A 219334-nucleotide genomic window follows, 5' to 3' on the forward strand; every position below is an offset into this window, starting at 1 on the left:
TACCTTATGCCTCCATATAGCTAGGTAGTAGAATAAACAAGCTTTATTATGGTATGAATTATTTTAACATAAAGATTATTTTTCTTGCTTCCCTTTGACATATTTTACCAAGCGTATTTTGGAATTTCCCTTCTATAAGTCATGCACATCAGAAAAATATCGTCGTGATCCATTAACACGTATACAATAATCAATACCCATTGTTTCGTATTTATGATTAGGTGTTGAAGTTAAAACAGTTTTATTTTTGTAAATAAATTAAAATACTCTTTAATATGTAATACTATTTTGAAAAGAAAACACTGAACATAACTTCATATTTGTACATATGCATGTACTTATTTTGTACAGAAAGGCTGGCTGACAGATCTACGTCTCAGTATAGTTGCAGTAGTTATTTTGTACAGAAAGGCTGGCTGACGGATCTACGTCTCAGTATAGTTGCAGTACTTATTTTGTACAGAAAGGCTGGCTAATAAATCTTCGTCTCAGTATAGTTGCAGTAGTTATTTTGTACAGAAAGGCTGGCTAAAGGATCTACCTCTTGGTATAGATAGAAATCTCAATTTGTATGGAAATGCCTGTCACAATAAAGTTGGAGCAGCAACAAAAAACATTTTTGTATTCTCATATATTTAATGACTGATATAGCCGAACTGCACAATTATCACACACTGGTTAACTGTGCGTACTTAACTAAAATACATCTGTTTAAATGTTTTATGTGATTAATAGGTATCCATTGATCAGAACAATAGTTCTTTTTAATCAATATTGAATTTTGTTTTCAAAGACAACATCTGATTATATAAAAAATTCATCCCATAATATCCCTATTGCATTGCACTAATCATGCATTGAATATAAAATAATCGTTTCACTTAAGGGTGTATGCTTACCATATTGCAATGTCTTCCTTACATCTCCCTCGTGCTTTCGGCATGTTTTTGGCTTATACTGTTGCCATAATTCGTTTTGATGAGCTACAGTTTAAATTATAAATCAACAACTGTGGGGATTAGAAAAATTACAAATGTAAGGTTCAGACGGCCATTTTCACAAAAGGATTTTAGCTCAAATTTTACTTCGTGTAATGAAGTTAATCCAATTAATCACAGTCAATTATACACTCACATCTATACATAGACACAATCTCAATTTACATACAAATCATGGACAAATTTCAAACGTTCAGGAACATAGAAATAAGAAAATATAAATAAAGAATTTTCTCGATAAAATACAAATCTGGTTAATCAGTAAGCACAGTTCCTGTTTACAGAAATATCTAGAGTCCATCCAGTTATATTTTATTCTCTTGAAAAGAGAACAGCATACAACATTAACATACAATGTGCTTAACGTTGTAGAGCATCATCAAGTAATCTGATTAATCAACGTCACGAAAGTTGTGACTCCGAACATAATTCATTAGAGTAGTGATCAAAGGTCGATAAAGCAACGTTGGGTTTTATTCCTATTCAACTTGTAGATTATCAACAAGGAACTGGGGTGCAAGTTACCCTCTTTATCTATTAACCTGCACCAGAATTTCATTTATCACACAATTCATGTAATCATGAACTACGTATACTACTTTAAAAAAAAAACTTTAAATTTGCCATACAAGCTCCTACCTTAGTCCCTTTTTTTCACTGAAACTATTTCGCAATAAATTGCCATCAGTAAGTAATCCCTGAAACATAACTATATACAAGGCAAGATTGTGTTCACTGGCACATTTCATCAACCATCGAATTATAGATCGATTGTGGTCATTGAAGCATATCATTATATATTGATTGTGGTCACTGCAGCATTCCTCCATACAGGACTAAATCCTAGTTATTGAAACATCTGATCATACAGGAGAAGATTGTAATTATTGTACCATATCATTAAATATAGACTGTGATCATTGAAGCATTTCATCATAAAGGAGCCTTGCCTTATCTAAGTTAACCGCTGTGACGGCCTTAATGTTGACTTTTCGATCCAATGCTTGTCTCCAATCACAGACCAGCTGCCCACGTGTAAGGGTACCTCCCATCTCTACTTCCCCATAGAAATCCTCAGTTTCAGAGGCAATCGATCTATCAATCACATACGCCATTGCTAGTAAGTCACATGATCTGTAATGTGACCTGTTAGCAGCCCTCAAACGTCCAATAGAATACTGTACGATTCCGTTTTGAAATCGCCCCTTTCTTGTGTCTGTTTTCAGCCAAGCCTCCGTCCAGGTCTGAAAAATCGAAAAACACTTATGTTATATGATATCATAAGTGTTGTGGCTTGTTAATTCACTTTGAGTGCTCTAACTTCAACAAACAATTGTCGACAGTGATGATACGTCATCTAACATATGTACATACAGGTCAATGCCACATAAACTAGTGTCAGATTAGGTGTTCCATCTTCAGGATCTCGCTGTCGGCAATAAATGACGTATAACTGTTACTATCTATCTAAACCAGGAATGACAATTTTCTGTTGAATCAATAAACATACGATTGTCTTTTGACATTTCCCCATGACTGCCTATTGTCGATTACTTACCCAGGATTGTCCATTGTCTGCACAAGTCTCCCATGGCACCATCAGAATGGGACATCCTATCTCCTTTAACACCACGTGGGCTGCCTCTGGATCACTCCGAAAATTGAACTCTGCCGCCGGAGATGTGTTTCCTTTTCCTTTAACCCAGTACGATACATCAATTACAGTGCATTTATCTTCATACCATTTTAAGCCACAGTAAACGCACTTCAAACGATCTCACTTTATAAACAAAGCCACCTGATGTTCTCGCGATCTTATTACAATTTCCATGGACAGGCACTATATACTAGATATATCAATTTAAACACGAGAAAGGTGAATAATTCATTTTCTCCATATTTTAAATCATTTACCTTGGACGTTTCCTCCCATAATCACCATTTCTTTCAGCTTGTGTCCGAAAGCTGGATCAATCCGCAAGGCCACTGCAATATTGGTTAGAGGTGCCAAGGCTACGAGGGTTATCTCCCCTAAAAGATTTAATCAAATGATATACCATAAATTGCTGATAAGAAGTACCAATCTAAAACTTCTCTCAATATAATTCAAAATACAGTTGGTATTTTTTGAGATGCCATGGTGTCCCGGCCGTTCCAGGGTCTCGCCTACGGGGCGATTATCGGTCTCGTATCCCCTCCCCACACACATAGATAATAATTGTGTATATAACTTAAAAAAAAAAAAAAATTCGCGCATTTCGATTTTAATCATTGATGTCCATATTGTTCACTGCTACAATTGCATCATTTTAATATATAATATTCATTTCTGTGACGTGCATTCTTCTTGTTGGCCTACTCTGAACATTCGTCCGAATGTGTTATCGGCAGCTTTGCCCTACAATAATATAGGCTATACACGTGAAAAGACAAAATGGCATCCGTCCACGTATAACAAAATTAATATTTTCTGAGATAAACTTCACATACCTGGGTATTGATTAACTAATCTTAACAATGCAAGAGAGGCGTGTTCTGATTGGATGATATTCATGTCGACTTGTTCGGGGTTTGGTACATCTCCCATTCCGTCTTTTCCATGATAATGTGTAGCATCAGGACCCTCGCCAGTAAGCGGCTTATCACAGCCTTTATATACTGGTACCTAGTAATTAATATATCAATATACAAATAGAAATTAGATTCTAAAGAACAGATTAGTGAATTAAACAGCATGACACGACTGTTTCGTCCTTTAATGACTCGTCAGTGATGTTAAGGGCCTAATTTTGAAACCAAGGGGGCGACTAAGGAAAACAAAAATTGGTCGAAATAGATATAAAAATCTAGATGTAGAGGCGTTAGCCTCCGTAACCCAATATACTTCGTAATGTTTATATATCTGTGTATACTCTGAACCATGCCAAACACCCCATTGTCATTACCGAAAGCTAGGTTAAACGCCAGATACTACAGTCTACGACTACAGTTGATGTCCACTCCAGCTGGCCTCTGATGAAGCAATATGCCAGAAAAGTTTCCCTGGTCATGATCTAACGAATACAAAGTCTCGGTGACAGTGTTCTTTATTTGGAAAACCGGTGAAATTGTAAAGTCAGCTGTAAAATTGTCTTGACGCATTTTCGTCCCAATAGCACTCCTATACTGCAGGCAGTCTGTAGGACAATTGATGTTTCATTCGTTTTGTCCCGCATTTTGATGTCAAAGTGGGTTTCAAAGCAGAACACTTGTGACAAAACTCACGATTAAGCTTCATATGTGACAATCACCTTGGATGAGGGCAACATTTTCCGTGACGTAAAATCCCTTATCAATAACACATCGACCGATGAGACGATTCAGATAATCAGTGGTGACTAAGGCAAAACTGCTCTTAATTTACCAAAGCATGTAAGACACAGTATGGGTAGTCATGCATTACATGTTGTTACGTAACTATTTGTGGGTCTTCTAGGGCAGAAAGACATCACAATTGCTCCAATAGAGTGTTGTACAATCTTTGAAAAGGCAATGTTATTTGGTGATATTTTGGAAGCAGCTAAGAGATGGTGAGAAAGAAAATCATACATGTCCACTGAAACAGGCTGATGACAGATTATATTTCCACCAGAAGATAAGGCATATAGATATATTTCCTTCCTAGATACCCTGGTCGTAATAAGTCTATTTGAACACCAGAAAGATGTTTTTACAGTGGAAAATAAAGTAAACACACGAAACACGAAGAGGACATTAGAAAAAGACATAACTAACAACCCAATAGTAGACTGAAACAACTCGACAAAGGACAATTGGAAACGAAGAAGGGTCGAGGAAGAGTGATATCAGGATACGAAATGCGTTGTGACAGCTCATTTCACATTCGTCAAATCACCCAACTTCTGAACTCTTTGCCTGATAAAGGAAACAGACGTTTTCAAAGGCTCGCTAATACTGATATAGTTTTCAATCGTTGTATGTGTCAAAACGTATACAATGTCTGAAAATGAACTATATATAGTATATATCCTGACTGACAACTATACTTTAAAACGAAGATATGAGAACGCTGTAAACTGTTAACTCTCTGCAACTATACCAAGTAATGCTAGTAGGGCTTCAAAAGTATATATAAATGATCCGTCATGCTATCATTTAACTAGTAATAAAAAATCAGATTTACTTTCCCAAACACTACCTAAAAAATTGTTTAGGATCCTTTAATTACGATTTTCTGACTTCACATTAGACTGATAAATCAAGATAGTTAATTAATTACACATCCGTACCCGGAGGGCTGAAAACGATACTTAATTTTCTTGAATCTGGCACGAATTAAAAGGAACCATTTTTTTTACGGAAAGATCGCTAATATTGCAGATTTTCCTGATAATTCTTGAAGATATTATTTTCTTCGTCTACTTTTCATCTCGTGCCTTGATGGTGACGCCATATACATGGTAACATGCCGGAATTTCACAATCCCTGCATATTTCTGTATTTCATTACTGTACATTATTTGTATTCATTGAAACACATAACCGTGAGATTGCATTCCTCATACAGATTACCATGTATAATACAGTATATACAACTATACATATCGCTGTACTTCAGTACTGTTTTGTTACATTTGTTACATTTTTGACTCTCCGAATCTTCTCAAGTATAATAATGATACCAGTATTTCTGTTTTGCTGAAAACCCCCTATTTGAACGTTAAAAAGGATTGCTTACATCTGGTTTGTCGGATAAAGTCTATTGGATTGCTTACCTTTATAGCTAGTCGTATATAGTTACTTGGATCGCCTTCATTTTGTTTGTAACATACAGTTAATTTGGATCGCTTTCATTTTGTTTGTCGCATACAGTTAATTTGGATCGCTTACATTTTACATGTCGTAGGTACAGTAGTTAATGGGAATGCTTACATTTAGCTGGTCACATACGGGTAACTGGATAACTTACATTAAGTTTGTCACACACAGACAGTACCCTCAGTGTATTCCTACACACATTGGTAATGTCCACGTTTCCTTGGACGCACGTGACCCCCAAGACATCCAGAACGTCTGGTCTAGAGAAAGCCATAATTAGGGCCTGTGCATCGTCCACTCCTGTATCCACATCAATGATGACCTTCCGGGGACTGGCCATCCTTGCTATCTACGCTCACTTATAAGATTCCTGATGTATTCACTCCGAATGCTAATTTGACACAAATCTTGGCTATGTTCAGACCTTTAAGCATAAAGACATAGACAGAAACAGTAGTGTTAGAGGCGTTTTATGTCATCTTAAGAAGAAATGTCTCATGTTTATATTGACAAAGTATATTTATCCTAATACAAACGTCTCTTACACATTAACATGAATTTGATATTTAGATGTTACATGAATTGTTCCTAAAAATAAACTGTTTTATCGATATGATCTATATTTCTTTCTGTGTGAAATATTCCAGAGCATTATAAAAGTTAACATATACTTTAAAATTCAACATTCTATATTTACAAATGATATATACATTCAGAACATGATTGTAATATGAACATTCGGGACACCTCGGATATCAGACCCGCATGCAAATCGGAGGTGTTTCCGACAGATTTAGCGCTTTATGCTTTGTGGTAGTAAACACAGTAGTTGAAAGGAAGAGTTTAGGGTAGCAGATAGTGTTGGGAAAAAGTACATTGTTATGTGTGGTCTACTTTCGTAGCCAATTCCCAGTAAGAGTTGGGCCTCGAACCAAAGTTCAGAATGTAACGTGTATCGGTTTGTCTTAACGTACGTCAGTAATTGTTTTAAATATATCGACTTTAAATCACTCTAGAATACACACGTATTTTGTTTTAAGTTTAATATACCTAAGTTTGTCTTCACTTGCCATCCTTCATTTACAACAAAGTTATGGGCCTATGGTCAACTAACATAGTTTAGTTTTCGAAGCTAGAAATCGACTTCGCAATTTACAGTATAAACATTCCGCCAGTCAGGTCTACATCATTATCTAAACCTAGATGATATGTTTGATAAATGTTAAAAGGTACAAGAGTTCTATTTGGAAGTCCAATTACGACTTTGCAAAACCCTGGAGTATTCCCGTCGGTCGTCATTTACTTGGATCTGGGTATGATTTCAAACTGGTGCAATGATTTAGACCCCGAAGATTACTTAAACCTATTTTTTTCGCTTTGTGGCTTAATGCCGCTATTGTTGTCTTTATCGTCACTGTAATGATCTCACTTATAGTAGAGTGACGTTAAGGGCGTCATCCCCATTACAAGACCAACGAAGTTCCTAATATATTTATAGCCCACAAACCACTTCTAGGTAAAGCTAAAAAAAATCACAGGTGACCTCGGCATTCTAAAACGACTTTCTATACTTATTATAACACAATTTGTCGTCTGTTTTGGCGAATCGACATTCTAACATGAAATAATTACATCGGTGATCGGGTGGCATTGTGGTAACGAACTCGCCCATCACCGATGTTCGGGGTTCGATTCCCGAGCTCAAGTGAAAAGGTAGTCCGAATGGTTCCGACCATCTGTCCTCTATTTTATTTTGCCTTAGTCGTGGTTTATGTAGAGTAGAAAGGGTACAGTGTAGGGGTCACCTGCTAATTGGGTAAGATATGGCTTTATTTGGGTATATTCGAGAAAGATTTGGGTGTGTTTGGGTATATTTGGGTGTATTTGGGTAAATCGTCGCGCCCCACCTGCTCGACCATGTGGATTTTCTCCAGGTGGTCCGGGTACACTGGTTTCCTCGTACCCCTCTATCATGCTTCCATCCGTGCCAACAAGAGTGATTAATATAAACTAATAGTTTGTTTTGCAATGGCATGAAAGAAATAGAACTCAAGTTTATAGTTAAACGTTTACATTACAAGTGCACGTATTGTTTTAAAATTCACTTTCGTTCCATACTTACTTGAGATACACGTGATGCTTTGTATTAGAGTTACTTCCCTTCTATTAGTTCTTACTAAAAGTAAGAAAGATGCATTAGGGCAACATATAGCGGAATTGACCTGAACATGTGCTTAAAGTTCCCTGGGTTTACTGTAACACATATGCCGTGTTTTCGTAATTAATTTGAATTGAATACATGCATATATTTGATGTTCTTTTGAAATCGTTCCTTACTGAAAATTGAGGTTTTCTTGGAAAGTGCACTTTCACGTGATTAAATAGACAAATATGGACTTTTATCCGGAACATTTTTTTGTGATGTCAATAGAATGACTGCTCTTATTGCACAATCAGAAAAAAGAGTTGAGTGTGACGTTTCGATGACATTAGATTCTGTTTTCTGGTGAAGTAGTGTATATGTATTTGTGGTTACCGGCATCATCGCGATCGCTACACTATCGGACAGGATAAAACGAAGGGAAGTCACTCTGGCAGATCAAACTGTGGTTACTTTTGAGACATTCTGAATAAGGATGCGATAAATCGAATCAGACAAAATATGCTTTTGCAACTATTGGAGCAGAAATCAGTATTAAATACGCAATTTAATGCATTTTGAAATATCAATCTTTCAAATGCACATTTGATTTAAATAAATAAGTGATTTGATATTTATTATGAATATCATTAATATGCTTACTATCATTAACATATTTATCGGTATTATCACTATTTAATAATGCAGTTAGTTTATCACCAAAAATTTGAATTATATCATAAATAGGCAGAAATTATAGAAATACTGAATTCTTAATTTCAGAATTAATGTTAAAAAGTGTCATTCACAAATGTCTTTATAAACTGTAAAAACAGTAATTAACATCGATATTGTATGATATAAGTGTCAGGAATGATAAGTCGAGAGATCACTTAATTTTCTAGCTGAGTTTATGTTCATATGGACCATTTTATTGCCAATTATGTACCCTCCAAAAACCAATAAAGACATCTACCTTTCGATGGACAGGAAATATAGTCTAGTCCAGCGTACAAATGTTTACGTACAGCACCAGCATCACCATAGTCCTTCCAGCTAGTTTACTCTCTCTATCAGGCGGTCAGTTGAAAAGGTAAACAAACATTCATATAGGTTATTGACATATTCTGATATGTTAACGCGGTAATAAACTGTGGCAATTCAAGAACCACAGGTGCCCGTAACAGTGTTTCTGGGGGATAAGAGATTTTATGGTATACTATGACTAGTATACAATACATGTATAAGCCCTCACCCCACAGAAGCATGGTTACAGGCCCCTGTGGCAACAGATACTATAATAAAACGTAACATCTGTTCCGTTGGGTACAAATGTCACCGCGTAAAATATGGATTATACATAAAATATGGAATAGGGGGTATCATGTATAAATTAAATTATATGAACGTGTTTATGACTAAAGTAGAAACAAATATTTTATTCAAATATACAGTAATAATTTCATTTACTCTTGTTTTTTATTATAAAATTTGGCGTACCAGATAAAACCGACAGCCAATCACAGCTGCCTCTTTGATCTTTCTAGTGTGGGGTGTGAGTGGAGGGTTGGTTTGTTTAGGGTTCAATATTGGATACTTATGCCAGTGGCAATCTCTTAGATTTGGAACTTTTAATTGTTTCTGTGAATTGTACATTTTGAACAAAATTTTACTGATTTGTCGGAAGAATGTATTCAAAATTTCGAATTTGGCCGTAGATAGCCATCCTCTATAAAAGTGTTTCATTGTTTTGCATGTAATGGATTATATCTCACGTTTAAATTTACCATTATATATATCGTCAACATATTTAGCCTTTCGGTAATTTCAGTATTTTTTTGGTTTCTTATCACTGACTTTTGTGACAACAATTATCAATATTTAACTTTATTTCCATTTCGAACGACTTACCAAAGTATTCAAACCATGTGGCAGACGCTTGACGCGTCTTTTTTCCCCTTTAGATCGTCATAGTCGTTGGCTAAATTAGGCGACTTGTCTGCTGTTAATTTTGACTTGTGATCGTCAGTGACAAATCTTTTGAGGGGAATATTAAATAACTCGTGCGGGAGTAAACGCTGAGGTAATCGTGGAACAGTTTGATAAAATTGAGATAGACTGCACAAGATGCCATATCGTGACAACAACCAGGTTACTGTTAAAGGTACATGCCACACTGTTAATAACCAGGTTTTTTTTTTTTTTTTTTTAAAGTTTTAGAAGTGGATGGTTTTTCCGATGCCTTCTGTTTATTGGACATAGGAACCCAAGAACTGAGTGTACTGCATGTTGAAAGAAGACACTAAAAGTGGGCGCTTGCAGATTCTTGTGATTACACTGTGTAGAAAATATGTGTATGGTCAGAATTTATTCAAATATTTATGAAACTTTAAGTATGAAGACATTAAACACTAAAATGCAACAAAATTACAATCAAATTTCAAGATATCCTGAAAACTTGTTTAGTATTACAGCTGAAGTAAATAACAATAGCGACACTATAGTGTCTTATTGCTGATTTATCAGTTGTTTCCGTTCTTTCATTTTTTCAAGTTCTGGATGTCTATGTCGTTTCCTAGAACCATTCTGTAAAACCTTGTGTGATGTTTGAGATGTATTTCCAACACCACCAAGTTTCACGTGTATACTGAGTAGATCTGCATGTGTAAAAAAGGCAGCTCGTGTGGATTTCATTCCTTGTACAATACCATGGTACTTATAATTTATTACCAACCAGAAAACAAGTACAGCAGACGAGTTCACTGACTCTGTCGTAGACTCTGTAATGAGTCATAAAGATTAACTAAACAAAAAAAAAAGAAAAAAAAAAGAAAAGAGAAACGCACAATTAAATTATACAATTAATAGTCTCTGGACAGGAAATTTGTACAAAATTTTATATCAATGTGAAGGGACAAGTCTGCTCTTTACAATACTGTAGAAGAAAAGTCTGTGTGACGTCACTCGTGTTGTCAGTAGTTACTCAAAGTGGGATACCCGCGAAAAACAAAATGACAATTCAGTACTCGATATGTTGCCCACTGAGTCTGAAATCTATGAATCCATTCTTTCAAGCAACAACAAATAATGTTGACATGTTCTCGAGATGGGAGGTCTGTTCCTTTCCCATTTTTTAAAAAATAAATATTGTATTGTACATGATATATTTTAATATTTGAATATGTGAACATACAAGTTGAACACAGATTTCAAAACAATCATTTTGTATAATGACACATGATGTAATTGCTGTTTTCTACTTTCGTTTTCCCTTTGTTTTACATGTGCACTAATCTCAGCTTTATCTAGCAGAAAACCCAATAGTTTGCACAGGATATGTTTTTCTTGTTTATTTTCAGGTAACACTTTGTCATCTAAATAGCATATATTCCCTCAAACACACCCCCAGACACATGCATTGGCTCAACTGGACAAACACTGCAGTAAGTGCCTGAGAAAGTAAATACATGTTGACAATCCGCCCCACAGTATTTTATGATTTTTAAGGGCATCAATGATTAAGAAGGGATACTTATATAAGACAGAAGACCCATAGTAATCAGTTTGAGTTTTTCTGGAAATTCAGCTACGGTCAAAAAGCGGGCATTCTTGGACGATCCTCCATCAAATATGATGTTTAATGCCATTATTTGTGGAATGTTTCAAACTCCTACCCATGTACACCCATAAGGTTTATTGACTACTAGTACAAATTACAGGTTACAGGTGATTGATCTCCACTAACACTATACAAAGGTTGACAACTCAAATATATAGATTACCAATATGATATTCAGTTGAAACTTTCTGCCTTTGATATTCCAATCTACTATTAATATGACTGATATTTTGTATTTTCGAATTGAAATAGTGTTACCTTCTGTCAGAGCTTCATATGTCAACACACTTCATCAGGAAACATTTTGAATAAAAACAGTTCAGCTGAAAATAATAAATAAAAACATGTTTCTTATTAAAACAATTTATTGCCAAAAGACATCTTAAAAATGATTTGGCAAAACAGTTGTATGATTAAAATAGAACATGGTAACTTTGAAAAGTCAGGTAACTTGTATGTGTCAGCCAGTGTAGACGGTGTTATCACAAGATATGCTGGCCTCATTCAAAATTCTAATACTTGTAGTTGAGTATGAATACTCTATATAGTTTAAATTTGGCTATTAAAAAAGAATGTTATGCCTGTAATATTTACATATGTACAACAAAATAATCCCGAAAAACATATTTACAAAAATGGTTGGGACAGAAGCAACATACATCATGGTAAAATTTTTGTACATACAATGCATACATACAAAAATAACTTAGTTTAATTTACTGCAAATTCCAGTCTTAAGTCAGTGATATACGTAGCATTTTAGATGACATCTTTACTAAATAAATCACTAAAGGATGTTATATATAGGTCTATAAACTAATGCTAGACAGTTGGCAGTCAGATTTGTACAGTTGTCAATTTTTATTTCAAACATTTTTTTATTAATTTGATTTAGTAAAATGTAATTATGTAAGATTTCATCTTTTAAAAAAAATCACATAAACCAATCAATGCCATTACTGTATCAAAAATAGGAATAAATGAATAAAGAAAAATAAAACAATTATTTGAACTTTTCAACCGTTAAAAAAAATTTTTTTCATCACAAATCTTGAAATACAATTAAAGGCACAATGTGGATAAAATGGCATTAAATGAAAAAGAAAAAGCACGATATCACTAAATCTATAACTTTGGACGGTTGTGGTTGATATCACAGATGTTTGGTCATGCACTGGCTACATGTCAGTTAATCCTCACAATTTTGTCAGTCAATCCTCACAATTTTATAATAACTGTTTCTCTTATCAAGAGCTCCTTGTAATGATATTATTTCCGTAAAACTTTCCTATCACAATATGTTATTTATACCTCAAATTGAACCTTTTTAAACTGATCTCAATCCCATTTAAGTGTCTCTCCTACTCCACTGAACTCTAGATCTCATGGTAATGTAAAAGAAAGAACACCTGAAATGGGAATGTACCATAAAAACATACATTAAAGAGACCGAGAATAGAAATCTAAAAGACAACAAGCAAATTATGGTAAACAAAGAATTATGTTTGGCTTCTGAAGGCAACTATGTGTATGTACAATTCAAATATTGGCCATTTGTTTTAAGAAGGTAAATATTTATCATTTGTAAATCAAATTTTATACTTTGTAAAATAAACAGTTTATGCATAGCTATTTTCAAGCCCTAGTACTTATATCTGCTATATCAATTTTAGTTAAAACATCACAGATAAAAATTGTAAATAGAGGAATATATATTTTTACCTCAGTAAACATCATCTATCATTAGAAATTTATCAGGTCTATATACAAATCTGTACATAAATAGAGCTTGACGTCACTACATGAACATTAATGAAGAGAAAAACAGACCAATTCTCATCCACATATCTAGTACCAGAAAAGTAAGTTCTATTTATCATTGTTCTGATTGTCCCTGACAGAACAGAACAGATATTGTTTAAAATTGTTCAGCTGTAATCACAGAATAGGAACAGAAATGTTTCCAGTTTATGTGTATAGTCATTCCCTTCACAACAATGTCTTTGGGGCATCAGTAAGTCTGTTTATGTCTGTGACTGTCTTAAAGTTTGTCCTTGCGAGTCCATGGTCAGATTTGTCCTCATGTCTCGGCTGGAGCTTCAGGTGCAGACTCGGACACCTTTGATTCCTCCTGTCCTGACGGAATGATCGCACCTTCGTCGGAATTCTTCCTCATTTTCAGTGTATGCTCGATCAGGGAAATACATACAAATACCCAGTTGTACATGTTCTGGGCTGGGATGGAACCAAACTTTGCCACCTCTCCATGGGGAACATCTGTAGGTAAATCAAAGGGTCATAATTTTACAAGATTTATTTATAAGATAGAGAATAGCATTGCAAAGTTCCACCATATTCACAGACCCCAAACCACAATTCCCCTTGGTGTTGTGTAGCTGACAGCAGTTGCATGAATTTCATAGACAAAAAAAAAAAAAAAACCCAAAAAAACCTGAGCTCCATTAATAATTTTCACTGCTATCTTTTTTTATTTTGGCCAGGAAAGCCTCTGTGAGTTGAATCTCCAACATTTCATTGGTAAAGTTGATTTTGCTGGCTTTATTTTCTTCAAAACATTTGGGGTGATTTTTGAAGCAGGGTCTCCTTGAAGTAGTAATGACTACCACACAGAACAACATACAAGAAGCTTGTCATTATATGCTATCCAGAACAATTTGGGTAAATTGTCCCATAACACAACACTAACAGTACAGGACAGTCTAGCCCACACACACTAAAATTGTTATGTATGTATTTACCTTTGAGGAAGACCTCAATCTTGTCTGGGGCGATAAGTTTTTGGTTTTCAGTGGAGGTTGGATCATAGTGCTCGATCTTTTGTAGAAGGTCATTGTTGATTAACTGAAATAGATAAAAGGAAGTTTCAAAAAGAAAAAAACATAAATCTACACAGTGTTAATAACGTATTTCTATTTCCCAGCTATACACTGTCTTTCTGTAACTTCATTAAATGTGTCCCTGACATCTCTGATCCTTGGTTTGGTTTTTTCAGACAAAATGTGACCTTTTTAAATTCCTTGAGTTGTATGTTTAACAGATTCTAGTTTTTCAACATTTTCTATGTAATGAAGTTTGGCTTTTGATAACTTTCAATGTCTTGACACTACAGTCTGCACAGTAACATAGTCTGGGATTAATTCACAATATAATTGAAATTTAATAGAATGCTTCTTACCCCCTTCAATTCTCCCCAATTATCCAACTCGCCAGAAATAATTTTTTCATAGTAGAATATTGCACACACTGCTCGCACAATGTCATTGATGATTTTAGGAGGATCATTGTAGCTTCGAAGTTCAGCAAAACCCTTGGCATCAATCTTGGACACGTTTTCTCTGAGTTCCATCAGCATGAGTCGGTCAAACATGATGTCCATCCTGCCATCATCATCCTTCTCTGCCTCTGTAAGGAAGCAATTGCAAGTGTGTACTGTACAGGTGTTTAATTTTTATGCGGAAAGATAACTTGATAAATATATCAACTGTAGTTCCTTTAGTCAATTTAATGAACATCCCAACCATAGAAAAAGTGCTCACACATGTTATTTTTAATATTTGATATATCTGATTATGACAGGTTTATAAGAAGGAATACAAAAAATAGGAGTTAATCAATATTCTAAACTCATGATTGTCATACATTTTAAACAAGTCATAAGGAGGAGAGCAAGAAAGGTTTTAATTTACAGGAAATGTTTCCTTTTGGAACATAAAGCTGATTAGCTTTCCTGTCTCAGAAAACTTTAATATAGAACTATACCTAACACCATTAGCTTATCGTCTCCTGCTGATTCCCGTGTGATTTCCTTGTGTGCCTGTTGTAACAACCTCAGCATCCTTTGTACCTCCTTGTTTTCATGAGTGGGAAGGTGTTTAAGCTCTCCAATACTGATGTCCACCACAGCCACCGCCTTCCCACCATCGTTACGTAAGGGGAAACCAAGATGGCGCTGTCCGTAGGCGTCAGCTGATACACTTTCACTGTTATCTACACACTTGAACAGGTAATCCCTGCAATAGAAATTTACCATATAACGTTATAACACCTAAAAAGATGGGAAGCCATTCAAATTCTGACTCAGAAGTCAGAAGCTAGACTTCATGCAGGACAATGAAATAACATATGTTAGTTATTCCACTGAACAGGACCAGATATATAGGTTGGTTTATTCCTAACTAATACTATGTAGACTGTAAAGACAAATTAAGAATAACTGAGAAGTAATTCCGTAAACAACAGTCTTTATTAAACACAACTCAATAAAAATACTTTAAGACATAAACACTATTGAAGAAACAATCAGTCAATTAATGTAAATAGAGAGACCAGTTGGAATTTGAGTTCAATCAGAAATAATCAGAAAATGTGTTCAACTAACAGTTCAGATACATTACAGACTAGTAAAACACAGAACAGAACAGACTAGTAAAACACAGAACAGAACAGACTAGTAAAACACAGATACATTACAGACTAGTAAAACACAGATACATTACAGACTAGTAAAACACAGATACATTACAGACTAGTAAAACACAGAACAGAACAGACTAGTAAAACACAGAACAGAACAGACTAGTAAAACACAGATACATTACAGACTAGTAAAACACAGATACATTACAGACTAGTAAAACACAGATACATTACAGACTAGTAAAACACAGAACAGAACAGACTAGTAAAACACAGAACAGAACAGACTAGTAAAACACAGATACATTACAGACTAGTAAAACACAGATACATTACAGACTAGTAAAACACAGATACATTACAGACTAGTAAAACACAGAACAGAACAGACTAGTAAAACACAGATACATTACAGACTAGTAAAACACAGATACATTACAGACTAGTAAAACACAGATACATTACAGACTAGTAAAACACAGAACAGAACAGAACAGACTAGTAAAACACAGAACAGAACAGACTAGTAAAACACAGATACATTACAGACTAGTAAAACACAGATACATTACAGACTAGTAAAACACAGAACAGAACAGACTAGTAAAACACAGAACAGAACAGACTAGTAAAACACAGATACATTACAGACTAGTAAAACACAGATACATTACAGACTAGTAAAACACAGATACATTACAGACTAGTAAAACACAGAACAGAACAGACTAGTAAAACACAGAACAGAACAGACTAGTAAAACACAGAACAGAACAGACTAGTAAAACACAGAACAGTCATCATACTGTCATCAATTTTACTTTAACTTTGTGTCCATCAGAAGGAATCGCATCGTATATATTGACCAATCATCAAAGTCTCATCATCATTAGTAGTGACCGAGTTCAAATTACTGATTTTTCTTTCAAGAATAATAAAAATATTATTTGAAGTCATGGTAGTTTTCATGAATTTAGTGATTTTTGTAAAGTACACATTTGTGATCACTAGTGGTAGATTTGTATACTATACATCCATATCTACTGAAAATTCCAATCTATATCTGCTCCACTTTCATTCCTGAATCTTTCAAAAATATGCCCATCACTCTATAATGAATCACACTTTTAGTAAGTATTATGGATACCATCAGTATCTGGTAAATTCAAGCGAAGTCATCTATTTTCTGTTCCTGCTGAAGTGATAAAACATTTGGGTAAGATTTTGGGGGTGACACCTGATTTCACTGTATATAAGACTTTAATGATAATTTATTACACCATTCTGTTGTACAGTCTCCATACCTGAACAAGTTATCTTTCCTTTCAAGTCGTGGTGGGTTTGTCATGTTGACAACATTTCCCTTGACATCGGTTGTCATCATTTTCCTGAGTACATAATCTTTCTCTTGGCCCTCCGGTTCCACCATGTATGTAGTGATCTCGTGGACATGTGGACTACGTCGGTGGATCCAGGACACCGCACTCTCTGTGATCCGCAGTAATTTCTTACTCATATCTACATGGTGGTACGCAATGCTAAAGGCTTTGGCTACACCCTGATGAAAAAGGAAACAATTCAAGTGAAGATGTTAGGAAGCAATTCAAAGAGAAATTCATGTTAGATTTAAAGAAACAAATTATGTGTATATCCAGAAATTTTAGAGAGGATGAGAAAAAAGTCCTACGGTGTTCAAATTAAACTACATATTATCTTTGTTGGTTTAATAACAGAGTACAATAGTGGGTTCTAAGTATATTATATTACATTTATTGAGGAGATAGGAAACTAAAACTCTGTTTGAATCTTTATAATCTTGGTTACAATAAGTCAGACATTTGTGTCTGTACCTGGAAGAACTGAATCTCGTGAGTGATGAAGATGGTCTTGGTGTGTCGGTCGTTTAGTGTGTCAATTCCTAGCAGTCCAAACACACGCTTTCTCTTGTCCTTGAGAGGTACAACGATGAATGATCCTTCACGGTCCTGGTAGTAACAATAACAATTTACAAAGCTTGAGAATAAGTTCTACACATAGTAACATACTTCATATGTAAGTATTAAAAATAATTTTAGATTTCCAGGAGAATATTTCTCTCCAACCTCTGATAGATTACCTCTGGTACATGCCATAGATAACAAGATTATCTCTACAAGACATTACCACTGGTGATCATTTAAGGGATACATAGATTACTTCTATACCAAGACATTACCTCTGATACTTGGTAAGGGATCCTAAATGATTTCTGCAAGGCATTACCTCTAGTCTTGGTAGGGGATCCTAAATGATTTCTACAAGACATTACCTCTAGTCTTGGTAGGGGATCCTAAATGATTTCTACAAGGCATTACCTCTAGTCTTGGTAGAGGATCCTAAATCATTTCTACTAGACATTACTTGTAGTCTTGGTAGGGGATCCTAAATCATTTCTACTAGACATTACTTGTGGTGCTCAATAGGGGTTCCTAAATGATTTCTACAAGACATTACCTCTGGTACTCTGTAGGGATTCCAGAACTGGATGTTTCCATGGTTATATACTCTGGGTACATGGATTGGTTTGCCACTCTCGACAGATGTAAAACTGTGTCAAGAAATAACAAAGAGACTTTTAAAGTGATTTACTTGTTATACGATGGTACAGAATTTGTTCTGTAACTATGTTTGATCTAAATACGATTACTTATATTGTAATATATATATTATAGAAATTTATGTGTTGAAAAGATAGATTTCAATTACCTTGAATTTTGACTACACGACCTTTTACCAAGAGAACTCTGTATTTCATTTTGATAAACTGCTTTTCATAATGATGTCAAAAAATTACTTATAAGATGAAGAGATAGAAATTTATTTACTTGGAATGACACCTAATGACCTTATGTAAGAGGTCACAGTAACCTAATTTCAGAGCAATGCATGCCTGCAGATGATGCATTTAAAATCTATATGAAGTTTCATTTAAACATCTTTGATAATTCAAAGTCAATAGATTGAATGATATTGTACTCAACTATGTGACCATTATAATTGACCATGAAGTGGAAGGTCATTATTAAAATGAAGTCATATTTGGAATGTCATTAAAATGTACATACCACAACATTACTATCTCAAGTTCATGACAAGGTATAAACATACCTGATCCCTTTCATGTCACTAAATAAGATTTTGCCAAGAAGGAAGTCGGAATCATCCACTGTAGCAGCCACGTATCGTAGACACACATCTCCACGAGTGGGGTCAAGGATGTTACGCTCCAACATGGAGATGTTAGCACTAATTCTCTTACCACCACCATGGGCTTCTGCATCCTAGAGGACAAAAAGTACAGTAAAACATGAGTACAGTCTTGATACAAGCATACAGTATGGATACAAGTCAAGGAAACCATTTACTTCCATATTAGCCCAATCTCGATGCTCCTGGGGGTAAAAATCACTTTCACTCTCTGCACCCCTGGAATATGTTATTCCTTGTATGACACTTTGTGTACAAGACAAAAAAAACTAGTTTGATCCTCTGATGTTGATCAAACAAATTTTAAAGTTGAATAATGGTTTACTATGAAGGCTTGGGTGATGCTCATTTGTAATCTTCAAAAGGAGCATAACAACCTGTGATTGGTCCGTTTCCTTTAATGTCAATGTCAAAATAATTGTCAAATCTACAGCACTGTTATTCAATGATATGTAGAGTTATTTTACAGATTTTTTGACTTACCTTGTACAAAGCATTGAAGATGGCTTTATAAACAGGCTCCATACTGGCACCGCCTGTTTCTGCAGCATTCACTACCTGTTGGAGCCACTTCTTCCTCGCCTCACCTCGAATACGCTCAGCATATGTCCTCTGTAACAATTCACAAAATGATGAGAATTCAGTTTCTTTACCACTACTATCTCCTATGCACAACTGATCAATCCAGGACTAGATATCTCTCTATACAGATATTCAAGGTTTGTAATGAAAGTAACTTTATTTTTCCATCGAGTCATTTGAAATTAAAAATTAGACTACAGTTCAAGGTTGGTTATGGAAGTTCAATGTCTGATAACAATAATGTCGGGAAAGATAGAAAATTTCATCCATATTTATCAGAAATATATATACCATTTCATTAAGGAAAATCATCATTCTTTCTTACCCAAGGTAGGATTAAAGGTAAAGCCTCAAACAAAATGGCTTGATTTTTTATTTTATTTTGGGCTATAAAAAAATCATCTTTCCATACATACACTTCCTGTTGTGTTGTTCATATGTTTTAGTCGATTAAAACAAGCAGGACAGAAAGAATCATTACCTATCTTGAGTGTAGGACACAGAAATGAAAAATTCCTCTGAGGACATTCTTGTTATTAACCTTCAGCTGAAGCAGCCTTGGATTAGACAGTTCTGCTGCAATGTTTTATCTTCCCTATTGTGTTGAGACACTTTAGATAAATATTTCCACTCAGCAGAGATTACTAAGTTACACTACATTTGTACGACAGTTGGTAGATTATTAATTTGTGTCAGTTGAGGTCATAAGTCTACAAGCTATTCTGTAACCAGATCTTTGTAACTCCCAGGTTTATTACTGACAGTAGTAATCTTGAAACATGTGTTGGCCCTCACCTCAACACTGTTGATGAGGAATTCCACAAAGTAATCAAAGCTATCAGCGCCTGGAAGCTCATCCACAACCAACAGTACAAACTGTCGGAATTCCCGCCGACTCAGGCGATTGTCCTGGGAGTACTTAGCTTGCTTCTTTAGGCTGACTTTGGCTGTAAATAAACACAGAACACACGAGTTCATACTAACATTTACTCTTGTGAAACAATATCTTTGTTTTTTATTGTCCCTTGAAGTATCTGAATTTTCTTGCTTAAATTCTTCATTACTCCTGGTAATACCCATACCCTGTATCCAGGTTTTCTTTGGCCTAAAAGTTCTCACTCTATCTTAATCTTACTCCTTTTCTACACCCTGGTTCTCCTAGCCCCCATTTAACCCTTACCCCTTTCTATAGACTGGTTCTCCATGCCCTTGTTTTTACCCTTACCCCTTTCTATGGCCTGGTTCTCCTAGCCCCTGTTTTTACCCTTACCCCTTTCTGTGGACTGGTTCTCTTTGCCCCTGGTTTACCCTTACCCCTTTCTATGGACTGGTTCTCCTGTCCTTCCTTGTATTTCTGCATCACCGTTTCCACTTCATCTAGATCCAGGTAGCCAGCCCCATCATTGTCCCACTTCTCAAACAAGTTGTCCATCTGGTACTTGCGCTGGGATGATAATGCTTCTTTACGGGCCTGAAATTAAATGTTGTTCAATTAGAATTTATAATGTAGATAATTCACATGTATAATTATATAAAGTGACAACATGACATTCTACAGCTCACAATGAATGATTTATGATAAGATTTGGAGAAAGTTTTGTAAAGCTACCTTCATAAGCCTCTCCATTTTCTCCTCTTCTGTTTCTTCATACCCGCCCTTGATAAACTTAGACAGAGTCTCAAAAGTGGACTTTTCCACGGGGTCTTCTCCCAGGAATGTTTCAGTCAAGTGAACAAACTGTGACACATTCAGTGAGTTCTCATCAAAAGCTGATGCACCAGAAGTCTTACTGATGTGGGTCATTGCTGAAATAAGAAGTTAATAGTTACATCTGTATCTATGAAACATATGTATACAATGTATTGAAGAAACAGAAAGAAGGTTTGTACGAAAGGAAATTTTGTCTTTTAATATTAATTCTCATGGACAAAATCACAAATCCATTCTAACAAAAAAAATCAATAAAACATGATAAATACTTATTTAATTGGAAAAAAAGGAATCTGTTAACTTTTCAAATAAAATTTTGATATTGAGAGTTTTTGAAGTATTACTATACATAATTACATCCTGATACAGAACATATTTTCAATTAACAAAATTCAAATCATACAAGTGGTAACTGATTATCACAATCTCATGCCTCAGGATGATTATGATCTCACTAAAGATATTACAATAAATTGTGAGAAATTCAATATTTCTTTCTTTTATTTTCCAAACTGAACCAATGGTGGAGCATTAGACTTTGCCCTACTGACAGAGAACAGCCTATAGTCCACAGTACTACCTATTACCAACAAAGATAAGTATATTAACAACCATCCCATCAATAAACTACTCTTATTTTATTCAAAATCATGTCTTTATCTTATCCTGTAAACTGTAGAACTGTACCTGTCTTTTCTCGACTAAATGTTGTTCCCAGAGCAAATGTGACTGAAGTGTTTTCAGCCTGGGCTGTCTTGGGTGGTTCTGTCGTCACCTCGGGGACGGCCTCTATGGATCAGAAGTCAAAGGTCAAATGAAATTAATTACAGCTTACTTAATCACATTCATCATAATCAATAAAATCACACATTTTTGGATTAATAAACAATGTTATTTACATATTCATTTCTTTTCTTCTTTTAGTATTCTGATAACAGATATATAAATGGTCTGAAGATTCTTTTGCCGAAATGAAATAAACATAAATTGAAATAGATATTACTCTTTTGAAATGATTATTCTGATGTTACAAATTGTTTCATATCTACATCGTCATTTCAGAATTAAAAAATCTTTGAGTAGCTCCTATACATAAACAAAAGATGTAAATTCATTAAATAATTGTATGATGCATGAAAACACAGTAGAGTGATAACAGAGAAACAAAAACATCAAACAAACATGATATCTGTAAACTTGTAACATTATGATCCTGTGTAACAGTCTGATCATGTGTAACAGTATGTTCATGTGTAACATTATGATCCTGTGTAACAGTATGTTCATGTGTAACAGTATGTTCATGTGTAACAGTATGTTCATGTGTAACAGTATGATCCTGTGTAACAGTATGTTCATGTGTAACAGTATGTTCATGTGTAACCTGTGTAACAGTGTAACAGTATGTTCATGATGTGTAACAGTCTGTTCATGTGTAACAGATCTGTCTGTTCATGTGTAACAGTATGTTCATGTGTAACAGTATGTTCATGTGTAACAGTATGATCCTGTGTAACAGTATGTTCATGTGTAACAGTATGATCCTGTGTAACAGTCTGTTCATGAGTAACAGTCTGTTCATGTGTAACAGTCTGATCATGTGTAACAGTCTGTTCATGTGTAACAGTCTGTTCATGTGTAACAGTATGATCCTGTGTAACAGTATGTTCATGTGTAACAGTATGATCCTGTGTAACAGTATGTTCATGTGTAACAGTATGTTCATGTGTAACAGTCTGTTAATGTGTAACAGTATGTTCATGTGTAACAGTCTGTTCATGTGTAACAGTCTGTTCATGTGTAACAGTATGATCATGTGTAACAGTATGTTCATGTGTAACAGTATGTTCATGTGTAACAGTATGTTCATGTGTAACAGTATGTTCATGTGTAACAGTATGATCATGTGTAACAGTATGTTCATGTGTAACAGTATGATCCTGTGTAAAAGTCTAACCATGTGTAACAGTATGATCATGTGTAACAGTATGTTCATGTGTAAAAGTCTGATCATGTGTAACAGTATGATCATGTGTAACATTATGTTCATGTGTAACAGTCTGTTCATGTGTAACAGTCTGATCATGTGTAACAGTCTGATCATGTGTAACAGTCTGATCATGTGTAACAGTATGATCATGTGTAACAGTCTGATCATGTGTAACAGTCTGATCATGTGTAACAGTATGTTCATGTGTAACAGTATGTTCATTTGTAACAGTATGTTCATGTTTAACATGACCATGTCAACATTTCCATGAATTGAAGGATCTGGAGGTCTATCTTGAAGAATTATTTTGAAGTGATGACAGTTTAGAATAAAGCAACATCATGAGATACACTTATCATAGATACCGTGCAAAGACAGATTTTTACATTGAATTGTTTCCATCTTTGGAGGAAGATCAGGAAAGTGCATGTGAAATGTGTACACATTACACATGTTTAAACCTTGGTTAAGATGCTGTATGAGAACATTGACATGAACAGGCTTTCATGATAATAAATGACATGCTGGGAACATTAAAGGCCCTTACAGCCAAACAACAACAAAGGTGATAATCAGGTTAACAGACATCAAGCAATATTGTGATATCATACTTACAAAACAAACTTGTGAATCTGGTGTAATTAGTTTTAAGAGAAATAGCTGAAGGAGGCTGTATTATATCGGGAAGGTAGAAATTCAGGTAAGAGTATATGTTCACAGGTTATAAATGACATTTGGGAAGGTTCTACTTTCCCTTCGACATGTTAGACCAGGGCCTGATGTTAGGATGAGATGAGGATACCTTCCCACTGCCCCTATCATGATCACTACCTTCTTTAGGTGATGCTTCCTCTCCATCCTTTTCATCAGCTGTACCATCCTCTTTCTGTTCAGCTGCCTCTTCCTCTGTTTTTTCTGTTGCTCCCTCCTCAGGTTTATCAGCAGTGTCATCCTCTGTTTTCTCAGCTGCTCCATCTTCTGTCTTTTCTGCTGATACTTCCTCCTTCTTTTCTGTGTCCTGGTTCTCAGTCTCCACTTTTGTCTGTTCTTCTGTCTCTTCCTGTTCAGTTTTTTCCTCTACTTTTTCTTCTTCTTTCTCAACAGGTTTTTCCTCTGTTTTTTCTTCAGATTTTTCAACAGTCTCCTCTGCTTTTTCTTCTTGCTTTTCTTGTGATGTCTCTGCTTGTTCTTCCTGTTTAACCTCATCCACTTTGCTTTCTTCCTGTTTAACCTCATCCACCTTGCTTTCTTCCTGTTTAACCTCATCCACCTTGCTTTCTTCCTGTTTAACCTCGTCCACCTTGCTTTCTTCCTGCTGAGCCTCCCCCTCAGCAGGTTTCTCACCCTCTGTTTCCTGGGGAGCCTGAGTTTCTGCAGTCTCGTCCTCCTTGGGTTTATCTTCATCAGCCTTAGTTGCAGCACCATCAGTAGTGCTCTCCTGTTGTTCTACCTCCTTCTTGTCTACATCAGCACAATATTGGTAACAAAGCAACAATCAACAGAGGTAAGGTGCAACAAGCAAACAAGTCTCTATGTCAGGCAAGTACAGTCAGACATACAGGTCAATTTACATATATATAGGTCAATTTAAATATATATAGATATATAGGTCAATTTAAATATATACACCTCAATTTACATATATATTTGGCCAACTGGAAAATTGATTACTGCATTGTTTTGGCAAAGAGGAGGGAGGGGGTTGGGGGGTTAGGGGGGATGTCAATAATGTAAATGTTTCTATTTCTGACATTAATTTTTGTGCAAAAAGTATAGATCTGACTGATAAATGCCTCCCAAGACTCAACATTGCAATATAAACATTTCATGCAAAAAAAAGAACCAATCATTGAAGCATGCAAAAACAGGTAATATTTGTGTATAGCATCACCATTGTCAAATGTGCTGTTCATGATTCATTGTAAATACTATACTGTCACATTACGTGTAGAAATATCAGTGCCACATTTAGAGTGGAGACATTGTCACAATAGACCAGGCAGTACAATTACTTACATGTCCTTTTCACTGACTATTAACAAATTACTCAAATATCTTACATCATTATTTATAATTTGATGTGAGAGGTAAAAATTTATAGATTTTCATCAAATTTCTATAAAAATTCAAATTTTCAACATGCAAAAAAAAATATTTTATCAACAATAGGATTTGAGAATATATATAAAACTGAACAGAAACATTTTTATAGTTTGGCATTACCTTCTGTTTCCTGCTGGGTCTGTGAGACTTCTTCTGGCTGTGTCTCCTCTTCCTTCTCAATGTCATCATCCTCAAAATAGTCAACTACCTCGTCCACCTCTGCAACTGGCCCTATAATGGCACAACATTAATTGAAAAGTAATTCTTTCCTTCTTCAGGAGTTGGGAGTTGCCAAGTTTAGTCTGACATTACAGCCAAATATGCGTACAACATCAGCTTATCAGCACCTTTACAAATTTTTAGCGGCAAAGCAGAATGACAGATACATGTAAATGACATAAAATATTACTTACCTTTTCAACATTCTTTTTCCTCTTTATTTTTTTCCAGTTGAAATCATTATAAATTATAATTTCAGGTAAAGCTTAGGGGCAAGATTATTGAATTTTACTTTGTAAAAATACATTTCATATTCAACAAAGATACAATGTATATCGTACAGAAAGTCACTTATGTGCTTTCAATAAAAAGACAGAAAATATTACATCTCCTTGGATTCCTCAAGTTCCTCTTGATGTCCTCCTTCAGAGAATCCCAGTAAGATTCAAACAAACTCAAAATTCTGTGTCGGTCCAGCAAGCCAATCTGCAACAAAAGGAGAACAATTTTACAAATTGATGACAATACTAATGCTGCTTTTATAAATAATGACACCACCCATACCTAGGCTGGGGTATGCTAAATAAATTTTTATAAAGTTGTCTATTGACTTTTCTGAATGTGGAAAGTAAAATCTTACACAAACTCTTGATATACACACAACTGCACATACAAAATGTTGTGCAACCTTAGTGTGTCTTGCATTTTTAGTTCCAAAATATTGTTGTACAGAATATCTTTAACATGGAAATACTTAAGCTTTGTCAATCAATTCTAAAAAAGGGAAATACTAAAATACTTACACCGCTGTGGTCACATGTGATGAAGAGGTTGGTAAGGAGTATACGCCTTGCCTCACGACTAGCAGCTGCTCTGTGAGATGTTGCACACTTGGACAGATGTGCCATGAATTCTTCAAAAATCTCTTTACTCAGCTCTTCCACAAACATTCCCATATACTGTGTAAGAAGATAATTGTGTGATTTACTGGCTGTTTCACAACTGTATTCATGGTGCATTTTCAAAAATTTGCAAAGGTTTAATATATAATAGCTAAATCCATAAACAGTATGACACACTTTAAACATCACAGACATTTTTCTAATCTCTTTCTTATAAAAAGAACTGTGATAAATATATACACCAATGCATAAGTTCTTCAAAAGGCACTAAATAAATGTGATTGTTTTCATCTTTGACATGAAACTATCTAGACAAAAGATACACCTACTTTAGCAAATTCTTTCACAGTTAAAGACTTCCCAGTCTCATCTGTTGGCTCTAATGCATGGCTCAATTTGGCAGCATTTTGTAACTCCTCTGGGAAAGTTTCTGCTATTTCAACAAATGACCGTAGAGCATTTTGAACCTAAACAGGATTAAAAAAAAATGTTGTCTGCATTGTTTTAAGAGTTAACTGACCATAGAATATTATTGAAGATGCACACTTAATAAAAAGATTTATTTGTTCCGTGACAAAAAAAGATCCACTTCTTTATACATTTATAAATTTTGTGTTATTGACAGTGATATGTAAGTAATAGAGTTGTGCTCAACCAGAGTGTCATAGAAAAATATGTTTTCTTCAGACTTGGGGAAAATAACCTTATATTTGTTGCATTTTGGAAATTAACACCACTAATTTTTTTTTCTATATTTGAAGAAAATAAATTAAAAAATAGTTTAAAAGGAAAACTAAAAAAAAAAAAATTAATACTGTTAATCAAATCAATATATACAATTTCTACACAATTAGCTCTGGTTTCAGTCTTACAATAGATAATTCCACTCTGCCATCAGGTTGTACATTCCAGTTTGAGAATTGTTCCATGAAAGCTGCTTCCCGTCGCTCTCTCTCCTGTTGTTTCAGTAGTTCTAGTCTGTCTCGTTCTTCTCGTCTTCTCTTGGCTTCAGCTTTTATTCTCGCTAATCTGAAATTTTATATGGATAATAATTCAGTATATATTATTATTATTATTATTTTTGATTTCAACTTCATTAACAGGGATTATGGAAACCAAAACCTAACATATAGTACATTCATTCACATTTGGTATTAAGCCTAAAATTTCTATCAAATCACTCAATTATTCTTTATACCCTTCATCAAGTTGAGTAAAATTCTGTAACTTTTATAGTTTCATGCAACATAAATTGATTCCAACAAAGATTTAAATGACACAGGTACAACACGGAAAAATCAACTTATTTTGGAAATATCGTGGTGATAACACATTCTACCAACCTGTTGTCCTCTATGTTGAACAACTGTTTCTTGAGGTCATCAGCCACCTCCCTCAGTCCCCTCACATAAGGTGATGCCTCAGAGAAATTACAGTATTTAGGATTGTTCCTCATTAGGTATTGCGCTAAAAAGTTAATAGGATTAAAATTTGGAGAAACATCTACCTCTTCTGCTAATCCTCTACTGTCTGCCTCATTAAGTAGTTTCTCCACACCTAAAATGAGAGTGGGTAGCACTTTATCAACCAAATATGCCCTTACTTCAAGTGTTGCCTCATTGTCATTTAGCCAATCTTTAGCAAGAATTTCAATGGGAATCTTCCTAGCAACCTTTTTAGCATCATCTCGTGACAATTTGACATTTTGCTTTTTTTCATTCCTGATGACCACTAGTTTTTCCATCATGTTCTGTTCATGAAGTCGCTTCCATCTTCTGACAGCACTTCTGACAACAGGTTTTGAGTAATCTCCTGAATTTGGGGTGCCTGGTGTTTTTCTCCCTGTAGCACTACCATTTCTGTTCTGATGGTCCTTCCCTGCTGATAAGGTTACCCTCTTTTTTGGACTGCCAGGGGTACTGGGTTTAATAGCTAAAGTGTCCGCCATGTTTCAAACTGAATGAGAAAACAAATGCACAGTGAATTAAGGCATTACCGCTTTGTTCAATCCGTGTAGGAAATGAGATTTGTTTATACCTTGAATTGTGTAGGGAAAGATTATCTGACTGCAAAATAAGTATCAAATCTGTGAGAAAGTCCAGTGTAATCATATGCATCTGCCTTAATAAAATTTGAGAATGTATAATATGACATAAATGTGATGCGTGATCAACCTCATTAATTTTTTCTTTCCTTGTCATTTTTTTTATCGCAGTATCCATCAGTACATGGTGAAGGGCAATATGGTTCAACATATTTATACAGGTCAATTTGTCAAAAACTGACCACATTCGCAAAATACTAACTACCGTTAGTCTTCTAGTCATCGAATGATCGACATCTATCTTGAAACCTTTCATTCTATCGTCGATTTTCAATTTAGCAGACTAAAATTATAATATTGATAATACTTCAAGAAATCGAGCACCTTGTTCAAAGTATCAGGTCATTGTTAGTCTAATATGGTGGCGCATACAGCCATTCTTTGTCTCATGTATTTATTCTAAATAAACTTACTGTTGAGTTAACTTTCAATTTATCCTGATTTGACGGAAATCACGAGACAAATAGAACTATATCCAATTTGTGACGTTCACATCAGGAAAATGTTGCTATTCCGCCATTCGTTGCTAAGACGAAATCTTGGTCATTTGTACGCTTCTTTTAAACTTCCGGTTTATATTGCGCATGTTGCGGAAATCTTTGAGGAAGGAATTGTGTTTGACCATCCGTTGTTTTTAGCTCCTTGTTGCCGTATATTTAACAATGAGCTCTTAATATGACGTGATTGCAGCAATTGCTACACTAAAACATGTCTCTAGTTACCGTACAACGATCGCCAAGTCCAAGCAATTCACCAGAATCGGTAAGTAAATACAAACAGCCCGATATACTTCTTTCTGAATTCTACAGTCATCATTCATGTCAAAGTTTCTTTCACACCTTTCGCAATGGAATCGAATTTTAAACACAACATGTACAATTCTAAAATTTTCTGTTATTTTTCTCAATGTATATCACACAATATCACTAGATTGTCGACTTGATGGTGCATTTTGTTTGTGGCATTGAAAATGTTATCAGATGTGAGTTTATGACTATGAGTAACAAACATCATCATGATTTTTTATGCGTAAGTAGTACACATACACACCTGTTCATAAAGTGCAATTTAAATCCTTACGTATACTACAAACTGTTTACTTTCATGTTGTCAATCAAAAATCATTGATCCAGTGTTGCCTTAATTAACCATTATGTCTACTGCATATTATTGTAATAGGAAGGAGTAATGGAACCTATCTAAATGTGTTCTCCTTGAACATCACATCAGCTCAGATTTTCTAGTTTCATGGAAGTCTCACAGTCTGTTAGAGATATCACTTGTATGGTCAACAGCACCACTAGTAACACGAAAGAAAGGAGGTGTCTTGGTGTGGTATCAAAACTGTGACCCGCAATCACAGTCTTTTAGTTCAACAGATTTATCTTAAGATAATTTTGTTAGACTGCAGATTCTAATAGAGGTAACATGTTCTATTGTCTTATACAATATTTATAAAACTAACCCACCAGAATGTAATTATAACCTACACAACAAAGTTTGGGGGTATAATGGATTTTTGTCTGTCTACCTATCAGCTGAAACTTGTCAGGACAATAACTTCTACTATAGACATCCTAGCCCTCTTCAAATATCAGCAATTGATACTTATATTAAAGCTACTGTCATCTGTGGCTCTACATGTCAAAATTAAACCCTTTTCAGATGCATATGTGAGATGTTTTATGGTGTTACTTATCTTATGTCAAAGTTTTATCAAATGAAAATTAAAAATACTAAACCCCAATAAATTTATATAGGCTTAATAAAAATTTGTTGAAATGGATGAAGTTTTATTAAGTGAAAGCACATTAAAGCTTGTAAAGAACAGATAACATTTCACTATTAAAGAAAAATGTAGAACTGAAACACCAAAAGAAATAAGCTAAGCAACATCTTTCTCACACATCATGACTGAAAACCTAAGTTCCTTCCAGTCTAAAAGTTTGTACGACAATGATGAAATCCAGCTTGCATTTAAAAAATGACAGTTGTACCAAATCACATAAAGAATCAATGTTGTCAAAAACAGTCTGTAACTCTGTTTAAAATTACCAATAACTTAAGTTATATAGTTTTATGTTCAAAATCAACTTCTAAATGAATCGATTTATTTCTTGACAGTGTGAATACAATATTCTTTTTTTAAAAAATCTTTAATCCAGCTGAGAACCTCTTCTGAAGGTTGAAATGGTAGTTTTAAAAGCAGTAGAAGCTGTGTGAAATTCACCAAAAATTAACAACTGTTTAAATAAAAAAATTGGAATTTATATTGTACCGATATTCAATCAAAAATTACAAAAACAACTAACAGTGTTAAGTGGGGCTAACTCTGGCTCTAAAATTAAAAATTAAATTAAAAAACTAAATTTTCAGAAAACTGGTTACGATTTCAGGCTACACAATTACCGATTGATTCTTTATACCCTATCCATTTGGTGCAATGAGTAATAATTCATACCAGACAGCATAATCAACATGTGTTTTTTATAGTACTTTATTACTCATTTGGTACAATGAGTAATAATTCATACCAGACAGCATAATCAGCATGTGTTTTTTTATAGTACTTTTATTTAAAGTTGTAAAGATTTGTTTGAAAGGATTTTCTTTTCTTAAACTCATTAGTAAAATGTAAGTATTGTTTAAAATTTGAGAAGAAAAAGGACAAGAAAGATAAAAAATATTTAATCAAATGAATTTAAATAAATTCAGTAATTGAAAGCAGTCAAATTTTATAAAGAATTATTCAAGCTTCCATTTAACAAATGGATAAGTAATCCATAAACGTATACAGATCAATAGAAATACAGTTCAATGATTAAGTGACAACTTTTATGTTTTTAAAGAACTATTTCAGCTTAAGTGATAATGAATAAAATAAAAAAAGAAATAATAATTCTCATTTAAATTTTTTAAAAGAAATGATATTTTTTTATTGTTTTAATTATTGATGCTGCTTTTACTTATATTTAACATTCATTTTTATTTTTTTTTTTTGGTACTTAACATTCTTTGTTATCTATACTGAAAATCTATTGTTTCACCATTGGCGCTGATGGCGACTGACAGCATGAGCCCTGGTTGAGACTTACTTTTTTATGAGAGAGTTCCATTCTGTACTTTACTGTGAATATTGTATATCGCCATATTTGGCACAATAAAAACAAACTCAGCAATGCCATGTGACTGAAATTTTGTACTATTGAACTGGAAAAGAACTTTCAAATAGGAAAGACTTCTTTGTTCAATGTATGGTCATTATTTCTTAAATATTCAATCATAAAAAAAGTACTGTTGATATACAAATGTTATAGTTAATAGATGTTATTGTAAATCTGCCTCATAAAGATGATAATACAATTATAGCAGATGGGAGACAACTCTAATGAAGTTATACTGAAACTGTCAAAACATTGAAGTACTTAATAGTAATTTGTTTGGGAAAGTAAGTAATTAACCATTTATATGGTAATTTATTTTAACTTATATAGGGATTAGCTTGCTCTATATCTGGTCCTGTTTCTGATTGTTGAAGGAAGTAGCATTTAACATCATATTACATGATGAGTTGACGAGAAGATTTCAATATATCACTAAACATGCATATATCAGTCTGATACGAAATAAGACTAAACTTAAATATTAATTGACTGATTATCAAAAATAACTAGAACTTAATGAAGAAAATAAAAACAATTAATGCCAAAATTGGACCTGGAATCAATTATTAAGTTCAGGAATGTCAGAAATGCAGGGATCAAATGTACAATGTACATGTAAATCCTTATGCAATGTTTTTCATTTAGAGGTGATTTACAATTACAATTGAAAGGCTTTTATTAATGGTAGTCAGAATATACACTGGTATAGAAACAAACTCAAAGCTTTGTTGTCTAACAGATACTTACTAAAAACGAATTATATTTTCAGTACAAAATTAGCCTAAACTATTATAAAAATGATTCTATGTAATTGATAATTGATCGATTTATTGATTACGAAAGTGGAATTGATTCGCATCACTACTGTTTAATTTAATTAAATCAAGTCTATGACTTGATTAAGCTCTTTGTCAGATTTATGTTATGTTGTGGTTGGATTCAGGTTTTGCTTCTTGTTCTGATATTACCATGATTCAATGTACATCATGTAATTAGGAGAGATCTGTCATGTTTTTGTACATACGATTAGCATCATTAACAATGAACTGACTAATTACTGGTACAGATACACTGAACTTTGTCAGTTCAAACTGATGATTTTCTGCAGAGAAATAAAAGTCAAGAAGTACTTGAGCATCATCCATATGGTCGGAAGTGATAACGAAGGTCAGATGTGATTGATCTTCCTAAAGGAAGACATGGTTTATATAGATAGGAGGAAGGGAAAGCATGTGACAACAGGACGCTTTCGCTAAGTAAAGATCTATATATAATACTTATGTACTTACTTTTGTGCATGTACTTTAAGAACTGAAATATTGTACATGATACAAGTTAGCACATTGGTCTATTTCAGGAAGATTATTTTTTTGAAGTGAAGTGGTAAAAAGAGCACATGGTTTAGGTCTGGTCTGTTTCATGAGGCTCCTCTTTAGGTTCATTTAAAAGCTTTACTTTATTTCTGAAAAAGAAAATCACAGCATGTAAATTTGTTTATTTCTTAGGTCACATAGTTTATATATTAAAAGCAAAGAGAGGTAGAGAGAAAATAGGTCATGATTTCTCTACCTAATCTGATATATAGTTGCCTGTGTTTTTCAGTCTTTTACAATTCGTGTATCATACATGTAACAACTGTATTTTGAATACAGTCATGAAACCATATATAGAGACTTGGGTTTATAATTTTCTAGCTTTATGGCTTGTCAATATATTTATATCCAACGATATCCGATTTGGTAATTGTCAAATTCAAACTGCACAGTAGAATTTTCACCTTTGGTTTACCTTTTAGTGATGGATGTGGTTTTTTTTATGGTCATTTTAACAAAAAATATTGTATATTTTACATGTATCATATAAAGGCTTTGAAAATTAGGTGAAGGATTTTGCCTAAAACAATCTATACAAAGCACTTATTGATACTTTATATGTATTGCCAGTTATAATATGCCCAAGAAAATGTTCTGATAACTTTATTTAATGTAAATAGATGTTGATTTACAGTATTTGTTAACTTATATATACAGGATGATGGCGTGGAGGGAGAGGGGCCAGATGAATTGGATGATTCTAGTCTCAGATCTCCAGGCAGACAAAGGAGGTATGTCAATGGGTTTACATACTCTTGAATTGAAACACAGAATTACTATTGTTTGTCCTCACTGTTTGTTTCACATTACTGTTTATTTCATCATCCACGCTGATCACTCACCTTCATGTTTAGTATATCTATGTACAAATGCTGTTTTTGTTTGTAATGTTCCTGTTCTGTTGTTTAAAAAATACTGAAACATCTTCTTTGTGACAACTTTGAAATCAGTTCAGGGTCATGGTCACACATTCTAATATGGCACAATATTAATTACATTCAATTTCTTGGAAACTGTCCCCATATGAGTTCTTGGTCATTTTCACCAGTGCTTTTGTGACATATTAGTGATGAAATAAAAAATTAATGAAATAAAATTTGTATTTTATCTTAAACTGACAATGGGTAGCTAGCTCTTATACCTATATACACTGAAATGCTGGGTCAGCACTTTCAATTTGTCTTCTCTTGATTTGTAATTTTGTGCCATTTATATATGAATTGAATATATACTATGTAAGGTTCTCTCTTTGATGGTGCAGTTTTTTGTAGTTTTACCAAAAGATTGATGCAAACAGGATGCATGTTTCATAGGACTCCTGAATTAATGGACTATTCATTTATCACTTTCATTTGAATAAGAAATAATTGCAATATCATATTGCATATGTATTTTATAGTGCACATGCTCAATAAGAAATGATCTAATAAATTTTATAATGTATGATATCAGATAGAGGGAAGCCTTTGTTATTATAATGTCTATACAAATGGGAGAGCATGTGGTAGTTAAGGGGACTTTCAGTGTGAACCTTGGAACCAGGTTAAGATGTGGGCGGCTGACAGATGTGACAATATTAACTCCCCACCTGAAGGTTTTATTTTACCCTGGTTTTGCTGGCATATTTATGTTGATGTATGGTAAGAATAAGTTCAACAAAATTGTCACCACATCTTGGCGTGGGAAGATTCACAGAGTTCACTGAAGATATTTGTATGAAGTATGAATCATAATGGATCAGCTGTGTGTTTATTATATCTCTCTTTACGTTGGAAAGTAGAAATTTGAGATACACAGCTCTTCTGTATTATTAGATGACGTCATCTTTGGAAGGGAAAATGGGAACATTATTTCATTGGCATGATGCTATTAAAACATTTATTTTTACTTTTTTGTTAAAATGTTAAAGCCAAGGTGATGGATTTGCAAAACAACATTACAGCTCCCAAAGTTAATACATATCAGTAACATAGAATTGTATAAAGTTCATTCTGATGTTTATATGGAAATTATTTTACTCACTTATAAGATTTCAGACCACCGTCAAGCATGAGAATAACTTACATTTGAAGGTTTGGTATTCAGGATGTAGTAATTGCAAGGTCAAGGTCACAGTCTTTTTATAGAAAGTCTATTATTACTTTAGTAATACATTTCTGCATGGAATTTGATAAAATATCATGAAATAGGCAAATATCAGAATAACATATACATTGATGTTTTCTGGGTCAATATTTGTTCCAGATCTCATGCAGTATATGTACGTAAGCTTGCTATTTCTTGTTTTCTGCCTTGTCAGTAGTTGAGACCTCAAGAAGTTTTACAATTTCTTGGTAGCCAAAGGTTTACGAAAATATCCATATACAAACATGATTATCATATAGTTTTATTATGTCAGTTAAGAACTATATCTGTTGCTGTTTAGCAGATTTATAAAACTGATATTATTTCAGTGTTCTGCAATAAGCCTCCCCCTCCCTGACCTCTGATGCCCTTATGCCCCCAGACCCACAAGCCCTCATGCCCTGGCCCCTTGCTTTCAGTAGGAATATGTATGCTAAAATAAAGAACTTATAGCAGGATAAATACTGTACTGATGAAGACTGTAAATGTGCTAATCAACACTTTTATCAAGTGAACAAATATATAAGTTGTCAGATCTCAATCTTTTAGTACTGCCTAAGTTTTACATATGTATTTCAAGTCCTTTGTGTAAATAGGTAAGCTGTTGATATGTCAGTGATTAGGAAGGATACATGCACTGTTTAAGTGCATCGAGAGAACAAATATTTTATCAATCATGTTTACAATTCCAAAGTTATTTAAAAGATAGCTCCACATCAGATTTAGATAGCTAAACACATACTTGAGGTTTATGTCATTTATAGTATTCAAGGTACTAATCCCTATTATAGGATAGCCCTATACAAGGGGTCAATAGGTCAAAAGGTCAAAAGGGGAAGGTAGGGGGATAATATAAGCCTTTATAAGGTCAGGGGGATACTATAAGGGGTGAAAAGGTCGGGGTTGGGGGAGGTACAGTGTTATTAAGGGAAAAGGGGCATTGATGTTGTGGTAACATGGCTTGATGATCCTCACCCGAAACATTTTAATGTAGACAGATGATGCATCATTTGCTCAAGAATGATCAGTTTTCTGCTTGAGGGGAAAACCAGGCTTTAAATATGTACTTGATGTGTTACTTCAAATGTGGTAATTCTCCTAACACCCTTTCTTCTTTGTCTGTATATTGAAAAACGAGGAAAAAAATACCTGACATGCTTGGTAAATTCTGTGTATAGGTATGTGACCACTATGGCCTTCAGTGTAAAGGTAAAGACTGGAAATATAGCATCAAATGTGTGTGATCATGAATGTGGAATAATATTGTAGTATAGGATTCAATGTAAAGGATTACAGACATTTCAGCAAGGAGATCAGGCATGAAAAAATGTTGTGAAAAAGAAATGATATGTGATTAGTTGCATCATCAGTGAATTTTAAGTGATTACCAGACCATGCCTGAAGCCAACATTGTCGCTGAGATCAGGTGTGTTTTAGTATGGGAAGGTTCAAACCTCGTTCTGACGGAATAAAATAAATACGCTGATTTTCAGCCAGAATACATTTATTCATTAGCCACGAAGGGGAGATGTCACGGTTCCTCCCACTAACACACAGATAAATGCCGAGTTGTGTTGTCATTACGGGACACTCCAGTGTAAATCATACCTATATGTACACAGTCCTAGTGCAGTGTTACCTGTTGTACACATGAGTAGAGAGCCTTCAATCAATATACACACATGTATAATATTGGGATCAAGCTTGAGATACACACTACCATGTGACATGTATCAGGATGAGGAAGAGAATATTGTTACATGGAGGCCTTAATTTGAAGACAGTGTTTGATGGGATCAGTGTTGAAGAGATATAAGTATATATGTATGGGTGGATGACTTTATACACCTGTGCCTTGCTGTGTTGTGACATCTAGGAATGTTTCGGGAGGCCCACCTTTGTGTTGTCAAATGTCAAAACCCCGACAAAACTGGGTAAGTTATTTTGAAATCAAATAATGATATTATGTATAGATCAGTACTGTTTAGAAATGAAACTCAAAAGGTCATACTGATGATGAGGTCACATATAAGGTACCTAGTACAGATATGAAGAATGAGTAATAGGTGTGTACATATAAGGTATACAGGTGATGAAGATGTACATATAAGGTAGTGCAGGTGATGGAGATGTACATATAAGGTGGTGCAGGTGATTTGGATGTTCTTTCATATTAAAGGAAGTACAGATAATGAGGATGTATATGTGATAAGTTACAGGGATGTACATACATGTAAAATGTGATACAGTGATAAGTTACAGGGATGTACATACATGTTAAATGTGATACAGTGATAAGTTACAGGGATGTACATACATGTTAAATGTGATACAGTGATAAGTTACAGGGATTTACATACATGTTAAATGTGATATAGTGATAAGTTAGAGGGAAGTACATACATGTTAAATGTGATACAGTGATAAGTTACAGGAATGTACATACATGTTAAATGTGATACAGTGTTAAGTTACAGGAATGTACATACATGTTAAATGTGATACAGTGATAAGTTAGAGGGATGTACATACATGTTAAATGTGATACAGTGTTAAGTTACAGGAATGTACATACATGTTAAATGTGATACAGTGATAAGTTACAGGGATTTACATACATGTTAAATGTGATACAGTGATAAGTTACAGGAATGTACATACATGTTAAATGTGATACAGTGATAAGTTACAGGGATGTACATACATGTTAAATGTGATACAGTGATAAGTTACAGGATGTACATACATGTTAAATGTGATACAGTGATAAGTTACAGGGATGTACATACATGTAAATGTGATACAGTGATAAGTTACAGGATGTACATACATGTAAATGTGATACAGTGATAAGTTACAGGGATGTACATACATGTTAAATGTGATACAGTGATAAGTTACAGGATGTACATACATGTTAAATGTGATACAGTGATAAGTTACAGGATGTACATACATGTTAAATGTGATACAGTGATAAGTTACAGGGATGTACATACATGTTAAATGTGATACAGTGATAAGTTACAGGATGTACATACATGTTAAATGTGATACAGTGATAAGTTACAGGGATGTACATACATGTAAATGTGATACAGTGATAAGTTACAGGATGTACATACATGTTAAATGTGATACAGTGATAAGTTACAGGGATGTACATACATGTAAATGTGATACAGTGATAAGTTACAGGATGTACATACATGTAAATGTGATACAGTGATAAGTTACAGGATGTACATACATGTAAATGTGATACAGTGATAAGTTACAGGATGTACATACATGTAAATGTGATACAGTGATAAGTTACAGGATGTACATACATGTAAATGTGATACAGTGATAAGTTACAGGATGTACATACATGTAAATGTGATACAGTGATAAGTTACAGGATGTACATACATGTTAAATGTGATACAGTGATAAGTTACAGGATGTACATACATGTTAAATGTGATACAGTGATAAGTTACAGGAATGTACATACATGTTAAATGTGATACAGTGATAAGTTACAGGAATGTATATACATGTTAAATGTGATACAGTGATAAGTTACAGGGATGTACATACATGTTAAATGTGATACAGTGATAAGTTACAGGATGTACATACATGTTAAATGTGATACAGTGTTAAGTTACAGGAATGTATATACATGTTAAATGTGATACAGTGATAAGTTAGAGGGATGTACATACATGTTAAATGTGATACAGTGATAAGTTACAGGAATGTATATACATGTTAAATGTGATACAGTGTTAAGTTACAGGAATGTATATACATGTTAAATGTGATACAGTGATAAGTTACAGGATGTACATACATGTAAATGTGATACAGTGATAAGTTACAGGATGTACATACATGTAAATGTAGTTCAGGTGATAAGGATGTACAGATGATGAGGATATATCTGTATTTTAGTACATGATAACTAAATAGCCTTTCATTTGTGTTTTGAGCCATTCACATTTTGATTTACATTATAAACAAGAGAGTACAGACAAGACATTGAAGGAAGAAAAATTTTATTACTACAGTTATTTTCATTTTAAATTTACTTCTTCATAAAATATGCATGTAAAAATATCCCCCAACGAATAAATTTTCCTAAGGTTGTTCTTAAGATTACTGTTTCTTGTTAAAGTATCATTCAAAGCTTAAATTATTTCTTCATAGCATGATCCAGAGTCCAGAGGTCGAACCCTGTGGCAGAGATGTATTGTTTAGAAAAGAAAATTATTATGAAAGATATTTTTGTTGTATGAGATGTTTTTGCTGTAGTTTATTGGGTTTTAAGGCATTATGGCCATTTTAAGACAGATACATGCAAAACCAATTCAAACTACTCTTGATTGGATATACAGCACACAACAATGGGGCATGTCCATCTATATAGATGACAATGGGTTCGGGGGAACACTGGTGTCATAGCTACATGTATAAACTAAGGTTTTACGCAGTGTATGTCACTATTACGAAGAGGATAAAAAGCTGTAACACTAGATAGCAATTAGTGGCCATGTAGAGATGTTCTAATCCAATGTATAAGGTGCATTAACCTCAAACTGCCTAGACTTTGTGTAACATAGCAGACAAAAATTCTTGAACACCAAATACTGATAAAAATTTGCAGAAAGAAAAAAATGTTTTCCTATTCTAAATAGAGTTTGCATACATTTTCAACCCTTGATGAATGTGATGCCTTATTTCACATAGTGTGTGTTATATAGTGTTTACTAAAAATGTTGACGTTTATGTAGCCAGACATCCTTTTATTAACAAACTGTAAATCTGAATGTAAGTAAAGGGTGAAACCTATCTCGCGTTTGCACAAACAACCTTTCAATCATTCTTTGTACATAACGAAACATAGCTTGAATGGGGTTTCGATGTGGCTTTTCAAAACCGTATACTTTTTATATGTATATAGATACTATATATCTGCAGGTTTTACAGGACGTTCCCATACAGGTGATAAAATCTCATTTCCTGTGCAGCCACGGTACCCTGACCCTCCAATGTCAAACTGTGTTGGGATACAGCTATAATCCCCAGCCTTGGTAGGCTCTTATAGAACTGGGAAAATCTCGTTAGAGAATTCATTACAGGTATATAAGTAGGAGGTGTGTACTTTGATCTCAGGTAGACTTGGCAAGACAGGTTACATTTCTTCTTTGTTAGCTTGATCTGGACCACTTTTCATGTAAGCTTATATTCTGAAATCAATCTGATATATTAAATCTGTATGAAATCTTTCTCCTGCAGTAAGCAAAAAATATTTAACATTTTCAGATGAAAAAGTTACCTGTTGAAGGGTTAGAATCATACCATCAGGGTTTGAGGATGCAATGAAATTGCAAAAATATAAATACATGTACCAACATTAGGAGTTGAAAATAAAGTTATGACTTCCTCAAAAAAATACACTCTTATCATTTTTATTTCTCATCCTTTGATGGAATTGCAGAAATTTGAACCAACAAAATACCCTGAAATTTTATAAGATAAATCACCTGGGAGTTATTGGATGGATCAGATAATGATAAAAACCAAGACCATCGATCACTTCTGAATCGGAATGGTTTTGAAGATACAGTTACATGTATTACAAAGATGTAATGTTGAAGGTTATTCAAGTACTTTAAAAATACATCTTCGCTCAGATACAAAGAATAAATTATCTTAGGTGTGAAACACGTGCTGTTATATTTAATGCTGACTTTGAAACGAACATAAAAGTAAGCTACAATAACAAATCGCAAATATGTGAAAGTAAAATTTGTTACTTTCAAGTTACTTTATAGCAATTCTAAAAAAGTATAAAGAGTACATGTATAAACAATAAAAGCATTTTGATAGCTGTACAGAGAAAACAAATGTTTATATACATATTGAAATGATAAAGAGATGTTAAAATTTGAATCAAGAGATATCACATTATTAGTATATTAGTGTAATTCAGAAGCAAACTATTACAAAAGAATTGAATGTAATATATTACACAAGTGAAAAGGTACAATTTCTCAAATATTCATCATCGCTTATTATCTTAATGTAGTATCACTGATTTGAGAAATATGCTGTTTGTATGTGTGATATTCTGATCACATTGATGTTATCTTATATTATGCCATTGACATGTAAATAACAAGACTTAACCCGGGTATTAGAATTGTTACACAGCCACAAAGTTACACAAAGATACAGGTAGATAACTGACATCCCCAGCCATGGACTTGGCTGTAAAAATACTGCATGAAATATCATTTCTTCTGTAGTTTATGCCAATTCAATCTGAGGAAAAATATTAGAATTTAGAGTTTTTGGGATAAAGCAGGAAAGCATCAGAAACTGAAACCAAAACAAGGTTTTAGTTTTGTCCCATCACGGTCATCTTAGTTTTAAATGCTTAAATAAAAAGTTGTTTTATGAAAACATTGCACTTAAACAGAATGCACATCTTGACACCAAGCAATTTTGATTTCTTAAAATCTTCTATTAGTTGTTATCATTACCCCTGACTGTTGATGATATTATAATTGTAACTGAACACAATGTATTCTGTACCAATACAGGAAATCAATAGATATACGACTTGATGTCTTTGTTATAGGTGTACTTGTGTGTTTATGGGGTTCTGTAAATCGCCAATAAAACCTTATGTAAAGTGAAAGTAGGCATGAGTGAGAGGAGTACTTTGTTTGAAGAGGCTGAACCACCACTATGTGTAACCTGTTGTACTGTAATTTGAGACAGCTGTTGTATTTACTGCAATTATAAATGGTTCCTTTTATAGTCTCATTTCCTCTTCTCATTACATTTGTTGACATTGTAGATTTATTGATAATAGAAAGATGTTTGTGTCAGAGTCTGGACTGAAAATGGGACTTCTAATGTGTACATCAGATAGGATTCAGAGTGATCCTCTTACAATAAAGAAAGACATCTTCCATTTTAAATAATTTTGTTCATAACTTGATTTAAGTTGTCATTGCCAAAGAATAAGTGGCAAAAATTAAAAGCCATTGAATTAAAGCAATGTGCATTTTTATCATAGCAAAATGATGCTTATGTCATTGTGAAGTGATAGACAAATTGTCTTCATGCATCTGTGCATATATCAATATGATCAGGTGTATTGTTCATGTAACCACTAGCCAGTGTGAAATATCAGATGAGAAATGTGGGGATGGGCTATATAGCTGATACTGACAAGGAGAAAGTACTTTTATGTATTTATGAAAATAAATTTTTGAGGCTAAAGCAATAGGGTTGGTGGAGGATGTGGGATTATATTTACATATTGTGTTATATGGTGGGATGGAAATTGTCATATCAATCATGTAATAGAACAGTGACACGAAAAAAAATAATTATAGAAACTTTTTTTCTGTATGATATAATTTGAAATGAATTTTGTTTTGTAGTATTGCATGTTTAGAACCTGTGGAATTAGATTTCAAAACATAGAATTACTGATATTGTTTTAGATAATGATATCGGTGGTAAGCCATCATTATAAGACAATCAAACAAATTACTTTCGATAGTGTTAGCATGTTGAAAGTTATACATATTCTTAATTGTTAATAAATAAAACAAATATATTACCCTGAAAAAAACAGATGCACACCTAGATCTAAATGAAGTATACCTGTAGGTAGTTTTGTTACTACAGTGTCACTAAGCTCAAGGAGAAGATATACGTAACAACCATTACCTATATGTAAATCTTTCTGCTTAAAATCTTCATTGGAAAAAAATTTCCTGGTGGTACCATTTTATCAGGTTGTTAAGGTGATCCTGGCAGAAAAGGTCACTCGGTACATATGTCAGGGTACCAGGACACTGATCAACATTTTCTGCTTGTTAAGTACAAATAAACATATTTAAGTTAATTTTCATTATTTGGGCCATTTTGGCAGCTGATAAGAAGCTTCCTGTCCATATTGACTTAGAATTACACTGAGTTATATATATTAACTGAGAGGGTAAAGGTAATTTGCCTTGATTACACAATACACGTTGTAGAGTATATCCCTTTAAAACTCTATCTCTATAACGCCGTCTTTCTCAAATCTTCTTTATTTCTTCTGGAAATGTGAAGTCCTGGAATAAAGTAACATCCAACGGGCAAAATTTCTCTTTTTTGTGAAGTTTTATGAAGGAATAGCTTTAAATTTTGATTGAAATCTTAAAATGAATTTATGATGTGTTTTATGACAAAATGGTTTCACAATGTCCTACTCCAGATATTCTTTGCATTGCATTGTTTTAACTCTAATATGGATGCTGGGTTAAGGTTGAAAAAATATCACAAGTGTAACCATTTGGAGAGAAAATCAGATTTCTGAAAAAATAGGAAAGGTTTACATGTATCATGTTTAATATGTGATAGATTGAGACCTGAATCAGATCATGTTTACAAGCTCATTAAAGGATTACAGAGTTAGGTAATTTTGTACATCCTTACTGAAATGTAACAAAGACACTAGTGGACTACCCCCCACCATCTGTGTTACTTTTCTTTTGCTAAATATGTTTGTAGTAATTATACTTGTGGTATTTATCTGGCAACAGGCCCATTAGTATTACTGTTCTGTAAAGCCATTCGCTGATACTATATCCTTGTCCTGTAAATAAGTCCACACATTTATATCACTGTTCAATAACATTATAAACAATGCTATTTCGTGGAAGGAGTCCACCTCATGACTTTTAGTAAGAAGTTATGTTACTCTCTGGGCTTATTGTATGTTAGACACAGAGGTTAACGTCAACTGTGCATTGTAGGTGGAATAAGCTAGGTAATAAGTTAGTATCATATCAGAGCAGATTGTATTATCATTTTCAATGCTGAATCTTAGATATTTGTTGGATGTAATATCAAGCTTGTGGTCTTTATTTATTTTAGGAGCTATGTGTATCTAACTATATCCCGAATTTGTGGAATTTCCCTGGAACTCCCATACACAATGTTTGTCCTTGGGCTTTAACCATACCATACCAAAGTGATCAAGCTTGGATTAGTAAGAAGCTGTGTTTGTCACCAAACGTTTGTCTATTGGATCATATTAGAATCCTCTCCAATGTGTTTGTGTATTACTCAGACTGTTTGAAATCTAAACAGACATGTCAACTCCGACACACTATTTGTAACTAATGATAAATCGTACAGCAAATATTGAGATATTAGTCAGCACAACCTGTATCAATGTTTTATTTGTTTTTTATTTTGATGGATAAAAGCTGATAAAACTAATAATGAATATGAAATGACAGATATCATTATAAAAATTAGAAATATTTCCTGATCAAAGTCCAGTAAGCTGTATCTGACACTGAAGTCATTTCCCTGTACTTACTTGACAGATTAGTAAGTTATGTATTTAATCATCTCTCACTACTCTTGATGTTGGTGTATTTTGTCCATACTCTGTCACACTGGTATCAAGTTGGGTACACAATACATATAAAAATCTCACAATAAATTTGATTTTCACCCAAGGTTGTTTGTATTTCTGATCCACTGACAGAAAAGACTGAGCTTATTACTAGATACTGATTTATTGCTATGTGAGTAGAGACAAAAAAGAAAATGATACCTTTATCACAAGCATTGTTTGGATTAATTCATATAAGATAAACCCTCCCAATGGGGCCTGCAGTGACATTGATACTGTAAATATACTTATTTTAGAGTGATAAAATTTTAGTGCCTACCACTCTTTGGTGAATAATGCAATGATAAATATGTGCACCCGCAATAATTACTTTATTAACAACATAATCTGTAATAAGCACAATCATATTTCCCAGAACTTTGAATTACAGTTAAAATATGTTGTCACATTATTACACAGACTGTCTATTACTAGAGTAATTATAAGTGTTGTCACATTATTACACAGACTGTCTATTACTAGAGTAATTATAAGTGTTGTCACATTATTACACAGACCATCTATTACTAGAGTAATTATAAGTGTTGTCACATTATTACACAGACCATCTATTACTACACAGACTGTCTATTACTTGAGTAATTATCAGTGTTGTGTCATTATAAGTGTTGTCACATTATTACACAGACCATCTATTACTAGAGTAATTATAAGTGTTGTCACATTATTACACAGACTGTCTATTACTAGAGTAATTATAAGTGTTGTCACATTATTACACAGACTGTCTATTACTAGAGTAATTATAAGTGTTGTCACATTATTACACAGACTGTCTATTACTAGAGTAATTATAAGTGTTGTCACATTATTACACAGACTGTCTATTACTAGAGTAATTATAAGTGTTGTCACATTATTACACAGACTGTCTATTACTAGAGTAATCTTAAGCTACAGAACTATTAGTAAGACCAAGGTTGAAGGTTTCTGCAGTTAACTAAAGTAACTTCCCAGTGAGACTCAATGACAATATGAAAATGGTTGTCACCCCTGAAAAAATCTTTAGAAATCACTACAGAGGATGGTTTAGAAGATTGAGTGTTTTACCACTGCAAGACGAAAGTTAAAGGAATTAATTGAAATTTCTACCAGGAACCCAGGGAAATATTTAGAATGATATGAAACCTTTATGATGGTAATTTACAGTTTTGTGTTTGCTGTTTACACATTGATTGTATAAAGAGTTGTAAAATACTTTCTTATCTGTGGATGTGGGGTCTTGGTGTAAACAAAGTGTAGATGTAACCTAGTGACACATCCTCTACTTCCTTATATACACAACATGTTTACACGTAAATGCCTTTCAGTTTTGTAAAGTATTATAAAATTATTTTGAAAATTCTGTAATTGATAACAAGGAATAAATTTTTAGTGCATGAAACAACCACAATCAAATAAAGTGCAAAGCCATTTAAACTGAATATTGATCAGAATTTGATTTCTTGCGTTTGAATTCAGTAATTATTTGAACTGTATATTGAATGGAAATTTAACTTTTGTCTCCATTTTCAGTAATTGTAAAGAAAATATACTGAATATTAAACAGAATTTTAACTAATGATCTGTTATATTAAAAAATTGAGAGAAACAAAAAAAAGTCATTGAACAGATGGTCATTGAAGCTGAAACTGAATATTAAAGTATCTGAAGCTGTAGAGCAATTAAGAACTCCTATCTATGAAGCTGTTCAAAACAGCGAACATTTACCCTACCACAGGAAACTAGAGATACTTCAGGCTTTGATACACATCCTTGAGTAGTTGACTATTAGTATGTATTGTGTTGGGCCAGACTCCAGAAATACTGTCTATTACAATCACAGTGGTGTAAAACTATATTTAGACTTGTTGTTCAAGTTACTTCACCTTTCAGCATAAATCTGATACTTAAGTGTTATTTTCTAAAAAGTGTCTCGTATGTGCTACTTCCATTGTGTCCATTAGGGAGGATTCCTCTGACAGTGTTTAATGGATAAATATATCAATGATCCTGTAGGTAGTGTCTGTATACAGCGTACCAAACTAGACACGGGTGTCAACCAAAGTGCTGGGTAACCAGGACAGATCAGGTGATGTTCATAAATCTAGAGATATACCCGATGATGTCAGCATTCAAATCAAATAAAAACACCAGACAATATCTAAACAACTGTCCAGATGCAAAATACCTGCTGATGTCATAAAAAACCTCAGGATTTTAACATTGATATACCTGAGGATATCGGTGTACCAATAAGATAGTGTTTTGTGATAATAGTGAAATCGTTAATCTTTGCTACATGATATCAACAAACATAAGAGGATTTTCAAATCTAAGTTCTCCAGATTGTCAACAAAGTTTAGTGTAAACACGTAACGGATCTACACAGTTTTACATCAATACTGATTGGATAGCGTTTATTGCTAAGAAGACTTGAATGAGCATCTCGGAGGAATCATATTTTAAAATGGGGTAAGTTTTATCACATTGGAAATAGACAGCATGACACCGTAAAAACAGATTGACAAAAGATTGCTTTTGTTATTGTGGAGTTAGGGATTCACATGTTTATCAATATTAATGATCGAATTAGATTCACTTGTTGCCAATATTAATGATTGCATGAACATTCATGTTATCTCAGTGATCAAATTAAGTAAACATGTTAATATTAATAATCAAATTAAGATTCACATGTCATGATAAGTGATTGCATGAAAATGTGTATCCAAGAGGAGACAAACTGTGAAATTTTTAAAGCTGTTACCAGAGAGAATACTGGAAAAATGAAGTTTAATTTTTCAGACTTTAAGATTTCATCACAGCTGATATTGGTCCTTTAGTTTAAGATGGTAATTGTTTTTGATAATAAAAGCTGTACTCTTTCATTATTACACCTGTCATAGAAGTAAGTGTTATAAAAGTGTTAGGAATAGGACACTCAGATTTCTGTCACATTCCACGATCTGTGACGTAGCTTGTATTATATTAGAATATTTACCTGTCAAGTGTTCACCTAAACCAATCACTTCAAAGGTAGGCACCACAGCCAGACCTCCATCTAATACTATAATGTATATAGGCAGTGAAGATTGAATTTAGGGTAAATGACAGAAGGTGATGGTGGAATGACACAGTGGTAATCATTCTGGTGGTTTGTGTGTCCATCATGGTGTTTTTTGTAAAATATTTTATCACATGGGATATATACCAGTATAGTAATTAGTGAAAACAGTTTCACTGGATTCATTCTGATACTCACAGAAACATAATGTCCCATCACATCTTACTTTACTGCCTACAAAAACTGAAAAATAGAAATAAACTTTATTTATTTTACAACAATTGCAAAAACAACTTTATCCAGCTTATATTAATCATTAGAAGTGCGCTAAGGGTCTTACTGTAGGAGGAAAATGCACTTGGGAAAACCCACATGGTTGAGGAGATAACCCTGTACCTTTTCATATCTGGGAATTGAACCCTGGACAGCTAGTTAAAAGGTGCTATGTGCTACCGCTATGCAACCTGACCACCCAAACAAAAACTGATTCAAACAACCATTTTAATTGGCAGCTGCTGAAACGAAAGTGATGTTACTTATAGATATTTATTACTGTCCTACCTGTATAGGTTTAAATGCTACTGATATTAAACTTTCACTATTTATAAACTGATATCCACAAAAACATGTTCCATCAGACATCTTAATATAGTATCAGTATATCAGTCTCTCCCAGAGTGAATTGAGGTACTCTAATGGTTTAAACAGGGTAAAAACAGATTGGTAATATGTATGGATGTCACTTCTGAAAGGGTCTGTCAGGTTTACCCAGGGTAAAAACAGATTGGTAATATGTATGGATGTCACTTCTGAAAGGGTCTGTCAGGTTTACCCAGGGTAAAAACAGATTGGTAATATGTATGGATGTCACTTCTGAAAGGGTCTGTCAGGTTTACCCAGGGTAAAAACAGATTGGTAATATGTATGGATGTCACTTCTGAAAGGGTCTGGCAGGTTTACCAAGGGTAAAAACAGATTGGTAATATGTATGGATGTCACTTCTGACAGGATCAGTCAGGTTTACCCTGGGTAAAAACAGATTGGTAATATGTATGGTTGTCTCTTCTGAAAGGGTCTGTCAGGTTTACCCAGGGTAAAAACAGATTGAAAATGTTTATGGATGTCACTGCTGAAAAGGTCAGTCAGATTTACCCAGGGTAAAAACAGATTGGTAATATGTATGGTTGTCTCTTCTGAAAGGGTCTGTCAGGTTTACCCAGGGTAAAACAGATTGAAAATGTTTATGGATGTCACTGCTGAAAAGGTCAGTCAGATTTACCCAGGGTAAAAACAGATTGGTAGTGTGTATGGATGTTACTGTTGAAAATGGAAAATAAAGTCAGGTTTACTGAAGGTGAATATTAATAAGCACCTCACCTTTGCTGTCAGGAATCTGGATACGTGTACCTTTATGACCTAGCTCAGTTACACAGCTATATGACTGGAGCATAGAATTTCATTAAATTGGAATAACATAGAAGCATTAGCTGTAATGCTGTTACAGTAACATGTTAACAGGGCAGATTATAATGTCAGCCTGGTTCAATATCTCCTGATGGCTGTGTAGATGTCAATTTACACAGCTGATGATGTAAGGAAGGGGGCTATATTGAATCTAGAACATCACAAATATTATTTTATGCTTTCATGTCTGATTATCATTGTACAACAGTAAAACTCATACTTGTGAAATATTAAGCTTGTAACTATATTCTGTAAGAACCTGGAAATTAAGATTTGAAGGTTGACTCAACGGTCATTTCAGTATCCCCCAAATGTTTAAGTCCATTTTAAATTATAGGAGAAATTTCTATAGGGAATTTCTCTCACACCTTTCATTGTCAGTAAGATAAGTTGTGTAGAGTTTAACTTGGTACATATTATGTGTGTAATTCTGTTTGTCACGTACCTGAACTGGTTTGTTGTCATTTTTCCACTGTTGTTGTACATCATCATCATCATCGTCATCATCATGAAATTTTTTTGGATCTCTAAAATGCAGACATTTTATATCCAAGGATTAATAGATAACCATCTATTAAAAAGACTGAGGTGATTTTTACTCAGATATAGAATATAAATTGTCTACATTTGGTGTCTGAAAACTCATGTCTTGCAAGTACAATACACTAGTACAAGGTATGTTTCTCATTGTACCTATATTGTGTCTGTCATTGTCACCACTTTTATCACCAGCATTGATATCATCTCATCAGATTCTTAATTTATATATTCCTTTCAGGTCCAACTCAGCTAAGAAAAAGCTGAAAAAGTGTTACAACACTGTTCGTTTTATCTCCAAATTACAGCCAAGGTGAGACAGTAGTTATCTCCCTTTCAGCATGTCACTACGTGCAGTTATTTATTAACAAACAAAACAACGGATTATATCTGTAGCTTGCTTAATTTCTAATAATGTGACTGTCTCTATAACTAGCACAATGTATAAATTATAACAACAGGTTGGGTTTAAATCTAAAAGTTTAGCATTTTCAAGCGGATGAAAGTTACTTATTCATAAATATTTGTCCTGTAATTTTAGGACTGACGTGAAGGTTGGACATAAGTCAATACAGTTTCTTTTTGGTATTTGACTGATTTCAGAATGATTGGTTTATATAATCTCCATTATCATAATTTATTTTATTTTATTTTCATATTTGTGTGAGTATATTTAATAAGATAGTACATATATCCCAGTAATTCATCATTTACATTAAATATACTGTAATCTGTTAAATGTTGCAATTAATGCTGCAAGGCACACACATTATACCATACATATATTAAATAATTGTGGATAGGTTAACACCTGTATGTACAGTATGTGTGCTACATTTAAGATGAAACATATTACAATATAGACAAACTGTGACCTGGCTGGCATGTATTTTCTTCTTTTCCACTTTTGTCAAATTTCCTTTTTTGTTTGTTCATTTCATGATTTTAAAAAATGATTATAAAATTCTCATAATAATTAAAGTAACAATTAAACCTCAAGAAAATTAAATCAATTAACATTAAAATCAAATGAAATCTTTTAAACAAATTTGATATTAAGTATTTTTTGTAAAAGCTGCTGTTATATGATAGTAGATTCAGCAATTGTTCTATAAATGATACAAGTATCTACAATTCTTTACATGGTGGTGGTTTATCATAATCATACTGTTTCTTCTGTTCCTTATTATACACAGCAAGTAGCTGGCTAGTATGTTTATTTCTGTTCCTGCAATCAATATATCTATATCATTTAATGTTTGGTAAATGAAATTCCATTAGGATTTCTGACCAGTGAATTGCGGTCCTACTGTGTGACATTTATGGGAACATAAGCTTTGATTCCTATAAAAATTGGTACTGATAGTTCATTTGTATCCTGTCTTTATATGACAGTTATATATATAATGTACTTTGAATTTGAATGTGTAATCAGTACTAAACAAGGTTTTATATGGTACTCTTTACATGTATATGTATAATCTACATAATATTTCCTGTTCTTACTTGTTGTGTCTGGAAAAATTTGGTTAAATTAATTCCCCAACATCCTTTTTTCAAAGTTTCTTTATCCAGCTTGTCAATATTAAATTGCCACTTAAATGATTTCCCACAGAATTTTAGGATTTGTCTCTTGTTTCTAATTTTTGTTTTATTTGTAACCGTAAACCATAAAACACTGGACCAGCAATATTTTACTGAAAATTGTAATTTGCAGACTGTTGGTGTAATGTTGGATGACATCACTGGTTTAGATAAGATATGGTGTGTGGATTATTCAGTGAATTTAACATAGGACAGTTATTATTTGTTTAGACAGAACTGTGTATTGTGCATGATTCAAGACTAGCATGTTTCTGTAGACTTAATCATCCGGAATATGTCATTCTGAACTAAACACACTTCCAGAGAAAAATTCAAGACATTACTAATTATTTGGATGGGAAATGCATTGTACGTGTAAAAAATCCATACTGCTTTACACCTGATTGATCGTACAAGCAAACTTGATGCCATGCGGGAATGAAATGCATGAGCGTTTCTACTAAACCAAAAAGGGATGTTCCATTCTGCATAGCAGCATGTTAGTTAACTCTTAGTAAGGCATGCTTCTAGGACTCCAGGCATTTAGTGATCTTGTACAAGTTTACAATAAGACATTGAAAACCTGATATGCATGTCATGATGGTCTAGTGACTCATCACAGAACTCAGATTGTTGTATCGCGTCACGGCTAAAAAACACTGATAGCTTTCTGTTGTGTAATTTCACATTTTTTTGTTTATCAAATCAGTGTTGTGACGAATAAGAATGAATCAATTTTGTTAATTAAATAATGGTTTTATCTTATATAATACTACAACCATTCCCAACGAATACATTTTCAATGTTTACTTGTCTCCCTTTTTGTTACAGTATAATTGATCCAGGTATTTTAGAGGCTTTTACTAAAGTCACACAAGTGAATAACACCTTTCAATACAAATATATTGTACATTTTTACATTTGACGTCATGATATAAAAATGAGCCCAATTTTATGTACTTCAGCGGTAAAAAATTGTGCAAAAGCTGTCCTGTTGAAGCCTTGCATATAGAGGCAAAGCTAGTCAGCCAATAGACTCCCATTTACTGGTGACACTTTGGTATGTTGTCATTGAAATTACCTGGATTCATTTTTATTTTTTTTATTTCGTTGCCCGGCATACCTTTTGGTATCCATACCCAACACGCAGCACCACACTGACTAGCCAACATACTCGGTACTACTGACCTTGGCTCTCCCTCTTCAATTGAATTTAAGATTTTATACAGTAGAGCCAAATAATGAATTAAACTACATCATACAGCTATTTCATCCTTCTAGGACTTGTAAGTGATATTATGGCCCCAAGAGAACAAAGCTGTGGATCAAATTAAGAAAAGAAAAATATAATTAAATAAAAACTAAAAAGATATAAAACAGAATATTTTGTCTATTTTGAGATTTGTTTGAACTGAAAATGGGGGTTTGGGGAGATGGTGGGATTGAAAGTAAGACAATTTAATTTGAGGATCAAAACATATTGCTCTATGCATGCACAGCTGTATTTTACAGCGCATTCTGTCGAGAGTAGCAGAAAGTGTAAACTTCTGTATAGAACAGATTCATTATTGGATGATAATACATTTTTTTTACCTTACCAAACTCCCTAACCCAATGTGTAAATGTATTCCATTTCTTTATCAACACTTCGCTGTAGTTGTTATAGGAAATGAAATAGGACAAAATCTCTTGGTTTTCAGTTGTTTAGAAGCTCAAAATACTTAAAATTTAGCCTTGAAGCTGTCTGGTTTATAATATACTTTATATAACAAAGGTTCTTTTCAATTGCAATGGACCACGTATGGATACAAATACTGTAATACAATTGTATTAGATGTGTTATTGTTGTGTATCAATTCCATAGTAAACCTGCAGTGAGTCACATATTGTGATAATGAACAAGAATATGTTGTTGTTACTGTACAATGGAGTGTTGGAGTAGTGATATAAAGAATTATTGTGAAATAGAATTAAATTAGTACGGACATACATTCATCAGATATTAGGATGTAAATGAAGCAAAAGCACTTGGCATTGTTGTAGTGATATCTTTAACATTAGTGATGATAAATCTGTTATTTGTGGTTTTCATGAAAAAAAGAAAGAAAAAAATTTAAAAAGGAAAAAAGTTATTCATAGAATTCAATCTTTTCCCAATACATAATGTACTAGTGACTTGAGCTTGAGATTTCTGTGGCAAATGATGAAATATCATTATGATACTTATGAATTACGTAAAACATCTCTATATCCCAAATGTATGTTTTGATATTTTCCCTTCAGCATTAATATGTACAACATATAAAAGATTGTTTAATTCTCTGATAACACTATCAATCCCAGCACATACATTTATTAATTGTGTCAATGCGAACATGTGTCTGTTAGAAAAAAGGATTTACCTTGAAAACATGTATAGATATAAATGTTTGGTTCATCTCCTATATAGCTAAAAATATTCTACACTTAGACAGTCATAAACCACTTACATATGTTATATCTATTTGATATGGTTACTTTACAACTATGGTATCAAACAGCCATCTTTACATTCTCTAGTTTGGGCCACAATCTTTGTCTGATCTACAAGCAGTTGTGTCTCTGCTAGTATCATATATACTGTCGCACAAACTACAGGTGTAATGTATAAGGTAGCATATAACCTTAACAGTTACACAAACCACAGGTAGAAAGTGTAGGGTAACATGTTATTTTAATTGTAACAAAAACCGCAGGTATATTGTGTAAGGAAACATGATACCTTAACAGTAACACAAACCACAGGTATATTGTGTAAGGTAACATGATACCTTAACTGTAACACAAACCACAGGTATATTGTGTAAGGAAACATGATACCTTAACAGTAACACAAACCACAGGTATATTGTGTAAGGTAACATGATACCTTAACTGTAACACAAACCACAGGTATATTGTGTAAGGTAACATGATACCTTAACTGTAACACAAACCACAGGCATATTGTGTAAGGTAGCATGATGCCTTAACTGTAACACAAACCACAGGCATATTGTGTAAGGTAGCATGATGCCTTAACTGTAACACAAACCACAGGTATATTGTGTAAGGTAGCATGATGCCTTAACTGTAACACAAACCACAGGTATATTGTGTAAGGTAACATGATACCTTAACTGTAACACAAACCACAGGTATATTGTGTAAGGTAACATGATGCCTTAACTGTAACACAAACCACAGGTATATTGTGTAAGGTAACATGATACCTTAACTGTAACACAAACCACAGGTATATTGTGTAAGGTAACATGATACCTTAACTGTAACACAAACCACAGGTATATTGTGTAAGGTAACATGATACCTTAACTGTAACACAAACCACAGGTATATTGTGTAAGGTAGCATGATGCCTTAACTGTAACACAAACCACAGGTATATTGTGTAAGGTAACATGATGCCTTAACTGTAACACAAACCACAGGTATATTGTGTAAGGTAACATGATGCCTTAACTGTAACACAAACCACAGGTATATTGTGTAAGGTAACATGATGCCTTAACTGTAACACAAACCACAGGTATATTGTGTAAGGTAACATGATACCTTAACTGTAACACAAACCACAGGCATATTGTGTAAGGTAACATGATACCTTAACTGTAACACAAACCACAGGCATATTGTGTAAGGTAACATGATACCTTAACTGTAACACAAACCACAGGTATATTGTGTAAGGTAACATGATACCTTAACTGTAACACAAACCACAGGTATATTGTGTAAGGTAACATGATACCTTAACAGTAACACAAACCACAGGTATATTGTGTAAGGTAACATGATGCCTTAACACAAACCACTGTAACACAAACCACAGGTATATTGTGTAAGGTAACATGATACCTTAACTGTAACACAAACCACAGGTATATTGTGTAAGGTAACATGATGCCTTAACTGTAACACAAACCACAGGTATATTGTGTAAGGTAACATGATGCCTTAACTGTAACACAAACCACAGGCATATTGTGTAAGGTAGCATGATGCCTTAACTGTAACACAAACCACAGGTATATTGTGTAAGGTAACATGATACCTTAACTGTAACACAAACCACAGGTATATTGTGTAAGGTAACATGATACCTTAACTGTAACACAAACCACAGGTATATTGTGTAAGGTAACATGATACCTTAACTGTAACACAAACCACAGGTATATTGTGTAAGGTAACATGATACCTTAACTGTAACACAAACCACAGGTATATTGTGTAAGGTAGCATGATGCCTTAACTGTAACACAAACCACAGGCATATCGTGTAAGGTAACATGATACCTTAACTGTAACACAAACCACAGGCATATTGTGTAAGGTAGCATGATACCTTAATTGTAACACAAACCACAGGTATATTGTGTAAGGTAACATGATACCTTAATTGTAACACAAACCACAGGTATATTGTGTAAGGTAACATGATACCTTAATTGTAACACAAACCACAGGTATATTGTGTAAGGTAACATGATACCTTAATTGTAACACAAACCACAGGTATATTGTGTAAGGTAACATGATACCTTAATTGTAACACAAACCACAGGTATATTGTGTAAGGTAACATGATACCTTAATTGTAACACAAACCACAGGTATATTGTGTAAGGTAACATGATACCTTAACTGTAACACAAACCACAGGTATATTGTGTAAGGTAACATGATACCTTAATTGTAACACAAACCACAGGCATATCTTGTAAGGTAACATGATGCCTTAACTGTAACACAAACCACAGGTATATTGTGTAAGGTAACATGATACCTTAACTGTAACACAAACCACAGGCATATCGTGTAAGGTAATATGATACCTTAACTGTAACACAAACCACAGGCATATTGTGTAAGGTAGCATGATGCCTTAACTGTAACACAAACCACAGGTATATTGTGTAAGGTAGCATGATGCCTTAACTGTAACACAAACCACAGGTATATTGTGTAAGGTAACATGATACCTTAACTGTAACACAAACCACAGGCATATCGTGTAAGGTAACATGATACCTTAACTGTAACACAAACCACAGGTATATTGTGTAAGGTAACATGATACCTTAACTGTAACACAAACCACAGGTATATTGTGTAAGGTAACATGATACCTTAACTGTAACACAAACCACAGGTATATTGTGTAAGGTAACATGATACCTTAACTGTAACACAAACCACAGGTATATTGTGTAAGGTAACATGATACCTTAACTGTAACACAAACCACAGGTATATTGTGTAAGGTAACATGATACCTTAATTGTAACACAAACCACAGGTATATTGTGTAAGGTAACATGATACCTTAACAGTAACACAAACCACAGGTATATTGTGTAAGGTAACATGATACCTTAATTGTAACACAAACCACAGGTATATTGTGTAAGGTAACATGATGCCTTAACTGTAACACAAACCACAGGTAACATGATGCCTTAACTGTAACACAAACCACAGGTATATTGTGTAAGGTAACATGATACCTTAATTGTAACACAAACCACAGGTATATTGTGTAAGGTAACATGATACCTTAATTGTAACACAAACCACAGGTATATTGTGTAAGGTAACATGATACCTTAATTGTAACACAAACCACAGGTATATTGTGTAAGGTAACATGATACCTTAATTGTAACACAAACCACAGGTATATTGTGTAAGGTAACATGATACCTTAACTGTAACACAAAATACAGGTATAATGTGTAAGGTAACATATCACCTTACCAGTAACATGCATTGTTGCTGAGTTAATTGTTCTCTGAACAACAAGAGTCACATTTAGGACGGATCTAATGTTTGTAGCTGGTGGCTTCATCACTGTACATTGTACAGGAGTCATGTGCTGTAATTCCATCCAGAACAATTTGGGTAAAAATGTCTTGTCTTAAAGATGTGCACAACAAAGACAGCACAGACCGGTTTGATTATCAGCTTCCTGAGAAACAGAAACCGTAACAGGTTTAAAGAGTGTCAAATCACATAATATCTCAGATCTCCACTCAAGGTTATGTGTTACATTATAGCATATATAACCTTAACTGTGACACAATTTTCACAGTAAGTAGGATCACATTCAATGTACAGACACAAAATCTAAAAACCTACATCCCAATGAGACAAGTGTCATGTATCTATATTTAGTGCTGATGTAATGATTGTACAGTTGACATATAAACATCAAACCAAAATGACCACAAAAGCTCTGTAGAAGTATTACAAATTCTATCACACACAATAGAAGCTCATACTACTTCTTAATTTATTTGAATGTAATACTGATGTTACACATACGCTGATGACGTCATGACGTCATAGAACTTTACAACAAGTTCTTTACAATAAGGTCACAGGCTTGTATAAAGGTAATTCCCTCAGAGAACCCAATGTGACAGGTGTCATTTATCCATTATAGTGCAGTTGTAATGATTGTGCGGTAGAAGTCATATAAACATGAGTTTCTCTAGGCTGCATTGATCATCTTATAGACAAGACAATGAAAACAGTATTTGATATCAAGTTGGTCGTTTGACATTGATGAAATAACTGTTATAATAAAATAGAGATTGGAGGATATTTTTCAGGATATTTTTCAGAAATTTTTGTTTGATTGAAATAATTGTTTAAAAGGAAGTGTTGAAGTAATTACTAAAAATGTACTAAGTACATATAGATAAAATGGACTTAAAAATAAACAAATCAAATTTAAAGTGATAAGAATGATGATGGACATCATTGGAAAATGGTTGGCACTATGTGTATATAAGGTACACGTAAATATTACTAGATACAGGATAGACATAGCTTAAGTGTACTGGTGACACAGACGGAAAGTTTTCACACTGTAGGTGTATAAACGACAGTTTACCTGTATGTTTTGATGCTATGGTATACTTCCATCAAAACAAACCGGATTTTGAATTTCAAACCTAATTTGCATCACCAGAAAACAAAGGCCTCGGTCAAGGGCCTAGACTACTTAGGATTGTGGCCAGAAATGATAGAGGATTGTCCCGAAGTGATGAGGTGAAAGGTCACATGTACCAGGATAAAAATGATTACATCTTAACACAGATACACAAATAACAACACAGATTTACTGGTGAATCAAAACACGTGGATTTCCATGTGCTGGGAACAAAGATCTGAACAAACAGGCTATTGAAGTGGTGAAGATATTCAACACACTTCTTATTACTGTGGTCAGATTGAGTGTGGACAGGAGGTCTTGCGGAAACTGATGGACGGACTGCACTAGAGTACAGTAAGATCTAGACGGAAACATCTGTCACCATAGAGTTGTGACTGACATGGTTTGACAACTTGTCAGTCCCATGTAATGAAAATTTATTTACACACTGAAAACCTATTTCAATGTTTTGACGAGCAGCCAAGCACACTTGGTAACCTGTGTATGTTCGAAATTGTTGTCAGTTGGATTCTAGTTGTTTATAGAGTGACTTCTGAGAGGCTTTAGCTGTTACAAAGATTTGGAAAGGCAAACAGAAATGTGATAATTACAAATTAATGGATGGATGCTGAATGTCATGTAAAGTTCATAAACAGGATATTCAGCACATGAAAAGACAAAGTGGTTATACAATTTGATGTCAAAGCAACACCTAGAAGTCAACAGCTGAAGATCGTTCGACCAATCAGAAGTGACAAGGAAATCCTGCCAATTCTGTTGGCATGAATATTTTATCTATTGATTGCAGAGAGTATTTTTTGTGCCTTACTGATCCATCTTGCCCTTTGTGTGTCTGTTTGTATACAAACTGATTTCAAAAATATCTTCCATGAATAATCACACTGTTAAGGATGGTTGCCTGGTCTTGGAATGTATATAAAAAACCATGACACAAGAAGAAGAGCTGCTCCTGATAAATTATCAAATGATGGGATGGTAGAGATTATCATTACACTGTGGATGTCTGTCATATCACTGTACATAGCTGCAGTCATGTATGCCACATCATGCACAAGTATATACACCTTTATAATTAGAGAAAGCTAGGATAATTAATTCCACTATGAAAATTAAAGGGATTAAAATTACAGTAAAACCAAGGCCACAGATGTTTCATTGTCGAGTAATTACTGTACTATAATTCAGTATATATCACATGATTTTAATTCTCCCCACACGTTGTGTGGCTGTCTGGTATACCTGAACAAACACATTGCCCGAGATTGAAACACTGCTACAAAACAGGGTTATTTAATAGCATTCTATATTGGAAAATTTCAGTCTGTAGTTAGATAATTAAGTGGTGCTGAATCTGTAAAAACTGTAAATATTTGATAATTAAATTTGTTTTAAATATTATTAGAGGAACATTGTGTAGCAGGAGTATCTGTCAGTGCATTAAGGTATATATACATACATGTAGCTACAAGGCTATGTACAGGTATCTATAGCTGTGACATACAGGTATACCATCATTACAGGTATTCGTGCCTGACTGTAGTCTTATCACAGTGATACAGATCATTATATGAGGAGTTTAATTATGTAGAGATAGGCCATCTGTGACACCGTATACCTATACCTGTTACATATCACACTCAGATGATCTTACCTGACTGTAATCAGCATCACAGCAGATGTTGTACACTGGAGATATCAGCTGTGAGTCACCTGTATCTTGTTAAATTGCTGGAGACCATTCCATTTCAAATTAATTGTGCAGAGCTTAAGATTCAGGATATTTGAGGAAAAGTGTTGCATGCATGGATCTTAGCAGACACAGAATCCTTGACGTTGAGACTATGGTATGTTAGTTATTGTGATTATCACTGGAAACTAGTGTGAAGGATGAAGACATCATATATGGGAAACATACAACTATTAGAAACCAAATTTCAGTTTGGTTGCTGCATATTATCTGGCTAAATTTTGGAGTCAGTCATACCTCAAATGTGTGACATTCCAAGGGATTTATATGTGATACTTCCTGGTGTAATGATTTGATCCATAGTGTAGGGTTGACTGTGGTGATCAATATTGGAAGGGAATCAAACAAGAAACTCTGTTATCACAGATCACCATTACTGTGACAATGTTTGTTGTGATGTTTATCATTATACACACAACGTTGACGGCTGATGTAAACAGAAAGGTAAATTTATAGACTTCATAACCACCAATATGTATTTTTCATGGGAGTCATTGTCAGCATCATTAAACTTTACGTGAAATCTAAAGCTGGGGTGATGAAAACTTAATGATCTGTACAAATAAGTACAGAAATATACGTCACTTACAGAACTATAATGCTGTACTAAGAAAGAACCTAAGGATAGTACATGTTTGTACAGCCTTGAGAATGAAATGACTGAAGTCAGAACAACATGCCATGCAGTCATAGAAAGTTCAAAATCAATTTTTGAAAATTCCTTCTGGTTATTATTTTTTGATGCAAAGCCAAAATCAATTTAAAGAAATAGTTTTTCTTTCCTGCGGACTGTATATTCAAACCCTGGATATTACATAACATATAGGAATTTGTATGTTACATGCTGGGACGATTGCCTATTTAGTACCTGACACAAGTCCCTGTATGTGATGACCAGACAGAAGCAGAATTGATCAGCAGGCTATATGGAGAATATAATCATGTAAAAGGGCAAACATCATTGCTGAGCTGCCCAGATTGTCTGATGGTGAATCTCCAAATCAGTATTACTTGTGTCTGTGCTTGCTTATTGGACAAGACTGTGTGGAACGACAGCCTGCCAATGTCAAAAATCACCCTTGTCAGCAAGTTTAGCTATATAATCAGATCATTCAGACTCTGGTGATTTTATCAATTATCACTGGAAGGAACTAAGTTGCCTATACCATTGAGGATCAGTTTGATGTTGAAGACATTCAATTTTGGATCATATTGGAATTTCTACATACTGAGGTACCAACTTGTGATATTCTTATGGATAATACAGGCGATACATTTTAACGAAAAAACATCAATTATATTTTATGTTTCAAATTCAAACCTCGGCAGTGTCTGATCTTATCTGAAGGGCAGTGTTGCAATTTGCCAGTAATGCTTTTGATCACAACCACTTGAGGTCTTATAGTGGACATATAGGCGACACAAATTATGGTGTCCAGTTCTGTGGCTCGATTGGACTGGTCACTGGGTCAGAACAAACTGACTGTCTCCTGCAGCAGGGCAGACAGTAGGTAGGTGACAATCATATTGATGAAATCAATTATACTTAATGGAGTTAAATAACACAAACAGAATTTAAATGTGATAAAAAAATATAATTGGAATCGATATAGTGATTTGTGAGCTGTACAATTTTCACTGAGCTAAATAATTTTCATCATTTGAGCTTAATACACCTAGCAAAATTGTTTTGCTAGAGTTCAAATATAACATTTTAGTGAATGCAAGGTCCAAGAAAAATTCACACAGTTCTTGTTCTATACTGCAGAGTACAATGTTCTTAGTTATATATTTCCATGTTTATCAAGATACATTATGTATATCACTATTTTTTTTATTTTTGTTGATGTAGATAACTGACAGGATTAAATATTCCATTAATTGGTATTAGGATTCAATGCATGTGAGGCACAAAGTTTATCACATGGAGCTCGTACCTGTAGTAAAAGGGGTCAACTATAAGTTAATTGATACAAATGCATTTAAATTCATCATGTTGCTTGTTTATGAAAAGAAATTTTGTACCCTAAGCATGCTGATGGAGGGGGTCGTGACAGTAGGTCCATCTGTCTCTGTCTACATAATATAAGATTTCAGGAGTAATTTACACAATCATGTTATCAGTAGGTCACTTTATTATACTATCAACTTCACTGTGTGGTCAGTTTATAAGAATTTTCTAGTTTGAAGAGATTACAAACATTTTCTAGTCAAAATATGGGATTATAAGCACTTTCTAGTTTCAAAAAGAATTTACGAAGATTTTCTAGCTTTGTTTCAAAAAGTCCATGTTAGGTCAAATGGTTACTTTTTGAAATCATAGGTATAAAAAAATCTCCTGGTTAAAAGAATCCTTACTTAACAATGGTAATTGTGAAGGACACCTGTCTGTAACATATATGTTCATATTCTGTTAGGATTGACCAGGATCATGTACTGAAATTGAACTTATACTCTCAAAGCAGTATGTTTGTTAATGCTTTAAATATTAAGTAGAAGTAAATAATGCAATAATGACTGGGTGTAACTCCATCAAAAGTGTGCTTTCCTGTGAACAAGCAGTTAAATATGGATAGACGTGATTTTTAAGTCTTCAAAGAGAATCATGCAGTGCTATTGTTAGATTTACGAACTGTTGAGACGAAGTAGTTCAGGTAATGTTTATCTCTATAAAATCTCGTACCTGTAACAACATATTTATGTTGGTAAACCATTAAAACTTTGATTGAAGTGTACTCAATTACACAGTGGTAAGTACAGTTCTATTTTCTGTTTTTAGGGGGTAATTTGTAGGTACATTTCTAAATATATTTAAAAGTTTATCATTTAAATTACCAGTATTTGGAGAAAACATTTATTATTTGAAACTTTATTCACATCACTTTGAAAAAGGATGTATTGATTGTGAAACTTTGAAGGTTTGAATACAAAATTTTTAAACATCATTGTATGTATAGCTATCACCATCAAGCAGACAGAATTCACTATATTATCATGCATGATTAAGATACTTTGGGTAGAATTCCTGATAAGGTCATTATATACCTCATCCAATATCTGTTTCAGGATGGTGTTCAGTTAAATCTTAAAAAAAAGGAAATTATGATTTTCTTACATGTTACATTGGAATTTGGCTACCCTTGACTCCATTTCTTTTGAAACAGGAATTTGGACAACTGTGACAAAATATAAATGTTTTATTAACAAGAGAAACTAAAATTGGCTTGTGTTCAAATTAGAATCCTGTACATACATATTACAAAATAGTAGATTTGATAGTCTTTGGTAATCTATCTCACAACAGATATATATTTCATACCATCATGTAGTACTATATAATATACATTGGAGGTTAAAGGTCAGCGTTGTGTAATATATCTCTGTCTCATTACTGAACAGGTGTGACAGGTTTAATTGGCCATAGTCATCTTAATATTTAGTTTTCCTGAACTTTGTTTTCTCCTCGCTATATCATTGTAAATGTAGTGTGAGAGTATAAAAAATTTGTATCATTTAAAAGGCCAGATTAACAAACACATTTGAAAATATAATATTGGTTATTTCTTTTGTAATGATTTAAGTTATTCTGATTTTCAATTAACTATTGCATATGTCTCTATAATACAAACTTCCTCCTTTTTAGAAATAAAAAAACCCAATGATATATGCCGAAAATTCATAACATGAATATTTAAATGCAAATTACTCATTAAAATGCAGATGAATATGTAAAAATGAACAGGTATTTTTTCAACAAGGCATTATGAACCAATCTATCATAAATTGCCCCCCCCCCCTCCCCCACTTCCCCTGCAAAAAAAAAAAAAATTGTAGAAATGAAGGACTGAAACTGTCAGTAGAGTATAAATAACTATCACTAGATTATACAACCTATCTCTTCCATGGAAACTATAACAAGAGAGATCTGTGTAACAAAATCATTTATAGTAACTTATAATTATATTTAGATGTATGTTTTTGCCATTTCTGTTGTTTTTATGATTTATCAGTTGAAAGATGGTATTCAACAAAATTGTTACAGATTATTAATGCATGAAGGTAATGGAGATGATGGATTATTTGTTTGGTTGGTTCCTGAATAAGAATTGCTGTGAAAATGTGATATTTTTATGACAAATATTTTTTATCCCCTTCATTCATCTTAATTACAGTCATTACTATCACCATTGTGAATCTTGAAACTCACTCTCATAAATACCACAGTGACACAGGCAGTAAACTGTGATGTAAAAGACCACAGAGACACTGGCTGTAATCTGTGATGTATACTATACAGAGACACTGGCAGTAAACTGTGATGTATACTATACAGACACACTGGCTGTAAACTGTGATGTATACTATACAGAGACACTGGCAGTAAACTGTGATGTATACTATACAGAGACACTGGCAGTAATCTGTGATGTATACTATACAGAGACACTGGCTGTAAACTATACAGAGACACTGGCAGTAAACTGTGATGTATACTATACAGAGACACAGGCTGTAAACTGTGATGTATACTACACAGAAACACTGGCTGTAATCTGTGATGTATACTATACAGAGACACTGGCAGTAAACTGTGATGTATACTATACAGAGACACAGGCTGTAAACTGTGATGTATACTACACAGAAACACTGGCTGTAAACTGTGATGTATACTATACAGAGACACTGGCAGTAAACTGTGATGTATACTACACAGAGACACTGGCAGTAAACTGTGATGTATACTATACAGACACACTGGCTGTAAACTGTGATGTATACTACACAGAGACACTGGCTGTAAACTGTGATGTATACTATACAGACACACTGGCAGTAAACTGTGATGTATACTACACAGAAACACTGGCAGTAAACTGTGATGTATACTACACAGAAATGTTATGGTTGATATTTTAGATCATTCAAATTAATTATGTTTTTTAAATTATGTTGAAAAGTAGAGTTAGAAGTATGGTGAAACATTGTTAAGAGATTCATCGTTACAATTGTATTGAAACATCAGGTGTTGGGTGGAATCTAAAGAAGGATGAAAAATTGTCAATGCATGTAGTTCAGTTATGATAATAGGTCCCATACCCATATATGGGATATATATTCTGTCGAAATGCTGTAAAATTCTGTGTTCTCATCATGATTGAAAAAATTGACTCCATGCAACTATGCAAAGTATTCTGGTACCGGGTATCCGTAAAATTTTCACTGTTTGTAACTTGTGGTTCATGTTTATAGTTTCAGTGAGAGCTACTTTGCTGTGAAAGGAGCAGTGCTTATCCTTCCCCAGAGTGATGTTACAGATCAGACAAACACACATAAGATAGTACGAGAGAGACATGCAGGTGTTGGCACAGGTAATTTGCACATGGACATAATCAGTAATATGATCCAAAATACATTTTGAGCCAGAAATTTCTCTTTCTTGTGTAGAAAGGTTCAAAACATTATTTGATAATGTTGTAAATCATTTTCTTGGTAAGTATACAGTCGAACCTTGTTATCTCAAACTTATATAACTTGAAGACCCCTTTTAATTCAAAGTATTTTGTTGATACCAGCCAACATACTTCACACCAAACATTACTCCAAATATTGGAACTCATTCTAATCCAATACTCAGTATCAGATAAAAGTTTCCCATGATCTCGCCAACTATATCTTGACTATATATAGGATAGAAGTTCCTTATATCACAACCATTAAGAAATTTATGTGTGACACCACACAAATACCCAGTATGTAGCATGTTTGCAGTGCACAAGATAGAAGTAAAAAAACCTTATGGTCTGTGATATACTCCTACACATACACTAAAATGGAAAATATTATGACAAAGTGACAGTAAGGTTAAGGTGAAAACAGGCCCAATAATTATAGGACAATGATAGCACAGATCCTGTGTGTGAATTTATCCAGTCAGTATTTAAAAACATTTGGACAAATTTAGGGTATCCCTATTCAACACAAGTCTATTCTTTGAATCCTGAAGGTGTCCTTTTTTTAAAGTATATTTGATTTGAGTTGAATTTCCTTTTTAGAAAGTACTTTTTAATTCACAGTTACTGGTGACATACAGAGCCACCTTCAGTCCATGTTCTACCTCCTTCGGTCGTATGATACGATCAAAGTGGTAAGTACAGATTAGGTATACAGAGCCACCTATACTACATGTTCTACCTCCTCCTGTCATATGACACCATCAACATCGTAAATATATATGGTAGTTTATTGACATATAAACTAATTGTCAGCTTTTAAATTTTACTAGCCTTAATTTAGAACTGTGTATGTCAGTTTATGTAATTACTACGGTTTCAGTAAGTGTTTTTAATAATGCTTGTCTTTTGTTGATTCAGGTTAACTAAACATCAGAGTAAAATATTGTCAATGTCCAGTCTTTGTCGTCAAACCAGTATAAAAATGACCCCTAAGAAAACAGGATTTTCTGATAATTCTTTTATATCCAAACTATTAAAACTGATTATGTGATATGTTCACCCTTGTTTTTACATTTACAGTTTCAGTCTATTGTCACAGCTTCTAGAACTAGCTGATACTTCCAACCCTAGCTTTCTCATTGGGGGAATTTCCCAACAGATTATCAGTGACCTCTAGTGGCAGCTGTATGCTATGAACAATGCTGCCATCTTTCAAAACAGTGTCATGCATGCATACTCTCATTTCTGTTTGAACAGGCCGTAAAATTAGAGAGTCAACATGAAGGACACAATCGGTATATGGCTGTTGTGTCTTGCTTTGGTAAACAGGACACGGAGGAGTCGGTCATCCTTGGCATCGACTGTAACAAGGAGGCAACCATAGGGCTGGTCCTACCTATCTGGGCAGACACTAGTGTCAAACTCAATGGCGATGGGTTAGTTACATTAATGTCTTGAAATTCTTATTACCATTTACTTAAAAATATAAATAACAGCACAAAGCAAAGTCTCCCTAATAATAAAAGTAATAAGATATGAAGAGAACAAGGGAGATAATCGGTACATCCATTTAGGTAAAACAAATCCATATATAAAGGGATAGGTAACTCAGCATAGCTTTGTGGCTTAAGTCATAATTAATACACATTTTTCACATAGTTGATGTAAAGGTATTTTTCAAGAGCATAATGCAGATCACCTTCCTTTAATTGGAATATTGCTCGTAAGTTACGCAACTATTATTGATACAGTATGTTTACTGCGGTACATTACCTCATAGTGTCAGATGATTGTAGCTGCAGTCAGGTATAAGATGAAAGCAGCAGTCTTTCTTTTTATCTAAAATAAGATAAAAATATCAGCTGCACCAAATCTGTAAATCCTGCTTACTACTGTCTTACAGAGGTTTTATGGTGAGCTCAGAAGGCAAACAACATATCTTCAAACCTGTGTCTGTCCAAGCTATGTGGTGAGTGTAATTTATGTCCAGGAATGGCCAGATCTCCAAACTGTTATTCAGTAGAGTTATTCTGTCAGTTTGAGATACTCTTGAATTATCAGCCCTTAACCAGTTTTATTAGAGTGTTTATGTGTCCAGTCTATTATTGTATGTATAATTACCTGTTTGTCCATTTGTACATCTTAGATTGTCCTTTTGTCTCTCTTTGTGTCTGCCTGACCTGTGATTGTCTTTGTTCCTGTGCCAGTCTTTGCATCACCTTGTTCATGAAACTACCTTTATGTTTTTCACCTACCATTTCCAAATTTAAATGTTTTGGGAAGACAGATTGTCATGTATTGATTAAAGTCATTGCTGTTAACAGAAGGGAAATCAGGATGGAGTTCAATACATTGCCCAATTTATGTATGAGAAGTGTTAAAATTTGTATTGCAATTATTGATATGATTTTGAACCTGAAACAATCTGTGTCTTAAAAAAAATTCAATGAGTATCACATTTGCAGATAAAACCACAGGCACTCGAGGCCAGGGTATTATTTTTTAAACGTTGATTTTTGTTTTAGCACATGCACACAAATATTTCAAGTTTATGTGCCGGTTGACAAATCCGAGGTCCACGGTCATTAAAAATACACAAGGCAAGCAACTCCAGATTTTAAAAAATCGACCCCTCGCTTGGAAACTGGCTCAAAAAAAGTAGTTATGATAAGTTCCTTGTAAAACAATATGTATCCGTAGGTAGTGTGTATATTTACCTTTTATTTGTGCATAAGCAACATTTTCACAATACGTACATGAGATTAACATGAAATTTTATCGTCCATGTAATTATCTTTGACGGAAGTAACATGCCATTTCAAGGGCGGTCACTCCGACTTTTTGGGAGAGGAGTTCCGGATAGCACTATATATATATATATATATTACGCGCGTAACTTCAAAATATATTTTTATTTCTACAAATACATTATATGGAAAAAAATGGCTGCATTTAAAAAAAAAATGAAAAAAAATCATTTAATTTCCAATTTCTAAGTTAATATATTTCCCCCACGATATTTTTCATAAATTGCGCCCTTTTTTCATTATCTGCATGATTTTTTTTTTCTATTTTTTTTTTTGAAAAAAAATTCTCATTACCGCCAGCTTGATTGAAATTTGATGCATTCTGTATAATCCCTTACCATGATATTGTATCCGAGTTGGCAACTGTGGACTTTCTTTGCCCAGCCATTATTTTTCCATCCCCGCAAATGTATTTGTAGAAATGAAAATATCTATTTTGAAGTTACGCGCGTAATACATATACCGTACCTGTTCACTGGTATAGTGCACTCCTCCAAAACCATGTTACTTCCGTCAAAGATAATTACATGGACGATAAAATAAATATATGTACGTATTGTGAAAGGTTCTGTAATGTTATGCACCATAAAAGGTAAATATACACACTACCTACGGATACATATTGTTTTACAAGGAACTTATCATAACTACTTTTTTTGTCACCACACCAGGTCTTTTTTAAAATATATGCCTTGTGTATTTTTAATGACCGTGGTCGGATTTGTCAACCGGCACATAAACTTGAATTCTGCTGATATTTCGTTTAAATAACGTCAGTCATGAGTGCTAAAACAAAAATCAACGTTTAAAAAATAATATCCTGGCCTCGAGTGCCTGTGGATAAAACGTGTTGTGAACATGCACACAACTTTCCTACATGCCATTTAATTCAGATTTATCTAATCTCCAACATTGCACCCCTAATTCTTATCACTTTCACACCATTTGTAAGAAGACCATTTTGAGTTACCATTAGTTGTGAAATTGTTTTGCCATTGCAGCAAGCAATACATTCCGTGAATCAATGAGGATAATATATATATATATATATACTTATAAATATATAGGTTGGTGCTACACAAGTATGTATATAACGAAAGTGTTGTATGGCTAGGTTGGTGCTTCTTGAGCCTGTACGTTTTGAATTCATTGTATGTAAAGGTCGTCACAACACCAGTCTGTATGTTATAAATATATCGTATTTAAAGGTCGTCACCACACCAGTCTGTATGTTATAAATATATCGTATTTAAAGGTCGTCACCACACCAGTCTGTACGTTATAAATATATCATATTTAAAGGTCGTCACCACACCAGTCTGTACGTTATAAATATATCGTATTTAAAGGTCGTCACCACACCAGTCTGTATGTTAAAAATATATCGTATTTAAAGGTCGTCACCACACCAGTCCGTATGTTAAAAATATATTGTATGTAAAGGTGGTCACCACACCAGTCTGTATGTTATAAATATATTGTATGTCTAAGTCTGCGGTTCAGAAGTTGTATGTTATCAAATGTTTTGTGTTAATGTCAGCGTTACAGAGCCTTAACAAGTTGGTAATGTATATTATCAAATGTTTTGTGTTAAGGTCGGCGTTACAGAGCCTTAACAAGGTGGTAATGTATATTATCAAATGTTTTGTGTTAAGGTCGGCGTTACAGAGCCTTAACAAGGTGGTAATGTATATCATCAAATGTTTTGTGTTAAGGTCGGCGTTACAGAGCCTTAACAAGGTGGTAATGTATATCATCAAATGTTTTGTGTTAAGGTCGGCATTACAGAGCCTTAACAAGGTGGTAATGTATATTATCAAATGTTTTGTGTTAAGGTCGGCGTTACAGAGCCTTAACAAGGTGGTAATGTATATTATCAAATGTTTTGTGTTAAGGTCGGCGTTACAGAGCCTTAACAAGGCGGTAATGTATATTATCAAATGTTTTGTGTTAAGGTCGGCATTACAGAGCCTTAACAAGATGGTAAAGATCTCCAGGGATAACATGTACATTCCTCGTGGCCTTACTCACACCTGGATTGGTTATTACAATTCCCGCATCAGCTCTGATCGTGCATGTATATCAGAATGGTAAGTCTCTGAGTCAACAACAGGTTTCTCTGTAGCTATGTATTGTAAGAAAACATTGGATTATGCTGAAACATACAGCCACTGAGGATATACATGTATCATTTTCATGCCTATGTATGCTTCACTTCGAAAGAAATTAACAAGACTGAAACAATCAGAATCAACATAAAGATATCTGCTTGGAATTAAAATTCATATGGTACTTTATTGTTGCTATTTTTACATGCATAAAAAATAATGAAAATAAACGAAAAAAATTACTTCATGCAAAGAGAAGTAGTAACATTGAAATATGTGTGACTGGTAAAAATTGCTGTAATTGTTATGTTACAAAGGTTTACCTCAGAAGAACTGCAAAACTGGAGATCCACCAATATCTTATTCATGGACCCGTAAGTACATTACTGGTACACTTAAAAAAAACTAACTACAAAATTATTAAATGTGTGGCAAAGTGGCATGGTGGTATGACATATGGCATTGTCCTTGGGCTCTGGTCACCCTATAGGATATGAAGGGTTAGAGGTCATTTGCCTCAGGCTTAGTGGGTTCTTCACAGATATCATCCTATAGGATATGAAGGGTTAGAGGTCATTTGCCTCAGGCTTAGTGGGTTCTTCACAGATATCATCCTATAGGATATGAAGGGTTAGAGGTCATTTGCCTCAGGCTTAGTGGATTCTTCACAGATATCATCCTATAGGATATGAAGGGTTAAAGGTCATTTGCCTCAGGCTTAGTGGATTCTTCACAGACATTTTGGTTTCCTCTCAAAATGTGCTCTCCCTCATGTGTTTCCATCCAGGTCAACAACAAGGGTTACTTTAAACATACAAATTGTGATAAAAATGTGGTTTCACTTATTTAAGTTTCTGTATGTTGTTTATAATTGCAATTGTTGTGAATGTGCAAGCTCATCACTATGCTAATATGCCAAAAAGTGATAACATGCTTTTATCAAAATTGTGCCTAAATCAAATATGTTTACAATAACATGAATAAAGTTGATATAGCAGGTTTTGTTTTTCTTATAAATTTTATTTAACTAGTTTAAAGTAACAATTGACCATACTTTGAAAGTGTTAGTAATTTAGATGTCAGTAACTAATAGTCTGTTGGATTTACCTTAATAGGATTAACTTAATGTGTTAATATCTTTGTTCCACTTTGAAACCAGACTTTTTTTGCAATATGGTTAAAATTTTACCAATTTAGATCATAAGTTAGAAACTATGAAACAGGCTTTTGTGTCCTCCATTGATTTAATTATCAAAGGATTTAAAAAATGTGTTGTATACTTGAAAATATCAAAAGATGGAATATTTGTATGCTGGTAGGTTTAATCGTTATTTTCTATTGCTTACTGAAAAGGTAAAAAGTGAAATTTTGATTTTGGGGTCAGATGTTTTGGCTCAATGAGCAGAAAAATAATGATTGTGCTAGAACTGAAAGATCATCGAGGGAGGAATGGATTTCTCATGGCTTGTGTATTTTGGTTGAACTTGATGGAACACATCTGTTAAAGATTGACATGATTGTGTGCAAAGGTTTGTTTTAACATCAGCAGCTTTTGTCTCTCTTGTGATTTCGTCATGCTTCGTCACTGACTGTGTCAATATGTATCCTTAACCCATATTTGATATGAGCATCTAAATGCACAACAGCAATGTAACATCAGCAGTTGGATTTGTTTGATTTCTCACTGCCATTCATAATTCTTTTTGTTGGATTTTCAAAACTGTGCATGTGTCATGGTCTTTCAAACATTTAAAAGATTTGCTGTGTGATCATGTGATGACGTATCTTGGTCATACATATGTTTGACACATGTGGTATGGTAGAGGTGACTGTGATGTGCTATGTCTTTGTCCTACAAATTGATATTGACTAATACTGACAATGACATATATAACAAAACATGCCTGTTTTCCCCTCCACAGAGGTGACACTCCTGATGATGTCCTACAGAAACAGATTAAAACAGGGCTGAAGAACATCATGATGACTGTGGACCTGGATGAAGTCACATCCATATTTGTAAGTCTTGGTCATCAAAAGTAAGACTCAATCCTGATGCCTTTCATGTTGTAATTTCAATGCCCATAGTTAAATCAGAAATGGACAACTTGAGTTAAATTTTCACACAGTAAACAATAAATTACAGCATTTTTTTCATCTTCTTCAAAGAAGTTTGAGGTGATGGTTGTGCTGCCGGTTAGTGTTTAATAGTAGATGTTTTTGGTGATGAGTATATTGGGAGATTGGCGTTGATGTTATTAGTTTGTAGAGGTTTGAGGCGATAGGAATACAGGGCTAGCTCTGGGTCAAAATTCAATTTCGCCAAACCAAATATTTTTGCTATAAGTGTGCAAACAGATTCCAGAACTCACCCTCACCCGACGAACCCTTAATTCCCTCATATAATAAAAATACATATGCTAATTATATAATTACATTATTTATTCACAGTTTTAACAACAATACATCAAACATAATACAGTATATGGTAAAAGAGTTTATAAACATGGAATTATTACAGGCCTTCTGCATCTCGACAGTTTGCTGATGTGTTGCCAAAGCAGCAGAGTGAGAGTTCTCATCTGTAAAATTGAAAATAAAATTTAGAATAGAATTGGACATTTGCAAAGAGATACAGGATTACATTGAACCTTATTCAAGCATTCTGAATACTTCAGGTTGGCATTGGTGTTACTAGTGCCAGATCAATCTCTGATTTATGGCAGGGGATACTTAATAACATGTAGTGATGACGTGATAAAATGATATTAAAATCTACGCATACAACCAATCTCCTGCCTCCCTTCTGACATTTCCTTACTTGCCTCAGCAAAGCTTTCTTACTTTTGCTTCTTCTCCTGTGTAAACATTTCAGCTACATGTTACCTGTAAGCTATTCATTTTATAGTTACGAAAGGCTCTGGAAGAGCATTTAAAGTGTTCCCTGACGAGCCACAAAAGATTTGTGGAGCAAGAAATGATCACTATCATGGGACAGATGGATTCTCCAACCATGATCAAAGACTACCTCTACCTTGGGTCAGAGTTCAATGCCTCAAACCTTGAGGAACTTACAGAGAACGGGTAGGTAACAGCTGTGACATGGTCATTTAAAGAAAGAAAGGATAGGTACCATGTTAGTGGAGTAGGTTACTGTGTTAGTTATTGGAATGAGGTTTGTGTATCATGTTGTTCCAAATAAGTGGCTGTAGTATTGTACTGTAATTATTGACTAAACCACTGCAAAACTAAATCTTTATTCTTTTTTTCACATCTTAAATGGTGATTCACAATTATACATTGTCTAATCTTGGATTCGGAATGTCTAATCTTGGATTGGGAAAAGTAAATATTGACCTTGTGCTTCCAAAGTTACATCTTAATAGGGATATATTTTGAGGTCATATGACCTGAAGGATGACCTATAACCATGGTGTTCCGTCTATCACTGTGTGCCATGTGTAAGCTTTCCATTTAAATGACTTCTTTTCAATACCAAAAGGCACAGGGTACTGATATTGGGCCTGTAACATGATTGGGTAAAGGCTACAAATTTTGTTAAAATAAATGACCAAGACTGACTTTCCAGGTCACTGGGGTCAGATATGTTAAAACTTTGAAACAACTTCTTCTCAATAACCAATTCCTGTTTTATATGTAGTTAAATGGGCTGGCTGTTAATAGGATGTAAAGCAATAATAAACTTAACTCAATAAAAAATTTTTTGACAGGGTGGACAACATACTGAACATCAGTCGTGAGGTGGACAATTTTTTCCCAGAGATTCTGAAGTATATGAACATCAAAGAATGGGACAATGAGGAGGCAGACTTGTGTAAACACTGGGATAATACCAACAAGTTCATTGGCAAAGCCAAGTAGGTCCATTTATTGTAGAATTACATTTATCCACATTCAGTATCCTGTAGTGATCACTCTGACCGGTACTCAGATAATAGGTGGCTTATTACCAAACAATTAAATAAGTAGAATTGTTTTATAATTTCACTGAACAGAAATAGGATGGGCCTATTACTGGACAATGAAATACCAGTAAGTAACATTTTTTATCATTTCACAGAACAGCAGCATGGTTGTTTTTTTTTTTTTCATTTTTTTTTTTTAGAAAATAAATCCCATAATTTTATTCTATCTAATGATTGTTGTCACATGGACATGGTTAGTCATTATTAGTCCTCTACTAGTGAAACTGAGGGCCTTCAGGGAGGCAGGGGCACTATAGGTTTTCCTCTCTGTCAGTCCATCCCTTTATCTGTGAAAGGACTGACCTCATTCCTTGAGGGATTTTCATCAAGCTTTATATACTAAAAAAGCTTCAAGACATTTTAGGCCATTTTTTCAGAGTTGTTTGGTCGAGATCAATGTCACTTACTATTTTTAGAAAATCATGATCAGTACTGTAGCTTGTAGCGGATGATAGGGAACATGAGCCTCTTCAGTAGGCTTGTTGTCTTGGTCATTATCTCAACAATAATTCATAATTACTGTAAAATAAGATTACTTTAATAAATCAATTGGTGCAGCAAGCTGTAAGTTGTTTTTCCATTCCAGAAGGGAGAATTCTAAAGTATTGGTCCATTGTAAGATGGGGATTAGCAGATCAGCCTCAACAGTAAGTGTATATTAAGAAATGTCAGAATTTTCATCATCGTGTGACTTTGAAAAACATCATTCAAAAATTATGCAGCGTGCATTACACCATATCTGATTATGAGAAATAAAGGGGTTATTGGTATGAATTGAAATGATTTAAAAACATGATTCATAGTTCTGATTGATAATTTGAGTCCAAAGATGGTATAAGGGATGAAAGTATATATATAGTTTAATATGATTTTTCAGGTGATGGCATTCCTGATGAAGGAGTATGACATGTCCAGGCAGGAAGCTTTTGATTTTGTGAAAGCCAAAAGGGCCTGTGTCATGCCCAACCAGGCTTTCTGGGCGCAGCTATTGATATATGAAGGGATACTCAATGCAAGGTAGGTCACACATACATTCTTTTATGTTTCCTGATAATAGATGAGGTAAACTCATTTCTAAAGTCAATATGTCTGTCTAATATGAAACAAGGTCTCTTCCAATTATAGATTATCTGATGGGAACCAGCCTAATAATATCATCTGATATTTTGCATATTATTGGTTTTTAATCTAGAGCCAATGTTTTCACTTTTAAATTACTATTAACAAGGTGTTATTGTCCTCACTACTTATCACTCAGATACTGAATTTCAAAAATGTGTATCTATAGATCAATCACGAGATGCTGACTAGCTATATTTTAGTGTGTAGTACCTAAAAATTAGTTCAGTTTGAAAATATTAACAGAAATAATATCTTTGATGACTTATGAAAGACTCCTTATGATGTCAGTTGAATGTTTGTGTTTGTTACAGCAAATAAAAGTATGTATTTATTATGTTCTGATTATTGTCATTACATTGATCCCCCCAATTACAGAGTCATTGCCCTTTGTTAAAATTGTGTGTCCTGAGCATAACTTTACTTGCATTTAAACTAGGGTAATGAAACTTTGTGTATACTTAGACCATACAAAGACACCATGCAATGTTCCAAATTCAGGGCCTGCAACCCCTAAATTAGTTATAGCTCTTTGTTAAAATTTCATGTCCAAGAACAATTTTAAGTTGCTTACATTAAAATTGGAATAAAGAAACTTGGTGTATGCATTGATCATACTAGGAGGATGTAAAGAGTATCAAATTCAGTGATGGAACTCCTTAATTACAGAATTATTGTCATTTGTTATAATTTTGTGTCCAGTAATGATGTTTTCTGGGAGCATTCATCAGTTTCACTGACACTTTTGTTACCTTGCAGTAAACAAAGAGCATTGTTTAAGAGTAAATCAGAGCAGAACCTGATTCGCACACCCATTGTTGTGGAGAAGGAGGAGGAAGAGTTACTGATGAAGAATAGCCAAGGCTGTAAAGATGACCTCTGTCTTCCTCTCCTACCCTCTTATGATGACAGTTTATTTCTCCAGGGTGAGTTGATCTGGATTAAGGTGCCTTGTCTATAAACGTTGGTGGTTGTCATGTTTACTAGAAGAAGGAAAATTGATATTCATGAATTAGAGGATTTATTTTACTGTTTTGTTTTGTGAAGCAATCATGAATATTTTAACACGAAGTATCTAACATCGAAACTCTCATTTCTGATGTAAGTTATTCCTCTAAATGGCACCTGTTAATACAGGAATCATATTTTGCCTGCATCAATTAATAAGTTAACTTAATATTCAATTTAAAAACTTAATACAGCATCCTTGGTGTATTTGAAAGATTTTTCAAGGAGTTATTCCCCTTTAAATCTACCAGAATTTTTTAATATCAACTTACACAAGACTTATCAAAAAGATGGCTCAGATATTGTAAATAACAGAGAAAGAAAATGCCAAATTATTACATGATGCTTTTTAAAACACTTTTATATATCACATGTGTCGTTATAGTTATGCAAATTCTTAAGGAGAAGTGATATCAATATTGTATATCATAGATTTGATATGAAATATGTAATAATTATATATCTATATAATTTTGTATAATCAATAAATCAAATTTTTGTATAAGCAAAACTGAACTCTCATTTTTAATTGTAGAAAAGGACAAGGATATCATATTTGATCTTGAGAGCAGTTCCCGTAGTGCTGACTCAACAGAAGAATGTCTCGACCATTCCTCACCCAAAGTTGACAATATCGTTAAATCCACTGGGTATGGTGTATATGTCATTGAAAGCAATAAGTTGTCACCTGGAGATGGTCCTGACACAGATTCCTCGTGTCTGTCAGACGAAGACTGCGATGAGACAGATACTGACAATATCTTTGGTAAACATTCTCAGTTGGAGAAAAATCAATCTCAACAAGCAACAGCTGTCAAGTATAAGCCAGACCGCAGTTGGATTAAAGAACGTGCTGAGACAGTTGATGAATCTGATGCAGTGGTGGGGTGTCCTGAGGATGAAGATCATCTCATACGGGAAACTATATCAGCCATTCATGGAGAAAGAACAGTAACTGCTGAACAACCTCAAATTTCACCATCAGAGATAGTATCCAAGGCAGGAGGGGACACTACTCTGTCCGAACTCCCACCTGACACTAAGCCATCAGTTTCTGATGACATCACAGACAATGGTGATATGGCTCCTTCTGGTGTGGAACTTGGTGTGCATCACCATTATATCAAAGAAAACATCCCTTGGAATCCAGGTACGGTGAAGAAACAATTAGAGGACATTGAGGGCAAGACAAAGGAAACATCAGATGACCCAGAAGCGGGAGATGATGGGGAATTAAACATGGAGCCATTAGCGACTGACCTGAAGTTATCTCCGGATGTGAGTCCAATTAAAGATGTGACGCCTTCAGACCCTTCAACTGATCAGGACAAAGTTGAGTCAGGAGAGGGTGTGAAGGCTCCCCTCAAACGATCAGCATCTGTGTATGAGATAGAGGATATCACACTCCCAGCAGGCATTGTCAGAAAAACTACCCAGGAAATAGAGGACCGTAGCTTGTAAGTCAGATTCTTATATTCCAAGAGAAAGTAAATATATATAAGATATAATAATTATTAACTTTTTTTCATAATTGCAAAGCAAGCTATCAGCTTATAATATTCACTCTTGTTGGCCCAGATGGATGTCTGTGAATGTGTTGTTGTGGGAGGAAATCAGAGTAAATTGGGGAAAACCCACATGGTCTGGCATGTGACCCCATATCTTTTCACACCCATAAAATAAATATTATCATGATACAAAAGTTTAAGACTGACATGTTTGTCATTGCAGACGAAGTGACAGTTCTCCTGAGATTCCAAACAAACCTTTGCAGCGATCATCCAGTTTGAAGGACGAAAGGGTAACACCCAAACGGAAGCGTTCTGAGCGACGGAAAACCTGTACTCCAATTGTTACGCCAAGCCCCACCCCCTCTACCACTCCTGTGACTACTCCACACTCATCCTACGATACAACACCTTGTAGTGAGATAAAAGAATTTGTTTTCCCATTGAATCAGATGACGAAGAGTTCTGATTCAGGGCAGATAACTACAGTATCACCTGACCCAGAGGGGACAAATGAGAGTCCAGGGGAGAATGTTGCTGTGTACAAGTTTGGTACTGAGGAAGTCCCTGTTGCTAAGGGCATTGTCAAAAAGCAAAAAATGGGTAAGCTGATCTGATCATTACTAAGAAATATCTAAATACACTATATCAGTTCACAAATGTTTAAATATTCCTAATTATTTGTATTTGTTAAAGACTTAAACTATGAAGTTTGTATACAATTCTCTGGCCATAACTTACTATGATATTGCTGGTGTTGTCATCACTGTGATTTCAAAAAGATACTGAAATTAAGATTGGACACCAATGGTGGGGTTGGGGAGTTAGTAGTAAAGGCATGTTAGTTCATGGAAAAATTGAGTTTCAGGGTCAATGTCGCCATTTCTATTTGTTTTTAGAAACATCCTTGTCAGCATTATAGTAGCTTTATTCCTTGAAGTCAAATGTTGAACAGCAAGGGGACTTGTGTTGTTTTTGATGCCATATTTTAATTGAATAATTGTAGCCTCCATGTTAATGATTTAGATAAACATATTTAATTTCATTCCTACATCATATTTACACCACTTGAATTTTGACTGTATAGCTTGAGAACTGTATGACATATTGCAGATTGTACAATCATTTTTTTTCCCTCACTGTTGCAGATATAGAACAAAAGACAAGGGAAAGAAACATGTCAGAGGCTCGAACACCTGATTCTGAAGATGTAGAGGGAAAGATTGTTTCTGGTAAAGCTGATGATACCAAAGACAATTCTGGTGCTTTTAAGTGTAAAGCCACTGTGCCTACATCTATAGACATTCCTAAAGTGATTGAAACAGGAAGTGGAGGAAATATGAATTCTGAAAAGGATGATATTCAGACTTCTGTAAAAGGTGGTACTGTGTTTTCTACATCACCTGTGTCTTCAAGAGACTCGGCGAGTCCCTCATCTCCACTTCTGAGAAAGAAACAAAAGACAAGCATTGACCTTGACAACAGCAGAAGATTTGACTCTGAAACCTTGGAACTCATTCGTGAAATTGGTTCAGCATTTCTCAATAATCCAGCAAAGACAGAAAAAGAGAAGGAGATCAGTGAACAGGAAGCTGTAGAAGGGGGCAGTCTTGTGAAATTCTTGGTGAGAAACATTGAGAAATCTACAAATGTTACCAAGAAGTCCCATATGAAAGAAATGGTGATAATAGATAAAGACACTGCTTCAGCTCAGCAGGAAAAGAAAAAGAAGCTATGGCGTTACAGCAGTCCAGCTGTGGAGCCACTAACACCACCAGGTGACCGACCTCGTGTCACCCATTCACACAGTAGTCCTGCTCTGGACGTCCCTTGTAGACATAAAGACGGGCATGTAGTAGCTGGGAGTGTCACAACCCCGTCTTCATCCCTCAGTATTGATCCCTCCCAATTTGTAAATACTGCTGTTCCCACCAATACTCAATCCACAACAACTGTGATAGAAACCCACGAGGACATTGCTGAGGGGAAGACAAAGGAGAAAGTGAAAGATCTGGTAGGCAAGTTTGAGCTTACTGACCTGGTTAAGGACCCAGGAGTTAAAGGGGCCACGCCTACAGAGGAACCCCTCCCTATGGTGTTAAAAGAAAATGACAATAGTAAACTTACAAATATGAAATCCCCTGTCCCCTCTAAAGATGAAATTGAAAGATTGCCATGCCCATGTTCCAGTGCTTCCGAGAGCTCATCCACCACTCCAGGAGAGGAAGAAACCGAAGATCAATCAGTGTCCGAACAATCAATAAAACTGCGTCAACTAAGGCAGAATCTACGCAAGACAAATGATCGACCTAAATCTGCTGAACATATACATAGGAGTAACAGTACCACAACAGGGGAGTCTGCCCCTCAGAGGCCACGCCTCAGACATGCCAACACTCTCCCTAGTCCCACAGAACTGGGGCCATCGACATTTTCATGGGAGGGTAAGAAAGTTAGAAAGTTACATGGCAAGTCTCATCCCTTGACAAAGCTGGAAACTAGGAGAGCAAGTCCATTTTATAACACTATGTGATTGTCTACCTATATGTTTTCCCACCATGTATGCATGTTTGCTGTAGTTTGTGTGATGTTGATGATTTCAAGGTTATTTGTTGGTGATAATTGACCTTGTGATAGCTAGGAAGGTCACAAATGGGTGTTTGGTATTGGCAGCGCTGGATTTGTATTATAGGGCTGCACTCGGCTAGATTCTAGTCAGTTCAACACTGTTTCACATTCTGTTACAACATTGTCTGTATTAAATTTTCATCTGACAACCTTCTTTGTTTTCAAATTTCTTTTCTTTAAAGAAATAGATGCACATGTTCTTACTTGCCAAAGATCTGTAAAATATGTTTCGATATTTTGAAATAGAATTACTTACATAAGAGCCAGATAGAAACTGTTAGACCAGTATGTATGTAGCAGAGTTACAACCTTTGAGTTGCAAACTCTGGCAGGAATTTTCAATATATCAGTTGTTCAGTGAAAGAAACTGTAGAATTGAAGAAGCTTACAAATTAGCTACCAGTGAGTTTACTTTCTCAGGTCAGTATAAAAGTGTGCCTCTAACACTTCTGAAAACTAATGAAGAAAAAAAGTATTGCAGTAAAGGAATGATTAAGGCAATGGCTTAATAGAGCCACATTGTAATTCAGTTAAAAAAAATCTAACTCGTCTAAAGAACTCTAGGCTTCGTTTAGAGCTACAACCGATAGAATTGAAATGATAACCTACTTTGAAGTTATAGGTAGGAAACCAAAACATGGCTTGTGAGGTCGTGAGGTCAAGTAGATGTTTTAATGGAACATCTCTGGTAATTTGTAGTGATACAGTGTTGGACTGATTAAATCTTAACAGGTGACCAAATCAACTTCTTCCATTCCATAACATTATCTACTTCATCTCTTATTAGAGCTTACATTGCCATATATAGTTGTATAATTGTAATACTATTAACTCTACATTAATGTAACATTACTAATACAATGTAATAGCATTATGCACTGCTGTAGAACTCATTTTGTGACCTTGGATTTTGAAAAAAAGTGAAGTAAGAGAATCTACATGTATTTACAGCAAATGAAGATTGAAAGTGCTTTCAGTTCAGTGTTGAGTATGTCTTGTTTAGAAGATGATCGAACTGTTGTTGGTTTCACTTAATCCTCCGGAAAGCCAGGCTAAGATCAAAGAGGAATATTTGGACCATGTGAAACAAATGAAATCTTTGCCTCCGTTAAGGATTTCAGATTGTCAGATTCTGATGTTTTGCACAACAGTAAATGTAGTTTCATCAGTTTAATGCAGGGCTAAACAGCTGATAATATGAATACAGTTGTGTCAGAATTAAAACCAAAACAGTTTCATATTGTCAAGTATTCAATCAATATTAATATAACTTTGTACAGATATACATAGATCAATAATTCCCTTTCATTTCATCTGACCAATAACATGTTAACCAAATAACACAACATTATTGTTCCATTCATGATCAATCTGCTCTACTCAACAGCACACCAGAAAATGTTGGGTTTTTTTGTTATTATAAAGAAGATGGTTTATTTTCTTTTACAAACGTTAATCATTTAGATGTCAACTCAGTATGAATTGTAAAACAAAGTTGATTTTTTCTTTGTTTTCTTAATTAGATGTTCTCAGTAATCTTTGTAATGCAATAACTCAACACAGGCGGAGGACTCTATTTCAGAAGACATCTGTGACTCATCATCAATCCATTATACATTCATACTGAAACTTGCAAACGACTGATAATCATTGATCAGTATGCAGTTTGAATCAGAAATACTTTTCCTATAGATTTGAACTGATTTTCTGTAAGTGTCAGAGGTCAGGTAGAAACCCCTAGGCCCATTGGTATGTTGTTAATTTACTGATTTCAAATGAAGGTTGAATGATTTTATATTAAAGGTAAAGATCTGATGTTTTCCTAAACATTATGAAATAGACTCTACATACTGTTTTCTGTATTAATATGAATTTTTAAACATGTTTAAACATATGGGTAAGAGAGCACTTTAAAACTTAACATATAGTCTATAGGACCAGTGAGTTAAATACACATGGCTGGATGACTTCTTGTCTGTTAAGGAACATAAATAAATCTAAAGTGTTTTTATTTTACAACAATTAGGAAAAAAGGTATTTCATTTGTTAATTTTTTTAAGGTGAGGAGGCTTTCATTACCATAATGTTATCAGTAAAAACAGAAAAACCAAAACTTTAACTAAAATATGTTTATTGATCGTTTATCAGATCTTTTTCATTTAGACTCTTCAATGTTTTTCCAACCTACTGCAAATGTATTTAATTTAACACTGTCATAATTTAGCACATAATCATTTATTGACAAATTACCGCAATGATGAATTTGTTCATCCACATTTGCTATACAAACAACATATAGACACTGCAGTTTGCAAAATCATATTTAAAACATAAAAGTGAAAAATGTTAAATTAAGATAACCCCTTACCCCTACATGTACATTACAGTAATTAGCTGTCTTGTACACTATTTGCGAACACACTGATGGAAGATGATCGGAACACCATAGTTCAGACAGGATTTACATTGCCAAGACCATGGACATAGAGAGTCAATTGAAAATATAGCATCAGAAATGGCCTACGTCGTATTTATCAGGTTTAATAATAAATAAAAAAGCAGGATTGAAATGTATTCAATTTTGACTGCACATCATAGAAAAAGTAAAACTGAAATGAATTTTATAGTTTCAAAAATTGTTTTAATTGGTATTATGACCAATTATTCTTGTCACAAAAGGAGATTTCTTGATTTGTTGTTAATCTGAAGTGGTGATGTAGTATAAACACCTTAGCAATAGTCAACTGCATTAACTTAACAACTTTAGTGTTTTGTTTGTTAAATGTTTGTCATTATTTTGAAATACTTCATGAACTGTTTGCTCTTAATTCTGTTGTAACATGACTTTGTCAATAGTTGTTGACTTTCAATAATTTCCGTTTGTTGTACATGTCGTTTGAATTACTGCAATTCTTTCTAACAGATTTGAAATATTCGTGAATTATTATGAATGAAACATACTGATAGTTAGAATCCATGTGAGATACTAGTACCCGATTCCTGTTTTATTTTAACGATGCCTTATCCTAGATCCAGCATTAAGAAATTGCCATCGTAATAGTATTGTTATAGTGAAATATCTGATTGGCTTCTACCTGGTGTGGAATAATAGTATGGAATGGGTGTGTTTCAATTGTTATTTTTCTTTAAATTTTTCACTTTGCATAAAAAGTTATATAATAACATGAATGAGCTAGTATTTTCTAGAAGTGGAAATCTTGATCAAAGATTAAGAAATCAATTGACCTTGTTTGTTGTTTTCACTTATTCCTATCCCTAATAGTCATGTATTTCACGCTATAGTTAGGGGTCATTCCTTGAGTCACTGATTTGGAAGGGAGGTCTGTATTAGGTTTTATTTGCCTGTAAAACCCAATCAACTGTGAAAAAAATAGCATTTTGAGAGATATACAGGTTTACAAACAAGAACAGAGATATACAGGTTTACAAACAAGAACAGAGATATACAGGTTTACAAACAAGAACAGAGATATACAGGTTTACAAACAAGAACAGAGATATACAGGTTTACAAACAAGAACAGAGATATACAGGTTTACAAACAAGAACAGAGATATACAGGTTTGCAAACAATAACAGAGATATACAGGTTTGCAAACAAGAACAGAGATATACAGGTTTACAAACAAGAACAGAGATATACAGGTTTACAAACAAGAACAGAGATATACAGGTTTACAAACAAGAACAGAGATATACAGGTTTACAAACAAGAACAGAGATATACAGGTTTACAAACAAGAACAGAGATATACAGGTTTACAAACACGAACAGAGATATACAGGTTTACAAACAAGAACAGAGATATACAGGTTTGCAAACAATAACAGAGATATACAGGTTTGCAAACAAGAACAGAGACATACAGGTTTACAAACAAGAACAGAGACATACAGGTTTACAAACAAGAACAGAGATATACAGGTTTACAAACACGAACAGAGATATACAGGTTTACAAACAAGAACAGAGATATACAGGTTTACAAACAAGAACAGAGATGTACAGGTATACCACGAAGAATAGAGATGTACAGGTTTACCACGAAGAATATCCTGTTGGCTTGAATGTTCACACAACTAATGATACATACAATTATTCCTTCTAATCTATTCTAAAGATTTGGGACATAGCAACAAATTGTGCTGTCTGTCTATTTGGCACCTTCTCCACTTTTCAAAATATTATTTGGCCAAAAAACCAAAAAAATGTCCCATCGAAATGACTGATAAATTCTAATTTCTTGAAAGTCCCATGGACAAGTGTTTAACTTCCGTTACCTTCAAGAAACATTACCTAAAAGAGTGATGATGTCTTGTACCATATCCACATTTTGGTAGCACATGTCACACCAGGACTCTTCTTCTGAGCAAATCTTCAGCTCATCAAAATGTGTCTATAGAAACATAATATCTTACTTAACATTAAAGTCCCATTATCATCAATATTACGTGTGAAACCTTTGAATTTGCTTGATTGTTGTAGCTTCGACACTTCATTACTTCCTTTCTGCTAATTACATGTACAGTTTAGTAGAGATCAGTGCTGAGTGATTGAAAGAGATCAGAGGGTAGATATTTTGTACAAATTAATTGTTTTGCTCTGTTTTATTGAATGACGTTTTAATGGCATTTTGTTTTTGTTTTTGTTTAGTTTTTTAAAAGACTCCATTACAGTTCTGGATGTTACATACACTATGTAAATGTACTCACAATCTCATTGGTACACATAAAATGTCAGGCTTCTGCAAAGCTTTTGTGATAATATTGTAAGAAAAGATCATATTTGTGGCCGAAGTTCAGCACATCTAAGTAACCATGGGGAACCACAACATGGTTTGAAGAGTTTCCTTGGTTACCTTAGAAACTGGACTTCTCATATCTCTGCTGGTCAGACCCTTGTAATCAGGGGATATTCGTCATCTTTATCATCTTTGCCGACTTTTAATGGTAGATAAGGAAATTCATCATAAAAAGAGTCCCTCATTGGATCTAGAATGAAGTCTGTTTTTTAATGCTGACATCTGGAAGTGGGTGGTATTCACATTCAGTAATAACTGTTATTTATTGATGAAAAGTACTTCTTTAACGCCTTCTCGTGGTTTTATTTAATATTACATAATACCAACAAAATTATGTATATTTTTGCATATAATATTAGCTGTCATCAGGTGCTTCAATTGTGCAATTAGTGGAATATTTATAACTTGTGGCAGTTTTGTAAAAGTAAATTTACATTTAATTAATAAAAATGTAATTAACATATAATCTGTTGAGTTTTATTCACTCTGTTTCCTGTTTTTAAGCATATAGTATGACAATTGATTTTAATGGAACTTTTCATCTGGTCGGGACTATTCCATTCATCCTTCTTGTTTGGGCTCTGAACTGATACAATTACATAACTGCATTTGTCGATGTTTGGAGAAATTGTACATCCTGCCATTTCTTACTCCAGATTCTGCGATGACGTCACGTATTAGTTAATGGCAAATGGAAGGTATATTCCTCCAAAGCAGCCTCGCATGATGCCCTTCATTTTGTCTGGAACATGGTACTGGGCCAGTGCCTTTCTTATTAAGCTGTGTTGGGACTGTGCTATATGCATTTGCCAGAACTAACCACACCACTGTTGGATCTCCGCGGTTCACCTTTGCCTCTCTGATCAGTTGACTTACCACGCTTATATTCTTCACAACCTCTATACACCTGTCTAGGTGGTTTCCTTACATTGGATTTTTTGGATGATCCACTGGCTAGATTCTTTCGGTTGGTCCCAAAAATGAGATCCGTTTCTCATTCTCACCTGAAGTCTTCAGGTCTTCTTTCACTTCTTCTTTCTGGCATTGTAGTGTCCTTAATATTCTGTCTTCGAGTACTGCTGCCGTAAACTTATAAGGATTTCACACAAATATTATCCTTTTCTTGATTTCCTCTCTCCGTGATTTCGTGATCCGCTCCGCTTTCCTAAGCTCTTTCAGTCGCTTCTTCAAGTGGTCACTCAGCTATCTCAACCCTTCTTCTCCTCATCTGTTCACTTCCCGTACAGTTTGTCAAACTTTCGCAGCTCTCCTCGGATCCGCTGTATCGCCCTCACCTTTCTGTTATGTGTTACAGCTGAATCATTACCTGAAAAAAACTCTGTCTTCGAGTCCCGAATCGTTCTTTCCCGATGATATACTCTAGTCTGGTTATTGACTCTATCTTTCGCTCTACATTACTAAGTAGTGATATTTTCATTTTCTTTTCCAGTACATCCTGAAATGCACCTCCCCCTTTTTGTCCATTGCTTGAAATTTCCCCATGCTAGTTGTCTGCTCTGTGGGAATTGATTTGTCCTCCGCTAGTTGCGTAGTGTCATTGAGCTATTCCGCAGGGACATGGAAGTTCTCAGTACTGTGGCGTGCTTCCTGACTGATCATGCTGCGTCTCACCAGCTTCTACTGCCTCATTGTCTCTATTGTCTTACACTTCGTTCTGGATTCTCAGTCCCTTCACATTCTGGCAATTTCCCCTCATTGACAGTTCACTGTTTCTCCTTTTTTAGAAATATAGACAATGAAATGTACCCATAGTATTGTGCACTTCAGGAATTCCTTTCATTAGCCAAGTGGGTGGTCGGGTGACGCAGTGGTAACGCCCTCGCCTTTCACCTTGCCGTCCGGGTCATCTGCTCTGCCACGTGGGTTTTCCCGGGTACTCCGGTTTCCTCCCACAGCTAGACCCCTCGCGCGCTTACATCCGGGCCAAGAAGAGTGATTAGTATAAGTTGAAATAACTTGTTTCAAAATGCTCTTATTTGTTACACCGGCAACGGTCGTCTGCGAACGTAAACAACTAATCATGGCGACGAGGAAGAACTTGCGACAAGAATTGTCGAGTTGGATGAAATAAAAGAAAAAAATCATACGATAAAAAGGTCATTTCATGACCACTTGATAGCATACCCCTAATAAGTCCTAGAGGCCTTCGGTTCTCTAGCTGGTATCGGGACTCTCGGGTTGATAAGGGACGCGATATCAAAATGGTCATATAATAATATCTAAATGCCCTACCCTGTCAAACAGACAAAGAAATATAATCCTTATGTATACCAGAATCTTTTAGAATGACTGTGTTCTATTAGAGAGAAATTAAGTTCGTGAAAAGACTCAAGTACGCCAGTCAACAAGGGAGGCGACAAATGTACTGCTGTCAATAATACTCTTTGCTTAAGTGATAAAGACCCGTCCCAAGATTCGTGCACCCTTCGCTCGACCCTTGTATTATATCAAGATGGCAGCGCAAGTTTTACTCGTCAGAGTTTTATCAAGCTTTTCAATTTCTTTAAGGATCGGCTATAATGAGAAAAGTACATGCAATTTCTTTAAGGATCGGCTATAATGAGAAAAGTACATGCAATTTCTTTAAGGATCGGCTATAATGAGAAAAGTACATGCAATTTCTTTAAGGATCGGCTATAATGAGAAAAGTACATGCAATTTCTTTAAGGATCGGCTATAATGAGAAAAGTACATGCAATTTCTTTAAGGATCGGCTATAATGAGAAAAGTACATGCAATTTCTTTAAGGATCGGCTATAATGAGAAAAGTACATGCAATTTCTTTAAGGATCGGCTATAATGAGAAAAGTACATGCAATTTCTTTAAGGATCGGCTATAATGAGAAAAGTACATGCAATTTCTTTTCGAGCTTATTATATTCGAGTTAGCATGCATTCCATCGTTTGAAAACAAGTCTATTAAAAAATTACTTTAAGTTTTTAAAACACCGCAATGACCTGTTTTTGCTAACATGAGACAAAGTGTTATCCTTTGCATAATTGTACAGATCGTCAGTCTTTGTAACGATGAATATCTCTGAATAAAAGGTTTGAAATGAGAGGTCGGACGGTCGAACACTAGGGACCCCCTTTCTAAGAGGTACAAGCCTGTAGTTATGAAACCAATTCAAAAGGCAGAGGTAACAGCTGGTATGTCCAACTGCTGACTCGCTACGTCCGTAAGCTCGCAGATTCCACAGCAACATTGAGTGACTCTAGGAAGTTTAAAACTAGCCATGCCCTGGCGGCAGCCCTCAAGGTGCAGCAGGACAGACTGGCATCCATAGTCCCAGCTGAAAGCATTCAGAAAGGGGTGGAAATGTCACCAAAGATAAATACAATTGGTCATAGATATTTATAAAATTACTTTCGAAATCTTACATATTATCATATGTATTATACATATTATATGGTATCACAGTTAACAGTTCTGTAATTTTCATTGTAAAGTGTATTTCTGATTTTAAAGTTAAATGATCAAACGTTAGCTTTGTTGAGTGAATGCAGGATTCGACATTTAAATAGGAAATACACCGTAGACAGATTAAAACGATTTGTAAAAGGTTGACATAATGAATCTTGGCTATGTATGAACATTTTAGCAGATTTATACAATCCACTCCAACAGATGGTGTTAAGTGAGATACCAAACCTTTATAACTCATGATCACGGCAGGTATATAATATGGTCGGGGTTTGGGAATTGCATGTAGCAGTACTATAAAAGATGCCGTTGAGACGCATTACTCACACAGGCATGCACGCTTATGGGGGAGAGAAGCGTGTTGCAGAATGGACAATTAATTAGTAGAGATAATGTGTAGTTTGTAATGATAACCGTACGTATTTAGACTTGGCTTAGTTTAAACTTTTCTCTAGACAGCTAGACTGTGCTCGTGGTATTTTCGAAAAGAAATCTAGCTGAGAGCAGAAAAATTACAACAGGTAATCAAATCTATAACCAATTGGTCCTTAAACCGAACATAGTATTCCAGTGAAGATATCTTCTCTCTCAACCATATCGAATCCCATCTCCTGAAAATTCTATAAAGAGATCAAGGGTTTGGACCAAAGATATCTAACCTAGATGCCGCACGGCCTATCCGCGACTGTTGACACAACGTGTCTGCAGCGCCGCCATCTTGGGAAGGTATTGTGTAGCGACACAATGGGCCTCATGCTAGAAATCACACTGAAAAAAGTGTAGCTCGGTCACTAGCCCACGTTTCAACACAAATAATCTTAAAGCTGAGAAAAAGTTCCATGCTGTAGTCATCTCAAAGTGGAGTTATCGGGAATCAAAATAAAAGAAAAAATAACGGAAATATCTAAAATGTAAAAATTATTGAAAAAATACATACTCCTCAGTTATTTTGCATAGGATAATTTTAACAATAAACTGACATATAATAACACCCTCCCCCCACCCCAACCCCCAATATACCCCAGATTTACGCAGTTTATTAAAGGTTATATCAGCATGCAGAACACTGAATGCAAAGTACCACACAGCAGTTAACAGCCTCTGACCATGAGATGCACGAATTAATAATATATATAGTCACATGCAGTGTGATTGTGGGAGTCTTAGTAAAAACATGAAACTAAGAGACATTTTCATTCATATTTTAATACATAACATTATGCATGATGAATCTGTAAAATGACACAAGAAAATCAGATGCACAATAAAAGTATGCCTTGATATTTATACGAGTAATTTATAAATAATAATAATCCCACTGGCTACTTTCTTGAATTTTGGTACATCAGGAATGAGGAGATCACAGCAAAACAATGTAAGGTAACATACAATCGGTCTCGCTTACAGGCGATTCTAATGAAATGCAGCATGTTGTTCGCCTTCACACTGAACATTCACATACATGTACAGAGAAGGTAAACCTATAATCCAATAACTGTTTGAAGTTGATGCAACAATAATTACATCATTCATGACAATAATGAAAACAAGTACAGTTTGACCTTGCTTGAAGTGCAAACTACTTTATCTTAAGTCCCATATTGCACCAGTCAAATACAAAGTATGTATAACACTCTCGACATATGCAGCACTGATACCATAAAACAGTCAACAAATCATGTCTTCTGTCTACATGTTCTGTATTCGTCACTAATAAGCCCAGGATAACTGTATATTGATAGTACTTCAAAAACCCCTTTCATAATTACTTGAAACACTTCCTGTTACAATGACATCTACCACTTATAACAATATGTATGTTGACAAGTCAAAATGAATAGGCCCTATCATACAAAGGTTAATCAGATAAGGCATACAGTGAAACGTCTTCTGTTTATGACAGCTTGTACAATACCTTCCCAAGAAGGCGGACCGAGACATGTCACAGGCGCCGTCGCGCGGCATCTAGGATTAGATATAAATGGTTTGGGCATCCTCACTACAGGGGTTGCGATCATTATCGCTCTCTGCACCGCCGGAACATGTAGCTGCCATGTCAAATTTTAAGGCAGGAGGGAAAAATACGCTGCAGTGTACCATGGTATCCCGCCGTTACTTTTTTAAAAAGTAAGTAATTGCCCCCTGGACCACGACAACGCAGTCATGCTGACAACGTGAGGCCAATCGATACTACAAACAAGTTTAGATATTTATCAACGCCGCAAGACTAATTTCCCGGATTAAATTCTTTCATACCGTTGTTTCAGGGATGCATATTACGAACGTTGAATTATATTTTAAATCCGTGGTAATACACAGAGAGATTAGAGCGCTGTAGCGAAGAAATTCAAGTTAACTAGCTTAGCCAGTGTACTCCATCCGTCTCCAAAAGCACACAACTAACTTTTCCAATAAATAGTATTAGCGCTTAGAATATTCTAAACCCGTGCTATTAAAAAGCTTGATGATTTTAAAATTTATTGTGCTAACTGAAGTACCATCTTCCATTGTATACCACTCTCTGTCCGAAATAGCACAGTGGAGAAAAGCATCATTAAATTGATGACATTAAAGGGCTGAGTAGTTTACCGATTGAGTCTCTGACTCGCGTCACTTTTGTGATCCGTCACTTTTCATTCATTAGTTTCACTTTTCTCAAAGGCCGGAAAGGTGGCTTTGGTCTCTAATGCGGAAACCACCCTAACTACATTAGAAAGGCACAGGTAAATAAAATTAGATAAGAGCAATAAGTAGAGAGGAGTTCGCGGATTCAAGGCTCAGTGAACAAACACAAAAGTTAATACCAAGGATTTGAAGTCACCAGTGGCAGAACAATCATTTGCAGAACGCGTACGTTATGTACAAGTCGGATTCCTCTGTTCCGGTGTTAAACAATAAAACTATAAATGCTCTTTTGAGGTTTTTAAAAAGTAGTATCTGTAGTAGTTGTTGTAGACATCTTTCACATTGTTGATTAATTTATGGAAAGTATCTTTGATACGATGGGGAGGTCGATCAGTAAGTTGCGATAACATAACGTAACGGAAAACAGCCGGATCTCTTGGCAACACCTCTGTTCATCACTTCGTGTGGTGAAGCAGGGACGTCCCTGGGTGAAGTGACATAAAGCCTGACGCTCTACCGACTGAGTTATCGTATACCCGAGCAATTATTCACTAAATGGTCCACCGGAAAAGAAAAGAAAACATGAATATCTCTTTTTACTCAAATATACCGTTTAAATACCAATATCGTGTATTCAGCATCCTTAAAAATTTACAGAAATATGCAGAGTTGTCTTTCCTTGGCTATAGGCGTCACTTCCGGATGTAGTAATCTTGGAGAAGTTGTCATGAAAGAGAAGATTGAGGAAGCGAATGCGAGTGTCTATTCTTAATGAGGTCAGTGAAGTATGATTTGTGTATGCAGAAATTTTCTTGTATACCATTCCCATATCAGAAAACGTCGCCATGATAATTTAAATTCGAGTTTGTGTTCTCCGTCGTTGATTTATGAGTCATGACCAGCTGGCAGGTTCATGTACACATATAAACATAACTATTTGACACTAGACAGGTCAGGGGAAAAGTACAATTTTCGCTGTTATAGTGATATTCCATGAAAAACTATATTTAACTAGATGAAGGGAAGTCCTAATTTCGCTGTTATAGTAATATTCCATTAAAAGCTATATTTAACTAGATGAAGGAAACTACTAATTTCGCTGTTATAGTAATATTCCATTAAAAGCTATATTTAACTATGTAGACATGCTTAGTTCAATAACTAAGGTCGATTATTAATAAAAACACCTGATCTTATACGTATACAGTTATAATTTCATTATCATTACATAGCTGAACATCTTGTAGAATATAGGTGTCCCTTTCATATGGAAGGTAACGTTACATTATAGGACACTATTTATATCTCTTATAAAGGCAGCAAATTTTAGGATAACTTCACTTCTCCTTGATGGACATAACGGCTATGGTCAGTGTGATCAGTGGTACGTCAACAGCCTTGAAGTGAATAGGGTAATGATAGATAGTCTGAAAATACTTGACAAACGCAAAAGCAAACACATGGGCCTTGTTTCCAGTCCCTCTTTTTACGTTCCTGGCTACATGTGATTAAAAACAAGGGTCAAGGTACATTCAGTGGTTGGGAAGTAAGGCAGAATACACACACACACACACACACACACACACACACACACACACACACACACACACACACACACACACACACACACACACACACACACACACACACACACACACACACACACACACACACACACACACACACACACACACACACACACACACACACACACACACACACACACACACACACACACACACACACACACACATATATATATATATTTATCAGTACACACCCAAACACAATCAATACAAATATAGTTGGGTACAATGTAATTCTTTTATATATTCAAGCTCTTTGGTTATATGCTTGTATGTTCAGGATCGTCAACTGTTAATACTATCATTACTCAATATATCATTTTAGGAATGTGTACAGCACACAGCATAATTTTTTATTTTTTGTTCTAGCAAACAGACTTATTTTGAAAGAAAAACCAACCAATAAATTGTATTCAACATTTGAGTTGAGTATAAAAGGTTTCATTACATAGATTTGACAAGAAATCTTATTTTTGCCTATGAATAGATATGTTTTATCTGGCTTGTAAAAAAACAGAGAGACACAGGATTCTATCTCTTTCTTTTTTTCTTGAATAGGAATCTTAACACACCTGGTCTACATTTCTGAGAAGTTACCATTGAAATACCATATTCCAATATGTATGGGCACTTCACAGCAGATCAGGATAGAGGATCAAACTCTCCTCGAACTCAGGCTCCAGTCTTGAAATGTGATGAAGCTGCTGCTGTAGCTATACTGCAACATCTCAACAAAGAGGAGCTCATGAATCTTCTGGATAATGATGACAAACTACAAGACATCATTTCAGACCTTCCTCAGGTACATTTTCATGTCTACCAAGGAGATTTCCTCTAAATCTTTATTGTCAAATACACAAATCATATCATATAATACTATGTGTTGGAGAAAGAGATGGATGAACTGATGTGGAATACACAATTAAGAGTGACATGTATACATTTATATATGTTAAATGTCTTTGTTTGGAAATGTTATTATTTAACATATACCGTAGAGTCACATCTTAAAAAACAGAAAAAAATGTTTGCCTACGCCTAGTTCAAGCAAGAAACTTTATTTATGGTAATGACCAAATGACAATATATGAATGAGTTGTATAATTAAATGCATGTCTCTCAAGTGGCTTGAAGAAAAATGATGTGACAATGACTGATGCTTTTGGTGGAGATAAAGAAAGAAAATTCTTGAAAATGAATAGAGAATTTTAATTCCAAGGCAGAAATATTCAAGAGAGCATTGCGCTAATGTTTGTTTCCTCAGTATCAAATCTCCTTGTACCAAAAACCTCACTCTAGCAGGGTTTTCCATAAGAGCCGGTCGCCGGCCAATTTGACCAGCTACTTTGATCATTTGGCCGCCTACACCAATCCAGTTCCGTAATAATGTTCCGTACACGACTACACGTACATGGCAGGCCAGCCTCCTACTTTCACTACACAGCCTACTACTAACAAAATTATGGAAAACCCTGCTCTAGAGATATGTAATTTATATCTACTTGTATATGTTAGTAGAGTATTTTTCCAGTTTGAACGGTGGCTTTAAGTATCGGTATTTGGGCTTTCTAAACTAGTGTCTAAATGTTGTGAAGTATTTTTAGCCCACCATCTATCTAATAGATGGTGGGTTATTCAAATCGCCCTGCGTCCGTGGTCCGTCCATCCGTAAACAATTCTTGTTACCGCTATTTCTGGAAAAGTACTGGATGGATCTTTCTCAAATTTCATATACAGGTTCCCCTTGGTCCCTAGTTGTGCATTGTACCTTTTTTGAACTGATTCGCATTCAAGATGGCCGACAGGTGGCCATCTTGGATTTTGGAAGTAAAAGTTTGTTACCGCTATTTCTGGAAAAGTGCTGGATGGATCTTTCTCAAATTTCATATGCAGTTTCCCCTTGGTCCCTAGTTGTGCATTGTACCTTTTTTGGACTGATTCGAATTCAAGATGGCCGACAGGTGGCCATCTTTGATTTTGGAAGTAAAAGTTTGTTACCGCTATTTCTGAGAAAGTACTGGATGGATCTTCCTCAAATTTCATATGCAGTTTCCCCCTTGGTCCCTAGTTGTGCATTGTACCTTTTTTGGACTGATTCGAATTCAAGATGGCCGACAGGCAGTCATCTTGGATTTTGGAAGTAAAAGTTTGTTACTGCTATTTCTGGAAAAGTGCTGGATGGATCTTTCTCAAATTTCATATGCAGTTTCCCCTTGGTCCCTAGTTGTGCATTGTACCTTTTTTGGACCGATTCGAATTCAAGATGGCCGACAGGTGGCCATCTTTGATTTTGGAAGTAAAAGTTTGTTACCGCTATTTCTGAGAAAGAACTGGATGGATCTTCCTCAAATTTCATATGCAGTTTCCCCCTTGGTCCCTAGTTGTGCATTGTACCTTTTTTGGACTGATTCGAATTCAAGATGGCCGACAGGTGGCCATCTTTGATTTTGGAAGTAAAAGTTTGTTACTGCTATTTCTGGAAAAGTACTGGATGGATCTTCCTCAAATTTCATATGCAGTTTCCCCCTTGGTCCCTAGTTGTGCATTGTACCTTTTTTGGACTGATTCGAATTCAAGATGGCCGACAGGCAGTCATCTTTGATTTTGGAAGTAAAAGTTTGTTACTGCTATTTTTTGGAAAGTACTGGATGGATCTTACTCAAATTTCATATGCAGTTACCCCTTAGTCCCTAGTTGTGCATTGTACCTTTTTTGGACTGATTCGAATTCAAGATGGCCGACAGGCAGCCATCTTGGATTTTGGAAGTAAAAGTTTGTTACTGCTATTTCTTGGAAAGTACTAGATGGATCTTTCTCAAATTTCATATGCAGTTTCCCCTTGGTCCCTAGTTGTGCATTGTACCTTTTTTGAACTGATTCGCATTCAAGATGGCCGACAGGTGGCCATCTTTGATTTTGGAAGTAAAAGTTTGTTACCGCTATTTCTGGAAAAGTGCTGGATGGATCTTTCTCAAATTTCATATGCAGTTTCCCCTTGGTCCCTAGTTGTGCATTGTACCTTTTTTTGACTGATTCGAATTCAAGATGGCCGACAGGTGGCCATCTTTGATTTTGGAAGTAAAAGTTTGTTACCGCTATTTCTGAGAAAGTACTGGATGGATCTTCCTCAAATTTCATATGCAGTTTCCCCCTTGGTCCCTAGTTGTGCATTGTACCTTTTTTGGACTGATTCGAATTCAAGATGGCCGACAGGCAGTCATCTTTGATTTTGGAAGTAAAAGTTTGTTACTGCTATTTCTGGAAAAGTGCTGGATGGATCTTTCTCAAATTTCATATGCAGTTTCCCCTTGGTCCCTAGTTGTGCATTGTACCTTTTTTGGACCGATTCGAATTCAAGATGGCCGACAGGTGGCCATCTTTGATTTTGGAAGTAAAAGTTTGTTACCGCTATTTCTGAGAAAGTACTGGATGGATCTTCCTCAAATTTCATATGCAGTTTCCCCCTTGGTCCCTAGTTGTGCATTGTACCTTTTTTGGACTGATTCGAATTCAAGATGGCCGACAGGTGGCCATCTTTGATTTTGGAAGTAAAAGTTTGTTACTGCTATTTCTGAGAAAGTACTGGATGGATCTTCCTCAAATTTCATATGCAGTTTCCCCCTTGGTCCCTAGTTGTGCATTGTACCTTTTTTGGACTGATTCGAATTCAAGATGGCCGACAGGCAGTCATCTTTGATTTTGGAAGTAAAAGTTTGTTACTGCTATTTTTTGGAAAGTACTGGATGGATCTTACTCAAATTTCATATGCAGTTACCCCTTAGTCCCTAGTTGTGCATTGTACCTTTTTTGGACTGATTCGAATTCAAGATGGCCGACAGGCAGCCATCTTTGATTTTGGAAGTAAAAGTTTGTTACTGCTATTTCTTGGAAAGTACTAGATGGATCTTTCTCAAATTTCATATGCAGTTTCCCCTTGGTCCCTAGTTGTGCATTGTACCTTTTTTGGACTGATTCGAATTCAAGATGGCAGACAGGTGGCCATCTTGGATTTTGAATGTAAAAGTTTGTTACTGCTATTTCTTGGAAAGTACTGTATGGATCTTTCTCAAATTTCATATGCAGGTTCCCTTTGGTTCCTAGTTGTGCATTACATCTTTTTGGACGGATCCGAAATCGAGATGGCTGACAGGCAGCCATCTTGGATTTTGAGAGTAAAATCTTGTTACTGCTATATCTGAGGAAGTACTGGATGGATCCTTCTGATATTTCATAGATATTGGTTTTCCTTGGTCCCTAGTTGTTCATTGTACCTTTTTTGGACTGATTTGAAATCAAGGTGGCCCACAGGCAGCCATCTTGGATGTCGACAGTAATACAGCACAAGCATATTGTCCATTATCCACCTGTAACTGACTGCTATCTAATAATACTTTGGGATCTTTTTCAAATGATATTTGCTAATAGGTGCTTAGTAAAAATATCTTGTGCCATCATTGAGTACATTCAATGAAGACCGGTTCATGAACATTTACAACACCTGTAACAAACAAAAAAAAATAAACAAATCTTCAAGAACTGAAAACAGATCCTCAAATGGTGGGCGCCAAGATCCCTCTGGGATCTCTTGTTTCATTGGTACATGCATCAGTATCATCAAAGATACTACTTTATTCACAACAGGTGAAGAACATTCAGACAGAGAGAGAGATGTTGATGGCACAGAACAAGAGTGTGGCTGAATATAATATTAGTGTAATGCCCAAACTGGAGACTCAAAAGAGGAAACTTGCAACAAACTATGAAGATGCTAATAGCCTCAAAACAGCTTTAGCCATGGACAAATCTAAGTTAGGTATGCTTGACAGAGTTGATAGTTCAGAAGGATGTTGGACTGGAGCTCTTATGATTATAATCATTATTTATGGATACATTAACTTAGTTAACTGGGAACATGTTTAAAACTAAGTATATTAACCAATTGTTAGAAACCCACGAGATTCTGCTTTGTTGTTTGTGTCAAACAACAGAGCACAGTTTTGTTGGCTTCCGATATTGATACAATGTATTAACTATAATATTGTAAAATGGATATAATTAGAGATGAGATGAGTACTCTAAGGATGTTGGAGTATGTATACTTATATCAATTAAACAATTGAAACAGTTTCACAGATTATGATTTGAGTGAGATCGAACCATATTTCTCTTGATAACTTACATAATTCCAGAGTCAAATAACTATTTCACTGAAATACAAAAAGAGTTAAAGTTTAAAAAAATTGTACCTTCCACCTCCATAGTCTTTCCAAATCGGCTTGTTTCTGTGTTCTAGATGTCTTAAGAAGAGAGCAATCTTTAGACACAGTCTGTGTGTTACTACAAACAGCTGCAGCAAAGACGGAGGAAGAAGCTGAGGTGAGATTGATGTGTCTTTGCCTTTAGTGTACAGCATCAAACAAATTGGTGCTTTTTTAATTGAATGGTATTTTAAATCGTTTTGTTTGTGCAAACTTGTAAAGTCAGTTTTACATAAATGACCAAATATGATAACAAAATGTAAAAATGTTATGACTGAATACATATGAATTATCAAAGATGAAAATAAAAAAATAAAAAAAGAACAAATGAGACACCAGCCAAACAAAGCATGTCTGCAAACTGCTTGTAAAAATCAGTTTGTATCAATTTAATGATAGTTATCAAAATATGATGAGATATTTGATAAGTACATGATAGTATTATAAAATATGAAATTTTTGCGGTAAAATATATTTTTTGTATATTTACAGGAAATTTCAGACCAATTTTTTGACAGAAAAATGGATGTGGAAACTTTCTTGGAACAATATTTAAGCAAAAGGACTCTTTCACATTTGCAACAAGTGAAGTCACAAAAGCTCACTGAACTTATTCGTTCTCAATCTACTCAAGCTCCAGAGAGCAATCAACAAACCAACTACAACTGGGGGTCTGGACCCAGAGGTGGTAACTACCCAACCCCACCTCCAGTAGCCCAGCCGAGTGCAGCACTGCCCTACCCTAGTGGACCTTCATACCATTCAGGGGGATCTTTTCAAATGCCCCATGGTGGATATTATAACCATAGGTGATGGGGGAAAATGCTCAGATATAACATTTTAGTCTTCAAATAGACATATTTTTTTGTGAATGTTGAATTGTTATCATTTGAGTATTGTATATTATTATTCACTTTAATGACTAAGACTTAAAATTAGGAGTAGAAGTTAATTTTTTTCATGATAGATAAATTCTTGTTCATACATACATATATGATATGGTTATAGTGAAAATTGATGGATATTATTATAAAATGCACTTTTTTATCATGTGAGACATGTTTAATGATTATTTTGTGCTTTTGTTTTGTTTTCATTTTCTTGATACATTATTTTTTGTGATATATTGTATACATTCTGTTTTAATGAGGAAGATTGAACAGATATTGATACAAAAATTGTCACCTCAACAGAATTATTTCATTAGCATATATTAATGTGTTTAATTTGGTTAAATTTCACATTTTACGTGGCCATGGATATCACTGAATGTCATAAAAAGTTTGCTAAACCAGATTTCAATTAAAACAATCTAATAATAAACACCGGTTTGAGAGCTTTGTTTTTTTTTGAGAGTGTTGCACCTCTGACTCAAGATGTTTGACCTGTGACTCCAGGGCCCGTATTCATGAAATCATTCTCAAGTTCAAGCATAGATTTTGTGCTCAAGCAGACTTTTTTATAATTCGCCTAAATCATATAAAATAATACAAATGTCAAATATAAACTTTGAATATACCTTTGACTTGAAGTCCTTTCAATTCTTTTTAATCTTTGGCAAAATCAGTCTTATTTATCAACTTTTAACTTAAACAAGTCAAAAGACTTGAGCACAAAATTCATGCTTGAGCATGAGAACTGTTTCATGAATACAGGCCGAGGTGTTAGACTTCTGACTCCAGGTGTTGGACCTCTGACTCCAGGTGTGTAGACCTCTGACTCCAGGTGTTTAGACTTCTGACTCCAGGTGTTGGACCTCTGACTCCAGGTGTTTAGACCTCTGACTCCAGATGTTTAGACCTCTGACTCAAGGTGTTTAGACCTCTGACTCCAGGTGTTAGACTTCTGACTCCAGGTGTTGGACCTCTGACTCCAGGTGTTGGACCTCTGACTCCAGGTGTTTAGACCTCTGACTCCAGGTGTGTAGACCTCTGACTCAAGGTGTTTAGACCTCTGACTCCAGGTGTGTAGACCTCTGACTCCAGGTGTTTAGACCTCTGACTCCAGGTGTTTAGACCTCTGACTCCAAGTGTTTAGACCTCTGACTCCAGGTGTGTAGACCTCTGACTCCAGGTGTTTAGACTTCTGACTCCAGGTGTTGGACCTCTGACTCAAGGTGTTTAGACCTCTGACTCAAGGTGTTTAGACCTCTGACTCCAGGTGTGTAGACCTCTGACTCCAGGTGTTTAGACCTCTGACTCCAGGTGTTGGACCTCTGACTCAAGGTGTTTAGACCTCTGACTCCAGGTGTGTAGACCTCTGACTCCAAGTGTTTAGACCTCTGACTCCAGGTGTTTAGACCTCTGACTCCAAGTGTTTAGACCTCTGACTCCAGGTGTTTAGACCTCTGACTTCAGGTGTTTAGACCTCTGACTCCAGGTGTTGGACCTCTGACTCAAGGTGTTTAGACCTCTGACTCAAGGTGTTTAGACCTCTGACTCAAGGTGTTTAGACCTCTGACTCCAGGTGTTAGACTTCTGACTCCAGGTGTTGGACCTCTGACTCTAGGTGTTGGACCTCTGACTCAAGGTGTTTAGACCTCTGACTCAAGGTTTTTAGACCTCTGACTCCAGGTGTTGGACCTCTGACTCCAGGTGTTAAGACCTCTGACTCAAGGTGTTTGACCTCTGACTCCAGGTGTTGCATCTTTTTAGAGGACTTGTTGGTAGTTGTACAGAACAAATAAGAAAGGACTCGTCACAAGATCATTTCAGCAACAGTAATATCTGCACCTTTTCAGATCACAGGAGACAGTTTTATATGCAAGTGGTATGTCTTAGTGCAGAAGACCTACAGATTACCCAATCTAACTGCAATTTTTTAGGTCATCTGACCTGAAGTGTCAGGATGAGCTATAGCCATTGTTTGTTCGCCGTGAGTCATCCGCTGTGCATAAATTTCCATTCAAATGAGTTCTTTCAACCAAAAGACCTAGGGTGCTTAAATTGGGCATGCAGTATGATGTGATGAAGGGCTACCAAGTTTGTGAAAAAGAATGGTCTTGACTTGCTTTCAAGGTCACAGCGGTCATATATGTTAAAGTTTTTAACGACTTCTCAATAACTTAATAACTTAATGGGACGAAGGGCTATCAAAATTGTTAAATTGTCAGTCATTTAAACAAACATGGTTGCTCTTCATCCCATCATGCTACAGGCAAAATGTCAGCATCCTGGGCTTTTTGGTAAAGTTGAAGCATTGCTGACGACGGACGACACACAATGACTGTAGTTTCTCGTACTTCTTAGACTCTTCAGTAATGTTTTAATAATATTAAAATCCAAAAGTTAACGATTTTAATCGATGGATATATCAGAAGTGCATTAACCTGCATTTGTGATCTGTGAGTTTAGATAGTGTATAGTGTTTAGAGATCTGATATTAGTGACAACTGTGCGTCAGTGCCACGATTCATCAGAGTGTAATATGGACAGACACCAACTATTGGCGACTGGAAGAAAACACAATTTAGGTGAATAATCATATAGCGATGACAATTAATCAAACGGTGTCATCCTGTTTGTCCCAAAACTGAAAAATCAGGTAAAAATATTTTTTGGGACAAACAGGATTTTGTATGTATAAGTCTGTAATGGCTAAGAAAACAAACCAGCAATTAATCTTAGTTTTATTTAAAATACAGATAAATTTAGCACTACATACCACTATGATATAATGTACATTTTATATAATTATCAATTATACTTACAACAAAATTTAACTTGGAAGGATGTGATATAGTGTATATTTCATGTTCAACTATACAGTTCAGGACATAACTATAGAAATAAATGAAACCGATAAATTAACACAATTCAAAATAAAACGAAATCAGTCCATGTGCAACAGGTATGTGGTTCTGTCTCCATAATTGATGTAGTTGATGTTGTTGTTTCGTAGGAGAGTTTTCAGTTGGATAAGACGGCCATTTAGCATTCTGTAACGACGTCTCTTTGGCACAGGCAGTCCTCATGCAGCATGTTGTGGGCGGTTAATGTAATTGGTAGCGTGAATGTCTTTCAATTCTCTGAGGAATATGAAAATGCTTGGATGTGCATGTGGGATCTTTTTCTTGAGTTTGCTATGCCATCCTTCCAAGTTGTTTGTGGCCCTGGGTCCATCGTTGTTAAAGTGGTTCCAAACTTGTCGGCCTCCTTCTATCCATTGGGTGGTGACGTAGTCAGTGATTGTATCTACGGGTAGGTCGACGTCTTCAAGGTCCTCCAAGGCGTTGAACCAGCAGTCCTCGATGTGATGTGGTGGTAGTGGAAGAACAGCGACTCAGCGAATATTTTAACAAAATCATTTCTTTCTAATATCCTATTTAAATTATTTTATTTAATTCATATTAATTATTCATACATGCATATATATTAGTTAACGTTATAATAATATTTGTATTTGATTTTTTCAAAATGTTTCAAATACCTTTATGGTTTACATGTGTATAAAATTTTGGACAAATTTTTTACCTGTTAAAACAACACACACAGGTACCTTAAATGTTACAACAACACACTGCCCTATTAGTGTACAAAATGTTTTTGGGACAAACAGGACATAGATTTTTTCAAACAATAATATAATCTGTAGACATATTGGTGTTTAGTTAACCAGTATTTAAATAAGTGTGTAAACAAAACCATGAAGCATTATGTAATATCACGTGACTTTATCTGTTAAGGACGCAATCAATAGAGTGGTGCATCAAGGAAGTGATTTATGGCATTGTGTTAAAAACTTTCATACACATACGACTTACAAAAAATTGCTTCGCCCATTGAATGTGAACGTCTGGGGTAATGCCAACTTTCATGTTTTGAATGTAACAGGTAAGTCCTGTGTAAGACGTGAATCATCACATTAAGAGTAAGTATGATGCTACTTTTGTGATAATGCACCCTGTACGCGGATAGAAATGTCATTTTACTGATAACATGCTAACGAATTGCAATTTGCCTATTATCTACTTAGCAAATATAATTAATTGTCCTAAGGTTCGCTGATGATATACATGCACTTATGATACATTATATATTTTTGACTGTGTTAATATCTGAATGTAACAAAATAGGGTTTAGATATATTGTTACAAAATGTGGTTTCGATGTTAGTGTAACCCAGATACATAAGTCAATAATATTTGAATGACCGGTTGATTAATTTTATCAATACGTAATATCGGGTATACTGGATGGGGATTATGAATGCACACCGATATTTCGTACTGTATTTACAGTGGACAGCACTGATATCTTCTGATTCTATTGGTCTATTTTGTAACACAGCTGGATATTCATATGGGATTGGTTGAAATAAGTTAGCTTAAACAATAGTTCGTTTAATGTTCAGTAGTATATCAATATAACACATATAGGTAGTTGACAGGGGTGTTGATAATAACTTGCATATATACACTTAGGTTGGTGTAGTCTGGGTTCGGACAGTGGCCACCTAATAGTAGAGTAATTATTAGAGTCTATTTCAAGTAACAAATTAGCAGGGGGAATCTCAACCTTGCACCTCGAGTACAGGTGGCTATACTTCAACAATCGTATCATCTAGCAACAAGTGAAGTCCATAATAGGGGATGACCGGGCAAGCTTGGTCCAGAGTAAGATAAAAGGGTGGAGATCTTAAGGTTAGAACACACGGCCTTGGGGGAGCCCACCAGATGGACAGTTCTGATACGAGACACAACGCGAAGTACTAGTATTGTAACGTGCAGCCTAGCTTTGCACACGGCGAGTAAGTCTCTGGTTCCTTGCAGAGATACCAGCTAACAAATGCCGATATATACATATTGTATTGTAGAGTTTGTTGTGCAACAACAAACTCAACCTGAGTTAACAATAAAACTAACGAACGAACATATCACATATCTGTAAAAACATTTTCTCTCCTTCAACACGTCCATCCTAATGGTTTATTAGAACTTACGAGATTGATTAAATACTAGCCTAGCTACACAACCATCCAGGTTGTCCCAGTACGAGGACTTCTATGTCACACAGTGACATTTTCATACAAACCTGACACCTTAATCCAAGTGTCGGACAATCTAGTCATTTATCTGTTACATCTAATCTCTGCAGATATTTTCTCTCACAAAAATTGATTTTGCTGATGTCATACATATAGATCAATGTCGACGAAATAAAAATAATGCCTCCTGTGTACCGTTGACTGGTGACAATCAAACAGATCGATACTGATAATAATGGTGGTCCAAAGTGTATTTTCATTGATGTCATTCATACGAAATGCAATTAAGAGAAAATCCTATGGACTATTTTTTTTTGCTTTGATGAGTACAATATGGCTTACAATTTTTTCTGTTTAGCTATTCTATAAATGAAACATAATTATACAGCAAGTATTTTGAGAACTGAATGAAATATCAATTACCAGGGCTGCTCCGGATTGTAAAATATCTCTCTCTTTTTTTTTCATTTGTTGAGAGTTACATGAATAACGGAGAAAATCTATAGAAGGCGTGAAAAAAATGACCGAATATTTGATATTATATAACGTTATGATAATTATGTTAAGGCAACCGATTGCTATTTCCAACAACTACCAAACAAGTGAATAACAGCTGAATACAACAATATTCTTTTATCTTTTTACGTTTAAACAAACGTAACAGACGCATTCTATATTACACTCTCACATTATGTTCACAAACACACACGGCATATAATATTTTCCACAATACTGATGTGTATACGCTATATGACTAACAAATCTGGGATCGCTGTAGCTTTTAACCACTGGTCTCACAAAGAAAGTCAGAACATCTACTCCTCATCAAACAACGGTTGTCGATGTAAAAATGCTCCTGTTGACAACATATCTGATTTGATCTCCAGTATCGTTGGCGACAACTTCATAATGGTATGATGAGTAATTTTAGCTTCCATACACTAAGTAGTAGATACAATGATAAAATGACCGTAACTGGTGACCACGTCTTACAACCCTACAATTGGTATGTAGCACACATGTTTCCATAACCTACATGAAATCGTGAATACATGTATCAGGAAGGTTGAGCAGTATGGACTTCCGTAGTTCTCAGTCAAGCTGCAACAGATTAATAAGGTACTATGACCATTAATGATATAATTACATATATGATCAATATAGTATGGCATACTAACTTGTTTATATTTTTAATTACACAACATATACGAATAAGCGAACGTCATAACTAAATTTACATACGCATTTGCAAATTACATGGTAATTGTGGAACATGATCACTGGATATATTAATATAATTCAACTTACTCGTAAACAACTGACACCCGATACTATACCAGTACTCGGTCTCCTCCATAAATACACCCATTATCTGTAAACAACGCCTTATCGAACACCTAATCTAGATAACATATAGGCGTAAATTCACTGCCACACATCGTTTATTACGCTATAAACGAAGCACATAGGTACAGAAAAACTAACCTAACTTTGATAAAGTGAAAAGTAATGAGTACTTATCGTGATAAGTATTTTCACACATTTCAGACATGTTTTGAAATCTCATCTATACATGCGCACTGGTCCTCAATTTTACAAACATATATAAACCCGCGAGTAATTAAAACTCAAACAGTGTACCTGTATATATGTAATACTTAACTATCGATGTGTGATACGCTCTTCTCAAAGTATTTGCACAAGAACCCCAGACAAAACGAAAGGAGGATGACACATTCTCGATAATAGGTAAATAGTTTTATTTGCGACAGCATTGAGGAGATGATGATTCGCACTCAATCCTTTGAAGTTATCAATGATTTCAATTCGTTTTGGCAAATGTTGGTCTCGAAATAATTGTTAGAATGTATTAAAAAGTGAAGAAAATAAAGATGTGTTAAGATCGTATGCTGGTGTTGACTAAAATAAAGATGTTTATAATACTGTTACTTACTCTTCCTCAGCCATCATTTCTAGAAACTAAGTGTGGTCGGGTGGCGCAGTGTTAACGCACTCGCCTTTCACCTGGCCGACCGGGGTTCGATTCCCGGAACGGACGTGAAAGGGTAAAGGGTCACCTGCCCGACCACGTGGGTTTTCCCCGGGTACTCCGGTTTCCTTCCACAGTAAGACCCCTCGCGCGCTTACATCCGGGCCAACAAGAGTGATTAGTATAAGCACGGACTTATATACATAACTTGTTTCGCAATTGTTGTAAAATAAATACAGTATTGTACGTGCTCCTCGGAAACAAGTCATTTTATATCTAATCTAATTTGAAATAGGAAGAAGCGGAAACATAAAATTTTCAAAATAGGGAAGGGAACCGTTAATTTATAAATCGTTTGTTTATGACGTGAGCTAATATTGATGTCAGGGCATCTTTAGTTACCAATGACCGGAGAATACCGTGCCCATCCAAATAGTCTTAATTAGGATCAAAACTCCATAAATCTGTGGAACTATAGTGTGGCTTCCAATCATGCAGTAATGGCATTCAGTTTTTTTATTCTTTTTATTAGATTTCTGCAGCTGAATTTAATACAAGTATGGCAACGGCGCTTCCGTGGAGGTAAATAACTAAATTGTAATTTACGGATTCTGTTTTCACACATTTAAATGGTATTGATTAAATCTTTATATGTTACAAAACATTCGTAGATACTTGATGAATTCAAAGCTATGTAACATGAAACCGGTTTAGACTTGAAATATACATATAACAGGGAATTTTTATTTGGAATAGGTTTTACTCAGTACCAAAAGTTTTACAAGAACTACCATATTTACATACCAGTGAAATCTTAAATGGTATAGGTGATACCTACAGTTATTTTACAGCGAATGTCGTATTTGCATATTTCAGTGATGACGATGAGGATGAGGATTGTGATGAAGTGTGAGTACCCTTTAATTATGATCATTGACAATAAATATACTTGAACATAAATGCTTCTTCCTAGATCCGGAAATGTCGTTAAGTTTTGAAATATCTAAACACACAGGTGTATATAAATATACTCAACAAAAAAAGAAAGGTTAACATGTTTCCTTGGCGAATACCTGTAAATGAGTGAAAACAAAATGACGTTTGTGCAATATTAGAAAATGGTAATGTTTTACATTACAAAATCCAAGGGGTTACCAAAATCATTCAAGCGTGAAAGTCTGTATTAGCGAAAGAGCTGCACGAGGTTTTCTGCGACTAACTTGTATCTTCGCTTGATTTTCATAAACATTCAAACTGACAACTGTTCCTTAGATCCTTAGGACATAGAAATCACCGAATCTTGCTATCTATCAACTTTATCATTATGCCCCGGCTGTCACAAGTACAGAGAGAAAGGGCCGTAGGCATGATCCAGGCTGGGGAGTCTCGCCGTCGAGTTGCACCGCATTTTGGTTGCAGTGTTAAGACAATTTGCCCGTTGGTAAGTCGTTTAAACCAAACTGGGTCAACATCCGATCGTCCCCGAAGCGGCCGACCCCGTAAAACGACCGCCAGGGATGACCGTCGTATACGATTGATACACTTGCGCAGTCGATTCGTAACCGCAGTAGAGATTACAAAGACATTGTTTGGGCGTCAACAGGTTGAGGGCCTACCAACTGAAAGCACGGCGTCCCTACACTGGACCCAATTTGTTGCGACGTCACCGTAATAATCGGCGTAACTGGACCCGTGTTCACCGTCGTTGGGCCTTACGACAATGGAACAATGCCCTGTTTTCAGATGAGTCCAGGTTTTGTCTGCAACACGGTGACGGAAGGCGCAGAGTGTGGAGGCGACGAGGGGAGCGTTTTGTGAACTGCTGCGTCGCAGAACGGGACCGCGTTGGCGGCGGAAGTGTAATGGCTTGGGGTGGTATTTGTGGGGGGACTCGTACCAGGCTTGGTGTGTTAAATGGCAATTTAACCGGCATTCGATATCGGGACGAAATTTTCAGACCAGTGGTTCTGCCATTCTTAAGACGCCATGGCGTTGGCGCCATTTTTCAACAGGATAACGCATCAGCGCACACCAGTCGCGTCAACAGAACTTTCTTGCAGCAGAATAACGTACAGGTGTTAGATTGGCCATCTAAATCACCAGGCCCCACTTGTATAAAACATCTCAACTTGAGATTTCCTCAGGTCGAGATTTTCCTCGGCTAATATCTCCTTGAAAATATCTTGTAGGAAAAGTCCTCAAGGAATTTCAGGACATTCTAGCCGAGGACTTCCTCCTGTTCCCTGAGAAAATTTTATACAAGCCGTTTTTTTGCGGAGATATCAGCAGAGGAAAATCTCGACTTGAGGAAATCTCAAGTTGAGATGTTTTATACAAGTGGGGCCTGATTTGTCACCGATTGAGCATGTCTGGGACGTTCTTGGGCGACGCATGAGAGAACGTCAAAATCAGCCGTCAAACTTGCAGGAGCTGGCCCAAGCCTTGATCGCTGAATGGAACAACATCTCTCCTCGAATTATCCGCCAGTTTACGAGTTCCATGCGACGACGCTGCAATGCTGTTTACTTCGCAAAGGGTGGCCATACCCGTTACTAATGGTATTACCTTTGAAATTGACCCCAACGTCATTTACAGTCGAATAAAATCAACTGAACGCAAAGTTTTATAATGAACCATGACTGCAGTTTTATTAGAATTGATCAATTACTTTAATCGTACATGATTGGTAAGGATTTATGAAAGGGTTAATTAATTAATCACATAATAAAGTAGTGTTACCTTTCTTTTTTTGTTTAGTATATATCATTGTCTTATCAACTATGAATCTTGATAATGGTTATAACGTTTTTGTCATGGGTATTGCACATGTACTTCTGATGCATTGCATCTTCATCCTGATTACCTGTAACCAAATATCTAGTATACAGTGTCACACAGTCGAGGAGGTAGAACACTATGTTTCAAGACTTTTTAAAACCTCTCTTGTCAAGTTTATTATCATCCTGCCATAACAAATAAGAAATTCATGAAGATTCACGACGAATATTAATGCCCTTCTCACATCATATTAAAATATTACTAATAGCACGTGATGAACTTTATCGAGATGAATTGGTTTGGTGTAAATGCTGGAAGGCTGACAGTAAATATGCTTATATGTTGTTGTACATCTATATTGTGTTATTTGAAATACACGTAACCAGTTTATTTCGATAAGTTGTCAATGTCTTTTTATTACAGACTAGACTTCATTGAATCTGCGATAGTAATGTAAGTTCAATTTAATAAAGAAAAAACTATTCTTCAATGTATATACTGATCTGTTGTCTTAAAATGTAAAATGAAACAAAGACGATGACATCACTTAATGGGTTTATAAAATATTATAATATTTCAGTATTTTTAAAAGTATGTGTATTAGATCTTGATTGAATCCCTCACTGTTCAAATTATATTATATCAATTAATTGACCAAATCTAAGGTCGATAATTTTTATATTACTTCTGTACCAGTTATTTAATTATTGCATTGAATATGTTCATGAAATAGTTTATCTTAAAATTGAAGATTCACACAAATATATAATAATCAACAAATGTATTTTTATTTCTTAACATAGAGAATATTTCAAAAACCGTTTTCCAGATAGAATGCATGAATTTATATATCACAAATTATCCTCAAAGAACGCATATCCCTTTTCAGGCGTTCATATGGCCTGACTGTCTTTAACATGGAAACATGGAGTCTATATATAGTATATGTCCCCATGCCAGTGACAATTTCTTATCTAATGTCGATACGAATTTATATATCCATCCTTTGTGAAACTGCAAAACACTGCGTGAATAATGAGTTTTCTCTTACAGGCAAGAAACGCAGAAGTAAGTGTTTATCCACTGAACATCATTAATAACTATACTATACCATATTAAAAGTATATAAAGAGTGAATTAAGTTTTGATGATATAAAATTAGATAATGTGTATTCGACTGATCAGTAACACAATGTGATATGAATCGATCTTAGTTCAAGAGTGTTTATAAGAATCAAGTTAATTTGTCAAGAAGGAGATAATTTAAGATAAAAAAATGTAAGAGAAAACAAACAAACACAAGTAACTGATGTAATAAAGGTATTCATGTTTGTTTAAATGATCTAATCTGTAATTTAATCTGTACGTGTTATCTAATATTTATAAAAAAATTTTATTTGTAGAAATGATTCCAATAGGTAAGGTTATTTTTTATACAGTGTTTATAATTCCGAGACAGCAAATTTTCAAATGTAAAAGACCTTATAATCACGGAGAATGTCAATTATCTTATCCCAGTCTATCATCCATACAATGAACGACAATTAATAACATTAAAGGCCCGTATTCATTGTTTTTTTTAATGGGATTGGATGAAAAGCATGTATGAGAGGGAGGATCTTTAAAACAAAAGAGTTTACATTTAATTTTTTTCCTGAAAAATATATACCTTGTTTTTATTTTTGAATTTATAGGTTATTCAAAGACGATACATCACTGGTGGCTACCAAGTAAGTTACATGTATATTTTCATTACATTCCCTCATTGTCTGCTTTAACATTTGTGTATTATCTGTGTCCCTCATTTGGTTGACTTGTTTTTATTTCATACGAGGCGGAATAAATCGAGGAGCTTTTCAAAGTAGGTCACAAACACAAAAGTCGTTCAATTTAGTTTTCAGATACAAAGGTGACTATTTGTATTTGAATAAATTAATGTACTCACCAGACTCGGAAATCAAGTACTCTTCAGACTCTTCTACACCAGCCTCTTATCTGGACTTAAAAATAAACCAGTATGAACAACGTTCCACCAAGCGGTATGGTAAACGTGAAAATTTGAATTCCGCTAGTGTGCATTTTCCATTTCGAGATAGCAACCCTCCTGCATCCACAGCCTTTATTGCTTACATATCAGTGTTGAATCGATTTTCAAGAGACTGTCCCTAACATCACGATTCTCTTGATTTATGTCATCAACTCCCATCAAAGGGTTTCAGAGATGCAGGTTGATGAACATTATTGGTCGTCTTAGTGATCTTTGTGCGATATGAAGTTGGACGTGTTTGATGCATGTTAGTTTTCCTTTTAGTTCCGTTGTTATATACTTTGTTTTCATTTGAGAACGTTACATTATGTACTTGTATTGGCCATGATTTACATGGCGGATGTCGTCGATGAAGCAGATGACAATTACTCTTCCGGAGTACCTGGTCTTGGTATAATTCTTCTTGTACGTTTTCTTGAATCCCCGCTCAAATCTTTCTTATGTTCCCTAGTTTTGCCTTAGTTTTATTGAATCTGTGTTTGGTGTATAATTACATTAAATTGTTGCTATTTTCCTGTTTATTTTTCGACGAATTATACATATATATATGTATAAGTATATATGTTTTACTTGTAAAATCCATTCACAATACATAATTGTTTTTAGAAATATAGGAATTCATAGGAATTAAAATGTTTGATAACGTTCACGGAAGTTTGATTGCAATGGAATATAGTGACATTCAAACATTCAATAAACTTTTGTTTCTTATTAAGAACAGTAAATGCCTTAAATAGATGTGGAACAAAGCGTGTTGGCTTGAAAATATGTTGTTGATATGCAACAAGTTTGTATATAGTAAAATGTATCAATATTTCATTGTTTTCACAGATTATCCTCTCTGCGACAAAAATGTGATGGGTAAATATTACTTTTAATATACCGTAACAATAGAATGTATAATACAAACTAAACGCGGTGTTTTTATTCCAGAAGTCATACATTGCGATGTAATCTTTAATACTAGCACTTGATCATTCTTGCAGCGCAGCCCAACCCGAACTTTTCGAACGTTTGAATAGGTAAGACTATTAAAATAAACTTAAAAAATATCTTCAGGTACACAAATATCAAGATACTTTATGTTGTTATGAGTAAACCTCTGAAAACTTTGACAAATTTAGAAAAATACTTACAAAATTAACGTCAGAGATTTTTATAAGTAATCACCTAAAGGGTATTCTTTCATTCTTGTGTTGTATCTTTCATTTTTCCAGAATTTAACGTAATAAGTTTTGATCATCTTAGTTCTTTTTAATATGCAAGGAATATACACATATCTGGTCTAAAACGGTATCATTTTGTTGCAACAGCTATAATGTTTTTCATAATTATTAGTTTACAGGCACGGTTGGATCGTTTGTCTGGTGTAGAAAGATCACCTCCGTAAGTAAATTTATACATGTATACATCACAACACGGCACTTTCGTTGTTACAGAACAAATCCATTTAGAAACCGTTGGCTTTGCAAGAATGTACTAGAAAACTAACGAATCATCTCATTATAGAGGGTGAAAATCCTCTGAACTCTGACACAATGGTATATATTTAGGTCATGAAGTGCATTATAAAAAGTTACCAAAGAAAATGACATTTTCTAATTCAAAGACAAATAATTTTTTTATCTTAATATTAAAAACGTTGAAACACAGATGAATGTATTTAAAAACAATTGCATTGAATTTTTGGCTTGCTAATTTAGGTCATAAGCTTCATCTCTTGGTCTTTTATTGTGAATAGGCCATTTTATGACTTACCTGTCTTCAGAAGAAAAAGATCCTGTGTAATGAGAGGACGAGTCGGAGTTTCAGTGCACCCACGGAAATCTGGTTTACTGTTTCCCTGTATCACAATGTTTTCGCTATAGCTTCATGATATAACGAAAGATTATTTAATCATTTATCCTTGTATTCAATTTAATGTATCTTAAAATGTACCATCTTTTTTGGAGTGCATGTCCTTATATTTACAGAGTTTCGACTAATGACCTTGTTTTGGTTAATTGTCATCCTGTGGATTCAAACTCGATATCAGATTTAGAATTTAATAACGCAGAACAGCTGGAGTCGGAAGTATTCTACCTGAAGGTAGAACCATTGAAACAGAGAAAACCTTACCTAACTGAATCAGATATTGAAGAATGCGTACAACTATGTACACGTGACAGAGACGAAACAATTGTCAGGGAAGTGGATGGAAAGGTTAAGATCGCAGCGCCAATAGAAACTATTAGAAAGTATGTGTCTCATTATCTACATTTGAAAGATGATGATGGATGGAAATCATTCAAAGGAGCTCTGAAGGTAAAGTGGCTTTCAAAATAATGGTACGATATACGACTTGCAACAATTTCTACAGTCTATTTTTGATACCCCTGAAAAGATATTAAACGAAAGTTTTATATAAGAAGTCTAACTTTGACATATTTTTTTTTACATCTCCAGTTCAGTTATTTAGATGGACTTTGAAATCGGGATGGGAGAAGAGAAACAGATTTCCAATTATTTATAAACAAGTATTTGTATTTTGCAAAGAAAACATTGGTCAAAACGTATATAAATTGTAATTAATATGTTTGTTTTTTGCTATATCTTTCAATAAACACCAAGGAGTTCGACTGTTTAGATAGAGTAACATAGCAATACGGACTACCCTATAAATTATGGATCTAAATTTGTTTCTATTCCAAATGTAATACATGAAACCTAGCAAGTGATGTCACATTATTTCAACAGAAAGGCAATGTAGAAACGATCATCCCTATACCTATTAAAGCGCTGGTATGCGTGACATCTCGTGGAACGGAATGTGATCTCACTGTCGGTCCAAACGGCACGGAGCATCGTTTCACCTCTAACAAAGATGTTCTGATCCGTTTTCCAAAAGGAGCGGTTCAAACTAACCAAGTTATCCATGTGTCGGTAAATATTAAATGTTTTGGCATGACCATGTGATTAATGTAATGTGATGAATGATAGAATGTATTATTTTACACGATAAGATATGCATTCCTCGCTGATCCACTATTGTTGAATTACGCTGGTTTAGTGGGAATCATATTTAATGTTATTCATTCTAAAGGGTAACAAATGGTATGGTATGAATATTTTTCGCACTGTTTCAATACTTATAAAATCGGCTCGTCGGATGGCACAGTGGAAACACACTCTCCGTTCACCAAATCGTCCGGGTGAATGTTCCTCGGGTACTTTGGTTGATTTCCACAGTAAGAACTCTCCCACACATCCATCCGAGCCAACAGACATGATTAGTTTATGTTGGATAACGTATTTTGCAATTGTTGTAATATAAATAAAGTTAAAATTTACTTACTGAATTCCTTACTTTCGATCAAAGCACATGGTTGAAAAAATTCCTTAACTAAATTATAATTTCTTAGGTTACCACTAAAACAAAGACAATATAGATATAGATTTTGTAAAAGTTACTTTATAGAATGCGTTAAGATTATACTTATATATCATATTTAAAGTCAACCAAAACGTTGTTGGGTTCGTAATGTACAAAAGTCATTTCCAAGATCATAGAGTTCTTGATTAAATTGTTTTATAAGAATTTCTTCATATATGTTTACAGATATTTTGTTTCAGCTGATTGAAAATTTCAGTACTTGAAAAACAAATGTTGTTGTGAAAATCTCTCTTGACATTGACCCTTATCAGTATTACATATTTTAATTTGTCGGATTTGCTTTGTAGCTAGAATCGGCTGACCAATCGGCAATTCAGAAACTGAAAAGAAACGAACATGATTTGTCGATTGTTGGATTTACCGACATCGTTCACATTGAACACGAGGAGCCATTTAAGAGAGATATTTGTGTTGAGCTACCGATGATGATGATCACTAATGATGATATCGCTGCTTGTGATCTTATTGCAATCCATTACGACGATGACAATATCATCATTGATCAAAAGGGAAATAAGCTGAAAAAAGTTGGAAAAAATAAGATTAAACTCGAGACATCTCTTTTCAGTAGGTAAGTCATATTGTATGCTTGGATTAAAATTGGATGTAAAATGAAAATTATAAAACATTTCTTTGAGTTATTCGTATACAACATTATATTATAGATATAATTCAAAACACAGGTTAGTTAACAGTATGCCGCAATAGACCTCGTTGGTTGGTTCTGTATCAGCAAATGCATTACTTTTTGTGTATTTAGGATTTACAGATATATTTCAACTAAAACGACGACCAAAATACTTCATGAAGCGATATAAAGAAATGCAAGCACAAAAGTTTTTCTATATCCCCATTTACCTAAAGGGATTTTGAGCAACGTGAACCAACTTTCTTTTGTGTGCGACCTACTTTCTCGAATTAGAATATTTTATGAAAATTGTTTTTCATAGTTAACATTTGCTGAATGATAATAATAACTATTTACCTTACATGTAGTTTATCCTGAATCTATGTGTGTATTGCACACATTTAGAACGCGTTTGGTAAATCTACAGTTAAGTTCAGTGTCAAGGACAAATTATTTCCTGGGGTGTTCGTTTCTGAGGAGTTCGTATAAAGGGAACACTCTGTTGGAGATCAGTAGCGTGATTGAATTTTATGACTGGGTCACCTTAATACGAAGCCATACACGCTTTTGAATAACAAAACACGAGACATAATGAATTTAAAAGTAAATACTGGTTTATTTCTCTGCGTAGTGTACCATATCAGGTACCAAAAGTCTAAGTATATATTCGTCCGTGTGTGTCTGCGTGCGCGTAAAAGCTATTGTAAAAGATATCTGATAAACGAACGATAAATTCTTACACCGGATAAGATTTTAGTGCTCATCGGTCAAAGGTAATTAAATTAATTAAATTACACATGACCACTTACAAAACTTATGCTTGTGTTTTTGCTTTCTCAGGAACCCATGAATCTCGTATACACTTCCAAGTCAGACTACTGCTTCACACAATCAATCTCTAAACTTGCTTATATACTGATGGTCATTGGTCAAGGTCAAAAGTCAAAGTTACACTAGACGTCTTTCACAATATACTCATGCACCAGGTTTCTCATTAACCCATAAACAGATTTTGTACATATTGATACCATAACAGACCATTAAATTCTACATCTGATTGGAATTTGGTGGTCCTCGGCCAAATAAAATTTATCAATCACACTTGCACAAATTCGAAATGAAATGATACAAAATATAAAGAAGATCATTATGTACAAGAAATCTTTTGAACTTGACAGATTTGTTTAGAAATATCTGGAAATGATGATATATCTATGCGAGTTCCTACTCACTTTTTAAGCAGTTGCCAAGTATATAAACTAAATAAGATAAATATATGTTTAAATTTAAGGAAAAGTGTTGGCGCAAGGAAAAAAAGGCCAAAAGGAAAAACAAAGCAGTCGTCGGAATCTAAAGAAATCAGTACAATATATGGCTATAACCTACCCTGCAGCGTCCTGCTTTTTCTTGGAAAGGGGCCAACGGATGATTCTTGGATGGTATGGATAGAAATATCTCCAGAGGAATTTGTTGATTATATCGTCCATAAGCGAGTTACTGAAAACCGTTTAATAGAGCCTCCGAACTGTAGATCCCCAGGTAAATGTATCAAGAAGAAAGCTAGGATACGCGTTCGTTTTAGCTCAGAAGGATGTTTAAAAATGTTTGTGGGTGTTCCAACAGAACAGACTATTGTTTACCTTCCAGCAGCAAAACACAACTATATTTGTTTTCCTGTAAGTAAAACTGGGACCAGTGAAATGGCAATATTGGAGTTCCAATTAGGAACAAAGAAAAAAAGAAGTCACTTGCATACTGCATATTTTCAGCCACACGAGTTTGAAACTTTGGAACCAGAAAATGAACCAGCAGGTATATATCGTTTATCATTACCTGGGTTATTACACGACACTTTTTATTTGAGACATCTAGCAAATCTTCTAACATATATAATCAAAGTACAGTATCAGTTTTGACAAAACGAATAATAGAAACAGAGCGAAATAAGTGATAACCGATACAAACTTATTATTATTTGAGTTTGAAATTCTTTAGAAAATCATTGCTTATTTTCGTGAAAAAATTTCTATCACTGTTCTTTAATAGACTATGCAATTCATATTGTTCCAGTCATTTAAGGTTTACTGCTATGAAAGGAAATTGTTTTATACGTCCTCGTCATCGGAAGTTAGGGATGCATTACGGATCTTTATGATATATACAAATCTAAATTTTGGTTACTATATGGAAATGTGTTGAACGAATGGCGAAAACACTTTCATCCATTCCCAAAGATATACACCTATTTTCTATTCTGTCATTGAATCTGTATCATCAATGTGTTTTAGGTTTCTTCAGCAGTCAAAGCATGTTGACGTTGGTGCAGCATGTTAGCATCGATGACATGCTGGGTTTGGCTACAGGATTAGGCCTTTCCCTGACGAAGTATCAAGACCTTCGCTTTATACACGCTCACTCTGCTGATGACTTTAAAATGGCCGTAGTCGATAAATGGCTTAAATCCAGTGCAAATGACCCGGAAAAAGACCTCACACAACTAACAAACGCCTTGGCGAATTGTGATATCAACAGGGTCGCTGAAATATGTAAAGTGGTGTTCAAGAAAGGGAGAGGACTAAAAAAAAGTGATTTCAAATAGAAGACATTTTACTCGCCATGACATATGCTTGGTCATCGGAAATTGCGCAAGAAACAATTGTGTTAAGCTGACTGATAATATTAGTTTGATGGCTTTTGAGCTAGATTAATCTCGCTTGCGGAATGCACGTATCTGCATGTTATTAGCATCTTTTAGTTTGCTTCAATATATATCACTTGTCTGTTTGGTTATTCTTTTTATTTGAGATATCTGTAATTTTTATTATCTTTTTCTATGTCAAAGTTTAGCACCATGTCTAGATTTTTATTATGATGAAAGGGAAGTAACTTGATGTAAACTAAAACTGTTTTGATTCATGGAGTCGTGATAAGCACAATTGTATTGAATGCATTGAATTATGCATGTCTGTTGACATTATAACCTTAATAAACTTCATTGGAAGTAGCCTATAATTCTGCCTCTTCTCATTAAATTGTCACTTAAAATTCAAATAAACTCATGAATAATGTTGTTTGATGGATAACCAATGTCTTTATATTACATACGCCAGATCATTAAACTTAATACTTAATATCTATAGTTATCTTAGTTATATCCAACTTTAAAGGATCATATATGATTATCTATTTCATTACACTTTTACGAAGTGAATCTTTTTGTTTTATAGATTATCTAATGGACTCAATTTAAAATGCATCAGGACGTTTAATATTTTTGAATAGTGCGCCAACGCAATTAGCGCGACGTTATGTATCTTATACTAATGTGACGTCAAAACAATAGTATCCAAACGTGTTGCTTATGTCTCACAGGACTCCATCCAATTCATATGTCTGTGCCTTGACAAGAGTGACGTTTAAAAATGTCATCCTCCTGACAAACCTACAGAAATCTAATTGAAATCTAACTAACCTTCGTGGCAAGATTATTTTATGTAAGAGCAATAACATGATAAAAGTCGAGTGTCCTACTGATGATATAATTATCTTTACAAATATGTCGATGATAAGTCTCCATAATTTGTAATTCAAATTAATTTACTATTATATTATAGAGACCTTTCAAATTATGTCGACATATTTAAAAAAAAAAATACCCCGATATACGTAACTCAGCTAATCACATGAGAATGGTTTCTAGGAAATATGCCATCATAGATAACAATTTTAAATACAATTGATGAAAATGGATAACGCTGTATTGAAAAGCCAAACCGATACACCAACTTGCAGTACTAAATGCAAATTTTATTATTGGAGTGTTCACACTTCAAGTTGTTACACATAATGAATGTTGAATGAAGGACAGTTTTTTTTATAATAACAATCGATTAAATCGGTTTTACTGGAGCGTAGACAGAAATATACATTCATAAATTGGTAGGATTAATTAACACCGAAATGGAATGAAGGAAACATGTATGAGGCAAATGATTGCGACAACTATTCCTCTGCTATGTGCCGATGGATCGGTATTCCGGTAAACATCCTACAAATGAAATATTACGTAATAAAACAACAACGAATACTCAAAAAAAAAAAAAAATAATAATAATAATACTGACTTGAACAATTGAATAACACGTTAACAATCCAAATAAACTATTGCATCAGGCATGTATTCAACAACACAGCAACAAGGGTTCTAAACTTAGGCTTTATACACAAGGTCAAACTCGTACTGTTGTTGAGCATTAATCGTTTAGACAGAGTAGCAAATTTGCTATAATTAGCTGTATGATTAAATCATCAACAAATAAAGCTTTGATATCACAAACCTTCCAGTTTATTATGGCTCCATGTCGTTTTGGATGTTCGTTCTTCTACCAAGACTTTGGTACTCTGCATCAGCGTCACGAAAGGGAAAGAATCGTCGTAATGGATCTGAGGAAAGAAAAAAAACATAATTAGAGTGTTATCACAGTGCATTGAGTTTTACATAATTAAATCTCAAATGTGTCATTAATTTTCAAAGCATAGAAAACATCAAAACTGCTGATTAACCACTGATAAATGTAATTATAAATATTCGCCACCAAATTTGCATACACTAGATTAATCATGTGCAATATGAAAAAATCACCATTTAACTGCTCTTATTTCTGACACTAAAACTAAATTAGATTTTGCATGCAAGCATGAAAGGGATATTTGTTGTGTATGTGAAATGTTTCCTCTTACCTCTGAAACCTATGGGGCCTCTTGGGTCTGAAACTAAAATATGACAAAATCTAATCAGAATTGAGAAATGCCTCTCTGGAAGTAAATAAGTGCATTGAAAACAAAAGGAGAACTTTCATTTCGGCAATTGATTTGCATTTCATTCAAGTTATGATAACGTATTTATAATGCACGTATAGATAGTTTTTCAATTTCTTAAGGAAAGAGGGAAATATATTTGATATTCTAATCAACTATTGTATTAAAGACATACAAGGAAATATGACTTTTCAACACAAATATTGAATAATATAAAGTAGTGCCAAATCATGAATTAAACTATCATAGAGCTCTTTCGTCCTTCAATGACTCGTCAGTTATGCTTAGAGCCTTAATTGTGAAACCAAAGAGGCGACTTAGGGAAATTCATCAAAGAAAAGTCGAAATTAACCTGGGGAAGGTGCACTAGCACTATGATTGAAAAAATCCTAACTTTCGTGTATCTGATAGTTTCGAAAGAGCGTCAAGTGCATGTGTTTATTCTACACAGTGCCATTATTCGTATGAAATAAAACGTTGCATGAGGCTACGGCAAACCTCAGAGACTAAAAGTTTCTACAACCTGCAACCACAAAGATTGTATAAAAATACACACGTGAAAAGTACTTCGAAGGAAAAATTAAATTCCGCAGAGCCTAATAATGAATTAAAATTGATCTTTTATCTTTTCGTCTTTTAGCTTAATTAAATGACACTGCATTCTCGTTGTAAATACAAACCTATTCAAATCCTTAAATATTCTGATAAATATGATAATGTTTCATACAAAAGCTTCGTATCGTATATGAGATCAATGTTTCTCGATGAACAATACACCTTATACATCGTAAACAAATACATTTATAGAGATATCTTTTTTATCTACAACAGCTCACCTATTGTTAAAAACCAAGAATAGGATTTCGTTTTATTGATAATGAATTTGAAACAAAATTAAAACAAACCCGTTTTGTGTGTGTATGCTTCCGTTTTGCTTTGCTTCTTTTTTTCATATTTAAAATTTTAAATACATCTATTCCCTTTAAAGTAATTATTCCACAGCATAACCTTAAACAACTGTATATTGCGATATTACATTTAAATTTAGTAAATTACTCACATGTGTGGTGCTCTGGGCCAACATCCATTATTGATTGGGCTGAAATCATATCGACAATATGATTATAGTTTAAAAATTAATTTTATTGAACAATTGAATATTTCTGTTAAACTAAATTGATATAAGCGTTACAGTATCATGTTGATTATTTCGTTACGCAAAATTCTTGTTGTTTTTTACTATAAATAATTCTAATGACTTACGATCTTCAGGATTAACTGGAGCTCCGTCGACAAATGCTATAAAACAAATGAGACAAATACAGAACAATATATAAAATGATTCATAGAGCCTGATGTAAACGTCTTATCAGACTCATTCCAATGAAATTTACATTGCATGATAAAATTGAGCAATTATCTGTATATAATTTAGTTAAATATTGCTTTACATCCTATTAATAGCCAGGGTCATTTAAGGACGAGGCAGATTTGGGTGGTGGAGGAAAGCCGGAGTACCTGATGACTGCCCTAGGTAGGTTTCGAACCCGCGACCCAGAGATGGAGGGCTAGTAATATAGACGGTCAGACGCCTTAACCACTGGGTCTTATCCTTATCTTTATTGAAAGTATGCCTTACTCTTATTTGCAAGGTGTATAGAAAACACGTGTAGAACATGGTTAAAGCTATGTCTCTCTTTCACTGGTATAATAAAAAGCGAACATGACCTTTTGTTTTGGTCCGACTCCAATACTGAACAGGAAAACTCTCTCAAATGTGACACAGAACTTTAGAAATAAAGAACTAGTTTATGGAAGCTTACAAAGGATAAAATAGTAAAATATATTTTGAAATTTTAAAACTGTATAGCAAATTATATGTAATTTCTATAGAATCGAGCATAAGTGAGAAACAAAAAAAATTAATTATCACCATCAAGCGAGACTTCGGGGAAGATCAAAAGGTCCTCGGGTATATTGTGTCCCGGGGCTGATGCTCCATATTTTGGAACTGAAACAAAAATCAAAGTACTCTCAGTTTATAAAATGGACAATTTCACTCTAAACGTGTGTCTCGTTTTTGTACATGTATACTCTTTTCTGCTTAGTTTGGCTTGGTTGGAAAGCGTATTACTACCAACAAAGAAACTATCTCAATGAAACAATGATTATGTACAGGGTCATTTGAACTGGTGTTTTATGAAGAAAAATAGCACAGACCTGGGCAGACCAAGGATGGCGGTTAAGTGCATTGTTTTTCAAATTTTGCAAATGAATACATTAATTGTATTATAAACAGACCTTAGTGTTTTAGGAGGTCATTCAATTCTTTTTGAATCAACATAAACACGATTGTACAAAAGACACACAAGTGAAAAGTACCTTTTCATAATTAAGACGGATATACAGTAGAGCAAAACAATGAATTAAACTGCGTCATACATCTGTTCTTCTACGACTCGTCAGTGATGCTAATGGCTAGATATCTACAAACAGCATAGACATTTAGTAGCAGTGATACTTCGTTATCTCGAAGTCTGAAGATCCGTTTAACTTGAAGAGTTAATCATGTCCCGGCACAATCTGCTTATTATATCTTAGTTACAAGAAACACAATACTAGCACACGAAAACGTTTGTATTTCACGATCACGTCGACTTCGGGATAAGGAGTTTTAATTAATATATACGTATAAAATAGCAATGTATGGCACAACACATATTGTAATCTATTACACCAATAAACAATCTTGTTTGTTCTGATACTACTCTACAACCAGTCATCACTTCATTATTAAAGGAAAGATAAAAAATTTCAAGAATGCACTTACATCGTTCACTGTCCACACCCGGTGGCCCTGGAGGTCCAGGCTGAGCATTCCCTGTGTTAAAAAGTATGATTTGTAAATTTCATGTACTTTCGTTAAAAATTATCAGTCGCAAGATATTAACTTAAAAAGCTTACTTTTAAAGCATACCAAATTATGATGATAAATGATGATGCTCTGATGATTAAGATTGCTGTCCGTGTACCACATTTTGTCTTTTTCGTAAATTCATGTCAACTCATGTACGCTGTCTAAGGTCTAATGTAGTAAACGTAATTGTAAAAAAAAGCACATTGGTAAAAAAGGGGGGACTAAATGGTGAATTAAGCCACATCAATCACTTTTTTTCATACTTGTACTACTAGCTAGTGCTACTTGGGGCATAAACCTTGAAACCTATGAAACAACATACTGAAATAGATCAAAATGGTCTAATTAAATGTTCCCAGGTAGATTGGAAGGTATACAAATAATTGGCCGACGAGATTTCATCAATGTATCCGACAGAAAAAGAAACACCTTGTACGCATAACGACTACTGTAAACATGTCGTAATTGAAATTAGTGTTTGTTTGTAAAATTGTGTGATCTCCATTGTCGGGAATAACGATGTTAATGAATAACTTTTTTTATGTTGGGGAAATGTCTTTTTCAACATTTTGTATGAAAGTAATGATGACATAAAAATAATTGTGAATAATAATAATGAGATCAATCATGCCTGAAAGGTTTGTAACGCCAAAACGCATAACTTATTTTTTGGTTGTATACAAGATTCGCTCTTTGTTAACGTTATTCACACTTAAATATGATCACCTATTATAAATAATAAAAACAAAAATTGATATATTTCAATGTAGCATTTGACAACATATGTCTATTTAGTGCACATCTACGAAAAGAATTAGGTCATGCCTTGAATTTCGGATTAGAGTTGATAGTTGATAAAATAGCCTCCAGTTTTGTAATATGGAGCTTTGATGCTTTTACCATAAAATGTACACAATTTGTAGATACGTTTCCGAATATCTTGCTAGGTTTACATCAAGTGAAATAATGGAACAATATAAATTTGTCTTGCAACTTCGGGACTCAGGGGATAAAGCTTAAAGCTTGGATGTTTTTTACGTCTCATGGCCGTGGCCGCCCGCGCGTCCCACTAGAGACAGTAACGGCGTGCTGCGCTCAAATAAACACATTTTGCAGTCGTCATCATCAAATTAAACATGACGCTGTCTGTTCCAGGTTCCGTGTAAACGATTAATAAAGGACTGACTTATGATGTCCTCTAATGGTTCTCGTCTCCTTCATGTTGTTGGTAATATCGAACGGATTTGGCATAAACAAGCATATAAAATATTCATGTATTAATGGAAACAAAGACAATAAGATCGCCTAAATTGGAAGCTTTGGTCGAGTCCCCGGTCTAAATCCCGATAAGATAACTACTGTATAGAAAAGAACAATACTGATCTATACCGTCTACTATGTTCAGACATGGATAAACTCCACTCTAAAGCCAATTAGATGGGGTTTGTTTGGAATTATGGTCCCAAATGGGTATTCTGCACGAATGAGAATGCTGTCGAAACTTTTTTCTAAAACATTTAATAGAATGGGCGATTGTTGCAACAATATCTCTTATGCTTTAATCTCTGTTACACACTTTTGTGCTCCTTATCATCTCCATGTTTCTTTGATTCAAGCCCACACCATAGTACAGTTGTTGATTTAGGGTCATTTGAAAAAAAAACTTGTCTCAAGGTGATTTTTATTTGCAAATTATTTAAACCCTTCAAGCTTTAATCTATCTGTTTTAGAAATTGTGAAAAGGTTTCCACTTTAAATTACACCTCGATGTGCAAAAAACTTTATGATCATGCAGCCATGAAATAGGATTCGAAAGCAAACAGATGTTTCCTCAGTAAGATTTTTGTTTGTTTTATGCATTCATACCTGCCAGGTAGGATACATTCAAATCTTTCCAAAGAAAACCACAATGTTACATAACATTATTTTGTTCACTAGTTTGACAAAGCTGCCATGACATATTCCAAACTTTACTATTGTTAACTAGAACAGTCAAATTGAACGAGTTTTAAACAAATGTACCAATAACAGTGTACAAGCCCAATGATAACGGTAAGATATCTCTACTGCCATTTTTGGGATTCCTAGGAGGTCACCATAGCAGAAGTGATCAACACAATATATCATCTATTAATTTTTTTTGTTAGTTGATCAAATACTTTTGCTTTAATAAAACTACTATTCCTCTGACGGACAAATTATGCCTTGAAAGTCACCTTGAAATTGAATACGATAAGACAACATTATTATATACACTTTGTTAATCGATTATGGTTTTCTTTGAAATATCATTTAATGAATAAATTAGGTCCACTTCAAGTTACCATACTTTTTCGTGATGCCAAGAATTAAGAGGAACTCCTTATACTTATCCTTAGTTGATGGAATTCCACGTCGCGGTGCCAGGTAAACCGGTATATGCGCGTACGCGCCTGTGTAGGTGCATGGGTGCAGAACGTGGTTTAAACAATCAGGATAATGAAGTAATTATATCCCGCTTTAGTTTGGTATTAGACAGACTTACAGTGCACAATATGCATTATTACTTACCGTGCAAGTAGTCTTTCAACCGAAAACGAAGGTCATATACAACATTTTTCACACACACCAAAGACGTCATGATAATGTTTTCAATAAAAAAAGTCTCAATTATCATGCAGAATGGTAGCGTCTTGCCATTGACTTAAGATAAGTTTAGAAAAAATAATTTGAGTGACGTATTTCATATCCAATGCTTTTGTTACGTTCAACATACAAGGTCTTCTGACCAACTAATATCAATAAAACGTATTCAATTACGCTAACATGTAAAAAACTGTTTTTAGAAATAAGGCATGCTCTCTTTCACAATCTTCAGAAAACAAAATAACAGAAACAACCGGTTTATACATATTCATAATGAAATATACATCTGGGTTGTGTTAGATGTATATTGAAAGAGACAGTTTTGATTGATGATACCACTAACCCATGGTATATCGAATATGCTACTAGAACGTATTTCAAACTAGCACTAACAATCTATATTTCTATTAGCATAAGACTCATCCAATCTGAAACCACTCATGACTTTGTACTATGTCAAACTGCATACGTGGTGGTCATTTATTTATGTATATACAATAAAATAACTTGAGAAGAAAGTAATGTAAAGTTGAATTATTCTGTGGTTAAAACTTGTTGAAAGCTTGTGAAGCTTATAACTAGGTATTTTTGCCTTTTATATATTGCATTTTCAGAGTATCGTTTTCATATGAATAAATTCAAATTATTGAAATTAACCAACATTAAATTCAGTTCCGATAGGTGACTTTATGCATTTATAAATACAACTGACAGTACATACCAATTATATTCTGCTGCACGCCTGTGCAATCTCAAAGTCAATTTATTCTTTTACAGATGGACAAGATGTTAACGGTTTTAAAATTTTTGACTTTGTGACTGTACTGACATGCAGTGGAATATGCTTTATATCCACATAGATAGGCACATTATCTCAGCAATTCAACGAATTTCATAATTTTTAAATGTCAGATAATTTAAGATAAAAACCAGGGAAATATGTCACTATAAGAATACACATAAACGTAGTATGACGATTACAACAAACCCCACGAAAAAAATTGTACCAATAGCGTGGATTGAATAAAAGACACAAGAGAAGAGCATTTTTCATTCATAGAAAGATTGGTGAACACTGATTTATAATTTTGTCAATATTAAGTTCAAACGTTCCTTTAAATTGAAACAGACGCAGACTCGTACTGTCCATACACTCTCACAATCATATGCCTGGTTCATAAAGTTGACAAGCGGACCAAATTTCGAGACAATACTACCTGAAGTAAGCTAAATATATGAAAAAATAAAAATAATTAAAAAGTGACGTCCGGTTCCAGTCACGAATCTCTGAATGGAATAAAAACAGATATATTTATATCTGCATCAAGCGTGTCAGAACCTCCAAGAAATGTTTGAGTACTAAGAGGACATATATTACATGTATTTCAAATCTTATAAAAATCTGTTCTTAGGTGTCCGGATTAAACAGTTGTATTTCTATAGACTAACCAAATTGTATATTGGATTTAACAAAAGTTTCCAACTGTTAAGCGATTAATGAAAATAATGTAAGAAGTTCTTATTTCAGCGACCCGTTTGTGAGCTTCAACGAAAAAAAAGTGATGACTTCCATAAATAACACATCAGATGGTGACAAATATAAGATTCTGTTTATCATAAAACTGATCATTCAGGTAAATAGTGGGTGCTATTGTGAATGTAAGATATCATTGTATTATCTGAACCGGAGCTATAATACAAGTGTCATACATCAAAATATCACATGGATATGTTTCATTAATTACAAAGACGTTATGTGATAATTAAGATATATGCGAGTATCTAAGCATAACATCCGAAATCATATCATATCTCACTCTGTTTTTCCTTTAGATATGTGCAATTATTGAAATGGTCATTTTTGGGAATTACTATTTTCACAGTAATATGAGTATGCATGCGATATATATCACTAAAGCAGCTAAGCATATGGTATGGAAATTAAAACATGCTAGTTCAAACCAACCACAGAAATACAGTACACAACTGTTTTAATATATCCGAATGCCAATTTCTTCTATCACGCTTCAGTAATACAGGGCGAGAGTCAAAGGCAATGCATGACAAACTCATTACCAACAGTAATGTAAAGGTGATGTGTGCAGTTATTAACCCTGTACTGAAGCGCACTGTTGATATCAAGGTTTCCACAAAATTGATTCAGTTGTAATGAAAACACAGGGATTTTGTCATGATTACTTATTTGATTTTGAACTGTAATAGCAAAATCATTACACTATGCTCGAGGGAGTCTATGTTTTTAATTTGAAGCTATAATCATATAATTGATGGTTGTTTTAAGTATCAAACAGACCGATTCATTACACAAATATTCCTAAAATTATAATTTGCTTCATCCCTACGATTTCCGTTCACTAATAAGAGACAAAGTAATAACAACAAACATCACGGAAATTAGTTTGATAACTTTGAAAAGATTTATGAAAAACAAACTTCACAGGGAAAGATTTACGATTTACAGTAAAGAGCTTCTGACCCTTAGCACGTATATTTTGAAGATAAAAGGGTGTTGTAACAAAAGAGATTTGAATATGTACTTGAATTAGACGTCGTCGCGTGCAAACTTGTTGATCTACATCTTAAAAGCTACACTTGTGTATTAGCATGTTAACGAACAACCCTTAGACCTAATTTGTATATCACGACCCAGTTAAAATCTAGCCAGTGAGCGCACAATACACACTGCCACATCACAGCTTAAAGATTACAATTTATATAAGAATGATATCAAACTGCTTTTAATTATCACAAACATCGATTATGCCTCTCTCTCTTGGTCCTTGTGTAAAACATAATACTAGACGTTCTTCAGATCTTATATAGATACATATCCATATCACATATAATTTGATATAATAAACAGCGTAGATTTCATTTAACAGACTCGTGTTGAACTTTTCGTTAAGGCTTACATTAATCTTTAAACTTTTGTTATAAAACAATGGCCATGGACTCGGTAAATAAAATATTTTAAAAAATATTAAAATAATTGTAAATAAAAACTCACCGACAGCAATAAAAGTCTGTAAAAAAGATAATAAATAAATATACTAATTTCAACATGCAATAATATCATATTTAGATCGTAAATTATCCCATCCTAACAAAAAAAGAAAAAAAAAATGAAAATCATGCAGTCATTTGTATATATTGTTGACATCAATTACCCAAAGATTCACAATTAAAACTATATCAACTGTATTATCTCCATCAAGTTTTTCTCATTGCATTGCTATCTTATTGTACACATTTAAAAATTTGTTCATAATCAAAATGAAAACATACACTACATACCAGCAGCACAGCTAGAGTTCCAACTTTCAGAAACATTTTATGAACGCAATTCCGTCTGTATCCAAAAACTGTTTGTGGTAGAACGTAGGTTGTTTACTTGCTTTAAATACTTGTCACAGCTACCAGAACGTTCGTTTGCAATATTAACCTTCTTGCTTGAAAATGTATATCATAAGTAGGTTTAACACTTCCGTTTGTTTAAGTGACCCGTCATCGCGTGTAATAATTTTCTAATGGAGCCAGCATACTATGTGCGCTTGTGGCATTCATATGTAAACGATAATAACCGGAAGTCGATCCACTTGACGTTCACATTCCGTGATTACACGCAAGATGAAACTGAGTGGAGTAATTCAAACAATATCTGTTATAAGTCTTCTGCATTACAAAAAAAGTTATGGAAACCTACTGATGGCATCCCATCAATATGCACTCTTTTCTTCACATGGATGTGGTATACAATGCTTTTATTAACTGACTGATTGATTGATCTATAAATTGTTTTATCAAATGTCAATAAATAAAATTAAATTATCGATTTAATAAATAAATTAGTGTTAAATATCTTCTTGTATTTTAGTCTGACATTAACGTAGTATTTTCAGTGTACTGATTAAATTATTGATTTATTGATTAAACCATAGTTCAATTATATAATCATCGAATAATAGAGATTTATGCGGCATTCATACTAATACGAATTTAATTTGATGAACTCACAGAGGTTTAAATATTTTAGTATTTAGTTTTGTTGCGAATCAGCATTATTTCTTCATATCAACCCAAAACTTAAGATCGATTTGTTACGAATGGAACAACCTCGCGAGAGCAGAATACAACAGTCTAAGTTCTTAAGATTATTATTCTGGCCTGTCTGGTTTTCGTGGCTTTTTCATGTATGATTGAAGCATATAATGCAAGTTATTTCCTTAAATAATTTAGTATATTTCACTCAGTGTACTCTTATGGGTCAGTATACAACATACAGCATGGTTACTGATAAGTATTCTACAGAACTGTTGTAGAGGCGTTCTGCCAATACACGGATTATTAGCTTAACATTTCCGTTACAGAATATCTATAACTACGCAATCGGCGAGTACAAAAAGTAGGCATTACCAAGATCTATTTTCATCTGTACAAAAACAGTTCTTAGAAAGACATTAATAACCAAAGAACCACGTGAGTACAAAATCAAGAAATTACCGATTTGTAAATAAAAACAAAAGTAATTCTATTATAGATGCAAAACTGTGAAAAAATACATAAACAAAGGATAGATAATTCAAAAGTACAAGGAAATTAAGACCAAGACATGTTTTCATAACTACGTACTCATGCTCAAGTACACATTTTATGCTCAAGATCAAATAGGTTTAGTGAAGGATTGTGGGAAAAAATACCCATTGAAATATTATTTTTGTTACTTTTTGTTCAAATTGAAGGAATACCATGTTTTTAAAAGAAGATTTTTAAAAACGAGATTTTACTAAAATAATATCAATATCAAGAATGACGAAATAACCAAACCAAACGTAAGGGCATCTCAACAATGAATTAAAAAGGATGGGGAAAATCCTGCTGTCATATCTTTGATATCGTCTGAATTCTCATTTAGCAATATTACACTGTTTTCTCAAATACAAACAGGCTGGAAACCGCCAATCCTCTGCGCCAGGCTTAACTGACAACAGCAATACGTAAATAGTATATGATGAGTGTGGTTTACCATAGCTGAACAAATCAGTAGCCATGCGTCAGCTATTGGCTTCAGATAATTTTCGTTATTATAGCATTACAGCTATTTTGGCCGATGAAAATGTCTTATTATGAGGTAATACAAACCGACGGCGTATTGGCAAACAGGGTAAATGATTTGCGTACTTTCTAACGTCATTGTTGATCAGCAATTACAGAAAACGTAAATCCCATTCAACAACACTAATCTTGTTCAATGTAAGTGATATACATAATTGCCACGGTCTATTTTTTTTTACATTTGAAGACTACAATTGGAACCAGTTTTTGCCAAATGCTCTAATTTTCATCGGAATTAAACGTCATTACCATTTCGACAAAGATGGGTTACTATAAAACACACAGCATGTTAATGTATTAGGAGTAAGTATATAATGTAACAGCAGCTCAGGACTTTAACGCATTCAGGTCATCATTCCTCCGTTCTAAATGTACATGAATGGTAATATAACATTAAAGATATTGTGATTATACCAGATGGCAATTTCACATATGTGATATCGCTCACTCTCTTACGCAAAAATCTCACTCATTTAAATAATTTTGTTATTATTTTACATCTTTATCACTGGCTTGTTAAACAAAGGTAAAAGAGGTTTAAGTGAACGAAGCTTATTAAGCGTAATTACTGAACAGGGTAATTAGTGTCAATTCTTCTTTTTCCTGTCAATGATTATCTACTTACAATGCCGGTGCAAGAGTTATGCCCCTTCCACAGCTATTGCCTATTAGTATTATATTGCTGTAACTGACGAACTTGCTGCTAGCAAAATTTACTCAGTTATCAACGATTCCAGGAATAAGAAAAGCATCCAGATTTAGAACTTTTTTTTCCTTCCAGAATGTCTTTTGTACCGATTTCGTGTACATGTTTGTCCCTTAAAAAGTTTCTGGATCAAAAAACGTATTGGTATTTTCAGACAATGACATGTATTATGGAAAAATTTTGTATACGGCAGTAGCCAAGTTTTTAGTTTTAATTTAACTTATACTTTTTACTTCCCATTGCCGATTACATGATGTTAAAAAATCCGTCGACTTAGGTATTCAAACTAATTTTTTAGAAGTTGTCGATGGAACCTTTTAAGATAGATTTCACGATATGTTGAGTTATTGCCATTTCTCCATACCTGTGAAGTTATGTACAGTAGTTCTAACCTCTTCCTTGTATATTATATTGTACTACCAGGAATGGCCTCATATTTACTTCTGACAATTGCAAACTTTTATGAGAACTGTATCTTTTACAAAGTTGGATTATCCAGATTGCTTGAAGACCTCGCCTAATTTCTAGGATGTTGTGGACGTAGTTATGTTAAGGAAACATTTAAGAGACCTCGTGATCAGATTGATTCCTGCCAATGAAATGTTTCCACTTATCTAATTTGATGAATCAAATATAACGATTTATTAAATTTACATAAAAACCATCGAAATGATCTTACACGGTATCACCTAAGTAGAGATGACTAAGGAATGATGTGCATATGACATATTGCACTTTCATGTACAAGATACTTACGTATACGATATACATAGATTTAATGTAGATAGTTTTAAACGTAAGTGAAAGTGAAAGTGACATCGTGATATTCCTTATAAAGGTATGACGTTTCATTATCATCGTGATATTAATTTCATTCAAATTACTATTTATATTGTTTCCAACATTTACTGAATAATTCTATACAACATGATACACAATTTGAAAGAAACGTACTGACAACTTCGTATTAATCTGCCGACATGATTTCTTGTCGATGCCTCTCCAGGATATCCGTTGTTTTATCAACTTATTTAAGTGAACAAACACCTTCATCATGCAGAAATATATATGACGAATTTAGGGTACGTACATTATGAATCAACATAAACAACAATGTTGACAGATGATATACACAGAGAAACATTTTATGCCTTTTCATATGCCCCGATATACACATTCTGACCCGACATGGCTGAGGTTGAGCTTCGACGTCAACAATGGGTGCAAGAAGCGTTTTTATTGGCTAAAAACATGTGAGGGGCTGTTTCAAACAAAATTGTGCTAGTGTTAATTTGTGTTGAATTTGGTTGATATTACGACAATTAAAGCACTTTTATACACATAATATTAACATCATCTATTTGATAGAGAGGCAAAGTCACGGATACAAAATTTCATTATTGCAAAATTGCGGTCAGGCTAAAAACTTAAACGTACAAGTCATCATCACGCTTATTTGTCTATCATTGAGTCATCTTCTACATTTTAAAAAACCTTTATTTAGACATCTGATCAAGGTAGTAAATTCTTCTGCGATTTGATGGTCAACACGTACTTTGTTTACATCTTCAAAGTATATGCTTAAATCATTTAACATCCGATTGTAGATACAGATGACAGGTAATTTATATTACGAAGGTAGCAGATTTTGTTGGCAGTTCAACACTCATTAGCTGATACATTGTAAAATTTTATTATGTGAACTATTACATAGATATATGTAGTTGTATATAGTTGTCTATGCTTTGAGGTATACGCTCACATTATACATCAACTGTAGTCTGTTTCAAGACAGTTGAGATGATAAATTATGGTTGTTTTGAGGCACATAAAGGGTTAAATCTTATGTTTAAAGAAAATATTACTACTGGAGGCTTTTGTTCAAATTACTGTGATATTTAATAATTCCAAAATAATATCGTCATTGCCATAGCGGTTTACTTAGATCCATCTTTGGTGTAATTTAAGTTTGTAAATTATTATGTTAGGCCGCCCAATAGGGCTATCTTTGTTTTCCATGTAAAAACAATTGCTACGTCATGTATGTTACATTAGGACAGGAAACACATAAACATATGTGTTGTTTATGCGACGAGACTAGAGACACATGTAAATGAACTCGTTATATTTGTATCATACCACTACACCAGGACTGTTGGATAGGCTGCTCATACCATCCCAAATAATAATTTTAATCAAAGCTGGTGAGTAACAAATGTTTCTTTCTCTTTGATAAGTTACTATATATATTACAACGGTATCTGCATATAGAAACCTATATGTATGTTATCGTCACTGAGTTTTGTCGTGTTCTGTTTCAACTAACAAATTTGTTATCTATTTACATATTAAACTATAATAACAATCCTGTTATAGTAAATCAAACACATATTTCTTATTGTTACACATATGTAATATGACATCGCGCAACTTTAATAGAATGATAGTTCCAATTGTATCATCACAACTATATGCCTTGTCATTTCAATCAAAAAGAGAAACATAATAACAGATTTTTTATCTGTCGGACATAATGCTGTTTTCATAATGTTTGTAAAAATAATGAGCGAAATCTTATATTCGTAGTCATTTTGTGTAATATTATGTATTTCGTCATTTCATTTACCGTTTCCGAAGTGGTCCAGAAAGTGAAAAGATGTCTAAAATTGATTAAGTAAATTTTATATTTTTTGAAACTCATGTACATTCCTCTAACCATTGCTATTGCAGAGCTGATATGAAATTGGTATAATGATATGGAAACAACCGACGAATATTTCATCTTACTATATTTACTAATAACTTATAAAATATAAAACTTTCACTAAATCCTGTACCATTTGTCACGTCATAATATTTGTATCAGTGGATATATTTCTAATCTAAAAAATGAAGATAATAATCAGCATTGTTAAAATATTATTTAATACGGATATATAAAACAACTTTTATACAAATACATTTGCACTTCTTGAAAACATAATCAATAGCGCATGACCAAAACAGAGTTAATCATATAGATGTCAAAAGCTGTATAAAAATGATCAGATTATGTATATAACCAACGTAGTTCCAATGAATTTGAGACCATGATATGGTATTATTAGGTATTAGTACTTTTAGCCTAATTTGTACGTTCTTGATCGAATGATGTAGAAACATAGCATAAGTATTAATAAGGAATCCTAGGAATAAAATCGTTACTATCACATCCCTTTTCACCTCATATTCTAAAAATACCGATTTCATGCACATACATACGGTATTCGTCAATGCCGATATTTAATGATACAAAAGTTAAAACTTTTTTTTATAATTTTTTACCCATCAGCCGGTAAATATTTACATCAAAAACGTACTAGTTTTAATATTACAATCGACACATGTTTGTGAAGCATGGACTCCTCGTCATCTTAGCTGACCCTGACTCATGTTTGCAAGAGAGGGCGTTCACATTTGTTTATTAGATCCTAGCATTGCTTGTATGATAGTATTTTATTACACCGGTGCCCTAAAGATAAATGGCCAACAAAATTCAAACTCTGTGTAACCCCGAACTTATATCTAAGTTTGTGGTGGAACTGATGTATTAAGTCATTAAGGATATGTCTGCTTTGCTGTAGCGAAAAAAAACATATTACTAATAAAGTCTTTCTCACACTTTTTATATACGTGATATAACTCCACAAAAATAATTATACCATTTGACAAAAAAGGCATGGTTTAAACTCAAAAAGGCTAAAGTATAGGACAAAATGTGAACAAAGAAAAGAGACTTTCAAGGCTAGTCTTCGACAGCAGAAGGAGGATATTTTAAAATTTAAAAACAGTTTAAGCCCACTTGCTTATGAACAGTGATGAAAGTAAAGAGCAGTTTGAGATGACCAGCAAATGCAGTTAATAGATTTGCATGAAAGATGTTTCAATCGACAATGTTCTAAAGCCACCACATTGACATAATTTTCATTGCAATAATGGTTTATCCTAGTACTACAAGTATCCAGCGAATACTTGTCAGATAATATAATGTCAGTGTAATGATATGGTTCGGATACAGCTATATGAGTATTAAGCTGCTTTAATTTCTGTTTCAAATGGTGTACTAACAGCATCAAAAACCTGAATAAAACACAGTTGCTTGACAATATCTGTAAATATCGTATATTTGTATTACTCTCTATATCACAACTGTTTTGATTATTTTTTGATAAAATCTACATGGATATTGTGAAAATTGTGAAATAATGGAATATTTTCGAATTTCAGTGCAAAATGGGAACAGTTCACTCTTCTGATAAATGGCATTGGGATGAGAAAACAGGAAACATACGATTTACAGATTGCGAAAATTTATGCCAGATGACTTATTTGCATCCTTAGCCATATATTTAAATTTTTTCTGTGTTTACCATAATATATCGATATTAATTTTGTATATTTGTTTGTGGAAGGGAAAATGCAGATATAAATGTCCATAGAAAAAAATTGAAAATAAAAAGGGATCAAAACAGGGATCTTAATTTCCTTGAAGACAAATAGAACAAAGATTCTTTGTCTTGTTACGAGGACAAATGTTGCCTATATGTACGCTTCTGGTCGAATGTACTACATTAATAGGTGAGTTCAGTTATATTCCCTGTCCCTAGCTTAATGCATTTCCTGTCGGAATAGCATAAATGAAATGAACAAAAAGTGTCGTAAAGGCCGGAGTTAGAGAAAAAAAATCAAACACTTCACCAATGCCTCTTATTGTTATCACATAAGTTGAATGGAGAAGAGTACATCTGTCAGATAAACGGTGCGACATTGTCAAGATAAATAAGATATCGGCATGTTAAAGAAACATCAGAATATGAGCTCAAACCCCATGATAAAAAATCTTTGCTAATACAATTAAACAATATTATGTTCATCAATGGTAATAAGGTTAACATCAACAGAACAGAATAGAGCAAAAATACACCACTCGAGAACAGTTTATATACAGGAACGATAAAACACGTTAATGGATTCTACAAAAGACGCGTAAGAGAAGAGTTACTCTCTAGTTACATGTATAACTTAATTACCCCGGAGAAGTTTAATTACCTAAAAATATGTCTAGGAGCAAAAAATGATAGTCCTTGTTCAATAGTAAGAAAAGCGATTTAAGAAGATTGATCAAACTTTAGCAATGATATTTTAAACTTGAAACCGATGGTTTCATGCATATCCTTTTAAGTGTATCGTCAACCTTTTATGTCCATATTCTGAAACGAAACTCAGTTTGGTCTTTTTATCGTTAAGTTTAAAACCATTTCTGATAATTCCAGCATGTCAAAAATGCTCTTATATTCCAGTACGCAATCATAAAAAAATCACAAGCCCTAAATGATGACGATAAAGAGGCAGGAGTAATATTAAAACAATTAATGGAAAAGTGGGGCCTCAAAACGCCTAGTGTCCTAATCTCTGTAACAGGAGGTGCCAAATCTTTTGAATTGGTAACGCACAAGAGAACAATCTTCAAGCGCGAGCTCATCAAGCTAGCCAGGACAATAGGTAAGCATATCTGATTGGTAGGATATCGAAATTGTCATACGACAAATACAACTTCGCATTTAATGAATATATTATTTATGTATAGGAAACCAAGTAAATAACTGAAGAAAAAACTACATATATTGTTTCTAATTCTTTCAATAATATAATAATAAAAATTAAATTACAATATCTAAAACCATTTATCTTTATTGTTCGTATATACCATGTGCACTCTTTCATTACAAAGATATTTGGGTCGTAAGTGGAGGAAGTGACTGTGGCATCATGAAAGAAGTCGGAGAGGCTGTTCGTGACGCCAATTACTTGAAACCAAATTCCGTTGTTGCCATAGGAATAGCTACATTTGGTGTAGTAGCATATCGAGAGGACCTTGGTAACAATATTCAACAGGACGATGTTTACTTGGCAAATCAGAAAACAAATGAAAATGAAAACGAGACAAATCTGGATCCAAATCACTCTCATTTTATACTTGTCGATGATGGAACGGAACAGCAATTCGGGAAAGAGATATCATTTAGAGCAGGGATTGAAATGGCAGTGTCAAAACTTAGAACTACTGGGGCAGGTAAATATGAAGATGGTTTCCTCTCGCTATTGTACATTTTGATCTCATACTATAATTTCCTTAAAAATATATTACAGATCTTATTTAGCTCATTACTGACTCTTATTGTCAAGTGAACATTTGACTTCTTTCAAACACAATCGAATCAATGACTATATAATGTCAAGGTAGCCTAATACCAACAGATACAGAATATTACTTGGTATGTGCTATACACGCATTGAAGAGATATCACGTTACGAATAACATTACAATAACTAGTAAAATATACAAATTAAGCGCCCTTTTTCTCTATGCATGACTTGAAAGGGACACTGAAATATCACAGAAGCACACAAAGAACAAAATGTACTTGTGTTTACTCTACAGAGGCTATGGTCCCCGTTGTTCTCCTGGTTGTTGAAGGAGGGCCAAATACAATCAAAACAGTGAAAGAGGCAGTTTGTGGTGGGATTCCAACAGTTCTTGTTAAGGTAAACTACTCAAGAAATCAGCGACCTAAGGATACTTAGAAGAGAACATATGTCGCGGGGCTGGTGTCTGGAACCAGCCCTGTTGGTTGACCTGGTTCATAGCCGCTGTGCCGGTCCTCCAATCACGCCCTTAAGGATGTTATCATCTGAAAAGTAAAATCATTTTAGTATTAATTTTTTTGCCGGATGATGATTTGGTGGTTTGATTTTGAAAAGTAAATTATAAGCAAAACATCATATTTTGCCTGAATAGGAGGCCTTGTCTTAAGTTTTGCAATATTCTCCCAAATTAGACATTTTTCCAAGATAAAAAACGAAGCTGAATTAGTTGTTTACGGGTCCTAAAAGAAGCCTGAAAGTTGTTCACCAAGTCGGAATTCACGCATGTGTACTAATTTGAAATCTACCCAAGACTTTCAGAATTATACTTTGGAGGAGTACTTTAGATGAGTACTTTTGCCCACAGCAAACGTTGAAATTGTTGACGATTGTAACCAGATCACGTCGTCAAGTAAGCCGTCAAAATAAGATAACAAAGTGTGTCAGAACACAAAACTGCAACACATTATGTTGGAATTCATTTTATACTGAATTATGTCTTACTGCCGTTGAAACAAAGTACATGCTAAAGTTAATCAATTTTTTTTTTTACATTGCTTGTAAAAGGTAACACGTTGTATTTATTGTGAGAAAATAGCAAATTGATGATTTGCATTATGTCAAATTTATTTCAGAGGTGAAAAATAGTTTGACAAAGCATCATTGATATTGCAGGGTTCTGGAAAAGCAGCTGACGTCTTAGCTTTAGCCTGCGAATGTGCTGAAAAACCTAGAGCAGAGAGGTAACATTAAAATGTTCAATAAAAAATTATTATTATTATCCGGTTTTATTAACATATGTGTGGTGTTAACATACGGATATTTTCAATACAAATGTCACATAATTTACCACGAATGAAGTGGTAAGATGATAGATATGTAAGATTGGAGTGGTAGGATGTTGGATATGTGTGATAGCAATGGTAGGATGAGATATTTGTTAGGATGGAGTGGTAAGATGACAGATTTGTAAGATTGGAGTGGAAGGATGATAGATTTGTTAGAATGGAGTTTTGAGATGATAGATTTGTAAGATTGGAGTGGAAGGATGACAGATAACTTTGTTAGAATGGAGTGGTAAGATGAAAGATTTGTTAGTATGGAGTGGTAAAATGATATCTTTGTTAGAATGGAGTGGTGAAATGATAGCTTTGTTAGTATGGAGTGGTAAGATGATAGCTTTGTTAGTATGGAGTGGTAAAATGATAGCTTTGTTAGTATGGAGTGGTAAGATGATAGCTTTGTTAGTATGGAGTGGTAAGATGATAGCTTTGTTAGTATGGAGTGGTAAGATGATAGCTTTGTTTGTATGGAGTGGTAGATGATAGATTTGTTAGTATGGAGTGGTAAAATGATAGCTTTGTTAGTATGGAGTGGTAAGATGATAGCTTTGTTAGTATGGAGTGGTAGATGATAGATTTGTTAGTATGGAGTGGTAAAATGATAGCTTTGTTAGTATGGAGTGGTAAGATGATAGCTTTGTTAGTATGGAGTGGTAAAATGATAGCTTTGTTAGTATGGAGTGGTAAAATGATAGCTTTGTTAGTATGGAGTGGTAAGATGATAGCTTTGTTAGTATGGAGTGGTAAAATGATAGCTTTGTTAGTATGGAGTGATAGCTTTGTTAGTATGGAGTGGTAGATGAAGATGATAGCTTTGTTAGTATGGAGTGGTAAGATGATAGCTTTGTTAGTATGGAGTGGTAAGATGATAGCATTGTTAGTATGGAGTGGTAGATGATAGATTTGTTAGTATGGAGTGGTGAAATGATAGCTTTGTTAGTATGGAGTGGTAAGATGATAGCTTTGTTAGTATGGAGTGGTAAAATGATAGCTTTGTTAGTATGGAGTGGTAAGATGATAGCTTTGTTAGTATGGAGTGGTAAGATGATAGCTTTGTTAGTATGGAGTGGTGATAGCTTTGTTAGTATGGAGATGATAGTGGTTTGTTAGTATGGAGTGGTAAATGGTAAAATGATATATGGAGTGGTAAGATGATAGCTTTGTTAGTATGGAGTGGTAAGATGATAGCTTTGTTAGTATGGAGTGGTAAGATGATAGCTTTGTTAGTATGGAGTGGTAAGATGATAGCTTTGTTAGTATGGAGTGGTAAGATGATAGATTTGTTAGTATGGAGTGGTAAAATGATAGCTTTGTTAGTATGGAGTGGTAAGATGATAGATTTGTTAGTATGAGTGGTAAAATGATAGCTTTGTTAGTATGGAGTGGTAACATGATAGCTTTGTTAGTATGGAGTGGTAAGATGATAGCTTTGTTAGTATGGAGTGGTAAGATGATAGCTTTGTTAGTATGGAGTGGTAAAATGATAGATTTGTTAGTATGGAGTGGTAAAATGATAGCTTTGTTAGTATGGAGTGGTAAGATGATAGCTTTGTTAGTATGGAGTGGTAGATGATAGCTTTGTTAGTATAGAGTGGTAAGATGATAGTTTTGTTAGTATGGAGTGGTAAGATGATAGCTTTGTTAGTATGGAGTGGTAAGATGATAGCTTTGTTTGTATGGAGTGGTTGATGATAGCTTTGTTAGTATGGAGTGGTAAGATGATAGTTTTGTTAGTATAGAGTGGTAAGATGATAGTTTTGTTAGTATGGAGTGGTAAGATGATAGCTTTGTTAGTATGGAGTGGTAAGATGATAGCTTTGTTAGTATGGAGTGGTAAGATGATAGCTTTGTTAGTATGGAGTGGTAGATGATAGATTTGTTAGTATGGAGTGGTAAAATGATAGATTTGTTAGTATGGAGTGGTAAGATGATAGCTTTGTTAGTATGGAGTGGTAAGATGATAGCTTTGTTAGTATGGAGTGGTAGATGATAGCTTTGTTAGTATGGAGTGGTAAGATGATAGTTTTGTTAGTATGGAGTGGTAGATGATAGATTTGTTAGTATGGAGTGGTAATGGAATGATAGCTTTGTTTTGGAGTTAGTATGGAGTGGTATGGAGATGATAGCTTTGTTAGTATAAGATGATAGCTTTGTTGGTAGATGATATAGGTAAAATGATAGCTTTGTTAGTATGGAGTGGTAAGATGATAGCTTTGTTAGTATGGAGTGGTAAGATGACAGATTTGTTAGTATGGAGTGGTAAGATGATAGCTTTGTTAGTATGGAGTGGTAGATGATAGATTTGTTAGTATGGAGTGGTAAGATGATAGCATTGTTAGTATGGAGTGGTAAGATGATAGCTTTGTTAGTATGGAGTGGTAAGATGATAGCTTTGTTAGTATGGAGTGGTAAGATGATAGCTTTGTTAGTATGGAGTGGTAAGATGATAGCTTTGTTAGTATGGAGTGGTAAGATGATAGCTTTGTTAGTATGGAGTGGTAAGATGATAGATTTGATTAGCTTTGTATAGTGGTAGAGTGCTTTGTTAGTATGGAGTGGTAAAATGATAGCTTTGTTAGTATGGAGTGGTAAGATGATAGCTTTGTTAGTATGGAGTGGTAAGATGATAGCTTTGTTAGTATGGAGTGGTAAGATGATAGCTTTGTTAGTTTGGAGTGGTAAGATGATAGCTTTGTTAGTATGGAGTGGTTGATGATAGATTTGTTAGAATAGAGTGGTAAAATGATAGCTTTGTTAGTATGGAGTGGTAAAATGATAGCTTTGTTAGTATGGAGTGGTAAGATGATAGCTTTGTTAGTATGGAGTGGTAAGATGATAGCATTGTTAGTATGGAGTGGTAGATGATAGATTTGTTAGTATGGAGTGGTAAGATGATAGCTTTGTTAGATTGTGGTGGTAAGATGAAAAATTTGTTAGTATGGAGTGGTAGATGATAGATTTGTTAGAATAGAGTGGTAAAAGGATAGCTTTGTTGGTATGGAGTGGTAAGATGATAGCTTTGTTAGTATGGAGTGGTAAGATGATAGCTTTGTTTGTATGGAGTGGTAAGATGATAGCTTTGTTTGTATGGAGTGGTAAAATGATAGCTTTATTAGTATGGAGTATTAGGATGATACAGTTGTTCGATTGTAGTGAAAGGGTGTTGGATATGTTTGATAGTAATAGTAGGATGATATAATCGTTATATTGGAGTGGTAAAATGATTGATTTGTTAGAATGGAGTGATAGGATGTCACATCTGTGTAATGTTTGATTTAGTGATATGAGGTAAAATTGTTTTGAAATATCCTATTGCTTGGGAGGAAATTGGATTGGTTAGAATGTTGAACTCAGTGGTTGAATTTTTCATGTCTATTAAAGTAACAGAAAGAGGATGACGGATTTATCATGTCTAATTCAGTTGTAAGAGGTTGGGTAAAATCACTTCTTCAACTTCAGTGGTAGGCAGTCGAATTTGATAAATGAATATGATATTTATTACTTATCACAATGCTGGTTGTATCAGTATTTTGGATATGTAATTTCCATCGAATTTCCTTCACATATTGAAAATTATTGCTACAAAAACGTTACTTTGCTGCAAATTTTATCAAATAAGTCAGTGAAAAATCATTCAGAATGAGATGGGAGTCAGAGTTAAGAAAATTAACAGGAGTGACTGAAGTCCATAAAGCGGCTGTTTACGAATGTATGGAGAAGAGACGTCTGATTACGGTATTCGATATGACGGATACATCAAATATGTCTAGTGAAATGGGAGAAGCGATTCTGACGGCACTGCGGAATGGTAGGTCAAACCGTTTTGAAAGAAGAATCATTTAGTTAACATGTATGTTGATCATACCACTGACCATAAGTTGCTAATTGTCTCTTTTCTCTGGAATAAAATGATCCAGCTTAAAATCCATTGGTCTTAATCTCCTTTATCAGGAGTCTCTGTGTTATTGGTATGTATTTGTTGTTATTATTGACAAGAGTGTATTTCATAGCTACATCAATATTACTAATACTCATACATTGCTATCAGAGGTAGAACATTTTAAAAACAATTTTCCTTTCACTTTTATACATTTGGCACTTATATATGAAAATGGCAATCTAGTCAGATGAATCATTATATATAAATTGTTTGAAAAATAGTATTGTCTATAAATGACTCTAGTAAGAGTGAACACTTGATATAACTTAGAGCTGTTAAAACTTTATTCATTCATTCCTAAACTAGTATAATTAGATTTACGCGAATCTAAAGATCTTGAATTGATATTAGGCTAATCGGTGTAAATATCTCTCTTTATTTGCCTCAGTGGAAAGAGAAAACAGGAGCCTCAGTCAACTGAAGCTTGCGTTGTACTGGAATAGAATCGATACCGCCAACGATATCATGCGAAATATAAGTGTAAGTTTACTTATTCTTCAAGATTGGTGGTAAGATCTTCTAACAGACTAATGGCATACCTATGGGAACTAAATGTGTCCCTCTGTTGGTTAACTTGTTTTTGTTTTCATACGAGGTTGAAGTAATCGAAAAGCTTACCAAATCAGGTCACAAAGACATTGCAAAATTGTTTGATTTCACTTTCAGATGATATATTGATGATGTCTCGTCTATAAATAACAAGTAATTTAATGACCACGCCCATCATATTTACCCGTCAGAATTGGAAATCAAAGCCATGCCAAACACTTCTACATTAGTCGGTCTTTTGCTACACGAAACCAAAAGATAGTCTTTGAATAATCTTTTTTCATCTCGAAGACCGATATAATCGACATGTACATTTACAGAATTTGAACTGTGGTAATTTTTAGTAGGAAGATAACCTTAATAGAGAAGCTGCGCTGCAGTCAGTTCTGGTCTCAAACAATTTGTCATTTTTTTGCATCAATAGAGGGAGAATCTCCATGCAGCGTTCAATGACAACGAGATGATTACTTCTGCTCTGGTATTGGACAGATCTGAATTCATGGAAATCTTTCTAGCGAAAGGCATGGACATGACTAGCTATTTGTCGAAAGACATGCTCACAAAACTTTATTGCGAGGTTGGTTTTGATTATATCATATTAGGTAATGTACTTTTCAGATCGATTTCAGTTATCACTCTTGATATAACTATGATCTTCTACTGTTGTTAGTTACTGTAAGAACGTATATATGTCTTATGTAAACGTTTGCATTTGATAATGAGAAGGAGTTTTATTTCTTTGTGATAACAACCTTAGAAAAATGAAGTTTTAGAAAAACAAAAATATCTCTACATACAATAACTGACATCCATGAGACCATAATATGTATTTAAGAACATCGAATTTGTAATCCATTAACATGTAATGTGAATTAGATACGCTTTGCCCACAGATTCCAAATGACGGTGCTTTAAGAGCTATTATGTGGAAAGTAAGGAAAATACCCGAACTAGAAAAGGACGTAAGTATTAAAATAAAACAATAAAAAGCATTAAAAAATCAAACATTTAGTTTTTCATGGTTTCCAGACATGCAGATTTTATAGTGATCTTATTGAGAAATTTTCTATTTTCTTGTGCGATATTAAGTTGAACGTGTTTGATGCCCGTTACGTTGCCTGTTGACTCCGTTATTGTATACTTTGTTCTCAATTGAGAGCGTGGCATTATTTTCTTGGATTGACAAATGTTTACATGATGGATGTCGTCGAAGACGCTTAATTTTCCGGAGTACATGGTCTTATAGGATTATTGGTAGTGTATACAAATATCTTTTAATATATTTAACTTGTCCTGCATCGAATGTTGCATTATTACATTGCGTGACGATGTCTTCCGGGGAAAGCACGAAACGGGAAAATCTCGTGGACAGCAGTGTTGTTACCTTGAGTTAAACTGCTCGTCCTACCATTAAGTAGTCTTCAACGTCACAACATCAGGACAAGATTATTCGTTAGCGCATTTGCAAATGGCACCCTACTGCCACTGAATCTACCCTTTATATCATAGGTACTCATAACCGTTCTATCCAAGCGATAACTGCAAAGAAATGATTGCGGGAAGTTGGTCTGTCGACACGTCATCCGTTTGTAGGTCTGCCCCTTAACGCTGCTCGTCGCCAGCGTCGTATGGCTTGGGTGGCGGCACATACCCCTAGAATTCCCATTGAGGGAGTAGAGTTGGGTCTTGTTTACTTGTTCAACCTGTTTCGAGCTGACGGTCGACGGCGTGTATACCGACGACAGGTTTTGGGTGGATCGGTTTGGTGTTGAGAGGAATCCCACATGGAGTTAAATTACAACTGCTTGTGGCAGCGGGTAATTTACCTGCCGCTAGGTATGGAGACCAGCTGGATAGATAGGTTCGACGACGCCAGTCTCTCCCTGTTACTCTGGCCCAACTGAGAACAGCCCCTTGGAATTATAGGCCAACATCTCAATGAGGAGAATAAACTCACTCATGAACTCCAAACCAAGCAGAATCAGGGTTGTGGAGACTCGAATGGGGAACATACCCGGTATTAACTAACCAGCTCCTACAATAAGTTCATTTCGATTTTAGAATACAGACTTCTGTTTTATTCATTTTTTGAGTTTGTTCTGTATGGATTTATCCTCATTCTGACTTTAAAATATTGAATATTATACTTGACGTCTTGCCTAGAATCTTTATCCCCTGAGTATAATTATGATAAAACGAGGGGTACTACATTGATATTTTACCAAATTATGTTTATTTAACAGGAAACATGTTTGGTGAATATTGGAAAACTGATCACTCTTCTTCTTGGGACATTTTATGACATCCATCCTTTGTATGCAAAGAAGGGAACTAGCACCATAGATAATCCGTTTCAACATCTGTTGTTGTGGTGTATCCTGTCAAACAGACATGAAATGGCAAAGTTATTTTGGAAGTATGGAAAGGTAAATTGTTATTCTTTTTTCAATAAAATAAATATTAATCCTTGGACAACTTACATGTTGCACATATTTTTTAGTAGAAAAATAATTCTTAAACATTCTCATAACTAATAAATAATTGTGGTTATTGGACTCTGTAAGTTTGTTGGCGTAAGAGTTCATCCTTTTGACACGAAAAAATCTTTTTAGCATTCATCATGTTTGTCTTGCCCTGTATTTTGTCGAAACTAAATCGTAACAAACCCATTCAAATATTTTAATATTACTACATTAATCATTTTGCTTGAAATGTAGGACCAGATTGCCGCTGCTTTGGTTGCATACGGACTGTTGAAGAAGATGGCCCTTCTGATTGAAAATAAGGACTTAGAGATATCAATGAACAGTCATGCAGAGTAAGAACAGTTTTAACTACAGCTCGGGCAATAGGTTTATCTGATGCACATGTAGAAGTAACCAATGCTACAACTGATAATGTAATACGCATTATATTCTTTAGCGGTGAACGTATTTTGAACAAATTTCTCCTCAATAAATATGATTGATACGTGCCAATATTCTATTACATTTGAGAAGGTCAAAATTCAATTAAATATGATAAGTAAATAAATAAAGGAATTACGCAAAACCCATGAATAAGACAGGGAGAATAACAGATGTTCCAGAAACGGAAGCGTCCTGATCTTCATCGACGCCATATTGGTAATTCCGAGTAAATAATGTCTTGTTCTCAAAAGAAACACAAGGAATACAGCAGTGTCAACAAAAGCCGTAAAAACGAGCATTGAACACGATCAACGTCACATCGCATACTGAAATATATTTATATATATCACTGTTACGTCGATACAACATTCCTGAAGTCATCTCCGACCTGTATCGTTCGAAACCATCTGTTATGAATCTTTCTGTCCGCTGTCGATGTGATATTAAAACCGTTAAATCGTGACAGACATTCGAGAAGCAGGGAGAAATGAATAATTCACATATCGAAATCATCTCACTTATTATACAGCTGTCCCTGGAGATTTTGTTGTAAAAAAGATCGAGATAAGTGGCAGATGATAAACAAAAAGTATTCAATTCAGTGAAAGCACGGTTGTATCTTGGATGTCAATTTCATGTACATTAAAGACATTAATTATTTGCCAATAATATGCCCATGTAGAGAGTTCAGATCCAACGGAGAAGAAATAGTCTACTGTTTTGAATAGGGATTTTCTAATTTTTGATAATTCATTTGCTAAAATTGACAATTTTTGCTGACGACAGCATCTATACCTGCTTAAGGTAAAAAAAGTCAATTTTATGAACAGTTGCTTATTCTATTTGTCAGTGAATTTTGTCAACTTGCACAAACATTGTTGAGCAAATGCAGAGAATCAAGCGAAAAGAAGACATCGCAAATGCTTTCAACACAAATGGACGATTGGGGTAATGCGACATGTAGGCAGATAGCAAGAATGACAGAAAACAAAAGTTTTATCGCTCACCCGTTCTTCCAATCACTTCTTAGTGAGGAGTGGATGGGTGATATTTCACTTCTCAATCGATGGACCTGGGTAAGAAAATACAGATCGAATATTTTACATATACTATTGCTATGGGTGTTACATTTCATTGCCTCCTGAATAAAAACCGATGAATTAAACAGTCTTCTTCATAAGTGACAACTAATAATTACGTATGCTGTGAAACAAAATGATGTAAACATCTACGAAATAGAAAGCATTTGCGCAGGCATTGATAAACATTTCATACTCATCTAAATATATGTTGCAAACAAAGTTTTTTAATTGATATCTATGTTCTACGTTTTCTTTGTATTAGTTTAAGCTGCCGCTGTGTGTTGTGCCACCGATGCAAGTTTTGATACCTTGCCTTATCACATTCAAAGAGGATGATACGAAATTCCAAAAGCAAAATAAGGTCAGCTAAGTGCAGGAATGTTTTATCATCAATAATTACTCATTTTAGTATTTACTTATGGATTGTACAAAAGACACGCAAGTAAACAGCGCATTTTAATATTTCTGAATGAAGTCAAACAATGAATTGAACAGCATCATACAGCTGTTTCGTCCTTCTAGGACTCGTCAGTGATGCTAAGTTTGTGGGAAACTTTTAAACGATTGACGACATCACCAAATATTTCAAACTGTGTCTCTTAGCATCTCTGACGAATCATGGAAGGACAAAACAGTTCTATGATGCGTTTAATACATTATTTGGTGCCTTTGCATGACATTCTAAATTTGTATTAAAGGTGCTATTTACTTTTACATAAACAGTTACATTGACCTATTGCCAACACTACCTAACATGTAACAGGAACAACCAACAAGTAGATATCAGTTGCATTTTCCTCGTGACATCGTTTTTGCTATAAAATATAGAATTCAATGAACTTAGTGTAAATTCTTGAACGATAAGATATCTACCTTAACAATTGTTATTTATTTCGTTACATACAAAGACATCCCCAAGTACGTGGAGTTCCAAAAGGTAATTATCATTCTTCACTAGTTTGTATTGTTTTCTTTATGTCTAATGCTGTTATTGATCGCATCGCAAACAAGTCACTCAAATGTCGAATTTATCCGTTATCATTAAAAAGTTTGTGGAAACTGTATAAGGTGATTTCATAAATGCACGTTCAATGAAAGTACGTGTCACCACAAAGAACTTTGTCTAAAAGAGTCATTATAACCAGATAATACATTAGGTTTTATTGTCAATATTTTGATTTAGGTCAACATGCAATTCCGATAGAATATGCAGCTGTGAAAAGATTATACGTTTCTACCAAGCACCTGTCGTGAAGTTTGTTGGGAACTCTGTAAGCATGCTTGTACTAGTCATATTTACGTATGTGATATACATGTAGATGTTGGAGTTAAATAGAAAAAAAAAAAACTTTGTGATTTATAAACATGTACACTTTGTATGTTTGCTGTGTTTTTTTTCTCGTTTAAATTATCAGGAGTTGTGTCAGTTTATTGGTGTACGAATTAATCTAATTTCGTTACACTTACCGACCAGTATTAATTCCTTGTTCACTTACATGTAACACAATAAATTCAGAGTAACCTCCCGTTTTGGAATACAAATGTGGTTGTTTTTACTTAACTGCCTACTTGATTAATCACAAAGAAGCTATATTAACGACATGAATTAATGTTTTTGACTTTATCACTTCTAATAAAGGATTTCAAACTCTCCGGATGCTTTTACATTTTGAATAAATGAACCTAGATATACTTTCATCTTCAGCTTGATCATCCAATCGCTATCCTTCAAAATCAAATATGACATTGTTGTTAAAATGGAGCCAACATGTTTTATAGTTCAGGCATTTTAAGCTTTGATTTAGAGACGTTCCTTTATTTTTTCAGATGATCTATGTAGTATTTCTGATGTTATTCGCCTATGCCCTGCTATCCAAATTCGACACTACCTGCACCAAATTTGAAGTCGCCTTAGCAGTGTGTGTGTCCGTTTTGTTCTGCGACGAAATAATCCAAGTAAGGCATTTGTTGTTTATTAAAGTGTGTTTCATTGTTAAATGAGTGAATTTTGGTCGATCCAAAGTTATTTACGTAATTATAAATACAGCTTCATTTTATTGCACAAAAATTGGTGGAGGGAACAAATTGATTTTTTTCATGATTTATAACATATAAAAAATTACAATACATATCTTACCTAAGTTTTAATCAAGCAATCAAAAAATTAAGTTTTGCAAGACTTTCAGAAACGTTGATTTATCACGCATTGAATAAACCAATTAAGGATATTCGAACCTCTACCGCTTTGGTCATTTGCAGATGAAGTCCACCGGTCCTGGAACGTATTTCCAGAACAAATGGAACTATCTGGATATTTCTGGAGTGATTCTGTTCGTTTGTGGGTTTTGTATCTTTTTGTTTGAATCGGCAATATTCACAGAGGGTCTCGGGCGAATGATTTGCTCCTTTTCATTCATATGTTTCTCTCTCAGTCTCCTTGGAGTATTTGCACTTCACGAGAATGTCGGACCGCAGTTGCAGATGATCAAAAGAATGGTAAGAAGACCTTTTTAAATATCTTGATCTTTGCTTTTTTCCGTCTTTAAGGTAAAATTCCTATTGTTGTCTTTTAAATGTCGTTTTTTCTTATTTTAGTTCTTTGATTTGCTTTCATTCCTTGCGATTTTATTAATCTGCGTAATGACATATGCCATTGCTGCTTATGTAAACCTATACCCTGCCTCGAGGATTGATGGTGATCTTGTCTTCAATCTTCTTCGCATCCCGTATTGGAATCTGTATGGAGAACTGAATTTGGAAGTACTTGAACGTAAGAACAGCTTAATGATCAAAGCAACCATGCTTCATTTATAACATCCACCTCTCACCAAAATGATCGAGGTTCTATTTCTCTGTTCAGACGTGAGAGGTAAAGTTGAATATGTTTACCGATGGGACTACGATGTCATTCCGGGACAAACACAATTAATAAATTAATATTAATATCAGTATATATTACGCAACAAAGAATTGCGCAATACTTAGCACGTGTCACAGTCGATTTTCTGGTTGAAAGCGTTTTTCATATCATGCGCGTTCTATCAAGATATTGTTAAATGATTTTGTAATGAATATTTCTATTGACACTATCTCTTTAAATCAAAGAAATTTCCATGACATTTTGTTCACACAATATTTAATAAATTGTTCAAAACTATTGCATACACACGCTATGTTTGGGATGGGAAAACAAGTACGTAGCTTTTATTATTTCCTATGTCAGAAAAACTCTTGGTGACATTAATGTTAAGACTAGATATTGAGCGTCACCAATAATGGAGCAAACATCTTCCAGTTTCTTGTAGTTGATTAGTTATTGAAACAGATATGAGATTAATTGCATACATTCAAATCTTATTACATGTTGCCTTGTATTGTTTCAAAACTCTACAACGATTAAGACATGTACCCCTCTAAATATAATCATTTTAGTGAAAGAACCAGACTGCAGTTTCGATCCACTGATCTACCAGAATGGAGCCATTCCAAGATGTCCTACAGCGATTGGTTCATATTTAGTCCCTGTGCTGATGGGAATGTATATGCTGTTTGCAAGTATTCTTCTTCTCAATCTTCTCATTGCTATGTTCAGGTAAGTTACTGATGGCCATTGTTATTAGAAAATTTGTCTCATTGTTGTTATCTCTCACAATTCCTTTATTTTTATGTTCGAACATAAATATCTTCAGATAGATCAATTAAAAAGGGAATAATTTACAATTGTTTTTTGCTTTCTTTCCTAATAAGACAGTATTCATTCTGTTTAACGAAATTTAATCGCTACATAATTCACATTGACCCAACAAGTTATTGTCGTTTCTTTTCAGTAACTCGTACGCGAAAGTCCAAGCTGAGACGCATCTTCACTGGTGCTTTCAGAGATCCACGCTGATCCATGAATGCTCTAGTCGTCCACGAATTCCACTGCCATTTAAGCTTACAACGAACCTATTTAAACTCTTGTGCTGCTGTCGGAGAAAAGGCAAACTTGGCTATAACAAAGCTCCCCATTCAGGTACGCAATTATGTGCATTGTTATGTTCGATGAACGTCAGCAATTTTCGATCCTATCATTATGTAAAATTACCTTGTAAACTAAAATACCTTTACGACAGTTTTATATTGAAAATTATATTGGAAAAGAGACTAGGATTTCCAATAAACCTTAAAAACCACAGTCATTTGTTGTTAAAATTTGACATTGAACCTTATTTGACATGCATCATGTATAAATAAAACCGTTTTTATGTCTTCAGATCCAGTAGTTGGCAAAAAATGTAACTCTCTGACGCTGTGGGAGAAGGCGGTGACAAATGAATTTATGAATGATCTCCATAGTATGACGTAGATGAAAGGAACAATAGTAGTTACGACACAAACACAACATATCTCCTCATTCGTAATAAAATTTGTCGCTTACTAATAAGACAAATATGGTATAAACCATTACCGATGCAAGCTAAATAAAATCAGGTCTTGTTTAGTAATGTGTGATATCAATTTGAAATAGATGTTAAGTTTTATTTGAAATATTCGTTACTTTGAAAGAGTTCTCCTGTACTTGTCATACAACAATCTCTCGAAGCTCTAATCACAAGTCAGTGAGATGAAATACAGTGGATCTTCGTTATGTCGAACTGTTACAACTCGAAGACCTTGTCTAATTCGAACTACGTATGTATTTCATTGGTCCTGGCAACACTTTACAATAAATATTAAAATTTACTTAAAACGAATACTCGGATAATTTTCCCATGGTCCTGTCGACTTCGATTTAACGAGATTCGACTGTATTCTGGTAGACAGGGTAAAGAAAGATAACTGCAACGACTGTTCTACTTATGGACTATGTGTTGACAAATTTGCAGTAAATTTTGTCATTGGATTTTTCACTGTTTTTGTTTGTTCCTTTGTTTTCTTCCTATGTAAGCAGTGTAAGCAATGGTTTAGAAAACTTGGGATTGATAATCTTGGGTATTTTATATGACATTTAAAGTTTTAACGTTTAGTCCTTACGCATCGCCGACACATCCTAGGATGACGATGCAGTTTTATCAATTGACATTATTGTATATAATTCTAATAATGTATCTGGCGGTGTTATTAATAATTAGTCTCAGAAGGTATCAGAATGATGGTATAGTGGTGTTAACTAATGATTAATATGGGAGGTTTTTTCATGCAAATTTAGATAGCAATATTCTCTGTTTTTTAGAATTCGAAATGCTATGTTTTGCATACGAAATCATATTATGTCACCTATCTTTCATTCGTCATTCTATTAAAGTTTGGTGAATGTGTTGATAAATTGATAAAAAACAAGATGTTGGTCTGAAATTGTATTACAAAATTGATAAAGGATTATGTGATAATATATCAGTTGATTAAAATTATTTTGTATGGTTGTACTTCTAGACTTTAATTTCTAACAAGGCGATTTCTGGCGTTCTTTTTAATTTCGTAACAGATTAAATCCTAGTAGAAATCGGGTACTTCATCGAGAGAAACACAATGTTTTTGAGTAAATAAACATTCATACAGTACCCTATACACGATTAATATGTAAAGTGTATTTCATCATTAGAATCAGCACATGTTGATTCTGTGCGTTTATTTCCAATTCGAACATGAAAGTTAAATGGCAGTTCAAAGGTGAAAAGCAAAAACAAAGAAACGGATCAAATGTATCGATCGGTATAATCACGATATAGATTTAATGTCCGAGAATCTTTAAGGAAAGAGAATGTATCAGTCTTTAATTTACTGGAAAACTGTCCAATTAGGCATGATAGAGGATAGCCAACCAGGTCTTAATATATAGGATTTTGAGCTATTAAGCCAGAGCGTCATAAAAATTAGCATAAATCAATGTTCTATGAACAATAGTTTGAAACAGGTACACACGAATTCTACATTAATACACATCATTATTCAATACCAAACAATAAAAACAACAATAGTATAAACACTATATTCAGTAAGTTGACGATCATTGTTAACGAAAGATAATGGAGTGGCAACAGTTCTATCAAACATGGACTAAGATTTTCATATCGGAAAACGTGCCCGTATTCTATTGGATGGAGATAAGTCACTTCCTTTTAATAACGGTCACTTCCCTATGTCAACTCCCAATGTACAACTCTTTACTACTCGTTTACAACCATTTATGGCAATATATGACTAAAAACAGACGCAATTAGTCGTGTGATGATGCCCAAGTCCTAAATTTCTGGCGTTTTAATGACATCTTTACTTATATTTTCCAGAATATCATCAGTCTCGAATAAGCTGATTGTAGTATATGCGAGAAATGTATATATTTGCTTTGATAGTTGTCCCCTAGACTAAAGATTAAATAAACGCAAATTAAACAAAATGCTCATACATATGTTTCATAATCATATTGTTAACATTTTCTTGTTTAAAGGAAATATAATTGATATAAAAGGGTTGAAAGTCAAACTGATGTTGATTTTTTGTATAATTAGAAAATATACATTAATTCTTAATCAATTTTGGAGAGCAAGCGAGATTTTAAGTAAAGTAAAGTATGTAAACCAACAGAAAAGCGTTTTAATGCCGATGAGGATCGTAGGATGCATAAAGTTTAAACACTTAGATTTGATATATTTGCGATTCATTCGAAATTTCCGACCTGATATCAGAAAACAGTACGTCAATTTTCATTAATGACAGAATATTGATAGATATATATTGTATGAATATATCATAAAAGTAAGCATAGTAAGAATTGAATCCAACAGGAATTTTTTAGATGTCTACCTAACCACGTTGCTACCTGTAACACTAAAAACAAAACATTTTGAAAAGTATGGCCTTACATCAGCCATTATAACTCACAGTGTTGGTATATATCCAATTTGCTTTGATTAGATATAGGAAAACGAAACGGACATTAATAAATCATTAATTGTTCATCAGAATATTATTGCGGAATCTGCATAATCAAGTAATGGTAACCAAATACATTAACATGTTTGACTTTGTCTTGAGAAAGCCTCCCCATGAACAGTCATGGTCACTTTGAGGTACAGACCTCCAGTAATACCTATCTTAGCTACCTAACAGAATATCATACGAGATGCCTGTCGTATGCATAACCCGTTTGTAAAGCTCAGAATAACACCTAAGCAACTTTGAATAATAGTGTTGTATACAATATCTTGATACCAGGTTCTGACGTAAGGATTTTTTCTTGTTCACTCAATATTTCAGGTATTAACTATGTAATGAGGTGTTGACGTCAACTCAATTGAAAAGTATGATGTCATACCGTTATCGCTATTTGTGAATATTTAAAAATGTAAATCAATATTGCTTCCTCGGTTCTTGGTCTTGAACACCAACGTAATTAAAATTGATGTTTGTCTTGGTGTAATAAATGTGGTATTCGTTTTCCTCTTTGCATTGTCGTTCCGTCGTCATTTACTTTTACAACTATAGTGACTAAGTAGACATTTCCATTCTATAAACCTTATATCATATTCAGTTCAATGTAAACAAACATCTATTAAATCTTCGTGAATAATGATAATCACATAACCTGTCTGACCCTATTTATCTGGGACAGTGGTCTACTTTGACGCAAGACAGCGATTGCGATTGTGTGATATCGAAATCAGAGTAATGTCAATATCTTACCTACCGAATGATAAATACGTGATGTTACCTCATGTCAACTCTAAATTAATTTCCATAATACAGATGTGTCAAGTATTGTTAGCTTTATTACGGAAAAATAAATTACAAAGTTATTTCTGGAAACGTTATGATTATTTCAAGATGGAAATGATCTAAAATGTATTTCTAATTTGTAAATTAAGATATATGTATGGAAGAGCTATGGGAATATAAAGTTTATAGACCTTGCTAAAGTTTACCATCCTGCTATATCATCCATATATTAAAAGATAACTGACGTCCTTTTACTAATCCCTATACAAAATCAAATTCACTTAAATATCTTTGTCCAATTTATAATAAGGTGTTGACACTTGAATGTGTCAGTACCGAATAACACGCTTTACAGGAATTGTTTGTTCACTTTATTTTTTGTGTTGTGATAATTAATTATTCGTTGCTATAGTCTAAAATGACTTGATTGATTTCATTTTAAAAATAATGCGCAAATTCCAAACTCGATTATGAAAGTCTTGCCTACTGAATTAACGAATCAAATACAAGCATTGCTACAAAAGGTTTGAACTCTGTTAGACAGGTAATCAATAATATAGAAATGCATAAATGTGTGAAATATTGATCGTAATCAAATGATCAGTACTTAATAATGCAACTATAAGGTTTAACATAAAGTTTCAAAAGGATAATTGTAGAAAACCCTTACGAGCTTCAAATACATATGTTATACAATTTCAGTGTATTCCAGCAAGAATCAAACGTGCAACAGCACATAAATAATCATGATTGCTAAAACCCGAAGTAAGATTATCCTGAGTGAGAATTATTACACTCAATATCCGTCGATCGCGGTGTCTTGTTTAAGAAAAAGGACCTGGGAAAAGAAGTAATCGAACATTTTTGGACTCGAAATTAGAAAATAGCCAAGTATGGATAAAGTTTTCAACAATATATATTGTTGAAGTTAAAAAACAATAAGACAATGGATTAAGAATCAACTCCAGCGATGGATTCCGACATAAAGTCTGACAAAAATCTAAATTAAGAAACTAAACAAAAATATCATAAAGAGATGTAAAGTAGATTTTTGGTACATTACTGAACCACGGTCATTAATGTTACAAAATAATAATAATTAAAAAAAATCAAATAGCTTCAATTAAACGTCGTATTGCACTTACAAAAACTACAATATTCATATTCAAGTATATATGAAAAATAATGCGAAATTGGCCTGACGAGAACTTGTAGATTAAAACAATGCAATTTCCAAACAAAAACTATTTCGTCTGTATTGTCAGGTGTCATGATTATAGAAGGACAATTGATAGCCTTTTTCTTAACCTTTAAAAAAAAAAACCCAGTGAAAATGTTTCCTGATTTGCAACTGAGATACTTTCATTTCCTAGTGTGATTTCATCAAACTAGTCAGATTGAATGTGTATAACTAGTACTCTGTTGGTGACCTAATCTAATTAATTTTCCTTTAAGAATTGTCGAATCATGAAAATGAAGATAAAGTAAAGATAAAATGGACCATGTTTTCCTTATGAGAAAACCTATCGTGAGTCCGCACATGCACGGAGCGTTGTCAGTGGTGGCTTGTTGTGACGCAGAACTTGTTTACGACTGACAAGGTAGCGAAACCCAGATAAGATTTCAAATGAACGAAATATGGTGTGGGAAGTAAACATGACAAGAACGACATTTAGCGGAAACATATCTAGAATTAATTCACATAAATCCTTCGCTTTCAAAGCATGTTAAAACATGGGATACATGTGACATTCCATTTGATCCTATCTGACATTAAACTTTTCCTTCAAAGAATTCAAGGTTAAAATCCCTTTTTAAATTTTAGTTTTAATCATCCATCTTAACCAAATGATACGAAAATTTTCTATAAAATATACTTTAAATGATGTACCATTAATTGGTAGTATTTGAATACCGTGATGTGTTTATAAAGTCCCAATGTGTTTTGTGTTTTAATGGACCCAAGAAATAATCACCAATGTAGGATTTTTTTCCACCTGTACACATACCATCCACAACACAAACAAACCAATCAAATATCCAAACAGAATTTGTAGTCATTAACATGAGATTTTTTTTATAGCAGAAGGTTATCTCGCTCCTTTCTACAAAGAAATGGTTTCCTTTATGTAGTTAGCTGTATCCATGCTTCCATAAACTGCTTTTAACACGTCACAGGTAATAAGACATTCAAGGGAATCACAATATTCAGGCAAGTTGTTGACAGTTTGCAAATAATCCACAAAATAAAGATTCCAGAGATATGTGTGTAGATAAACTTTGTGATCTCATTAGGTTTTATCCTATTCCATTGTCTGATATAGTGTTAAAGTGTTTGATGCTAGTTGGTTTGCAGGGTTGTTCAGTCATTTTTATTTTGCTTACTGAATTTGACCAAAAGGAACATGGCTTGGTTGCATTGAAGCAGATGATGTTTACTCTTCCGGAACACATAGTCTTATTCTTCTTGTCCTTTTAGATGGTGTAAATCTCTTTTTTTTTGTTTGTTCATATATTGCCGCTGTTGTTGAGTTTGAATTAAGATTCTGTTGACATATCGACAATTTCTGTGTTACCCCCCCCCCAAACAAAGTAATATACGTACACTATCAGAGTTTGTTATGTGAAACATAATAAATGTGATGTAATTTATTTTCATCAAAATTTCCGTTCGTCATTGCTCAACTTAAAATCCTCATCAAATCATATAACCTCATTTTTAGTGTAGGTTTCGTGTTGTTTTGTTTCCAAAGTATGCAGAGAAGACGATTTATATACAGGAACTGACCCCAGGGTGCAAAGCTTGTAGTTTTATGTGTTTGGTGTATAGCTAGTGTACAGTTTTGTAGTATTAGTTGCGAGTTTACATAAATGACATTCCAGCCTGAAGAGTTCTATCTTTAAGTTTGTAGTAACTGTGCATTTTGCATACGTCAAAAGTAGATCTTTAAACGCCAAAAAATATATATACAAATGCCATAATATAAAATAAATGGTTGTTTTTTTTTTATTAAAGAATGTCATTCAATGCATCTTAAGATAACATTTTTTGGTTGCACGATTGTTCTTGATTTAACCACAATGTGTTCGTCTACGCCCTACGAGTGTACCTATAGGTTAAGCGTCGCCATCAAAGCATTGGCTGCCCTTGATTAACATTTTATGTTTGTTTTTCTCTATCGGACGTCATACCAACAGCGAGCCACACACTATTCCTCAATGCTATCTGTTGCCCCACAATTAACGTCATACCAAACATGTCCTTATTGCATACATCTTACTGTTAGGTTATTTTAACTTTAACGAAATACCTTTATTCTTTTTTTCTCGTTCATTATAAAAGAATTGACAATACTATGCATTTACACTATAGAGCATTTGATAAAATAGTAGAGCCATATCTTTATTCAAGAAAACAGTACATCTGAAAATATTCAGTGGTTGATGCGGTCAAGTTGACGTATCTTTTAATGCGTGGACTCTGAACTAATTGACAGGTGCGATTTACGGATGGGGAAAGGTACAAATCAGGTGATAACATTTACGGTCTGAATTGTATAAATACCAGGATCAAACCGACAAAGGCATACCTTGGTCTGTCGTCAGATACATAATACTTTAGCTTACATTGAACACTTTAAATGAAACGGTCAACTCCCCTGGATTGGCCAGTTATTAGGTTTAAGGTGGACACTTTATAACGTTTAGCGTGTACTTTTCTTGCATAATATGGAGTGGTACGGTGCAATGATGTCTTTACATTTATTTACAGTGGTTTTGGCTTATAGTTTTTTATGCAATGCTTTACCAATACAGGTAAGTACATTTATTTCTTAATGTTGGTTTAGCTTTAAAACGGAAAATATAAATAACAATCAGAAATATATGATTTGTTTAATGATTATCATTATCAAACTTTTTTCAGAGAACTTCCTATTGTATTAAAACACCACATGTTAATATGGGTTTTTGATGGAAACCACATCGATTAAAACATTAATGTATCTTTGTATGAGTGCAGGTTTGTACTTAAATAAAAGACTCTATATGTTTGGCCTGTTACGTAATCTTGTAACATTAAGTTTTTGTTACTAATGACATCATGACAAACAACATTCTCTCTTTAAAACGTATATCATCTGATTGTTGAAAGAATAGTCATCAACTTCTGTTAAAGGGAAACCCTTAATTTGATCAATTTCAACTCCTTGCTGCAAGAGCCTGATCATTGAAATAATGATTTTCCGTCATTTTCCTAATGATATCAGCTGCTGTTCGTTCGCGTGCTTTGCTTTCGAGTTGTTAATCAAATTTCAGGTTATAATGGTCATATCGTCTATGATTATTTTCCTTTTTTAAACGTATGGAAGACTGGATTCGTGCTTGACAACTTAATTATATTTTACCATCGATTACAATCAGTTGTATATTTAAATAGTTCTTAGCGGTCTACAACAATATATTTTGTTTTTTGTCTTCTACCAGTTATCTTTTTATCTGTTAGGCTCTGTTTAACACATCACAAATTTACAGGATTCAAATCGAGTGGAGCTAATTCAGGCTCTAACCCAAAACGACCAAAACAGAAGGGCCATACTTGAAGAGTCGTTGCCAGGAACATTTGAAGGTGATATGGTTTTGACTCCTCTCCAGAAGAAAGCGATTCGGGACGATGTCATTGCTCAGAAAACGGGACGTTATGGGAGGAAAAGAAAAATTCTGGCAGACACAAACTCCTACTGGCCCCAAGCTATAGTTCCTTACGAAATCCATTCGAATTATAGTCAGTATATCAATTATTTTAATTTTTAATAATGAATGAATATGCGTGATTCTCGTACATATCGATCTCCAGTCACGGATGTATGGATATGATTCCGACAATTCCAATTGCAAAAAGTATCATCAATGATCACTTAATTGCATGATATGATGTTTTCTCAACATAAAATGATTAAATGAAGATAAAAAATATTATTCTACTTTGTTGGCAATATTTTGTGATTGAAAATATAAACTTTGTCTTTGGTATATTTAACTATAAAAAAGTTTCCAAAGTGAAACAAGATGTATGTTTTATGGGTTATGTTACTACCACTATGAATATTATATTTATATCTTAGTAGTAAGTATTAAATGTATAAAAACATGATAATGATGTTTTACAATATTTTGATGTTGCTCTGAATTTGTATTTTGATAAAGAGATATAATCCCGTTTTCAGCTCCCGGAAGCTACATGTGGGGAAATATACAGTCTGCAATACAGATGTGGGAGTCCCAGACCTGTATCCGGTTTAAACCTAGGTCTATGGCTCTTAGTGCACAGTTGGGTCACAAGGACTATTTACTCATTCGTCCGTGGCCAGACTCTGGGCAAGGGTAAGATATCCGAAAAACCAAAAAACCTGGATCATGCACAGTTGCCTAAATATTTTAGCTCACAAAATAGGACGGACGCGATAACTGATTAAATTAAATTCACATTGCTGTAATGCTTAGATTAGTGGTTAAGACATCACAAATATAAAAAAAAACCCGCAAAGAAGAATATTTTCTGTGCAAACATTCCATTAAGCCGCTTCGTCCAATTAGTTCTTGTAAGAGACGCGCATGATGTAAAATAGTATTTACATTCTGACTTTTGTAATTAGATTTTAAATGTAACTGAGAATTTCTTTTAATTGCAGTTGCATAGCAAATGTTGGAAGAATTCGTGGAAAACAATTCATTAACATTTCTATGATATGTTCTGTAAGTGTATTGAGTACATAAAGTTTGAGAACTGTTGAAGAAATCAAACTTCTTTTTTCATCTTATGCCAGATAGAAGATTACTTAAATTTGATTTAATATTCAAAGTATTTATAAAGTTTCTAATTCATACATTTGTAACAGATCAATACTACAATGAAATAATAGAGTAGAAATAGTGTTACATAGTAAACAAATATAAAAAAGTAAACCGCTGAAACTAATTGATAGACAACTCGTAATGATAATCTAATTTACAATGATAAAGTTGTTATAATTTTATAAAAATTGCCATGCGTAAGTTACTGCAAGAATAAATTTCATTATACAATTGCTTTGATTAACCTCCTAATTTGTATTCACAAGAATGGACAAATAGCTCATGAACTCGGCCATACCATAGGATTTGTACATGAACAGTCCCGCCCAGACCGCGACCTGTATGTGCATATAAATTACGACAACGTAGCAACCAATCAGGCCAGACAATTTGAGAAGTACTCTAACGCCAAAGTCAGCACCTACAAATTGCCCTATGACATTAGCTCCATCATGCACTATAAATCTACGGTAAGCTGCTGATATCCAAATTATGATGTAGTCCTGTTAAATTGAATAAGCGCCAATTTTAATTTCAACAGTAAATAGAACGACATAATAAAAACATTGTATATATCAGAACTTACCTGTCAGATTTCGCAAAATGATAATCATGGTTATATTAGTCTAGTAAAAATGCCTGTGTTATAATCCACATTAAAATGAAAAACAAATTATTGTCAGATAAAATTGACGTCATCATTACGATTAAAAATTGATCTTTTTCTATCAGGCTTTCTCAAAAAATCAACGCTTGCTCCGGACAATTACAACTGATGATCCTTTGGTACAGAAATGGATGGGACAAAGAAATTTCGTCAGTTTCCTGGATGCCAAGCTTGCCAACCTTGCATATAGATGCAATGGTAAGTTATTACCATGGCCACCTGATAATAATGAAGAAGTTCACAAATATAAAGAATATTCAAGATTAAAGAAAACAATAAAATGTTTATAAGCAATAAGTAACGTTAACATAAATATGTACAATAACAAGGAATGACCGTCTATTTTTTTTGCTTGATGGCTGGCGAAAGGAGAGAACTTGTGCGAATGAAATGAACTGGGATTTGCACTAGGTTCACTTTCCTTCATCAGTCATTGAAGGAAATAATATAGACCATCATTCTTCATGTTTACATTAACTAAAATGCCGCCGCTGAAATGCACTTTCAGTCGTCCGTTCATTACAAGATAGTACATGTAATTCTTTGTAAATCGAGTATTAGATATTTTAGATCTGACGATGCTTTCGAAAATGTCAGTGTTTGTCAGACCAGGTGTTTTTAAACCATCTGCATTATACTGGTGTGTAAAACAGCTGTTTTATGTTTCGACACATGAACATTGTACCTTTTCGCCGAGAGCAAAAGCATCTGACCCACTGCTTTAATCGGGAAATAAAATGTTTTTAAATTCCATTGAGGCAGAGCGAAGAAGACAAATGTAATTGCTTTAAAATGATAACGATGAATGTCACAGAAATGTACCGGTTGATGAGAACGTTGGTTTATGAATGATATTTTAAAGACCACCCTTGGTCTATAGAATATGAAAAAAAACAAGATATCCGGAGAAATTGGCGTCGCAATTAACATGATGCTATCATACTTCATTAATTATAAGCAATGCTGCCATGTTACAGCTGGATGTCCTGTGTCCCCGCCTTGTCAGAATGGTGGATACGTAGGACCATCATGTATTTGTGTGTGTCCTGCAGGCCTAACGGGACCCGCTTGCGATACACCACAAGTCGCAAAAGGTAGCAAGTTTACGCATTTTAGATAATGTTGAAATTAAACATATAATTGAAATAGTGTGTGAATAGAACAGGTAATTACATGGTTTAATCATTTTTGTAAATCTATTTAACAATTACCAAAATTAGTGCATGATTATAATTCCCTATTTCAACACCTCTTTATATAACAGTCAGAAAGTAATTATCAAATCGAAATCCTTTCTAGATAAACAAGAAAAAAATGAAGTCATTACAACCGAGCATTAAACATGCAATGTACATGTGACTAAATCATATAATTGTAAAAGTACAGTTATATAAATATACCGATATTGAAATCATGCCATTATCTTAAGATAATGGCCCTTTGGAATTATGTATTTTTCGGTCATGATAATGTAAAAGAAAACTTTCTGAAGTTTTAATGAAGCATGTGAAGACTAACCGTTGCAACCAGATGTCTTATAGTAAGTATGAATACGATTTTCACACCATTATAGGCTGTGGAGGCAGGCTGACAGGTACTCATGGTGTTATCCAGTCATCAAATTACCCTCAAAACTACAATCTGAACACAAAATGCTCCTGGCTCATAGAGGTATGTAATACATTTTGATTCTTTAATTTTTCAAGGGTTTAACGAAAGCCTGAAGAAAATGAAATAGTTCATTCTATAAACTTTTGCGAGATTTTATATCTTTGATTGATGTCCCTATAGTTGCCTTTGTTGCCTTTGTTCTGTAACTTTGGCATCTATACCCTTGTATTGGGTTGACATGGCATTTATGGTTTCGGAAATATCATAATATCAACATATTTTAAATCAAATACGAACAATTATAACAAGTGGTAAAAAGCTTCAACTTAACAAAACTGTTCTTGCTAAAAGGGTAAGAGACGGTAAAACCGACAAACAAAATTAGAAAGGATTATGATATTCGTTTATTAAACGGGAAAAGGGAAACAATTATTATTATTGTTATCTTCTTAGGCACCTGAGCAGTCGAGTATCGATCTACAAATCCAAGAATTCCATATCGAAGACGGGGATGATTGTAACAATGATTTTCTCGAGATAAAACTGTACGGTGTCCAGCAGGTGGGAGAAAAGTAAGTAAATACATACACAAATACAACATTATAATTTATGTTTGATGTTCACCGTCAATCAAATTAATTCATTGCATAAGATCTATAGCAAGGGTCACTTTACGTTAATTGAACAATTGATTTGTTAATTAAACACATAGTTTTTGTTAATAAAACAAAACAGATGTTGATAATTCGCCTAAATAAATATTTAGTGTTTCAATCTACGATAAATGACGAAGATTTACTAACAGCTGATGGAAAATATTTACAAAATTTTCACAAAAATCTTTTGATTCTCTCTGTTCCAGATACTGTGGCGAGTCTGCGAACGGTCGTAACATCACGTACCATGGAGATGGAAAGCTTCTCATCCGCTTTGTCAGTGATTTTGCTGTAGTGGAGAGAGGGTTCAGGATAGTGTATCGCGTAGTTTGAGTTCCTTCATTAGTTGCAATGGATATAAAAGCTACTAATCACAAATCAATATGAAAGCTTTGTACATTTAAGATGTATGTTTACAATCAATGTCTCATTAGCACATTTTCTGTCAAGACTTTTACAGATAAAACAAGGTTGTCCCAAAATGGGATTTCGCTAGCTGGATAAGAAAAAGTAAGTAAATAGTGTTACATATTTGTTTCTAAGTTGTAATTTTAGGAGGATGCATAACTTGGAAGCGATGTGCTCAGAACATGAATATAAATGAGCATTTCAGTACAATAGACATAACGGAAACATATTTGTAATCACACAGAGTTGAAACGTTTGTATTTGAAATATCTCCTTCCTGTATTGCAAGATCGATAACATTTTATTTGCCATTGTTTGATTGTTTGTAATGGATAATTTGTAATGAAGTACAAAATAATGTACAAGGAATTTGTTTATAACTCAACGATTCTGCTACTTTGTAGATGATAGTTTGTTGCTGTATTTCTAGAGTAACTTGTGATGTGTGTCAATAAAATGGTTCTGGTATCAAACAACCTATTATTCCTCGAACACATTAAAGTTTATTTTTAAACAAGGTTCAGTATCCTATATTGCCATCTATAATAAATTTGTTGGCATTCATACAAATATTCGTAATGGTTTCAATTGGTCTCACAAATTATTAAGTTAAAGAAAAATATCATATTTTGAATAACAATTTGTAAAACCCACATGCGGCGCTTCTCAAACAATTTGAGCAAATCAATTGTGAAACCTTGCCGACAAATTACATTATTATGTATTAAGACAATATTTATACATACTCCATCGTGTCACATAAACGTGCAAAAGCGTAATGTGAGAAAATGCGGTAGCTTTAAAGTGCCTTTTAATGCATTTAACACATATACTCAGTTATAAGGATTACACGTATGATGATTAATACAGCATGGCATTATTCATGTAAAAATTGGAATAAATACACAATTTGTGACGTATATGTAAAACTTTAATAGAAAGGGGTCTACCGTGATTCTTTGATTTCTTTGCAAGGGGATGTAACTACTTTTACATATTTGTGTGTATAATGAAGGGAGGAAACTAATGTTACTCCATGTACATAAGATAAAAATGAACTTACAAAATAAACATAAATTATGTGCAAGGTTCTAGATGCATCAAGTTAGCTAAGTATTTAACTGCTTTTTATGAAACAATGAATTTCATTAAATGTGCCAGCTCAATTATCTTGTTAAAAATGGCCAACAAAAGGCATAAAATGGCGGAAACAGGTGATATATAAGTCTATATTATATCAGCAGATAAAAAGCGAAAGTCAACAACAAGTCACCAAATCTCTCCAGTCTCACCCTCTTCAAAAGTGATAAGAAAAGTTCACTAAGTGTATCATGATATATATATTTACACTAGAACTTCAATAACTTCAAAGAGCGGCTGATCTTCCTTCAACACAATTTAAACATTTCTAATATAAGAACATTTGATTGTTCTACACTGTACACCACCTAAACTGAAAGAACGCCTTCGTTCTCTTGTTATGAGATCTTTCTTTTCTGGGAAAGAAGACCGACGGTAATAAGATATATATATTACGCTGTATCAATAAATAAGGAGAAATGTAATCACCACATCCGTAATTGGAAACCAACATCGATAGCTTCCCACCAAGCTATAAGCTAAACGTGATAATTTCAATTTCCCTATTGTGAATTTTCCATTTCTTGATAGATGCATCTCGGCATTTTCAACCTATGATGTTTACATGTCGCAGTTGATAAGTAAGTTGATAATTGCAATAAGAACCTGTCCCTATTATCACGCATTTGTGCATGCAAGAAGATGTCAACTGACGGACAAATATGTAACGGTACAAAAGATGCTGGTTGATGAAAATTGTGGTGAAATATTTTATCATATTGATGTTTGTTCTGTTGTTTGTCTTAATGTCGTAACGATGGCCTTGGACTTAACCTAACAATTCTGATACTCAAACTTGTCCAATAGCTTATTGTCGTTTGTAATTGTTAGATATTATCCAAATCGCGTAAGTATTGGAGAAGTTAGAGCGCTGACGAACATTGGTATGAAGGTTCGTACACAGACAGACAGGCGAACGGACGGAGAGAAAAACTATAGTCACCTCAGTTTTCAACGGTAGGAAAATATCAAATTGTTGAATTTTGGGGAAAGCACACCTTCTCATTTTGTTTTTAAAATTTTTCGATATAAACTGGAGCTTTTTATGTCGTTTTCTTTGCATTACTGATCGGTTATGGATCGAAAACTAGGAAAAGAAATTCCTGGACAAAATTAGGCATGCTGTAACAGACGACGGGAAATAACTCATCCTAAATGTTCATGCAGCAGGGCACAATGTAATCTTACAAATGCAGCTATAAGGGCTAAAAGTTCGGAAAAGAATGAGAATACAGGAAAAATAAATCTACATCTTCCTTTGTTGGTAAGTAACAAAGGAATCAGATGTGTTGTAAATTGTGAAAGTTCTATAGGCAAATATCAGTTAACAACGGACAGAAGGTTATGCCATAAATCCAGTCATCACTTAAAAACAAAACCAAGAAAATTAAATTGAAGTGAATGATTTATTAACTAAAAAATCAAAGCAAATTCTGGTATTACAAAAATTCACTGATACATGGTAATTAATAACCGTGTTAAAATGATACAAAAATATTTTCTTTTACAAACTTGATAAGCAATAAATAAACTATATACACAGGAAAAAGCATAAATAATTATTGTCAAAATGATATACGAAAAGGTTTCAAATGGACGATTGGAAAACGTTTAGAATCGAAAAATGCATTGTAGATAGAAAAATTAAGAATATGGTCCGATGTATTAAAACACTTTTTTTTCCATTTTTGATGGTGCTTTGATAGCACGCATACTCTGATGACCATCGGCAGGTCGTTTGCCGTTGTATACAAGTAAGAATGCTTAGATGGTATTGATATTAAAATAGAGTGGCGCAAAAAATGTGAATAGGCTCAATGTATATCAACAGCATTGCGCTGTTGATAGGAAATACACCTGATGCCATTAATAAAATACCCCGTTATAGTTAGTAGTAGTTCCTCTTTCACGAGTCATTACCGAACGAGATATTCAGACGTTCGTTTTATCGTGACACATTTCTCTGTTCATTTCGGTTAACAGGTTGTTAAGGAACTGTTCAAAGAAAGAGGGATACAATAATTGTAAAAATAAAGTATTGTTACTATAGTTCCATCAGACATATCCTAAACAATGCAACAATTAATAATAGGATATTATGTCTTTATAAATTTAATGAAGTCAAAGCAGAGAGGAATGACTGTGATATAATAATGAACATACAAAGCGTATTTCAACATAAACCAATTAAAGATTGCAGTTAGGATCCCATGATGGCTCCTTAATTCGCTGTTTTTACCCTCAAAGTATGGCAAATTTATAGGAAACTGTTATAAGAATAACCTGTATATACCAATATTTAAAGGAATGGCAAAGCAAATCATGCCGATAATTCTTTTGAAGAAAAAAAACGTTATTAAAATTAAGCATCCTTTGTTTAGTCAAATTATTTAAGGTTATGTATCTGCAAGTGTTTTCCAGAACGTAATATATTACTTTTACGAATATACAACAGCCTGATATGTTAATGATGCAATTACAATAAATTTTATTGTACAATGATTAGGGTTACTAAATATTCTCAAAAAAGTTAATTGATTAAGGGAAATCTGTCTGTGTATGTTGTTTCTGTTCCGGTGTCATACACAGCCGTTACTATGACAAACAGTTCTGCCACATCATTCCTTATCTTGAACGTAAACACGTCCTCATCAAAAGCATGATACCATACAATATCAGAGAATCCCAGTTCAGTGCCGACTGTTAATATGTATGACGTTTTCAGTGTATCGATCACATCAAAGACGAGAGAACAGTTGAGAGTGACAGTTCCTGTCCTGATTACTGGAAATTTACATGGTGTTCCTGAAAAGAAAAAACAACACACAACAGTTTTGTTACATTGCATGACGTTTGAAATAAGTTTGTTTAGAATCAGACACATGTATAATTAGGCAGGTTTCTAATCAACGATGCAATAACGATTAGGCCTAGCACAACCATTATTTAACGAGTTAACGACAATGTTTTGAAATACAAAATTCTCGGTTACCTGTTAGTGATGGTGGTTGTCGGAATACATATATTGTGGCGTTGATGGTGCCACTGACTAGACCTCTGTCGTTTGAACCTCTAACCTCCACGCCACATTCTGACCCCTCCACGATGTTTAAGGTATTAGTGGTAACAAAGTTACGATAACCTACGTTTATCCACGATGTCTTGGAACCGTTCAAGTAATCTACACGATACTGGTATGTGACGTCACCTGCAAGGTAGTCGAACTCATCCCAATGGAACAGAAGGCGATCTCCTGACCTCGTTACGACCTGACCACTGACTGTAGAACCATGTGTATCTAGGAAAGTTATACGGCTGTCCCTATGACCAGGAGGATCCAGAAGAACAGTGATGTCATTTGTATGTGTCTGGTGTATTATTCCAGCATCATTTTTACATAAGATGACTCCCGTTAACCTGGTACCATGCGGTATATTGAGTGCTTCTGTCCCTACTGTGACCTCCGATTTACAGTCAATAGTCATTTCTTCAGACTTCCATATCAACCCTGTAATGACAAAATATTTGCAATTATAAAAGATACCATTTGAATGAAGTCATAATGTTTTTCTTGCATATACATATAGCAAACATTCCTGCTCAACATCGATAACCTCGATACATGCCTAAAGTTAGGGAACATCATCATCATCATACTTACCAAACGAAACATCACAGTACACCTGCTGACACTCCGGATCGTCTACCTCCCATGTGACATTTATTACCACCTTGCCAGACGATGCATCATTGTATTGAAGTCGCGCGTCTGTAATATTTGGAGGAGTGTGATCGATGATAAGTGGCGATGACCGGAAGTAGGCTCGCAGACCGGCGTTGTTCTCTACCACAGCTGTGGCATATACAGGAGTTCCATGGGGCAAATTGACAGAAAATGCGTGATAACCTGCTGTGAACACTGGCTCAAGTGCCTTGACCTGGTACCCATGTAAAGTGGTCCCAATACCTAGTTCTACAGTTCGGATATCACTTTCAGGATCAACAAATTGCAACATGGCGGACACTTTCGAAAACGCTATCTGCTGCAGAGGTATCCGATGAGTTGAATAATTATGCGAAGTAACATTATTGCACTCCTGAAGAACAACCGTAAAATTACCAAGTGCGGCCATTGGGTCTGATGCTTTCACAGAAAGAACAAGTTGCTCCTCTGAATGAACAGTGAATACATGAGTAAGGGACTGACGTACCAAATGAGCATTAAACGAATGATCGTTGATAGCCAAGACTAAATCAGTATCTTCAGTGCTGTTCTGAATCGTTACCAAAAGCCGACACACACTTGAAACACCACCTAAAGGTATGTTCCATACTTTATTCACAGCAGTCAAGTTTACATCATATATTTCATCAAGGATTGTAACATACTTTGCACATTGGAAAGCGACAGGTGGAGTAGAATCAATTAAAATGGGATGAGAATAAACTGCTTCACTTTCTTGTCCAGATGCATCCACGGCTTTTACAATAATCATGTAGCTCTGACCGGCAAAGAGTTGTAGACCTTGCAGTGTTACTCGTGTTTTCCTACCTACAGACTTGTACGTCAGAGATGAGGAATTGTGTCCAATATCAACCGTCGCAACCTTGTAGAACTGTATATGTGAATGTCTATCCATGAATCCATTCCAGGAAGCTTCCAAAGTATCGGTAGAACACTGACTTTGGTGATTTTTATAGTGTTTTGTATTGAAAACAGTTCCCGACAGAGGGCACTCCGTGTCGACAACGAACCCATCTGAGGTGTAGGTAGATAACATATGTAGCGCGTTGACAGCTGTCACTGTGACATAGTATCTAGAACCCGGATGCAAATCAAGCGCGGTCCAAGTGATGTTAGTTACCGTTCCGACGTTTGATACAGGCGATGTGTCGAAGGCTAAAAATCCAAACCAATTTTGATGAATATGCTGAAACTTTTGATTTGAAGTTATTATCATTATTAATCATTGTTTTCATTTTCTTCTCACTGTGCAGAAAAGGGTATGGTGCTTGACATTATTGAGTGTATATATACCCTGTATACTTTATCTATTTATCGATTTCATTAATGTCATTTTAAAATGTCTGATAATATTTCAATTGATTCAAAACTGTATCATTTTACATAGTTCAATGCTTTATCAATGTTAGATATATGAAAAAAAATTATCTAAAATATATAAGACATTTTCATTGTAGTAACGTTGTTAAGTCAGGAAACAATATCATTTACTTACCTCCTGGACTAGTTCCCAATGATGTCAAGTAATAAAGGAGTCCACTTTGAGAGTCGGAGAATCCATTTTGCCAGCATGCCGTAAGAAAGTTTCTCTCTGTAATGAATTCCACATCCGTTTTACAATTATCTACGGAGTCTTTTATGTGGAATCCTTGTGCTATCTTCGGAGATGTGCGGTCAATCAACAGAGGCTGTGAACTGAAGATCCTATATGTGTTTGTATCATACCACGCTCTAATGTAAACGACATAACGATGACTGTGTAAAAGTGAGTTATTGCTATTCACACAATGAACAAAATTATTTTGCATTCCAATGTCATACCAAATGTCCTCTTTTAGCCGATCGAAGACACCAGCACCGTATGCCATGTTTTCGAAACCCGCGCTCCACTCTATGCGTATCACATTAAAATCATGCTGTACCGGAGAAAGAATCCAGTTAGCAGCTAAACAAGCCGATGAAAGTGAATGAAGGACGTGTACGCCAGCATCATATCCGCTAAAGACACTTACATTCTGATAATAGAAGCTTTCTGTTTGGTTGCATGCATTTGCATCGATGGTTGAACATTTTTTCCGAGGGCTGCACATGTACAGTCTTTGTTACAATAGTGGACATCACACGAATGCTTTTCAACTTTTAGACTTCCGGTATGGCCTATCATATCTGTTTGAAGTACACGTGTTGTTACTCTAGTGGCAGACGTCACTAAGCCAACGTTGTTTTCTGCTATGAGTGACAGTATGATTTTACTGTCCACCAGCAGCTGTTTATTAATGGTGATATAACCGTACTGAACTGCGTGAAGTTCTCCAGTGTGTACAAACGAAATCTTGCCGAGAGATAGTTCATTGCCACTGTACGTTTCTCCTATGGTTAAGTAATAAGATTTGATACCTGATTCTGCATCTTCGAATCCACTCCATGTCACATTGACTGTAGTACTATTGTTCTGAAATTTCCATGACATGTCATCAACAAATCCACCAATGTGTGGGGGAGAGGAGTCGACTAATAAATTTCCACTGCTAACTGAAGTACATAAGCCGGCCGCATTGCACGCTACCACTGTCGCCTGGTATCGGTCTCCACTAAGAAGCCAGTGTTCTGGTTTAAGCAGAATGATTGTGTGGTTTTCATTTAAAAGTTCCACGTCTTCTATGTACGTATGACCATTATGATGATTCCGGACGGAAATCCAGTGTCTAATGATGGGAGATTCCTCGTCTTCAAACAACCACGAAATACCCACTACAGAGGTATCCCATTGTGTGGCAGTAGCATCAGGCATGACAGATGTACTAGACGTAAATACAGGTGTCTGAATACAGACTGGTTGTGTGGCGTCAACGGTAAACACGTCTGATGTCACATTGGTGCTTAGTCCAACCTTGTTGTATGCCCAAACTGTCACATAAAGAGCTGATTGTATCGGGAGGTTTAGTCCAGTTAAAAGGTGTTCCGGAGAGGGATGTGTATTAGTCAATGGATGTATATCACAGTCAGAGTTGAGTTTGCTGCTAATACAAACGTCGTAGTGATCAAGATCGGAATGAGTGTCATGGAATCCGACACAGAAAACCTCCACATGAGATCTAAAAATACAGAAATAAACCACAAAATGAAATTAAGAAACAGAACTGTAGATTTTTTAAACATTTTCTGTTCTGTTAGTCGCTTGATACGTACTGAGTGATTATTTAACCCTTGACTGCAATTTTGAATTGTACAGGGAAAAGTATTAACTGATATTAGTACCACGTACAAGTTTCAAGTCTAAATAATTGGAATGGATTTGTCTTCGAAATGTCGATACCAATCAATTTTGTTCCATAACAAATAATCAGAAATATGATAGCCAGTGTACCTCGAGCGGCCCCGCAGATGGACTTTCGAAGCCAGACCTTATGACAACTCGCGCGAAGAAAGAAGTGAAAGAAAACGCATCCATATTATCAGTCATAAAATTGTGAAATAGAAGAAATATTTTTTGCCAATGGCGAAAAGCGCATTGGTGGAAATAGCAACAAAAAGTCTCAGTCACCTAAACGCTTGACCATTTAGTATCAATGACGAAGCGTGAGCAGATATTAATTTACCCGCAACATGTGAGGAACAGCAATTAAAGAAGGATCTTTAATTTAAATAGATATTCTCGCAAAAGATTTGGTCACATTTGTTTGCCACAATGAATGACCTGATAATACTACGCGTATTAGTTTTCTCCATGATTATAAAATTTCAACTTTTAAACTATTCAGTGCATTTTGGTCAGTGCAGTTTCCCTTTACCTCTGTCCTATATAACGTTGGTGTCTGTCCGCTTGTCCCACAATTACTTGACCATGTATTGGTGGTGAATGGTCGACCAAGACTCCATTGGACGTCACGTCTGTGCACAGTTCTCCGGTATTACAGGCCTGCACTATGGTGAAATAGGTTACCCCCTCCTCCAGAGGTAAAGACCATGTGAAATCTGTTCATGTATGTATTATTTATCAAACAAGACATTTGTACATAACAAGTGGCCTATACATGATATAACAGCAGCATACGTAGTTGAAACAATGATTAAATGATTGAAAACTTACAGTAAAAGTGAATAAACATTCTTACAAAGTCCTAGTTCCATGGCACAAGTGAAACTGAGGAGATTTATATTTAAAATTGTTTTCCCCAAAGTACAGCTTTGACGGCAAAATTGGATTTCAAACCAGTACAAAAGATAACAACACTTTGTCAGAATTACTTCATTAAAATTTCAGCTGAATTGCATTGTTTGAACTTCAGATTACGTTAAAATACGTGCTGTAAAAGAAGATGATAACAGCACAATCATGTTACAAAATGGTCGCAGTAGATGTCATGTAGCAGTTTAGAGGCGGCAATTTCTTAATATCCCCACTAATTTTCAGCTCAATGGCACCACAGGAATTTTAAATGAGTTTTTATAGAGGGCGGCCATAATGGATAACAAGACTATATACTGATCATTCAGGCAAGTTTCAGCTTAATGCAACATTTGAAACGTGTGAAGAGTCTAGAATGTGAGAAATCTACGGATAGCGGACAGCGCAAGACGACGGACGAAACTGTATGGTAATAGGTAATCATAACCATTCGGGTAGGATGACTTATCATTAAGGTGATTTTACAATTGGTTGTTGTAGATGAGGTTTAATTTTAAACACAGATCTCTGCGATACGCATCATCACAGCATCATATTTTATTTCTATGGTGATCTTTTAATTGTTTGAAGATAAAAACATGTTTGATGAGCACCTTGAAAATAGAAACTGTTTTGTTCTCGACAGCTTAACTATTAACTCATTATGAGTGTTTTATGGCGCTTTATTAGAATCACTAAAGAAATGAAGTTTCAACAAAGACATTGCAACGAGACGGGATTGGCATCAGTAACAGTTTTAACCCCCTATATAACATACAATGACGAAGGTTTGAAGAACACGTATGCAGTGGATCCTGTTTTGTATTATACTTTAAGATAGGTAAACTTGCACTTATGTAAGAGGATACATACTTGTTATCAGACCTACAAACGTGAACGGTTTGACGTCCAGTTTCGATGGTTCAGTCCCAAGTCCCACTTTGTAGTGCTCCACACCAGACTCTGGGTCAAAGAAGCCTTCCCAGGAACATACCAGATAACTCAAGTCGTGCAAGTAAGTAAGATCACCCTGTAATAATTCAAAACAACGGAGGTCATTTACAGTGCAAATGCCTTTATTGTGATTGCATTCAATTTCGTCTTGGAGAAATGACAGTCTCAACCGAAAACTGTAACTGCAGAATTTGTTTACTTTTTCACAATATCTGCATTACTTGATGTCCAATTTTCGTTGTAACTAATATATATATATATCAGTATTTAAGATATCATAAAGCACATGCCTACTTTAGAAAAAACATTCTGAAAGGGAAGAGTGCCAAGTTCAGCGTCCATTAAACAACAGAATTATATTTTACAGATACTAGAAATTTTAGAAATTAAAGTTTGGAGGGCGTAAAATGTTAACTTTCTCACTGACGTTCGTACAGATTCAGTATCGGAATAAAAGTTAAAGAACTGTGCTAAATAGGTATCAGGTTAGAGTTATTTTTAGATGAACAGTAACAAATACATTGCAATAAAAAGTACGCTTTTTGTTATGCCTCATAAAAAAGGGGATAACAACTATTTTACATGTTAAATCCTGTATAAATATTGCTGTCAGAGAATGGAGAGGAAACCTTGTGAAAGAAGAAAATGAGCCTTGAAACGGCTCAAAGTGGCATCCTCCTTTATATACTGGAAATACGTACACTTGCGCTGTGTCCTTCTCTAACGATTCCTGGTAAAGGACTTGTATCATCCAGGATGAAGTACTCGGATACGGCTAATACCGATAATCCAGCCCGGTTGGTTACCTAATAAGTTTATTATTGAAATATGTTTTTATGTATTTGTAAAACTTCAAAAATATGAAAGAAAGATAAAGAGGTACTTGTCGCATTAAAATATCAATTGATGAAGATAGAGGTATTTCGTTGTTAGTAAAGATGAAATTGGTTTTAAGGTTTGAGTTAATACATTAGCAACCTCCCAAATGCTCAACTATTTTGATAGATGTGCATTTTCTTAATTTTTCTATTACATTTCCATGCAATAGCTGATTTGCTTTATTGACTAGCCTTTACAGAATGTGACAATTGCGAGGTCAATATTCGTCAAATATAGTTACAGTTGAAGCTCATTGTCTTGTTTGACGAAATAATTTTCAAAATTGTTGCACGAGTTTTTCTCTATATATTTGTAATTTTAGTTTGGATGACTCGAATTTCATTAAGTCGAAATTTCGGTTGAGTCGTAGCGATTTTTCAGTCAAAGTATAGGTAAAGTCATTCAATGTCTCAAAATTAATTTTTGTCAAAACATCGGCACGTCTTCCGACGAAAACGGTCAATACACACACAGAGTAGAAAGTCACATGTGCTTAACACATAGCTAGTTACAGCGTATCTATCGTACATACAGCACTTGGTCTCTGGCGATTAATTACCCGTTTACTTATCCAATTAAAGATTGGCTTAATTAGTGTCACCATCGTGTAACAGAGATTTACCTGTACGTTAAAATGTGAAAAAATTTAGCTTGGTTGCGTGTATCGTCAGGATCATAAAAAACGAAACCGTCAAACCAGTACAAACTGTTTGACGAAATCGGTGCCCAACAATTCGGAGAGAAACTAATTTGTGTACTTGTTTACTAAAGGACTGTGATCAGGCACTTTTTTCAGATTTAGTGTTTGGACAATTAATTGCTGATAGAGTCTGTATCTGTGCGTGATTTGTAAAGTCTAGTGCTTGTATCATGTTTTCTGTAACAGGTAAAAACTTTCTAGTGCCGCGTTTTTCATATGCTTATTTATTCATAATACAGTCACATATAGCTTCATACATCGTTTCCTGTAGCGTATCAAAAGCCAAATTTCATTTTATTATCATTCTGTAAAAAATATGATGTAAGGGTATGGTACACGTGTGCGAGAAAGAACGGCGTGAGTACAAATGTATATGATTGTCGTTGTTATTATCAATAAAAGGAGAAAGTAGAAATGAATTTATTTGGTTATTTACTGCCATTAAAGTACGGTTTTGTGCTATCGTAGTCTTACCACGGTCCCCTGAATTTCGAGATAACGAATTTCGACTGTATTTGAAGATGTCATTCACCAAAGTGTAGTTTGTACAATTCTCTCAGTGATGATACGTTTTCATATTTTGTAACGAAATCATGTAAGCACTATTCCGACAATTTCTGACATGTCTCTGGTGGCATAGTAATGAACATTTAGTATAACGTTGCAATTTTGGAACATGATAGATAGCATTTTTCGCATTTGACGATTGAAAAAGCATATCCGAAAGAAAATGTAGCTTTCGTACAATAAGCGATGACAGTTACCTAAGAAATGTGAAATGTTAATGAAATTACACTTACTCGAAGAAACGCGTAATAATGGTGGCCATGTTGGAGGAGAAGGTCACTAAAGTCAAAGGAGAATGCTGATGGATCGATATGTAGAAAAGAGGCGACATCTGGTGTATCTGAATAGCTTCCGATGGCAACCTCGAAATATTTGATTCCTGACTCATTGTCGAAGAATCCGCTCCAATAGACACACAGATTCTGACGTATAGTCACGAGCCTATGCACGTGTAAGTCTCCAACAAACAGTTTTCCACTAACTGGAGGAGTATCGTCCAAAATCACACCGTCAGAAATCACTCTGGTGGTGAACCCTACTTTGTCCCTTGCTGAAATGTTACCAAAATATTTACATTTATATCAACACTTCTAAAAACACATCTATATTTATTACATATATGTGTGCCGTACATGGCGAAGGTGAAAAACTTTAATACCTTCCACTATGGCGTAGTATACTATGCCTGGTGTCAGACTTTCATTTCGTACCAACACTGATTGCTCTTCTCCTACCTCTGTGTATGCCTGTATATCATGTCCCCCTGGATAGGATCCTTCAAGAGATAACAATATATAAATAATGTAACGAAAATAGACACATCATTTTATAATGTACCTTGGTATTATGGTGTTATACATTTGACTCTAAATGTCAACAACTTTACGGCATCTTTATTCGGATAGAGTGATTTATCAAATACATACCAATAGCGTATCTGTACTGAAGAAATCCGACACCGTAAGATGCAAAATTGTCATGGAAATCTTTCCAGGAAACAAGTAATTCACTGCTATCAGATTTATACCCATCATGTGAGTGTAGAATGACTGATCCGGGGCTTGGTCGTGTTTCGTCTATTAGCACACCATCACTGCAACCTTCGACTTTATCGAAGTGTTCTACGATGTCTTTTCTCGTACGGTTACATGCTTCACTTTTAGCACAGATGAAGTATTTCCCTTCATTAAGATTCAATTTTCCAAAAGAAACCGCTCCTCCATTTGTTTCCTCATGTAATATACAATTTATATCAGAAGCGCAAGTATCGTTTGGGATTTGAGAGTTTGTCATCAAATACCAAGTTACGTCTCTATCCTGAAGACCGAGCATGAATGCGCCTAGCGTTAGCCAGTTACGACTATAATCCAGCTCAATGTCGTGAACGTAATTCAATTTCTCGCCAATATTTGAACTGAATATCAATAACTGTAATTCATGGAAGTTAACCGAATTCACGTCAACATCATACACTACTTCCTTTGGGAATTCATTTTGATGAAACTCTATCTGTAATTGTTTACATTTTGTTATTTCTTGTCCGGAACGACAGAAAGTTTGCAGACAAATAAACCGTTGTGCAAAGACATCTGATGTCAGGTTTATATTTGCTATCTGTAATTAGTAATAATACATCACATTAAATATACGTACCATGACGAGTAAGAATAAGAAATACATTCTTAGCCGAAAAAAAAACCCATAAAAGGGTTACAAGTAGGTTACATGATACAAGTCATTTACGAAATAAATAAATAAAATCAATTTGAATCCCTGAAACCGCCTAAACGATGTGTCAAAAGAACGAAGCACATTTTAAAAAGGAAGTATAAAAAACCCTTTTATACATACTCACTGACCTAGATAATAAAAGCATACAAAGAGGTAATAGATAAAAAATAGAAAGAAAAAAAAAATAAAACTAATTATATAATACAAATTATGTTTAACCTCATTATGTTGGGTTGTTTTTCCAATATGAGTGTTCCAGACACATTGAGAAGACAAGCTGTCGTCGGTATATGCTACTCTCCATCGGTAAAACAAGGCACTCGCATCGATGGTATTCGTACACTGAGCATCACTCCAACTCACATTGACCGTACTACAGCTGTTAGAATAATCCAATACCACGGCTGTGAGAGATCCTATGTATGCTTCAAATTCTAATACGAATCCATCGGAAATCACTCCTGCCAGGCATTTCTTTCCAAAACATGGTTTGACTTCACCGAAAAAAATATTTTCATCTAACACTGATGTTGTGAATGTAATGTTTCGCATGTCTGCAGTCGTGATCGCAGTTTCGATCACGCTTGAACTGTTGCCTCCTGATTCGTTTGAAAATAGCGATATCTCAAAGTGTGTGATATAATCAGCGTAACCATTCACCTGCCAGTTTACCGACATAGGAGTTCCCGCATAATGATAGTCGATGTCCTCCTGACATCGAAATACAAAGAAGCTGACACCAGTCATGTTTTCAATAAGACAATTGATCGCAAATACCGGGCGATGAACAAAAGGTGAAAACGTAATACTTCCCGGCCTATTTTCTATGAAAAGTACATCATCACTTGTTATAGAAATTACGCTCTGCAACTCTTTTGGGTACTGTAATGTATACTGGTTTGCTACGTGTAGTATTTGATCACATGATGCCTGTTGTTGTGTGTCGTTCCCATTTGACTGTAATGTCCACTGACACACGAAAGTCATATTGCCACAGCCTGGGCCATCAAACACTGAGATTGCGTTCAATACATCATCATCGGAGAGTACCTTGAATCCATCCGATGACGCACGACTCGTCCCTGCACTGTTATTTACTCGCAATACAGCATAATAGGAATTGTTCTTTTCCAGAGCTACATTGTTTTGACAGTGAAGGCTATGGCCATCTGCTGTTTGGAAATGGACAATGTCGTCGTTTTCTGGACTACTACCTAGACCGACCTCGATAGTTACGCTTGTCATATGATCTGATACACCTGCCCATGCTACACAATACTCCGACAGGGAAAACGAAACATCTTGGTCAGCGAAAGGCTCAGCCGTTATTCCAGGTTGTATATCTTTAACTGTACCGATAGTTGGTTTATAAAAAGCAGATATGTAGAAAGCTTCACTTAAAACTGTGCAGTGGTGACCAGCTATGTTATATACGTGTAGCTCGATGTGTAATGGGAAATCCACGCCCACAATTAGATACAGCAGGTATTCATGTGAAAAAGTGAGACACTCGGAAATATTTACACAGGAGGCTGTGTCAAATGTTTCCCAAGACGAGTAACTTAATATGCCATTTTTCTTTTCAAAACCTGTTGTAAATAAAGAATAATGCAGAACATCATTAAATCATCGAAAACATAACGAAGTCGTTTTTAAAATGGAATATTTATGATAAAACAGCTCTCAGGCAATCTTGTTAAACCGTAAAGGTTTTCTACAAATCGATTATGTACTTTCGATACTTACGTATTCGATAGACAATAGACGAAACATCTTCGCGTTGCTCGTCATCTGTGAACATATTCTGATGTAGGCTGACGACCGCATGAGAAGTATTCTGGGAGATTTGTATTGACGACGGGCAGATAGGTGCCGATTCGTCTATTACAACAGGACCAAATGCTACTGTAGAGGAACGACCAGCTTTATTAACAGCCTTGATAAAGATGTAGATCTGTATTCCGGAAGTAAAGCCAATGTGATGTCGTCTGAAGAATGTATGTTGATGAACAGATTCAAAATCCTGAAGATCTGGGGACACTGCAGAGAGAATGGTTGAGCCAAATCCAACAGACACCACATCGATTGGTATGATATTATCAGGGAATGCCCAGGAAAGTAGGATGATATCCATTGGAAGGTAAATATTATGAGGACATGACACACTGCAAGCATCTGTGCTATCGGATTGACTTATTGCCAACGGCAACATATTGAGATCAAATCCACCTGTAGCTTCTGAACATGGAACAGAACAAGAGGATTCTCCAGTGATATTTGTTCGTGTAAGTTTTTCTGAAACAAGCCACATGTCGCCGTTGAAGCATGCTATGCATGTTCTAGTTCTTGCTTTGGAGAGTGTAACGTTGACTATTTCAGGCGCGGAGTCACTTTTTGTGAATCCATCAGAACATACGGCAGATGAGGGTTCCATGGCGCGGTTAAATGCGATAACGGTAACAAAATATTTCCCTAAAGCTGGTATTTCAAACTGAGTTGAGGTGGATGTAGTATTTCGATAATAGGTGTATTCATTTGAATTTTGAGAAGAAATCATATCATCCTTTTGGAGACAGCTTGTTGAAAGAGCTACTCTATAAAATTCAATTCCACTTTCATGGTCGATAAAACCATGCCAGCGAACAGGAATGTATGACTCGCTCGTATAGTCAATGTCTGCTTGATCATCGAATCCTTCGTAAACAACACCCTCTTCCGGCGGAGATTCGTCGACATGTACGTCCACAGAAATTGACGTTTTCAATCGCGCTGCGTTTGTGACCTCAATATCATAACGGTACATCCGGTTATGGTTTCCACTGTGATTGTTGTTTAATGTTAGAACATTCAGGTCAAAACTAAAGTGGGAAAACTGACAGTTGCCAGCAATTGCACAAATGCATAGCTGGGATTCTGGACATGAAGTCTGAAAGAGAAATAAATAATATTAAACAGGAGTTGATATTATTAATGTTTATATTGTATGTTGTGGTAATGATATGATATAAACGAGGTGTGTTAACCAGACCGGTTTCTTACACAGATTTTATTACTTTTATAATTTTGTTTCCTGACTATATTTTATTTTATGCTTATCATATATATATATATAAACAAACCTCGTCGTTGGTTGATCTGACACCTACAGATCCTTGTCCTAAAAGTCTTTCCGGGTCGGTCTCATAGAACCACCAGAGAATTTGTATAAGTCCACTGTGTGTATCGTATGAGTCAAACTCCAACAGCATGCGAAACAGATCCGTAGAATTGTTAACAAACAATTGCTGGTGTCCATCCCGCACTAACCATGCATTAGATATTACTGGAGGACTCGTGTCAATAAAAAATCGGATGGATTCCTGAAATGAGTTTCCTACAATATCGCTTGCACGCAGTTCGAACCTAAATATATCACCGTCATATACTGTATGTGGTATACAAACATTCTGAGAGGAAACGTCACTAATGCTATTTGAAGATACTGTAATGTTATAGTCAGCAGTTTCCTGTATCAATTCGTAATCAAACTGGCTAATCCCGTGCACGTTTGATGTGCCCGTAATAGGCAGTGTACCAGTTGTTTGGTCATAGTCTGGCTGAACGAGTCCATGGCTGTCAACATCTATTGGTCTGAGGGGATTAAATTGTAAGAACTTGTTGTTATAATATCGATCTCGCCAGCTAACACAAATACTGCTGTGTGAAATTTGCCATGTGAAGTTTGTATTTTCTGCAGCTGATACTATGAACAGATTATAATTTGAGTCAATGGCGATCACCGATGAATTGTCGTAAAGAACGAATCGTCGACTTTGTCGCACGTTATTAGCAACATCCTTGACTTCCAGCAATAGGCCATATACGGCGGGTTCATGGTCAGGTAAAAGTATGGTAGTCTCTGAATTCTGTACCATATATATGTCCGTGGTACCATCTGCCTTTGCGCTATCCATAAAAAGATTATAACTATCTCTTTCTTTCACGTCATGAATTGTCAAAATGAACGATTCTATACCAGAAGAGTGTACACTATTTCCTCCAAACGGAAATGGATCCAGCCATCCGGAAATGGATACTTGTATCATTCTTTCTCTTGTAACACGTGGTGATGCCGTCAGAGGTTCGTTTAAACATGAACTACTAACACTGCAGTGTTCGGGTGAAGCATTGTCATATATATAACAAAGATCACGGTGATGTTCAGTTTTGGTATATCTTTCTGTCGAAGTTATGTGATTCTGTATGTTTTTTGACGTAAAATGGCCTCCCGCTTTTGGGTGGAAGCGCAAGCACAACCTATTGAATTAGATTAACTTATCTCACTTCAACGTATTCAATGCGAAAAGAATAATAGAGAATGACAATTTTCCTCACTTCAGCAGTTAGCACTGCATAAAATAATTGAAAATAAATAACTTTCTAGTTGATGCGATTATATATTAAAAAAAACCCATTAAAAAGAACAAGTTCATCTGAAGTCCTTAACAGTAAAATAATATCGGTCTGCATCGCTCATCTGATCTACAACTTGAACACAATGTTTTTCTGTTGAGTAAGCAATTTCTGAAAGCTTGAAAGTCTATTTACTAAGCATGTTCGACACAAATGTCTTGACCTGTGGTCTATTGGTTATCAAAAAGAAGTAAGTTGATTTCTGTCAATTTGAGATGGTTTTAAGGCGTTGTTGGTTAATGATTATAATGGGTTTGATACCAATTCCAGAGCACTTTACATGACGGCACACTTCAGCAACATGTCATGAATAATTATTGTTTTAATGATATACATAGTGCAATTTTGTAATTGGGCGATTACAAACGCTTGCAAAGAGAACCGTTTAAAGATTTTAACAAATACATGTAAAGATTCTCGGTTTCTCAATCTCATTCTTTATGTGCACATATACATGTAGAAACACGGATGTTGAGTGGAAATAACCTTTGTGGGTTTATTACAATAAATCTAATCTTCAATGTTTTATATATTAGTATATCTACATCAGAAGAATAAGTTACCTTTGACCGTCAGATAAAACGTTCGGAAAAGCTATTGTCTGATCCATGGGACTGTACGTCGATCTTGGAAAGTCACTGTCCGGATCACTCAGGACTGTCAGAGTGTTTAAGACTGTTTCAAAGCCTAAGGAAAAATAGAGATAAAAATCGCGTGTAAGAACAATTAATGTCGTGTCATTGTGTTACATTATTCTAACTAAAATATACCATATTAAAATTTACACTGCGGTGTTAATGACATACAACAAAAATCAATCATCAATTACATGTAATTATTCCAAGTTATTTTATATCAAAAGCGTAGCCGAAATGACTACAGTACAGTATATTTTTGGTCTATACTCTATTTACATATTTCGTCACATTATTTTCGGCATAGTGTATATAGTATTATAGTAAGGCCCACTATATTGACAATCGTGTACGCTACCTCCGTTAGTGCTTGCACGCTTCTAACTGGTCATTTTTTCAGATATAGGTGACCGTGTAGTCATCGAACCTTATACTCTAATCTTCTACTGGTTGTGTTAAATGAACTTCCATTCTACTGACATTACCAATCTGAAAACAAATATTCTGAAAAAGCAACATACCTATTACTGGTTTTATCACTGTATGTATCTGAACATCAGTTATTCCAAACGCGTCGCTGATGACAAATGCCGGTCTCGGTACATGTGTGACGTCGATTATGTAGTCAAAGGTTGAGGATGTCAATATACTATCGACCTGGAAGTTTCCGTAGAAATCTTGTTGGTTATCACAATGGGATGATCCCACGAATGGTGATATCCTAGAATCACCACTGGATGCTGTAACTCGCATACTGCAGCTAGTAATATTCGGTAGGAGATACGCTGTAATTTTAAACTTGATTTTAAAACTTTTCCTCACGAGGATAAAAAGTATACAGTATACATATCTGGAAATAAAAGACGGAAACCACTCGCAGCTCAACATCTTCCTTTTCTATGGAAATTCTATAGAAAACCCCAACATTAATTGGGGAAAATATAATTAATTACCTAGGACACCGGTTTAACTGCCATTTCGGAACGTTAAATGTGTCAGAAAAGATATTATGTTTTCAAAAGATTGAGTTGGCAACATTTCTTTTGAAGACCAATATAGTGATTTATCTAACATAAGACCCAGTAAGACAAAAATAATAAATCTACTTTATGATATTAAGTAAATAAGTTTTTTTATCAATATGATCAATATATTTTCTCAGGTATAGTGAAATGATTAACCATAGAAATATAAACACTTTCAGACTTACGTTGACAAATTGCTCTCGTGCTGTCATAATACCGTGTAAACCCTGCAGCACAGGAACACGTTCTAGCATAGTCTCCATTGCATGTACCAGGCCAGCACCATCGGTTCTCCCAAGAACATTTTCCTGGGGTTAAACATGACATATGTAACATATATTCTTCAAAATAAAACCATTTGTTTTCTTTTTTGTAATTGAAGTGTATTTTTTATTTCATATAGTATCTTATTTTCATTTAAACATGATACATACCACTGCATGTCACTTTTAGATTATTTGAGTTACCATATGTCCCTGTCACAGAACAGTACTGTCCCGAAGGACATTGTGAACGTCGATTACAAACATACCAACGCATGTACTCCATCTAGATAACAAAGAATGTATCATCATGGTAGTTATTAACAGTATAACACAAAACGTAGACGTGTATTGGATAGGTTAATATCGAAATGTAGGAAACAGAAAATAATTACGGGATAGGTATATGTAAAACACATGTCGACTTTAACAAGACACAAATTAAAATATGATTTGTATCATTCGTTTCCTCATTGATTTGAACGCCCACAGCCGGTGTACAGCTATACTGCTTGAGATAAACAGTTCCGAGCTTAACTGAGTCCTATTATTAAGTATTATTAAATATCATTAAGTTATTTTAAATCAATCATTTAACATTAAAAATCCACCACTTTACATGGACATGAATCGTGTAGTATTTTAAATGTATAATCAGCCTGGAAAGTTATAATAATTTTCAACCTAAACATAGTCATCTGTAGAAAGGGTAGTTCACTCCAATACGCGAATTGTAGCTGCTGGAAAAATAAAACAAAATAGTAGGGAATGCTAAGTCCTGAACACCCTGATGTGTCACTATTGCATCTATCTGTCTCTTGTGCGTCAGGAGCGGCAAGTGCCAAGTACAACAATGACGTTTTCATCTACGTGTTTGCTTACCAATCATAAGAGCTTAATCAGTTTAAGATACGACTAGTTAGCCAGAGATCCCGGGTCCGAATCCTAGTAAAGGTATTGATATAAATAAAGTCCCCTGGTACACAATGGTCACATATCATTTTGGTAAAATAGGTAAAATGCCGAGGGTATACATTTTTAGTGTATCATATCATTTTGCTTATCACTAAGAAGGTTAAAGATGTATTTGGCTCCAGTCAGCCAACTATTCACTGATTACAAGAATAACAAATATGTAAAATGCAGAGGGTATCAATCCATAGTGTATCATATCATTGCATTTTTGGGAAATAACTCTTGTGCAACTCTACAAGACAAATGTCGAATTTGTAGTCGGACCAAAGAAATATAAAATCGGCAATAAAACTAAAGATAGAGGAAGAATTAACCTATAATTTCAAAACAGTACAGGATGGTATTAAATAAAATAATACCTGTAACACAATTAGAACCAGTCTTTTGTGGTATTGGAATGGTGTACTCGTCAAATGCTGTCCTTTCACTTGTATTATGCCTTAAATTATATGTCCTATAGATCATTTAGTGATATAAAATTACAGGTTGGGTATTTTGATACTCCAACTTCAACCTTCTTTTCTTTTATCGTTTTCTTGTTGGTCACTTACAATGGATTCACCTCCTGATTTCACTTCCTTAACTTCCTCCCATTCGCAACCTTCCCTGCATTCTTCTTCCAATTCCCAAAAAATACTTCGTTTTCTCCGTTCATGAAGAAATTCCAACGCCTTTTCTTTGGGGATCTTAGGAGATTTTTCTTTGAAATTTTGAAAATAATTGTATATAACTAAACCAGTAACATTTTATATACATGTCAGTATGTATTTTCAAAATAGCTCATCTTCATTGAGTTTAGTATTAACTTGACAATTACCTATGTCCCTCTCTTGAATCGATTTTTTTCGTACAAGGCTGAATTGATAAAAAATAAGTTCTTTTACTTATAACATCAGTATTCTATGATTTATTTATGTTTTAACAAATACTACAATTACTTGTGAAATTAAGTTGATATTTAAAGATCTCGTATCTGAGAAGGCTTTTCAAGGTCAATTACGATTTGGTCTGTTGTAGCCCCATGGTAGGAAATCATAATATTTTGATTAATAAAAGCATATAAAGCATTGGCCCGGACAAATGCAATACTTAAGTCTGCACATCGCTACTCATCAGCAACTTCAAGTTCCAAAAGGATACATGTAGTTTAAGATTTTAAGTAATATAGCATTCTTCCTCGCTACATTTTCCCGCAAATTTGTCATACTCACTTCCACATTGTATAAACATATGGGTTGAATTCTCAACTGATAACCATACACAGCGTAGTGGACTACAATGAACATCACAGATCTCTTTTTTGTTTCGACCCTTCAATAAAAATATGCGTCCAGACACTAATTAGAACAATAAGAAATTGAATTATGAATACGATAGTAAAATATGATATATAACAATTCAATTTTCAAACTACTGGGATGCGAAATATTAATCTAAATCAAACCATTACATTTAGCATGATAATTAATACAAATCCGTTCAAAAACATCCTTTATTTTATCCTATCAAAAAATCTTGTAGGAAGTGTATTTTATTTCTGATGGACTCTATTTTCGACAACATTAAATTTCCACTCATTCTTACCATAGAGAGCTCGGTGCGCTCGATGTTATTTATTTTACGACATATCCATTCTTGAACGATTGATTAATAACATTTTTTTCAAATTGTAAGCAAAATTGAAACATTTGTCCATCGATGTGATGTTATAGCATTTATTATTTAACAATCATGGTATAGTTTTTTAAAAAAAGATTACCTTATAAGAAATACAACAGCCTTCCTTGTTTAGACAGCTTTCAGAATTGCCAATTTTCGCATCGTCGGATTTGACTATCGAGTCGGTCATATCTTCACACCTGATGGCCACCACTATTATGTAGTAAAGTTTTAAACAATTTCTGTTGATATATAAAAGGTTATTTTCGTACTGAGTGTTTATATGAGTTATTTCCCTTGTCATAGTAGATATTAAGTGTTACGCGCCCTGTTTAAAGAGTAAGGGTCATATATTGTGTTAATTGTTAAGGGTCACAGGAGATCACCGATCAGGCAGCTATCTAAGATATTCACTTTTTTATATCTTTGAAATTACAAGTATTTTATTTGATCTCTCAACCAGTATCAACCTATCTGTAAGTATTGATACTGTAATTACTAGAGATATTGGTTGGTCCTACATTGAATGGGTGGTTTATATTTGGTTAACCTACATTGACTGTTAATGATAGGTTGTCAGCAGAATGTATTTTATCCTGTAATTGAATAAATTTGCACATTGATAAACATTTGTCACTCTCTGGGAAGATGGCCTTTTTCATATTCTATATTTGTTGCGTTGTGTCGTAATAGTAACAAAAACAGATATCACCCACTTAAGAAGTTTTATCTTATTGAAATATCTCCTTAAAATATCTTTCAAATTCCATCAACTATCATCACTATCACAAGACATAGAACACGAAACAGTTATCACCCACTTAAGAGCATTTGATACTGTAAAGATATAGGACCTCTTTCGTTTTTTCTCTCTATATATTAACAAGACGTACTATCTGTTCCGATAACCAGTTTTGCTGAAAGTAGAGAACATGACGTAAGAGCTGTTTTGATCACTGACTGTTTATAGTAGTATATACAATGCTCGGACAACATTAAAACGAAGGACGGTTTCTAAAATATAATCAAAGTCAAAGAAATACCGGCACAGTAACAGCCATCTCTATCCAATCTCCCTTCTCCAACCATCTACAACACTGAAACAGTCCGTCTAATATTCATCCCATATCACTTATTCCATTTTCTACAACACACAACAGTCAACTACATCTCTATCTCTTCTCCCACTATCTTCAACACTAAAACAGTCGGCTCCATCTGTATCCCTTTTCCCACTATCTATAACCCAGGGACGGTCGTATCCAACTCTATTCCATCCCCTTCTTCAACTATCTACAACACCAAGATAGCCGGCCCCATAGCTATCCAATTTCCCTTCTCCAACCATCTACAACACTGAAACAGTCAGTCCAATCTTAATCCCATCTCCCTTATTCCATTATCTACAACACAAAATAGTCGACATCATCTCTATCCCGTCCTCCACTATCTCGCTATCTTCAACACCGGAACAGTCGACTCCACCTCTATCCAATTTCCTTTTTTCTCCTGTCAACAAAACTCCACTTTCCAACTTCAGTTATCTTCTTTCACTCATTGTTTAAACTATTCCTCTCACTTTCCTGTCTTGTTTGTCTGTTGAATCGCCCAGAGAATAGGGCGTTATAGCGATCGTACACCCCGTTAAATACACAAAATGCATCTGATCAGGTTTTAACAGGTTACGTTAATGGATTGTGCAAGTCATTTTCGCATTAAACCATCAATTTATTGTATAATGGAATTCATGCAAGAAACAAACACTCTTTAATCTCAGAAATTGCAAATATTGATAAAACAAATATAATATGATAATGTCTAGCTATTTCTATTCTGGCAGTGTGTATATCATAAAGGAAATTTTTGGCATATGCTGTTTAAACTTACCCCATATCTGGAACAACAACACCAGCACAGCATATTGCATCATGCTTGTGGAAGTCATCATGATAACCAACGACATACTATATCTTCATTTAGTAGACTCTGTCTGAATAAAGTAATATGTAGCCATACCATTGACTGTAGAGACTAACACAAGATATTAACGAGGCGTACAATCCACAGGCATCTCGACGCAGGGTATTCCAATTTACATCCTGGTCTGGGTATTTAACAGAAAATAGCTATCACAGAGAACAAGTTATTTCTACGTGGGTATTGGCCTATGATACCAGTAATATATCGGTAAGGAGTTCGTGTGCAATATCAAATGGAATTTCAAAGATGAAGAGGAAAAGTTGGTATCTTGTGGTGTTTATAACATGGTGTTATACAAATGTCGTAGCGTACAACTTCCATGACGGAATGGATCACCATTATGTCTACTCCTCCGAGTCTGAGATTTTAGGAAAGACGAATGTTACAGTCGTTAGTCATGTAAGTAGTACATAAATTATTTTTCTTATTGATAATATTCATTACATATTGGTGTTTGTTAATCATGAAAATCATGATGTCTATCATGACTACAATTAAGCATAAATTCATGATACTTATGTCCAGTATTAAATCGACATACGTTGTTGTGATAATACTACTACGCAGTGACATTTCACATTTAAATGCACAATAACGTGAAGCAAAACACATATTTCAGTGTTCTATATAAATCATGTTTGATTTTCTATGAAGTTACTTTTTTATCCAGAAGTTTTATCTTGTTACTACAATGTACTTTGAGCCGCCGGAACACGAAATCGTACTGTCATTGTACTTTAACATGGGGGCATACGAGTAAATCTACGTGTTTTATGTAAATCATGTTTAATTTTCCATGAAGTTACAATTGTATCCAGAAGTTTTATATTATCACGAAATCTTACTATCATTGTACTTTTACATGGGGGCGTACGAGTAAATCTACATGTTCTATGTAAATCATGTTTAATTTTCTATGTAGTTACTTCGCACATTTTTATCCAGAATTTTTATCTTGTTACTACAATGTACTTTGAGCCGCCGGAACACGAAATTTTACTATCAGTGTACTTTTACATGGGGGCCTACGTGTAAATCTTTCTTATGTTCATATCTTATTCTAGTTATATCAAATTTGAGTTTGGATTATGATTATGTTGACATGTGGGTAACGGGCTTGGTTGTTTTTGAGTTATGATTATACAGTTTATTCTTATTTTCCTATCATTTAAATCATATACTCAAACTATCTTTAATGTAATAAATAAGTTGTACATTAGTTTTAATAAATAGAACTTTGGAATAAATAAATCAAAGCTGAAAACAAAAGCGATCCACTGAAAATCAGTAATTATAATTACAAAGTATGAGTCACAAACCAATACGTTCACTGAAAAATCCATCGTTTAAGTATTTAAAAAAAAACTTTATGTATTTGTTAGTTTATTAGTAAATTATTTGTATATCGTATGAGTACATACGTCAGTGAATACGAATAAAAACTATTAACAAATTTACCCTTGTTCATGTAGGTGATGACAAATAACAAAATATCATGTTTCCAATAAATGCACGTACATGCAAATTTTGGTACATCAAGTTCTATAGATTGATATTTATGCGTTTTCAATGAACATTATTTCATCACATCTGTTCTATTTATGATTCTAACATTTAGTAACTGATACTACAATATATGAATATATGACTTTTGTTGATTGAAGACATGACAAATGAAGTATTTTTTATTAAATAGCAGATGATCTGTATATGTATTTTGAGTAATTCCTGTAACTTCTATTTATTTTGTGAGTTATTTTTTACTGTAGTAAATTAATGTTACCAATGTTTAAAATAAGATTTTGTAAATGAACTGCACACAAGTATTTGTGTATCATAATATTAAGGTATAAGGCAAAAAGGCTGCAAACTCAAATACAAGTTTCTACTTCCATTACCTCACTTTATTCTCAAATAGAGTTAATGTTTAATTCACAACACAAAATTAAATACGATATGTATCAAACCATGCAGCCGAAAAGAAAGTTTAACATTAATAATTCAAACAAGTTCTTGAAATTAGAATTAGATTTGAACTTTTTAGGTATAAATTGCAATATATTTTCAAAAAGTAGTATGACATTGAAAATAGTTACATTATGTATTGTTACATGTATGTTAATTGTATATAACTGCAACAATACTTTCATTTTATTTGCTACAACTGTTATATTTCTCACTCATTTCTTGTTGAAATCAATGCTACAACCAATTTTTGATCCATTACTAAAATGTTGTTTCAGTGGCATCTGTCAATATATGTATATCATCACATGGAACACTTTGTATAAACAGTAGATTAAAAAAACAACTTATTAACGTACATGTGATAAGACAATAATATGTCCGTGTCCTTATATTTTGTTCTACATTTAATGAAAGGTAAACTTCTCCTTCTTTCAGTTCAGACATTATTCACCTTAAATATTGGTGTGAGTTTAGTAATTAAGCCAGGTGTCTGATTTAAATAATTAATCTTTTTTTTAATTTTTTATTTTTGAAAGTTTTCAAATATAATACATATATAAACATATTATCATAAACTTTCGCACAAACTTACATACACTTACATAGTGTTGTGCAGGTGATTACCTTATTATAATCAATGTCTAAACAGGAAACACAACCTATTATAACTAATCAACTATGAAATTTCAACCTTGACGATCGATTTCAAAATAATAACCATTGATGTTAGGTTTACTGTTAATATCCGATCATCGATGATGGAATCTCAAAACTGATTCCCTATACTACACTTACATGGACATACACACACAGATTCTTACATACCATTTGCTCATCAGACAAATAGACAAACAAGACAGACAGAATAGGAAAGGGTAGAAAAAAGGAAAGAGGAAGGAGGGTAGAGAGGAGGAGGTACTGTTTTCTTCATACACACACACACACACACATATATATTGTATAATGTATTCTACATGTAAATAAAGAATATTTAAATTATAACAGCAAATCAAGAGTCGTCGGCGGAGTTAGCGTTATGATTAATAATTACAACAAAATAAATATACATGTACAGAGATAATTAGAGCCAGTGAAATAATATTAAGGTTAAGAACTTATAAGTCTAATAAGGGCTTCCATTTTCTCCAGCCTAACTCAAATTGCATTTTAATATGATTCTTTTGACTATTACTTATATAGTTTTGAACTACAAAATTATTTTTAATTACATTAATGAGAGCATTTATATTCAAAGAGTCACTAATATATCTGGTTTTATATATACATATAGTTGTATAATGATAAGAATTTCATTGTCAACTGAGTTACATTGTTGTGAAACTATTCCAAAAAGAAATGACTCCTTATTATATGCAAATGGTATTAAAAGTAGATCTAATAAAGTTTCAAATTTCTGAAGAAGAGTTTGCACCTCCCTACATTCCCATAAGCAATGCGTAATTGTCTCTATTTCCATATTACATAAAGTACACATAGGGCTAGGGTTTATCTTTATTTTATGAAGAAAACAATTTGTTACCGAGATCTGATGAATAATTCTGACCTGCAACCATATTAATTTAGGATTTTTGGTGACTGTAAAGGGAAGATTATATACTTTTGACCACTTTTCAAAATCAAAGTTAAACTGCAAATTCCATTTTTTGGTGCCAGTAGGCATAGTCGCTGGAATTATGATATGCTTGCAGAAATCTACAAATCTATGAAAGGATGCGAAAGTCTTTTTGATTTGAACTCGAGATTTCTTAAATAGCGTTTAATTGCAACTATTAATCAAAGAAATTCTAGAAAGTTAGTGTTAATTCTAAACTTTTGTAGAAACTCTTCAAAAGAAAGAAATGTTAAGTTTTCAGAATTGTTCATCAGATCATTCAATGTCAAGATACCTGCCATAAACCAGTTTGGATAAAATACAAATTTATTATTAACTTTAATATCATTATTATACCAAAGAGGTGTTTTGAGAATACAATTTTGTCTATTAGCGATATATCCTTAGATTTGTTTAGTTTATCCCATGCTTTGAAAACATCTTTCCAGAATCGATTCGGCATCTTGATCCACATAAATATACATAATCCTTTCCACATTTAAACAACTTATTTAGATCTATAGTTGACTTAAGGATCAGATACCATTTGCCTGATAACATAAATAATTTTCTTATCCAGCTTAATTTTAAAGAATGAATGAAAGAATATAAGTCAATCATATTTAGCCCACCATTATTATTATTTTGAATAATGACATCTGTTTTAATCTTATTGCACTTACCAATCCACAAAAATTCAAATAATTAAGAATTTAGTGTAGCAATATTTTTTTCTGATGGGTTTGGCAAGGTAATAAATAAATAATTGAGTTGTGAAATCAAGAGAGACTTAATAACACTAATTTTGCCAATTGGAGTCAAGCTCCGTCGCTTCCAAGAAGCAAGAAGTGCTTTAAGTTTTACAATTTTTTTGTCAAAATTTAATCTAGATATTTGATCGAAATCAACCGAAAAATCGATACCCAGAAATGTAAATCTATTTTTCCCCCACTGCAGATTCAAATCTGGCCGATATGTTACATCACTGTATTTACAACTCCCTTACCATATAATTTGAGTTTTATTAGTATTAGTGTTTAAACCAGAAATCTCTGCATAGTTATCTAACTCTGAGATAGACTCATTAAGCGACCTCTCTGAGCCATCTAATATTAAACCAGTGTCATCTGCATATTGCACATTTAGAATTGGTACATTATCTACATCAATGCCTTTAATAAAGTCATTATTTCTAATTCTTGCTGCTAGAACTTCAGCACATAAAATAAAGATATAAGGAGATATTGGGTCACCATGACGACAACCTCTTTCAATATTAATACGTTTTGAAAGATTCCCACATTGATTAATAGAAGCATATACATTATTATTAAATAATTTTATCCACTTGCGTATATCTTCCCCAAAGTTAAAATATTTTAAAACTTTATCTATAAACCCCCATGAAACACTATCAAATGCTTTTTCAAAATCTACTAACATTAACATACCTGGAATATGGAGTTCTTCTACATAATGCATTACATCATACACTGTACGGATATTTTCACCTATATACCTACCTGATAAAAACCCAGTCTGATCTTCATTAATAATTTTGCTCAAAACTGTTTTTATTCTTTGTGTGACTACCCCGGAGGCAATTTTATAGGTAATATTCAAAAGTGTTATTGGCCTCCAATTTTTTAAGAAGTGGCGTGGCTTGTCTCCCTTAGGAATACATACGATGACACCATGTCTTTGAGTAACTGAACATTGATCAATATAGAAACCATAATTTAAAGAGCGTACTACAAAGCTACCAATTTCTCCCCAGAAAACTTAAAAAAATTCTGAAGTGAAACCATCCGATCCCGGGCTCTTATTATTTTGCATGCCTTTAAGTACTTTCCCAGCTTCTTCCAAAGTTATCCCACTCTCTAAGCTATCTGATTCTATTTTACTTAATAATTAATCTTTATTACTGTATGTTTGATATTGGTACGAAGGATCTGCAGTTTGGCATATGAACCCTGAAAATATTCACAAAATAATTCAATACGATTTATTGATAGATTTACAATGAAAAAGTTTGAGGTGAATTAACTATTAAAAGGTGATGTATTTTATTGTTGATTCCTTTTTACAATTTTAACATTAAAATATTTGCTACAAACAGAATGAATCTGAAAGAAAGAAAATAATAATACGTAACATGATTATATACAATATAATACGATATTAAAAATAAATATATATATATTTATCACACGTTTAATCGGTTATTCATTGAATGTTCCCATGTCATATGTTTGCGTATATTACACATGTACCATAGCTTCTTGTGGATGGTTTCGCTTATTATTTTCATGTGATGTATAGTTTGTGAAACCCGTCAAAAATTCATCTTCTAAGCACGCCCTTTTAACAAAAGTCTTGAATTATGATTTCTTTTCGGATTTCTACATATATATCATCAAGTAATTGTTATGATTAAATCAGCTGAATACTTTACAAACAATAATATTGCATAGGTTTAACAATTTAATATATATGACAACGTAGTGCAGAGCTAGTGCGTTAATTCCTAGCAAATTATTTACTGAAGCACGTTCTCTTCTTAGGTTTTTTGAGAACGATATAAACACATACGTAAACAATACTATATAGCTAGAGTATTTCATGATAATTCAGACGAGGTTAAAAGTACACAAATTAAATGTAATATATACATCGAAAATTAAGTTACTGATGTTACAAGTTTACATCACGATTAATTTTAATATACCTCCTGTAAAGTATTATTATTTTCATATATAGTACATGTTTGTAGCGATTATGTCGTCATGTCTGCTTATGATTATATAGTTTTGCCTTACCTGTTTATGTAAAACAACCTATTAAGCGAAAGTAAAAGCGGCAACGGTTCGGAGAAATTTCGTGTGTGTTTTGTGTATCTGAAAGTGTATGTAATCAAGTGGTTTAAATGACTTGGTTAACAAGACGTGATTGTGTTTAAGCAGCACGGTGTTTCTATAGTCACGTGGCTATTTACAAATACAACCGATGAAAGTATACATTTTTGTTGTTAATTATCACTGTAATGATCAAATAATGCCCTCTCCGCATTTACCTGTAAGCGTATTTAAACAAATTACAGAGACACTGACAAGTCCTTTAGATTAACTTTAGTCCTATTTACGATGTCCACTCGGACATTATTGGTCTTTAAACAGTTAATTTTACATATTCACGAAATTATCAAAAGACTGCGAATTCAAATATTTTAATATTGGGAGTGTTTTTAATACTATTTAGTACTGTTCAATACTCCTTTTAAAACTGTGAGATAAAATATTGAATTTTCAAGTGTTTTATCATCACAGCTACAAACATGTAACAGTATCGTTTTTATAATATACATGTGTGGTACGACGCATTATGGCTGAAAGTTGTTCAAGCTTAATGGAAGAGAAAAAAAAAGCAGGATCGGTTACTTTGTCTGGATATCTGAAATGTGTTAAACAAATAATGAACAGTTTATTGTGTTTATAAAAATGATTCCAATGACCTGAGTGCAAAGGGTATTTTTATATTACCATATTAAAAGAGCATGGTAAATAGGTGATTACCTGATTAATTACCAGTTAGGTCCATGTTAACGATTTCTTATCAAATGAGTACTATCGTTAAGTTTCTGTTATTAAAATTTATTGCGTTAGCAAATGAAAGTAAATGTTGTTCTATATACAATCATGATCTCATTTTAAGTAAACGAATGATGGCAAAGTCATGAATATACATATGGTCTTAATTTTCTTATTCAGTTAATTGAATCACGGATCTAACGCTCTTCCCGCTTTAGATTTTGAATCACCTGTGATTGGTTCTTCAAATTTTGAGAGTGAGAGAGAGAGAGAGAGAGAGAGAGAGAGAGAGAGAGAGAGAGAGAGAGAGAGAGAGAGAGAGAGAGAGAGAGAGAGAGAGAGAGAGAGAGAGAGAGAGAGAGAGAGAGAGAGAGAGAGAGAGAGAGAGAGAGAGAGAGAGAGAGAGAGAGAGAGAGAGAGAGAGAGAGAGAGAGAGAGAGAGAGAGAGAGAGAGAGAGAGAGAGAGAGAGAGAGAGAGAGAGAGAGAGAGAGAGAGAGAGAGAGAGAGAGAGAGAGAGAGAGAGAGAGAGAGAGAGAGAGAGAGAGAGAGAGAGAGAGAGAGAGAGAGAGAGAGAGAGAGAGAGAGAGAGAGAGAGAGAGAGAGAGAGAGAGAGAGAGAGAGAGAGAGAGAGAGAGAGAGAGAGAGAGAGAGAGAGAGAGAGAGAGAGAGAGAGAGAGAGAGAGAGAGAGAGAGAGAGAGAGAGAGAGAGAGAGAGAGAGAGAGAGAGAGAGAGAGAGAGAGAGAGAGAGAGAGAGAGAGAGAGAGAGAGAGAGAGAGAGAGAGAGAGAGAGAGAGAGAGAGAGAGAGAGAGAGAGAGAGAGAGAGAGAGAGAGAGAGAGAGAGAGAGAGAGAGAGAGAGAGAGAGAGAGAGAGAGAGAGAGAGAGAGAGAGAGAGAGAGAGAGAGAGAGAGAGAGAGAGAGAGAGAGAGAGAGAGAGAGAGAGAGAGAGAGAGAGAGAGAGAGAGAGAGAGAGAGAGAGAGAGAGAGAGAGAGAGAGAGAGAGAGAGAGAGAGAGAGAGAGAGAGAGAGAGAGAGAGAGAGAGAGAGAGAGAGAGAGAGAGAGAGAGAGAGAGAGAGAGAGAGAGAGAGAGAGAGAGAGAGAGAGAGAGAATGAGAGAACAAATTACGTGCATTATATATTTTCTTGGTATTTAGTGTTTTACCCAGGATGCAATTCATATAAATTAAAAAAAAAAAACATGTCTCTCTCAGAACTGCCAAAATATCTATTTCGCAGGGTTTCAGGAGATAGAGTTAAATAAAACTCACGAAGTTTTACGGTCGTCACAATGATCCCATTGAGAAATATTCCACTTCTTTGCGCGATATGAAGTTGCACGTGTTTGATACTCGTTTGTCCCCGTTGTTGCTGTTTGCATTAAACGTCACATTACTTATTTGGATTGTCATATATTTAGACGGCGGGTGTCGTCGATGTTCTCCTTGTACTTTTTCAGGAGTATCTGTGTAAACTTTTCTTTTGTTCATGTTTTTTCCTTGTTTTCAATATGATCATGATGATACTTTTTCTCTCTTTATTTTTATATCAAATTATGAAAGAAATAACATATTTGTTCCTTCTTATACGAAATAATTTGCATATAGTTGCCTATATTTGTTATACAGCTGAGTGTCCGCATTGTCAACACGTCGGAAGAGGGAACCAGACTGAATCGGTTAAAACTAGACAGCATCTCCGTCCACCAGGGACATGAATTCCGTAAAATCAATGTCTCAACTTCAGAATGATTAATTGCTTATAATTGTCAAAATAGCTATATATAATTTTATGGGTATGGTAATATCCACTTTCGTGATGTTTTGAAATAGGAATATATCTTTCAAATATTCAAGCAATAAAGGGGAAAATGTTTTTCTTTCTTTGACATTATACATTGGATATGTCGCAACATTTATTTCTAATGAATGTCGATCTTATTTTCAATGTGAAATTGCTTTCAGCTGTGGAAAACCCAAGAAAATGGAATCTATCAACAAAGTAAGTAAAGCTTTAAGGCCAGTTATTTACATTCTTAATTTACCCATTTAAATTATCTTCATAACAGTATTGTTATCTTTTATAGTGTTTTCTTGAACTTTGTTTCAGCTTCTTCTTCACCATGGATAAGGATGGTTTGATAGACTTCGTGCATTGTCATAAGGAAGACGAAATTGAGGCCATCTATTTGAAAAAAGCTATAGTCAGCATATTTTCTGCGAAATCACGGGTAAGTTTAATGTTTATGCCGGCGTCGTTCACTTGTTTGTGTTTTATTATACTGTCTTTTGATGCTTTCGTTCGTTTGTTACTTACCGTCTTTTGGAGCGATCGTTCGTTGCTAAACCGTCTTTTTGTGCGTTCATTAATTACTAAATCGTCTTACGGTGCGTTCGTGCATTTCTTAACCGTATTCTAGAGTTAGTTCCTTACTAAACCGTCTTCTAATGCGTTCATTCGTTCCACCATCAAAATATGTTTACACATTTTATCATCGTTTGTTTCCATAGCAAAGGCTTAGACAATCAGTGCAACCTGTTTACATTTTCTCCTCCTGTAACAGGTTGAGCATTATTTCTTGTATGTAGAAAAAAGAATTATAGGGCAACTTGGAGACTTTATAGGAATTTCGAGTTAAATATTTTAATCGCTATATCTCAAAAGAATATTTGAATCTCTCAATCGATAAATAGTTTTGATGCTTGTGGTGAAACGTTGCTTTTGTTTGAGAACTTGTTCTAAATGTAACCATTTCAGAGTTCAGAATCAGCTGACTTATTCTTGGAACTTTGACAAAGAGTATCCTTCTTTGCAACTAATGAAAACAGTGTGGGCATTAAACATCCATCGTTTATTTCATATTTTGCAGATTTTCCCGGATACATAGACAACACACACTCACACAAATCTTGTTCATACGTTTCCAACAATATTATTCGTCGAACAATATAGTTGTCAGTCATTTAATCTGAATGGCAAGGTGATATTTATTTGTCATTGTTTCTAAGAAAGTAATGACATCTGTGGTATTGCACATCCTACAGAAAATGTCGTTCGCACATCGTGCATATGTTGTTTTTTGTATGTACTATTCGTCTCCTTTTATGTATATACATAGCGATCCAGGTGTTCATATCACGTACTAAAACAATTTGCTATTATGATCATATCGTGAAAATCCCAACTATTTATCAGTACAGCTTCCAAACATCTTTTCGGACGGTAAGGAAGTCTGGAATGACATAGCTGTGGTTTGCTGCCTAAGAGTTCGAGAGCCGGACAGGCCACGAGTCAAAATTCGTCTGCCGTCTTCAATTGTGCTGCAGTGTCAGAAATATCAATAAATTATCACAACGCATTATTTACAGTAATGTTATTTATTTTGAGGGCTCCAGATTTATATTTTACTCTGGAAATTGCAACCTGAGTTTAATATTTGTAACATTTCTCAACATTAAAGTGTAAGCGCATTCATATCAAATCTTCAGGCGCTTTACAATTAGTAGGCCTACATGATTGCCTACATAGTTACAAAATATGATGCCAATAATAGCGTGATTGTCTTTTATAACGTCATAAAATGAGAGATAATTATTTATATGTTTATAAGTCTTTTCAATTTTGGTTTTTTGATGTCTTTTTAAGATGTTTCTCTTTGCCCTTCTTTTTGATAGTATTTTTCTGAAAATAGTTTATAAAAAGAAAATATCTTAGATGTTTAATTTATCTAAATTGTCTGTAGTTTTATATCATTATGTGTGTTGTTTGTGTACAAAGACATACAATTTCACTCCACATTTTAAACTGTTATTCATAAAGAAGCAAAACATGATCTATTCTATTTAAATGATGATTGGATTGTAATGGCATAATGATTGAATGTTATAGAGGTAATAACATAATCGTTTATCAGAGGGAACAAGGTTAAAGGTAAAGGTAAAACAGTTTATTGGAATATTTTGTGCATAATGAGCTGTGAAATAGGAATTTTTCACTGATGTTGTTACATGCAAAGTCAGTGGTAAGGTTACATGTAGATACAATCATATTGACAGCTACCTTACAACAAACGCACATTATTCCTCTGTGATCTTCATACACTAACGTTAAACACGATCGTAAGAATTCAGTTTGGTGGTTTCCTAAACAAAATATATTAAACGTATTTTTATTATCTTTTCTAGATATGAAAGGAGGTATGTATTCATTATAGATTAACGATCAAAGTTTTCGAATTGATAACAACTTTGTCTTTTCAGACGTTGCATTCTGGATCGGTTGTCACTTTCACTAATGTGGAAACGGATCATTCAGGTGATAATACACTCATTGTTTTAGCATTGCGGCATTTCTGTTACCTAATATGATTAACTGTTATTTCAGTTGTTATGTTCACAATTTGTGACCTCTCATCATAAAAGGGCAGTAAACTTACAAAAAATCAAAATGCTGTTTTTGCACTCAATGCAAAAAGTAATTTATAAGCTTTAATTTAAGGGGTAAACCATGTCAATTGGATGTATACAACAAAAGTTATTGCAGTTTAAAGATCACAGCTCACCGGGATTTTAGGAAATAGCCAAGCTGCGAAATTCTACTTGGAACATTGAGGCGATTTTAAACTTATTTTATACTGTAGTATACTTAAAAACTCCTTAGCAACGATATCTTATAATCATCCAATCTTCTTGAAATTTTGCACACATAATCAGAAATAGTTCTTCGATAATATACATAAAGAAAAAAAATTGACCACGCCCCCTCTCATCGTTATCTTCAGAATTTAAATTAAGACATTTAGCATCATTTAAAGCTTCGGTTGTTACCATGCTCTACAATAGGGATCGGAAGTAAACATTAAAACTGCTCACGCTCAGTTGATCACATGACTGAATTAGGCCAATCATGCTCTGTTTTTTGTCTTCTTAGATACGCTTTGTTTACGAATAGGGTAAGAAATTGTCAGGTTTCATTGGTTAAATTAACACAAAAAGCTTTGATTTTATTCAATCATAGACTTCCTTAGACAGTCTATTAGCAATTATTATAAAAAATATTCAAAATTGTATATGCCACGATGAAACACGCTCGACTACAAACGGCGATCGTAAAGTCGGTTTGTGATGGTTTAACTCATGTTCTTAATAAAATGCATGATATAAACTTCATTTTTTTGCAACTTATGGAATTTATTTTGTCATAAAACTTCGCGAAGTGTAAGTTTAATATATATACTATCGATATTTCTTTAAATCTAAATTTCGAACATTTTTTAACATTGTTTTTAGCATGTACTTGTTATTATCACGAAAACTACTCGAGCGGGTTTACGGCCCGTTTGTGCTAAAGGGTTACATTTCATTGTTCTTTATAGGTCAATTGGAACATTCCTATCAGATCTTCAGATCAGCTCACGGCCAGATTGTTCACAGGATCCATCAAAGTAATGGTCATTATCACCGAACTCACAACAAGGTAACACAATTATACATAGGACCAACAACAGTAATGGGCATTATTACTAGCTTCTCAACAAGATAGCATGACCATACACAAGTCATACCAAAGTAATGGTAAATACCACCGTGATCAAAATAAGGTAACACGTTCATAGACAGGATCCACCAAAGTAATAATTATTATCACCAGATTCACAACACGGTAACAAGGTTATACGTAGGACCCATCAAAGCCATGGTTAATATCACCGGGCTCACAAGTTCATTTTCAGGACCCACCAATGTAGTGATCAACATCACCGCTTTAAAAGCATTATTGCATATATTTTGTTAATTCATGGCATTAAAGGTCTTAACGTTGACCTTCAAATCAGGCTATGATTGTTGTGTCAGAGAGTGACGATGTATTGATAAGAACAAAGATTCAAGTTGCCTACTTCTGTCCGATGATTGCTATCTAAATCATAATAAGGAGGATTAAAGAACATCCGATCATAATTAATCATCTTGAACTATGATTTAATTATATTTTGTATTGTTAGAGTCTCGCCTACGACAGGAACGGAGTTCTACAAAAGGCCACGTCAAGGGATCACGTATCTTTATATAGCCAGACAGAAAAAGCCACATCTACTCGGTAATGGAACTTTTGCAGTATACATTAGTATATAAATGTAGAATTATCAAATACATAGTATTAAAAGATATGATGATGATTCATGCAAATCATCCAACTAATTAAAATTAATTCAAACTAAGATAATAATATTTTGATGGGTAATATTTTGTTTTACATTTTCTATGCAATACTATAACATATAAGCTGAAAGCATATGCTTTAAGGAAGGACTTAATTGGAACGGCTCGTAATATCACGTAGTACATATCTAATGGTATATGAGTGTGATGAGTGTGTGAGTAATATAATTTATCTTTACAGAACACCAATCAAAGGGGAATATATCATTCAGGATACATCGTCCGGAGGTAAATATTTGCGACATATCATTTCTACAATATTATCCTTTCTTAAATAAGTATCTGCCATTTATGTCCTTTAATCACTCTTAATCCGCAACTTCATTAATCACATTTCATATCAAAATGCTTTTAAGAATCATAGCGTTTGGAGGTCTTACGTAGTGGCGTTGTAATTATGCTGTAATTGCGATGTATTTGTGCTTACTCTGTCGGAACTCCTGGCCTCATTCTCCTTGTACTTTTTCAGGAGTATCTCTGTAAATCATTCTTTGTTCATATTATGACCTAGTGTTATGGAATTTGAGCTTGAAGTATGTTTATGTTGCTATGTTGGTATTCTCTGGATGTTTTTCATATGCTATTGACCTAATTACCGATGTGGTATCGACAATTTTAATTGACTTCATCCATATTAATATGATTGTTATATTTTTCAGACCTGCCTAACGTTTTCTCGTCGTTTGCAACATCACACCTAAGGCTAGAGAAAACAAGGTAATTTGATAATGTTAGGAAGCAACTCGATACTTCACCATTTGAACATATTTAAGAGGCAGGGATACACATTATTTTCTTTAATCTTATGTTCAATGTTTTTATCATTCGAACATCTTATGAATTCAATCGTCAATGAATTTGTTAATATTTCAGTGTTGTAACCTGGAAAGAGATGAATCAAATTTCCGACCAATACATACGTGACACGATTCTAATCAAACAGGTTAGTCATGTACTTATATCAACTAATATTGATGTAAAGGAATAAAAGCAGAAACCCCCATCCCTTATTCCCAACCCTCCAACCCCATAAAAAAGATAAGTAAAACAAACCCCAAAAATAGGATTTGGCTCTTTCGATTCTTATTTCATTATTTGTTTTCTACATATGACCAACTGCACTATTAAAGCCGGAAGAGGAAGTGAAAACGCTGAAGGAAATCAACAGCACAATATCCTCTCTCATATCCTGCATTCTGGAACCCAATTCTACCAGTGAGTACATTTTGTGTGCCTGTATAAACTAATTACCTTTATAAAGCCTTAAAACACTGACTAAGGACATGTTTACGACCAATGTTCTACAAACAAGGTTCTGATCTCTTACCATTGTCAGTGTCTGACAAGGGCGACAGATGCTAAAGCAAATAACACGTCCGATAAATATTTATACAAATCAAAATATATTTCCCTTATTTTATGAAGCCTAATCTTGTGTTTTGTTGTGTTATTTATCAGGTAATAGTAGCGTGGAACCTGGCTGTGTCGACGATCTATGGCATCTTCTCGGATCGCTCCAACAGGTGGACTTTAGAAACCTTATGGAGCAGGAACTAGAATCAGGCTGCACTGATAATGATACGTATTGTACAAGACGTAGCGGACTGTTTGTGGATATGTTATGTAGACGTGCTGATGGACATTCACAGCCTCTAATAACGACACTGGTATTAAAGAGTCCGCGAACAAGTGAGGAAGAAATGCAACGTTGTCTATTCCATCTTGCTGCACTGCAGAAACCTTCGATAGTAAGTCAATGCGTGCAATATTCGGGGTTTTTTTAATGGCGGCAAAACTTGCTAGTTAGTAAATCATAACCGTTCTTCGAACGATGATAGGTTTCTATTTGCATATAGAAATCGTAATAAAACATAACATGGTATTTACTTAAAGTAGGTACTATAATTTTGCAAATGATTAGATTGTATTACAATGTCATGGCTTTTGTATTTCCTTTTTCCAGGGTTTAATGAGAGCCGTAGAAGATCTATGTATGGGTGAAAATGATTCATTTACTGGTAAGTAATAATTATTCAGAGGGCGATATGGCTGGTAATTTTCTGTTAAGTAGGGAACCTCCACTGGTGTGTTGTTCATCTGTCTGTTACTTGTATATGTCAGTAAGTGTTTTTGTGCAGTTCTGACGGGCAATTATTTACATCTTATCAATTTTTTTTCACTGTTATAGAAGTTGTGAGTCTGTCAGATACACAGAGGAGATCCTGTTTGAGTCTGGGCGCTTTAGTAAAGAACATGAAACTACATCATGCTTCCTATGCTGACCTGGTGACAGTAAAATTAGAAAGATGGCTCAATACAAAAGGTATTTACATTACCAAGAATATTTCCACCTGTAAGAAGCATAACGAGAGCTTTTTTCCAGTATAGTATGGATATATTCATTTAAAAAAATCAAAACATAATACTTTCTATTCAGGACAAGATTTAGAAGAATCAGAAGACACTGCGGATATTGGCCGTGGGAGAAATAAACATATTATTACAAAGATGACATTATTGCATGCTCTTGGTAACGCAGGGATGAACAGGTCACTGTCACACATTACATCATTTATGGAGCCAAACACTGGACCATCAGAGTTGCGTAGGGCAGCAGTGGCAAGCCTTAAACATTATACCTGTAACAAAGTGAGTTGCAATTAAAATATATCGGTAATATCCATATTGGTGTAGACTTGAAAATGTTCCGATGTCTTATGGTTTTTTTTGTAATGCTTTGTCTCTAAATCGCACTTATCTATCTTAAATGATAAAAGGAATAAGAAAAAAAATTATAAACACAAAGAGACTGATATTTGTACACATGTAATGCAATTTCAGAGCGCTGATTCTTTACTACACGTTGTTCTACATGATGACAATAGACAAGTGAAGAAAGAAGCATATGAGGCTTTTCTTTCTCATCCCAACAAAGGGAAACTGACAGTACCTCAGAAGGATGATATTTTGACGTAAGGGCATTGATATTACTCATATGTAATCCGGTAATTTTAAACGGGAAAATTACAAGTATCGAGATCGGAAAAATAGTCAATATGTAATCCTCAGTTGTGACTCTTCCAACATTTGATATTAAAATTTCTATGATTCCAATCTTTTTCCCACCAAATATTTCTAATATCAAAGAACGGTTGTTTCCAACAATCATTGGAATTTTAACTTACAACCATAACATATCTATTCGTACAGTACAAACTATACCTACCCGACTCTCCTGCGATTGAAGAGAGGCGTGATCAGCAAGAACCTTAAAGATGGTTTTTACTTCGGCATTACACTCCCGGGGATTCATTGGCAGAAGGTGATAGGAAACTCCGCCATCGGAGCTGAATTTGGAATGACCCTGAGGAACAATCTTGAACTGGAACTAAGTACAGATATTCTTATCACTGTCGGAAATTATCAGATAAATGAACGTTACACGTTAATTATAAAATTATTTGGCTATTGCACATTTCCTTTTAGATTATGACATTTCTTTCGATCGCTTTGGATTTGCCGCAGTCATCTCATAGGTTTCTGCCTACATTTGAGATATTTGATAACTCTAAAACACCGTCAAGTACAGCCAAACCTGTTTTATTGACCACTTGTGAAACAAACGCCATCTGTCTGTAAAAGACCCTTATTTGGTCCCTATATAATGCAAGTCAGTGTAAGTGAACCTCTTTATGAAGGTCGCCTGGGTTTAAAGGACATTTTATCTGCCCCATTCTGTGACCTTTATATGTATTTCTTAACATATTGTCATGTCACGGATTGTTACAGAATTCTTATCGGGTCATTTTGAGATAGACGTCTACAACGCAGCGTTTGCCGAACTGAACCTTAAACTTCTTAACACACGTTATACTTTACTGGATGCCAAAATGTGCTACATGGGGCATATTCGTTACGACATCAACATTTTGAAGGCAAGCATGGATAGATTTAGGAGCAATTGTTAAAATAGATAGTTTTTGTGTCATTTTTATATCTAAATAATAGAACTGTATCGTGTGTCCATATTTAGATTCACTGATTAAGGACGTCCAACATCATGTTATGGTGTTTTACCTATATTTCGATTCGACAACTAAAGCTTATAAAGTTTTGCTCTTCCATTTCTGGTGTATTATTTGTTATATCTAATTTGACATGACAACGAAATACACCATAAACCTAACGAATAATAAACTTTTTTTTATCTTATTCAGGAATTTGGGATCAATGATATCAAGGATTTGGCAAATTTATTTGACGAAATGAGTGCGACAGTAGTAGATCCTGTTGTTAACGCTGTGAACGCTTTCAAAAATGTCATGAACTTTTTGAAAGATGGAGGAATGGAAAAACTTTTTCATACAATTGCCAGCTTATTACGAAACTTACCAACAATACTTGGACAGGTAGTTTTAAAGTTCATAGAGCACATGAAAACTTTGTACCAATATGGTGGAGTTCCCTGGATCGATCATTTAAAACGAGTCGTCAACAAAATACGTACATTTATCAGTGACATCCAAGAAGATGCAATGGGGTTTTATCAGGTAAGTATCAACATGTTTCCGATTGCAATATTTCTATGAAAGACATCCTTAACCTTACAGGGATTATAAAAAGATGTATAGTGATGAGGTATATAGGGACAATTTATAGTTGCCCTTATGATCTCATTCAGAACAATGCCATATCCTTAAGCGAAATTTGTTTTCGATATATGTTAGTATGTCGGGTGATTGTTAATTAATATTGTTCGCATTTGAGAATGTGACAAAGCGTTATTGTATGCATAGGGGGTGTCGTAGAAGAATAAAAAATGTTTACCGGAACATGCAATCTTATTCTGCCTAGAGTTTTGCAGGGGTTTTCATGCCATTGTTGTTCATAATTTGTCCTTATTTCATCAAATTAGAGTTTTGGCCATGGTTTTGTCATTATATACTTGTTATTTTTGATATATAATATGAAACATTTCAAAGTATTTTCTCTTTCTTGGAACAAAAGAAAAAATCACAAAATAAAAGTGTCTAACTTCACTTCCGAAACAGAGGATTGCATAACAGAATAATATTCTAGTTCTGGAAGGTCGGGCGACTTCTGCAGCATCAACAATATCTTGTTAATTCACTGTCAAGTCCTCATATTGCAAGCCGGAGAAGTGACAAAGAACACGCAAATTTTATTATATGGAACTGATAAGCCGACCTTCAAATGTTATTAGGAAAGAATTGATAGTAGAAAGACTTCAAGTGAAATTATATCTGATTGCTGTGATATGCATAACAACGTTTTTTTTGTTAGAAAACCATTGACGCTGTTACAATTACTCTACCCTACATTGGCAAAAAACTGGTGGGAAGTCTCAAGAAAATTATCGCCGCCATCACGTCATTTCTAACCTCCCCGCTCCAGTCTGTAGCTTCCCTTGCTAAAGGTCTTCTGGAGTAAGTATAGTGCATAAAACAAAAACATTAATAATTATCAGGCAATGAATGCTAAAATATACGAGTCGTCTATTCAGGGTCAAGTTCGATTTTTCTGCTTTGCAATGAAATATTGTCGTCATTATTTCTGTATTCCAATATGTAACATGCTTTATATGTTCTGCAGTGTAAAGCTGAGCATTGGTATGTTCATGGATTTCAAAACCATAATGATGGAAACATTGCTGAAAAACACAGGTGATTATTAATGTATTTTCAACATCCAAAATATTACAGAAGAATTTGGCGAAATTAGATTTTATCTGACTTCGGTAAATTATATGCTAACACTCTTTTTGAGGAAATAATGTTGAAATATGGTCAAACAACTACATTTTGCATGTCAATGAAAACTAAATAACCGGTATATTCCTGTTCATTGGTTGCGTATTTAATAATGATATCTATAGGTGCAGAAGAGAGATGAAGAATCACGCAAAGGTCGTGATAATTTTATTACGTCAGATATCTTGACATTTTGGAGTAAGTTAAGATAATGCCTGGCACCCCAAAGAGTAAAACTGGTCATAATGAACTTTGGCAAAAAGGTTTCCTCATTATCGAATGAATTTGTAACGTTTTCATTATGAATGACACTTTACATGTTTTCCATTATGTGCAGAAATCCTATAGGATGAAGGATAACATTTAATTGAATTAAACAATAAAGCGGTAAATATCAAGGTATTACCAAGAAAATGAAAGATGCGATTTGCTCCTCATTTTTCTTCCATGGAGAGATTAAAAAATGAATTTGTTTATAATTTTATCATATAGGAAAGAACCCATTTTGGCAAAGTTACGGTAATGAACTTGAAGATATAATAGAGGAGATCAAAAGTTTTGTGACCATGGTAACTGCATCTGCACAAACTCCGTCAGGATCAGAGGACGGCGATTCTACACGGCTATCGGACTGCATTACGGACATGGTAAGGTATATTACCTGTCTTTACATTGTATATCTTTTTATTTAAACAGTTATATAATTAATCATTAAATACATATTTGTAGAATTGACCATTTATGTAGGATTATTTTGAAGCATTTGCGTCACATGTTCACTGGCTTTTATCCACACAAATGTATATCGAATGTATAGATTATGTAACAGTGTTTTTACTTAGGTTGAACAGATGCTTTGGTCGAAAGAAGAATTAAAGCGAGTTGTCTTTGACTCCGTCAACGAAACGTTCTTTTCCTCGGAATTCGGGAAAGATATCTTTGAAAATATTAAGGATGTGATTGATATGTACAAGTCTCTGAAATCTGCCTACACGTCTTTGAAGTCCTAGTAAGTATACCTAATACAAAACCGGAATAAAACATATTCTAAAAGTGTTATGACGGGAGAAGCACATGTCATTAGACATTAATTCAAGTAATTAGTATAAACATTATGGGCATTTTCTAGTAGATATACAGATTTTTTCAGACTCGAGCATCTATTCTTCGTGACATTCTTAATTAATTACAGTGTCCAAAAAAGTATAGCATTAGTCCAGAGGGTTTTTGGGCCAAAATTTCACAACAACTTCCCGAATCGTCGTCGACCTGAGGTATCTGGGTGTGGGCAAGGGGTGTGGCCAACAACATCAAACAATGCGTTTCAAACAACAGGTGTAGATGTCATCCTTGGTTATGGCAAAAAGGTACGTCTGGAATATGAAATAGAGTTAACGTGATTATATTTCTATCGGTGAATAAAGTGGCCAAGGCAAATCAATAGAATTAGAATAACTGAATCACAATAGGGAAACTCCTTACTACACTTTTTTAAAAATTATTGTTGACATTCAGGTTAAAGTGTTTTTTGAGTTAGTAAAATAAAAAAAAAAACACGTTTAAGATATTTGAGATACAATACAAGTACTGAGCTAACCAATGCCAACAATAATTTAACAATGATTTACATACTGGAATAATAATTTAGCTATATCTTGTGTTTTCAGCTGGTGAGTCCTGTTAACGGACTAGTGTTTAAGGAAAGTTCCAGTCGCATCCGAATTAAACCAACAGATGACGGACTGTCAGACTTTGAAATAATTATCGAGAACGCAGAGGCTGATGATGATACTATTTCAAATGATGGAACATTCGCAGAGGCTGGCGAAACGATTGCCACGGCAATGAAATCTAGCTGCGATCCAAACTTTATCCATGTTTCGGTTCGGAAAACCGCCTCCGAGGAATTCCAGTCTGATAATGATTTTACATATATAGATCCGTCTAAATTTCTTGACAAATTAATGCCTATTCCTAAATGGGTGTTAGAGTGCAAGGATTTCCATTTCAAGCATGTCTTTCAAACAGTTGATATAGGTAATTTAGGGGCGTATTTCATGGATTTATATTCAGATATCAAACGAACAGTGATGGAAAAAATTGATGAGTTATCACAACTAACCACTGGTGATATTTCATTTGAGATAGAATTTGGAAACTCGTTTTTAGAAACTGAAACATCAGATGGAAGTATCCTGGATACTCTCAAACAATCCTTACCTGATTTTGGCAATGTGATGAAACTGTATTCATTGAAAGGGTAAGTAAAACAAACAATTATTGTTTTTGTAAATTATTCCAACTTTTTTATCACTTAGACAATGTATGAATTCGAATGGTAATAATGTTTCCCAAAGGAGGTGGGGGATATGTTGATTTCTTTTGTAATGTTTTTTTTCTTTTGTTTGATTTTATTTGTACTTCTTCTTATCATTTTAAAGGCTAACTATTAATAAATATTTACATATTAGTGTATTTAGAAATAAAAAAATCTAACATTGGCCAAGGGATCGGGTAATATCTTACAAGAGACAATTGTCATACTTAAGGGAACTAGATGCGCCCCGCTGTTGACTGACTTGATTTTTGTTTTCATACCAAGCTGGAGTTTTCGAAGATCTCAAAACATGTCACAAAGACCTTGCAAAGACATTTTATTTCACATTTGTATATATTGATGACGTTTTGTGTTTTTAAACAACCAGCATTTATTGACCACGACCCTCGCTTAAACCTATCAAAATTTGTAATCAAGCATTCGGCCGCTTATCTCGATCTTTTCCTACAACGAAACCAACATGGACAGCTTTCCACCAAGCTCTAGATAGGCGTGATCATTTCAATTTCCTTGCAATAAATTTTCAATTTCTGGACTACAACGTTAATGGTGTTTAGATGTCGTAGTTGATTCGATATTTAAGGGCCTGGTCCCATTATCACGATTTCCGTGCAAGAAGTCCTCAAAAGACGGCTCATTTCCAAAGATGCAGGCAGATGGAAATTAAGTTTTACGGTCGACATAGTGATCTCATTATAAAATATTCTATTTCTTTGTAAGATATGAAGCTGGACGTGGTTGACGCTCGTTCGTTTGCCTCTTTTTTTCTGTTGTTGTATATCTTGTTCTCTTTTGAGAACCTCACATAACTTACTTGGATTGGTCAAGGTTTTCATGGCAGGTTTCGTCGATAAAGTAGGAGGCGCTTACTCTTCTGGAACATCTGGTCCTATTCTCCACGTACATTTCAAGAGTCTCCGTCTAAATATTTATTTTGTTCATATTTTGCACCTGTATTTTTTAATTCAAGTTTAGATTGTTACCATGTTGTGACATGTTGGAATGTTCTTGCTGTTTTATGCATGTGTGGTATCACAATAGAAACACAATAGTGATATTCGTTTTCTTAAAGGAAAAGATTGGTTCTGATTGGTTAAATTTAAATATCGTCAGATTTCCATGAAAATTGGTATTAATGTATGGTTTTACACCAACAACACAATGACCAATCATTTTCCGATATGACAAAATAGCTGTCATATAGCGCCTTCTGATTATTTGATCTATATGTCTGATTTTCAAGAAAACTGGTGTATAGGTATTGTTTAACATCCGTAACACAATGATGGAGTCTTTGTTTTGGTTCATTTAACAGACTCCGAGGGGAGCTTCTGATTGGTTGCAATTTGATTGTTGGCTTATTTTTATGAAACTCTGTAATTAAGCGTTGTCTGATAATATAATCATAAAATATTATATATTGACAGAATCTCTGATGGGCTGAATATCCTGAAACTTGTTGACATGGGTGGCTTTACACTTCAAAAAGTACACTCTATGTTAGACAGAGATTTACAATTGAACCTTGATTTAATGATTGACAAGCTACGGATGGCAGATGTAGATATCTCTACCCAGGATCCAAGTACCCTCTCCATGTCTCAACTACAAGATTTATTCAAGGAATTACCACATGACATATACGGGGATTGGCAATCAACAGTTCATGAAGCTATACTAAAATATGAAATGGGTACGTTTTCAAAAGCATTTTTAGGGAACATGGCAATGACTACGGCGGATGACTGCGATCAAATTAAAGGACATCAAATTTTGTATTTTAATTTCTTATATTTATATGTAATTTATATATATTAATATGAATGTAAATTTCATAATATAATGTTATACCTATGGTATACTCTTGTGGTTTCCCATATCCAAATTATTACATATCTCCTCTCAAGGCTTCATAACAGGAAAATTCGTTTATATTGTAGATTGCCCTAACTTCAAAGGAGTCGTAGGTAAAGGCGTCGGATTGATATGTAGGGCACGGGAGGATTGTAGAGGACTCTCGTGTGCCGTACCTCTGAATATCGGTATCATCCATCCAATCACTAAACTTGACATATCATTAGACCCGTGCAGTGCTCTCCTTTATATCACAGATATAAGTATGACCACAGCTGTTAAAATGGATGGTAAGTACATAATTGACCAAAAATTGTGATTTCAAGAATTCCATGTGCGGTAAATGTAACCAAAATAATTTAGGACATAATCATGACCAATGATTATTGAAACATTCAAATAAGAGGATATCCCAGCGAAATGAGTTCAAGATTAGCGAACAGAAATACTTGCTCTTTTCATGTTCAAATAAAAAGCTGGAAATAAAGGCAACATTACTTGTTTTTTTTATTCTAATATCAAAATGTTTCAGGGGAGACACATACTGTTACATTGCCCGGGACGACTGTTTTGGGCACAGATTCAGAACCGTACGTATTAACATTAGCCATTCAAGGTGAAGAAGAAAATGGCGTCATGTACTTTAGTGTAGAAGGGGCTCTCTGTGTTAAGTGCCATGCGTCCTGTTTACAGCCATTTATCATTGTTAGTGATGCAAGAGTGGACATTCCGAATAATTGCAACAATAGTGGTAAGTAAACCATACTACATGATTTTCAAGATAAAAATGTAACGCAACAATAAGAAAGTGTTCGACTGTGTACCACATGCATTCATACGCAAATATTCTTATACATTATAACAAAATTGACACAGCGAAACAGATTGTCGGTCAATCGGATTTTTTTTCAACAGAAAGAATGTAGGTGGAAACTCTGTTTCACAAGTTCAATTATGTGTGTATTAACTAAAGGCATTGATACTTGCCTTATATCTACAACGCAATACACTTTTCAAACTAGGCAGAAATGTTTAGAGAATGTTCTGCCATATTCCTGACAATGCACTACATTATATATCCAACGTCGCAGGAGGTTATAGTTCCTGATGTAGACCTTGTGCCAATTCATCCAAAATATGTTCAATCGGACAGAAATGTGGTAACACAGTACAGTAGGAAGTAGCATAGTGGTACTTTGTTGCTGTAGAAGTTGCCTTCCACTAGAGCCAAAGATGTTCTTATATACCTATAACACCACCCTAAACAATATAACTCCCTCCGTCGAACTGCTGAATCACTCCAACGTCACTGTAACATTTGTTAAGCGACGGTACACCCGAACAAGGCTGACACTGATATCAATTTGAAATCTAGAAATAAACGAAACTGACTGCACCCGAGTCTTCAGTCTAATAGTTGATCGTTTAAGTGTTCAGGTAAACTCGACAGACCCGATTGGAACGTTTAACTGCGAATAAGATTACGATGCACAATAAACTGAATATACTGTGTATGTTTAAAATATCGGAGCCTTTAACCGCATATAGTGATGCAATTTCGACACACGATATACTCTGTATATGCAGTATATGTTCAAAGATCATCTGAACTTTAAATTGCATATATTGAATCGACAGTATATGTCTATATGCGATATGCTGTGAATATACAGTATATGTTCAAAGTTTTCGAACTCTTAAATAAGATTATTCAGCAGGTCAAGAAATTTGAACTACCTTTCTGAGCAGCAAAATGTAAGTGTATTTTATTTGCAGAGTCTGAAGATGGCATAGTAGATGCATTAATGCAAATGACTTGGCGGGATTTTTTGGATTCTTTATCACAAATAGGAGAATTGGATGGCAACACTTCGAAGATAGCCGATTCAATAAGGATGTTTATTCTGGAAACGGTTAGTATGCTATTTTTAATGAAAAAAATCTATTGCATTTGAAATAAAACCGTTGTTACGTTTCGTAGTATAAAACGATTATGTATATTGCAATATTTGTTTTGTCGAGTAGAAGAGCTCGAGACAGAAATTGATATACGTTGTATATTACATGAGCATATCGACTTTTCAGTTAGTTGAGAGGTCATTCAGTGCAGCGTACACACAAGCAATATCAAGCGCTTTCCCTAACGCCAAAGATACTTGTTCTGTAGACGAGAAACGCCTGCCACTACTCAATGGAAACTTCTTTGAGTTAAAGGTCTCAATACCAGTTGGACCAATTTTCGTTGAATTCGGTAGGCATTCGTTTATTTATAATTGTACATTTGAAGAAAAAGGCGCATGCATTTTACGAGGAAGTATATCCATATACATTTTTCTGGAAAAAAATACTTCGTGATCTGAATATTCAATGTTCGCATAATTAATTAAACATTGATAGAGATTAATGATTATTGCATTTACTTTCTTCACTCCTAGAATTCAGTGTTGGTGGTTCTCTGGGAGTATCAGTCGGAATTGACGTATGTGTGGTCAGCATGTACGCTAAGGTATGTTTATACCTTTTACAGTACACAACTCGTCCAACTAATCATATTTATATAAAGGATCTTAAATCACATAATAATTAAAGATTAAAGTAAATATATTGCTGACAAAACCAAACGAAGGCAGCTATTTTGCGCCAATTTCAATTCATGACGTAACGTCTTTGTCCATATTATGACATTATGGTCGAGTTTGAATGAAAAACGCTCACACTAGTAAAATTATCACAGTAAATCTTTAAAAAGATATTTTTAAAAAATAAAATATGAAAGACCGCTTTTTAGAAAATGACATTACACAGATTAAATCGAAAACATACTTTCTCCCATGATAATACAGACCATTAATCGTTAATTGCTTGTATACTCTACAGGGTGTTGTAAAACCTTCGCTGGCATTAAGGATAAAGGGATCAGTTGGTATAAAATTCCTCATTTTTAAAGGCGGAATTACCTTGGAAGGTCTCTTCATGCATACGAAGTTTCCAATAACAGTCACCTACAAATTCAACAAATTTCCAATCGATATAAGGTAATTTCACTGTTTCACATATATATATAAATATGTTACGACGTGATGTATCATCAAACATTTAATTTTCAAATCCTCTTCGATAAGCTTTTTACTTACTTTGGATGACAACATCAGATCAACTTAAAATTTGTTCCGTCAGGGACAGGCGTGGAAGAGCTGGCCCGTGTTTTGAAACATATATCGTCACTTTAACTGCCAGTGTTATCGTCTGGTACCCGGGATCGTTACACTTTCCCTAACTCTCCAATCGATGAACATTGTATTTCACGGTACTTAACAATCTGTTCTCTATATTCTTCTGACAGAATACAAATATGTGACGAATAGTGTAGTTGTGGTTGCTTTAAACTTTTTTTAAACCTTTCATATTCTTTTAATCGGTAATAACACACGAGGAAACAAATGAATGACGAATATTTCAAAGGGTTTTTTACTATCATATTTTCGTTGTTATTTACCTTTACTTTATTTGTAGCAAAAAACTCGATCTGGAACTGGTACCCGTTACCCTTATTCTTCAAGCTTTTTTGGAGATAGATTTATGGCTATTCAGTAAGACGATATTCTCGGCAGTTATTTGGAGATACGATGCCCCTACAATACGGAGAAATATATTTACGATCGAGGATAAGGAACCTGACGCCGATCCGCCTGTGATTGATTCACCAGTTACATTTGAAATATCAGGAGTTGCAGGATGTAATGTAGTTCAAGTTAAGAATAGGTCACCACTTGACACCGCGTTTCTTATAGAAGTATCAGCGTCAGATCCTGTTAGTGACGTACATATGTTCTACGCTATTGGTACGACCCCTGGGACAATAGATGTTACTGACTGGACAGAATATACCGGTCCTTTACTTGTTATACCGACAACAGACTTACCGAATAGCGTCCCGTTATACTGGACCGTCAAAGCACGGAATAGTCAGGGTCTCGAGGTTTACACGATGTGTCATCTTGACACATACGACAATACCGCTCCAGATGGGCGGGTTGACGCGTCATTCGCATTCTCTAGCCATCCAAGTATCCTGAGTGGAACCGTTACTGTGTTCGATGACAGTGAATTGAAAACGCCACATTACAAAGCTGTTGGTTATAGTTCTGGTAGATACGGCTATGAAGTAAGGGACTGGGAAGAAATGCCATTAAACTACAACAACCCTCGGTCAAATGAACCATCAGACTTAAAATATTTCAGTATTCCAAAACCTGGAAAACTGACTGTTGCAAGCTTTGAATCATCGAAGACCACGACAGCTTTATTATGTGCACAGATATGTCTGCGTTATAACAGCAAATGTGTTGCGTTTGATTACGAGTACCATACAGAAAACTGCGATCTACATTCTGTTGTAGAAGGACATCAAGCGAAACGTAGAATCAGTGGAACGTATGCAAACTACGAACGTTTGAACATAGGCAGTACAACGTATGTGTCCTACACAGATTTACCACTTGTCCATGGGTTTACTTACTTTATCAATTTCCATGTTACAAATATATTGGGATACCAAAGTTATTTGAAATCGTCTGGAACTATAGTGGATTTTACGCCGCCAGACACAGGATCACTTGGTGAAGACTATAACGAGACTGTACATGCGGACCGCTGTCATGCTGCCCTGACGCAGAGATGTATTGACGTCACCGATCTACTCAACCACAGGTAAGGTTTACGTTATTGATGTTAATCACCTGTAATGCAGTTCAAATAGTTACTGAACCTACGTTTTGGGCGAAATAATCTTTGTTTCCTCAGTACAAAATCTTTTTTCTTGCGTTTAGAGTGAATCGTGGAAAAGGAGAAGTAAGAGAGTTCGCCTTTTACACTAAGTAGACGTTTTAATTTTTAGTATAGAAAACAGTTTTGTTTAATTTGGACAAACATTATATAAATAACTGATTTTGTATTGCGCTGAGTTTTATAAAATTATTTTTACATGTTTGATCGTGCATAGCAAATCATTTTAAGGTTGTCATTTGTTTTGAATAATCAACCTTCTTACAATTGTCGGATCGCACAACGTTACGCGATGTGCGAACGATGTTTGCATAATGTACTCACGATAGGAAAATTAGACGAAATACGCTAGCGCACATTTGCGTGCACGTTATGCGCTTCTATCGCACAAATGTGCGATTCTATCGTGGTTGATATATACTTAGAAATGACTCATAAATAAGTGTTGGATAGGTTTTTTTTTATTGTCTAAACATATAAGAATACAACCAATTACATTTCTTAATTAAGCCATTACAATGTATTATATTATACATCAAATACACACTAAATAGTTAGATACACTCGTTATGTTAAGTGTTTTATTCACATTTCCAGCCCTTGTGTACGGACACACATGATACATACATTATATATGTAAACATTAAATGGACGTGTCTTTATGGTACAGCAATGAATCATTGAAAATCTCATACCGTCAAAAAGAAAGAAAATTTCATTTTTGTTACTTCTGGTTTACTCTCATCTTGTAAACAAAATATATGCTTAATATGCTAATAGGTCAATCTTAATTGTTTTGTTTGTTACACTGGCGAACCAGCCGGTACGGATCCGGACTTGTCATGTATATACCCGTATACCGGTAAACTATTTTCGCCAGAGGCATCATTACTCGCCACTTTCTGAGGTGTGAACTCCTTAATGCAGGTCCACTGTTATTTCGATAACTGTTGATTTAAAATCACCGGTCTATTTTCATTAGATCAATATGAAAATATAGCTTAACGATTTTTTCATTTGATTTTCAATCCGTGGCATTTTCCAACCATTTTTACCTGGCCCGACAGAATGTGCGATCCTATCGTACAGTTGTTCGTAGGATACTATATCGTCCGTGGGTCTGCACGATGTCCGCACGATTTGTGCAGTTTTTGGTGCGTTGTGCGTTACCACAACTATATGTTTTATTAAGTATATAGATATATTGAATTTTGGCTGACGTACCGATGGCTTTAAGAAAAATCAAAATATGATGATTTGTCATATTAAGTGCTTCTCTGATTTTGTTTATTCTTCTTCGTAATTTTACTTTCACTGTCTCTATGTTGAATTAAAACACACAAGAGTGACTTACGTTCATCAGAACATTCTGTATTTAAAGCGATTTATCTATTGGTAATGTTACATTTCTTTCAATATCTTTATCCAATCAGATATAAGGAAAGACCGTTAGAGAATCGGTTTTACATAGAATTCTGAGACATTTTTTTACCTTAACGAAATTCGAGAAATGGTCTTTAAACTCTATTTGATTAACATTGTTTGTATTTATTCATTCTCTTAACAGTTTGTGAATCTTTTTCGGTAATTTGTTTTATCTCTCAGGATAGTACGAGATG

At 34.5% G+C, this 219334-nt stretch overlaps 8 protein-coding genes and 1 pseudogene across 8 annotated transcripts; 5 read left to right on the plus strand and 4 right to left on the minus strand.

The window, feature by feature from the left end:
• Positions 1–687: 687 nt before the first annotated feature.
• LOC132556851 (nucleoside hydrolase-like) lies at positions 688–7947 on the minus strand. The gene is made up of 6 exons (XM_060221287.1): positions 7938–7947; positions 5967–6239; positions 3489–3663; positions 2913–3029; positions 2557–2693; positions 688–2242 (listed from the first exon to the last, which is right to left on the minus strand). The coding sequence occupies exons 2-6, from the start codon at positions 6153–6155 to the stop codon at positions 1916–1918; spliced, it is 945 nt and encodes a 314-aa protein (XP_060077270.1). The 5' UTR covers positions 6156–6239; positions 7938–7947; the 3' UTR covers positions 688–1915.
• A 2516-nt stretch (positions 7948–10463) lies between these two features.
• Positions 10464–11602, minus strand: LOC132556844 (uncharacterized; annotated as a pseudogene).
• A 1047-nt stretch (positions 11603–12649) lies between these two features.
• LOC132556856 (EF-hand calcium-binding domain-containing protein 5-like) lies at positions 12650–29302 on the minus strand. Its single transcript, XM_060221297.1, has 20 exons — positions 29282–29302; positions 28108–28720; positions 27637–27793; positions 27094–27231; positions 26666–26821; positions 26249–26348; positions 25764–25874; positions 22238–22339; positions 21449–21645; positions 21154–21310; positions 20635–20786; positions 19741–19869; positions 19159–19331; positions 18505–18598; positions 17862–17996; positions 17316–17569; positions 15355–15605; positions 14771–14997; positions 14334–14436; positions 12650–13851 (listed from the first exon to the last, which is right to left on the minus strand). The coding sequence occupies exons 2-20, from the start codon at positions 28710–28712 to the stop codon at positions 13655–13657; spliced, it is 3438 nt and encodes a 1145-aa protein (XP_060077280.1). The 5' UTR covers positions 28713–28720; positions 29282–29302; the 3' UTR covers positions 12650–13654.
• A 274-nt stretch (positions 29303–29576) lies between these two features.
• On the plus strand, positions 29577–86303 carry LOC132556845 (protein phosphatase Slingshot homolog 1-like). Its single transcript, XM_060221280.1, has 18 exons — positions 29577–29630; positions 34063–34136; positions 50302–50373; positions 65648–65766; positions 66472–66542; positions 67108–67286; positions 67754–67819; positions 70613–70747; positions 71083–71139; positions 72688–72784; positions 73674–73849; positions 74497–74643; positions 75338–75398; positions 75629–75768; positions 76630–76796; positions 77414–78335; positions 78610–78989; positions 79535–86303. Exons 1-18 carry the CDS (start codon positions 29577–29579, stop codon positions 80917–80919), a joined length of 4302 nt encoding a protein of 1433 aa, XP_060077263.1. The 3' UTR covers positions 80920–86303.
• Positions 86304–92602: 6299 nt separating this feature from the next.
• Positions 92603–100074, plus strand: LOC132556850 (vacuolar protein sorting-associated protein 37C-like). Its single transcript, XM_060221286.1, has 5 exons — positions 92603–92683; positions 94052–94295; positions 98135–98306; positions 98787–98869; positions 99244–100074. The coding sequence occupies exons 2-5, from the start codon at positions 94113–94115 to the stop codon at positions 99562–99564; spliced, it is 759 nt and encodes a 252-aa protein (XP_060077269.1). The 5' UTR covers positions 92603–92683; positions 94052–94112; the 3' UTR covers positions 99565–100074.
• A 10835-nt stretch (positions 100075–110909) lies between these two features.
• On the plus strand, positions 110910–118211 carry LOC132556846 (uncharacterized). Its single transcript, XM_060221281.1, has 11 exons — positions 110910–110922; positions 111199–111234; positions 111453–111543; positions 112383–112412; positions 112538–112573; positions 112890–112937; positions 113525–113855; positions 114288–114473; positions 115272–115555; positions 116904–117424; positions 117901–118211. The coding sequence occupies exons 1-11, from the start codon at positions 110910–110912 to the stop codon at positions 118209–118211; spliced, it is 1887 nt and encodes a 628-aa protein (XP_060077264.1).
• A 1187-nt stretch (positions 118212–119398) lies between these two features.
• Positions 119399–129451, minus strand: LOC132556849 (uncharacterized). Its single transcript, XM_060221285.1, has 9 exons — positions 129288–129451; positions 129001–129016; positions 123261–123311; positions 122364–122441; positions 121694–121729; positions 121491–121529; positions 120353–120385; positions 119950–120055; positions 119399–119660 (listed from the first exon to the last, which is right to left on the minus strand). Exons 1-8 carry the CDS (start codon positions 129321–129323, stop codon positions 119961–119963), a joined length of 384 nt encoding a protein of 127 aa, XP_060077268.1. The 5' UTR covers positions 129324–129451; the 3' UTR covers positions 119399–119660; positions 119950–119960.
• A 6632-nt stretch (positions 129452–136083) lies between these two features.
• On the plus strand, positions 136084–152165 carry LOC132556847 (transient receptor potential cation channel subfamily M member-like 2). The gene is made up of 21 exons (XM_060221283.1): positions 136084–136157; positions 137138–137352; positions 137582–137923; positions 138293–138396; positions 139171–139238; positions 142976–143145; positions 143666–143757; positions 144251–144403; positions 144720–144788; positions 146070–146252; positions 146544–146644; positions 147586–147811; positions 148080–148178; positions 148726–148739; positions 149001–149088; positions 149645–149773; positions 150077–150313; positions 150413–150587; positions 151250–151409; positions 151645–151832; positions 152074–152165. The coding sequence occupies exons 1-21, from the start codon at positions 136084–136086 to the stop codon at positions 152163–152165; spliced, it is 2979 nt and encodes a 992-aa protein (XP_060077266.1).
• Positions 152166–159244: 7079 nt separating this feature from the next.
• On the plus strand, positions 159245–164635 carry LOC132556848 (blastula protease 10-like). The gene is made up of 10 exons (XM_060221284.1): positions 159245–159331; positions 160049–160298; positions 160741–160897; positions 161206–161269; positions 161635–161838; positions 162101–162233; positions 163013–163129; positions 163609–163706; positions 164100–164218; positions 164509–164635. Exons 1-10 carry the CDS (start codon positions 159245–159247, stop codon positions 164633–164635), a joined length of 1356 nt encoding a protein of 451 aa, XP_060077267.1.
• The last annotated feature ends 54699 nt before the right edge of the window (positions 164636–219334 follow it).

Source organism: Ylistrum balloti, unplaced genomic scaffold (genome assembly GCF_031769215.1).
Source record: "Ylistrum balloti isolate Yb309-2 unplaced genomic scaffold, AGI_CSIRO_Ybal_v1 Utg370594, whole genome shotgun sequence".
Taxonomy (NCBI): domain Eukaryota; kingdom Metazoa; phylum Mollusca; class Bivalvia; order Pectinida; family Pectinidae; genus Ylistrum; species Ylistrum balloti.

Excerpts from the sequence above, each read along its gene's own strand:
- LOC132556850 (XM_060221286.1), top strand. The coding sequence starts at position 94,113 with ATGTATGGGCACTTCACAGCAGATCAGGATAGAGGATCAAACTCTCCT. Across the intron at positions 94,296-98,134 it reads TCATTTCAGACCTTCCTCAG|GTGAAGAACATTCAGACAGA; the intron begins GTACATTTTCAT and ends TATTCACAACAG. Across the intron at positions 98,307-98,786 it reads CATGGACAAATCTAAGTTAG|ATGTCTTAAGAAGAGAGCAA; the intron begins GTATGCTTGACA and ends TCTGTGTTCTAG.
- LOC132556851 (XM_060221287.1), bottom strand. The coding sequence starts at position 6,155 with ATGGCCAGTCCCCGGAAGGTCATCATTGATGTGGATACAGGAGTGGAC. Across the intron at positions 3,030-3,488 it reads ATTAGTTAATCAATACCCAG|GGGAGATAACCCTCGTAGCC; the intron begins GTATGTGAAGTT and ends TAAATCTTTTAG. Across the intron at positions 2,694-2,912 it reads TATGGGAGGAAACGTCCAAG|GAAAAGGAAACACATCTCCG; the intron begins GTAAATGATTTA and ends ACTGGGTTAAAG.
- LOC132556847 (XM_060221283.1), top strand. The coding sequence starts at position 136,084 with ATGGGAACAGTTCACTCTTCTGATAAATGGCATTGGGATGAGAAAACA. Across the intron at positions 139,239-142,975 it reads GAAAAACCTAGAGCAGAGAG|AATGAGATGGGAGTCAGAGT; the intron begins GTAACATTAAAA and ends AAAATCATTCAG. Across the intron at positions 151,833-152,073 it reads TAACAAAGCTCCCCATTCAG|ATCCAGTAGTTGGCAAAAAA; the intron begins GTACGCAATTAT and ends TTATGTCTTCAG.
- LOC132556856 (XM_060221297.1), bottom strand. The coding sequence starts at position 28,712 with ATGGCGGACACTTTAGCTATTAAACCCAGTACCCCTGGCAGTCCAAAA. Across the intron at positions 27,794-28,107 it reads TTCAACATAGAGGACAACAG|ATTAGCGAGAATAAAAGCTG; the intron begins GTTGGTAGAATG and ends ATAAAATTTCAG. Across the intron at positions 27,232-27,636 it reads GCAGAGTGGAATTATCTATT|GTTCAAAATGCTCTACGGTC; the intron begins GTAAGACTGAAA and ends AATCCTGTTTAG.
- LOC132556849 (XM_060221285.1), bottom strand. The coding sequence starts at position 129,323 with ATGTTTCTGAAAGTTGGAACTCTAGCTGTGCTGCTG. Across the intron at positions 121,530-121,693 it reads TCCAGTTAATCCTGAAGATC|CCCAATCAATAATGGATGTT; the intron begins GTAAGTCATTAG and ends ATATGATTTCAG. Across the intron at positions 120,056-120,352 it reads AGGCCCCATAGGTTTCAGAG|ATCCATTACGACGATTCTTT; the intron begins GTAAGAGGAAAC and ends TTCTTTCCTCAG.
- LOC132556848 (XM_060221284.1), top strand. The coding sequence starts at position 159,245 with ATGGAGTGGTACGGTGCAATGATGTCTTTACATTTATTTACAGTGGTT. Across the intron at positions 160,898-161,205 it reads TGGCCAGACTCTGGGCAAGG|TTGCATAGCAAATGTTGGAA; the intron begins GTAAGATATCCG and ends TTTTAATTGCAG. Across the intron at positions 163,707-164,099 it reads AATGCTCCTGGCTCATAGAG|GCACCTGAGCAGTCGAGTAT; the intron begins GTATGTAATACA and ends TTATCTTCTTAG.
- LOC132556845 (XM_060221280.1), top strand. The coding sequence starts at position 29,577 with ATGTCTCTAGTTACCGTACAACGATCGCCAAGTCCAAGCAATTCACCA. Across the intron at positions 67,820-70,612 it reads GTGTCTGTCCAAGCTATGTG|GTCGGCATTACAGAGCCTTA; the intron begins GTGAGTGTAATT and ends TTTTGTGTTAAG. Across the intron at positions 73,850-74,496 it reads GAGGAACTTACAGAGAACGG|GGTGGACAACATACTGAACA; the intron begins GTAGGTAACAGC and ends ATTTTTTGACAG.
- LOC132556846 (XM_060221281.1), top strand. Across the intron at positions 111,544-112,382 it reads GAACAACGTTCCACCAAGCG|ATTATCCTCTCTGCGACAAA; the intron begins GTATGGTAAACG and ends TTGTTTTCACAG. Across the intron at positions 113,856-114,287 it reads CATTCAAAGGAGCTCTGAAG|AAAGGCAATGTAGAAACGAT; the intron begins GTAAAGTGGCTT and ends TTATTTCAACAG.